This window comes from Phalacrocorax aristotelis, chromosome 2 (assembly GCF_949628215.1).
Source record: "Phalacrocorax aristotelis chromosome 2, bGulAri2.1, whole genome shotgun sequence".
Taxonomy (NCBI): domain Eukaryota; kingdom Metazoa; phylum Chordata; class Aves; order Suliformes; family Phalacrocoracidae; genus Phalacrocorax; species Phalacrocorax aristotelis.
Genome location: NC_134277.1, coordinates 106,825,647 through 107,054,453, shown reverse-complemented (window position 1 = coordinate 107,054,453; position 228,807 = coordinate 106,825,647). Strand labels below are relative to the sequence as shown.

Here is a 228,807-nt window from a genome sequence, read left to right as displayed (position 1 = left end):
ATAACTAATGCAAAAGAAACGTAGGAAACTCTGGGGAGCTATCCTATGCAAGATTTGTATTTAGCTTTATTATACTTTAATTTTCAGTCTTCTGCTGGCTGCCAGAAATACTTGCCCATCACTGACTATAGGAACCAGGACATTTTCATGGTATTTTTGGGAGATCCAGAGGAAATGTAAAGAATTATTCAACAGTATTTTCTCCCCAACTTAATCACATCATTTTCTTGCAACAATATTCAGCATATATGAGGAAAGAACAAGAAAAAAAAAGAAAATATGCTTTAAATTAATGTTAGTTGACATAGCTGGTGGTGTAATTAAGTCAAAACATATTATTAATGGTGTGGTTAGATAAATTTAGAAATATTCTTGCTGTGCAGCAGATGCTGCCTGGCAAATAGGAACCTTGTAGTTGGGGTCAGGAGTCAGGCAAAGACTTGAAATGACACATGGACAAAGTTATCAGTGAATTTTTTAGGATCTAATTCATAGGAATTAAAACAAAGATCACTTGTACATTTTGGTGATTTTTAGACCTGGTCTAGATAACTGAATGCCTGTATTTTCAAGTTTTGTTTTTCTTTAATGGAGAAAGACAGTTGCAGCCAAAGAAATAATGCTTTTGGAATTTACAATGACTCGTTTGGCAGGAAGTTCTTTATCTTGATGGAACTGTGCAGAATCCAGGATTTGAGAGTAAGCTTCCATTATTGTCACTCACTTAGTAAGGGAATGGCTCCCAATGGTATGGGGTGAATAACTTACATGTCCCGTATGCTCTGAACCTACACCAGATGTAAAGTTAAACTGGAATACACTTTCCTATTAGGTTTTATCAGTTGTTTTTTTTTTAAAAAAAAGTTTCATTGTTTCTTAGAACTAGTAAATAATCTTTTCCATTTCAGACTTTTCAGTTATGTTGGTAGCTGACGTAATACAGTTACTAAAGCAGTGGTTCCTTGCTGATAAACAATTTTACACAGCTTTTCTTGGTCATCCTGCTGACTACCTGATTGGGTAGTGTCACGTAACTGCTGACACTTGCATGTCAAAAAGTTGCAGATCTGAGGCTGGAGCAGGAGCCATCCTCTGAGTGCCAGAAGTGACCACCTTCTGGCCTTCACCTCCATGGAAGGCTCCATTTTCCAAAGCAATAAGCACAGATTCTACACGCACCTATTCAGACTATTGAAGCTTGAAGGGTCTTGACTCCTGAAGGGTCCCGGAGAAGATCCAGTTGTTAAGGGATGTGATAAGTGACCATCACCTCTGTCAGCTCTGGGCACGGGGGTTCCTCCTGCCTGGCCGCTGGAGCTCCACTCAGTGTGCCCAGACAGATGGGGATTTTCATCCCAGGCCACAGTGGATGTGGCCACTGCTCTCCCTTTTGCATGTTCAACCAGCAGCAAAGCTAAATGTGTATCCCAGAGGCATACAGATGCACAAAGGACACTGGCATGGCTGAGTACACAGACTGCCACAAGCAAGGTGCTGCCTTCAGCGTCACGTACATACAGGGCTCACATAAAACATAGTTATAGACAGGCAAGTCTCCTTCTTCCTCTTTGGCTGGTAGAGATAGAAGTTCATTAATGAAAGCATGCACCACTCTAGATTCAGAAGAACGTATACAGTCATAGATTCCTTAAGTTGATCAGCACAGCCCCTCTGTCTGTCCAATAGCACTGCCTGGATCCCAGGTCCTCTTACTTGCTCCCCAGAGCCTCCTACTCACCATCTGGTCTGGCTTGAAGTTTGCTAGTGAATTACACGTGCATACCCCCATGCACACCAGGTTTGGGGAAGTTGCAAACACTCCAGCGACCCCCAGCAGCTGGCACCAGGCACATAGGCTGTGACCCACAGTCCTGCTCCAGCTGTGGTCGCTGAGCCTCGCTCACTTTGCTCACCCCAGTCCCCCCAGTAGCTGCACCTGGGACACCTACCAGGCCCATCCCGGTGGCTGGAACAGAGACCCCCAAGCACTCCAGCTGCTGACACCACAGGCCAGGGGTGTCTGCGCCCTCTGTCTTGCTGGCCCTCTCTGCACTTACTGGTGCTTCCCATAGCTGGCACACCAGACACAAATTCTATGGGACCCATAGGGATGCTCCCAAAAGCTATGGCCCCCCTCCCGCTACTGATGCTAAGACCCTCACCTACTCCAGTAGCTGGCAACAAAGCCACTGGCACCTGTCTCACCTGTAGCTGTCACCTAGCCCTTACAGCACTCACATGCGTGAGATACAGAGTGAGATTCCACAGAAAGACAGAAAAGAAAGGATTTAATGAAAGTATAGGACAGACTGCAGCAATCGGGCGCAGGGCTTGTTCAGACAAATGGGCTTGGCTGGCCATGTTTTACAGGTGACTGGTTCCTTTTATAGCCCTTTCAGTCTATTTCCCACTTGGTTCCTCCCCAGTCCCCTGCCCCTAAACATTCCTTCAGAAGTTTTGCATGCTCCCACAGGCCACCCTTGAATATCACCAATCATCATGTTCTTGTTTCCTACTTCTTATCAGTTACAAGGTCCAGGTTGGCCCTGCTGTGCCTGCAGTTTCTTGATGGCCCATCAGTTAACAACTGGAGGCTTCTGGTCCTTAGCATTGCCTCTGTTATCCTTTGTTTGTGACCAGGTTTGTGTCTCTGTGAGCTCTTGTTTATGGTTTCCCCCTTTATTCGTTATTGAGTAAATAATGATCAATGCATTGAAAAGGTCCTTGATCAGGTGATGACTTTAATGAAGCAGGTGGTCTCCCATTCCACATGCCCTTACACTAATCTTTCTCTCATCGTCTCTGATGTTGCACAGGCTGGTGACCTCCTTTTCTCAGTCACATCATGAGCAGGCAGGCAAGAAGCTCACCTGCCCCTGCCCCAGCCTCAGCCTCAGCAAGAGGCCCCAGCCTCCCTACAGCCACAGCTCTGCAGAGCTGCAGGTCCTTTGGGAGCTCTCTCTGAGTCAAGGCCCCTGCTGTGCAGGGGCAGTTCCTCCAGCAGAGGTTGGGGACTGTGCTGTGTGGGATGTCACCACCACTGCCGAGAGCAGGGATGCTCTTCTCGGGAGAGCATCTGGCCCTTTCTGCACACCTGTCTGTGCCAGCTCCTGTGTCTGTTGGCTGCCTCTGTGGGCAGTGCCCTGTGCCTGTGAATGTCCCTCACCAGTCACACCGGAGTGGATCTGCAACTGCTGACTATGAGGTTAGGAAGTAAATGCACTAAATTGGCTGCACTGCAGATTACATAAAGATTCCAGTCATGGCCTAAGGACAAATCGGGTAGGTGGAGAGGGTTACCTGGACTAGTGCCATCAAGGGAGTAAGAATTCCCTATGGGCTAAATCATGTTCTAGCCAGCTGACACATGGTAATACAGTAACAAGCAGGTAGTGCTCAGATATGCTCAGATACAGGCTTTACAGATGAGGAGTGCCCTATTTGGACTTGTGGCAGACCATCCTTGTTTATTTATTTTTAGGACCTTGATAACGGTTGCATTAATCAAAACATAGCTGCCCTCTGATGATAAAATAAAGTTTATATGTTTACCCAACTTTTTAGACGCAAAGAACATTCCAGATTTTCAAGTTTCTTGCTTCCCCCACCGCTTGTTCCCATATAAGTAACAATATGTAGATCCTATAAAGCAAAATTCTCAGAAAATCTTAATACATTTTCCTGTTTTGGAGATTGGAAAACTGAGACACACACAAAAAAAAAGGAAGTGAGGTTTCTATGCACTGCAGCTTTAAGAGATAACCTGAGGTCCTGCAATAAAACCACGTCGAAAGATAAAACTAGCACCTGGAGTACAAAATCACTAACTCTAACAAATAGCCATTCAGCTACATGTTTGGGAAATATACTACACTGGTCAAGGAAAGAGAAATGCAAATGAACCAGAGGTGTCTTACACAAAAGGCAGAAATCTACAAAAATGATGCCAAAGGTCTTTTCTCCTGTGAGAACTGTACTGCCTTGAAAGTAGTCGCAGCATATGTTTAGAACTTACCTATATTGTATCTCAAAATTAGTGACAGATACATTCAAAGTATAAAGACTACATTTTCTAGTTTGAAATACTGCATTTTGCTATATATGACATCATTCTTACTGCACCTATTCTGTAACATGGACATTTTGCTTGTGAAGAGTCTAGCTAATAATAATGCTATTTTATACGATTTTCATCTGAAGAAATTACTTATGCCTATGCAATCAATGAGACAGCTTTAGCAGCTGAGTAGCTAGTAGAATTTTCTAATTATTCAGTTATTCACTATAGGGTGAATAATGAGATGCTAATAGTTTTCCTTTTTAATCAATTTGCTTAAAATATACTCTACCAATTTTGAATTATTTTATGTGCCCAATTAAATTCTCATAGTAATCAGTAAGCAAATCTACATAAATATCACAGATATTGACAAAAAATTTAGTAAACAAGCATTTGTATTAGAACTTGGATTTTAGATTTAGCTGATCCTACCAGCCAAAGCAGTCAGTTACTATTCACAGTTAACTGTATGTTCAGAATACATAGACTAGATATTGCATAGATATAATTTGCCAGTTACATAAAGGATAAATGGACAGAATATTTTGAAGGAAACAATTGTAAGCAAAAGCAAATAAACAAAAAATTTAAATTTATTTTATTTAAATAGTTTGCTATAAGTCATTATCCTGGTACTGTGAAAAATCTGATTTCCCCACTCACTAGGCCCTATTTCATGTGTGTGGAAAACATATTGTCAGCGAGACACTATGAAACATCTGCATGAAGAATTGGGACAAAACATAAGTATAGTTGCTCTGTAGCTTCTGTATTCTTTCTTTGGCAACTCCATGGTTAAAATATTCTAGAGTTAAAATGGAAAATTATTTTGCAATATCAGGTTAAGGTGCTGTATCAGAGTAAAAATGAGAAAAATAACTTCTTAATACTGACCACTGTAATTTTAGTACCTACAGATTTCATTAAACTCACAAGAATAATCCCATTTAGTTTATGCAAGTTATGCATCACTATGTTTTTGATGACCACTACCATTCTTGAATTTGAATAAGTTAGTTTGTAACTCTTCGTCTACACATTTCCATGTACCACCAGATACTGAAGTATTTTCTTTCTCCTCCTTCTAATGGAGGGGTTTTATAGACATACTGTAGCATGGGCTGTAATATGCTTGCATGGTGAAAAAATAAATTAAAGAGAATAAATTAATTTTTGTTTAAGAAGAACAATGTTATGTTGTTTTAAATGGACACGCATGCAGATTTTTATTTGTTTGCAATGATTCTGACATTTTTGCTTCTTCAAAGGCCCTTTGACTAAGAGAGTGAATAATTCCCAGGGCTTTTTTCTTTGGTGAAATAGTTCTATAATGTGGATAATAGCAAACATCTGCAGAGCTCTATTTGTAGAGCCCACAGGATGCAAGTGGATTGTGGGGTGCTAATGTGATAGCTGGGATAAAAAACAGACACTGTAGTAAAGAAAACCAACTTCTCTGGCTGCTAACTTTCCACGTAAGAAATGTTGTATTCTCTTGAAAGAGGGTCGCTGCAGTATGTTATGAAGAGCTTAAACCATGTTACATTCATCTTTCATGCAGGACGTCTTTCCATGGTTGCACATAGGCAGAAGAGCTGAAGAGCGCTCCACGGGGGCATCCATCAACAGCCCAAACCTGTGGGACTGTGCAACATGAAAGGAGAAATCATCAGGCTGCTGCAAGGGCTGGTGGTCCCAGGGGCCTGGGAGGGCAGCGGGGGCTCCCCACAGCTCCGTCACGGCAGGGCCTGGCAGCCCGGGCCCGTCCCACCGCCCCAGCCAGGAGCCGGGCAGGCAGTGGGCACAGGGGGCAGCCCCAACCCCGGGCATCAGGCAGCTCCCTGGGGATGGGATAAAGCTGGGATGGGACATGGGCCCGTGGGTGGGCCTGGCTCAGGAGTCCCATGGCCGGGCAAGGCAGGGCTGTGGGGAGCTGGAGACCGGCCCTGCTGTGGTGTCGCAAGGGCAGGGCCTGGCGGCTGTAGAGAACAAGTGGGATTCTTCTGTTTGAATAGAAGGATACAGCAGAACCCACAAAGATCATTCCTGGTATTTTAAACATCCAAGTGAACATTACAGTACCGTGAATTTTCTTTTAGAGCGAGACATTTTCTGTCAGTAGACATCCAGTCTGTGATGACCTTTGCTCTATTCTAGCTTTGTTTGTGATCTCCCATTGTACCAAGGTTAGAGCCTTAGAATTAAGGTTAGGGTTTTCCCATGGTTCAAAAGTAAGATTTATTTTTCTTTAGAGTAATCTGAAAGTATTAACATATCGTTCATCCTTTTTGGGTTTTGAGACACAATTACACATGCAAAAATTCAGCATTTGCCAGATACAACTTTCAATAGCAAACTAGAGAGATTTTTAGGATTCCAACCTCATGTAATTGACAGAAGTACAATTACAGAAGAATTTTCTAAACGCTGTCCCAAAATACCAAAATTCCAAAAGGACACATTTATCTTGTCAGGAAAATACCTGCACAAGGTACAGAATTAGATAGACAATACAATTTACATGAATAAAATATTACTGTTTTACATAACTGGTAGTGCACAAAAATGACACACAGCTGGACGCCAGGCTGAGGACCCGAAGAAAAAGTTTCTCAGCCTATTTTTTACAGCCTGTGTAGAAAACAACTCTGTTGCCAGATGTTATGTTGAAGACAGATCTGTGATATCCCCTCTGGAATGATGGCCAGCATCTTTGTAAGGAACAACTTAGCTTATGCCTTAGCTTTCCAGCATCCCACTGATTCTCACAGAACTCTATGTCCTCCTTTCAGGCTTTGAAGCTGCAAAAGAAAGTAATGTTTTGTTGGCTTGTGAACCAGTCTGTCAACATCTTGGGACTGTAAATTACAGCATGCTTACTACAGTTTGCTTGGGTTGGCAGAAACTAGTTGTCCACATGTCAGCATCCTGTGATTATTAGCAGCAGCAGAAACTGGAAGAGATAACATGAGGGACCAAATGAGATATCTGGTAAAAATATTTTTGAGGGTTGCTGTTATTCTGTTCTGATTCTTCTACCACAGAAGCAGAAATTATTCTGCTTTTATTGATTTGAAAACATTATGTTCTAGTAGACAGTCATACAATATTGTTTGAATCTTAAAAAAAATAACTCCCAGCATTTTTATTTACGCTCCTTCAAAGTTATTTGCTTGTTTTGGCACTCTTTTTCTCCTATATCTAAGAATTGGTTTTGTACACATATCTTTAAAGATTCTAATCTGACAGAGTCTAGGAGTTTGAATTCCATGTCATCTATGTCATTTACTTCCTCTGTGACATATATTTTATGCATTTACTTCATCTGAAAAGACACATAAAAATATTATCATAAGGGTGTTGTCGGATCTCATGTTTGTAATACCTTCCATTCAGAAGTCTCATGAGACAAAATTTATATTGTTCAGAACATTAGCTCTGAAGAATATGAACGTATAAACTACACATATAATTAAAAATCTCACTCTGGGGTGTTTTACTTTGGCTTTGAGTTAAATAAATCAATATTATATGATTCATAGATATACCCTGCATTATATCCATACCAATATGGGGAAAAAATAAAAATAAAGGATTAAGGAGTTTAAGTTCTTATACAATGAAAAGAGAATGTGTGAGAAGTTGACATATTACATGAAATAAACTTCTTGTGATTTCTGTCATTCCTTTATCCCAGATATTATATTTCCCCTGGTATCATTGTTATAAATTATAGTTTAACATTATCTTTTTGTATTTGTAATAGCATCTGTCTTTATAAGAATAGTTTTATCATTAAACCTCATAATACAATATGGATGAATTTGAAATATCCATGAACATCAAAGAAAGTGTGAGAGGCAGGGTCCCAGGGAAAGTCTGGAGTAGGATTTAAAGGACAGAATTTAATAACCTGCTATACCAGAGAATTTCTTTCTGAGAAGTCACAGTCACTGTGTCTTAGGGTCTTAATTTCAAGGATAGGAAATAGTTCACTAACATAAATTTGCAAGAATTTAGATGTTCTGAGAATCTTATGTTTCCAGACACCTGGCAGGATTTTCTTAACAGGATTTCATCAGAATGGTTTGTGTCCCTCCACACTGATTTAGGTGTACTTTTATTAGCCACTTACATTGAGAACATGAGTGCTGTTAACTGAAAATTAGTTTCTATATGGATTCTTCTGTAGTGTTGTTAGATGAATACATGGTTTCTAAAAACTTCGGTTTTGTAGAGCTATCATGCCTTAATCTGCTTTATTTTAATGGAAAACCCACACCAAATCCAAATACAAAGAACGAGGTAGGAATTTTCAGCAAAATGTTATTCACTGAAAATGCATTTCAGCAACAAAACTGTTGATGCAAAAGCATTGTCTTCAACTAACATTTCACTGGTGAAAAGAAAAGGGTGGCTCAAATTCTAAAAATGGGACTACTTTGAAAATGAATAAAATATCTTTTTCAGTCACTAATTTTGGATTTTGAGAAGTCTACATAAAGTCATTAAGTGCTCTCATTTTATCCTTTCTAAATGTTCCCTCTATATTTTTATCTCTGTAGCAAGATACAGCTGAGGGGTACGAAAGGATTGTTTGTTGGATAACACATGGGACAACGGGCTAAGATTAGCAAGCTCCTAGGTTGGATATTGATGTGCTCACCATCCCTTTGACAGCTGCTGAGTCCTCGCAGGCCAGACAAGCTGACAGTTGGCTGGGGAAGGGCCCCAGCCAAACAGGCTGACCTGCCCTGCTGCTGCTACTGCTGAGTTACTGTCTTCCAGTTCCCTGGAGCTGGCAGGGGGGAAAGGTCCTATGGTTTTACGTCAGTACTTTTCCCTTTGAGTCCTGGAGCTGTTAACTGTTGCTGCTTCAACAGTTGCACTTCCATCTGGTTTTACTTTCCTTAGCTTGCCTAATTTTAGCTCACCTCCTTTCTCACACCTAAACAAGTTTTCTCAGTGAACTGGAGCCAAGGTCAGGTGGAGGGGTCGTACAAACTAGGGCTGTGGATCTCAGATGGCTGAATCCCACAGCAGAGGGCCATGCAAAGGAAAGCGCTGGTGGAGAAGCCAAGAAGACACTGAAACAAAAAACTGAAGTCAGATAGTGGAAAAACTCTCAAAAGAGCATAGCATAAATGGTTTAAGACACTGGATTCATGGTATGAGTATGATCTGTTCAAAGTCTAGCTTTGAATTTCATGTTTGTGCATGCAGGTATGAAGTCATGGGCCAGTATCAAGGTATGCTGATGAAAGATAACTATTAAAGGTATCAAAGATACCTTTTAAATTCATATATGTAATGAAGTTGACTTCTGTAATGCATTTTTGGTTTATACTGATTTGTTTTAAAATATCCGATATTGACTGAATTGGAAAAGAGACCATTAGATGCCTTGTGCCATCACCCTGAGGCACCGCCAGCCCTGCCTGTCCCTGCCCACCCCTGGGGCTCCCCTCACCCTGCCCATGGCCCCATTGTGGCCCCTGGCCCAGCAACACCCCAGCGAGGCCTGTCTCCAGCTCCCCACAGCCCTGCCCTGCCTGGCCATGGGCCCCAGAGCTGGGCTCAAGCCCCAGTCTCAGCTGCCCCCATCCCTGTCCCCTAGGAGGTGCCCTGTGCTGGGGCTGGGGCTGCCCTGGTGCCCCCGGCTGCCTGTCCCTTGCTGGGGCAGTGTCCCAGCTGCCAGGCTCTGCCCAGATGGACCCGTGGGAGCCCCAGCTGCCCTCCTGGCCCCCGCAGTGCCCTGACAGCTTGCACAAGACTGCATTCAGAGAATATTAGCAGTAAAACGTCCTACCCACAGGACAATTCATCGAGGCATGGGATGTCCAAAAGAAGTGCTACAGTCTCATAGTGAATATATTGGTATCGATACAAAGAGCAGGTGAAATTTAACTGTGAGGGAGGTAATATAGACTGATTAGTACTACCGCACTGATGCTCAGGACATTCTTTTCTTTTTTTCATGGTTCTGCTATAGAGATGCTTCCGAGTATGATAAAGTCAAATAACTTTCCACCTAATTTCTCTATGGGAAGATGAGAATAGTGATACTTTTGCTTCTTTTGAAATCTGCTTTGTAGAGCTTTGTTTGGGTTTGGGGTTGTATTTTTTTTGAAATTTTATGAAGAACTGATATCTAGTATCATCATTCTTCAGCATCTGCTGACCGCGTTCATTTCTGGAAATGAACCAGGCAAGACTTCTGATATTCATTATATGGGGTTTGATTTTTTAAGCTTATTTTGACTATACAAAAACTTTATATGATCATACAGTAGTGCTGAGTTTGGATACTATAGTCTGACTCACAGTACGTAAGGTACATAGTGTTCCACCAAACAGTAAAACATTGTTTGCTACTAATTTTTAAGTCTTGTAAAAATCATTATTGATAAATAATTTACAAAGTTACTTAACTGTTTATCAGTATTTCCTTGGCACTGTTCATTTGAAACAGCTTATTCTTAAGCCCAAGTGCCTGTACCGTTGTCTCAGCTTCACTAGTCAGCTCCAATCAGATTAACCTACCGGTAAGGACTTTCTTAACTAAACCATAAAAAGTTTTAATACAATTGATATGGCAGCTGATTAAATCTTTTCCCATGCAGGAGCCACATGGAGTAAAGTTGAAACAGAATATGTTTCTAACTACACAGAAGCATGTATCCCTCCCAGAATGTAGCCATAACATTGAGCAAAAAACATCTGAAAACGCTAATACATGTGTGTCCAATCTTCAAAAGGTGGCAGAACTGATGTTTTTCACATTTGGAAATGATAGCACATGTGCTGAGAATTATCCCAGAACATTTTTGTTGCTGAGTCAGTTTTATTGGGAAGTTAAAAAATTTTCCATTTGCATCATTTTTTTTCTTTGTATTTTGTCATGGTGACAAACCCCATCATTTTAGTGTAACTATAGCCAAGGTTTCTTTGTCAGAATTTGAATCTGTAGTTTCATACCTTATCAGATTTATAAACAGTGACTTCTGCAGCACAGTTATTGCTGTAGAAGAAAGTATTTCCTAGCGAAACTTTGGTCACTATAAGAAGAAACAAAGATAAATAGATAGGAAAATACTTATTTTAAATATTATATAAACTATAATATAAATACAAAAATATTCTAAAAAATTGTAGCTGTTTGCATAACTCAATACAGTTCAGCTTTGCAACCTTGCAAATTATTTATATGATAGCATATGCAGATTTTAGTTAAGGAAGTATTTTCTTGATTTCAGCACAATTGCATACAGAGAACATAAATGATATTTAAACTGCTTTATTAGCTGTTTCTAGTAAAATTCTTCATTTCTCCTATTCTAGAATTTTAATATTATTAGCAGAAAAAAAAAATCTGACCTAACTGTGGTTATGTGTTCACAGGGAAAAAAAGAGATACCAGAATAACTTCTAACTTTAGTTGTAGCCTACTTCAGGAAACATACAAAAAGACTGATTATAACCTTGTGGTGTTTAATATTAGATAACCTATTCTCTTTCTAGGTTGTATTCTGTTGACTTCTACCAACCTCAATTTGTTTGTGTATTTAGTTGTGTTAGTATGGCAGTTGGCACATCATAGATATATTAGGAGAATTATAAAATACATAAATGCCTAAATACTCAGTAAGACAATATTTGCACAGGTAGTTAACATTTTGTATTAGACATTTTTACATTGTTGCAAAAAAAAAAAAAAGAGTCATATTTTTGAGCAAGCTTTTCTAAGGTACGTAACCTCTCCCAAAGATCTTGCTTCTTTCATATATTTAGGTGACCATGTATCAAACAAGGTCTTGAGGAGAACTTAAATAGGAGATCTAATTGGCAAAATGAAAAATTGTTCAGTGTCTTCAAACATTAAAAATATTATAATTAGGCAAAATAGGAGCAAGCTATCACCACTTCCTTGGTTCTGTACACTATCCGCATATCACCGTAATCATAATCTTTTCTGCTTTTTAGCCTTCGTTAGAAGTTAAAAGATTTATATTGTTGTTCTTTCTGACTTTGGTTAAATCCAGTTTTCAACTAGCAAAGAAAATATTTTTAGTTTAACCAAACATACCTCCAATGAAATATTATATGCTAGTAAACCATAGTAGTACAAATTAACTGTGTGCTCAGCTTTACATAAAAAACATTGAATGAACTTTAGGAGAGGAAATTTTGTCATGTATCTCCTTGGTTTCATCTAGAGATATTGCATGAATTGGAGAGAACTAAGGGAAAGCATCAAGTGACTTGGAGAGGAATGGAAGGAAGTAATTTTCAATTCTTGTGGAGAAATCTAGGGCCCTAGAACAAGGCACTCAGGCCAGGCATCTTTGGCAGTTCTACCTTCCCTGCCAGAAAGTATCTACAATTGGCTGAGTCTCCCCACAGCTGCCCAGGACAGCCACAGCAGGAAATGCAGTGAAAGCTAATACCAACACAGATGCTCTCACTCATCATGAAAATCAGACATCTACAGATTTACAGTCTGCTGAAAGCAGTTTTTCCAGTTTCTCTATCCTTCTGCTTGCTAATTAAATCTTGTGGAGCCATTTCTGCATATTGCTCAGAATTTCAAGCTTTGGAAGATAATAATCTTCTAGATGAGATAAGTAACGTAAACATGCTCTGAAAGTGGTATCCTATCTTTGATGTGGAAATGGTGTAACGTGGCCTCGGAGGGCACAAGACACCTGCACATTTAAGATATGTTCTAATTATATGTGATGTTGAAACTGGAAAAATTAATAATTAATAAATAAGAGGTAAAATTACAATTTAATTTAGATTTATAAAACAGAATTAATGGATTATTAGGCCAGATGTCACATCTTCGTGCACATAAAGAAGACTTTAAAGCCAAAGGCCTGTGGTTGATTTTAAATAAAATAATGCCATATGTCTCCTCTTAGGATTTAACATTTGCTAAAGCTGACAAGGAAGAAAAAGCTCATACCAAAGATAAGGTGATTTTATTATTTCATTAGTGCTTTTTTGAGTATGAATGCATATTAATATCAGGATTATGAGTCCTTTTGAATAATTTGAATTATCTCTCCCTAATATACTTGTGTATTCTCCGTTCATTTATACACACAACTTTCAGGAATGGTAATCAACTGGTAGGAGGTTTCATCTCCTATTTCAGTGAACATCAGCTTGCCATCTTCTAATTTCTCTTTTCATATAAATTAAAATACTTTGTAGCCAGACTATAAAATTAATTTTAACTAAAATATATCCATGGTCATATGCATGATTGTCAGCGGGGTGGGTTTCTGCATTGGAGAGATAGTTTCATCACAAGATACGTAACAAAACTGCACTTACTTGTGAATAAAGACAAGGCTGAAACCACACATAATTTAAACTAACAAGTTAATTTCTTCAGATTGACCTCAATGGATTTGAATCAGCCACATATACAGGAAAAATGTAATCCCACTGTGTAAAAAAATATTTGCATATAAAAAAAAAATCAATGGAAAAAAAAAAAAAATCTGTCTTTTAAATCTGTTCTTTTAGTCATGGGACTGCTGACAACTAGATCACTCAAATTCAGGGTTGCCAAAAATGTAGCAAGATATATTTAGCCAAAGGGAAGTAGCAGAACTTTTACCACTTCCCTTCATCAGCAGTAATCCTTACTGCCCACTGAATAAAAGCAAGTACTGACAATTTAACAGAAAGTGGCATCGTTTCTTTTTCTTAAGAAAAAAGTTATTATAACCAGTGTTCTGAGAGCAGAATTGTAGTTGCTTTTCTAAATGCCATATACATTAGATGAAATTAACGCTTACTTGGAATGTTGCTTGTTTTGCTTATTTGAGAAGTTGGATGACCATTTCTGCTTCACTTGATGCCATCATCCCTTCACAATACTGTCTACATTTCAGTTTGTCTACTTTAGCTGAAAAAGATAAATACTTGCACAGTTTCAATTTGTAATCAGTAAGGCATTCCTGTTGTCACTAAATCTTTTCATTGTGGTAAATTAACTTGTTAAAATACATCAGAGGATATATCAAAATATCAGGTATAATGGTAGTTTTTTGTTTTAAAAACATCTTGTGTTTTCCTTTCTTACCATCTTTCTGTCTTCAGTTGCTCTCTTGGAGGGTGGGCAGAGAGAAGAAAAAGAAACAGTTGAGCTCAAAGGCAGATAGAAGTTGTATATTGAGTTTTTCTGTCTTCAGAGACATATCATCAGCAAAATTTTGTAACATTTTTTATTCAGATCCTTTGGTCTTTGTAGATAAAAGCTCTAGATGTACAGATATGATTACAGATGTCCTTTAACATTTCCATAAGTGTTTTTGTAGTTAATTTATTTCAACATTTTTCAATACTATATTACCTATAAGATTTTCACTACACCTTAAATTTCTAACACAAGATGAATTCAGACTTGGCTAAGGCCAAGTCAAAATGATGCTGATCCTAGCCAAACTCTGACAAGTGAAAAGCAGATCACCTCTTCAGGTATTAGGCAGGCCTTAATTCTCAGTCCCTGTTGTGGTTTAACCTCAGCCAGCAATTCAACCCCATGGAGCTGCTCTCTCACTGCCCCCAGTGGGATGGGGGAGAGAATTGGGAGGGTAAAAGTGAGAAAACTCATGGATTGAGATAAAGACGGTTTAGTAATTGAAATAAAGTGACATATAGTAGTAGTAATATACAAAGCAAATGATGCACAATACAATTGCTCACCACTCACTGACTGATGCCCAGCCTGACCCCAAACAGACACCACTGCTCCCCAGCCAACTCCTCTCAATTTATATGCTGAGCATGACAACACGTGGTGTGTAATATCCATTTGGTCAGTTGGGGCCAGCTGTCCCAGCTGTGTCCCCTCCCAGCTTCTTGTGCCCCCGGCAAAGTGTGGAGTGGCAGGTACACTCTATCCACCTAGCCCCCACCCCAGAGGCCAGGGCTTTTGGCACAGGTGAAGCTGGCTTTTCGCACCTCATTTTCATGCCTTTGGGGCTTTGCCAGGCCCCCAGGCACCTACACCCCTCAGTAGGTGAGGAGTGGCAGAGGTGGGACCCCTTGACCAACAGAGAGGGTCTGCAGCAAGTGAGGTGCCTTGGTTCAGGGAAGCTTCTGGATCATGACCAGTTATGGCCACAACTCAGATCCAGCCCAGGGTATAAATGGGGTGCTGCCAGAGACCTGCTTGGAGTGGTGGGCCTGTGTTTGAGGCCCCTCCTCTTGGGCTGGGATGCTGCCTGAGGGAACTTCCAGGGATTGAGTGCCCTCACCTTCTTTTGGGTGAGTGATTTCTTCTGGATATATCCTTGAGTCAGCCCTCGCCCCCTCCCTCAGTAAGTGATTCTACCTTCAGGGTGCCCAGGAGAAGGAAAGAGTTCCCCTTCATGAGTGTGCATGTGTGGGTGCGTGTGCATACACTTCAGACATTCATTCTTGTGTATTCTGGTGTAGTGATGATACCCTGACTGACAACTGAAACCTGTTATGTGTTAAATGTTATCAGAGGGTTGACTGATTTCAGTTTATCCCTGTTTCTCATTGGGTTTTGTTGTGGTTTTGGCTGTTCCATGAAATCAAGCTATTTAAGCTTGTCCTTTGTGTGGGTTAGGGTACCTCTGTGACACATGGGAAGCTGAAAAGTCCTTTACTAGTGTAAGCACTCTTAGCAACAACTAAAACTTCAGTGTGTTATCAACATTATTCTCATACTAAATTCAAAACCAGCTACAAAGAGGAAAATTAACTTTATCCTAGCTGAAACCAGGACGATGGAATAGTAGGACTCATCAGGCACTAAAAGATTTAAGGCTTATCACTGTGGCAGACTGATGGTAGCCACCACCATCTCAAAAAATAAATGTATCAGTAAAGTATGCTTGAGTTACTAAATTACTTTATTGATGGTTTCTGTTTCTAATTCTGATATCTGAATTTGCCTCAGTATTTAATCTAATTACAAATCCATATTTTTGAAGCATGTTTTTGATTTACAACACAGTTTTTAGTGATTATTAAAGCTGAATCTTTATAGCTAAATTATGAGGGATGGAAATAGAACTCCTTTTGTGTTAGAAGAGTGATTGCTCTCAACTCTAACACTGATTTTCTTTAGGCAAGGAATGGAGTGAAGATTTAGCAGAACAAGGAATAGAAAAATCTGACCAAAGAACATTTTCCAAGTGGATGCTTGCAGTGTAAGACAAAACTAATTTTTTTCAGAATACAAACAACGATGCTGCTGTAGGGTTCAAGGGATCCTTACTTATAGGTATTTTCATACATAGATTTGGTTGGTTTGCTTTAGTTTCCCCCTGCACACACACACTTTCCATACGTTATTCCCTACTTCATTTAACTATTCCAAATATTAGAATGAGGCATTAAGTTATTAATATTTTAGATTTTTGAAAATGATACTTGCAGCTTCTCACATTATCTGTCTGAATTTCATTAATGAGAAAAGTTTCTACAGAATAGTTTTCATTCTGCTTCTTGCTTTCCTGTCCTTTTCTTCTTGTTCAGGAGAAATTCTAGCCTTCACCTTGGGTCAAGGTAAACAGTACAGATTGTATTTCTTTGGCTTATCTGTGATAGGATCTTGGATATTGGGATGGTTTATCCATTAATTTCTGCTGGACATTCCTGTGCTTAATTATGATGGAAAGCCACTAGGAATAGAAAGAAAGAATTAGATTAAAAAGAATATATTAGTGAGGGGATACTCTGAAGCAGTACAAGATTGTGCTGAGCAGTTTGCTATTTAAAAAGGTGAAGTGAAAATGTAAAAGAAAGTATTAAATGAGAGTAAATACCTTTGATGTGTACATATCAGTCTGTAGTACTCATCTAGAAATGATGAAGACGTACAAGTCCCTGACAAGCCCAGACTGGAGGTGATAAGCAGTGTCCTCTTCCATTTCAGTAAAAAAGTCATAAAACAACATGGCCAAACCTCTAGTCTCATTAATACATTTTGAATTAATGCAGTTTAAACTGGACTCAGGATTCCCATAGACATGTTCCCATGGAACATAACCATTCAAAATAAAATTCCTTGAGCTCAGTAGTAATAATGCTTTCCTGGGAAATGGATATACTCCTCAGGCTAATCCGTAGCAGCAACTGTCATATGTGTTAACTTTAGGGCTCTCAAGGGTACAGTTAGAATCACTTAGTTTACCCAGGGGCTCCTTGTGACTGAGGGATTATGTGGAAGAGATTATTATTTTTTTGATAACCCACACTTCTTGCAGAATGCTTTTATCTTAGATGCAAGGAATTTGCTACAATCTTGTCCCTCAGCTGCATCGTGCTGTCTTCGTGAGTGTTCATTTGCTCAAACCATTGCTGACAGGTAAACTTTGAAATATTAATAGAGATGGCTGTGAGACTACATGGAAAGAGCCAGATAAATTGTGCATAGTACTTTTAACAAGAGGGTATTTTTAAACTATAACAGATTCATCTCTTTAGATTAATGTCAGCTCTCTCTTAAAACCACTTCTAGCACACGGTATGGTGTAGTGCTTGCAGCTTACTTGTAGCATACAAGTACATCCACAAATACTGTTCCTGCTTTCATAACTGAAAAGTGATTTGCACCACAACTTTAATTCAAGACATTTGCATGATGCTGTGCCCAGACCAATGCGTTCTTTTTTCTTTATGCTCTTCAGTAGTACTGTTGGGTGTAGTTTGTGTATCTCTTTGTGGTACTGTCTTATGCTATATATAATAGTCATAGGGGATTAATAATGGTTTTTTTTGAAGCTGTGATTAATTTTTACAACAATAACAGGTAGGTTAACAAGCAATAGAGTAAAAGCGTGCAAGAAGATATTCCTGTGTTTCTCACTAGGCTGCGGGGAAATCACTTACTAACTAAAATTGGTTATTGAATTATCCAAAAGAAGTACATTTCTGATCATGCTTTAGTGATGCAGAATAGCCTTGACTAAAGAAAACTGCAGAAATCTAAAAGGATTCTCTTGCTGTTGTTATTTTTGTATGAAAAATGGAAAAAAAAAATTACATTGATCCTATCCAAAACCAAAAAAGAGGCTCTTGCTTGACTTTCTACATATAAATGCAGTCTCGGTTCAAATTTTTATTTAATCCTGGGTAAGGACAACTGACCTAATCAAAGTCATCACAGGAGTGTGGGGCAAGGTCTTAAATATATTCATGCTTTTTGTGGCCTCTGTAACTGCTCTTGGCCTATAAGTAGTGCTAGGACACTGACTTTCAACATCTGTATGCATCTGTTGCTCATCTTCATTTTGGACTACAGGAAAAAATCAGGAACACATCTTCCTTTGGATGTTATTTATAATCTGCTGTTTTAAAAACCTAATTATGATAGCTTCTTTTCTGAAATAGATACAGATGAAGTCCAGATATTCAGAAACCTCAATGACAACAATCTTTTTATTAATAACATAGAACATTCAATCTTGCCAAATTTTGTCACTTAAAATGTTGAAGATACAGGATGTTTCCATTACTGAGAATGGCAACCCTACAGCCAGAGAGATGCTGTTGCTTGTAAAAGTGAATAAACGATAACTTTTTAACTCAGTAACTGTATTTACGGTGATTAAAGTTTTTGTAGCAGTCACTGTTGCTGTTTGAATGTTGAGTACCTGCAGTAATGCTATCCTAGTTAAAGAAATAAATACTTTTAGATCAGAAAGGAATATAATGAGTTTTCATTTACTATGAAAAATTGGAAATAATCAGTTTTTCAGACTGATGTAGGCAGTGTTTATAATACAGATTTAGACATCTCATCTGCTTTAGGTATAGTCTGATGAAACACTAGTCACATCACATTACTGTTAAAATCCCCTGTATAGAGCAGAGGTATTCTTGTGGAAGATGCTATTATTTTTAAGTTATAGGAGTTGGAAAAATAAAAGGTTTTTTCTAAACCTGTTCTTATTAGTAGCAGTCATATTCTAAGGATGCAAAGTAGCGTCTCATCCTGCAGCCATCCCAATGTGATCTTGGAAGATATGCATACTTCTTGTAGACTTCATTGCAGTATTTGTCAACCTTTTATGAAAAAATACATTTATTTTATAATTGATATCTGAGGAAAAGAAACTGAGATATCTGAACATATGAATGATTCACCAAGAAATGTATTTTCCCTAAAAACATGAGGCTTCATAATTTTTATTATAGTGTGGACCCTTTCACATTTTTCATCGCAAGCATATGTAGACATAACTTGATTTCTTCTATAGGAATGTGTTGATCAGTACTGATTCATCCAAAGTCAGATTTTGGTGTTTGATTGAAGGTGATGAAATGGAAAAATTGTGTTAAGTCTCTGTCTTCTTTGCAGCTACATGTGCATGTCTTTCTAATCAGTGCATTAGTGAACAAATCTAGAATGCCCAGCAGATGCACACCTGCGTGCACTGAATGAAAGGTTTGGCAAGGTGACCTTTCCATGTACTTTGGTTACACTGAACAGCAAGAATAGCCATACCTCTTGACTCAATTGGGTTTAGTTTTTAATACTGAAGCATCAGACTAGAAACAGTCTTTTTTCCTCCGTAAAAAAGAAACTGCTTAATTTTTTCTTAATTTGATTCCATTTAAAATTCTTCTAAAGTATGTTGCTACTTTTTCAATATTACATTATTTCAACAGTAAACAGTAGTCATAAATTTAATTAAGTTATATTAGTGCTTTCTCCATCAGATATACTAGATTTTAAAAATTATTTTTATTGAGACTTTATTTGGAAATTATTTTGCTGATTTATTTATAATGTATGAAAAAGAGAAACATTTCTGTAGGCATTCAGTAGAAAATAATATGAATATCACAAAAGGAAAACAATTCTTGCATTTTTACTTCTGTTCCTCACCTTAAAATTGCTAGACTGTTGTCTTCTTTCAAATTCTGTAACTTATTTAACAAATAACCATCAACTGGTCAGGAGACACCTGGAATAAAAGCAGGAACAGTTGAAATAACTGAGCTGGCTTATCTTGATTTCTTTATTTTTTTTGTAAACATAAAACACAAATTTCGCAACCATATGAAAATAAGTTCCAGTACACAGGAATCTTCAACTTTAGAACCTCTTTTATAAGCTTTTCTGTTTATATTTCATGGATACTGGAAATCAGTGGTATCTCTGCCAAGATGAGACCTGTGAAATTATCTATAATATGTAGTTTTTTCCTGTTTCATTTCTAATAAGCAAAGAACTTAAATCAGCAGCACAGACCTGTACAACATAAACTGTCTGCATGTATCTGCTGTGTAACTGTTTGCATCTGTGAATCAATTTAACTTGCACAGGTGAGATCAGAATTGGCCTGTTAGTCTAATTAGCTGAGCGAAGTATTACCTCTAGATAAATACTTTCCTCTTATGCTGTATGTCTGAGACAGAAGAAATCTAAGAAGTTTTCTCAAGGTGTTGTTGTTTGATGGTGCTTGTAAGTTTCATGTTCTGTTTTAAAGTTTCTTGTGGAGGAGAGGTGTTAAATGCATAAGTGGTTTTATTCCTGTAATCCTCTTACACCTGTGTGTATTCTGTTGCTGCTTGCTTTGAAGGTTTTATGGCAAATACACTTGTTATTTAATGATTCTTTTGTTCAAAAAAATCACTACTTAAGTTTTTAGGTTAGTATTGTTAATGGGTAATGTCAAGTTAATACTATTGATTTGAAAAGCTATAGAAGCAAAGCTTTCTTAAAATTGCTTGTTTAGTACATGCTGGAACTTAAAAGAAACTGATGGGAAAATATTATCCCTCTTCTGAATTTCTAATTTTAGAAGGGGATTCTAGAAGATACTTACACTGTGTCTTCTTTCTAGTCTGTCTGTTCAAGGAAGAGGACTATACCATGTTTTTCCACACTGACTAGTCTATGCATGAGCTTTGGTGGTGTCTCAATATCGGCGGTTTTGGTTACTGACTTATCCCTTCTGTAACTAACCATATCTTCACAGGTTTGCTTTTTTGTTATGTAAATTTGGACTTTGCTCTGCTGCAGAAATGAGATTAAAAATTGTATGACTCTTTTGCCCCATTTTCTCCTGCTTCATGCCTTGAAGGTACCTTCTTCTGTCAAATTGTCTTCCATTTATTGTCATTGTCTAAGGAAGTGTGTCTGGGGTTGAGGTACTGTAAAGGATGACCTTCTATTATTATATGTTCAAATGGATTCTGATGTTTATTGCTTCACTTGTATGAAATTGTGTGGTATAATATGAAATAATAGTAAGATTAAGAACAAGTTTCATCAACAAAGAACAACTGGCATAGTTATGTGTTTTCTGAGAACACTGGAGGAAGCCCAATTTCAAAAGGTTACAATTTTAGTGCTTCATACCCCTCTGTAATTTCCAATTCAGTTAGTAGGAATGTTCTGATTTATTGCTATTTGTGCTTGAAGTGCTTTATTGTTTTTGGTTGGAACAGCAATGCAATTTAATTTCTTCTATTTGCATCAATATAATAAATAATGTTAAGTTCTATGTTTTGCAAAAGACTTGCTCTAACTTCTCCTATGAGACAAATTAAATCAGCTTAATTATTTGCTCAGTAATCCTGAAAAGGATCAGGTCTCTTCCTCTGTGACCCTAAAGGGATAGGTCTTGACACTTGAAAACCCGAAATTTTGATTTCATGTTCTGTTAATGCTTTTTTGTGGATCTTGGAAAAAGCAGGTCAGGCATGCCACCAAAGTTCAAATGCACTCAAGGTGAAGGGAGTCTGTCAGGGCACTAGTCAGGGCTGCAACAGTCCAGCTGACAGCTAATGCCATGTATCAAAACATATGTTACAGATTATTGATGCTGCCTACAGTCGTTATCATATTTTCTCAGCACAGTTTTCTTACAAAAATAATGACCACAGTCTCATTCTCTTAATGAGCGTATGAATGTTCTTAGTATGGACTTACTAAGAATTGTTTACTTACCTGGAGATTTCTAGGAAGACAGGTCAGCTCCCTACGTGATGGTCACACGTAAGCAAGCTTGCGTGTTGGCAACCTCTGTTCTATGATTATTACAGTGATAGGTCAACAGGCAAATGAGACTAAAAAGGAAGAATATATGTGCAGGTAAAAATCACTACTGGGAGATGAGATCTGTGTAGTTGTTAAAGAAACAATGGAAGATGCATGATGTAGCAGTTGTCTTATTACTTTATTTGGATTTGGGTTTTGTTGTTTTTTTTGTTTTTAATTTGATACAGACTTGGGTTTTTTGGGGGGGTTTTGATTTTTTGCTTTGGTTTGGTTTTTTGGTTGTGGGGTTTTTTTCCTTTTCAATAGAAAGGTCTAGGGTTTTTTCACCTTTTTAACTCTATGTCTTTTGTCTGACGGTGGAATAGATTTTGAGTCATAGAAGTCACATAATGTCCATGTAATTGATGGGAGTGGGAGGCTTTGCTTGTTAATTTCCTAGTATAAAATTTCATAGTATCATACAATCCCCTTATTTAAGTGAAGAGTCCAGCAGCCATAGCTACTATTCATGATGAAAAGCCACCTGCTATACTGCTGTTAAAAGGGGGCAGGATGTTAGTATGGAAGCAGAGATCTGTTCATTAAAGCTATAAGGAAATTTGGCTTTTCAGTCTGAGATTGTGACATATGAATTGTCAGTAATCTGTTCATGATGAGTGTTTTTTAATGAGAAATACTTAGCTTTTCAGAGCTATGGAAAATCATTTCAACTGTGTCTAACTATATCAGTTTTATGCCTCGAGGACCTGCCATTTAGGTGGCCTGTGATATCAGTGGGACAGTGGTGTCATGCTTTGTCACATGTCAATTACAAAAATGTTTGAGCTTATGTTAAAGAAATGTTTCGTACCTCCTGTTTTAATATTGTTACTCTAAATTGTAATGCAAAGGTATTTCATTTTTCAGAAATGAGTTTTTCAAAATGCATTTTTTTTTACCTTTCCTCACCGTGTTCTTTTCATGTCTCTGATAATCAAAAATACTACAGTTTTTCATAATATCCAACAGCCTTTGGCTAATTACTCAGCCAATTATGAAAATAAATATATTAGCTAGATGATGTACAGTCATATGGAGGGAAAAGTTAGCCTTAATGTAGGATATTTAAAACTTGGGATGTATACTAAGAGCAAGTAGCAGTATAAGAACCTGGAAAAGACTAGTACCTATTCTTAAATACTCTGATTTAGAATAATCAATTTTAAGCTTTTACATAATTGGGGGACTAGGGTTACAGTCTTCAGTTTAGAAAGGGAGGGAGAAATAAAAACTGAATAAAACAATACTGAGAGCAATATGGCAACAAATTATATTTTGGATAAATGACTTGTACTCAAAAGAGAAATGTGGGTTTAATTTTGATAAAGCCTGACCAATAAGAATCTTTTTCAAGTTTCTGTGGAGTGGCCTTAATGCTGTAAATAATCCCATTGGCCAAGTCCCAGTACTGTGCAGATGAGAAAAGGGTGCAGGAAATTCTGTTGTTTACACATGTGTCTGTAACACTGAGAAGCAAGAGAAGCCCAGCAAGCCCAGAGGGTAAGGGGTCTTAAGCTTGTGGGTTTACTGTTTGATTTTTGTATTTCTCTTCTGCGACAAGGTATGGGTTACTATCATGCTGATGGTAAGGAGGAAAACAATATGAAATACCCAGCAAAAAGTACTGAAGATCAGAAAGGAGATAGCACTTGAAATATGTAGCTAAGTTAGATCTAGCTAGATTTTTCTCTCCTGTCCTTTTCACTACTATTGGGTAGTATTTGTTCTAACAACCCATTAAACACAGCTTGTTTTTCAGGTATAGTAGGATCCTTACTTACCATAACTGGGTAAGTTTTCAAAGTATTCAAAGTGGCAGTTTGTTAAATGCTTATTTCTTACTTTTGATATAGGAATCAGTATAAATGCAGTTTCAGTACTGAAAATCTTTTTTAAATCACTAAGTGAAGTGCATCTGAAATAGGATGAACTGGTAAAGCTTTGGTAACTTTTAATCATTAACCATATTATGAACATAACTGTCACGAGAATACTGTTATGAGTTGGCAGCAGTTTATATTGTGGGTTGGTTTTTTTTTTGTTAGAAAGCAATGTTTTAACAATGTTTCTATTTTCATAAATTCCACTAATGAGTTGTATAATCCAAACTTCCTTCAGTAAATATCTGATGATAGGATAAGGAAAAAGTGTGTTCTTAGCTACATATTATTTTAATGAAATGAAATATAATTTATGGAAATTATGATTTGTTGATTTTGGACAAAGATTTTTAGTTTGTCATTATTTGAAAGGCAAATATCCCAGATGGTGTGAGACTGTATGGATGATCCATTGCCAATGAGAACCAAGGGTCAAATTTCAAAAGTAATGTTGATGAGTTGCATAAGTATATAAAACAAACAGTACTAATAAGCATCCTACTGACTATCCAGATAGCTGCATTTTATCTGTCTTAGTTCTCACTGATTCTTACAACCATTTTGTGTTCCGAAGATCTCTGTGTAATGCAAGGTACTTCCATGAGATGTGGAATTCAGCTCCCTAGAGGAGGTAGGAAACAGTTCCTTCTATGCCAGTAAATCATTATATACATGTGAAAGGTGCTGTTTCTAATGTCAATATTGTTACTTTAATTGGAAAGGCTGTGGGTGCAGTATGGTGTATTGTGAATTCCATACACTTAGCCCATCTTATAAGTAGTCACCAGTGGATCTAAAGGCAATTACGTTTCTATGATGGAAGTATCTCAAGCAAACTGGATGGAGAATGGTTAAAACTGATAGTTCTAAGGGAAGTCCCATGGAAAATGGAGACAAGTACTTTATTTGCATTTATATTAAACTATATTTTAGCAAAATGGAGAAAAGGGAAGAAAGAATAACAGCAAACTTTTGAGTAATATTGAAGTCCTCAATTTAAGTTTGTGTGTTTTGTTTACCTATCACAGACTGATTCATAACTTGGATTCCTATAAATTCTCAGTGTCAATCCTCTTCAATGATTGTCTGTTTTTTAGCTTCCTTGTTCTTACTCTTCACTTCTTTCTCAGCTTTGAATCTTCCACTCTGCTTAACTCAGTGAGTTACAATGGTAAGTGAAAACCGAACATTAATCTCACAATTCTGTAAAGGCTGCTTAATGACAGATTTTCCTGCTTTCCCAAAATGGGAGATCTTCATTGCAGTTACAGTTATGTCTGGTAAGCTTCTATATAACTATCAAAATAGGCAAGTTAGCTTCTAAACAACACTTATTGTTATTAATAGTCCATTCCATTTGTAGGGACCCTTACTGGGCTCTTCCAAATTGTTAGAAACCCCTGTTATTTTTTCCCTCTTTGTCTTTTAATAAGGTAGTAACAGGATTGTGCAACAGAGATTTACTTTTTAACTAACATCACATAAAGATGTATCAATATATAGAATCTACATTATCTTGGTATTAATCTCTTGTTAAGGCATGCTAGAAACCATATTCTGCATTCCTTTGTAAAAGCATGTCTGTAAGCAAAGGACGCTTCTGTTCTTACTCCCTTTTTAGTCCATACAATAATCTTTCATTGACTGGTTTAATGTCAGAGTGATCCTTCCTGAACAGCTTGATGCTCTACTCACGCTGATTTGAATAATCTAGGTCTGATTTACCTTGGGTTAAATAAAACAGGTTTTACGCCAAATCCATTCTTATTCCTCCCGTAATGTGATCGACATAAAATAACAAGGAGGAAGTTCTGTGAAAGCTCTTACTGTTTTGATGGGTTTTTAAAAATATATTTTCAGTTGACTTGAAGGTTTCTCCATAACTTTTGTAGGTATCCATTTTAACAAAAGGATGCCAACTTCCCTTCTGACTGAAGGGCAATATTGAAAAGAAAGTATGCAGAAGGAGCCAGGCTGAGTAAGCATTACTTATGCAATTAATTTATTCTCTTTTCATGGCACTACTCATGGCCTGCTGTAGGTACTGGGGCATTTAAGTGACAGCTAGGATATAAAGCACTGTACTTTGTGGATTATTTTATGTGAACAATCCAGTAATTGTAGAATCATTGTCACATAAAACATATGAATTATTTCTTAAGTACGTTTTCCTCAAAAAAGATGTAGTGGAGTTGGAATCATGACAGGATTCTATATTACAGCATTAAATCCCACAAAGGAGTCCTTGAACTGTTGAAAGACATAAGATGGTGTTAAAATACTACAGCGGTTAAGAACAATTGAGAATAATTACATATAAATGTCCAAGAAGTAATCTTTTTTTAAGGAAAGGAATATTCTTTAAACATTTAATTATAGAAGAAATGGCTTTAAACTATTCTGATAAAACAGAGTATATCTCTGCACAACAGAATTGTTAATTCTGATACAACTCTATCAAAGGAATTGAACAAGCCAAAGGGATAGGCTCTGACCCAGAGAAAACAAAAATATTAATGAGCATTCTTATTTTTCTGATTATATGGGTGGGAATATCACTTGTTTCCAGATTGACGCTGAGTAGTGTTTTAAAGTAAAGTTGTATTGTGTCCTAACAAGCAACGGAATGTTTTAGGTCTTGTCTGAAACAATGTATCAGATATCTGTGATTAATTTTCCTTACTCCCAGTGTTATGAAATTTGATTTTGAAAGTAGGTCATGATTTGAATAAAAAAAGATTATAAATTATTACAACTATAACAAGACAATTCTTAATCTCTCATATCATAAAGCATATGGTTTTAAGATGTCAAGAATTTAAAAAAAAAAAGTTGAAGCATTTCTCAGAATTTAAGCAAAGATTAAAAACTTAACTTTTTCAGGGATATGCCTTTACATCTTCACATATTGAAAACAAAAACAAAAAACCTAAACCCCCATTTTGTTAATAAGCAAAAAAACCTGCAAATGAAAGTAGAGCTATTCAGTTTAAATTCACTAAGTACATACAAAAAGTTGTTAGAAATGTGGTATAAATTCTAGAAAACAAGCTTGTGATTATTTTTTTTTAAATAATGAAGCTTCTCCCTACATTTAAGTGATCTCTACTGTTTCAGTGGACAGGTTCTAGCATTGTCTGACCTAATTCTTGTTCAGTAAAGTGCTTTTCACGTTGAAGAAGTCTGCCTTTTTCAACTTCCTTTTGAAACTGAAAGGAGCCCATCTGACCTAATCTATAGCTCAATCTGAAAAAAAAATGGAAAAACTGAACAAACAAAAAGAAAACAAGCTAAAAAAGAAAATCCCCACAGATCTTTGAAGTCCTCATTCCCATGTGGGTGTAACTGAGTATCTTAAAATTTGGCTGTACCCAGTAAGAACTAAGGAGGCTCTCACAAACAGATTAATTTGGCTTTCCAAAATAAATAAAGCATGAAATAGTAGAATGCTAGTGTTAGTAATTTCTGGAAGAGGAACCTAACTATTGAGAACCTGACATGATACAATGGTCTGTTCTGAATAGTGTACTGTAAGCTTATTTAAAGCTTACTTGCAAATATTTATGTTTCGGATAGCTTAAATTGATTAACAAACACCCTGGATGAAATGCTTCTAGCTTTCTTTTCTTCTTTGACTTCAACTTAAAACTGGCTTTAATGCTTGCAAATTTTAAAAAGACTTAAAACCAATGATGAATAACATCCTTAAAGGCAGATCTAACCTTGTGAATGATGTATGTCTTGGCTATTATTCCCATAAATTTCTGGAGTCTTCAGAGCAAACCCATGAAAGGTATTTTTCTGTGTTGTGTCAAAGAGCTGTCTGTCAGTATAAGCAAGATAGTGCATGTATGTACTGGCTGAGCTGTGTATCCTGTAATAAAAAACACTGACAATTCTGATTGTATGGAGTCTTTTGAGATCCTTTTGCTGACTGACAACTGGTTCTGTCGCAACTGAGCGGAGCAGGGTAAGAAGCTACCTGCTTAGCCTACTTGTCCCCTGTAAAGGGGCTATGTGCTTTATCAGTGCTGTTTGCACTGATATCAGTGTTATCACTGTTAGCACTATGTTATCACAGTGCTATCACTGATAGCACTTTATCAGCTGCTTTAGCACTGCTGTTTATTTCAATGTGGGGTAAAAAAAAGTCACATTCAACACGAACTGAAACTAATTTGCTTTCTGTGGAAACAGAGGAAGAAGGCTCATGCACTTGGTTATTCTTTGCCTCAGCTGTGGAACTGCTGAAAACAAAATCAGACACCATTTTAATATGATTGAAAGCAAATCTCATTGTCTCTGAGAACAAGATGCCTAGGTGTTTTCATAAATCACACAGTGTTCGTTTGCATCTTTAGCCATAAGCATTAAAAAAAAGATAGTGTCTCAGTATACTGAACTAATATTAACTAATGTGAACTCTATTTTTCTGTAGCAATTACCTCTTTCAAGTTTGAGAAGAGATTACTGTTGTTCTAAAAAATCTCTCTATGCTGTTCAGGAGGTGTGTATTAGACCAGACCTTTAACTAGTGTGAATTCGTTTGTATGAATTAATATTGCCCTAGTTTAAATACACTCTGAATTTGGTATGAATTGAAGTTGTTATTCAGATTATTCATAGCCTGTCTTAACAATCATACAGAGCATCATTCAGAAAATAAAGGTATTTAATGGTAGATTACCAATCTCCACACAGAATCAATAAGATTAGATTAGAACTCAGGTGAGTCAGCTACTTACTTAGTCCAGAAGTTTACACTAGGTTTTGTAAATCTGTTTGTAAATTGGTTACCCTGAAAAGATCTAAAATTTTGACAGTTCATACTTATCCTAATTTTACCTCTTCTTTTCATTGATCATATCCTCATAAAAAGTGATAGGCAACCTCAAAAGGGAGCCAGCAAAGTAAACTTGTGTCTCAAAAGCCACCGTTAGCTAGCTAAATTGTGTTAAGGTTTTCTTGGCTTCTGCTTAATACTTAGTTCGGTTTGAGATTGTCTGGGAAAGTTGTTTGTTTCATGCTTGCTCCCCGTCCTCCTCCCTGCACAATCTGATTATACAACTTTTTCAAGTGTAGCGGCTGAGAAATAAGTATCAATTCTGGAGACACAAATGTATAAAAATTATGGTTGGTATTATGAAGATTTGTAATAAAAACATTCTTGGGGAAATGAAGTTACTGTAAATGATATTTAAAGTGGTACTTCAGAGCTTGTTTTGGCCTTATGGGTAGTAAATGACAACATCTGTATGTACAAATATATTACCCATATATAACCCTAAGGATTTGAACACAGCTTCAAAGACGTGAAGAAACATCAGCTTGTCTATGTAAAAGATATTGCAGTGATATGTAATGACTTGTGTTAACCTGTACACCTAAATCACAATGAATAAGTATTAGGCATGCACCATATTTTCTCAGAAAGGAGGAGAAATATCTAAAGATGAAAAAGGGTAATCTTTCACAGGGGTTTGTTTTGCAAATCTGAGCAAATAATCTGGCTAGCCCTCAACCTCAAGAAAAAGGAAGATGTGTGAAATATAATACTTCAGAGTAGCTCTGTATTGTAATACTTCTGTGGATTTAACAACTTGTTAAAATTTTGCTTACAGTTATCTAAATAGATCTCTGGTTTTGCATATATTCAATGTCTGACTTGCTAGTTGCTGCTTGATTCCAAAGTAGCCAAGTATTAAATTATTCAAGCTTTAGATGTTTAATGCTTGAATCTGTACAAAAGTTTATCTGTGTGTCAGGATTAGATGTTCTGTTAAGTATCTATTGCTTTCTGCAAACGTATTTTAAAAACAAGACTTTTCCTTGTATATCAGTGTTTCTACTCCTCTATCACCTGGGAACAAGCAGAGACTTACAATAATAGAATTGAGAAAGTTACGCAGTTGATTTTTGTGTTGTTAATATGCCATCAAGTTTCATATCTCAAGATACTTTAAAACTGCATTTCTTTCTAGAATATATGCATTTGATTCATGGATGAGAGTGTGTAGACCCTGATATCTATTCCAGAAGCAATATAAGTGTAATCCCGTAAAATGATAAAATTCTTAGCAAATTAAGAGATTCTCAAGAGTGGATTGTAGCAGTCTTAAATATGTTAACCTTGACTATTGTATGATTTGTGGCTTTTTTTATTTCTTTGGTTTTGTTTTATTTCTTTAGTTTGGAATGGAAGCAAGAAAATTCCAAGAAAACACAGTACTGCCCTTGAAGCATAAGATAAATCAGCAATTTTTCTGAAGCAGATAGTCTGGGTTTACCTTTCAGTGATTATAATGAAAATGGATTAAAAAGGAATATAATTAAGAGAAAAATCTTTTCCATATGTCACTGAATTCTTAAGGAGACAAAATGTATTGGGTTGTTGGTTTTTTTTTTTTTCTGTAACTGTATGAGGGAATTATGGTGCTAACATGTATAATGGAATATCAACATTTTGGTACTTAGAAGTATGTAAATAACAAATCATTTTTTATAATATGCAATGTTGAAAGTACCTTTTTTATATACAATCTGCTGATATTTTTTTGAAAGTTCAAGAATCAAGTTGGTTAGAGTGAAGTTCTAGAGCATGAATATGGTTACATGAAAAACAATAAATCAAGACATTCCTATAATCTTCTTCTTAAGTTATTTACATTATAAAATGATTTGATTTTTAAAAAGAAATTAGATGGAAGAGTTGCAGAATCTGAAAATGTGGATATACTGTGTGGTTCGTGACAACAATGTGGAATTGTTGCTTCTAAGGCAGTTCAGAAATAGTCGTATTTCTTATGGCTCGTCTCTACATACATGACGTTTTGTGAACCACTTGACTAAAAGTGGTGTATTCAGAGATTCAAAATCTGTGATCTTGGTTTCTTCTTGTTTTCTGGCTGTTATGGCAATGTTGTTAAAACTGGGAGAAGCACGCATGGACAGTTCCTCAGAAATCACACTGCTGAGAATCGTGGAATGGCTGAGGTTAGAGGGGACCTCTAGCGATATCTAATCCAGCCCCTCTGATCAGAGCAGATTGCTCAGGACTTCTGTGTAGTATGCTTTTTTTGTTTGTTTATTTTATTTTGTTTTAAGGAATTGCTGTCAGACTAGATATTTTATTTTCTCTAAAATGAGGAGGGCTGCTTCCATTTGGAATTACAAATTTTATTTCAAAGGGGTGGAGTAGGTTATGGGGAAGGACGGGAAATGAGGAAAAACTGGCAATGCGACTGGTGTGGCCAGCCTGAGGGCTGCTCAGGACCACTTCATGTTTCTTTTTGTGGAGTTATAACTTTAATATATATTAAATTTTACCCTACATGTCTTTATGTAAATTATAAAAATGTTCAGGAGAAAGAAGGTCCTACTAACAATAGAAACAATTCCTCCTCTAGAGTCAGATACCATTTGTTTGTACCATGAATACTGCAATATCAAGTAGCACTATATTTAATATTGTTCTATAGTGTAAAAAGCTTATTCCTGCATTCTGGTCATTGCTTTATTTTCCTTTTGTTTCTGGATAATCCTGTCTCGTTCCTGACTAAATCAGTAAAAGCTTCATCTATTCCTGAGTCGTCCTTTCACTTACTAATCCCTCTGTGGCTTATTGCATTTCAGTCATTATCTTTAATGTGATTATCCTTTACACTTTCTCCTGGGAGTTTAGCTATACATGGACTGCTAGTGTAATAGTACATTTTCTGGAAGTACTTCAGAATCACAGAATAGTTTGGGTTGGAAGGGATCTAGTCCACCCCCCGTAATAAGCAGGGACATCTCCAACTAGATCATGTTGCTCAGAGCCCCATCTAACGTGACCTTGAATGTTTCCAGGGATGGGATATCTACCACCTCTCTAGGCAACCTCTTCCTGTGTTTTACCACCTTCACTGTAAAAAATGTCTTAATTATATCTAGTCTGAATCTGCTCTTTTTTAGTGATAGGACAAGGGGAAATGGTTTTAAACTACACTCCTTGATAAAGAGTCCTTCCCCGTCTTTAGGGCTCCTTTTAAGCACTGGAAGGCTGCAATAAGGTCTCCCCGCAGCCTTCTCCAGGCTGAACAACCCCAGCTCTCTCAGCCTGGACTCATTCTGCAGATGCTCCAGCCCCCTGATCATTTTTGTAGCTCTCCTCTGGACCCACTCAAACAGCTCCATGCCCTTCCTGTGCTGAGGGCTCCAGAGCTGGATGCAGCACTCCAGGTGGGGTCTCACCAGAGCAGAGCAGAGGGGCAGAATCACCTCCCTCAACCTGCTGGCCATGCTTCTTTTCATGCAGCCCAGGATACAGTTGGCTGCAAGTGCACATTGTTGTCTCATGTCCAGCTTTTCACCCACCAGTACCCCCAAATCCTTCTCTGTAGGGCTGCTCTCAATCCCTTCATCCCCCAGCCTGTACTGATACTGGGGGTTGTCCTGACCCAGGTGCAGGACCTTGCACTTGGCCTTGTTGAACCTCATGAGGTTCACATGGCCCCACTTCTTGAGCTTGCAACCTTGTCTGTCACAACACTTCATATAGTAGTAAAATGCAATTCTCCCTACAGGACACAATTTTCCTGCAGTTTCTTTCTGGTTTTGACCTTCTTAGGCTTGATAGAGTAGATAACAAACTTTGTTTCTGGATATATTTTTTTTCTTCAACAGAAATCCAAGCTGAAATTTGGGTGTCTTTTTTGCCATCTTTCTCTCTGTCATATTATTCCCTCCCATCATGTAGCAGCGATCAACTCAGAATTGGGATCTGACTCCAGTTTTGCACTGATTCTACTAAGAAGTGGTTACTTACACTTGGTCCTACTTCTTTTACTGCATCTGGAATTTTTTAACCTCTCTTGAGATTAAATTTATTTATTTTCAGGGCAAAGATGTTTATACCATAAGGAAATAATGAGGAAAATGGAAAATAGAATCATTAAGATTGGAAAAGACCTCTAGGATCATCAAGGCTGACTGTCAACCCAACACCATGATGCCTCCTAAACCATGCCCTGAAGTACCACGTCTTCGCATTTTTTTTTTTTAACACCTCCAGGGATGGTGACTCCACCACCTCTCTGGGCAGCCTGTTCCAATGCCTGACCACTCCTCCAGTAAACAATTTTTTCCTAATATCCAATCTGAACCTCCTCTGATGCAGCTTGAAGCCATTTCCTCTCATTCTATTGCTAGTAACTTGGGAGAAGAGCCCAACACCCACCTCTCTACAACCTCCTTTCAGGTAGTTGTAGAGAGCAATAAGGTCTCCCCTCAGTCTCCTCTTCTACAGACCAAACAACCCCACGGCCCTCAGCTGCTCCTCATAAGACTTATTCTTCAGACCGTTCACCAGCTTCATTGCCCTTCTCTGGACATGCTTCAGCACCTCAAGGTCCCTCTTGTAGTGAGGGGCCCAAAACTGCAAACAGTATTTGAGATGTGGCCGCACCAGTGCCAAGTACAGGGGCACGACCACTTCCCTACTCCTGCTGGCCACACTATCCCTGATAAAATCCAGGATGCTTTTGGCCTTGTTGGCCACCTGAATATCACTAAAATAGTGATATTCAGTTTTCCCAGGATTTTATATTTGGCCAGACCTGTAGAAAATGTATAAGACTTTACTCAGCACTTCGGTCTTTACTCCTCAGCCAGTCTAAATATTTTGGGTTTATTTTGGGTTTACTTTCTGTTGGTTTTATCTTTGTGTTTGTTTTTATTTGTTTGTTTGTTTGGGTTTTTTTTTTAATAGAAGATCTGAGTTTTAATCCTGTCCTTTAGGAACTTTGAAAATTAACAAAATTTGAAATTAAGATTTAGGTCTGACGTTGTCTTTACACTTCAGAGGTTCCATCTAATGATATGTTACAGAAGGAAGATGAAGTTGCATAATTTTTCTTATATGTCAGGACATTAATGTATTGTGGCTCAGATTTGACCTCAGACACGCTTAACAAATCATACTTTCCAAATTGATACGGTGAGAAAACATGTTTCTCTCAGGCACTGTAAAGATTTCATAACTGGACAAAAAAAAAAAAAAAAACCAAACCAAAACCCCACAAACATTTATCTTTGTGAAGTTAGAAACATAACTATATTTTGTGGTTTTCACAGCATAAGTGTTTTAGTTACCAGACATGAGAAGTAAATAAAGTGAGTTTTGGAAATAAATTAGACTTTTATTGATATTTTGATATTAAAAGGAATGTAGCTAGAGAATATAAAACAAAAAAGAACATCAGATAACTCCTGCCAGGAAGTAAATAATTTACATTGTTTGTCTCTTCTAGACGTTTTTTGGCTGAATTTTAATTTTGACACATGTAAGGAATATAATATTTGGAAACAACATAAACAACTTAAAATATACCATATGGCTTAATACTGTTATGTTTTATAGCTGTGGAAAAAATGAATAGAACGATCTTTGGCTATGCATTGAAAAGTCTTCAAATTGCCATCTTCTAATTTTCAGTTCTAAAATAAAAATTTTCTTAACTTGCTAACAGAGACCACGATCAGACCCAGACTGTGGAATTATGATAATCTGCATATGTTGCCATCGTCTGTTTGGATTTCTCAAATTTACAGTGCAATGTACTCTGTAAATGAAGCTTTATTTCATTAGCTCATTAAAAAACAAAACAAAAGAAAAAACACCAACAGAAAACCCTCGCCACCAAAACCCCCTCACCAAAATATACAAAGGCATCAAATAATGGCTGAATCATCTTTTACGGTCTAGTCCAACACATTAATTCTCTAATTTATTTCATTAATTCATGAACTCTCTAACTCATAAATTCTTGAATTCATAACTCGCCCATGAGCAAAATAATTACCAAGCTGATGGTGAGAGTGCTCATTCTTCCTCGTCTGTCGTGGTGGGGGTGTCCCCTGTATCACACTGGAAGGACAAAAGCCTCAGCGGTCCAACTGCTGTTGTATCTGCTTCAAAAACTTAAGAGGTAAGATGATGTATTTATTCTTTTCAGATTGGAAGTTTGGTCTGTAGGATTTCCATGAGTTAGTGAATTCTGAAGAAACAACTAGGCAGTTACTTTGCAAAGATGCAGATGATGGCTGTAGGTGATATCGGCCCTTATCTCTTCCTGTCCGCTGTGCCCTGTGTATCTGTTGGTCTCACTTTGACCTAATGACGCTGCTCCCAGCAAATGCCACGTTTTAGCAGGAGCTGTGTGTTCATTTTTATAAAATTTTTACTACTTTTTCCTCTAAGTATTTGTCAGCTCATTTGGTTACCCTAGATTCAGTTTCTCCTAATACTGATGATTTTTTTGCTAAGATTTCAGTATCAAATTAATTCAGTTTTTATACCAATTTCACCAGAGTTTGAATACTGTGTGGTTTAGTTCTATATCCTATTGGTCTGTGATTTTGAAACTACCAGTCATAAAGATGGTCACTATAATCAGTACAAGTTTTATTCCATGCAGTAATGTACGCATCGGTTAAGTTCAAATGTACATCGTCATTAATTTTGGAGCCGTGATCATAGTCTGTTGTCCATCATGCAGCTGCATTAGGTGGAAGGGTACTTTTATTAAGAAGTTGTCTGGATTGTTTTTTAAGGTACACAATCAGGAACAAATGGTATCTTAATCACTGGGGAAGTCAATGTAAATGGACAAAATTATTAAGAGTGTTTATGAAAAAAATTCCATTTTTTACACTCATTGTGTAAAGTTGGTGTAATTATTGTGGGCCACTAGGGTATGATTAGCCGCCTTACATGTCCGTAGTTCCCATTTCACTCTTGTCACAACCATGTACGGCTTCACATCTCATGTTACTACATATAGTTAAATTCAGGTTAATTTTAGATCTTGGGGTTAATGTAACATTATGTCAATACTTGCCATTGTGGTGTTACAGATGGTATTCCTCCTGGAAGTAGTTCTAAAGGTGTGTTATGACTGATCTGTAATACCCAAGTTGTTCCATGGGCAAAGTTAGAAGGCAGAATCTGTTAGAGATAATTTTTGGGTATATGTTCCGGTTATCAGTGTTGCCACGATGGCACAGTAAGGCCACATCTTCTGCAACAGAAGACACTCAGGTCTTGGACTCACGCCCTTTAGTGTCTACATCATCCTATACTCCTTTTTTGTTGTAAAAGGAAAGTCACTGAGATAACCCCCGAGTTGGATGTTTAACTGCAATCCCATTTTATGGACTTCAGGAGGGTTTTACTTCTGTTTTAGCAGGAATTTGGGCAGCTACTGATATGAATCCCTTATCTATGGCACTTCCCATGGGGTTTTGTCACTTGTGTAGCCAGCTTACAAATTCCACAGATAGAATCCCCACTTAGAGTGCTAACAGATTCACTTTCTGTAGCTGCTGGTTTAGCAGTGCATTCCATCAGTCTACTCTCTGATTAAATTGAGGTTGGTACAGTAGGTGGGAAACTCATTGTACAACATTTGAACCACACCAAGCTTTTACTAATTTACTCTTAAAATGTTACCCCTTATAAGATTGTATTTCTCTGGATAAGGGAAAAGTAGCAAACAACTAGGTTAAAGCAGCAACAGTTGCGAGACCAGGGGTAGCTTACGCAGGGTGCACATTCCCAATACTGCTATTCCTACTCCTGTAACGATGTCTTTCCACCCTCCAGATGTTCATTCTAAGGGATCAATATAATTTACAAGCCAAGTTTCCCAGATTAGTTTACCTTCCCTGAAGATGGTAAAATGTTAGTGGCACGTGCTGTACTGTAGTTGGACAAAAATGGCACAAATTTACAATTTGTTTTGCCAGAGCTTTTGCCACCAGGCATCCTCTCCTCACAGACTGGTGAAATAAATCATAAGTCCCAGTGTGCCCAAGCCATTCCTGTAACCCAGGTACTTGCCTCAGAGTTCTGTGATACATTTATTCTAGCCAAATAATCAGCCGCCTGACTCTGCGTTGCCACAGGGTTTTTAGGGTTTTAGTGCCTAGATACATATTCTTTGGGTATGTTCTTAGATTGAGCTATATCATAAATCATTTTCCAGTGTGTTGGTGTTTCCCTTAGACATTTCTACCATTGTCACTATTTTTTCACCCAGTTCTCTAGCCACTGTGTGGAAACCCTAAGAGTAACAGTTTACTAGTCAAAATCATTTTTACCACAGGAATGGGCACATATAACTTGATCACCTTTTCTTGAGTTGATGACTCGGTAGTTAGCAGGTCTTTGTAAACAAACAAGCTTTCAGGGAGTGACAGTCACTCTCTATATTCTTCCCATAATGAGCCCATTATCCCCGTCCATCTTCTCGAAGCTTTCTTCCTTTGTTAATTGAAGGGGCAGCTTCAGCCCTGTCAGGGAAAAGTCTGACTTTCCAGTAGCACTTACAAAAGCACACGTGCAGTTTTACTGGGTCATTTTGTCCTATTGCTTTTATAGGTTAGGCAAAAGCAAATTAACTGGGTTAATCTGAAGCAGACATTTTCTGTAAAGGCATAGGATCCCTTTAAAAAAATGTTTGGCTGAGGTCTTCGTAATTAAGAGTCACATAACTAAATATTAAGTCATGCCATTAGTAAAAATGCATGGAAATATTATGCTCAAGTTGCTGACCTAGCTACTGAACTCACTGAAAAACCTGAATTCAGTGGGCACGTGTGGAAAGTGTATAATTCTTTTCTCTCCTGGTGATTTTGTTAACTGTGATGCCAAGGTTTAATACATTTCTCTTTGCCTGTAACAATAATAACCTGTAATAATAAATCAAGGGCTGCTCTTCCTGGTGTTCATGATCTTTAGGTAAATAAGCAAAGGTTGCAATATAATGAAATATTGTTTAAACCTATATTTCTTGTAGTGTTTGCCAAATGTACGCACCTTTTTTTTTTCTCCAAGAACCATCAGATCTCCCTTTCTCTCCCTCATACTGTCCCCACCCCACTTGCGTGATGGTTGCAATGAATGTTGCTTCCTATATTTTGTGTATACTTATTTTAGATTATTCAGCTAAGAAAAACTACTCTAAAAGGGATTCTATGTTACTTCTTATGCCTGAATTGTTAAGAGTGAAAGTTTCAGAAGGTTTCCCTGGACAGAAAATCCTCACTTGCATCCAATTCCCTAACTTTATCTTATCTTTCTAGCCAATTATCTATCAATAAGTAATTATGCTCGCTGAGATCCATATGCTGTGCTAGCTAGTCTGCTGCTGCAAACTCAAGCTAGAAACTTGAAATACAGACTATTTTTTTTCCCCTCAGTTTTTGGACTTGTGAAATTTCTGATGTTTAGAGGTCTGTATCTGTAACAATACTAATACACAGCTTTCTTCTCTTAGATATCTTTAACATACACCTTAGAAATTATTCTTGTTCCTCCCTGGAACATATTGGCAATATTCTATAGATAAAAGTTTTCAACGTTCGATGTAGATGTGTGATATTTTACTGTGAATTACTTTTCTATGAGGTGGTCATATACCAGGGAAGAGAATTTTTTAAGAAGTCACTGTGACTACAGGGATGATTAAAGATTCAATATCAACTGATTCAGTAATACAACAATCTTCAGTTAAACTTTTTTTTATTATGATTATTTCATCAGTGCAGTATTTTTGAGGAAATCAAAGATCAGATTGATGTGAAGTGTTTAGAAAAAAAAAAAGACAATCTTAGTCATCCCTCTGGAACTGTGAGGTTCTGACCATTTTGGGCACTTTTATAATAACACATTATTGTTATTTTTAAAATCTTTGCTTCCTTTCAAGACTAATATTTTAGTCTATTTCTTTTAAAACATATACAAGCACAAGTCTTAGTTGTTCGCAGCTGAAATAGAATTCTATTGCCATTTTTATCAGAGTTGCTCTACAACTCTTGCAACAGAATTGCTCTGTTCAGACATGGATGTTAAACTGACTGCATAAGAATATTCATCCTTGATGCTATTAACCTTGTGTTTTAACACTTACAGAACCTATTAGTCTTCTGATTAAATGTAAATATTTGTGAAAAATACCTGCAGAAAACTTAAACGTTACGTTAAAACATCGAATTCTAAACATTCTAGGATTTTTCTACAAAATAATAATTTTTAAAAAATGGAAACACCACCGCAATGAAGCGTGGCAGTTTAAAGGGTAGTTCATTTGCTTTCATCACCCATGGTCTTAAAGGCTGACTAATCTGACAGTTAGGCTTACCATAATGGATCAGCATGATACATCATAGTTGTTTGCCAAGAAAGGAAGCTTGTAAGCAAAAACTCACTTTAGCTGAAAAGACGTTCCTGCACAAGCCTGTTCTGCATAGGAGGGCAAATCTGCTTTAGTTGTCACTGAAATACATTTTCCTCTTTCATTTTCATACAATATTCTCACAAAAGTAAAATACCATGTTTTAAATGTAAACTTGTATATAATATGTAGATATTTTATTTTGCTTTGTTTTGTTCAAACTCTTGGCTGTTGCTTCTTGGATGTAATTCTTATGTAATTCTACTAGCTGTATAAATTGAATACAGTTCTGTGATGCTGTCAGAAAGGAACAGTTGCACTTTCCTTCCATCTCATATTTCTATGCTATGTTTTTTGGAAACAGTAGGTTACATGCAGCTGCTAGTGAAGTATGAGGGCACTGATGAAGCTGAAAAATTACTATTTTCTTTAATGCCAATGGGAAAACACCATTTTACTTCAGTTAAACCAGGGCTGTATGCAGAAGGCTTGGGGTTGTTTCACTATAAAATGAAATGGATATTCAACAGGGTCAAAACAGTAGTATGATTAGTTTTTTTTTTTTCCTTGAGGTTATTATTAAATTATTAAAATCAGAGTAATTCATGAATCATGCTTCCCACATTCTATATACTCTTGTTCTCTGTTGTGTTAAGTGTAATGTTAAATTACAAGGTATTTCTTATATTAGGAGGCTGCCACTGCACCTTGCTTACTAAACAAAAAATATATATCTAAAAGTCTTCAAAGAAACATTGCACTTTTGTACACCTGTATTGTTTTCAGTCAGTGATAAAATTTCCAGGATAAATTGCATTAAAAAAAATTTCATGGATTAAAGAGATTTGAAAAGCCTTCAGTGAATCATGGGTTCTAGTTATCTTTCATTCTTTTATTTTTGAGAATTTGGCTTCATCACTTCCTCTGTGGTTCAGTGATCATATTTGATTGTTTGTGTTATGTGCAAAGGGGACAGAATGAGACAATCTGTCCAGAAGTGATCAAAGCTACTAATTATTTGTACGTATAGCAGGATGAAAATAGACCACTTGACCAAAGAAAGTTTTCATGTGTTTCTACATAGTGAAACACCAAGATATTTCAAAGCTGTATTTTCAGTGCAACAATTACAGATTTGAGTGTAGACCCTTCAGTCCTGTCCTTTTATTTGAAAAGAAAAAAATATTTGCATACCTAGCAATAACAATGTATAATTCTTTGGGCAGTGCTTTTCAATAATTTTCAAACAGTAAATTATCCTCATTTTACAAGTAGGGAAATTTAAGCATGTATTGATGATTTGCTGTTTGACTTACTTCTGTCAAAGAGGAGACAAAAGAAAAGGTCTGTTTTTCTAGTCGTTAACCTACTGTATCTAATTCATCAATGTTTAAGATTACCCATGATCAGATATCAGTTAAATGATAGTTTTTACCCATACAAATAGAACGTGCCTTCACAAGTGTCAGAGTTTTCCTTCAGTAAGTTGCCCTAGCTGCTGAAGTACAGAATTGCTCTGTGGTACAGTGTGAGCTTTTTTACCTCTTTTCCCCTGCCCCTTTCCCCATTAAGACTTTATCCCCCCAAACTGACAAGGATGTTCTTCAGTTTAGTCAACCTGTTCAGCAAGTCTGTATTTATTTGAATTCCATTTTAAGCACTAATAAGAAAAATTAGAGGGATGATTCTACGGAGCCACCATATCTTGAATGGTTTTACAGGTTTTTATCACTTTGTAATTTCATGTTTGTTTTTTTTTTTTTTCTTTTCAAATTAAGTGATTATATTAAAACAAAACAAAACATCTCTTTGCTGAAGACCTTACTTCAAGATTAAAGAGCAAATAATTCTTCAATAGTAAGAAAATTCCTTTGAGTCTTTTCCAGTTAAAAAATGTCCTCTTTTGACCTGAGATAAGTTTAACTTAGAAATTTGTGGAGAAATCAAAACCTTGGGCAGACATAAGGTGCATTATTAGGTGACATGTGTAGGACTTTGTTGAAACAAATGTCTGTGTGTCTAAGATTTACATCATCAGTGTCAACCCTACTTACCTCCAAGAAATGGTGAACAAAGAAGCTTAATGTGTTTATGCTGTATTCTAAAAGTTGAGTAATAATTGAAATAGAGATAATGAATGTAGTCCTATTTTTTTTTTTATGCTGCTCCCTGTCTTATTTATTTAGTTGGATCATTTTGGCTTTATACATTAATTCAGAAATAAGTCTTAGCTATACACTATGAATCCATTCTCTGGAGAATTCTTTTTATCATGTTCATTTTTATATAATAAACAATATGTAGAGATGTATCTTATTTGGAATGGGGTAAAAGGGAGAGAGTTAATTTCCACCACCACCCCCCAACCCCTAGGAGTAGGTCAAGCAATCAGGGAATGAGACTTGACCTTGATCCAGTTCTGGCAGCAGCTGTTCTATATCTGTTAGCGTTGTCGCGGGTGTTGATGGTGTTACACCGGACAGTGATAATGAAGGAAGTTGGTGCTCTTTACAGTCCTTTCCCTTCTCTCATATCTGTGCTTGACTACAACAGTTCTCCAGAAGCTTGTAACAAAGGGCGAATAAATGTCCCGGAAAGCACTGGAAAGTTGAAAACAGCTGGGAAACTGGAACCAAAAACTGCAAAAACTTCTATTCAGCTGAAATTAATCGTTACTGAATCATAATGCCAAAACTATCTACTCCGGTATTTTGTCTACTGCGTTGGGCTTCTACATTTCAACTACAGGTGTTAACACTAAATGCTGTAATGTGTAAACATGTTTTTTTTAACAGGTGGATGTTAGAATAAAGGAGCAATTTTTACCCTTTAAACAACAAGTCTTCTACTGGTATAGCAAGATTTCTAGTTTTGGGGTTTTTTTAAGGACACTTAAGAGGGAGAAACAAGAAGGTATAAGTGACTGGGCTCTACAGACTGTCGACCAACATTTTCTCAGCACTGGGGTGGGAAAAGCAATTTCTGACACATTGGTTTTCCTCTGGGATGAATGAATAATAGCAAATAAATAATGAAAAGGAATTCAGCAAGATTTACTAGCACGGTTATATCATCAGGAGGTAGGAGAGCGCTACCTTTTCAAGAGTAATATAAGTACATACTTCCTGGAATGTAGATAGCAAAATAAAGCCCCCTATAAAAAGACTTGCTTTTTCTCATGAAACAAAGAAAATCCAAAGGGCTTTTTGAGGGGTGGCGCTTTTTTTTTTTGTTGTTAGGTAGGCATATTATAAGGTAAGTCTTGCATAGTATGAAGTTCCACAGTTTAGGAAAGAAGGCAAGTGAATCTGTAATTGTGGTTCTAGAAAAATACTTTCCTTTTATTAGACATTTAAAATATATATTGTTTCAATTTAATCTTGTTTTGAAGGAAGAAAGTTTTGCCTGGTTTCTCTATCAAAAAATTTTGAGTGTGTTATGATTATTTAATGACACTTCCTTTACTAGCAGTTCCTAGCCAAGTAATAAGTATGTCTGTTTATGCTGTACTCAAAAACTATTACAGAAAATATATTTTAATACCTGTTTCTTGTTGAAGCAGAGTTCTAAAACATCAACAGTATTATTAAGATTATGTCATTATTATAGCAGTAAAATATGCTACTGTTTGATGTTATTCATATAATTTAATTGAGGAAAGCTGAATTATTGTCTTTCTTTGTCTTTTTTAGGAGTAAAATTAGATTATGAATCAAAACATGAATTTAGGCTCCATTCAGAAACTAATGGAAGAGACGCAGGTTTTTGGGACCCAACCAAGACAAACTTACAAATTAGCTGGAGGTTGCCAACCAGGTGGCTATGTGTGTGATTCAAATCTGCCACCTCAAAGTTTCTACCTACATTCATTTCATTATCCATATATGCACAGAAATTACAGCAGTGACTGGGAAATTTTTGAAGCAGTAAGAATTCAAGAACTGGAAGAAGTCAAAGCCAGAGCTGCCCAAATGGAGAAGACCATGCGCTGGTGGTCAGATTGTACCGCTAACTGGAGGGAGAGATGGAGCAAAGTTAGAGCAGAAAGAAATAAAGCCCAAGAGGAAGCAAGACAATTGAGAATCAAATTAGACAATGTTGTAAAAGAACTGAGTATGCTTAAAAAAACAAATCAAGATCTAGTAAGTGAGAAGGAAAACTGTTTTTTAAATGTAACTGCTTGGAATACAGAATTCAGTTGCTCAGAAACACCTTATGTTAAAAAAGGCCTAAACCAGTTAACATTTCTGGAACAAGAACCTGTGAAAGAACTGAGCAAAATCAACAAGATTCCTGGGGCTGAAGACACAAAGAAGGTAAAAAATGGGAAATTTTTTTAGTTCATTAAGAAGTTGGAGATTATGGATGTGTATCTAGAAATGGGAGTTTTCAAGGATTTTGACCAAAATATTACCTCATCCATTCAATAGTAAAACACTTTTTTCACCTAATATTTCTAATATAGAGAAATACAGAAAACAATACTCTTCAACTATGGCAAAACATTCAAGTAAGAGGCAGACTGTTATATCCAGTAAGTGTATTGTTCTGACTCTCTCTCATGTTTTAATGTAACAGATTACATCTGTTACCTGAATTCTCCATGTTTTGTGTACATTTTTTTTTTACATCCAAAAAAAGAGCGTAGGTTTTTGGTTTCTAAAATGAAATAATTTAATTTTCCCTTAATGCAACTTCTGTAATGAGGGAAGAGGTGAGACAAATTCTTCTGCAAAGTGGCAAGATTTTTATTTGGCAATGAGAGCAATTACATTGTTATACAGAACTAAACAAGTATGGGCATGGTTTCCATGTTCTCCATGTTCTGTACAAAAGAAGCAATTATATTAGTCAAAATGGAACTATTTGCTCATGTTTTATTAGTTTTAATTCTGTGCCTTGGCATGTATTATATAGTCTCATAGACAGCACCATGTAAAAACTATATTAATTTGTCTGACAGATAACAGTCATTGTAAATGTAGGAATTTTTTTCCTACATTGTAGGAAAACATTTGCTCCTACATTAAGGCACAAGATTTTTTTTTTTACTTCAGTTCAATGAAAATTATCAAGGTCTTAGGCCTGAATATACTACATTCAGAATTTTTGCTCACTCTATAATGCACCTAAATGGCATTATATTCCTGTGAATTCTGAAAAAAAACCAACACCCACCATTGTGCTAATAATGAGTATAAATCTGGCAAAAAAAATGCATGCCTTTCACGTTTTTGGGCAGACAAATGGGCAATATGAAGAAAATTACATAAAATAGATTTTATTTCTTTCTCTTTCTCCTTAGTATAAAATAATGTGCTACTTTAAAACTGAAACTTAATAAATGAATGGAAAACAGCCCTATCTTTTCAGCAGCAGCTTGTATTTTCTGGTATAGATTTCAAGCATTCTTCTAAAAACTCAAAAGACAGTAATATGAAATAGTACTGTTGGTAATCTGCTAAAATAATATTACCTTTTAAACACAATTTGTCAGAGGTATTAAAACTTAAGTACATTACTAAAGGAACCTGTTGTTTATAAGAGATGTTCAGTCTTCCTAATAAAGATGTATTTTTTTATTTTTTATTTTTTTTCCTAATTGATACCTGCTTTGCTTATGCTTTGTATGCATAGGTGATAGTGCCTTTAGTTTAGAATCATAAAGTCATAGAATGGTTTGGGTTGGAAGGGACCTTAAAGATCGTATAGTTCCAACCCCCTGCCATGGGCAGGGACACCTTCCAGTAGACCAGGATGCTCAAAGCCCCATCCAACCTGACTTTGAACGGGAATCAGGTTTCTGATTGGGATCCAAATTGGTGTGTTATGCAGGTAACTTTAGTCCTTTACAAAACTTGCATAAGTCCATCATCTCCTTCAATGTGATTTACATTAGAAGTTTAAGAGGTCTTAACATAGAGTTTCTCAATATACTATTTGTATGCATAAATTGCATTCCTGGTTTTGTTAGTTCCAGGACTATCTTCACTGCAGTTATAGCCAGCTAATGATAATTGGAATCGATTTCCTTAGTAAAGATACATTAGAAATATTTGGGATATGAAGCTTGTCATAACAGAAGATGTGAGACATCATAAAATGAGAGTGATCCAACTACAGTGACATTTTTTTCACGTTCTATCTATATACAGGGCAGCTGTATAAGATGTTACTCCTTTTTTTTTGTCCTACATGACTTAATATTTAGGAGAGCTTTGATAGGCCCCGCAGAAGTTATGGTAGACTTTTCCTTCATTTATGTTTTTCTCAGATGTTGTATTTTTGTTTTCTCAGGATGTAGAGATGATCAGAGACCGAAGCAATCACAATAAAAAAATCACTCCAAAGCCTCCCTGTTCCTTTCCCAATGGAGTTGCCAGCATCTATTTGGAGGAACCTAAAAAAAATTTGGACACTACAGCTAAGACAACAGAGAATGATTTAATACATATTTCAGTCTTGCATTTGCATTTGTCTGAGTTGCAGAAAATCTTACAGAAGGAAAGAGAGTAAGTGCAAAATGGATCATATCTGGGGAAATCTCTGTTAAAAATAAAGGCTTTTAAGACACTTTCTAAAACAGATATGGTAATATTTGCATTTATAGCTCATATGTTATGTTTCTAAGTTTTATTAATTGCTATTTACAAGTCTTTGATAAGAACTTAGAGAGAAAATTCAGCATAGTGCATTTATTGTTTTCCTTGGCTTGTCTGTCATTGAAATAAGAAGTGCTCCATGCAGAACTGTTAAGAATGTAAAATTAATCAAAAATTATACTTAGTAGCAATTTGGTATCAATGCAGTGGTGTCTTATGTATGTTATGCTCAGTTCTTGGAGTGTTTTGTGCATAACAAATTGTCATACACTCTACCAGTAGACATTGAAAAAGCCCAACTGCAAAATGACTAAGGCTGTTTTTGACTTAAAAGTACAGGAATACAGCTGCAAAATGATGATAATCTTAACCTCTTCACTTGTAGTATGGTCTATCTCAAAAGCAGGTAACAGAGAGAATAACACATTTATTGTACACTTATTGTATCGTACCAAATTTACCTCACATAAATGGTAAATGTGCGTTTTAGTGGCCTAAAAGAAGTCATATGTTGATTACACAGTATGCACTAGTATGTGAATCTCTGTGTTGGTAGGAATTCCATGATGTTTCATATATATGATCAGTATTGAGCAAGATTGAATCACACCAAAACAGCTTTCCAAGGAAGCATGCAGTATGTAATGTATGATCAATGTAGTAGGTGACTTCAGGCACTATGTGACTGTAACTTCAAAACACACTGAAGTTAATTAGAAAGTGAAAATGAAGAAAATGCCCCCTCTGTTGGAAATACATTCAACATTTTCATTTTAGAGACTCTGTAATGGTAAGCCCTGATGAAGAATTTCTTTCCTGTAAGTTTTTTTCACAATTGTCCTGTAGATAGTACAAGCCTGAGGTTAAAAACAAACAAACAAACAAAAATCCACAAACAAAAACCCACACAAAAACACAAACCAAAAAACCACCCCAAACCCAAAAACCAACAAACAAACCACGGAACCACCAAAACCAACTAACTAAAAAAAAATCTTAAATTCCTAATTAGTTTTTCGGTGTTCTGTTATATAAATTAGATGACCGTAGAAAACAGACAATGATACTTTATTTGAATCATATTGCAGCAGATGACAAGAAGTATGTTTTATCTCTTAAAAAAGGATTTAGTGTTTTGTGGAACAAAAATCCCAGAATGCCCAAATTTTCCAGTTTGTCATGGTATTTCATGTGAGTTAAGAGACTGATGTTTCACATACTCATTCTCCTCTGGTTGAAGTATATAGGGACCTAGGTACTTCATTTTTCAACAGCAATCACAGTATACATACATGCATATATGGAACTTTCCTTTTACAAAAGGGATAATTTTTCAACTCTTATTGTCTAATCACTTCTTAGACAAAATTTTAATAAACCCTGGTTTCTACCTCCTGGTTTTGGCTTGTTTGTTCACGTGCTTCTCTAGCCAATTTATAACTGTACTTCAGAGAGACAGATTTTGCCATTTATGCCTAGACATATACTGGCTGTGGTATATGGTAATAGATTTACTGGTGCATGGTAAGAACTGGAGCATGTCTGTGTTGTGCAACATATGGCAGCACCAACCTCAGGCAGGAAATGCTCACAGAGCCGTGTTTTCCACATAACAGCAGGCACTGGTGTAACAACTCCCTCTCCAGGTAACTCAGGCAAGATTTCCTGTGTGCAACGATGTTCTGTAAGCAGAATATATTCAGCTTCAAAATATGAAGCACTTATTTTTGGCAAACCACGCCATAAATAGCTAAGAATAATGTTACTAGCATAAGCATTAACATAGTCAGCAGTCTCTTGAGATGCCCTATAAGTTTTCGTTGGACGGGCTATCATTTGCCAGCTCAGAAAGGTTTGGTCTGTACTGCTTACTGGAATGGACTTATTTTGCTGAGTTTCCATCTTCGGATTCCCAGTTTTTCCTCTTAGGGTTTTATACTTGTTCACGTCAGTATTTTTGCTCGTGGATTCCGGAGCTGCTAATAATGACTATCTCAACAATCTCACCCGTTTGCATTTTTACTTTTCTTATCTCGCATGGCTCTAGCTTAAGTACTTTCTCACAGTTTCTTCTTTGCAACTTAGCAGTTTTCTCAGTAAACATGAGCCAAAGACACACAGCTGGGCTGCATCAGACACAAACTTGGATCATAGACAGCTTGAACCCCAAGGCCAAAGGTTACTTTGGCAGTCAGTATGATCTTACTCACACACCACAGGACTTCTCAGCAGTTTTCTGTTTTACATGCAATACTCCTGAGCTGCGGCTGCATTCTTTCCAGAACAAGTTTACTCATGCAGATCCAGTGTTTGGACTTGCCCCTAGTTACCTGACTAATATCTCCATAAAATGTTTTGCTTCTTCACCCTGAGAGGACCTATGCTTTTTGCATTCTGTTTAGAGCTATCTTCAGTAATGCCAGGATACCCTTAAGCCATGAATCAGGCTTTGCAAAATGTAAAAATAATGGAGCTTAAAGAAAAAGAGCTCAAAGTTTGTTTTGACTTTCAAAGAACTTTGGCGTTGGGTTTACAAAGTTAAATCACACACCAAAATCCTCTACTAGGCACTATGGCTCATATCAAATACACATTTGAGGTTCCATTGCCATGAACGGGAATTAAAGACCTTATGAGCTGTTAAGCACTTTAAGGAATTATGTGCCTAAAATAGCTATCTTTAGTCATCTTTTGTGTCAGTGTTCTCATCTAAATGTCTTCTAGTTTCTTAATCTTAATTTGTTCCATTTTGAACTTAAAAAGTGTTTCTTTGGTCTAAAACCAAAAGCCCACCAGCTACACTGGTAGCTGATAATACTGAAGAGGAATTGCTTAAGGCTGGATGGGTAGACCTGGGCAGTGGACACAGGAGGTCCTGTCTGAGCATCAAGAAACACTTTTTTTTTCTGTGAGGATAACCAAAAACTGGCACAGCTTGCCCAGAGAAGTTGCTGAGTCTGCAACCTTGGAGACAGTCAGAAGCCATCCGGTCATGTTCCTGAGCAACCAGCTCTAGGTGACCTTGCTTGAGCAGGGGGGTTAGATCAGATGACTTCCAGAGGAGCCTTCCAATCTCAACCATTCTGTGTAATTCTGTGATTTCATTAGATAATAAGGAGTTAAAATAAGTGATTACAAGATGCATTAAAAAAGCTCTGATTTTGAGCTTTGTTTAAGTAGTAATAAGCTGCTTCACGAATATCTACTATATTCTTTCTTCCACTCTTTATTTTCTTTATTTAAATAGTAAACTTCATGTAGTCAGAATCATCTCTTTCATTTAGTAGCATCAGAGGGATCTGATCTCACTTAAGAGGTACTGTAGCAACATAAAAGTAGTATCTTCTAAGTAAGCACCACAGACTGGACATTCCTTGCTTACTTTTCGGATTAGACCATTTCTAATGACTTCCAATGCATTCAGTACAGTCGATAGACAATTGTTCAAAGTATTAAACTGTCACCTTTCATGCTCTCAGTTTCTACAGTATTAAACATCCCTCTTAATAATTCTTTTAGTTCCCCAGTAAAGTCATGATACTGTTCCACTGAGATATCCCATTGTTTAAGAAGAAAAACTATTCAGTTGAAATACGTCTTACATTCTATACATATGACAAAAATCATCTTGCTCCGTGTCACTTTCTGAGTGATGGTGTTTAGAGCTATAAGGTTATGTGAGGTGTAGGTGTTTAACAAGATAAGCTGTGCTATGTGCTATATGCAGAAAAAAAGAGATCCCAGGTTCAAGAGCATTAGGCTTAGTTTTAAAAGAAGGGATAACAAGAAGATACTGCACTCAAGTGGATTGCTTCATTAATGAAGCTAACGTTGCTTCCAGGACCTGAGCCAGACCAGACAGTGGTAACACTTGGTATCTCTGCACAAGCTTGCAGTATGCTGTATAGACATGCCCCAGACATATCTCATCAATACCCTTTGCTTTAGTTCCTTAAAGTTAACACTGCCGTTGTGGAAAATGAATTTTAAAGCAAATATTCCCAGAATGTAGTTACAGTGAGCCTGGCAATAATATCTTTAGTAAAAACATTGTAAAATTCCATTAACCTCAGAATACAAAAACTACTGTGGCATACAACCATTTTTTAATTGCCAGTATTAAAATTTTCTTTCCAACTGTTTCAATATTTTTCTCTTATAAGGTATAGTAGCCCTTCATCCTTCCATTTTCTCAGAATTTATATAATTTAAAATTTTCATCTCCCAGCATAGTAGTACTTATGTGGTTTTACTGTTTTTCATATCTCAGATTTCTTCAGTGTCCTGACTTCATAGGCATTATTACTATGTTGATGTTCATAGCTAATGGAATATTCTACAATTTTAAACTGTGATCTGATTTCATATAAATATGAGGAATATAATTTGAAAGCTTTCATTTGTAATGAAGAATTTCTTTCTTTTACTTTTAATTATGTTCCAAATTCTATTTTGTTGCAAAATTGCAAAATTATGCATTACAAAATATAAAATGAAATTATGAGGGAATTTCATAAAATGAAATTATGAAGTTCCATTGTCTATGGAACTTGGCTAACAGTGTTTCCTGTGAACACAGAAGTGAGTTATTAATTGGTCTCAAAGGCAAGAACATCTGCAGTGCTTCTGCTGCTTCATATTTCTTTCATTATTTCCTGAATGACTGAAAATATTTTAATTGGTTTGAAGAGGGGTAAAAGTAAATATCGAAGTTAATTTTTTCAGTAAAACAGTACATTTCTCCAAGGAATCATCATTCATTCTTCGTGAATTGTGTGTCCTAAATATTTTTCCTGAAAGTTGTAGTGGACTTTATTCTCAAATAACATTCCAGCGGCAAATGCTTAAGGAGGGTGTAGTACCTCTGAGCTAAATAATCCATTTTCCTGAAATTCTTCTAGCATTTTCTTTCAAGATAAATTATTTTTGAAACAGGAAATATACATATTTTAATTTTTTTTTTTAACATCTAAAGTAGATCATCTTTGGTTTCAGTACCGTCTACATACGGTATATATTCCTCCATATACGTGTGTTTAAAATAATCTTCTGTCTGTACCCCCAAAAAAGTGATATAGTATCTTTTCTCTGGGGACCTTCGCTACTTCACAATGTATTATGTTGCTGTCCAAAAAGCGGATTCGTCGCCAGGTGTGCAATGAGTCAAAAATCACACAGGAGAGACATTGCTAATTTATTTCAGGGTTGCGTGCAAGCCTGGGTGCTTAGTGGTTTTCCACAAATCAAGCACACCAAAGCCGGTTACCTCATCATATTCATACAATAAGTCCGTACATATTCTATCTATCTAATACATATTCATTCTAATCTACATAGGTTGCATAATGCCATTAAGCCACTCCTCTTGGATCTGCTTCAGATTCTTCTTCGGGGCTCTTGGTGGTCTTTACATATGAAGTACCCTAACCCTTTGGTCGTGTGTTACACGAGGACAATTTAAGGTTATTTTCTCTTGCCAACTTTCCATAATTTTCTTCTAAAAGGAATGCTTGTCCTTGATTGAATGGATAATTGCTGATGGCCAAGATATCCCATCCCTAAGCTTTGGTTAAATATTAAAGGAGTCTAGATTCACACTAATTAAACATATACAATACCTCTTCTTTCCAAGGAGGGGTTGTTCTCTTACGTCAAGGTGACCTGAATGACTAACTGAAATCCATTTCCAAATTTTCTTTAGTGTATCCCAAAAATTTATTTCATTTAGAATTTTAATTCTATACTACTGGATTTCTTTTTTCTCTTTAGGTAAATCTCTTGGAATAGTTACATGGTAATAATATAGGTTTCTAATAAAAATCAGATATACAGTTGACAAAGGCAGCAAAATACAACTTAAGCTATGAAAAGGAAATTCCAAGTGATTTGTCTGTTCATAACTTCAAAAAGGTGTAATGCTGACTTTTAAAATACTTTTTCAGAATGAATGTATTCCTCGAAAAAGAAATGGAAAAGATAGAAAATGAATTATTTATTTGGAAATGGAAATATGAAGAACTGAGACAAACCAAGCTGGAAGGCCTGAAACAGGTATGTTAGCAGTACATCATTATCACATGGAGTAAGAAACCAATTTGAGACTTCTGGTTTCTTGTGTTCTAACTAAGTGCAAAATCGTATCCAGGGTTCATGAAAGTGATAAATTAACCATTTATCAACTATTTATCCCTATAGCCCAGGAGAGGGACCTGCTATGGGCATGCGGAGAATCCCAGTCGTGGCGCAGCCACCGTGTGCTGCCTTGGCGGCACCAGCGCTGGGGAGCTGCAAGGGCAGCGCCAGGGTGGCTCTGTACTCTCACAGGAAGGGACCAGACAGAGAAGGCAGGTGCTGGTGCCCTGTTCTATGTGCGGTGAGGGTGGTGGCCCTGAGGTACAGCGAGCCTTGGTCAAGGTCCAGCTGGGCTTGTGTTTGGGCAGAAGGGGCCTGTGTGGGGCAAGGGGATGTGTGGGGAAGCCCTGCCACCATAAGGATGTTGCCCCTGGGCTGCAGAGTGGGCATGGTGGGAGTGGCGGCCTGGCAAGGAACGGGGCAGCATCCTCAGAGGTGGTAGGAGCATCCCAAGGTCTAGGCTGTATCTGAAAGAGTTGACTCCTGGTTAGGGAGAGCCAAATGCCTGTTTAGATGGCACTGGGGGAGAGCTGTGTAACTGCCAGGCCCAGCACGCAGGTCCCAGGCTGTGTCTGTGGGAGCGATGGCTTCTCCAGGAGTTTGCATGTGGGAGGAGGCTGGAAACATGCTGATAGCAGCAGGAGACACATCAGCAACAGTAGTGGCACACCCTGGGGCATGGTCCCCAGCATGAGCTGGGGCTGCTGCTGCCAGCACAGTAGAGACCTCAGCTCAGAGATGCTGCGGGAGGATGGATGTCCCCAGGGCTGCAGGCAGTGTCTGATAACTTCCCTTGAGGCTGGGCAGGGGAAAGGGGTGTCCATGCCTGCAAGAGGTGTGTGCTGGTTAGGGAAATGTGTTGCCCCTTTTGAGCTACGGAAGGAAGTGAGCAGGCTGGGCAGGCTCAGGGAAGTCAAAGAGGAGATTAACAGGGTCTTCATAGAGTCCCCAGAGGGAAAAGAGTCTGAACCACACAGGAAGGGCAGCCAGAGACTGCGATCAGTTGTGAGGTAAATAGAGTCCCAGAGGGGGAAGGTTGGAAACTTAGGATGTCTGGCAACTGAAGGATGGCTTTTTTTCCATATGCAGATCTGTAGTTGCAGAATAGGTTCAAAAGTAGCAGAGTAAGAGAAGAAAGCAATGACTGTGGAGGCATCAGAGCCAGCTTTAACCTGAACCATGCATTGACATCAGGATGAAGCAGTGAGTGACAGTAGTAGGAGACTCCCTCCTGTGGGGAAAGCAGCCCCTTGCTTGCTTGTCCCCCACTTGCCTTTTTTAGGGTTATGTGGCTTGCTGCAGGCTTGGATCTAGAACATTACAAAGTCTGTCCAGTCCTCAGACTACTACTGTTCCCTGTTGCTCATCCACACAAGCACCAGCTGGGGGCATACTGGGAATGACCACACAGCTCTGGGGTTGAGGTCACGGGAGCACAAGTGTGTCTCCTTTGTCGAACAATCTGGCCAACCTAATAAGGAGAACTTTGAACTTGGAATGGTGAGGGTGGGTGATTACAGATCAGAGTAAAGTGAAGAAGTGGTGGTCAGGGGTGGAAAGCTGAGGGTGCAGGTTGATAGAAGCAAGAAAGACTCCAGGAATGATCAAACAAGGTGAAGGGACACCTGCCTCAAGTGTTGGTACAGAAATGCATGTGTTCTGGGAAACAAGCAGGAAGAATAAGGTCTGTATGTGGATACAGAACTGCAATATTGTTGGAGCGATTAAGATGCTGCTCTAAGTTCATGCAACTGGAGTACTGTGAAGGACATCAGGAAAGACTGGCAAGGAAGGGCTGAGGGGATGGAAGCTGCCCTCAGATCCATAAGCAGCTCATATCTTTTGAGCTCTCCTGAGGGATGGCTGATATCAGACTTGTGGCTCAGGATCAGATGAGAGGCCAGTGAGGGTGACATTGTGGTGAGGGTTTGTTACACGCCACCTGATGAGGAAGCAAATAAACTGTTGAAGAGCTTGTCTCTGAGTCGTAGACCCTGGTTCTCATGGGAGACTGACTCTACAGCTGGTAGAAGGGCAACATGGCTGCTGCAAAGACATTTCTGGAGGGTTTCAGAAATAATTTCTTGCTGAAGGTATTAAATGGACCAACCAGTGGCGATGCATAGCTGGATCTGCTCTTGACTAATACGAAGCAAACTAGTTGGGGATAATAATTTCCTTCCGAATAATTTCCTTGTCTGTAGTAACTTTGAAATAGTGGTATTTGAAGTAGACCTGAAGGAAGTGAGAAAGGCAAGCAGCAGAGTACAGACCCTGAATCTAAGGAAAGCGGGATGTTAACTTAGTGAGGGAGCTGCTGGGTAGGATCCCATAGGAGGCAGCTCTGACTGGTAAACAAAGGAGTTCACCAAAGCTGACAGGTGTTCATTTCAATCCATGTTCATGAATAGAAGAGTAAGAAATATTTGTGTTGCAGCTTTCAGGATTTAGCTTCAGAACAATGGGTTGAGGACCTCTTAGATCCAGCAAAACTCAAAATATGTATCTAAATAACTAAATATAGAAAATTTGTAATTTCCTATAAATTTAACACCTCAGACTTGGAATAATCCAGGAAAATTAATTAACTTTCTCTTCACATTCTGGAAGATTGCAAGCAGTCTTATTAAATTCCAAGTTCTATTTACAAGTTGGTGCATATGTAAAGTGAATTTCCTTCATAGCTCAACATCCACAGCAACAAATTAACATCTGTCATATTTGGGTTCCTTCAGATTTTAGTTCTTTATTTTCTGTTTGCTTATTAAGCAGGATTTTAACATCATACTTCAGCAAAACAGAGGAAGTCTAGGTTTAGTTAACTGTATTTCTTAAGAAATGTAGTCTTTATGTTTTATGGCACTGTCAGCAGGAATAGAAGAAGAAGAAGTAAAAACTTGCTGAGAATTGGTTGGAGTTTGATCAATTCAAATTTTTATGTATGTGCATGCATATACACATATATATGTGTTGCTGCTTTTTTTTCTTGGGTACATGCTTAATTGCTTAGATTGCTAGCAGGAGCTGGTATTTTGGGCATTCTGCTTGTCTTCTGAGATTATAAGAATTATACATCTAGGTTTTAAATTACAGGAAAACATTGGTCTTGAGTCTGACTAATATGAATGAAATGACTTATATTTGTGGGTTCTTTTGTAAGTGAAAATTATTTATTGAAAAAAACAAATCTTGTGTGTTGGTGATGTGTGTGTAAATGTCACTTACTATATATTACTGTTGAGAAGTGGATGCTGGAACACCGTACAAGGTTTTTGACAGTAAAAAATCTGAAAGGGAAATAAAGGAAAGCACAGACATGGACTAGGCTAAGCATGGAATCTGGTTCATATACACACTTGCAATATTAAATCACAAAGGAATTTCTAGATTAATGAGACATTAATCATTACCTCTGGATTATTTTAATGTCCTTGACTAAGAATTTTTGGTTTCAGTCATGCATAAATTAATCTGCTATTTCCTTTGGTTGATCACCCAACAGTCCCACTGGGAATGTGAAGAAAAAAATGCCTGGTTTGCAAGTGACAGTGACACTGCAAATAAAAACATTTTTAGGAATGGTTAGCTCTGCTAGCCTTTTGGAAGTTTGAGAGATTTTGTGTAATGTTAGAAGCTTCACAGCTGCCAAGAGTTTAGTATTAGTGCTCCCACTAACTAATTACTTTCTGTTAAAAGATGAGTATTCACTCATCTGGGAAAAAACTAAATATGGAAAGCCTCGGAGATCTTGATAATAATCTGTTTTAAAAATAATGCATTCTGCATCAATTTGGAAAGTGTAAATAAGTTTTCAACGTATTGAGTTAACTAAAAAATGTAGTAAAAGTGGTAATTTATGTTTGTAGTATCTACGAGCTTTATATGTAGCTTTGTGTAACACTAGCATTGACCTTGTCCTGTTTGGGGTCATAAATTAGACCATTTAGCAGATACAACGGGAAGTTCCATTTAGTGTTGAAATTGATAATTTCTTTTTCTATTATACAAATTCTGTTCTTCCATTAAATAGTAAAATAAGTTAAGATTAACGCTAAGAAGCTTATTGTTCAAATCTTGGTTGATGTTTGGCAGCACTCTGTTTCCTTATTTGCAAGCAGTCAAATGTCATCTGTTTTTACTGCACAGAATTTTGTGTCTTTCCCTAAAGACACTCAGAAGTGCTCATTCATTTACCTTTGTCTGGCCTTTCCTTAATTTCAAGTATTCTTTCATTATAACAGTTCAAAACCAAGTCCTAATTAGCTATTCTTCTTAAAGATTACCTCCTCACTACAGATCAGGGCTTAAATTTTACCTTACTTGGCTGAGTAGATAGTGAAAATTGTGTCTTGGTTTCTTTAGAGAGCTAGTGAATTAAGACTTTATGTCTGCTCAGTGTTTTTCCAGGGAGAAAGGAAGAATGGAAGTGGAGTGTGCCTTTCTTACATTTTGTGTTTATTGCAGGAAAATGTATTGTACCATCTGGAGCCTGTCTTACAAATGATTGTGAATTTGCAGCCTAACAATGCTAACAGTATCAGAGATCATTAAATACATTAGAAGAGACCTATTTATGAGCTATTTACAGAGTATTCAGTCCATAAGATCACATCTTTAATTAAGATTTATGTGTCTACATTTCTTAGCTGTCAAAAACATGTTTTATGTACTGTCTGGTTAATAAACTTCAGTTCTACTTCTAGAAGAGCTTGCAGGTCTTAGTGGGATACTAAATCAATTAATATTTCCTATGCCTTGCTTTTCACATATACATATACAACCTACTAACAACTGTAAAACACTTTATTATTCATAAAAAGGGGGAAGTAATTGCTCAGTATAAAATCACACTTGCATTATTATTGTGTTTGCATGAGAATCCACAGAAGGGATCAAGTCTGTAAAATCATTGAATGAATAAGGCTCTTAACATTAGATATATTTGTTCTTAAAGCAACCTTTGTAGGAAACTCTAGGAATCTTTGTTCTCTGAAAAACATGAAAATTTTAATATCAATGACATTGCTAGTTGAACGTCCTGGGAAATGGGGTATCTGACTTTGTGAGATACAGCTTAGTTTACAGATCAATTAACAAACCTTAGAGTCTGAAAGACACAAAAAGTTAATATGAGTCTGGTTAGCTAGGTCTTTGGACCCTTGGTAGAACAGAGCAAATCCTTGGTGTGTTGCCCTGATGTTTGTAAACACAGAATTATAGTTAGCAAGACTGTTAAAAGTTTTAGGGTTTAGAATGTGCATTTAGTTTTATAAAATGCACAATAAAACATTCTTGTTTACACTTTTTTTCAAGTCTTCCTCAACATTTTATATCTGTCTTTATAATTTCTGAAGGACATACTTTTCTGGTGGTTTAAAAGTTAAATAAAATAGAATATTTACAAAGCAATTTTACATTATACTGAAAACAGTGAAAAAATGCATATACTGCTATATGCCACTGGTGTGCACTGTAGACTTACAAATGCCGCTATAGACAGTGACTTCTGTGTTGTTTAAAATAATTTTCTGCTAGCTGAAGTACAGAATGTGCCTTTACTCTACATTGTCTGGTGTGTTGGTAATTAATGAGGAAAATTCATATCTCAGTTTGAGGATATGAGGCAAAAATTACACTAATTGGTACTTAAAGCCTATTGGAACATCAATTTCAAAATAAATATCCGTAGATGAAAAGGATCACAGGCTAAATCAGCATTTTATATCTTAGGCAGAGACGTTTCTGGTCTTCCTCTTTTTTGCACAATGTTGAAGGTGAGTCACCAGTGCTGTTGATTTTGCACTAGAGCCAAATAAATATCTTTAAACATGTCTTAAAACAAATGTTTTCTGTTCTGTCTCTCAGTCTATAGATGTTTTACACTGTCTATTATGGCAATCTATGTATTGTTACTGTGGTGCATCACTTTCTTAAAGAGAATGGTAACAGTTCCCTACCTCTTCTTTCTCAAATGGAGGAAACTCCACTGAGGCAAGTGAGGCTTCTGGATAAATCAAGTCTTCTACTCTCACTGTAGACAATTAAATGCTGTTTAAACTGGAATAGCTTTTTTTGGAGACTCAGGTTAACAGCTAGTTCTTGTTAAAGATTACGCATTTTTTCCACCTTTTCCAGAAATCTTTATTCTGAAATTACCTTATAGTGTGAAGACTCTGCAGAACTGCTTACCTTTAATTGATAAATTATTACTAAGTAATTGCTAGGTGAATTTCAATCACTTAGTATATACATGAATTAGAGATAGTGATACTCTGATAATCTTACAGGAAATTTAGATACATGTAGTAGGACCATCTGTTCTGTCCCATGCTCTTTGCCTGACCCCAAATACGCCTTCTGGCTGTTCCCTGAATCCTGCACAAAACATAATAATTACCAGATATAAAACAGTAGCCTTAATGGCTATACTGGCTACTGCGAATTTTTCTGTTTATTCTCACCTAAGATGCACAGAATTATTGCATACTATGCATAGCTATCATAAGAATAAAACAATGTCCCCAAAATTAAATTTGCCATGATTTTATATACTACATAATAGCCAGTAGTCCGTCTGAGTGAGCTAAAGGAATCTTTTTAAAGTTTGATATCAGAATCCTCAAGGCTGAGTTTTAAAATATCATTATGCAATTTTATGAGAACAAAGTCTGAACTATTTGAGAACTCAAATGACTTTATGGAGTGGAAACTCAGTGTAGTTAATATTCCTGTTGTAAAATCTCATTATTTTTAGACTAGATCTAGAATTTAGAGTGTTCCTCTCTGGGCTCAATCCTTCATTTGTTAGAAAGGCTGGTGTGACAGAGTGAAATGAAGTGATGATGCTACCACACATCTGACTTGTGGTTTGATAAAAGTACTTAAAAATTTACTTGAGATACACACATTTCTTTTTCCTTCCTAAATTATGATAGATTACTGGTAGTTTGAGAATAAGGAAAGAATTCTGGAGCATTGCTTAAGCAAGAATTCTTGTAGACCCTGAACCATTCTTTCCACTGTTTCCATAAATCAGGTACCAGTTAATATTTAGAAATAAGTCGAGAAATTATGTACTTAATGTGAATGTTTTTCCTGTCCAACATAATGTATAATTTGTGATGGTGTGTAATGTCAAGGTTCCATTTGATTGCCTGTTTTCCTACAAATGTAATTTGGAAAATGCTGGTAAAATCTACTGTTTCATTGACTATTCTTTTTCCTCCCACACTGGCTTCTAACAAGATATTTAAACTGTATTGAGTTGTGCTTGCCAATATTTCCTGGGTCTTCACTACATGTTTGGCAATGAAAATACAGACCAAGATGAGGATTTTTTTTTTTTTTAATTTAAGGGCATTCTGTTACAACTGAAAGATGAAAACATTTCTGTTATGAAATATGTTTAGAAGCAGCATATGTGCGCATACTGAACTATATCCGTGCATACTGATTTTCTGTGAAAGGAACACCATGCCAAAGCTGCATCATTTGCAGGGGTTTGTTTTGCCTATTTGTCTGCCACTGGCAGAAAAGTATAACCTGGTGAGGGAATGTTTTGAAGACAAAGGAGGAATATGCACACATGCACACTTACATATATGTGTGTGTATATATATGTTTATGTATCTATATGCATGAAGCAATCTTTGTCCTAGAGGTTATTATTGTATTTTTAACAAAAACTGTTTTTCATAGCTTAGAAAGAGAAGTCCAAAATGATGACACTTTTAATCATGAAGAAACAAAGTTACTTCTTAATAATATATTAGTGGTCAGTCACCATATGGTTCTGTATCCGAAATTAATTTTTTGCAGTGTGTAGTTTAAAAAATCAGCCCCAAAAAGCTTTATTAAATATGTTTAAATACCCGGAATTCTCCTTAGTATTAATTTAGTTTCTTGCTTAAGTAAATATTTCTGCTAATAGGCTTATTTGTTATTCATTCACATAAAATCAACTTGGGCTAAAATAAGCAGTTTCTTATTTTAAAAAAACACACTGAGGAATTAAATGTAACAACTGGTAGAATGTACATAATTGAATTTAATGTCTGACATGTTAAAGGCATTGAATTAAAGATACAATTATTTTCTACTTAATGCTGTAGTTCCTTTTTGTTTACCCTTATCCAGATATGGATAGCAATGTGGCACTTAAAAATCTAATGTGGGATGAGGTTTGATCAGAAAAATAGCCTTAGGTCATTCTTTTTCTCAATTTTTGAAAATAAAATGCTCTTTTTTAGGCATAGCAAATATTTGGTCTTCCTACTGAAAAAAAAAAGGCTTTATTTTCTTGGAAAATAACTCCCAATAAATTCCTATCTCTTGAATTATTTTATTTTCCATGGAAACCAACCCTGTCACCTTGCAAGCTATCTTCATATCTTCATAAGAAATGCGTAAGTGGTACTCTATTTATCCAGGATCTAACACCTTTGTAATTAGGAACAGTTTCCATTGTGGACTCGGACTATTAGGAATCACTGCCTATGTTGAGTCACAAGTCTGTGCAAGCCATGAAGGCCTGTGGAATCCATTGCCATGTAGTAATCTAGAGTTTCAGGTTTACTATATGGTGAATGGATTAAGTTATTTTTTGCATGCCTTTGAAAGGAAAACACTTGAAGAGCTGGAATAAAGCTTCTTGTTTTTAAAGGATCTTGTCACTATGAAATAAAGAAGGTGCCTAAGCATTTAGTGTTATAATTAATGTAGCTTCATGCCTGCCATCTAGGAGACAGTTATAGTCATACAACTTTCAGGATGATTAGATAACATTGCATCCTAAATTATGCGTGTGGAATAAAAAGTCAGACTTACTGTTTCCTTGTGGCTGCCGAAATGGAATTTTCTTTTTGACTCAGCTATAGCATATACAAGAAAGCTGTATTGCTTTCGGAACAAAGAAGTAGTACCTTCATGGGAGGCAGGAAAGGAAGAAAACCAGCCATGCTTTCCCCACCCCCTGCCTTTTTTTCCCCTCCTTTTTTCTATTTAATGCGTAATAGGCATTTTCCTCTGATCTTCACGCTTAAAGAGAACTGCCTGGCACTGAAATAAGTGCCTCTGCACTGAAGCATTACATTTTCAGACTACTTTCAAACAAAGGATTCAATCTTAGGAAAAACTAATAAGTGTCTTGTTTGGATACAATAAAAAACTCCTTAGTTACATCAGTGGAGTACTGCATATTTCTCTGAGCAACAACATGAGTGGTATCCAGAAGTCAATGAGAAATCTGCTGATGTCAATAAACTTTAGATCAGTTCCTAATTTAAATTGTGTAGTAGCAGGTGCTTAAAAACTGTGCCAGAAGATTCTTCAAAGGCCTTTATAACTTCAAAATACCAAGATAATGTGTTATTGTAGGTATGGTTCAGGTAAAACAGAAGAGGTGTCATGTAAACTCTACTGAAAACAGTAGAACTATTTCTACAGGCACTTGCCACTAGACCATTGAGTTACAGAAATTATCTTACATAATTGCTTATCTAGATCAAGTGACTGAAGCTGTATATTTCAGGTTCATATTCTGTGGAGGCAGTGTTCTGTACTATATTTATCTGAAGTCTAAGCAACAAAACACTTAAACAAAGTCAGCTCCTGCATTTATTGAATCCTGTTGTACTTTCAAATTGGAAGAGAAAATAATCTTAAATACTGGTTTAATCTGTCCTTTTTAACATAGGCTGTCGTTTAAGGAGGAGACTCACTGCACTGGAACATGGCAACTTTGGGAATCTGGTGTAGAGGACAAATTACCTGCATATTAACTAACATTGGTATAATAGTCTGCTATTCATCTAGCAACTTTGATGCAGTCTTATATTTCCTGAAAATTTAATGTCCAATTTTGTCCAATCATAATTGCAAATTTTTATTGAGTATGTTGGTATGGATTGTTTTGCCTACTGGAAAGTAATGATTACAAATTCTAGTGTGGTTTCACACTATTTAATATTCTGGAAGTCAAAGATGTATTTCTTTTTAGAGATCTACAGTTACAGCAAACATCCTATCCCCAGCACACTTAACTATTAATCTGAAAAGTCAACAATCTTCGTCTGTAAGATAAGCGATCTTGCATAGTTCCTGACTTAAATGTAGAGTGCTTTGACTGTTGCTGTTGGTTCTGATGTTGGTATGATTCATTAACAGTTATATAAAAAAAAAGTACCATAAACTGAGATAATTTTATGTAGTATTTTCTTTTCCTATCAATTAGCATTCTTGTTACATCTTTAGTATTACTAATTTAATAATTTCTAGTGAGTTGTGTTGAACAGTGTTCTGCTCTGCAGCACACGGTACCGACACAGTCTAGGAAATTCTTGAGACTGGTGACAACTGGAACTTGCTTTGAGTGCTTCCAATCACACTGACCACTACTGATTCACTGTTTTCTTACAGTTACAGTTTTCCTATACATTTGGCTCAATAAAGCAATATGAAGTCAGGATGGAAGGTTGGCTTAGGAAATCGGTTGGAAACAGAGAGGTGTTGACTTTCTGTATGGCAAATAAAACTTCGATAATAAAAAAGAGAGAGATATTATGCATTGCACTATTTACTTTTGTTTTCAGGTGATTATCTGCATGCCTACATTCATCTTATTGTGACAAATCCCTGTATTTTTTGAGTAAGGGTTATCATCTTCCTTCTACAGTGCTTGTTAGAGTGGCTCATGGCTTATTCTAGTCCCTGAATTAGTTATTAATAATAACTAATAACATTACTAAACACACAGCGATAGATAACTACCTGAAGAAAAAGTGAGGTAAGCTGCATTATCAGCACTACAGTTTAATTTCAATGCTGTTTATCAGTAAAAATTCAAAATTTTAAAATTATTTTTTGTAAATTATAGATAAATTATCATTGTTCTGAGAGCTAAGACTAAAAATTTAATCAGTCATTCTTTTCCATAGAATAGAAGCTTGTTTTTGCTTCCAGTATAGTCTGCATCTGTATTCCTACTCATAGGCATACAAACTGAAAAATCTGTTCTTTATCTTGATGTTGGAAAAGATTTGCATTGGTCAGTCTCAGCTCTGTAAGGGGGTAGTCTGCGTTCCTTATTGTGGGAAGAACTTTGTTGCTTTAGATTTGGGAAGGAAAAAAAACGAACCAAAGCCACACAGACTCCCAACCCCCTCCCACTGACAACAACATTAATAACAGAAGCAAACTAACTTCACATCATAAAAACTCTTAAACAGGGCAACTTCAACTTGACATTGCAACAGTACTTGGGTGAAAAGGTGTTGTGGTTTAGCGGCAGCTCAGCCCCACACAGTCGCTCGCTCACTCCTCCACCGGTAGGTGGGGGAGAGAATCAGAAGGGTAATGCTCGTGGGTTGGGATAAGAACAGTTTAATAATTAAAATTAAAAGAAACAACAATAAAAATGCAATGTAAAGGAGAACAACGAGAGGCGCAAAGCCCCAGGGGAGGGGTGAAGGGAGGGGAGAGGGGGAACGAACCGCCGAAACAAACCGCACGCGCCACAGCCGCTCACCGCCCGCCGACCCGACGCCGCGCCGCCCCCGCGCTGCCACTGCCCCCCCTCAATATATTGGCCATGGTGTCACATGGTATGGAATGAACCTGCCATTGGCCAGTCGGGGTCAGCCGCCCCCACCATGGCCCTGCCCCTCCCAGCCCCCCCCCGCCACGCGGCAGAGCGCGGGAAGCTGGAAAGGTAGCCGACCCCCACAGTGAGGAGAATTAACCCCTTCTCAGCCAAAACCAGCACATTCTCCACCCCTTATTCCATACCATTTACACCATGCCCAGGTCCCATATGATGCAATACAACCGTACCAACCACCACCCCTCCCCTTCCCATCCTTTAACATAAGACACAGACATCATTCCCTTAGTTCATGGACCTTCCCTGTAAAATGTCCATTAAAATGTCCATTGAGTTCACCCAGTCCGTGACTCTGGGCTCCATCTGTTGTATCAGTCTTTCCGGGTGGGAGAGATGGTGCGTGGCGTTGGGTTGCTGCACACCGAGTCAGTCATCGTTCCATCACTGCTGCATGGCTTGTTTCATAATTGATCTTCCATGGGTTGGGAGGCTCGTACTCTGATATCATTGATACAACACAGAGGTGACACACAGTATTATATAGCAGTTCACATTGTGCCATTCAGTTCATTGACTGTTTTCACCCAAAATCAAATCCCCTTGAGGCACACATCGGATTTCTCCATCCTCCCGCATCACCCACCAAGTGCACCCAGGTCCTCGAGCAAAAGCAATCCCACGAATGGGTTTGACTTTGCCGGAGGCAGGAAGAACCCAGACTGTTTTGCCCAGCATACTTTTTGTGTGCACTACAGGGACTCTATCCCCTTCCACAGTATGTAGGATTTCTGACTGGGCAGGGCCAGCTCGGTTGGCAGATCCCCTCGTGTTGACTAACCACGTGGCTTTGCTAAATGTGTGTCCCAGTGCTTGAATGTCCCACCCCCCATTGCTCTTAGTGTAGTTTTTAACAGTCCATTGTACCGTTCAATTTTCCCAGAGGCTGGTACGTGATAGGGGATGTGATACACCCACTCAATGCCGTGCTCTTTGGCCCAGGTGTCTATGAAGCTATTTCGGAAATGAGTCCCGTTGTCTGACTCAATTCTCTCTGGGGTGCCATGTCGCCACAGGACTTGTTTCTCAAGACCCAGGATAGTGTTCCGGGCAGTGGCGTGGGGGACAGGATATGTTTCCAGCCAGCCAGTCGTCGTTTCTACCATTGTAAGCACATGGCGCTTGCCTTGGCGGGTCTGTGGGAGTGTGATATAGTCAATTTGCCAGGCCTCCCCATATTTATATTTCAGCCATCGTCCCCCATACCACAGAGGCTTTACCCGCTTCGCTTGCTTGATTGCAGCGCATGTGTCACATTCGTGGATAACCTGTGCAATAATATCCATGGTCAAGTCCACCCCTCGATCATGAGCCCACCTGTATGTTGCATCTCTCCCTTGATGGCCTGAGGTGTCATGGGCCCATTGAGCTAGAAATAGTTCACCCTTATGTTGTCAGTCGAGATCCACCTCAGCCACTTCAATCTTGGCAGCCTGATCTACCTGCTGGTTGTTTCGATGTTCTTCAGTGGCTCGACTCTTGGGGACGTGAGCATCCACATGCCGTACCTTTACAACCAGTTTCTCTACCTGGGCAGCAATATCTTGCCACAATGTGGCAGCCCAGATGGGTTTGCCTCTGTGCTGCCCGTTGCTTTGCTTCCATTGCTGCAGCCAGCCCCACAAGGCATTTGCCACCATCCAGGAGTCAGTATAGAGATAGAGCACTGGCTACTTTTCCCGTTCAGCGATGTCTAAGGCCAGCTGGATGGCCTTTACCTCTGCAAACTGGCTCGATTCACCTTCTCCTTCAGCAGTTTCTGCTACTTGTCGTGTAGGACTCCATACAGCAGCCTTCCATCTCCGGTGCTTTCCCACAAGGCGACAGGACCCATCAGTGAACAGGGCATATTGCTTCTCGTCTTCTGGCAGTGTGTTATACAGTGGGGCTTCTTCAGCACGTGTCACCTCCTCCTCTGGTGATAATCCAAAATCTTTGCCTTCTGGCCAGTCCATAATCACTTCCAAGATTCCTGGGCGACTGGGGTTTCCTACTCGAGCCCGCTGGGTGATCAGTGCAACCCATTTACTCCACGTAGCATCAGTTGCATGGTGTGTAGAGGGGATGTTTCCTTTGAACATCCAGCCCAGCACTGGCAGTCGGGGTGCCAAGAGCAACTGTGCTTCAGTACCAACCACTTCTGAAGCAGCTCGAACCCCTTCATATGCTGCCAATATCTCTTTTTCAGTTGGAGTATAGCGGGCTTCAGACCCTCTGTATCCCCGACTCCAAAACCCTAGGGGTCGACCCCGGGTCTCCCCATGTGCTTTCTGCCAGAGGCTCCAGGTAGGGCCATTCTCCCCAGCTGCAGTGTAGAGCACATTTTTTACATCTTGTCCTGCCCGGACTGGCCCAAGAGCTACTGCATGGACTATTTCTTGTTTAATCTGTTCAAAGGCTTGTCGTTGCTCAGGGCCCCATTTGAAATCATTCTTTTTCCGGGTCACTTGATAGAGAGGGCTTACGATCAGACTGTAATTTGGAATATGCATTCTCCAAAAACCCACAACGCCCAAGAAAGCTTGTGTTTCCTTTTTGCTAGTTGGTGGAGACATGGCTGCTATTTTGTTGATCACATCCATTGGAATCTGACGACGACCATCTTGCCATTTGATTCCTAAGAACTGGATTTCTCATGCAGGTCCCTTCACCTTATTTTGTTTTATGGCAAAACCAGCTTTCAGAAGGATTTGGACTATTTTCTCTCCTTTCTCAAAAACTTCTTCCGCTGTGTTGCCCCACACAATGATGTCATCAATGTATTGAAGGTGTTCTGGAGCTTCTCCCTGTTCCAGTACAGTCTGAATCAGTCCATGGCAAATGGTAGGACTGTGTTTCCACCCCTGGGGCAGTCGATTCCAGGTGTACTGGACGCCCCTCCATGTGAAAGCAAACTGTGGCCTGCACTCTGCTGCCAGAGGGATTGAGAAGAATGCATTAGCAATATCAATTGTGGCATACCACTTGGCCGCCTTTGACTCCAGTTCGTATTGAAGTTCTAGCATGTCTGGCACAGCAGCACTCAACGGTGGAGTGACTTCATTCAGGCCACGATAGTCTACTGTTAGTCTCCACTCTCCATTAGACTTCCGGACTGGCCGTATGGGACTGTTAAAGGGTGAGTGGGTCTTACTGATGACTCCTTGGCTCCTCAGTTGGTGAATGAGTTTATGGATGGGGATCAGAGAGTCTCTGTTGGTGCGATATTGCCACCGGTGCACTGTTGTGGTGGCGATTGGCACCTGTTGTTCTTTGACCTTCAGCAACCCCACCACAGAAGGGTCCTTTGAGAGACCGGGCAAGGTAGACAGCTGTTCAGTTTCCTCCGTCTCCAAGGCAGCTACACCAAAAGCCCACTTGTAACCTTTTGGGTCCTTGAAATACCCTCTCCTGAGGTAGTCTATGCCAAGGATGCACGGAGCCTCTGGGCCAGTCACAATGGGGTGCTTCTGCCACTCATTGCCAGTTAGGCTCACTTCGGCCTCCAATACAGTTAGCTCTTGGGATCCCCCTGTCACTCCAGCAATGCTGATGGGTTCTGCCCCTATATAGTTTGATGGCATTAAGGTGCACTGTGCGCCGGTGTCCACTAAAGCTTTATACTCCTGTGGGTCGGACGTGCCAGGCCATCGGATCCACACAGTCCAGTAAGCCCGGTTATCCCTTTCCTCCACCCGGCTGGAGGCAGGGCCCCTCTAGTCCTGATCATGGCAGTCACAACTCACTTCATGCAAATGTGAATCAGGAGTCCCTCTATTACACTTAGAAATAAAATCTGCGCTTCTACTCCTCTGTCTGGGGACTTGCTCGCTGGAAACTGGAGCAGCAGCTTTCCTGGAAGAGTCTCCCTGAGTGACTGTTCTTCCTTGTAGTTCATGTACTCGTGCCTGTAGGGTCGAAGTAGGCTTGCCATCCCACCTCATCATGTCCTCTCCGTGGTCACGCAGGTAGAACCATAGGGTGGCCCGTGGTGTGTATCCCCGTCTTTGAGCCAAAGGACGCTTATTCCTAACAGCTGAGACACTGCTCTGTCGAGGTGGGGAGTAGGACAGATCTTCTTTGAGTTGCTGGACCTCTTGGGATAGTTTCTCCACAGCAAAGACAAGCGAGGAAGAGATGTTTGTGTCGTAATCCCGGAGTCTATCTATCACCTCTGCCACCGTTGGTGTCTCGTCATCTTTCCAGGACATCACTGACAATGAGTTTGCATGCGAAGATGGTGCGCTCCGTACAAACTTCCGCCACATGGGTCGTGTGCACTCGGCTTCATCTGGATCTTTGGATGACCGTTGATCGTCCAGGTCACCATAAATCACCTCAAACACAGCTAATTCCCTTAGATACTGGATGCCTTTCTCCATAGTTGTCCATTTTCCTGGGCGATATGTAACATCTTCTTTAAAGGGATACCTTTCCTTCACTCCAGACAGGAGTTGCCTCCAGAGGCTGAGGGCTTGTGGTTTTTTTCCAATTGCTTTGTCAACGCCCCCTTCCCCAGAAAGGGATCCCAATTGTTTGGCTTCTTTTCCCTCTAGTTCCAGGCTACTGGCCCCATTATCCCAGCATCCGAGCAGCCAGGTGACAATGTGCTCACCTGAACGACAGCTATAATCTTTTCGCATATCTCGCAACTCCCTTAAGGACAGGGATCGGGTGGTCTCTATTTCATTTATTACTTCTCCCTCCTCTCCCCGCGATGGCCCTGGTTCTTCATCATCCCGTTCTAAACGAGTTGATGTCCGCTTCCAATATTTCGTCTTGTGTATGGGGGCAACTGATACTGGTACGGGTTTATTTTCTGAGCTAGCTCCGGTACTTGTTGTGGGGGTTTGAGTGGCTGCAGTGCCTGTTGTCAGGGCTGGATTGTCTACAGTGCCAGTCACTTTGCATTTCAATCCAGAGACATTCTCTTCCCCCTGGGGGCACTGAATACTGTTGAGCAGGGCTCGGTATGCATGGGCCAGACCCCAGCACGTTGCAGTTATCTGTGTCTCTCTGGAGTTCCCAGCGTAACAACATACTTCCTCCAAATATTCTACTAGTTTTTTAGGATTCTGCACTTGTTCGGGGGTGAAACTCCAAAACACTGGGGGTGCCCACTGCCCTAGGTATTTGCCCATGCTATCCCACATGCCCTGCCACTCGTAACTATCAAGCCTCGGGGCAGATTTCTGGGTGATATTCTTAAGTTGCTTAGTCAAAACCAAAACAACATGCCCAAAAACTAACAATAAGTGCACCTTAACCACCCAAGGATGTTCAAGATACAAAAACGTTGTTGTAACAAAGGCACAGACATCATAGAACAAAGTTGCAAAGGTACTATTCTGTATTTCCTCCATATAAAATCTCTCAGAGGAGGAGGTATAATTGCTAATTGCCTCAACAAGGTGGTATCCGAAGTACGGTAACGGTTTCAGCAAAAACCCCAAATACCAGATAAAGCTGAAAACGAGTGTTTGTATAACAAATCTTGTAGGCAAAACATTACTAATCACAGCAGAACACAGCAGACTCAACAAACCAACACCGATTTTTAACACCAACTGCAAAAAGGACAACATGGTGCTGTGACCAGCAGCTGTTGTTATCTCCAACCCTTGAGCCCCACGTTGGGTGCCAAAAAGACTGTCGTGGTTTAGCGGCAGCTCAGCCCCACACAGTCGCTCGCTCACTCCCCCACGGGTAGATGGGGAAGAGAATCAGAAGGGTAACGCTCGTGGGTTGGTATAAGAACAGTTTAATAATTAAAATTAAAAGAAACAACAGTAGAAATGCAATGTAAAGGCAAACAACGAGAGGCGCAAAGCCCCGGGGGAGGGGGGAAGGGAGGAGAGAGGGGGAACGAACCGCCGGAACGAACCGCACGCGCCGCAGCCGCCCGCCGACCCGACGCCGTGCCGCCCCCTCCGCGCTGCCACTGCCCCCCCTCAATATACTGGTCACGGTGTCACATGGTATGGAATGAACCTGCCATTGGCCAGTCGGGGTCAGCCGCCCCCACCATGGCCCTGCCCCTCCCAGCCCCCCCCCCCCCCCGCCACGCGGCAGAGCGCGGGAAGCTGCAAAGGTAGCCGACCCCCACAGTGAGGAGAATTAACTCCTTCTCAGCCAAAACCAGCACAAAAGGGAAATAAGCAGAGTTTAATAAAAGGTTTCAAATGTCATTAAAAAAATAGAAAAGGTTCTCAACAGAGTCCTATTATACCTTCTTTTGAAATATAACCCAAAATGTCTAGTATTGAATCTTTAAGCACACTGGGGAACTAGTGAGCAGCCTTTTTTTTTTTTTTTTCTTTTTTTTTTCTCTCTCTCTCAAAGCTAAGAGCTAAGTTGTCACTAAGGCAAATTAAGGGATGAAAGCTCATGCTTTGCTTCAGATCTTTTTGGTTAAGAATGCTCCAAACCAGCTGCCCTTTGAGATTTCAAACTAAATTAGGAGAAATAATTGCTATAATCCCTATGCCTAAAAGAATCTGTGCCATTTACTTAGGTTTTTTAACACAGTTTGTTTAATCTATTACCACTGTCACCCCTGCTGTGTTCTGTCAAAATACAATCAACTGCAAGAAAAGCATGCTGCTGTTTGTAAAGCAAACAAATAAAACCTTTTTGGTATGAATGTCAAGGGCCCCAGTTTTCCCTTGCTCAGTAGTGAAACATGAAGATTAAGGTGTGATTTCTCTTTTTTTTTTTAAAAAAGACATTAATTGCAGATACATTTCCTACATCAGTTGATTGTTTAATATAGGAATTTTTACTTGTGTATTCCCTGGATTAAAAATTCAAACTCTCCATGCGTAGGAGCAAAAGTGACTATGCACTTGTTAATGCACTGGAATTCTGATTCTCCAGATGACTGATGGCTTGTCAGGTTTTGAGAGTTTTGGTTGATGTGTGTCCATTATAAATTTCAAGCAATATTCTCCAAGGGATTAGCTGAAATGTGAATGCTTTTCTTGTCTGAGATTAAAGAACACTTTAAATTCACCTAAACCACTATATAATGTTCATTTAGATTAATACTGTTTGGAACTATAATTATTATGTTCAGCTTTAGGCAAAAAAGGAAATGTAGTTTGAGAATTAAGTCATATTAATCCCATCTCAAATATCACTTGCATTTAGGAACATAGCAAATACACCAAATTGCAGACATGTACATGCCATTTTTATGTAAGGTCATGCTTGTCTAGGCATCAATATTTCGCTAAACATGACAAAGAATTGATAACTTGAAAAGCTTGCAGTAAAAAGGATTTTACAAACCGATGCCAGTACATCAAAAGGAGCTTAGTTTCAGTCTCTGTTTCTAATTATGGGAAGCACTTGAATCTGAGGGCTTTTATCATTATTCAGAAAAACAACTTCCAAGTTAAAGGCTACTTAAAGGATGCCTAATATTAAAGTTATGAGTATATAGTTACTGAATTCTGATGGAACCAAGGCTTCAGCTTTGGCTTCTGCAGTCAGGAATTACTCTGAGGGTCACTCTCTTCAGATTTGTGTAAGAAGCAATGAAAAGTGTTTGACTTATGAACAATTGCAAGGAATGGGAAACCTAGAGAAGACACTAGTATGAAGAAGAAGTAGGCTAGAATGGATACCAAGTAGAAAGTTAGTATTTCAGGATAGCCTGAGAGACCATAGCAAAACGGGAATTTCTTAAGCCATGTAGTGATTTTGCAGAGTCAAATTACTGAAGTAAGTTAGTGTAGCATTTGGGCTGCATCCAAAGGTGCAGCCACATAAGGCCAGTATAACCTTTGATGTAGTTTTTTGTAGATTTTATAGCATGAACATTACTTTTAAAATACAGCAAAGCCATAGAAGCGGGAGGGCAATATCTCTGAACAGTGCCTAAAATAAGAAACAGAGCAGGCAAGGTTGCGAGTGATACTGACCAAAGTTTTGGAGGTGAAGTTCTTTGTCCCAGTCTGAGCCAGAAGCTCAGGTCTGAGTTGAGCAAAAGAGAAAGCTTAGAGGTGCTGTTGGAGTGGGACTGGAACTGGGCAGCTGAAGGAAAGTTAGGACAGCCAAGAGATTTGTATTGCAAGGGTCTTTGTGGTGTGAGCCAGAAGTGGGAGTCTGATTCCCAGTCAGAGCTGGAAAATACGGTTATGGTTGAGTGAAAGGGAAAGCCTAGTAATGTTGCTGGTGTTGGGGGGGCAGGGTGTGAAGAAAAAAAATGGAGAATATTAAATAATATTTGAGTATGGGACAGCAATATGCCCTTGCGGCAAAGAATGGTAATGGTATCCTGGGCTGCATTAGGAGGAGTGTTGCCAGCAGGTTGAGGGAAGTGATCCTTCCCCTCTACTCAGCTCTGGTGAGGCCACATCTGGAGTGTTGGGTCCAGTTCTGGGCTCCCCAGTACAGGAGAGACGTGGACATACTGAAGAGAGTTCAGTGAAGGGCCACAAAAATGATAAAAGGATGGGAGCATCTCTCCTATGAGGAAAGGCTGAGAGAGCTGGGAGTGTTCAGCCTGGAGAAGAGAGGGCTCAGCGGGATCTTACAAATGTTTGTAAATACCTGAAGGGAAGATGTAGAGAAGATGGATTCAGGCTCTTTTCAGTGGTGCCCAGTGACAGGACCAGAGGCAATGGGCAAAAACAGAAACACAGGAGGTTCCCTCTGAATATCAGGAAACTGTGAGGGTGACAGAGCACTGGCACTGGTTGCTCAGAGAAGTTGCTGAGTCTCTCACATTGGAGATACTCAAGAGCCATCCGGACATGGTCTTGGGCAAACAGCTCGGGGTGGTGCTTCTTGAGCTATGGGGTATAAACCAGATGATGACCAGAAATCCCTTCCAAACTCAACCATTCTGTGATTCTAGGGTGCTAATTGCAGAATTAAAAGGAGGAGATGGGGAATTGCCATTGGTAAGATATCCTCTACATTTTCTTCAAGTAATTAAATGTTTCAGTACATCTACTGTTGCCCATAATGTAATATAGCTATAAGGCAAAATGATGTATCTGCATAAAATTATATATGTATACATAGTTTGGGTATATATAAAATGAGACAGTATGAGTATTTTCTTCTAAAAACAGCAGTGTAATTTTTAAAGGAACAAATGACTTGCTGGACTGTTTATTATTAGTAATTTAATTATAATTATTTTTTTTCCATAATAAATGGATCTGACTTATCACATTCATCTTATGGGGGAAGGGAGGAAAATTTCAGGATGTTTCCCAGTGCTTAATAGATAGGATATTTGTAACAGAGAGATATTATTAAACCAGCTTATAAAAAGTAAAATATTATGGCAAATTTTTCAAAATTATGAGGAACAGGACTCAGATATTCTGTAGAGATTTCTTATTTCTTTTCTAATTTAGAAACCTAGATTTTCATTTTTCTTGTGGGACCATTAATTCTACCTAAGATGCAGCAAACAGCAAGCAGCCAACCTCCTGACAAGTCACATCAGCAGATGGATGTCCCCATTCCCTGCAGCAGGGAGTCTCCTATTGTTATTATTCACTGCTTCCTTCTAGTGATCCTGAGTGGCTCAGGCTCACCCACCAGAGAGGCTTCTCATCAACAGCAAGGGCACTGAACCTGTTCTGAAAGTGCAGGTTATCTGGTGGGGCATGAAGCTTCTTCCTAGTGTGAGAAGTCACCAGCTTCCAGCCTTCATCATCATTGAAGTTTCCAGCTTCATAGGCATAGCATCTTCCTGCCCCTCCCCTACAGTTGAAGGTTTGGGCTCTTGAAGCTGCAAGGTCTTCAGGAAGATCTGGTCCACCTCTTTCTCATCCTTTTTGATGTTGTGCAGTCTGGTGGCAAAGCACAACCCCTTGACAGCTGCACACCTCCTTCAGGCTTGGAGACCATGTGCCCAGCAAGAGGCTCAAGGGACTCCCTGCAGCCTAACACTTGCAGAGCTGCATCCTGCTTCTGAATCTCTGTCTGAGTACACACATCTGATAGGGAAGGGATGATTATTCAGTGGCTCCTTATGTGGCAGCAGCAGGTACCCACAGGTTCCTCAGAGGGTTCTCATGAGTCTCCCAACAATCCCTCACAAAGTGTCCAGAAACTCAAGAAGACATTTAGAATACTTCCAACTTCAACCTCGACAATGTACTCACAGTGATTATTTCATCTAGGCTACTTAAAAATTCAGTCAATATCAATATTGATGCTAAAATTCAGGAACAGTTCTTACACAAATATTTTATTTTGAGGTACGAAAATATATGGCCTGCTATCTTTTTGACTGCAAACAGGTGTACAATATGAGAGCTCCCCAACCAGGAATGGTGAAAAATATTGAAATATTTATATTGGCAAATATGAGACAAAGCTGCCCTGAGAATGACCATTGAGATAAGGCAGCTATATTGTTTTATTTTGCAAAGTGGATAAAGATGGTCATGTTTAGTTTTTATTATTTTTATTATTTTCACTAATTAAATTTGCATATAGATGATGCTTTAGTGCTCATAATAATCAAGTGTATTTCTTTAATATACATTTGACCAAGGAATCATTTTTGTCTGTGACCGCTCCCAGCTGAAACATACCTTGCTGACAAGAAAAATGACAAATATTTCTGTGGACTGGTAACGTATGAGGTTTGCATCTTGAACTACAGATTGCTGAGTTCTGTTCTGAAAGATAATAAAGTACCTGGTTCATTTTTCATGTGCATTAGTAACTTACTTGATCAGGACATGTGGGCATGTTTGATATACTGCCTGGCTATAAAAATGAATAAAGCATTTATGTGTTTGTTCACTTTACACCATGGGTGAAAGCCTTTCAATTTCCAAGACAGCCTACAAATGGTTTAGCATTTGGCTTATATCTCAATATAACTGTTTTCTTATGTAAGAAGACTTCATTCCTCAGTGTTGTTCTTTGGAAAAAATCTTTAATATTATGGAGCTATTTGAATGTGTGTCATCATTCCTTTTCCCCTGGATGCATTCACTAAAATAAAGGACATGAGATGTGTGATTTTTTTCCATATTCTAGGTCATAGTTTACCTGACAGATTTACTGTTCTTCTCCATCAACAGTAAATTTTATCTTGGGGGGATACAGAATTTTTCATTTACTTAATGTTATTCTACATCAGGGGGAATCTGAGATAGTAGGGCTCTAAGGGGGATCATGTAATTAATTATGTAAATATGAAAATAGACATATGGGAGAAGAGACAGCTAAAATAGCACAAGACATCAGAAAAAAATATAATCATACTCTTATTTGTTTGTAAATACTCATTCAAACATTCATGCTTTCTTGGCAAGCCTACAAGAATGTCTACTTGACAGAATTGTCTTTACATCTTATGGCTCTCAGATATTTTATTTATAGTATGTGTTTGTATATCTTTATTCTAATAATCCTTTCTAGTTGTAACTGGTTTCCTAGATATTTTTTGCAGCTGCTTGTTACTCACATATGAAAATGTTAAATAAGTAAGTAGTGCTGTACACCTTGCTAGACACTGACAGTTTGGATATTACTCTAGTCTCAATCATTTCATTAATTGTAATTGCAGTGAAGGCTAGCATACAGCAAGAAGCTTTCTGTATTTGTTTAGGCATCTTCCTTATTTTTTTCACCTGAAAAATGTAAATAACTCTTTTGTTTAAAATAAGATAAAACATAAGGACACTTCATAATTTTACAGTAAAAATGAGTTCATGATGTGTTGGTGTTCTCTTTACTGATCTCAACAGTTTAGACAGGTGAAAGTAGTTACTCTGAACTTTTTAATTATTTTCAGATAATTGGTGAAAGTAGAATTTTGGACAGTCGTTATGGATAATTTTCTCTGATAATCATTGACAAAAACGCTTTTCCTTGAATGCATAGTACATTCTCTGGAACAGCAGGTCACTGATGTTAAAAAATTCTTCATGTGAATTCACTGTTTTAAGTGGGGCTCCTCCAGATACATTACGATCCATCCAGATGCTGCATTTGAGACAGGAATGTAGCTAACAACATCTGAAATATCAGAAATATCGTGTGCTGATAGGCATATTAATGCAGACTGTTAAAGCTGCATTAAGGATTATATAAGATGGACACCATTGCTAGTTTTTCAGTAAAGATGTTAAAGATATTTAGCTTAATACATAGTCAATATAAACTTGAAATTAAAAGAAACTCATAAAAGCAGTGCCATGATCAACATGTAAAGAAATATCTATAAGATCATGGGTAATTCTTCCCACCTCACTCCCAACATTTTTCTTTTCTTGAACTTATTTATGCCTCTCTGCGTATATTATTCATGATTGCTGTAAAGTTTCAGCCTTTAAGTTTCTTATGTATCTATGGACAACTTATATTCCTGCAAAAATCACTTGTGATAAATTAGTCATACACACAGAAGAATTTTATCTGTGCAGATGGGGAAGAGGAAAATAAATGCCAGTAAATCAGCAACTTTTCTTTTAATGTCGACATAGTGCAATGATATCAGCTTACAGCAGACAAACATTTGAGTAGTACCAGAAGGAAGAAATATTTGATTACTGAACATGCTGGAGCTCAGATACATGCATTGTTATGAATATGAGCATTCATTAAAAAGTTCAATTTTTTGCAAGGCTTGGTGTCTCAAGATATTGTCAGGCACTATAACATTTATCACGCTTTCAGTATAGTTTCTGATGGACTAAATGGTGCTCTTGGCAGACTTGCTCACAATAAGAAAAAAAGCAGAGTAAATTTATTTTTTCCTATATTGAATATTGAAGTACTTGTCAAATAAAAAGGTAGCCAACATTTGTCTTCCCTTTACTGTGGAAGGAGTGCTGTGGGTTCTGGTCGTCTTTGATTGATTACTTCTTTTAGATGAAAAAGGAAAAGAATTCTAGAAACAGTGGCATACACTGTAAATAATCATTGCAAAACTGCCTAGTGTCACACATAGTGAGTAATAGTTTTGCTTGCCAGCAAGCATCACACCTCTGCACAGCAGTGCTGGGCTTGGAAGTAGGCAAGCAGATGGATTTCCTTTCAGACCTAGGAGCTTTTGCAGTTGGCACCAAGCTCTTACAGACTTTTAGCAGTAGAAATCTCAAAACAAATAAATAAAAAACCCACCTCCATCCCAACAAAATAAAGGGTATATTGCAGGTAATGAAGATTCTTGGAAGTGTTTCCTATCCTCTTGGACATGGGTGTCTTGGTTACATGAAGTCTGTCTTTCTCTTACACCTTTCCCAAAGGGAGGTACGCAGTGGGATAGAACCACTGTCTTCTTGCAAGTTCTGTAGGCAGTTTTGACCTGAAACCAAAAGGGATTTCGGAGAATCAGATTCAGCCATATAACTGATCTCTTCTGCTTGTATATAATATCTCTTTGAAGATGCTTCTGCCTAGATCAGGTTTTTACTGATGTTCTGGTACCATTTCTCCCAGTTGTGTTGAAAGAGTACCTTTAACAGTTTAATATCATTCCTTTTAGACCGTTGATAAAAGAGCTTCAGACCCAGTATTATAACTACGTTACAAATTGTAATGATATTTCACAATGCAGTCTTAATGAAAAAACATGATGCTTCCACTTGACTCCTCAGGAAAAGCTTGTTTTTTAATTTATTTGGTTGAGTCTACCTAGGTGGCATATTCAAGAAAATTACACTTTTGCTATTCCTTCTAGCAGCTGCAACAAATTCAATACTTTAGAAGTTGACGACATCTCATAAATAAAAAAACCTACCACTGTGAAATGGAAGATTCTCTGTACTTGCATTTCTTGTCAATGTGCAATAACTTGGAAGATGGTTGGCAACATTGCACAACTGTTGAGTTCTTGGCTCTGGCTTTGAAAAGATAATTGGATATAGCTTTTTTTGAGAGATATTCCTGTCTGAGTTACAGAAAATGAACATTTGCTTCTGAAACAAAGAGCTTTCTTGTGCTGAGTTTTGTGAGTAACTGCGGGGACAAGATCTGTAAGAGTCGAATTCATTAATTTCTTTATGAATCTGTATAGTTATTTCAATAGTTCTTTTTTAGGAGGGAGACATGATCCCTAGTTCATAATCAACCTATGGCTCATTTAACTTTCAGTTCAATCCGTCTCTTGCTTTAAGTTTGTAGAATAAATTGTAGCATAGATGAGTGGGAATTACCTCCATGCACAATATAGTGAGGATATCAAGAATCTTGAAAATGTATATTCATTTATCCTGCATTAAAACCTGAAAAAAGCCCTGTGTGGCCAATTAAAGCACACAAAAGCATATTGATTTTAAATTTTCAGTTTTGATCGGTGTCACAAGTCTGTAGGCCATATCTGGTTTGCCTGTACATCATTAGCATGAATGCAGATAGCATTAGACAATGTTTTGGCATGGCTGAGTAAGGTTCAAACTGTAAATAAATAAATTAAACTCTTCTGTTTTCAGAAAATTCTGCTGTGGAAAAAGCCTTCCATGTAATTTGCAGTATCTTGTACGGACAACTTTTATTTTGGATGTTTGAAGAATCTTTCTCAGGAAATATTATTATTAAAAAGTGCCAGTTTTGTCAAAGAAAAAGGTTTTGCAGAGAGAATTTCTGGTATTTTTTTTTTCCTGGTACCATTGCCATTCAGATCAAATCAAAGCTACAGCTTTTTACCGTAACATTTGTCTTCTGTCCATCTCTATTTTAAATCCTTTTTTTAGAAAGCTGGATATCATAACTCTCTGAGTACGCTTTCCTAACTTTTCCCAAGTTTTATAGGAAGGTAACAAAACTTTATGCTAAAACCTGACAAAACTGCTGCTTTCTTAATCTCCCTTGCTCCTAAGGGTTGTGTGGAAAATTTTGTGGTTTCCACCTGAAATCATATTGATTGTTACATTTCCTTTTTGCCATTCTTTTTTTTTTTTTCTCTCAGTATTCCCATTAAAAATTGGTAGACAACTTAACTGTTGTCCTCCATCCTGTCTACCCCATCTTCCCTTGACTGAAGGGAAGTAGAAAAATCTTGTTTCAATAAAACTTTTTGAGCCTCAACCACTGTTACGTTGACTTAAACTGAACTACAGCATCAAGATTTTCCTGCTAATGAACTGTACCAGGAGGAGTTCCTTTTTCTGTGTCTGTTTTTCTCAGTGCCTCTGTCTTTAATATTAGTCATAAAATGGTGTAGGTTAGCTCTAAGACATAATTATCCAGTTTCAAAAGGTCAGTACACTGTACTTCATTTCCACCATTCACCTTAGCAATTATCCACTTCATGGACAGTACCTTGACCTCACTCTATGCTTCCACCATTATTCTGGTCTCCCTATTGCTGAAAAGTAAAGTTCAGTACAAATTTGTGAAGACATTTTCTGGAGAGAAAATATTCACATTTGAATGAAAAATGAAACATCCTGAGTTTTTCACATGTAACATTGAGTTGCAAGTTCTTTCTTTCACTTGTTACTTTCAATTCCTTTTAAATCAGAATCTGTATTTCCACCCAAGAGCATCTAAAATACACTTATGACCTCTGAAATCCTTTGCAGTGTAGATGTGAGAGAGGTGTCATTGCTATTCAGTCAATTTGCGTTTTTAAATTGAATTTTCAGTAGAATGATAGAATGTCCTGAGTTGGAAGGGACCCACAAGGATCATCGGGTCCAACTCCTGTCCCTGCACAGGACAACCCCAAATGTACACCATAAATAATAAATTATATAAGTGTGTAAGTAATAAATTTCAAAATGAAAAACAAATATTACTGCTCCTGTGAAGTGTTTTTTTGTGAAAAGTGAAAGGAGACAGTAGACTTTAGGGCAGCAATAGATTAATTTAAAGGCCAAATTTTTTTTCATGTAATGAAGAGGGAAAAAATTTTTCAAAAAAAAAAAGCCAAGTTCCCCTTAAAGAAACACAGGAACATGTCTGTGTTTATCACATCTACATACATGTATGTACTTTATATGCACATAAATATGCACAGAAACTTCATTTGGTTGTTTCAAAACAGCTAACGCTTTTTGAACGTTCACCTTGTGTTGCATTTTCAATAGCACCTGGCTCAGCTTCCTTACTGAGAAAAGTTCTTTTAGCTGCTTTCTTCATCTTGCTGTGTTAGGTCTCAAAACACTTATTTTCTGTGGCTGCGTAGTGGATAGGAAACCAGGTCTGCACAAGTTACTTGCACAATGGATGAGGTGATTTTCAGCCTTTTGAAACTATATAGCATGGAGCAGATCAAAGATCCCAGGGGTGCATTCAAGCTCAGTGAGGGGCAGTAGGTCCCTCAAGAGAGGCTCTATTTATAACAGTTATGAAACAATCTACAGAGTCCATCAGCATATGTAACTACTTTTTTTTCTTCCTTTTTAAAATGAGAAAGTTACTTTCTCTAAAAGCAGGGAGCTCATAATTGGAAAATAAGGTTGGTGAGTTTTTTCAATTGATAAAAACATTCTAATCTTGTTTCTAGAGGGAAACAGATCCCTGAAGCTTGTTTTGTTTTGTTTTGTTTCACTGTTTTAATGAAAGGAATATGTTCTCAAAAATCTGATTTATCACCTAGCATTGTATTTAATCTTTTCCTGAACTTAAAACACCAAGTTATAGAAAGACCCTCTTACAACATCTCAAAGAGGGCTAAGCAGACTTGGGTGAATTCTGCATTCTGAAAGACCATAATCCTGAAAGATTTTTTTCACAAAATTACAGTAAAGTGATCATGAAATACTTACTTTTGCTTCTTCTTTACTTAATGGCAGACCTGATTTTTTTCTCTGCTGTAGTCTCCCTACTCTACTTTGGAAGAATGACATGAATGATAGAGAAGCATCTTCCCAAAGTGTTTAAGTGTATAGGTTTTATATGAATGTACCATCACCTCTTCCTTAAAAATACAACTCTTAGAATCATAGAATCATGGAATCATTTAGGTTGGAAAAGACCTTTAAGATCACTGAGTCTAACCATAAACCTAACACTGCCAAGTCCACCACTAAACCATGTCCCTAAGCACATCCACATGTCTTTTAATTACCTCCAGGGATGGTGACTCATACACCTCTCTGGGCAGCTTGATAACCCTTTTGGTGAAGAAATTCTTCCTAATATCCAAAATAAACCTCCCCCGGTGCAACTTGAGGCCATTTCCTCTTGTTCTGTCACCTGTTACTTAGGACAAGAGACTGACACCTACCTCGTTACAACCTCCTTCCAGGTAGTTGTAGAGAGTGATAAGGTCTCCCCTGAACCTCCGTTTCTCCAGGCTAAACAACTCCAGCTCCCTCAGCTGCTCCTCATAAGACTTGCTCTCCAGATCTTTCACAAGCTTCATTGCCCTTCTCTGGACACGCTCCAGCACCTCAATGTCCTTCTTGTAGTGAGGGGACCAAAACTGAACACAACATTCAAGGTGCGGCCTCACCAATGCTGAGTACAGGGACATGATCAGTTCCCTGCTCCTGCTGGCCACACTATTCCTGATACAAGCCCGGATGCTGTTGGCTGCCTTGGCCACCTGGGCACACTGCTGGCTCATGTTCAGCCGGCTGTCAACCAGCAGCCCCAGGTCCTTCTCTGCCAGGCAGCTCTCCAGCCACTCCTCCCCAAGCCTGTAGCCTTGCATGGGGTTGTGGTGACCCAAGTGCAGGACCCAGCACTTGGTCATGTGAAGTCACACTTCAATCAGAAAAACAGTAGTGTGATTCTTGAATAGGATATTACTGCTGTGAATATCTGTATTTCATCTTTGAAGTAAGGCAAACAGCAAAAGAATATAACAGTGTAACTTCTAACTCACTTTTAAAAAATATATGTAAAACTGACCCAACTTTCTTTTATGGATTCAAATGCACAACTAGAAGCGTAATACTGTACATTCATAGGTTTTCTGAGGCCTTTGTAGTGAGCAGACTGTTCCTTCTGTCATGATCAATCAGTAAGCCATTAAGATGTTTTAGTTCCTAATTAAATTAAAAGAGTGAAGCTAATTCATGGAACAAATAGCTAACAAGGAAATATTTCTCACACCTAATACATGAAGTACCCACACTGCTTAAAGAGTTAAGAATTGCTCAAATTGTTTTGCAAATATGACTGAGTAACAAATGATAAGTAAAATTGGATTAATGTATGCCATTGGGTAAATGTTGTAAGCCACAAATATTTTTCTTTGTTTGTTTTTTTGTTCTGCAAATATCAACACGTATCTTTACACATGCTCATTATTCTGCATGCCAGAAGTATCCTGCTTAAAAATTTTAATGACTTCATTAGCTTATCTATTAATATAGAACACAAAATTCAGGAAAAGTAATGTAAAATAATATTCCTTAAGTCTCAATGAAAATAAATGTGTGCATCATTCTTTAGGAAGATTAAGTAGCTGTTGTGATTTAGCCAGCGACTCAGCCCCACACAGTCGCTCCCTCACAGGTGGGATGGGGAGAGAATCAGAAGGGTAACGCTCGTGGGTTGGGATAAGAACAGTTTAATAATTAAAATAAAAAGAAACAACAACAAAAATGCAATGGAAAGAAAAACAATGAGAGGCACGAAACCCAGCAGGGAATGAACCACCAAAATAAACCACATGTGCCAGTGCCCCCCCAGCCACAACTGCCCCCTTAATATACTGGTCGTGGCGTCACATGGTATGGAATGAACCTGCCATTGGCCCGTCGGGGTCAGCCGCCCCCGCTGTAGCCCCGCCCCTCCCGGCCTCCTGCCAATGTGGCAGAGCGCGGGAAGCTGGAAAGGTCCCTGACCACCACAGGCACTACAGTGAACAGAATTAACCCCTTCTCAACCAAAACCAGCATACTCAGTGAAGATGCTACCTACTAAAACTTGGTCAGTAATTTTCAGTTATTTTCATATTTTAAAAATTAATAAATTCTCCTTCATTAACTTTTTAATAACAATATTTAGGTTTTCCAATAAATGAGTTAAAATATAAATTCAGACATAATAATTTTATTTGATTCAAGTCAAAATGTGTTGAAAAGTTCATATACAAAGAGGAGACTAGTCAGTTCAGGAAGACCTGTATTCCTCATTAAAAAATAAGGGTCTCAAAGCTGTTCTCTGCAATCTATATTACATTCATATGAACCTCTCCTGTCTGTTTTAAATGCAAATGTGTAAATATTTGCAACATAGCTCCATCAAGGATGGGGTGTGGAATATTCAGATTAAAAGCAGTCCTGAGGCAGAGAGAGACTTCCCTCTGTTGAGTCTTCCTGCAGCTTTTTACAAGGGCTCTTTACAACAGCTCATATCAGCTAGCTGGCCTTGAGTGCTGCCGCTGAACTCTTGGAGCTGGAAGGGCCCTGGCAGCGGTTTTGGGGTATGGGTTGGATTAGTAATGCATTGCACAGGTATGAGAGACAAATTCTGTCTACTCAGCAGAAGGCTGATCATCTTTTTAGCTCAGAGTGACACAATTACACATGATGACTTTGTGAAGTTGGCATTCTGATTTGAAATCTGAAAGCTGGCATCTGGCACCTCACTTTGCACATTCTTTACCTAAGACGAAAAAGGGAGTGAATACTTCCTATGAGAGTGTTATATGAAGAGTGTTATTTGAAATAAGCACAAGGTATAGTTCAGGAGAACTCTAATGAACAACAAACCAGCCTTGATTGCTAACAGTCTGAAAATTAGTATTTCAGAAAATGAGTTCTGGTACTTTGCTGGACAATGATTTATAGTAAAATCAATGATACCAAAATTGTCTAGTTATGATTTTGTACAAGTTTGTATTTTTTCTGACTTTATTATGGAGTTTTTAATGCTTATGTTATATTAAATAATTGAATATCATAAATTTATCATTATTAGGGCTTGTAGACATCTTGGGTGCAATCAACTGAAATTTTACAGACACACAAAAAAGTAATTTATTTTTTACTTCAGATCTTGGTTTGGAAGTCATCTTGTGCTTAATTGCCTGACTGAAATTCAGTCTTGGGTGGCTTTGTGATTTCTTTCTACTTGAAGTCTGCCAGAAATGGATTGGTATTGATCACTATGAAAAGGTGAACTTTCAGTCTCAAAATCTGAGTTGTGTTTTTTGGCAGATGCTTTGTAGGAACATAGGGTTTTCTTGTGTTTCAAATCTTTCATGGGTATTCGTAAGACATTATGACTGCATATTTATTTAGAAAAATACAGTTTTTGTGGTTGTAGTCCAGTAGATGGTATTTGAACAACTATAAATCTGCACAATTTGAGGAAGGAGAAAAGAAGATTTGGGGCTAAATAAAGGTATATGATTCCTTCTTTTCCAGTTATTTTACAGAAATTCAGTGGATAGATTTTAAAGACCTTATTAGGTACATTTGGGCATCTAACATTGTCTTGCGTACTGGAGTTAACATCTTGTACTCCGTCACCAGTGGGTAGACCATGTCAAAAAAACTCCCAAGTACAAAAACAAGGGTACAAAATTATCCTTCCCTGATTCCCTGTTTAATCTCAGTACAGATGTTTATCATATTCTAAGTAATTTTGCTTGGTAAATAACCTCCAAATACTGTGAGGTAGTATGAATATAAAATACATAGGGCTTTCATGCTGTTGTATTTTTCTTCACCCAGATGGACCACCCCCAAAAACTTGTAGTTTTGTAGCCGTGTAAATTCTTTTCATACAAGATCAAGTCCATAATGTAAAGCCAACTGCTGAATAGTATAATTGTTTAAAAAGTTAAAATTAGTTCCCTTTTAGTCTGCCAATATGATACAGAGTATGAAAGGAATATCTTGCTTTCTTACTTGCTAGTTTGCCTAATATTAGATCAAAGGACCATTTTAATTTTAAGAATCGTTTCAGAGTTCTCTCCAAATAGTACCCTCCAACAGTGTTTCATGATGTTAAGACTGGCCAAGATTTTAGGCATTCTGTTGCATGTGTGCGTTGGGAAGGTTGTTAATTTATTGTTCTTGTTGTTTTCTTTATTAAGGGGAGAAAATAATCCATAATAAGAAGGAAAAGCCTGAGGAAGTGTCTTTTGTTGGTAGAATAAAATGCCTTTAAACATAATCTGATCAGTTTTTAACTCTTTGACAATTGACTTTTCTAAGGGAAGTAGTTGGTACTCATCTTCTGTCTGTAGAATCACAGAATATCTCAAGTTGGAAGAGACCAATAATGATCATCGAGTCCAACTCCCCACTCCTCACAGGACTACCTAAAGCTATACCATATGACTAAGAGCATTGTCCAGATGTTCCTTGGATTCTGACAGGCTTGGTGCTGCCGTGACCACTTCCCTGAGGAGCCTGTTCCAGTGACCAACCACCCTCTCAGTGAAAAGCCTTTCCCTAATGTCCAATCTGAACTTCCCCTGATACAGCTTCATGCCATTTCCTCATGTCCTGTCACTGGTCACCAGAGAGAGATCATCACCTCTCTCTTGAGGAAGTTGGAGACTGTGATGGATTAACCCCTCAGCCTTGTCTTCTCCAAGCTGAACAAACCACATGACCTCAGCCCTCCTTGTAAATCTTTCCCTTGAGAGCTTTCACTATCTTGGTCACCCTCCTCTGGACACACTCTAATAATTCAATGTCCTTCTTATGTTGAGGCAGACAAAACTACAGATAGTACTCGAGGTGGGACCATACCAGTGCAGTATAGAGTGGGACAGTCACCTCCCTCGGCTGGCCAGCTATGCTGTGCTTGATGCACCCCATGACATGGTTAGCCCTTTTGGCTGGCAGGGCACATTGTTGACTCATATGCAACTTGCCATCAACCCAAACTCCCAGATCTCTTTCTGTAGGGCTGCTCTCCAGCCTCTCATCTCCCAGTTTATACGTATAACCAGGATTACCCTGTCCCAAGTAGACAATCTGCCAGTTGCTCTTGTTAAATTTCATACATTTGGTGATTGTCATGCCACATGTGCATTGGCTTAGAAATGGAATTTGGAGATGGCAGTAACTAATTTACTAATGAAGTATTTTCTTGTAATGTCTTAGTTCTTTTGTCTCTGATTTCCTATTTATTCTAGTTTAGTGTTTAGATGCAACTTTAGTTCATAAAGTGCCCATGCCTATATAATGTAAGCCTTTGGACAATACAAACCTCATTTTCAAATGGATAAGCTTATGGTCAGGGTCTGATTTATACCTGGAAACTGTTTGAAACATCAACATTGCTGTTTGTGTTTTATTGTTCTTCATCATGAGAAGATGAAGCTTGTGGAGCCTTTTTCTTCCCCCTACTTTACTCATTCTTTTGGGGAATCCTCTAGTTTATCATATATAGAATACTAGCTAAAGAAATATCTGGAAAAAATATTATCATTATTAGTAAACAATCACTTGTTATTTTCCATTGAATATAATCTTTATCCAAACTGGAAAGACTCAAAAACCATTTCTACTTTCCTCTGAAAATCTGAATAAACCTCTTCAGCTTTATGCAGTTCCTAACTGGTTTTATTTGCTCAGTAATAAGGTGGGAACAGACAAGTTTACTATTTGGTTTAGCTAGATAATCACATTGTTACAATTCACAGGGTCTGAATTAAGTGTCTCTGATGCTGTAACACCTCATTCTCTTTGCTTCATGTTCAGTAGCTTTTGATTATTTGCCAGAAATTGATTTTAAAATAAAAGTAACCAATATCTGAAAAAGTACACCTCCCTGGCTCTTTCAAAGCCTTGTTGGCACAGACATCCTGTTTCTTCAGTGCCTTGCAGTGTTGTCCGTCTCTATGTTTATCAAATAATCAATTTGAGTTCTCAAAGAACCAAAAATTGTAAAGTTCTTAGAATTTTGACTTTTATGGATTAACATTTCTCTTATCTTTTTTATCTCATTTGAAAGAATGAGAATCTTTCATTTTCACAATTTTCAATCTATCTTAATATCTTTTAATCTTCTTATAAATATCATTTAATAACAATTTGTTAATAGTAAGTGCTTGTCAATAATAATCTCCTGATAAATATCAGTTAGTACCTGTTTAGCACTGTGAAGATCAATTCATTTTACCAGTTTTTCTTCTGAAATCTCAGGAACATTGCATACATTCTTGACAAAACCTCTGTCTAGTTGTCTCTGAAGAGTAAATAAAATCAGTTATTAGATAATTACTTTATATGACATAGTAACATGGCTTTTTGTTGATGTATTTAATTCATCCTACTTGTGGATTAGATAAATGAATGCAGAAAGCTTGGTTATTCTAAAATAAGGTTACAGCATTGGCCATAAAAGACAGTATTTCTCTTAAGACTATTAATTGTGACCTCAAGAAATGGAGTATTGTGAAAACTTAAAAATCCTTCCTCTGGTTATTAGGATAGTGGTTTCCAGTACTGAAGACATACTTTTGAACTTTCAGTTTAATTAATGTTCATTATAGTCCTTCTCCTCCTGTAAACAGGCTATAACTAAAAACATGCTGATTTTTCATGTTGGGGCATAAAAAGTAAACTTTGACACTGTCAGACCAAAATCATCCTCAATGTTATTTAAAACAAATTCTGTTAATTTTTTTTAATACTGTTGTTCCATAAATAGCAGGGAAAGAAATAAGATTTAGTTATCAGTTACTATATTAAAACATCACCTATGCTTTACTTTTGTAAAGGTACAATTAATGTACCTCTTGTTTTTTTTTTTCCTTTCAAATTTAAGTCCTTAACTTTATGCAACACAGAAGACATATCTTGGACTGATTTCTAAGATGCCCACCTTACTCTGGGGTGAGGCCATTAGCCTCACCCTATAAAGGACAGGTTTTTAAAATAATGTTATTCCTCTTCCTTTTTCTCTCTTTTGGTTGTTCTTCCCCCTACCCAACCCTTCCCAGCTGGAAAGAATGCCATTTGAGAATACATCTGAATGGGGAAAGAGAGAGACAATTAAAGCAGAAAAGCAAAGTTTGGAAGAAGAGAACAAAAGAATGAAGTTGCAGGTAAAAGAAATTCAGGGACTTCTGGAGATGAAAAATAAAACAACACTGACTAAATTGAGTTTTCATCATCAACATGCACGAAGTAAGCTGCTTGTTAAAAGTAAGGTATGTGCATTGCTTAGTTTGATTACTTGGGGAGCATTCTCAAAAAGAATTACTACTTCATAATGTCAAAATATGTCCCTAAAACAAGAGTTGTTCAAGACAGAGCAGCCCTGTCTGCATTACCAGGCCTGGACAACTAGAACTCAGTGACTTTGAATTTCTGTAGGGTACAGAAACAGAAAGAAATATTATATAATTTTTAAAAGGACTGGGGGAAATGACAAGTCTGACAAGACTAGGGAGCAAAAGTGAAGACTGTGAGGAACAGCAGTGGTTAAGTAAACCTTGGTAGCTACAGAGTCCTGGTGAAGGTCAAAGCAAAAAAAGCTGTGAGACAAGAAATTTCTTTGTTTTGCTGAATATTGAATCTCATCTTAAGGAAGTAAGAACTGAAGGAAGAACCTTATTTCTTATTTTTTATTCCTCTAAAGATTTGTTCACTTTTAAACCTTATTGTACTGCTAAAAATGATGTGATAAATTATTCAGAGACTCTTAGCTGTGGGTATTTCCTTTATTTTATGTTTTTCTATGCCAATAATTAAGTAGTAATCCAGAAGGCTCCCAGTTTCATTGAGACTCTGAAAGTTGTATGAGAAAGCAAAAAAACCCTCCAACCAATCAGTAAATGTACATAATTAATTCTATCCCAGCTAAAACCAGGACAATATTACAAGTTCAACAGTGAGAAACAGTAACATTCTTATTTGCCTAAATAACAAATAATTTAATGCCATTTATGTGCATTTACTGTTGAATAATGGCAGTCTGAGAACTAGGACCAGATTTGGGGTATAGTTACACTTGGAAAAGATTAAAAGAGAGAGGTTCTGTACTTAAGGTCTGCTTTTAAATGCAATTCTATGATTTTCCTATATTTCTGTGAAGGCTCAGAAGCAGCAAATTGCCATTCACATATGTAGCTTACTTTTATAATATACTTTCAATAACAAACACCTGGTTTGGATCTTTCTTTACTGGTATTTGTTTAACCATATCCTATCATATCACATCATATCATACCATATCGTATCAGCATTTTCATTATTTCTTTGTAATGCAAGTAATTTGAGATTGGAGATGTGGCCAGAGAGATGCTTATTTGCTAAAGCTTATTACTGTATTTCAAATATCTTTTAGTTATATGGATGTGTTGGAGTTTTTTTGTTTGTTTGTTTTTTCAAATGTTACTTTCATAGAATATTAGACATCTGTGATCTGCTCTGTCTGTTAGTATCACACCTGTAACTCACACAACTTCACATCTTTTTAGAAAACTCAAAAGGTGAAGACAGGGCCTAGTAGTCTCTGCTTCCTTATCATAAAAGTGAATGTCTCTGCAGTGTTTACCTTTTCATAGCTGATCACTTTAGGATAAGATTGTCTTCAAAGCTATTGATTACCATTTTAAAGGATAAAATTAAAAATTGTATTTTACTATCAGCTGTAACTATGTAATCCGTTATCTGGTGGATTGGTAACAGTTACCATACAAAGACTAGGGTGGGAACTGACTGAATTGCAGCTGTTTCTCTCTCCGATTCACAAGAACTGCAGATCAATTGCAATTGCAGGAATTGCAAAACACGTCAGGCTAGAATGGACCTCAGAGATCTTCAGTCCAACCTCCTGCTCAAAGCAAGGTCAGCTCTGAGGTCAGACCAGGTAGCTCAAGGCTTTGTCCAGTGGGGTCTCAAAAACCTCCCGGACTGCACAACCTCTCTGGGCAGCCTGTTTCTAATGGGTTAACCCCAACTGACAGGTAAGCTCCCACCCAGTCCTCATTCACTCCCCAACAGTGGGATGGGGGAGAGAATTGGAAGGGCAAAATTGAGAAAAATACTCATGGGTTGAAATAAAGACAGTTTAACAATTGAAGGAAAAAAATGTTATGCAAAAGCAGTCCTGCACCACCAGCAGACCGATGCCCAGCTAGTCTCCAAGCAACAGCTACTTTCAAAAACCCACCACCCCTCTATTACTGCAAGGGACTCTTCCTTCCCAGGTGCAGGACTTTGTCACTGCTGAGTTTCACAAGGTTCCTGTTGGTCCATTCCTTCAGCTTGGTGACAGAGCTCCTTGACTGGAGTACAGCATCTACAGGCAATGATATTGCTTCTGCCTGCCCCAGCCACAGGGGGAGATAGTATGAACTTGATGGGAGCATTTTCCATCCAGAGCTGTGAACTGAGGCATCTGTTGTGCCAGGAGCAGTTTCTTCAGTTTGGGGTGGGAACCATGTTCTGTGGTGCATCACCACCAAGATTGAGTAGTCCTGTAGTATTCAGCCGTGTTTCCAGTCAGGACTCTTTGCCAGGGCATGCCATAGTATCCTAATCATACTTGCTCCCTGTCTCAAGGGCTCCTGGTCTCTGGCTGCAGACAGAGCAAGTGGTACCACCATAAACATTCTGTGACAACAAAACCCCATTGTCAACATGAGTAAAATAAAAGGTCAACAATATTAGAGGGAAGGAGGAATGTTGTAAGTCCTTAATGCCTTAGTGAACTCTGTATTCACAGCAGCAAAATGTTAGTAAGATAGAAACAGCCATCTGAGAAAAATAACACTACAAAGAGTGCATCCCCAGATCAGTCATGGCATTGGAGATATGGCCAGCAGTATTTGAAGGCAGGGATTTGTAGAGTTAGTTACCATATTTTTAACCTTACTGCTGCCATTAGATGAAAAACGAGTTAAGGAAGGAGTGGCTTTTTCAAGGATTCCAGCCTAACTCAAGTTATATCTTAGGCGGGACCTGTCTGTTCCTCTGTAGCGACATCCAGGTGTCATTGTTGCGCCTTTCTAATTTCTGAAACTGCCCCTAATTTGCTCTAATACCATCAATAACTTGAAACAACTGGCTTTGACTTCTGATTTGGGAGCCTTTTTTTCTGGGATGGTAGCTTGAGTTCAAACAAAATAACATGTTACATGCAACGTTAGAAGAGTGCATAAGGATGATGATTGATGTAAAATATAGGTGATTGGATGTTTAGGTTAGCAAAGGGGACCATAGGTGAGATTGAAGCCACAGATGTCTAAAGATCTTTGTGCATCTTGATCTGAATTAATACAGCTTAGTGAGTAGACATAAGGGATATGGGTATTGTGTTATGGAATTGTCACAGAGGTACACTAAAATTAACTAAGACAAAGGACAAGTTTAAACAACTTTATTTCACAGAACAGCCAAAACCACAGCAAAAACCTGTGAGAAACAGGGATAAACTGAAATCAGTCAACCCTCTGATAACATTTAACACATAACAGGTTTCAGTTGTCAGTCAGGGTATTATCACTACACCAGAATACACAAGAATGATGGTCTGAAGTGCACGCACATGCACACGCACACACAAATGCACACACACATGCACACTCACGAAGGGGAACTCTCTCCCTCTCCTGGGTACCCAGAAGGTAGACTTGCTTACCCAGGGAGAGGGCGAGGGCTGGCTCACGGATATATCCAAAAGAAATCACTCACCCAAAAGAAGGTGAGGGCACTCAATCCCGGGAATTTCCCTCAGGTGGGGGATTGCCAATTGCATGGGTCTGGTTTAGGGGCATGGCAGTTTCACAAGTGGGATTTAGGGGAGCATTAGTCTCAGTGGCAGGTTTTAAGGGAGTGTACTTCACAGTGGACACAGATTTCATTATGGTGTTCTTAATAGATCTTATAATAATACAAACTACAACAATCGTAATTATGATCATTATCAAAGATTGAAGGAGGCTAGTTAGCCACCCCAACAAAGAAAATCCAAACACATTGAAAACTTTCCCCAGTCAATTAGTCCCTAGTGCAGTGGCAATTTCTCCTGTGTCTTCAGCTACTTTCTTAATCTTATTCAAGAGTTCTTGTAGTGGCACTGAAATGTTTGGGATGTGCATGCAACAGTTGTCTACCCATAGATTCAGCCTCCCGCATACACCTTTCTCCTTTAATAGGATTAAGTCTAACATCGCTCGGTTTTGGATGGTCATAGAATCAGAGAATGGTCATCTTGCTGTCTTCTTGTAACTGATGGTTTAAGAAGCCTATGCTGTGATCCTTTGTTGTGGACAACACATGCCTTGGCAGGTGGGGGTGGCCACCCGAGCCCAAGGCACATCCCCCAGGATGATGTGGTCATCCTTTGACTCCAGTTGAAGCTGGTTTTGGGTGTCTCTTTGTTTCTTATTTGTTCTGAGTTTGGTTAATCTGTTATGAGGTTTTGCAATGAGTTCACCCAGATTCATTGCAAACAAGCTTTCAGACATTTAGCAAAGTTTATGGTCCCTTACAGACATTATGTTGTGGGGTCCAATCCCATTTCATGTTCTTTCAAAGCAAGTCATACAGAGGGTGGGCAATCACCTGGTATGTGTTTCCTCCAGTACTTCAGTGCGCCCAGTAGATGTTGCAATTCTGTTTTGCAGTCTGGGGTCTCCAGCCCATCAATGGCCAATAGGACATCATCAGGTACTGTGATAGCTTCCACTATCCACCAAGCCCCTAAGAATTTGAGTCTTTGCCCTGGACCTTGGCATTGGGAAGGTGGAATATCTAACCCATTTTCCATCAATAAGTTCCAAATACTCTTGGCTACCTGTCCAACCTGTTCCTTACTGTCTCTGTCCACCAGGATGTCATCTATGTATTGGTATATGTGAACGCCCAATGGCACTTTAACAGTGTCAAGGAGCACAGCCAAAGCATTATGAGTGATAGTGGGAGAGTGTTTGTATCCTTGTGGAAGTCGGCTGAAGGTGTACTGGGTCCTCTCCCAGATAAAAGCAAACTGGGATTTGTCCTCGTCCTTTAAGGGAATCACGAAGAACATGTGTTTGACATCTAAGGCTGCCATCCACGGGTGGGCTGCTGCTTGTATTGCAGTCACCACCAAGGTTATATTTGGGACAGCAGCTGTTTTGGTGGGGTATTGCTATTCAATTTCCAATAATCAATAGTTGTCTGGCTGGCGAACTGGCCAGACTGGGGAGTAACAGGGAGAATGAAAGTGGCTGATTATTTGCCTTTTTTCAAGCTCAGTAATGATTTTGATGATTCCCAGTTTCACTGTGCTTGGCAAGGGATATTGGGAAACACAGTTTACCTTGGATGGTGGCAGTGTGGGAGCGGACTGCAGGGTCTGAATGTGAGCAGCTCCTACTCTGCAGCTGCTGAAGCTGCCATTGGGCAGTTGCCATAGCTTACCTGCTAGGACATCAGACCCTAACATGTTTCCCTTAGAAGGGCTCAAAGCAACCTCCACAGCTGTCATCTGCTTCTCCCCAGGCAGCCAAAACTGGGCTCAGGCTAAAGGACACTTCTTTGCTGCAACCTGTTACCCTTTCTATATTGATAGCTTTTCTCAGTGGTTTGATTCCAAGCTTGTCTGCCTGCTGCCTGTTTAGAGCACTAATTTGAGCTCCTGTGTTGATAAAAAACTCTGAACTTACCCGCTTTGAACCAACAGGAATATGTACATAAGGTTCCTTAGTGGTGGGCCATTGACAGGAATTTACCAAGCGGACTGGGCGGCCCAAACCCCAGACTGCAACTTTTAGCTTTTCAGTTCACTTGTCCTTGCAAAGATACGAAAGGGTTCAACTTCCCATCCTGGGGCAGGGGGCTGTCGCTGGTGTCTTCTTTATGTTCCCGGTCTTTCCCTCCAGTAATTCCACTAGCTTCTGTATATGCTCCATCGCCTGCCCATGTAACAGCGCTCAAGGTGGCCCCAGCGCTTTCTGCCACAAGATAGTCCTCTCCGGACCACCAGCTCGATCCGACTTACTTCAGAAGGGTTCAGACTCCCAGGGTGGGGGGGGGTGTGCATCTAGGATGAAGCCTGCAGCTGGCTTGCCAGACCCTTCTGCTCCCATCTGCACTACCACCTGGATCTGTCCACCCTGTTTCACACCTGTGGGTGACTGTACTATGCAGTGTTTCGGCCCACATCAGCACATGTGCAGGCAGATTCAGGGGGTTCTGTCAATTGTATTGTATGGCCCTCTGAATTCTCTTTCCAAGGGACTGGACATGTATTTTTAAAGCATCTGGTAACCACCTAATGAGAAGCCTGAGGTGGGCAGGATCTACCAGTGCAGCCATTGGTATGCCTTGCTGCCTCCTTTCATACACTGCCTGTATACAAGCAGCCTTTTGTACCTCTTCTGCCAATTCTGCCAATCGCCTTATCTGAATGGTAATAGTCTCCCCTCATTCTTTGAGGTCTATACTACTAGCCCAGTAAGCCACCCGAGAAGTTATAGACTGGTTGCCAGCTGGCCCATCACTTAGAAACACACCGGGTCCCCCAAACCCTCGAGCTTCATCATCACTCAGTGATATCTGATCACCTCCAGTAAGCGAAACATGCCATAGATATTCCATTTCTGTCTCACTCAGTTTGTGTGAAAACTTAACTGGCAAATCACTGAGCTCAGGGATGGTACGGGCAGTAGTTTGGGAATTCCCACCCCATGAGCCCGAATGTCTCTCTGTTTTGATAAGAGGTCTTATATCCCTTTCCTCTACCTCCTCCATTTCATCAACACCAGCTTCATCAGAATCTCCCCAGATATCCCCATCCCAATCCTTGGGATCTGTTCCCACAATCAACTTCTGAATTTGGACAACACTGGGGGGGTCTTTTTCACTTGGGTTAACATAATCTCGATCTTCCGTTGTAGTAAACGTATCCTCTCTCTCTCGCATTGTAGTTCTGCCTTTAAGCATTCGACCTCTAATTGACTCTCAGAATTATCCTTTTCCACCTGCCTAAAATATTTATACTGGTTCTGCGCTTGCATCAGGCAGGCACCCAGTATGGCACACATGGTCCCCTTGCCTCTGCCATCTCGCTTGTTTCCATGGCATTTCTCTACCATTTCCACAACAGCCTTGGGTTCACACCACTTCTCCCTCGCCCATTCCATTCCTAAGGGAGAAGGGTCACAACTGTGCTTCCATAACTATCCCTCCATTGACAAATTGCTCGCTGCACCAGGAATGAATTCCAGAGCAAAGCATGGTTGTCTGACAGCCTAGCTTTTCCAAAACCTGTATTTCTGAGATGATTTGGGAGTTTCATTGTAGTTGTTTAGAACAATATACAGTGTTAATAATTGATCTATGGATGATTTTTACTTTTAAAACTTACGAACAATGGCAACCTTTTTTCTTTAATAACAGTTTTAGTAAGATTAAAAATTGTATCAAAATACAGAATTGAAGTCCTTATGTCCTTGTCTAAATTATTTCATATTGGCAGTTATCTTGCTCTTTAATATGTATACCTCCACAGAATACAGAATTTGTGCAATCTCTTGCCACTCATGGTAGTAAATCATGCAAATTGAAGTTCTGAACGCAGAAGTTAATATTATGTTTTGCACAAAATGTGAGTGTTTAATATTATTCTTAGCTGGCAGTATGTTGGTTTAAACTATTTCCATATGCAGCTTTTGAAAGTTTAACTTCTGTTGTACAAGATGAGCAGAACTGATGAAACAATTGAGATCATTGTTACTATGCAGTTTTATTGATTGTACTATTTGGAATGGAGAATACTGTTTAAATTAATTGCTGTATTATTTGGCAAATAGCATGGCAACAAATACTAAATGGATCTAACTGGTTCATCTAGGAAGGGGTAAAATGAAGAAAAAACCCTTGTTGATGATATAGATCAATACCCAAAACATGCTGTTTATGGAGACTTTCTATTTTGTCTGTGATTATGACATTGAAACAAACTTACAAATTAATTTTGAGGAATAATAACTGTTCTTTTGTATTGTCTCTAATTATTATTGTACATATCTGATTATTAAATATTTGATTAATTGAATATATTTTCTAGTGGACTTGTACAGAATCTAAGTGCAAAATGCTAAACTGGAGTTTCTCGATGCATAGACTAATTTTTTTTTTAAGTTTAATTTCCAACTTTAATATGATAAGTTTATAATGTTCTTAGAAAAATATCCATAGATTTAAAAAATAGAATGATGGACAACATGTATTTTTAAGATGCAACCATTGTAGTTTAACATGACCTAGCAAGATGTTTTTTAAATCATCAATGTTTCAGGTTTGATTTTTCAAAAGTAGTAATCACTCAATTTTTTATGCAAATAATTTGAAAAATTTTCTGTATTGGGTTTACATAGGAAGGTTTTAATAGCAGTGGGGCTGCAGGGGTGGCCTCTGTGAAAAGAGATCAGGAGCTGCCCTGTGCCAGACACAGCTGGATCCAACTGGCTCCAAAAGGAACCTACCATGGTCAAAGTTGAGCCCATCAGTGGTGCTGCTGGCACCTCTGTGAAAACACATTTAAGATACAGTAAAAATGCTGAGCAGCAGTGTGTGATAGGGAGGAGCGAGGAAAACATGTGAGAGAAAAAGACCTGCAGACACCAAGGCCAGAGAAGAAGGAGGGGAGCAGGTGTCCCAGGTGCTGAAGAAGAGTTTCCCCTGCAGCCCATGGAGAAGACCATGGTGTGGTAGATTGTCCCCCTGCAGCCCATGGAGGACCCCACGCCACAGCAAGTGGACGTGCCTTAAAGGTAGCTGCAGCCTGTGGAGAGTCTATACAAGAGCAGGCTCCTGGCAGGAGCTGTAACCCATGGGGGGCCCAAGATGGAGCAATCTTTTTCTGAAGGACTAGCCCCATGGAAACGACCCCTTATGAAGCCGTTTTTTAAGAACTGTAGCCTGTGGGAAGGACCCATGCTGGAGCAGTTCATGGAGGACTGTATTCTATAGGAGGGACCCCACACTGGAGTGGGGGAACGGCGTAAGGAGGAAGGAGTGGCAGGGAGGCGCTGTTATGGACTGAGCCATAACCACAACTACAGTTGTGAAATAAAATTAAAGAAGTGGTTGATAAAAAAGAAATTGAATAAGATAAGGTGACAAATGCTGCAGCTGCATTAACTTACTTCAACATTTTGGTTCAAAGAAGTAATGTGGCTTTAAGGCAGATTCCCTCATCATTCCCCCTTGAATTGGTATTGCTTAAGTTCAGAGTGATTTTGTGCACACTTAATTTCTTCTGAAGGAAATTATGTGGGAAGCTCTGCATCAGATATTCACGATCCTTGCTTCAAGCCCTAAGGGAGTAGCAGGGCTGGACCAATTCCAGGATGGCCTCATCCCACACATGGATTAAGGGCCATAGGAGCAGGCAAAACCAAGGCTCTTGTGTTTGTGCCTGGGCCTCAGCAGTCTACTTACTAACTTCTGTGCTGACTTACTGGTGTGAATATGGCCAAACACAAAAAAGCTGCAGATTGCTTCCATGTGAACAGTGACCACAGTAGATGGCAATCTGTCCACCTGCTTTCTGAATGTATGTGATCTGCCAGAGGTGTTTCGAGGAGGCACTATAGTACAGAGGAGGAATTTTATAATTTGCCTGGATGATGTGGGAGAAGTTTGAATAGTAAGGGCTTATACTAATTGCCATGTGCTTCATTCCTGGTTTTGTGTCACAAATCTCTTGGATTGAGTTTTTAATATATTTTTTACTCTTCATCAGAACAAAACTCAAGAGAAGACATAATTATGGTATTATTGTTAAACACTTTGATACTTCATTTAGCACTGTTCATCCAATGGAGAATCATATTTGTTTCAATGCAAACCTCTGGGGCTGGTTATTGTGATGGTAAAGCAGTACTGACTGCACAATTTTCTCTCCTAGCAGATTTTTAAAAAGCAATATGTTTTGTCAGAATTGCCACTTGGGATACAGTTGCTTTTTTATGATTTATTTTTTTCTAATTACTGTTCTGGTGAAATGCTAATTTCAAGTCCTTAGAAAACCCACTAAAGTGTAGAGCTAAAAACAAATTAAAGGAGAGTTCTACAGATGTGTTCATTTCTGTTAGCAATTTATGCTGGTGTTTAATAATAACAAGGAAAAATCACTAGATTGCAAACTAGCATGGATTAACTCTCAGCACTCTGTACTTCCCTCACCAAATTGTTTCCAGTTTCAAAAATATTTAATTCAGGATTCCTGACAAGAAGAAGCTGAAGGTCAAAAACCAGATTTAAAAATGAATCTGTCATTTGCATGAGACTGGTGGCATAACTTCAAGAGTACTAGTATGCTTCAATTATTTTACTTAAGTTTAGTATTTTATCTCCTATTTTCTAACTTCCTGAATTGGTCTGTAAATTGTAGTGATAAATTTCTCAAAGATTGTCTCAAAATTTTGAATTACACATTTTTTAGCAATGATAAAACCAGAAAAACTACAGGGTTTGCTGATGTGTGTGTATAAACATCTAGTGTAGATTGTATTTTTCCTTAATTAGGGACAAGAATTTGATTTCACTTAAGGGTACATATTTAGTATTGGCCCATTGCTTTCAGAAAATAGGTTTAACAGCATGAATATCTTAATATGATAATTTACAAAGGGATATATTCTAACCATAAAATAATAGGTCTAGTTGGAGGAGATCTCTTCAGTCATTCAACCTCAACCTCCGTGATAAGACCAAAGTGATGAAACCGGTTGTTTTTCATGGAAATGTAAAAAGTATTACCTATGCCAGTTGGAATATTTCCTTTGTTTTATACTGAATTTGTCAGTGTTGTTTTCTATTTGAAAGTCACTGGAAGCTATCCGTAACAGACTGAATATCTTGAAGTGCATATGGGAGATAAACACCTATTTGACTATAATTCTTGCAGTTATAGATGTTTATAAAATGCAACATCTCCACTCAAGCTTGTCATTAAGCAGTAAATTACATATTTATAAAAATAGGAGAGTTTTTGCAGTTCAGAAAAATTTTTATTTCATCTCTTCTTTCTTAAGAAATTTATGAAGCCAGCATTTGAGCTTTTTCCCCCTTCTTCATTTTTCTGTACATAGCTTTCCAAAGGTTAGATTACACAAATGAAAAATTAAGGGGAAAAAAGAAGAAAAGGTTAACTCCTCAACTTTATTGAACCACCTCTCTCTTTTCCGGTTGTGGAAGCTTCATTTTAAATGCCAGTTACCTTCTTTTTTTTTTTTTTTTTTTTGCACAGTAGCATGAGAGTACTTGCACGCCGTAAGAACAAAAGTTCATCTAGCCCTGTATCTGTTTTCTGACACTGACCAAAGAGGATATTTATGGAAGACTTAGTAAGAGCAGAGCAAAAATACTTTCCCAGAGCACTGTTATGGTTTCTTGGGAATTCATGGCTTAGAAAGTCCCAGAGTGAGAGTGGTGTTTTTCAACTCTAATACTTCTTACTGAATATTTCTTCTGTGATTTTTCAATTTTTTTTTGAACAACTGTAAGTATTTAACATTCACTATGGCCTGCCATGAAAAACTATAAATTTGTAAATTTGGCTGCACATTGGGTGAAGTATTTACTTTGTTTGCTTTAAATCTACATCTACAACTTCATGATATTGGAACAGAAAATTAATTCAGTTCCCTCTTCCTTCATTCCATCCACTCCAGGATCCTATATGTCAATTCAGTTTGTTTTTTTCTGCTCCGACTGAACTGTCATACACCAGCAACTGCTTACCAATAATTGCTTATTATTATTTCTCTGACTTTCCAGTTCCAAACTTATGTAATTAAGGTGTGTGTGGGGTGGACACAACAGTAAACAGAAATATGCTATTGAACATGTTAACGTATGACTGGAATATTTTCTGCTATGCTTAATATTCCTTTCCTAACAACTCTTAATCTTCTCTTTACTTTTATACTGTGTCCTGATTTCAGCTGGGATAGAGCTAACTTTCTTCGTAGTAGCTAGTATGGGACTATGGTTTGGATTTTTGCTGGAAACAGTGGTGATAATGTGGAGATGGTTTAGTTGCTGCTAAGTAGTGCTTACACTGGTCAAGGACTTTTTCAGCTCCCCGCGCTCTGCCGGGCGCACAAGAAGCTATTGCACTTTTTTTTTTTTTTAATAGAAAGCTTGTATTTTTAAATAAGGGTACCATTTATAATTATAAGATCTCATTTTTAGTGATAATGTAAACTCAGAGCTGCACCTCTGTCAGTAGAATAACTGTTTTGATTTTCATTACTTTATATTTTTTCTCTTTTAATCACCAAGATTGAAGGCCTTTACCAGTTTTAATCCCCTAGTATCTTTGTTTCTGTATGTATTTACCTAGATTCCTAAATAATTTTGATTAATTTTTCTGTGGCAAAAGCAAAACATAGTTCCCTTTGGGTATCTACTGATAACGATCTTCCTACAGCATTGAAACTGGTCATTTATTCCTCTCTTCTTGTCCCTTCTTCCTTATTTTTTTTCTAATTTAATAACTAGGTATTCCAGCATCTGAGGGTCTTTGCTTTTTTGAAGTCAGCTAAGTTTCTGTAAGAACCATTGTGTAAGGCCTTTGTTAAATGCCTTTTGAAGGCCTGCCCAGACCTCTGGCCCAGCAGGGTCAATTTATTGGCTCATTCGAAACTGAAATAGATTTGTAAGACCTAAGTTTTCTTGCACAAGAATTGTTATGTTTCTTCTTCAGTATATCATATTTGTCCATGTGTCATCTTACTTGTAATTAAGAATGTCACTTTACCTGTTACAAATATTGGGTCTTTGTTTTTTTTTGATCCCCTCTTGAAGCATTTTAAAAATTGTTTTCATTCTAGCTGTTTTCTAGGCCTTCCGGATTCTTTAACTGGTATCTGTTCCCAGGGGTTTTAAACTACCCATTTGGTCTGTTTGTTTCATAACAACGTTCAGTTTGAGACAGGTCTTATGATGTAGACCTTATATAAAATGTGGACACAGGATTATTTCCATGCTTCTCTTGTGTGAATATAGAGGAAATTCAAGTAGGTCTCCTTTCCTTCATTTTTCATATTGACTGTGCAATGGTCATCAGGTTTCTTGCTGTTGATTCATTAGAAAAAGGGTTAACAGTAGTTTTTATAATTTCTGCAAATAGTTCTTCATATCCTATTTGGCCTGTGTTATTTTATCTTTTCAAAATCAGTGCCAGGTTTTAAAATCTTAGTTATAGAGATCTTAGTTATTGTTTTAGTTACAGTATATCATGTGATGCAATATTTTATATAGTTCCCTTTTTGAAATAAATATGGTAGACTCCACCCCAGAATATACCTATGAGAAACAGATTTAACTTTTTTCTGCCCTATTCTCAGACTTGCATGTGTTTTCAGACCATTCCCAAAAACCTGTGATAAAAATAAAATGCAGATTTTCTTTAATTCTTCGGTGATAGGAAGAGAGGAATTGGCCTCAAGTTGTGCAAAGGGAGGTTTAGATTCTCTATTAGGAAAAATTTCTTCACCAAAAGGGTTATCAAGCATTGGAACATGCTGCCCAGGGAAGTGGTTGAGTCACCATGCCTGGAGGTATTTAGAAGATGTGCAGATGTGGTGCCTGGGGACATGGTTTAGTGGTGGACTTGGCAGTGTTAGGTTTATGGTTAGACTCAATGATCTTAAAGGTCTTTCCAACTTAAACAATTCTATGATTCTAATTCTGTTTTTTTCCCCTACTATTTTATTCATTCCTGAAATATGTTCTTTACATTATTGCTGGTTGTTGCTTTTTTTTTGTCTCATGAATAAGTTGTTAGTTGGTAAAGGGAGATGTATGCATCGAAGTGTGTTGACGCTCAGTTCAAGTTTCATTCCTTTAAATTCAGCTTGTCAAATCTGACAGTTTCAGTGATTAAACTTTTAAGTAAGGCAGAAACTTTGGCCCTATGTGGAATATCTCTAAGCTTGTCTCGGTGAGGTACTTCTTACAGTTACTGAATATTTGAAATTAGTTCTTCTGATTAACTTCTGACTTGTGACTTCTTTGAAGTAGCAGACTTTCAAATTCATTTGTCATCAAATTTCTTTTTAAGAAAAATAAAATAAATTTAAAAAGCCAAGAGAGGCTAATTCAGGAATTCAGCCTTCAGTTTTGGGCATCTTTTAACCGTCTTGGAAAGAGAGAGGAAGGGATTGTTCTTCAGCAGTATCTGTCTTCAAAATGCATACTCATGGGTTTGAACTGTATTTTGTGATATTTCTTACCAACTTTGGAAATTTCAGTTCTTTAAATAGCCAGCAGTAGGTGGTTGGAATATCTTGTGCTTGTCTTGCTGTGCTATGCATACCTCATTACGTTCCAGACAGCTATCTTGGATTATTATGTTTGTTGAGGAGACCATGGGCTTAGTTGTCCCTGAAGTGCCCTGTCACCTTCTGACCCCCTTAGCCAAGTTTGTATAGAAAACATGTCTTTCTGTAGAGTCTCATAATGCTTATTATTCCTTTTTGCTTGTTTGTGGTTTGTTTTTTATTTTATGTTTATCCCAGTATACGGAAAGAGTAATCTAATTTGAAGTAGTCTGATTTTGGTTCAATAATTGCCTTTTGTGCTCTTTTGAGTTAGCGTTGGAGTCACTTAGTCCATGTAATTCTGGTTAAACTCTTAGTTACAGAGGATTGTCTTTTAATTATACTACCATTTTTATTTCCTTGCTTTTCAAAGGATATATTTCTTCACTGAATCCTTATTAAAAAAGAAACAAAAAAAGCGCAACACCCCAAGTCTTAAGAGTTGCATAGAAAATTAAGTTTTGAGCCAAAGGAGATAACAGAAATAACTTTTATATTGTTATCAGATACAGTCATTTTGTCAAGAGATTGCTTAAAAACAATCCTTAACATTAGTGTACATTGGAGCCATGTAGTCTCCAAATGGCATAAATATTGATTTATAGAGCTGAACACCTCTTGTCTGACCCCGTCACTTCCTGTATGCTTTGCTTTTCTCAGTTTAGGGATATTGACCTCTCTGTCTTTCTCTGTTTCAGAAAATTTGTGAGGAAGAAAAATAATAGTTGTTGTAAGATAACCGAAGTTATTTCTCTATCTGAAATTAAAATACTTTTTCTTTTTCTTTTTTTTTTAAGATGCTTTGCCCAGAATTTTATTTAATACTTGATGATGGTAAAAGTGATTCCTTAAAAGACAGTGTTGTACCCTATATCTGCCCTTCTTAATGCAGAAACATTAAGGAAGACATTACTTTTTTTTTTTTTGTAATTGAAGAATATTTAATATTTGTAGACTTTTTGTTTAATTATAGTTGAAAGTGGATATGTTAAAAAACAATTTAAATACATTCTTAATCTGTGTTGTCATATAACATAATTGCAAAGGAAAACAAATAGTCTTCATTGTTATTTTTCCATTTGTCTACAGCCAGAAATATCAGTCAGGAAGACATTTAGCAGGAACCCTTAGATACCCAAATAAGTACTGTTTCATCCAGTTTCTAACTGGGATATTTGGGGCAATTGCTGTATTGTATAGCGCTCAGCTTGTGTTACACACATTTTCTCACTCACTGATTCATTCCATTTTGCTTTCACTTTCCTTTTTGCATCTTTTTTCTATGCTTCTTTCAGATAGTTGACATTGGTTGGTTCCTTACTTCAAGCTGTGAATCTTACCAAGGAGATTTATTTTCACATGACCAAATGTGTAATAAAAATGAGTGGCAACCATGTTGGAAGGGGATTTCATTTCTTTAGTACCAAATAGTGTACTATATCTAATAACTATTGTATAGCCTGCCTGATCAAGGTTTTAGAAACCTTTCTAAAAGCTGTCTAGAAAATAATTCTCTGTCATTGTACTGTTGCAAGAGGTCTTTGTACCTCAGCCGGTGATTAGTCTGTGGAGACTGCTTTTTTTTTGCAGTTGTATAGATGTATTGTGGTTATAAATATTTGGATTCCATAATTCCTCTTACATTTTACTACTATAATTTTGGTATCAGTGTCAAAATCAGTATGTTGACCTTTACCCTAATATGTCAGAGGGGTGCCTGTTCCCTAAAGGAAGGGGAGCCAGGAGATGAGCACAGGACCAAGGCCAGGAGAGGCAGAGACCTTACCCAGCCCCACAGCACCTGAGGAAGCAAAGCAGAGTAAGTCTGGTGGTGGAATCCAGGGTCAGCTGAAAGTCCAGATCATCAAGCAAGTCCATAGTTAATCTGATGCAGGTGAGGCTAGAGGTCAGGCAAGGCTCATGGGAGACTCCCAAGGCAAGGAAAAGCAGTCCTTGCTTTTTGTTTCCAGTAGAGCTTTCTGGAAGAAGTTTGCTTAAGGCCTTTTCTAAGAGGGGAGAAGGGGCATGACCTCGGCTATACTATCTTTAAATCAGCCCTGAGCCCAGGCAGCCAAATCTCAGGAAGGGGAGAATGCCTTTAGAGCCCTGATGTTCTCCACCTAGAATCAAATTACTCTATCAGCATTAGAGCATGGCTAAGAGGCTACAAAGCAGTAGAACAGGGAGAGGTTCAACCCAGTCTAGTCTAATGCACCAAAATGTCAAGTTCCTTTTGTCTTCAGATTGGTTAAATACGATCTGTTTTTTAGTATTGTTTTGTGATTGTTGGTTGTTCTGATAAATTAATTGATTAACAACTTTTATGTCCCGTTGAAGGTCAACACTGGTGACTGCTGGCTTTCAAATGGAAATGACTGTAACGGGCTCCTGTATAGTAGAGTGGAAATACCTTATCCCAAGTCTAATGGCCTAGAACTGATAAAGTTTAAATTGGTTACTCTATATTCACACTCTTGTGGTTTTATGATTACTTGGTGTAAAGGTATCTGCAGTTCTGAATTGTCTTAGACATTTACATCTCATCACATGGCATACAGAATCCACATACCATGATTGAAGAAGCTGCAATTTCACGAGAAGTTATATTTATGGCTAAGTGGAAGTGAATGCTTTTGGCAGTTCTGCATCCCTGGCTCCAGTGGCATAAGATAGATCGATTTACATGAAGAATATTGTTGATGAAATCTGAAAGGTCACGGTACTCACACATATACAATAGTCTGCCTTCTGAAAAATCAATGTGGCTGCAGTGATTAGGTGAAGAAAGCTATTGATGCTTCTGTTTCAGAAACCGATGGTTTACTGAGAGTAAACTTTTTTCTCATCGGCCTTATTGGGACTTCTTAAATCTAATAAACAAGTTTTCTTGGTTTTACATACAAGAATAATCTTTATGATTTAGACAATATCAACTCCAAAAATCTGAATTTTGAGGAAAATATGTTATGAAGAGAAAGAACATAAGGTCCTAGAATTAAATAACTTGAGAAATAGGAAATCTAAGCTGTTATCTAGTCTGGAGTAGATCCTATTACAACTATTTCAGTGCTGCTTTTCTACACATAATAAATCACTGCAGATGTGATTGAGGTGTTCAGTTTCTATCCAGCCTGAACTGTGTAACAGTTAAGCAACTATGAAAACCATGGGCGTCTTATTTTTGTTCATCTTTCATGGTATAGCTTTTCACACGGAAAGCAACATCCCACTCAAGTCCTTGGGCTTATTCCAACATAAGCTGGCAATCTTTTGCCTTTCAGTTTCATGGGTAGGAAGGCTGTTGATGCGTAATTCCAACGCTGCCAAGCCCCTCAAAGAAATAGTGTAATCCTACAGATTTGAAAACAATGTTGATGTGAAACACCATAAATAATTTGCAAAAAGGAGCAGATAGTGTTCGGAATCAAGGAGTTTTATTTTCATTTTCTATGCTTACTTTATTCTACTGGACTCTCTTTTTCCTACTTTCAACTCTTCAGAAAATAAGAGTTTAGATTCTTGATGGACATTGCATTCCAACTTGAAGATTAGGTTCTTGCCTTTAAAGAGGTACTTTAAAGTTTTGAATGTAAAGGTTTGAAACTGGATTGAAGTCTAAATGAATTTGTAGTGGTGTTGGTGAACTTTTGACTTCCACTTTTAGATTTTTTTATTAAAGAAGATAAAGTGATTGTTAAGTCCAAAAGGTGGGCTGTTAATGTGAATAGCTGGACTGTCTCAAGTGTTACTGGTAAAACGGAGGCAATCGCATATTTTTTTTAGCAATACTTGGAACATAAACTTAGAGTTCAATTCATGCAGGCCTTTATTATTTTATACTGCATTAAGACGCTGCAATGCTTAATTTCACTTCAGTTCTGATGTTGGTGTATATAACAGTGGAACACTTTTAAATATGTGTCACAGCAAGATTTAATTAGTGGATTATTTTTCATCTCATTGAGATTTTGTAAATTTGCATAACTGTCCTGTCTTGGTTGTACTAGTTACTAGCTGTCCTGGCATACAATAGAACATACTGCCAAGGTACCCCAACTTTCACACTTTGTCCTAAAAGAAATGGCTTCAAAACTTGCATCATATTAACATACCTGAATCCAACAGTATGGCCTCTTGGGTGCAGTTACTAAAAAACCAGAAATTATTTGGTTATCCTATCAGCTTCTTCAAGGTGAAGAAAATCGAAAGGTCTTTGCTAGCTGAGTCTTAAGCTATCTACCTTTGTATGATAAAAGACCGTACCTCCTCTTTTTATTTGGAACATTTATGTATTTGAAAATTGGTGTGGATTCATATGGATACAAACAATTACAACAACACTATTACAGTCAGCTCTGTTAGATGAGGACTCGATCATATCAGGTCTAACCCACTAAACTTCTGTCATAGCTGCTGCCTCTGTGCATCACTAGAGTTTTGAGTGCTAACCATATTAAAAAAGTCTGTACAAACAGATTTGTTGTGCCCATAGCATGCAACTAAAAAAATACAGTGTTTTGTAGCAAAGGACACTTTGCCACAATACAGGTATTGATTATTTGACAAGTTCTGTGGATACTCTGAACTCTGATGGAATGCTCAGTACTATTTTTTTTTATGATACAAGCTGTAAGAGTAGGCTGTAAAAAGGCTGTATTTTCTTATATATTCTTCATGTCTCAACATTTATGCTGTCTCCATTTCTTCAAGTTTGTGTTAGTAATAACCCCACTTTCAAATACAAATCTTAGCATTACATGCTTTAAATGGCAAGATGTACATATGTATAATTCTCTATACACACTGTGCATTTCTGTTTATCTGTGTATTTATATAAAACTATGGGACATATATTATCACTTTCCTTTAAACCATAAATCATAAGTAGCTCCCTTTTTCCTGGAAGGGAGGGAGTACAGTTTAGCATTTTACACATTGTCCATATGGAAGGATTTTCTCATTTTCATTACCACATGATTGCAGTGAATACAGGTCTCAAAGATAAAATAAATATAAAATAAAAAATCAGAGGCAGCATTCATATATATTTTATTTAAATGTTTATAGGCTTATAATACTTGTAAATCTAATCTTGGATTGTTGCCAGTCTTTTTTCTTCATTTTTAGCTCTGAAGGAGATAGCAAGGCATTAGATTATTTGAATTATTTTTTTTTTTTCAGTAGCAACACTATGAAAGTTACACTTCAGTCTTACCGTACTACAGTGATATGACTGAAGTAACATCACTGAGATGCTGTGTTGTGAAATAAAATATTTTTAATAATCTTTATCAGGAATACTTCATTGTATTTGAATAAAATCCACTGTTTTTGTTGGTGTAAGAAAACATTGTACTGAAGGTATAATTATAAATACATATTTTTTAAAGAAAAATAAAATATTTACACTTGAAATTACAAATTGAGCTCTTGCTGTTTAATAAAACAAAAGGAATCATATTGTAAAAAATAAGTGTTCTGTCACTGTAGAAATTCACATTTTAAATAATTTTTCTTTAATTGTTTCGTACAGCTGCAATTTTTAAACTCACTTTAGCATCTCTCCTCATCCTTTATTCAATATTATATTCTGAGGTAACTCAGCTAAATGTTTTATTTAGATGGTTATGTCATTAATTTCCTTTTCATTAATAAATTTAGTTCAGAAGTAAATCCTTAATGAGTATGTATGCGGCAAAATTTGTCATAGCTGGCTTCATTCTAGTGTTTCACTCTTTATCTGAAACATTTAAAAAAATGATTAAGTAAAAATTATTTAGGTAAAAAGTAACTAGTGTAACTTCTAAAAAGTAGAAATAAATAATATATTTTAGCATGTTTGCACATGTGTTGGTCCAGTGCTCTTAAAAGATGAGACGAGACGGGAAGGGAAGGGAAGGGAAGGGAAGGGGAGGGAAGGGAAGGGAAGGGAAGGGAAGGGAAGGGAAGGGAAGGGAAGGGAAGGGAAGGGAAGGGAAGGGAAGGGAAGGGAAGGGAAGGGAAGGGAAGGGAAGGGAAGGGAAGGGAAGGGAAGGGAAGGGAAGGGAAGGGAGAAAAAGATGGGTTAAAAAATAAAAAATGGGTAGTCTTAAAGAGTACCCATACTGAAAAGTATTGAAATACATTCCAGTGATGTTACGATCTATGGAGACACAAATACTGTAGCATTGAACATTTCTCAAATTTTACCATAGGAAGGACAAAAGGATGGCAGTGAGTTAACACTCTTTGAGATCCATGTTCCATTTTATTACGCTTTTAAACTTCATCTTAATGTCTTTTTTCATGCCTGAATAGTAAGGTTTAATTTAGGAAGAACTATAGGTAATATAAATAATTTTGTGTATTGTTCTGAAGTGTAAAAGAAAAAGACTGATGAAGGATTTAAAAGAGGTCTAATTTGCCATTTCTGTAATGTGATTCTGGACAAAGGCAGTAGCTGTAACAGTTACAAATTGTTTTCTACTTCATATGTGTTTTATTCAATAAAAACAAAGTGTGTTATTTTGATAAAACAGAGAGAAAACCATACAATACAATGTGAGTAGCTAGTGTACAGCTTCTACAATATAACTCTCTTGCAGATGTTCAAAGCTGTTTATAATACCACCGTTGGTTCCTAGTAGATAATGGATGGTAACTGACTTTTTATAACGTGGCTTACTGCAACCTCAAGGTATTTGTCATAATGTTGTGGAAACTCTTATGGAAAATTGATGAGAAAGAAATTTTTCCATGTTTAGCTGTGAAGGAATTCAAGTTATGGGCTTATATGTGTCCTTTTGTAATTTCTACATTTCTGACTGCTTCTACGTCCTAAAGCAATAAACCCCAGTGTTTCTGCACTGCTTTCCTCTTACTTAAGACATAAATGTTTGTAGCCCTATATGTACATGAAATGACACCTCTGATGTATATTTATAAGTACTGTAGAGAAAAAAAAATTGGCAATATTTTGCACCAGAACTTATACAAATTCAATTGAAGTGATGGTGATGATATTCAAGAAACTGATAAGCCACTATGCTCTCACACCACTGGAGACACTCCAAAATCACTATACTATAAGAGAACTCAAGGTATTGATCTAAGGAGAGGAGGTATGTGGTTTTGAGATTTTGGGTGGTTTGTTTATTTGTTTGTTTAAACAAATAAATTGTAAAGAAATTGTAAATGCCAGAAAAATCTAACACGACTCATCTCTGTGCATAAAAATAAAGTACGAGACAATAAACTCACAAATCAAATCTGCCATATGCAAATCCAAAGGATGTTAGTTTTGATGCCATTCCAATAACTGTTAATTAATGAAATATATTTCAATATTTTTTAATACAAAAAAGTTTGCTTTACTAGTATCTCTATAACTATGTTACCCTCTGTTACTTTATAGCAGTGCATAACAATTTCATGTGGTCTTCGATTGCTTAAGAAAAAAGATATTCTAAAGAATGAGGATTTATTGTTATGATAATGAAGGAAAACATAAGTATGATCCAGGTAGGGCAAACAGCATTAACCAGTCTGTGGTCCTAGAAATAATTTAGCATTGGAACTATAATTTTGTAAGGACCGTTGTATATCTGTTACTACTTTGCAGGAGAGTGGTGAAAATCTGAACTGATGACTATAGTGGTTTGGAAATGACTGTTTTTGGAACAGGAGGCTTTAAGTTGGAAAAAAAGCAAGTTAAAGAAAATATGCTACATTTTTTATATTAAATAAATAAAGTGATATGTCCTGACACTATTGTGACTACAATTTACTAATCTGTTAGTAACAGGCTAGGTAACAAAGGATTAGAAATCACATTTTTTAAATTTCTAGGCCCATTTTTCACTATACTAGTTATTTGTTATCCAAGAACAATTTTTTTTTCCAACTACTTATTTTTCTGAAATGTTACAGGTCATGAAATTCTGCTTCTAATTTATTTATAAGGAATTTATTACTATTGACCCAAATACAGGATGACAACTAGCAAGAGATTTTCCAGGAGACCTTGCAGAGTGTGTAGTGCTTACTAGCTTCTAAATGCAGATAGGTTAATTTCATTGAAAAGTGGATGCAACCCACGCAGAAATGTTAAATTAAATGCTCCAGGATATTCCTATATTATATTTCATATGAACAAATCAGGCTCGTGTGTGTGAAGCAGAAGTTTTTCACTCTGGAATGCTGAAGGTCATATGTCAAACACAGGTTGTGAAAACTGGAGTTTATGGGGAGCAACGACTAGAAGTATTTCAAATCCTATTTATTTCTTCTGCAGAGAAAATCTTGGTTTTCTTCTTAACAGAAACAAGATTTGTCTCTGTACCTTGGATATGATTCCCTAACTCACATATAGTATTGTAGAATTTCAAAATACGTTTTATATAAATCTATGTTTACATATAAACATTCATGCTTTGTTGTTATGGACAATCATAGGAAAATTGTGAATCATCCAATTCATGGCAAGCTCCAAAACTCAGGTACATTGATGTGAGTTCACTTTCTTATAGCTCCAAGCAGTAAATCAACATAATAGTAGAATCATTCATCTAAAATGCTTAACAGATAATATTTATGAACTCTGAAATAGACACTGTGCAATCTCTTATTCTACATGGTATATATTTCTTTAAACGCAAGAATTGTTATAAATTCTGATATTCAGTATTTGAAAGAAGATGAGTGCTCTGTGTATAGGCTAGTAAACTGTGGTTTTGGAATACTGAGGGTAGGCTATTAATGTCCAGCTTCCATGCATATGTAGGTTGGAGTATGTCATATTTATCTTTGAACTGTGGACAAAATTGTAAGAACTTGCATTTTTTCTTATTCTTAAACAGTGCTGCTGGGCTAAGGAATTTCTCTTGTGCTAGATTGTTTGTTCAGTTTGGCTCTAGAGACATAGGAGCTGTGTTTCATAAAATCAGCTAAACTGATATTTAGAAATGTCACCCATGATAAGGTAGCATTTTCTAATATATCCCAAGGTAAATATAACCTTTCACTCAAAATTTTTGTTGTTGAAATTATGTGGTGGTATAGCTTGTTTCTTATTTGTAGGCTTTATTATTTAAATTATATTTTAAAAAAATATTGGATTTGCAAGTAGATTTACCTCTTTAGAGACATTTTATGCAGTAGTTACCCATGAATTGTCTTTCATTGTGCTAGATAATAACAGGTAATATGAAGTATCTGAATATATATATGCTGTAAACAGTCTCCAGAGAAAGAAAAACTGATTTATCAGTATTAGTTTCATGATGCTTTGTGTTAAGGTCATCAGCACTTGTGTGCTATGATTATACTTCATTTCCAACAAAAGACTTGTCTTTATTCCCTACTTAAAACATAAGAAACATTATTACAATTATTCTCTTTCTAAAATAAAAGTGATGTTTCAGCATGCCCACTGAAAGCTTTGGTAAGACCATAGTTATTTGTAGTGGTTTGGTTTTAGGGTAGTCCAGAGAATACAGAGAATGGAGAATACTTCATTTTTATAAATGTAGTTATTACCTAGCCACTAGGCCTTCTCAAGAAATAAAGAATACAGAGTAGTCTGCTGTCTTGCATGATCTGAAATAGCCACAGATTGTTGATGCTGAGTGTCAAAGATTATCCAGTGTCCTGCATAAATCTTTAAAAATCTTATTCACTCAAGCAACATACATTGTTTATTATTGTTCTGGTTTTGGCTGGGATAGAGTTAGTTTTCTTCCCAGTAGCTGGTACAGTGCTGTGTTTTGGATTTTGTATAAGAATAATATCGATAACACACTGATGCTTTAGTTGTTGCTAAGCAGTGTTTATGCTAGTCAAGGACTTTTTCAGCTCCCCATCCTCTGCCAGATGCACAAGAGGCTGGGAGGGGGCACAGCTGGAACTGCTGATCCCAACTGACTAAAGGGATATCCCATACCATATGATGTCATGTTCAGTGTATAAACTGGGGGGAGGTTGCTGGGGGCTAGTGATCACTGTTCGGGAACAGGCTGGATGTTGGTCAGCAGGTGGTGAGAAATTGCATTGTGCATCACTTATTTTGTACGTTATTCTCTTATTATTATCACCATCATCATAATCATCGTCATCATCTTCCTGTCATTATCTCAACCCACAAATTTTACTTTATTTTTTTCCTGATTCTCTCCCCATCCCGCTGAGATGGGCAGTGAGCGAATGGCTGTGTGGTGTTTAGCTGGCTGCTGGGTTAAACCACAACAATTATTCACTATAATTTTTTTAAAATTTCCATTTTTCTACATCTATTATGGTCTGCATTGAATTGGCATATGCACATATTTTTGGGCCAGTGGTTTTGATAACATTGTGTCAGCCCCTTTATCCAGACTTTAAACATACTTTTTTTTTTTTTCCCCTCTCAAGATCACTGATTTCAACTAACTATTTATACATACGATAGAAAGCGTATCATTATCATGGTAGGAAATGGTTAAGCAGAAGTTGAATAGCTGATCAAAGAATTCCCACAGGAGGGGAAAAATGGACCTTGTTAAATTGGGCAAACAGGATTTTTTGGTATGAGAAACATATGGGAAATGGTGGGAAAGCACTCATGCCAATTAGAAACTTTCATGAAATGGTGCTAGATTTCTATGCATAGCCTTCAGAAACCAAGAAGAATGCCATGACTTCCATCTTTAAACTTATTTTATTTTTTCTGTGTCCTTTCACCCTAGCCTGCTGCCAAACTAGGCATAATTCCCTTGATGATACCAGCAAAAGTTGACAGGAAAATTATGCTGCTTTAGTCCTCAGGTAAATTGCTCGAGAGAGCTGTTGGTAGTGCCTTACTAGTTGCATAGCATACGCATTAGAGGTACCTTCTGGGCGATCTGAGGGAAGAATAATGGTACATACTTTCTTTTTCAAGATCGGAAATAATAGCATTATCCTGAAAGAAGTCTTTAGATGTGCTGTGAAAGTTGCTTACTGTGACTTCTTTCCACCACACTGTACTAACTCAATGGCTTTTAGGAACATGTTGAAATATTACAGGATTTGGGAGTGTTGTTTGTTTTTGTTTTAGTTTTTTTTTTTTCCTGATCCTTTGAGCCACGTAGCGTTTCTGTGTAGTTACTGCAGAGATCTGTTGTTCACAAAAAAAAAACCAGACCAAACAAAACAACTACCCCACCAAGGTTATTATATTGCTGTGAGGTGGGCAGCTCCCAATTTACAAATATAGTCAAATACAGTAGATCAGTAAGACAAAAGTTTAGCTAGAGAGTATTAATAAAATAATGTGCTAAAATAATGTGCTAATGTGTATTTAGGTCAACTATATGACATTGCCTATACAGGCCAGTAAGATAATCTAGATGGGAAGGTTGCTTTCAGCTTTTCCGTATGTATTAAATATGCAGCAGCTGTGTGGAATTAGCAAATCAAACTAGACCAAGATATGCATTAGATTTATAAGATATACTACTGAAGGACTGTACTGACAGGACTGTAATTACAGAAGTACACACTGGCAAAACTAATGCTTTTGTCAATGTGATAACATCCAGCTCAAGATGTAGCATGAGGTTGCATTAAAAAACAAGCAACCAAAAACCTTATTATTGTTTTAGGCTAAGGCATTAATATGTGTTCTCCCCTGCCCCACCCCAGGAAACTGTATTCCAGTGACATTCAAAGGTCTTGTTTATAGATGTTTGGGAGTGATCTTGTTCCAAGTACAAGTCTTGAATGGATTACAAAATTTCATAACTGAAAATCTGGGATCTTGGACATGTCCATTATACAGATCAGCTTCGTAAGTCCTGTGCAGTGATGCCCTGATTTTGGGAAATGCAGAAGTTGTACTGCAGATGCTCTGCATCATTGGTCTGACCACACACAATAAATTTGGCATGAGAAAAATGTGTTGGCTTTCCTGAATGTGTTCATACCATCTGTACACGTTCATACCCAATAGGTCTGACTTCTTGGAAATGTTGATTCACTGTACTCGTGTGCTAAATAGGGCACATATACATGTTGCTGAACTCTAGAGCAGTATGACTACCTGAGAAAGGTAAATGGTGATAAAAATAAATGCTTCGCTTACCTTCAATATGTGTAGCTCTTTGTTAATGGCACCAAATCATGCTTCAAGGAACAGAGTTTGAGGAACAAACAAAATGCCAAGTCCAAGAAGTACTTACAGTGATGTTCATAGATGTTTGTTAAAGCATTTCTGCATTTTTTTTTTCTCCTTCTTTTCATGCTGTGCATTGAGCTTAAGACTGTTAAATCCCTTCATTTCCTATGCAGTCTTGCTTCCTGATAGTATGGTTAGAACCTAAGAATTACCTTGGTAATCCAATCATAGTTCGTGTAATCTATTGTTGTGTTTTAACCCAGGTAGGCAGCTCAGCCCCACAGAGTTGCTCGCTCACTCCATGCCTAATGGGATGGGGGAGATAATTGGAAGGGTAAAAGTGAGAAGACTCATGGGTTGAGATAAAGACAGTTTAATAGGTAAAGCAAAGCTGTACACACATGCAAAGCAAACCAAGGAATTCATTCACTACTTCCCATGGGCAGGCAGATGTGCAGCCACCTCCAGGAAAGCAGGGCTCCATCAAGCGTTAACAGTTACTTGGGAAGACAAACGCCATCACTCCAAACATCCTCCGCTTCCTTCTTCTTCCCCCAGCTTTATATACTGAGCATGACATCATACCATGTGGAATATTCCTTTGGCCAGTTGGGGTCAGCTGTCCCAGCTGTGTCCCCTCCCAGCCTCTTACCCAACCCCAGCCTACTTGCTGGCGGGGCGACACAAGAAATAGAAAAGGCCATGACGCCGTGCAGGCACTGCTCAGGAGTAGCTAAAATACTACTGTGTTATCAATACTGTTTGGGTCACAAGTCCAAAACACAGCATCATAAAAGCTGCTATGAAGACAATTGACTCATTTTATGGAAAAGTTTATGGAAAAACTATCATTCTGCATTTCTAATTGGATGTTCGCTTCTAATAGTACAATTTTGTCAGATTTAGATTTGCAAGCTTTAGAATAACCTCTTTTAGTTACGATCTGGATTCCTGTATTCACTTTTATTCAAAAATAAATGTTCCATCTGCCTTTTTTTTACATAACATATGGTGACAATAGCCAAGTAATAATACCTAGGAATAAAAGTACCATCCCTCCGTGTAATTAAGGATGACTGCATAGTAGTGTGGATTTCTGTTACTATTCTTCCATTACATTATATTACAGAGGCAAAAAAATATCTTTTATTGGTCCAAATCTATGATGTTTGTGGTAACATTATGGTAATGTTGTAGTAATATGAGAAGTTTTGTGGTTTGGACAGGATTGTATTAGAAAATGGCTGGTAAAATAATTCTAGCTAATTCAATCTTAACAAAGCCAAACTAAAGGAAAAAGAGACCAGTAAATTCGTATGTTCCAATTTAAATAGTAAAATGCACATGAAACTTTATTTTATATAATTTTTAAAAATATGTTTACAGAAAAATTCTGTCACATGGTTCCTGACTCACCCAAAAGCCCTTTTCCAGCATGCCAGAAAGTCTGTGCTCCTAATAAATAAAAGTATGGAACATCTCTGTTGTCAGTTCACTTAAAATAAATTTCAGGTTTAGAATCTGCATAATGAAAGTTTAAAATATTGATTGAATGAGCCTGATACTGTAGGAAAGGACACACCATAGCTAAAATTCCACTTGAATATCGGTAGAAATTACTGATTTATTTTTCTTTCTCTCTAAAGTTTGTATTTTGAAAGTCTAATAGATCAACCTTATAGTGGTAAAGATTGAATTTACAATACAAGTTAAAATGAGCAGCTTGGTTAGTCCTTAATTGGCTTCTTTTCCTATTTAGCAATTATTCTGTGATAAAAACTGTCTTTTTAAAGTAAATATTGTGTCTTATTACTTGACCGTATTTGAAGATTCATTTTTTTCAAGGTCATTCCTTCTTTGCTTGCCATAGTTCAATCTTAGCTGCAATGTCAGCATTTCATTACTGTCTCTTCTCTTGGCAGGATTAAGGACAGAAAAAGAAAACTACTGCCAACTACTGTCCCCTTGCAGTATGTTAGATTGTTCTTTAAAATCTTTTTATTCTTCACCTGTGTAACAGCAACATAAAAAGATCATATAAAATACCAGTAATTAGGGTTCAGCTCTGTTATTTCAGTTGCTACTTCATTATGTATCAGCAGCATTCAGAAGATTTCTTTATTACCAGTTGAACTCTGGAAAGGCATTAAACCCATCTCTTCCTATTCTTTGAGGGACATGCAGTTGTTACGCAATGCACATTTTCTATAGGTCTGCAAAGTTCTCCACATCTTAAAATAAGATGACTGGAATAAAGCAAAAAACATCTGATTATGTCTACCATGTCTGTCAGTTTGTCAGATTATTAGTTTAATAAATAAAATATCCATCCAATGAAAAAACAGTGTTTTCTCCTGTGCACCATGAATGAACATTTTTGTTAAAACCAAAGAGGACATTCATTTTCAAACTTCATTTGCTTTTGATCCACAGCAATAAATGTTGCATAAGAATTTTTCTAGCTTCTCTGGTTTTTCTCTTCTACTAAGAGGGCGTAGAAGCTGAGTAAAGAATGCTACTGCTGGTAGTAGTTTTTTACTTTGAATTTTGTCAGTAAGCAACAGTTTAGGTAAAGTAACAATTATTAGTATGTGTCTAGATAGCATTCAGGTGCTCCAGGATCTGAAGAATACCTGTTCTGTTAGAGGAAAGATTAAAAAAAAATCAAGAAAAAACAATATAGTGTCTTCAAAATACTGATCCTTTTGTTTGGTTTGTTTTTGTTTTACTGGCATAGTGGCATAGACTCTAGAGAAGGAATCACTAATTAAATGCATTTCTATGACATTCCTCAGTGAAAATTAACTGTCACACTGTTTAAGATTTGGACTTAACTACTGTGAGTGAAACAGAGTTTGTTGGTGTTATTTTGAGCATAATGAACTTTGAACTTGTCCCTAATCTATTTCTCTTTCTTTTGGAGTGATTGATGAATGCTGTGGAGTGGTAGTTGTATCTCAATAAGACAAAGAAAGAAAACAGAAAAAGGAGGTTTCCATAATAAGGATATCTTGAACTTAGGAGGTGCATATAGTGGTGGTACTAATTCTGGAAGCTCATCCACATGTTAGATTATGTTATAACACACCTGGAAGATGTTGCATATCTAGAGGCTTACCATCCAAAAGCTACTGATGATATTTTAATAGAAGCCAGGATAGCTCCTTAGAATAAAACCTTTTGCATATTTTCATGTACAGTATTCATCATCTTGCTTGTACTTTGAACATTTCATTTAAAAATACATATGAGATCAAAACCATTTTTTTAACAAAATATGTTCTCATCTTTACTGCAGAAATTGCAGGCCTTATCTAGATATTCCTGGGAGGGAAGAACTGTATAACAGCATAAGTCAGTTTTCAGGGGACTCGCTCTCTTTTTTTTTTGTAGCAAAAAATAACCACTCCTTTACATGTCTAATCATACTTTATATCTCCCGTATATCACAGAACACAATGGGCAGTTTATCTTGGAGAAATAAATCTAGTTGTCTGTGATGTAGGAGTAGTAGGCAGGGAGATGAACAGAGTGGTTTCACTTCCCAAACAGCTCCATTTACACAGAACTCCTGTGTTCCATTTAACCATCTGCATACTCTGCACTATGTGCTGTTTAAAGAGGAGCTGCTTAAAGCTTGAAGTTTTAAGGGCAAAAAGGAACACACTTTACATGCAGAGCCAATAAATTATTGTTAGTCTAATTAAAAACTGTATAATCCAAATATGTAGTTACTATCTCAGTTACAATGGCACTAACATTTACAGACCAAAATATCTAGGTAAAAATGAAAAGTTTCAGTAGTAAAACTGTTAAATTTGTTGAACCAAAATTACACAAGTTTTCCAGTCCTTTTCTCTGACCTTTTCTTCATCTTTCTGGTGTCAGCCTAGTATCTAAGGTTGGTAGTCATCCTCAAGAGGGATGGGCTGAGGGTGAGCTTTATAGAAAGTTATCTGTGTCCTGAGTTCTTTGCATGGAGGACTACACGATTGGAGGTGAGCATTTCTTTCTTCTCAGACTTGAGTCTGTCTTGGGATTATTTTTTTGTTTTCAAATGCCATCTCTTTATTTGATTTTTCATCATTGGTTGCTACCTGAAGTGTGACTGTTTTCATGCCTTTGCTATTAGTTTAGGTTCTAAGACAGCCTCCTCCAACCCCACTTAACATAAAGGGATAGTGTTTGTTACTCATTAACTTTATAGATTTTTTAGACCTTTGCCATAAACAATATTTGGACGCAATAGTCATTTCACTGCTAGATTTTATATCAAAGCTAGACTCAGTTCTGGTCAAGACAAGACCTGAGATGCTGCACTACCAAGTTAATAGAAATCCTGTGGCCTTCTACTAGTAATGGCAAATCACTACATGTAGCAGCATCACCACCATGCTGTCAGTATAAACTTTGAAATATATTCCATGTAGACATCCTTTACTGTGTGGATTTTTTTCATTTGGGTTTTGTTCTGCTGTTTGGTTTGGGTTTTTGGGTTTTTTTTTCCTGCCTTTTTGTTTCTTTGCTTGTTTGTTTTAATTTAAATGAGTGAGACTACTTAAGGAAAGTTTGTCGGAAGCTTAACTGCTGATCCTCTAGCAGGTAGTTATAGTGAATCTATAGTATAATTTTCATTGCATTTAGCTGAATGTTCTAAATCAAATTGTATAAGGTTCATTGTCAACAGCTTAAAAGTATTTGGGAGAAAAAGACTAATAAAAATTTAAACTTTGAAAAGATGAAAGTGAAGTATAACTCAATATAGAACGCCGGAGGCAAACCTCTGAGGATATACACACTCCCGTTCTTTAAAAGATGCAAGGCCTGATATTCTACAGCTTTATTTGAGGTCCGTTTTTCCTTTTTAATTTTTCATTTAAGAGGAGTGAGGGAAAGTGATGTCTCCAGAGGTCCGTTGTGAAACTAAACAGCTTCAGCGGAACGCTCTGCTTGTCTCATTTTTTGCTTTCCCAGCTCCTAACTGATAATAAAACAAACAAAAAAAGAATTCAGATTTGTCTCTTCCCTTGCTCTAAAATGCTCTCTTCCAGATTGTAGTAACATTTAATTTTATTTAAGTACATGTCCTAACACATGTTGCTCATAATCCATCTGCCTAAGGAACATGGGGAACTGAACAAAAAATTTTGCTACAGTGCTGTAAATATCTATGACTGAATGGCTTGGGTTTTGTGGGTTCTTTCAAAGGTAGCTGGTTTAAACCCATATGTAACTGTTTATACCACATCCCTGCAGAGTCTGATCACGTGATGACCTAAGAAAGCTGGGAAGAGGTTCAGCTGATACCTGGAAGAGCAAGTGATTGGCTGGGGAGTAGCAGGAAAGGCTCATTTGGTCACAAATAACTTCTTTCCCAAGATATTCCCAAGACACTGCTTGTAAAGGAATTTGCTAGGATTGAGGCAGCGGAAAAAAAATCAAAAGGACAAGTTTATCTTGAAAGTTCGATCTTATGAGTGCTCATCAATAGATGTGGAAAACAAACAAGCAAAAATATTTAGCAAGAAGCCTTGACTAGTAATTTTGGCTCTGTTCTTGTGCCCTTGAATGGATTTAAACCTTTGAACAATATTTACTTGTTTTTAACAGAGAAATATGAAAAGAAGGTTGTAGTCCCAGTGTATGTATATTAGTAGGTTTAAAAATTATCTTTGAATTGCCTTTTTGCACTATTAAGTATTTCTGTAGTGGAAGGTTGTAGCAATTGCAATTTCTTTCTCCAGTTTCTCTTTCTGACTCATTAAAATTCAAGCATATTTTGATTCAGTAAACTGACAGTTCTTTATGTCCTTTGAGCAGAGAGGATAATAATTCTTTTACCTCAAAAATCTAGGTGTTTGATGCATCGAACTCCTGTGGGTAGAAAAAATAAGGCAATGCTGTAACTTAGATCGTATTTGACAGATTCTGCCTGTTCAGATTTGCAGGTATGGATCACTATACCACCATAAATGTCTGTACTGCAGTCTTAAAAGCTACATTTGCTGTTGACTTTTATTTTCTGTTTCTGTGAATCCGGTGATTGTGTAAGAGTTTCTGTTGTTTCTTATTGACAACAGATGTGAAGAACTGTCAAACAAATGAATCATAATGGTTAGTTGTGTGATCTTTAACAGGAAAAGAGACTCATAATTTTACAATATTTGCATCAATAAACCTGGTAGCAGTATAATACTGTTGTGAAGGTGTATTTCGTGCCTGGTAAGCAGAATTTCTAATTTGGCATTTTACATCTGTGAAGACGTGTCCTTGTTTAGCAAAAGCCAGATGTAAAGTCAGGAGGGTTTTAGCTTGAATTCGATCCCCACGTAGACATGTTTGCTAAAATGCAAGTAATACAGGCAGCTGCTTTTTGACCCAACTTAAAGGTATGTGGATCTACTCAGAGGCTTTAGGGAAAGAAGGTTAGTAGCATCAGTTTCTTACACTCTTTTTTATAAATTTGTGAATAGAAAACCATGGCGAGTAAATAATTTTCCTGCTCCTTGATTTTGGTTGATCTTTTTGACGTATCTGTTAATGATGTTGAAAATACCTCTGGGAGGTAAAAGAAATAATTCTCAGAATTAATGATAGTTTGAAGAAAAGTTTCAGTGCCTTAAAAGCACTAAATTGTATGACAATATGAGGTTTTTATTTACTGCATCTACCAAACTGACAATCGGTAAGTGTGAAAGGTTTTGATTTATGCTGTATTTTATGCCTTTTATACCCGCCCTGGAGAATTTGCAAGCATTGTGAGAGGAATGCACATAAGTTACATCAATAAATAGAGTATTTGCAGTCCTTTTTTTTACAGTACTCTAAAAATTGGCTAGTCTGTATTTGTTCCTCACCAAGTATGAAAGTAACGATAGGTCTCAACAGGAGGCATTAGTGGGAGGTCGCAACAGTATTTACATTAAGATCTGCATGGCATCAATGTGACATAATTTTTTGTATATAATTTTGAAAGACAGGACCATATTGCAGCGGTCTCCAAACTTCTGAAGCTATGTGAAGAGGAGAATTCCTAGCTGAGTCTGTAATGGCACGTCTCCTTTGCCTCCCCCACACAATGATCTTATTGAAGGAATTGTCCCTTAAAGCTGCTGCATGTTGAATATCATTCCTTGTCCATTGTTAATGAGGTGGTAATTTAGAAAAGAAGTGCTGTATTAAACCTTAACAATGTATAAGTCCTGCTTACACATCTTTCTGTAAAAGTTAATGAATGGCCTAAAGGATCAACAGAGACTGTTTGCTCCACCTCAAGCACATCATTCTTTCAGCACAACTTCATCTTTCATAGTACCTCAAATTCTGGTGATTAAATATCTGTATCTCATAAAATTGACTGTAAAGTCAAATTTAACTCTTCCAAATTTTTATATGAAGCAGAGGGCCTAAGACATACACTTAGAAGATAAAACATTTAGTTAATTGTTGTTCAGCATTTGGTCTTAATCAGTAAGAATTGACAGCCAACATTAGTATATTAGATGAGTAGTGCTAAATAATTTGCAATGTTTCCTATGTCTACAGTAGTTCCAAGATATGATATCTGAATAAAGATTTAAAACAATATCCACACCAACAAAACTTAGCCTTGAGTTTATGTTTAGTCCTCTGTGCTTTAGGGGCGTTAATTTTGATTTACATTTGCACAATCTGGCAACTGTAGCTGAGAAATCATTTAGAGGTAAGAAATTGCAATGAAGAGATGACTATGAATGCAATAGGAATAAAAATGAAAAGATTTTTGGCTTGCTTTGGTGCTGATACACTATACTGTAAGTAACTGCAATAAACTCAGCAGCTCTCTGCAAGGTCGTGATTTTTTAAACATTAATATTCTGTAGGCAATTTTAGCCACTGCTACGGGCCCTTTTATGATGGGAAAATTTATTAATCTCTGTGACTCTTTTCTGAGTGCTGCTATAAGAAATCAAATAAAAATAGGGCAAAAGAACACAGGAACTTTTGGTGTGAGTAACTGCCATATGTATGTATATCTTTATGTCCTACCAAAGTAAATAAGGAAGAAATCAGGAAAAGAATAATTTTCATTTTAAGAACTTTAATTATACTGGGTTATCATCAGTAAAACTTCTATGTTCAGTTAAATTTCAGCATGCTGTATTTCAGTAGAGGACTCTTAGATTTAGAGCTTCTATATCTTCAATAATTTTTTTGGCTTGAGTAACCAAATTATTCCGGAATAATCTTAGAACAGGAATTAGTAGGGAGTCCACACTAAGTGAATAAGATAGGTTCTGAAGTTACTATACCTTGGTTTTCACCTAAGTTTTGCTTAGTTCTCCTGAATTTTATTTGTAAAGATCTCTCCTTATTTTCATTACTTTGATTTAAAAACATCCTTTAAATACTTAAAGTGAGTTATAAAAATAATTGAAGTATCGATAGATCTGCAAATCTGTGGGTTTTAACTTATAAGAAATATACTGAATTCCTTGCAATTCTGCCTATTGATCATGCTGAGAATACCAAAATTTTGATAAAGTGGCAAAGATAGCATTTTAATCAAGAGGAAATGAAGATGAAAAATTAAGCAAGCTTTTGGATTAGTCAGTAAATGAACTCTTAAAATTTATCCACATTCTAAACCTTTTTTTGTTTCATATAACCTCAAACATCAAAGCTGGAAATGAATCTAATCTTCTGTGAATATTAAGGATATATTGTTCATTTTGAAAATATTCTACACCTGTGTACAAGTACTAAAATCAAAGATCAGGGAGAGAATATCGACTTGTGAATAACAGTAACTAAAAAAAGTGCATCTTCCCATGGTATTTAACCTGCATGCAATTCAGAGACTCTTCAGACTTTTTCAGGTGCCATTCAGAGCAGTTGTACAACAAATTGAAATTTGAAAAATTAGAAATTTTTCAAATTACAAATTAGAAAAGTGAAAGATAATATCACTAGAGTTATGCAAGCCTGAAGAATATTGCCGTACTAACAGGTGGATCAGTCAGTTTGGTCAGAAACAAGCTTTTTGGCTATTGCTAAGTAGCAGCAGTGCTACTGCTGATTAGTTAACATGGCCATTCTGCAAGAAGATAAATGGTTCTGTGCTGCTCTATCGTTTCACCACTACCATTTGTCTATCCTAGGTATATAAACTTCTCCAAGGCATGTTTGCATCACCTGAGAAATCTGCTGAGGTTTTTAATTTATTCACTGCACATTCATTTGTCATGATAGCATTTTCTTCCTTTTTTGATTTGCTTTGCCAAGTAGTGACGGTAAGGCTACATGGATCTACAGTTTCCTCCCAATAACTATTGAACCTGCTAGTCAATAACAGTCAAGTGATTAAATCAAATGATAAATGCTTCCCGATAACTGAGTTCCTACAGGCTTTGTGAAAACCATCCTGCCTGCAAGAGGAAAAAGACCCAAATTAGTTTCCCTTCCTGCTCCTCAGTGGAAGCGAGTAAAGAAAACAGACAAAATTTGACTGGTATTTGTTATCTGTGGCAGCAGCTGACCAGCCAGTCAGCACTGCACATGAATTCTGGATTAGTCACAGTATGTACCGTTTGTTATCCAGTATGTGTCATATGGAAGATAAGAGGAGTTAAAGAGCAAATCACACATAGGGCAGTGGACTAATTTTGCTATTCACAGAAATGTGTTCGGTCTCCAAAATAGCTGTGTGCAAATAATTATTATACCATCACTTTGGACCTTGAGTAATGCAACCTGGTTTTATTTTCTCATTTTTTCATGATAAAGTTTCCAATGAATCATAAACATTTTATTTATATGGAGCAGGTTTCTCTGCATTTGAAAGGGAGGGACTGTAGGGGATGAAAAGTTTACTGTGTGGCCATTTGTGGAATTGAAGGTGGAATCTAAGTGGATTACAAAAGAATTATATCCATGGCATTTATTTTGCTGTAGACATTGTGGCTGAGGAGGGAGACATGATTCCCATGCTCCAAACATCTCTTAATGCTTGTAAGAAGAAAGAAATGTTTGATTCCAACACAATACTCGGTAGAGCTTTGTTCTCCATCTCTCTTGAGTGAAGATTATTTGAGTCAGCTGCAGAAATCAGCTCTTACAGTGCCAAAAGTTTTTTTTAACCTCAGTCAATTATGTTTTAGCTGTGGATAGAATAAAGAAATAAATGTAATGTACTAAGATTCTGTTGGCAACAGATATCAGCAGAATATCAACAGTTCCTTTATTTTGTTGGTTACCATGGAAACAATCAAGTATGCGATGTTGCTGACAAAACTGCAGACTGCAGCAGCAATCATTAACTTAGAAGGGTTGTGCTTTGTGCTTGATATATCTGAAAAGCAACAGTGGGCATTTTTTCTTGCATTTGGTGTCCCTTTTCAATGGGATAAGCAGGGGCTAAAAAAGGAAATGCTTGAAGTAGATGTGGATTGTTGGGGATTCAGGCTCTGGCTACAGAAGTATTAATGCTTGTATTTCACTTTTTCTGCTGGTGGGTATATGGTTCACGTGGTCAGGTTTACTTGGCAGAAGTTCAATGGAATGTAATGGTGTAATACTTTTTATGTGAGAAGATATGAAAATGAGATTTCATCATAGTTCTCATGATTGATGGGATTTGTAAAATGAGAGGGAGTCCAATTACTACACAGTGTTTCAGGCAAAAAGATCACTTGAGTTTCTCAGTCACTGCTGACTGCTAATCAGTTTGTTGAGTGATGATTAAAATGCTTTGCTTTGACCTAAAATGACTTAGCAGTTTGAGTCCCCGCTAAATGACTCTTTTGGAGAAGGAATCACATTCCTCTTCTGTATATAAACTCACAGTTCCCTGTTTTAAGAGAAATTGTGAGTCACATTTTTAGGGTTTTATAATTCCCTCCATTTTCACCTTATTCAAAGCAGGAATTTGTCATCTTCATAATATTTAAATCATTTTTTGTTCAGGAAGATAGGAAAAGTGGATGAAGTATGTCAGAGATGAAGAAGATGCTGATGTTTTAGAAATATTTTTTAAAGATCTTCCTTAACATTTTTACATAATCATTTTCTGTTTTACAAAGGGTTGTGGGGACAAGGATGCAAAAAAGTACATTTGTATATGCAGGTGACTTCATGTTCTATTCTAGATAGGAAAATCATCTTTCTTAGATAAATCAAAAAGATAAAACGCACTAAAATGTAATAAAAAGCTTTTGAAATTGTTTTCTGTAAGAAAGAATCCTCTCAAGAGCGCCAGCGTACTTCTATATTTTCTGTCTGTGTTGCTTAGATATTATTAGAAAATACAGGATTGTATAGTGATTGTATTATGTTACTAATCAAGAACAACAACTTCCAGAAAAAAAGAAAATTAATAGTATTCCATGTGCAGGTAGTCCAGATATCAGTGCGGCTCCTCAGATGCATACAAGTGATGCATGGGTATGATCCAGTTAAAATTCTGTAGAACAGAGGCATCATTCCTCATAGCCTCAGTGATCCGTTTGTAAGATTTATCTAACAGTCAGATAAGGTCACACCAAAGTTTAACTTGTTTGGTCTGGAAAAAAAATGCTGGTACGTCAAAATGTCAAGGTAACTGATAACATTGAAGATAATAAACCCTTCTCTCATAATAACATATGAAACCCCTGAACCCATCACTTTCCAAAGTAGATTTATGGTATAAAAGCTTTGTGCAGAAGTCAGGTATGATTCAAACACACAATTTTGGTCAAAGTCACAGCTTAAAAGCTGTAGCATTAAATCTGTTACTGGTCTAAAATCCAGGCTTCTTACAAGTGTCTGTACTGTTTGTGAAGTGATTTGAAACAAAAAAAACCCGCTCTTAATACTGCCGAACAGGTTTATTTAACCAAAAGTTAAATTTGCTTTAATTTTTATTTTGAGGGAATGTTAGCTTAAACAAATTAGGATATATGCTAATTAAAGGATTAATATATGCTAGCTCAGAGAATTGAAATGTCTTCAGAGAGCTCTAACAAAATATTTTGATAATTTTTACTAGTCTGTATTTCACTATAAAAATTGCAGTGAAAACAACTGTAGTAAATTTGTAGAATTCTTATTTCAGAGTTGATTTTCTTTTGGATTTATCATATTTAAGAGAGTGAATACTCTAATTCAGGGCATATGGATATTAGTAAGAATGTTACTTTCATGTATTAAGAAAAACATCATATTCCATATGTGGGGTTGTTTTGGTTTCCTCTTTCTGGATCTAACTAAAATCTTTAAGCGCTGCAAACATTCCACTAAAATAAAATACAGAAATTCAAATGCAGAAAGCAGTATCAAGTCTTCATCTGTGTATGAACATCTATAAGAGCAGAACATGTAATATACAAACTTTCTCGAAACATGCGAAGGCGGAAAAAGCTGAATTATCTTATCTACCCCCTACTAGCAGAGTCAAGTTGTTCTTTGGAATGGTTTGCTTAGCCCACAGGCAGAAGCAGTGCCAGTGTTTCCCTCTTCACATTTACTCTAGGTAGCAGAGATCTGTTGGGAAACCACTCTAAGCGATGCTCAGCAGGAAGTTGGAATTGCAGAGCAAGCAGACTGCTTGCTTGTGGGGAAATGACAATCTGGCTGTGCTTGGAGGAGCAACATCTCACTTTAGCAAGATTTATTGCAGCTTCAAACTGAAACAAGTTTCTTGATTAAAAAAAAAGAGAAAAAAAAAAAGAGGATGTGGTGGTCTTGATCAAAGCACTGTCCTAATGATAAATTGATCTGTGCTGTATGTTCAATTTTGGACTAGCCTGAAGAAGACAGGTAGTAGTTCCTGGTTTCACATTTCTCATCAATCAAAATGGATGATACTTTCCTTCTTTGTTAGTTTGTTATAAACAAAAATTATCGCTCATAGGGCCTCTAGGTACCATGAGTCCATAGTGCCAGAGAGAAACTTATAATACTAATATCCAGTACCTCTACATATTTGCATACTAATATTTCTTTATCATTTTGTCATCTCTGCCATGTGACTGGCCCACAGGTTTGTTTGACTTTTAAGCAATTCACCTGTGTGTTGCATAAATGGTTGTGAGTGGCTTTACCTTTCGTTTCTATGTTCATACATGGAGATGAACTTTGCAGCTTGATTTTAGCTAGACATCATACATATATATAAATATATGAAAACTGTTCTCCTTTTAAGACTTCAAATTATTAAAAAGAAGAAAGGAAAAAATATATAGACCTAGCTGGCCACAGATACTCACTTAATAAACATTATGAATGAATTTGTAATGAATATATATATTCATATGGGATAAACGAAAATTCTCTAGAGTCACTGCATGATGATGCATGTCTCCTTCTGTGTATTACTAAATATTTATAGTTTTCCAGTTTTCCATGATACCCTTTTCACAGAGAAGTGGGGTAGCTTGAATATCTTGAGAAAAAACCAGGTGACCTACCAGCAGAGAAGTATTTAATTAAAGAATCAGCCCTTTGATTATATTCTCGTTCTGCTATATGCTCAAGACTGTAAAATTGCTGAAGAGAAGAGTAAGTAATTGAATAGCAATTTAAGTGTGAATTTATTAAATCAATTAGATTTACAAAAGTAATTTGAGACACAGTGGTGCTATATTGGGCACACCAAGTATATAAAAATTTAAAATAGATGCTTGTAAATGTAGCATAGTTTCTAATGGGAATTTGTCTTAGTTATAATAGTAAAAATGATTGATTCTACATGTCCTGCAAAGCTTATTTTGTAAGTTATTCTTATCCTAATAGCACCTCAGAGGTAGGCCATTTCATTTCAGATTGCTGGGGGATCTCTAGGCATAATAAAAGATTTCATAAACTGATGAAAATTTATAACAGGGATTCAAATAATTCTGTGCTTTTCTTTTCCTCTAAAACAATCAATATCTTCTGTATTAACTAGTTTGATAAAGCTAGTCATTTCTCTACACTCTGACCTTCCATGTACATTATGTTGACATTTTCTGTATAATATACTATGCAATATTTTATATGGTTCTTTAGAAAACTAAAGGAAAATTAATTTGTGCAATTTCATGGGTCTATGTACTGTAAGTAGCCAAAGGAAAGGAGAGGAAATGGTTACAAGGACTTACATGACCAATAGCTACTTTAGCTTATCTGAAGAGATTAATTCCTACCATGGTGTTATATGCATTATATCAGAATGTGAGAGAAGTTACTGCATATCAAAATCCTCAGGGACTGAGTCTAAGATGAGGAGTGTTACTACCTATTCATTTCTTACCTTCCCTACCTTCCAAATAGTGGGAGAGGATATGTCTTTTCAAGCTTTCCTTAGTGTGATAAAATAGGACACAGACTTTATTGTGCCTTAATGGAAGCAGGACCTCATGATAGTTTTCATTGTACCTCCAGTTTGGTGACAATCTCCTTCCTCTTCTGACTCCCATAAAATGTCTGTGATCCTCCAGAATATATTGACCACATTTCCAGTCCCATGAGACTCTGTTTCGCTGCTTGATATCTGGAGACACACAAGACTGAAATACAACTTTATTCTTAGGGATTTTTCTCCTCTCCACTTTCAAATGTCCTTTGACATCTGATAATTAAAACTCCAGTCACTATTGTTATATTCCTCTTCTCCCCACTACTTTACCTTCACCAAGTTGCTTGGATATTCAAGGTCCCCTTCTTCCTCTCTGATCAATTAATATTTTAGTTTCCAGGTTCTGTATATTAAATTTTCACTACTCTCTTTGGTCATCTGCATTTGCGAAGTTTTCTGTCTGAATCGGAAAGTGTCAGGTTGATGAACATTTATTATTATAAGAATTTGTTACTGGTTACTCCACTGTGTACAAGGTCAATGTGGGGGCTACATATTATTAACATCAAAGTGGGATGGGAGAGCAAAATCAAGAATATTTTTTGCTAGAGAGTAGATACATATTCCCTTAATGTACAGTGAAGTATCAAGAGGATTGAAACAGTAAACAAATGTGTTAAAGATTAACTAGATTGATTATTTATTTAACTGAAAGTGAGAGTTGAAAAACGTTTAGTTTCAAAGCACAAAAGCAAGTAGGTGAAATAGTACTACGCACAGTTAATTTTGTCCACACAGGGTGGTCTCAGAATACTAGTATAGGCAAATCCATTTACTATCTGTTTTTAAGGCAATAAAAAAGAAGTGTTTGTAGACTACCACTATCTGTACCAACTCACGTAATTTTCCTATGGCCTCTTTGGGTATTAGGCAATCATTTATGGAAGTAAAGTAATAAAACCCCTGGTCTTAAAATATTGCAGCTCAATGAACACGGAAATATACAGAAATTCAAATTTTGTAAGTTATGAAGTTTTGGAGAAACTAATAAAAAAAAGTAAACTTGAACTGTTTTGTTCCTGTATATTTTGAATTTATAACCACAAAGTAAAATGAAATGTGGAGAATGGAAAACTGCTAATTGGTTGCTGGAACAACCAATACAAAAAGCTGATCCATTATTTCTTCTTGAACAGATATTTATGTTCAGCCATCAGTGATGTGTTGAGTGACGCTCTACTCAGGCAATATTATTAGCAGCAGGCACCATTATCACTTGGAAACATAGCAGTACCTGATTCTTTGCCACGTTGGGGAACCAATAGGCAGAGCTACGTCCCCAATATCCACGATCCCTACACTCTGCTATCACATAAATGAGTTATATTCCAAATGAGTTATATTACAAATCCCACACCATCTCCTATGCCCTACTCATCCCACACCCTTACTCTTTTAAACTAGCAGTGAGTTGCCCCATCTTGCCCTAGCATCTAACTCTCTGAATCACCTTGTGTGCTTTCACATACTACACACACACCAATCCCTACTCCTCAGTAATTACTTGCATGGAGCCATTGCCTAGCTCATTGGGTAGGCAGTTATTTACTAAAGCATAAGAGCCCTTTAACTGCCCTTACTTTTCTCACTTTGTGAGGAAAGAACACACAGCATATGGGAGTCAGCCAAAGAGCACTGATGGCTTAAGTAGACGCTGCTGCAGATTCTTGCCCTAAGGAGTCTATTTGCTTAAGCATCCAGAAGTGTATGTTCTGCTGTGAAATAGGCAAGTAGCATGCTAGTCACTTTAGAGTAATTTTCTTGACCTTTTTGAGGGAATACGCCTGTTGTCAGTGGGTGTAAAGTAAGTGATACCTAGTGGAAAACTTCCTGAAAACTGACTAGTAGAAGAGGCCATCACAAAAAAACTAAAAAAGATTTATGAACTCACAGAGTTTGAAGTGGGGTGAAGGCCCTGAGATTTTGTTTGATTTCTTTAGGGTCAATGATTTTTTTTCACTTTCTCTCTTCATCTAAAGTCTCAGTGTATGAAAATCTAGGAGTATCTAACTCAAGGAGAGAGTAAATTTGACGGAGAAGATATCCATTACTTTTTCACCTGCAGATAAAAGGGTCACAGATGCAAGAAATGTTTTTATCTGGTGCAGTCTGACAAAACATGACCATTATCTTATTAATTAATGCATTTTAGGTGTGAGCGCTTAGTTTCAGCAGAAAGAGTATGAATTCTAGGGCTTGTAAATTCTAGGATTTGAACAGTGATTCTTGTGAAGGCAGATCTTATCCTCTGTGAACAAGATATTTAATAGCAGGTCTTTAAATTAACAGTTTCCTGATGGCATGCTTGAAGCCAGGCAGGCATGATGTGGTAGTATTGATGCAACGGGTAATAACAATTCTGTCACTTATCAGGCTGGTCTAGTAGATCAGTTCCAGAAATAAGGTAAAGACATATTGCACGGTTCTCAGGGGGATGAAAAAGACGACACTTCCTTTCTACTGACCTCATCGTTCATGGCTAAAATCTTACTGAGAGCAGTGCTGAGTCACAGCAGATGTGGTAACAATCACAAGGATTCTGGTTAAAATGTGGGAAATTACATTAGTGTTCTGTGGTATAAAAATGCACCAGCAGAACCATTTCAAGAAGTGAACCATCTTATTTCTCCTGGAGGTTACCATATGTCTTGGGGATCTCTAAATAGTTATGGAGTATAGTAAAAAAAAAGGCATTACAACTACAGTTAGGTGTCACTAAAAATGTCTTAACAAATGGCTTAGTCCAGCTGTATTAGTCCTATCTAAATTGCATTGCTTTTCATATACTGAAGGTAATGTTCAGATTTGATTCCTCAAACTGGTAAATGAAAGTTCTAAGGAAACAATCGAGCTGTCCCTTTTGGAAGAAAGAGTGAAGGTTCCCTTTAAGTTTGAAATGTTAGTTGGTTGGTTCTTGACAATTTTGGTACCTTCTGAGTGGACCACATATTCTGTTTGGGGTTCTAGAAAAGTTTAACAGAGGTATGAGCAGGATATCCCACCACACTTGCGGAACTGCACACCCTGATGATGGCATGACATTCTGAAACATCCTGTGATTTTAAAATCTACACTGAAGGCAAATTTACTGGAGAGGTAAAATATTGAATTGAGTGTACAGATCAAAAATAAAACCAATAATAATAAAAATTAGTGGGCAGTTTAGGATCTGGAAGATTAAGGACTTTTGGAGAAGTCATCCTAAACCCAAGAAGGCTTTTGGCATTAAGAACTTACTCAGAGTTCATACTGTAAAGGTGTTCAAACTGTTGCAGTTATCTTAAGTTGCTGTGTGATAAGGCTCTAAAAAAAGCAAGTTTAGAAAGTCTATCTTTAAAAATAGCATTTCTTTAAGCCTGAATATCATTGAAGATTTCATGTCGAATACTTTACATTCTGAATAGAGAATCAAGCAGTACTCTCACAAGAGATTGGAGATGGTATACTACAATATCTGAACTAAAAGTTCCTGCTGTGAGAACAGAACTACATAGTCAGGAAAAAAAAGCCTCAATGTAATGCAGCAAGTGAACTATTTGAGACTTCTTAGCTTCTGTGATCAATTACAAAAATGGCTGCAGAGCCTCAGGCTAGTACAGGGTAACATCATGTTTATGATACATCGCTGGCAGGGACCAAACACATGGAAAGAATGGATGGAAATTTATTTCAGCATGGCATTTTCTGTGATTCCTATATAACACCATCACTAGTTTAATGTAAATTTGACTTTGTAAAGCAGAAATGGATAGAAAATGAGGAAAGTAATATGGTCATTATAAAGTTGAGAACCAACACTGGATATATTTGTTGATGACTTAGCACTTATGCAGAGAGCATGTGAGATATTTTTTTGTTTTGTAACATGTAATGTTAAAATGGGAAATGATATGGGAAAATACTGTAAGGAAATGGTCTTTACAAAATTTGGAAGACAATACTGAGGAAGCTACTTGAAAAATACTGTGTGCTTTTTGCCTTCTGTAAAACTACAGAATGAGGAATGAACTTGACAGGACATAAATCAAGTCAAATATAGAACAGAGTATTTGTGAGTATGGATTTAAATGGCATTTTTAAAACAGGAGCACTATGCAATAAATTAGTGAATAATAGAAATTGTCTTGTTTGTATAATTTTTGTAAAAATCAGTAAGATGTAACAGTAACTGGTTCTTGTAAATCTGTTGGAAATACTGCATTCAACTCTTCTTTCCTAGTTGTCACAGGTTAAACTACTGTTCCCCTTTCTCATTAGGAATTTCAGTCTTGCATACTTGTTCTTCTTCTGAAGCTGACAAATAACAGGCTCTTTTCCAATTTAAAAAATATACTTTGGGAATCTCCTCGATACCTTTACAAAGTATGAACAGAAATTTGGACTAAACTTAATTATTTTCAAATAAAACTTCAATAGGTCTATTTTCCCATTGTAAATGCAAGCAAGTAGTTAAAATGTGAGTTTACTTGACAGGTTTGTTTTGGTTTGGTTTGGTTTTTTTAATAATTCTTTTTTAAAAAAATATGTTTTGGTGATACATGATTGGCATGTTATCACTTTTTACTGATTAGCTCTCTTGACTACTCATGCTGACCTTTCCAGAATTTTTGCTGTAGGTTTTCTAAAATCAGATGACAATGGAAAAGGAGAGAAACATAATTTGTAATATAAACAAACCTGTTATAATAATAATTTTAAAAATTCCTACAGATAATTTTTATTACTTTTTGAATTTTTGTTGTTGGGTTTTTTTAGTGCCTGAACTCTTTTAATAACGTTTATGTATGTTGGTATTCTTGGCTGAAGTTAAAGTTTGAATATGATAAGAATGAGCCCAGAGACACCAGACACATTTCAATATTCTACATAATGCTTTGTCTGTTGTTGGGATTTTTTCCTATTATGTACTTCTTTTTGGCTTATTGTTGCTGTGTCTAACTCATTTTCAAATTAACAGCTTTGATTATGGTGTTAGTACAGTCTGTACTTGAGTCAACTTGTTTCCATGGAAGAATAACTGTTCTTGTATATGCCCCCTATTAAATCCAGGTGGAGTGTAACAAGGCTATCAGCACAATGCAGCCAAGCAAGACACAGTTTTGAAAGTAAGGTTCTACTATAATTGTTGAATGAAGCAATATTATTCACCTGCAAACAGATTCTCCCTGAAAAATGGCATAACTATAGTAGTTATAACTGCAGATGGTACTCCTTTCATCATATGGTGCTGAAACGATCAAGTTATTCAGAACAGAAATTAAAAAAAAAGAAAAACATGGAAAAACTTAAATCACCTTTCTCTGAATTGTTTGGGTTTGTTTTTTTTTAGTGGGGGAAACCCTACTTGGTCTGCTCCTACGCAACATTTTCAGTTTTACTGCAGCTGTATTAGTACTAGATGTGTGGATGTGTACTATTCTTTTGCCTTTTTCCACACTCTCAGAAAAATATTTTAATAGGGTTTTTTTCATTAGAGAAAGGTTTTTGCATGTCATATATTTCGTCCAAAGTAAAGCTTTGTTCAAATCATATCAAACCCAAAAATAACTTAAACATCTTTATAAAAGCTACATTAAGGGATAATAGCAATTTACATTTCCTATGACTTCGTCCACTCTTTATTCAGCTGTTGAATGATAGCAGTTCAAAGCTACCAAAAATTACCCAGAGTAGAGGGAGAATAAATGTGGGTGGAAATAAGACCAAATGCAAGTACTCTTCTTATGTTACAGTTTACTCTTGGAAAGAGAGTGGGATGGACAAAAAAGAACAACATGTGTAATTTCCGTTGAATCCAGCAATAGATGTTAAAAATTTAAATTTCAGTAGCATAATGTCTACATATGACAGCCAATGAAAACCAAATTAACCCCCCCACGCACGTCCCAATATATATTGTTATTCTCGCAGGTGTTTCTCTCTCCAGTCTCTATTTTAACTAAGTTCTGAATCACTCTTTGTAAACTGACTATATAGAAGATTTTTGGCAAATAGTTAAAATAAGATTGATTTCAAACATATGCACTTCATTAATTGAATGAGTACTTTGTCGGTTTGTTGGCTAAAATGAGGACTGTAAAAATATGACTCCTTTGAAGCTCAAAGAAGGCCTTTCTTTCTCCTTCTGCTTTCATGATACACCAAATGCTGCAGCAGATAAATTTGGTTGATAAACGGAGATCATGATAGTTGTCACACAAGAGAAAAAGGTGTTAGGAAATGATATTTTCTCCTGTCAGTACCGCCTGTATATGTTTTTTCAACTTTTTCATAGTTGCCCAGTAGCCTAAGCTACAGACTTACGTTATGATACATGTGATATTGCAAAGCGGCAGATGTCAAAAAAAGGATCATCAATTCTGCTTAATTATGAGATAAGTTAGATTTTGAAGGTTTGCTAGGTTTCCGAGAAAGTTTCCTATCTTCTGGCAGTCCAGGATAATAGCTGTTACTTACGTAATGGATGAATTTTACCTTTTGCTTTCTGATGCTTGATGTTAGAACTTTCAGCTTTGGAATGGCATTTCATTAGTGACAGCTGTCACTAAATTTTGTTATCCTTTCATATATTGGATACAATTATAGCTATAATATTTTATTGCCAGTTTTCAGTTTTCTGCTGTATTTGAATTTCTGTTGTTTTTCTTATTTCATAGCTATATGACAATATTTATTAATAGTTACTTAGTAGTTAATCTAAAGGGACAATTTCTAACTGTAGCACAGTGAGCCAAAGATGTACTTCCAAGTGAGTATTTATTTTTATTGCTGTAGTAGCTAAGCTCTCAGTCAGGGACCCATGGTCTATAGTGTTCAGCACTTGTAAAACCAGAGTGTATCAAATTCACTCTTATACCTGTTTAAAAAAGTGTGGGTTCCTTTACTCTATTGTTCTTTCCTCTTTTGGGGGGCTCTCCCAGTAATCACAATTATAACATGCACTTTCTGGTATCACAGAAGATTCTGATCACTGTAAAGATGACCTAGAAAGAAAAGAGAATCTCCACTGTAATAAGAATGATGAAAGCTATGTAGAGTTAGAAGAAATACAGGAAGTGTGCTGAGGTTCTTCAGTGAATCTGTGTTAGCTCAATGCGCTCATGTCCTTAGCTGCAGTACAAGTGGCTGAGAGGAATTAGCAATTTTGACTGAATCTTTAAGCTCACAGACTAGCATAAAAGTTCAAATTCTCACCAACGTCACTAAACTGTGAATTGGAGACATCAAACAGGCATGTATTTCTTTCTTCAAACTCAGTTGTGGGGGTAGAAACCAAAAGATGAGAGGGTGAGGGGTAGTAGAAACTTCTTCAAACATTACATCTAAATGCACCAGAGCTGAACTATTCATGCTGATTTTTGACAGCTTTTGGGTAATGATTGATTTAAAATTAAGTAAAATGTATGTGTGTGCAGATTTGCACTTACTCTTACAAAGAATTACATGGTTCAAAATCAAATTACTGCATTCTGGTGTTCTACTGGGTTTGCATGGCAAGGTTTTGGTAGTAAGGGGCTACAGGGGTGGCTTCTGTGAGAAGCTGCTAGAAGCTTCCCCCATGTCCAATAGAGCCCGTGGCAGCCGGCTCCAAGATGGACCTGCCGCTGGCCAAGGCCAAGCCCATCAGTGATGGTGGTAGCACCTCTGGGATAACAGATTTAAGAAGGGGGGAAAAACAGCAGCAAAACAGCAGCAGCTGGTGAGAATATGTGAGATAAACAAGTCTGCAAACAGCAAGGTCAGTGAAGAAGGAAGGGGAGGAGGTGCTTCTGTCACCAGAGCAGAGATGCCCCTGCAACCCATTGTGAAGCCCATGCTGAGGCAGGCTGTCCGCCTGCAGCCCATGGAGGGTAATGGTGGAGCAGATATCCACCTGCAGCCCGTGGAGGACCCCACGTCAGAGCAGGTGGATGCCCAAAGGAGGCTGTGACCCCATGGGAAGCCCACACTGGAGCAGGCTCCTGGCAGGACCTGTGGCCCCGTGCAGAGAGGAGCCCACGCTGGAGCAGGTTTGCTGGCAGGACTTGTGACCCCGTGGGGGACCCACGCTGGAGCAGTCTGTTCCTGAGGGACTGCACCCTGTGGGAGGGACCCATGCTGGAGCAGTTCATGGAGAACTGCAGTCTGTGGGAAGGACTCACGTTGGAGAAGCTCGTGGAGGACTGTCTCCCATGGGAGGGACCCCACACTAGAGCAGGGGAAGATTGTGAGCAGGAAGGAGTGGCAGAGGCGATGTGTGATGAGCTGACTGCATCCCCCATTCCCCGTCCCCCTGTGCCACTCAGGGGGTTGAGGCAGAGAAATCAGGAGTGAAGTTGAACATGGGAAGAAGGCAGGGGTAGAGGGAAGGTGTTTTAAGATTTTGCCTTATATTCTTATTACCATACTCTGATTTGATTGGTAATAAAATAAGCTAATTTCTCCAAGTTAAGTCTGTTTTGCTCGTGATGGTAAATAATGAATGACTTTTCCCTGTACTTATTTTGACTCATGAGCCTTTCTTTATATTTTTTCTCCCTGTCCAGCTGAGCAGTGGGAGTGATAGAGCAGTTTTGGTGGGCACGTGGCTTCCAGCCAGGGTTAACCCCCCACAGGTGTGCGCATACTTTAATACAGACCATGCTCGATTATTCCTGTCGTTGCTTCTCTTGCACTCTGTGTGGACACACATGCATGTGCACAGACACACATGCGCACACACACAGAGTCTTTGCATTCACACATTCCCAGAGGTAGTTCTTTGCAAACCTTGTTTGTGCCATAGAGAGCTGTGACAGAGATAAGTGCAAGTAGCAGTCAAATTTTGTTGCTGCTGTTTTTTTGTTGCTGTTGTTTCATTAGATATTTTTTTTTCCAAATGTTAGTTTCACTGCAGGGTTTTTTATTTTGTTAAACATAGGCACTCAGCACTTACCAATAGTCAGATTATGTTTGTGTTGGCTCCTCTGGTAGGTAAGAAGGATAAAAGTTTTAACATTAGTCACTGTTTTACAACTTCATGTAAACAGTCGGCTTTCTTCAACAAATGGATATTAGAAACGTTAGGAGATAACAGATATAAGACTATCATGATGGCTCATTATCTCACAATCTAAATTGATGTGATTGAATCCCACACCTGTGAAGCAAAAACAGGCAGCAAAAAATCAGTGTTTATGCAGTTTCTTGATTTGCCTAGTATATGCAGTGTACTCCGTATTGCACAAAGCCTTGGCAAAACTTGTGGTACTGAACTGATAAAGGTGTTGTGGTTGTAATTTCCAGATTGAAAATTAGAGGCATGTTGAGAGATCATTTCTGTTTCCCCCTTCAGCTATCACTTCCAATATTAGGTTACTGTGTGTTTGTAGTCCTGAAGCACTCTACTGTACATAAATAGTGTCACTGCATGCTAATATTCAACTCCCATTTCTCCACTTACGGGGTTGATTTACAAAGAAGGGGACAAGTACTATTACCCTCAGAAAAATATCTTTTTTCTTCAGTCACCCCTAAAGAAAACTGTGTCTTAGCTATTAAGGAAATTATTGTTTATCTGGCTCTGGGTGAAGAACCTGAATAAATGTTCATTTATGGCTGCTTTTCTGAAAAGTCACAACCTTCTGGGATTGACATTTAGGTGACTTCCTGTGATTCTTCAAGATCTAATGAAGTTCACAGCATCTATGTAAAATAAATTTCTAGTTCATCAGTAAAGACAGCTATCCTCATCTAGTCAGTATTCTTGCATCACTTGATATGGAATGCAGAACCTATAGACAGAAAACTATAAACTGTTGCAAACATATCAATGCATGTGTTTATAGCAGTTGAACTAACTGGCAGCAGGTAAAACATAGATATCTAGAGGAATTAAAACAATTTTTAAATTATGTGTCTGTTAAGATTCAGAATTCACAGACTGGAAATTTGTATACTAGCTTTCTGCAAGTCTTTTTACTTAATCATAATTTTTTACAGACGTTGCTATCTCTAAAGTGCTTTTTGGTTCTGTCAGGGAATTGGACATAAGTATTTCCAAGTATCTGGTGTGAATTTTGTTAACTTTAAAAGTCATAGATGCGGTAACCTATTTCAAATCATGGTTCTTGAATTATTCCAGGCCATTTTTACTGACAATACTGTCTATACATATTTATCTGTGTGTGGGGAGGGAAGAAATTAAGCACTGGTAATACTAAATAGCAGTAGAATTCTAATTTGTGTTTGTAGCTAACCAAATATCAGTGATAAGGGTCTAGTCTCTGAAGGAGGGTGAATATTTTTACTCCTTAGCTCAGAAAGGATGTGGGTGGGTAACAGAGCAATTAGCTGAAAAATAGAGTGTATTTAGTAAAGCCATTTACTATGTTACACCATAATAGTAGTATTTCTCAGTTACTTTTAATAGCGTATAGATATTAATTTTGTCTTTCTTTCTGTCTGAAAATTCTCTGCCTCTTCCAATGCAGCTCAGGCTTTAAATGTAACTTGAGATACAAATAATGAAACTCATTTCACTTAATTTAACATAACAGGCTATTTTAGGATACAGTTAATTTCATCCTAAAGTAGATGTCTCTGAAAATTTCTGTTATCCAACAAGTCACACACGCAACATAAACATAGTAGATGAGGTATGGCTGTACAAGGTCTAAAAATGACTAGTTCACTGCACTCAGAAGCTCAAAACAAATTTTATTCAGTTCAGTCATTACAAATGTCATTCTGACATATTGTTGACCGCTTGGGAACTACAGGAGCTGAAAATTACAGTAATAGATGGTGGAGATGGGAATTATGGACCATTTATTTTATATAACCACTAATGTGTTCTTTTCAATATTAAGAAAAATTAACAGTATGGTAGTTGATAATAATTGTTCAGCTTTGCAGCTGATGGACCAGATTTCTTCAAATTTTACTTTCAGTCAAGTTTAATTTTATTTATGTTCTAAGTTGTTCAGGGTAGTGATTACTTTTTATGCTTGCTCTTACCAGAGTGTAATGGTACTGCACTGGAGTCTAATGGTACCAAGCACGAAGATGATAAGAAACATGGCTTTTGTTCTTAAGTCACTTTCACAAATTTATAGGTTTTATTGCTTTTGTTTCTTTTACAAATTAGTTCCATGCTCTACCTTTACAAACTAAAGATACAAGATAAGCCCTGCTGTCGTTTCCCTAACCACACTCATTTTATGATTTCTGACCAAGTGCCAACTTTATCACGATGGAGGTATGATATTGTCTCAATATACATAAACAAAACCAGTGCTCAGGAGGAAGTAGCAGATTGTACACAGTGTTGGTAGGAAAGCTCAGGATGATAGTGATAGCTAGATAGTTCTGTAACCTTTTTGCTAAAAGGACTATTCCTTCTTTGTCAGGGTCTGGGACAAGGGAATAACCTTGCTGTGATACACTGTAGCAGTGACTTTTGAAAATTTGCAAATATGTCACAGTGGTTTGTTTTTTTTAAATCCCTTCTCTTTTCCAAATAATCTCTGCCATCGCTTACATTCTAAATACAGAAACATACTTGTTCGTACAAATAAAGTAGGAATCTTTTAAAATAATTCTTAAATAAGTCTTTGTCTCTGAAAGTCTTACCATAGGAACCTAGATAATATACCAAATGTGGTCAGATACAGATTTGAAAAAATGCAATATATGTTTCAGTTACGTACCATTATACAGTGTCTTTGTCCATACATATTGGGAAATTTTATAATGCTTTTTTTTTCTCAGCAGTAGTCAGATTTCTTGCCATAACTCTGGATAAGGTCTTGGGGTCCCATTTGTATTTTTTCCTGTTCTTAGTTAAAAGTAGCTTCAAAATCTGTGGCATGCTTAGACCAAGTTAAAAAAGGAGTATCAAGAAAAAAGTAGCCGAACTGATACATGCAGACAAAGAACAGCATGAAACTGAAGTTAAAATACTGAGAATTCTTAGGAAATCTTAGAGAGATAAAATAGTCAAAAGGTGAGGCAGGTCAAAATAAAAGTGACCAGTAGTATACTATTTTGTCAGAAGCAGTTGGCTGGCACATGAAAAAGTAATACTATTAATTTTGCATATTTATATATTTATCAGAAATTAATCAAGACTTATACTCTGAATTTAGACAAGGATCAGTCTAATACATTGTTGATACTGTCATTTCTATCCCTCTCCTCTATACACATATTTGCTTTCCTACCTCTGTGTGTGTTTGTACGTATACACTTTGAAATTTTTGTCTTTTTTTTTATACATCATTGAGACTATGACAGGGTAATTTATAAAACACTGCATTGTTTGATGTCAAAATGTTAATACATGTTTTAAAATGTAATTAAGTTTCAACAGTCATGTTAATATAAATTAATAGAAGTTGATTTTTGCTCAGGTCTCAGAATAATCTACTTTGAAGGGGACTGAAGAAGACATAAATCAAAATTGTTTATGAGACGTGAATTAACCTGAAGTTTGGTATCTAGAAAATTATACTGGGAGGAAGCAACGCACCTTCATTAATTAACTGTGATTATAAAGAATTTTTAGCAGTTTCTTTAAATTCATGTTTAAGGTACTCATGAATATTGAATTTTATACTTCCCTCAAAAGAGACATTATGAGAAAGAGAGATGAATCTTTTCCTTTAAAACTGTATGTGCAAGGTATGCATTCTTCCTTCACCTTTTTCTGTCCTCTTTCTGAAAATAGTCTGGCTTAAAAAATGCTTTCTCACCAGTATCAGAGTAAAGACCTTTGTTTTTTTCTGTAAGTATTCTTAGTTAACTGATGAAAGTAGCTGCCTTTCCCATTCTCTGCAAAATGGCTGGACTTATTACACTTCATTTCAAAGATCACTTTGCCTCTAGAAGCACATGGAAGTCACATATTCACTCTTTTCTGAATTCATGGAAAGGGGCAGACAGAGGTGAACCACTAGCTGCATTTTGAAACCTATAAAAATCCTTTCTGCAATCATGATACAGTGTAAAGGAGATGTCTTTTTTTTTTTTTCTTTCACCGATGGAAGCATGTAAAGATAAACATTTTCTTACCAAATAATATGACCCTTGTAAAATAACACAATGTGTAAAAACTCAAGTGAGATTAACTAAAAAAGAAGTTCTTCCCTTACCCTGAAGAGTATGTGCGTCTTTCCTTGAGCTTTTGTTAGAATGTTTTTCATTTCCTGTCATTGACTTTCTGATAGGCAAATACACCCAAACACCATACCCAAGCAAATGGATCTCAAATAAAAGATGGGAATGGTAGGATTAATAGGAAAATACAGGATGGTGGTCATTGATATTTTGGGGGGGGTTTGGTTTTTGTCTGTTTATTTGGGTTTTTTTAAGTTCAAACTCTTGCTATATAATTCCTGTTTAAAACTTCAGTTGCCCCACTTTATCTGGAAAAACTGAAATTTGTATCATAGCTTGCTTGTTCATGATCCGTAGTCTTGATCTGAATCTCACCTCTGATTTAACAGGTGACCCAACAGCTTGCTTGTAGATTAGTTGCACGCATGCAACTGCCCATAACTTTAACAGGTTACAAGTTATTAAAAAATTCGGGTAGCATATCAAGAAACACAAAGGATTGAGATACAGTCAGTAGGGTTATCTTTCCAGAGAAAACACATGGACTGCAGAAAGCATTATGAACCATATCTCTCTACTTTTTATTAATAATATCTGTCAGTATCAAAAATGTACAGTAGTACTTTATAAATAAATGTACATACAATAGGGTTCATGCTCAAAATTTTTTCCATTATAAGGGTGCATGATCAAATGTGTTTTGAGAACACTGGGCTAGTCCATCTCCAGAGGTGCCTTCCAACTTCAGCACTCTGTAACTGTGATTCTGAAATTAGCACATCTGCTAGAAGTGTCAGCAAAGGGTTTATGTAAGGAATTAGTACAAAATAATTTAACTTTCTTTGCTAAAATATACAAGTTACAGTACTGCAAGGGGATTTTATAAAACTACAGGTAATCTTGAACCTTTTTTGTTGTGTGAAAAGGCAGATTTCATGTCCTGATGTTGTTTACCTACTGAATTTCCCGATACTCAGTAAAAGTCTTACCTCTGAGTCTTTCTGGGGTAATAAGTAGAACAAAGAAAAAATGCCTCCAATAGTGGAGTAATATGTTTTCTGTTATTGCTTTAAAAAAACTATTTTATAAAGGGAGACATACCTTGTATTTTTAAAGAAAGTATCACATTTATACTTATGTTCTTTTCCCTAATGCAGCAGTTTATTAGTGATTTAACAGAAGTATGAAGATCCTCTTTTCAGTTTAAATCTGAGTGGTAGGAATAAAGGGAGAAGACAAAATGTTAGTCCAAGTTTCTCTAGATAGCATTTAACCGCAGTATGTTCAGTGTTAATATACATTGCACAAAAGAATTGTACTTAACACTACAGGCCACTTGTCTTTAACACACCACAAAAGTAGTTTGTTTTTTTCTCTGTTTGTGACCAGGAAATTACCTTGTATTCAGATTAAATGTGCAATGTGATTATTTGTATTCTCAGACTCATAGGAAGATGGAAAGTTCTCAGTCTTTCTGACTCTGCTACTTTTTATTTTACTATATGATCCATATTACTTTTCACTGGCCTTCTTAGGAGTACATTTATATAGTAATAGACTAACCTACCACTTTTTGAAGGAATATTTGACATGCAGTTAATAATCCGATTTATGCAGATTAATGCAACAATCTGAGGTGCTATCAGATTTTCTCATTATCTTCTGTACTGTATAGGACATGAATCATTGAAGTGATCAAGTCTTTTTTGAGGTGTGATACCAAACAATATTGTCATTGAACTGATAGTAAACTCTCCAATTTCAAGGATAAAGAACTTCCTATTTTCTTTAGATTTTTTATTCTCAAGTGAAATAAATTGTACAATGTGTGGCAACAATACATAATACTTAAGTTTTGTATGTGAAATTAAGTTTATGTACAGCTCTAGATATTGCTGCAAATACTAATATTACCTTGTTTTGAACAAGGTAATAGCTCATTATTATAATATCTTCCTGTACAATGGTGTATGTTTTCTTTATTTCCTATGGTTATAAATGTTTAGATTCTAATCATGTAGTTGCAGATGAACTTCTCTATGATGAGTTAGGAGAACAATATTTTTCTCAGTAGAGATGAGAAAGAGATACTCCTTTAAAGTTTTACGTAAAATATTTTTTTGCTGTATGAAAACACACTTATGCAACTAAAGTATACACGATGAACAAGGTGTAAGCAATACTAGTTATTTATAAAAAAACAGAACGTTTTATCCGTAAAACAACATAATGTGGACCTGTCTAGAAATTAAGATAATTTCACTGCAGAACACTTCTCTGTCAATAAATAAAATCAGAAACGCTTATATTTTATAACACTGCTAGGGTATTGTAGGATACTGCTTCATTAATTAATTTTTTTTGTTAGCATGCATTCTCATTTGGTATCTACTGTGTTTTGTTGTCTCTCTTCTTAACAAATAGATAATTGGGGCATTTTATTCATGTAGGTATTTTAGAACTGTATTTACATTATTCCAAATTTTTTTGTGGTAACTATTCTGTGTTTTCACTTTAAGCAAAAAGAAAAAAGTTAAGAATGAAAATGTCAAGAGTAATGTTGAGCTTATCTCATGTAGTTTCTGACAGTAATCTGCACTTAAGGATGCAGTGAGATTTGTGCTTCACAGAAGTACCTAAACTGATTTAAATCTTTCAAAGATAGGAAGTATGCGTAAGCATAATCTTTACTAAATTTAATCTCAGTGAAGAATGAGACTCTTTACACTTAACTTGAAAACTGGCAGTTGGAATGGGAGGGAACAGAGAAGAAAGAAGTATATCACAGAGAAAGTGAGTAGGACTCTATAAAGTAAGAAGTAGCAGGACAAGAGCAATAAATATATGGATGTAAAATTAGATCTGTTAAGATCTTGCTTTAGCGGGAGTAGATGAACAAGTGGATAAGGTCTTCTACATACAGCTACAAGCAGCCTCACGTTCACAGGCCCTGGTCCCCCTGGAGGACTTCAACCCCCTCAATACCCACTGAAGGGACAATACAGCAGGGCATAAGTGACCCAGGAGGTTCCTGGAAAGCATCAGTGACAACATTCTGACCCAAACAATAGAGGAGCTAATGAGGAGAGGTGGACCTCTGCTGTACCTCATGCTCACAAAACAAGGAGAAACTTGTTGGGGATGTGAAGGTCAAAGGCAGCCTTGGATGTGGCAGCCATGAGGTGGTGGAGTTCAGGATCCTGAGAGGAGGGAGGAGGGCACAAAGCAAGATCACAATGCTGGATTTCAGGAGAGCAGACTTTGGCCTCTTCAAGGATTTTCTTGGTAGAGGCGCATGGGATCAATCCCTCGAGAGAAGAGAGGCCCAAGAAAGTTGGTTAATATTCAGTGATCTCCTCTGAGCTCAAGAGCAGTCCACCCCATTGAGCAGTAAATTGGGTAAAAATGTCAGGAGGCCTGCATGGATGAACAGGGAGCTCCCGGCAAAACTCAAAGTCAAAAAGGAAGCCTATAGAGGGTGGAAGCAGGGACAGGTAACTTGGGAGGAATACTGAGACACTGCCCAAGCATGCAGAGGCACAGTTAAGAAAGCAAACACCCAAATAAAATTTAATCTGGCCAGGAATGTCAAAGGCAACAAGAAGGGCTTCTTTAACTACATAGGCAACAAAAGCAAAGCTAAGGAGAATTTAAGTCCACTGCTGAATGGGGCAGGGGCCCCAGTGACACAGGACATGGAAGAGGCTGAGGTCCTGAATGCTTTTTTCACTTCAGACTTTATTAGCAAGATCAGTTTTCAGGAATCCCACGTCTCAGAGACGAAGAGGAAAGTCTGGAGCAAGGATGACATACCCTTGCTGGAAAAGGATCAGGTCGGGGAATACATAAGCAAACTAGACATACATAAATCCATAGGCCCTGATGGGATGCACCCACTAGAGCTGAGGGAGCTGGTTGGTGTCACTGCAAGGTCACTCAATAATCTTTGAAAAATCATAATGGTTGAGAAATGTGCCTGAGTACTGGATGAAAGCAAATAACACTCCTAGCTTCAAGAAGGGCAAGAAGGTGGACCCAGGGAACTACAGGCCATTCAGCCTCATCTCGATCCCTGGAAATATGATGGAGCAAATAATCCTGGAAACCTTTTCCAGGCACAAGGAGGACAAGAATTTCATCAGAAGGTGTCAACATGGATTCATGATAGAGAAGACACTCTTGACCAGCCTGCTGATCACCATCTAAGATGATTGGCTTGGTAGATTAGGGTAGAGCAGTGGATATTGTCTACTCTGAGTTTGGGATGCCTTTTGACAATGTCTCCTGAAAGATCCTTGTAGAGAAGCTGATGAGGTATGGACTGGATGAGTAGGCAGTGAGGTGGATTGAAAACTGGCTGAATGGATGGGCTAAGAGGGTGGTGATCAGTGGCATGAGGTCTAGTTGGAGGCCAATAACTAGCAGTGTGCCCCAATGGTAAATACTGGGTCCCGTCTGTTCAACAACTTCTTTATTAATGGTGTGCATAATGGTACAGAGTGTACCCTCAGCAAATTTTTGATGACATTATACTGGGAAGAGTGGCTGATCACTAAAGGGTTGTGCTGCCATTCAGAGGAACCTCAACAGGCTGGAGAAATGGGCTGACAGGAACCTCACAGAGTTCAACAAGAGAAGTGCAAAGTCCTGCACCAGGGGAGGAGCAACCCCAGGCATCAGTACATGCTGGGGGCCAACCCACTGGAAAGTATCTTTTCGGAAAAGGATCTGGGGATCTGGTAGACACCAAGTTTAACACGAGCTATGAATGTGTCCTTACAGCAAAGAATTGTAATCGTATCCTGGGCTGCATTAGGAGGAGTGTTGCCAGTAGGCCAAGGGAATTGATCCTTCCCCTCTACTCAGCTCTGGTGAGGCCACACCTGGAGTGCTGGGTCCAGTTCTGGGCTCCCCAGTATAGGAGAGACATGAACATACTGAAGAGAGTTCAGTGAAGGGCCACAAAAATGATTAAGGGACTGGAGCATCTTCTGCCTGAGAAGGGCTGAGAGAGCTGGCACTGTTTAGCCTGGAGAAGGGAAGGGTCAGGGGGATCTCATCAATATTTGTAAATACCTGAAGATACAAAGAGGACAGATTCAGGCTCTTTTCAGTGGTGCCTAGTGACAAAACAAGAAGAAACAGGCACAAACTAAAATGCAGGAGGTTCACTCTGAACATCAGGAAACACTTTTTCATCATGAAGGTGACCAAGTACTGGCACAGGTTGCCCAGGAAGGTTGTGGAGATATTCAAATGCCTTCTAGACAAGGTCTTGGGCCACCAGCAGTTGACGGGGGGTTTGGACCAGATGACCTCCAAAGGTCCCTTCCAACCTCAACCATTCTGTGATTCTGGTAAGGTAAACTCTATGGTGACTAGAACCAGGGCCAGAACATTAAACACTTATTTGTTTTGCAGACTCCTTTGAATATTTCAGAAGGACTACGGAAAGATCATCTAGCAATACAGTTGAAGGATGGATAACAGTGTATTCCCTTTCTCACTTTCAACTATTTCTTTTCAAATGCCTCTCACAGCTCCTGTACGTACACAAGCTGCAATCATTAAACTGATTTGTGTCTTTTCTCTTAGTAGATTAGCAATTTTTCTTAATGGTTTTTCAATTTCGTGATCACATGGAACATTTCAAGAAAAAAAGCCTGTTAGCTTTTCACTCAAAAGCAGAGAAAAACTTTCAACATCATGACTTTTTCCTTTCCTAGCTGTATTTGCCTGCTTTTGATCTCAATTCTGCTCCTCACTGTGATAAAGAGCCTAATTTTTTCTCCTACACACTTTATCTTACTCTATACTGATGCCTTTGCAATGTATTGTTTAAATACTCCATTCATTTAAATTTCTATAAAACCTACACCTCTCTTAAAGGATAGCAGTCTTCAGAAACTAGTGGTGCTAATTTTATTCACTCAATTCAATGGAATTTATTAAAATATCTTTAGATTTTAAGAACTATCAGAACCAGGTCATTCTCATGCATTTGTTCACAAACACCAGAAATCTATGCTCTATGTATTCTAGAATATAGGTTGAAACAGGTATGTACAAATCCTGATATGTAAACGGTTCACCTAAGATATGTATCAAATATTCTCATATGGTAGTATATATGTTTGTTTTAAGCAATGTTAGTATAGACTACTGTCAAATAGCAGACAGTAATAGTAAGAATATCTATTTTAACCATCCATGTTAATGTCAGTCAAGTCAAAAAATGGGCAAGAAAAGGTTGGGGTTTTTTTTCTGGGAAAAGCTGTAATGTAAGAACACTTGCAGGTAATGTAAATAGAAGGAATAGAAAATACCTCAAAGCCTGTTCTTTTTCTTTTTTTCTTTTCAAGTAAATAGATCTTTACTTGATCTATCTTCAGAGAAATGAAATAGTTGATAAACACAGAATTAGGTAAATGTAACTCCTTCTTTTGATGGAGCAGACGTCAACGTATCAAGAGTGATTTGAAAATGACAGAATGGCAGGCTAACATGAGAACTAAACGTATAGCTAAAATAACACTTTGTGGTAACCGAGGTGTTTCAGTACTCATTGTAGATGAGAAGCATATGGAAAGTGTTTGTTTCAACCATGTTAGCCCAGATGAATGTTAAATCAATGAAATGTGTGTGTTTTGAGTTATGACCAGCACAGAGTGAAATTAAAAAAAAAAAGGTAGTTGAGCTGCAAGCGGTACAGTAATTAGTGATTCATTTTAAAACAGTATGGTGTACAGCAACGCAGAGACGACTGACACAGAGTGCGTTCAGGTTGATAAAGTCCATAAAGGCAAAGCCTTGGAGCCTCCAATTGCAAATGAGATAACAAAGCTCCTATTAGGCAGGATCATGACTCATGTTTTTCAGACTTTGGTATTGAGTACAGTTTGTTTGCTAGATATAATGGCTCCAAAAGATAAATAAGAAGGGAAAGGCACACTGAAGGTACAAATTATTCTGGTCTGCAGCATGCAAGGAGGAAAACTGCAGCAGGCTAACCAGTGACAAGTTTAAAAAAGCAAACTAAACCAAACAAAAAAAACAAAAACAAAAACAAAAAAAACCCAAACAAACCAGAAAGCACAAATCATTCTCTGCTGAGTGCAAAATCTTGTGGAGTGATGGAGTGAATTCATGTCCACCATCCTTTATACCTGGGACTAAAGACTTCCATTAATCAGGATGTCCAAACAGAAATAAAACAGTGTAACATGTGGGGATCACTCAGAAGTGCTGCTCAGGGAGGAAGAGCAACAGATGGTGGTGATAACACAACATGATCCCAGGCCCTGGCAAATGTATCGACTGCTTCTGTCACCACTGCAAATTTAGGCTTCAAGGAGTGCCTGTTTCTCCACAATGGGGCCAGGATCAGGACTAGTGGTGCTGGCAGCCTGACCTTTGGGAGATATGCTCTATATACACACTGTAGCGCCTGGACAGACAGCTTCGTGAGGTGAGAAGTTCCCACCATCTCAGGGAGAACGAACACGAGATTAGAAGAATCTTTGAAGGATTCTGCAGACACAAGAGCCTAAACCTCAGGAGGACAAAAAAGAAGGTACAAATGAGGCAATGTAAGAGCAAGAAGAGGACATGCACTTTCTAACAGTAGAAGCTTGTGACTTCTGCCAGAAGAAGGAAGGATCTCCTTCTCCACCCAGAACTGTTCCCCTAAGAGGTTCAAGGCCAAATAAGGGTAATGTTCTACTTCACCTGCTGCTCTCAAGCAGTGACAAATGTGGTCATCTTGGGCAACTTGGGTGGTAGCTTCCATGATCTGACTGAATTCAGGATTTGCACAAAGTCTTCCAAGTGAGCAGAAGAGTTCAGTCTTAGGAAACTTTGTTTAAGGAATTATAAGGTAAAATCTTCTGGGAAACTACCATAAAGGGAAAAATGCCCAGGGAAATTGTTTGAGTTCTAGACAAAATTTACTGAGTGCTCAGAAACAAACCATCTCCTTGAAAATTTGATGGAAGATCACCTACCCTTCTTAATGAACTAAAATATAAAGCATTTGAGATGTGTAAATTGACCAAGTCTATGAAGGAGGAGTCATAAAACTCAGACACTTAGAGATAAAATTAGGAAAGCGAAAGCCCAGCAGGATCTAAAACTAGGAAAGAATGCAAAGGATAACAAGAAGGAATTGTAACAGCTACCATTTAGAGAAAATCTGGGCCCACTGTTGAATGGGGAACACAGCTTTGTGACCAACAAAAATATAAAGAGGCTGAAGTGCTTGCTGCCTCATTTGCCTTATCCTTTCAAAATTTGTATGTGTGCTTAAAATCAAGTACAAGTGGAAGAAAAGATCTGAAAATTAACCACTAGGAAAATAATTTCACTGTCAACAGGGTGACAGGTGAAAATTTTGGTAATAATTTGCCTAATTATAAATCCTTTTTCATATCTTATGGGTGTTAAACTACGTAACTTAGAAAACATCATAATAAGGCCATGCTTGATAGTACAATCTTCTAGGATTAGAAAAGTTTTTTAAGGATTCTTTGGACTGCCTAGAGTGAAAACATGTGCTTCTTCTGAAAGAGGGCTGGAGAAAGTACCTTGGCTGTCCATATTAGTACTATTGGGCAATAAAAAAGAAGGAAGAACAAAAGAAAAACACAATAATGTGGAAGGGAAAAAACAATATTAAAAATGTTGTAGAAGTAATAGAAAGATTAATGGTTACTTTCTGATCAGCTGAACTTGCCATAAAGTATAGTTAAGTATTTGGAGGTGCAAAAATTCTTCATACTTATTTTTTAAACTATTTAGAAGAGACTGTCCTTACAATACATGCCTTCAGAAAGTTTTGTTGGTTATTTGTTATGGCAAAGATATCTAGAAGAAGCATATGGATAGTATCTGAGGGATTAGTCTAGATTATACTTGCTATATTGCAATATTTGTATTTAAGTGAAGTGAGTCTAAGTGATAATGTGGGTAATTGATCACTGGGAGCCAGTGCAGGTTTTTTACAGCTTTTAAACTAGAAAGTCTGTGAAAGGAATAAAAGGCTATCCTTCATTACTTATTCACTTTTAGTAGGATCACAGAGTGCACTAATATACCATGTAAATGTGTGATAATTGCCCAAAACTGGGTGCATAGTTTTAGTCCAGCAGATTTATAAGTTTGCTACTTGTGCTGATAAAAAGCAGACATGATAATGGCCTCACATCTCTTACAATGATCTGTAACACATAACTCATGTAGCTAAGAAAGCTGGTGAACTCTGAGAAGTTAAATGTACACTGTCATGCTAACATTTATTTGAATGGAAGCCAAGTTCTCAGACCAACAGACTTGAGAAGATAAATTGTCAGACTTTTTTCCTATTTCTTTTCTTCAGGATTCCAGGTGCTTTTAGTCTGTATAACAAGTTCAGCAGGAACTTCTTTGCACATACTTGATTATAATAAAGAGAAAAAGAATTTAAAACATGATATCTAAGCATAAGAATTTATTGAGTGGTCTTAGGCACTACTAACAGCATTAGATTTTAATAACTATTTCTGTTAGCAGAATATTTGGCCACCCACAAAGCTCTTAGGAGCAATATTGTTCCTGCAAAGTAAGAAAAAAAAGGGTGTCTCTACCTGAAAGAATATTAATAAATTGTTTGTATTTTAGATTCAGATCTTGTTATGGGTGAAAAACTGAATTGGTTCTGTTTCTGTTCTTAACTGCTTTTCCTGAAAATAAGTAGTAATGTCTTTCACTCTCAAGAAATAATAACCCTCATATTTAGCTCAATATTGTCTCAGTAAGCCTTCCAAGATCTAATAGCAAAATCCTTACAGATTCATATTTTTATCTTTCACTGACTTGAAGGTTATTGCAACTTTATACCCCTTACATTTTAAGACAAATGCTAACAAAAAAAATGGCTTAATGCATTTATTTCTTTTCAACAGTTGCCATAAGGTAGACTGTTAATATATGCTCACTGTGACATACAGTTTATCAAGTTCCTTCACAATTTCAAACACAAACATTATTAGTGTGTGTAATAATAGTGCACTGTTGTATATGTACAGCTTTAGGTTTTGTTTTTGTGGTTTAAAATAAGCTTGCTATCATGGTCTAAACAGTTGTTATATGGAAAAAGCAAGGCCATCTGCTTTAGGAAAGTCTTTCCCATAAGAAGGGCCATTTTTGTCTATTTAGAATTAAAATTTGTCTTCCATTTTTTGAACCATAACTCCTTCAAAAGAGCATGAATTTACTTGACAAAGAGAAATACAAAACGTTTAAGAAGGAAAAGAAACTTTAGAGTTACTGTTAAAGTAAGATTAATCAAATACTTTCACTAAATTATATTTTAGATAAATTTCATAAAAACTTCTAAGAGACATTTCAGGTCATGGATGGCACTGGTATGCAACAGGTGATAAAGTACAAAATTAAAGCTCAGAAACCATGAATTCTCAGTGTAGTTCTTCCACTGAGGCATTCTGATGTCAAAAGAGTCCCTTCTCCATGCTTCGAATTGACACCCTTTAAAAAAGAGATAATTGCATATGTCTTCTGTGTCAGATCTTTTCTGATATACTGATGTTTTTATGATGTATTGTTTCAACTGGCTACAGACCATGGGACAAAACCAATTCAGAAATAAAAGATGGCTTTTCTTTCAGAATTTTAATTCTCCGAAAGAAGTATTATCAGTCTAAACTGTAGCCCATTTCAGACATGATACCTGGTTCTCCTCACCCACACTTCCAGACTGGCAGGTCATGTTCGAAGCCATTTGCGTGGCAGTAGGAGTTTCTTACTGTTTAGGAGATTGGGAGGGTTTCTGTGGGAGTCAACTGTTTAGAGAAAAACCTATAGAACGTCTATTACTTCTTTAAAATAGGCATAGGTCCAGGGTCCTGCCCACTTGCAGTGACTGAGTCTTATCTCAGAGGTTTTAACCAGTGCTGAACCAAACTCTGCAAATTGATTTTAGTGAGATTATATGACTGTAACAGATGGCAGAATTTGTCCTGTGTTTCTCTGGCCTCCTTCCGCATTGGGTAATTACATTCCACATAACTACAGTTATGTACAGTTTCCATTCAGCTCAGTATTTTTCATTGCCTAAATTGCTAAGCAGCCTTCATATTTGAGGAACCTGTATTTCTCTTGTATAGTTTGTATAGATTATATTTTTCTATAGTTAAACCAGTATTTTATATTTGTAGCAATGCAGCATATACTTATGTTCATGATATTTTTAAGAATTTGTCTACACAGAACAAAACACAGTGCAGGTCTTGAGGACCTTAGAGTCTAATTAGTTTGTTACACTTCTAATATATTAAAGTATGTTTGGGACCTCTGTTTATATAATGTCAACTGCATTAGCACTGTAACAGCCACCACTTCCAGTCCTGCAACCCAGGTGAATTAATGATCATGTAGTTTGCGGAGGAACTTAAATAAATCATCTTGCCATCAAGTAATTATTTCATACAGAGTAAAAACCAAAACCACAAAACAAAGTAATAGAAAACAAAAAAAAATGCTTTTTATTAACAAAGTACTATTATGCTCCAAAATGCTTTACTGTTTACTTGCTTCACTCCTTTCATAATTGTGATGAGGGACAACAGATGAAAGATAAGAAAATTCTGCTGTAAGGTCTAGCCTAAAATGTGATGGAAAAGCAATATCCAGAATAAATCATGTAAAGAAAAGAGAGTCCAGGAAATCACTCTCTATGTACAGAAACATTTACACATTCAAGCATAGGCTAAAAATTACTGCCAAAAGTAGTTGTAATGATTGCAAATCTTACTAGAACTAAGACTAGACATTATGAGAGCCTTGATCTCATTCCTATTAATGTTATCTGAGAAACATCCTTTCCAGAGTCCTTGAAGAATTCCTATTCTGTCTACTCTAATCTCTGTCATAGGTATCAAAATATAATTTTCACTTAAAGGTGCAGATTTTTACCAGATATTAGGCTAATGATACTGCTTTGAGGTGTTTACTATTTAGCCTTCACTATTTGACTGTAAACATAACCTTAGTTTTAAATTAGATTCATCAACAATGAGATTCCTGTATCTTTCTGTGTTCTCATGAAGGCATACTGAGATCTAATAGTTTTGGATTTGAAGGCTTACAGTTCCAACAAATATTCTGAATGACTTAAAGTCCATCACATTGGAGTACTCATCACCTTTTTCAGTTTCTGTGTATTTATAAATTTTTTTCATTCTTACCCTCTTAACATCACCCAACATTACAAATTGTGAAGTGTGTACCCCACCAAAAGTCCCCAGGTTTAACTTTTACATTTACTTGATGCAATCAATGTAAATTTGTGTAGTTCTCCATAAGATCTCGTGGAGGTATTGAGAGTGATTACATTTCTTTCTTTCCTTGCAGCTGAAGATTCACTGTAGTATGGAATTAAGTTACATGTAGCATACCTATTAAGCCCATTTGCCTGAAATGCTCAGAAATTCACAACATAACTTCAGGGATTCCAGAGGTCATGATTAGGAAAGATAGTTACATATCTTCAGCTTTCTTAATTAGTCCACTTTTAAAGAGCTTTATTCTCTTGACTCCTTTACTGTGACTAAACCACCTGGCTGGGACATGTTTTATTATTTCTTAGGGACTATGCTAACACAGCTCATTTTTGTGGCTTTTGTTTGCAATAAACTTTCTCTAATGATAGTTAGATCCTCCCAGATAAAATGTTATTCCAGTGTGAATAGAACTTATAGGAAATTATGCATGCATGCTTTGCATGAAATGAGCTATTTTGTGTACAGCAAAACTCGCTACGTGCATTACATGTAGGAGGAGCTCTCTTGTACCCTCATAAACTCATAAAAAGAAGGGAATGACTGACTTCTCCCTCCACCAGCATGCTAACCATTGTCGCTAGTGTCACTTAATTATTGCCAGTGACATTCACAGAATTACAGAATGGTAGAGGTTGGAGGGGACCTCTGGAGATCATCTTGCCCAACCCCCCTGCTATTGATGAGACCCCCCCTCAGTCTTCTCTTCTCCAGGCTGAACAAACCCAAGTGTCTTGGCCTTTCCTCATAAGGAAGCTGCTTCACTTCCCTGATCATCTTCATAGCTCTCTGCTGGACTCTCTCCAGTAGTTCCCTGTCTTTCTTGAACTGGGGACCTCAGAACTGGACACAGCACTCCAGATGTGGTCTCACTAGGGCAGAGTAGAGGAGGAGAATAACCTCCCTCGTGCTGCTGGCCACACTCCTTTTAATGCAGCCCAGGACATTGTTGGCCTTCTTGACAACATGGGCACATTGCTGGCTCATGGTCAACTTGTTGTCCACCAGCACTCCCAGGTCCTTCTCAACAGAGCCACTTTCCAGTAGTTCAGCCCCCAGCCTGTACTGGTGCACGGGGTTGTTCCTCCCCAGGTGCAGGACCTTGCATTTGCTCTTGTTGAATTTCATCAGGTTCTCCTTGGCCCAGCTCTCCAGCCTGTCCGGGTCTCACTGAATGGCAGCACAGCCTTCTGGTGTATCAGCCGCTCACACTAGTTTTGTATAATCAACAAAATTTCTGAGGATACACTCTATTCATGCAGACTTTGTGAGGGACATGAATTGTGCTGCTAATTCTTAGGAGGTAATTTGAGAAATTAAGTCAAGAGCATACGATCTTTTGAACTGAAGATTTGTCCATCACATCTAGACATGAAACAGGAGGACATCAAAGTGGTAACATTCAGTTTGTTTTTTGTTCCATCCAGTTCAAGTCTGGTTAATACCATACCACGTTAAATGCTAACATCCCAAATGCTGTTGTAAATCGTTCTTAGAAAAACTTTTCATTTTGATGTCTAGGTTTCCTATGCTTATTTCATTCTCCTTTTAAATAAATTATTTTCACTTTTCTGAGAAAATTACAGAATAAAGCAAATAAACAAATGATTCATTTCTCTCTCCCATTCAGAAGTTCCCTGTTTATTGTTTTTAATTCTGGAGAACAAGAAGTATTACTTTATTATTTATTGCACCTGGGGAGGAACGACCCCATGCACCAGTACAGGTTGGGCGTTGACCTGCTGGCAAGTGGCTCTGTTGAGGTATTTTATCAATACCTTTAAATATCTGAAGGATGGGTGGAAGAGGATGGGACCAGACTCTTTTCAGTGGTGCCCAACAACAGGACAAGGGGCAATGGGCACAAGTTGGAACACAGGAATTTCCACCTGAATATGAGGAAAAACCTCTTTCCTGTGAGGGTGCCAGAGCAGTGGCACAGGCTGCCCAGGGAGGCTGTGGAGTCTCCTTTCCTTGAGACATTCAAAACCTGCCTGGACGCGTTCCTGTGCCCCCTGCTCTGGGTGTCCCTGCTCAAGCAGTGGGGTTGGACAAGATGATCTCCAGAGGTCCCTTCCAACCCCTACCATGCTGTGATTCTGTGATTATTATCAGCGACCATCATCAGTCTTCTTCAGTCTCTTGTAGAAAATTGCTTTCCTTATAGTGTTACTAGGATGTCTGTCACTCCTATTTCTGTCAAGTGCTGACAATGAACTTTATTATCAAGATTTAGTTCCTTCATGAAAAAAATGAGTTTTAGATTACCTATAGGATATGCACAACAGCAACCTGACAAGAAAAAGTTATTAATAATTGTGTGCAGAAATGATCCTTATAATTATTGCTTACTCATCTTTTTTTGTTTGTTTGTTTTGCACTCAATTTCTGGCAACCTATTCACATTTGGTCAAAATATAAAGGTGAGGGTGCTCTTTATTTGTAAATGAAGTCAGATAAAACTCCTATATCTAGTGGAAAACTTAGTGAATTCTATATGCATTCTACTTGTAGGAAGAATAATTTTAAAAATCAGCAACATGGAGATTATACTCTTTCTTCATGTTCCAAATTGGCCCAAGAGGTAGTGCTCCTTATACTGAAGTATTTGCATTAAGCATAACTGCCAGTCTCTTTTCCCATCCATTTTTGAGAGCTCTGTTAAATCCATTTCTGCAATGTTTATATCTCTCAACCTGGTAAACAAGTTCAATTTCACAAATAATTTAAATAATGTTCCCCAGGTCTCCACTAGGCATTATATCTTTTATTTTCTCAAAACTATGAGACAAAAATACAATTTTTTCTCATTCTGACTGTGCACAGTAGGCTTAAATGTCTTATTTAAGAAGGAAGACATGCATACAACACTTGTAGCAAAAGAAGCAGAACCCGGCTCAAAGAGGAATGAACGCACTCTCAGCTGATGACCTAACATTGTCTTAGTTTTCACCATATTCATACATGTGGCTTATGTTTGACAGATTTGTCTACACTGTGTAAGTTATATGGGTTTTTTTCACTGTATCTCATTATTGTAGAAAAGATACCTTTATTCAGTTCTTTAGGATTAGTTCCTAAAATACTATGCGACAACAAATCTTACAGGATTAACTAAGCTGAATGCTGTCATGAAAGCTGGTACTAGTGATAGGAGTCAGCTACTGATATAGAAAGTCAATATAACCACTTATAAAAGCTCGTTGTTATTCAAATGGTCTGACTTTTCCTGAAAAGAAGTACTTCCGATTTCATAAAGAGTGAGATTCTGGCAGCCCTTATTTAAAAAAATAATAATTAAAAAAAAAAAAAACCCAACCAAACAACAAAAAAATTCCACTACCCAAGATCAAGAATTGTATCTGGAATGTTCTGAAAATTTATCTCCTTAAGAATCATGTGTAAAATTCCTGAAGACAAGAGTTTAATCTTAATTCTTTTTTCAGAGTGATTGACTATTCTCAGTTCCTATCTTTCAAAATCAGCAAGTCATCTAATGAACAAAAGAGGAGTTATGTCACTGAAATGACTATATTCAGGTTTTGGTCAAAAAGAAATACACAAAACAGCACTGTAAAGTTAGAAATAAATGTCCTAATAAATATCTGAAAGGAAATGTTATTTACTATGTCAATGGCATTGACCTGACAACTGATGGTATAATATTTTATCCTTTTTTTCCCAAGTAGTCAAGTAACAGAACCTGAAAAATAGCTGTTTCTGCTGTGACTGATAACAGTCAGAAATACAGTACGATCATAGTAACTGAAAAAATTACTATTTTTTTAATGGAGTCATATGAGTACGAGAATAGATCTGGAAGTCCTGGAGAACAATTTTTTCAATGGCATTTCATTTCATTTTTTTAGAAGTTTTTTTTGTTTTAAATACATTTAATGCATACAAATTCTTTCTCTTTAGAACTATTAGAATGAAGGCTGAACAGAAATATAAGTTTTATTTCCATTTAAAATTGAATTTCAAGTCACTTTTCCAAAATGGGACATTGTTCATGGCTGAGTCATATTTCCTGTGATGTAAATTTCTCATGTATGCTGAGTAACACATATAGTTTGATTAATGAGAACATACTAATCTATGACTGAGTACCATTAAAAATCAATATTTTAAAAGCTATTTTTATATATATAATTTTATGTCGGTTTAGAAAACTAAATCGATTTTTTTTGATTTAGGCATATCAAACTTTTGTTTCCATTTTCAATAAGACATTTTCAAAAATTGTAATTTATGGCAATTTCTGTAATTTGACAAATTATCAAGTGCTTTTGAATTATCTTGGGCAAAATGTCATATTGTTAATCAACAAGAAATAATTCAGGATATCAGTCACTGTATTCTTTTACTGTCTTTGTCTAGAAAAGAATCAGGATATTTTACAAGTAGCTTGGCACTGATTGCAAAGAAGGTCCTGAATCAGAACTGTTTCTAAGCCATAAAGTCAATCCTCTCATTAATAACTTTTCCTCTATGTTACATTATTAAATCTTACCATTATGGGTATGCATACACATGAATACACTCAGAATTATTTTCAGAAATATAAATGCAAGCTTTTGACCCCCCAGGTTATGCCATTTAGAAACTTAATTGCCACATTATATTAACTTCTGCCTTTGAGATTGATTTTTGTTCCTGAGAGTAAGAATACATGCCTCAGTCCATCAATCATTTTCTGCAAGTACACAAAGCCATGGAGCACTGAAATCAGCTCAAACTCAGATAGAACTTTTTTGATGAAGCCTTTACAGAAATGCTGGTCATACATCAGTTTTCTATTTATCAAAAACAGTAAAAAAGAGTTTCATCCATTACCAGTTTTCATTGCAGAGGTTTCATAGGGCTCAGATTACAGTTCTGGAACGAAAGTTAAATGTGGCGTATTTCTAAACCATCTCTATACTATATTCCATTTCCAGTCTTGTGACAAATACTTTATTGGCAGCAGCACACAAACTGGAGAAAGACATTAAGATAAAGAGATGTCCTTGCCTGTGATTAGAAGGAAAGTTGTATTAATGTCTTGTTGTCCATAAAGTGTCACATAACATTTTAATGGAAAAATTTCAAGGTAGCTAAAATAACAGGATTTCTGTGCATAGCCTAGAATATTCAGCACAATGATATACATGCAATAAAATCTGAGTAGTTTAAGGCACGCAAAGCAGATTACTAGTCTTTGAACTTAAACATTTTAGAAAGTGGAACGTACATATATAGAGAACAGCTTCAAATATTCTTGGATGTTACTTTGCATTATAACTAACATCGAAGTAAAAATCTGCTTAAGATATTTGAAAACCAGTCTATTTATTTTCAGCTTGATATTTTGCTAAATTATATTAAAAATCTCCAACAGTGTCTGGATAAGCAGATAGAAGCAAAAAAAAAAAGTCTGCAAAATCACTTTCGGCATTCGAAAAGTATATAGATGGCATTAACAGCTGGGTCTCAATGGTAATGTTAAAATAAGTAGATTAAGTTAAGATGTACTATGCATTGGTTGGCTTTGCAGTTTACAACAATATTTAGAGTGAATTTTTTTTTTTTGACATTTATGTTCTGCACCTGTGTTTCAAATTTAAAATGCTGGTTTTAAGGTCAGATGTAACAATGTTAAGACAAAGTACAGGCAAATGCTGGTGTTGCTGGAAGAAAAAAAAAATCATGCTTCTGGAGAAGGAATTTCATGAGGGGCAGATAATTGGGCTCTGCATACACCGTCTGTGCCTATAGCTGCCATTCCTAATTGTTCCTGGAGAAAATATGCCTTATTCTTAAGTAACACTTTTTTTTTTTTTTGTGGATGATGTCTGTGAAGTCTGAGTGTTCGCCCTATAATACCAGATCATCCAATAAACATGACAATATGTTTTCGACAGAGCACAGCAGGCAAGGAAAGGTCAGGGAAATAGCACTATGTGATGGTACTATGAATGCATTTGTGACACAACATACTTAACAGCAGCGCTTTTCCTTTTAACAGCATGTTTATCTATGTCCTGGTTTTGGCTGTGGTAGAGTTAATTTTCTTCTTAGTAGCTGATATGGGGCTGTGCTTTGGATTTGTGATGAAAACAGTGTTGATAATCCAGAGATGGTTTAGTTGTTGCTAAGTATTGCTTACACTAGTCACGGACTTTTTCAGCTCCCCGTGCTCTGCCAGGTGCACACGAAGCTGGAAGGGGGCACAGCTGGGACAGCTGACCCCAGCTGACCAAAGGAATATTCCATACCATATGATGTCATGCTCAGCATATAAAGCTGGGGGAAGAAGGAAGGGGGGGAAGTTCAGAGTGATGGCATTTGTCTTCCCAAGTAACCGTTACGCATGATGGAGCCCTGCTTTCCTGGAGATGGCTGAACCCCTGCCTGCCCATGGGAAGCAGTGAATGAATTCCTTGGTTTGCTTTGCTTGTGCACCCACAGCTTTTGCTTTACGTATTAAACTGTCTTTATCTCAACCCATGAATTTTCTCACTTTTACTCTTCTGATCCTCTCCCCCATCCCACCGGTGGGAAGTGAGCGAGCAGCTGCATGGTTCTTGGTTGCTGACTGGGGCTAAACCACGAGAATGTGTTTTGCAGGTTTAGCAAAGTCTGATAGCTTTAGATCTCCTAAGGTTTAAGCCTGAATGAAAGCTCTTTGTTAAGGAGACAATTAGCGAAGTGATAAACCAAAAAGATTTATTTACTCTGTTGGTAAATACCCTTTTAGTTATTTGCCCCTGCTTCACTACACAGCAGAGCAGTTGGCTATGTGAGGCTTTTAAATGTCAATGCTGCCAGCCATGCTACAGAAACTGGTTACCACAAGTAAACAGGCAACCTCTTAAATGCAATATTCTTGCTGCTTTTGTGGTGTTACCTTAGGATAGTTGAAGGCCTATGGATTTAATAAACCAAGGAAGTGTTAATTGATATACTAAAATTGGCAGACATCTTTGTGGAGCTGTGGATATTTCTGACAGAATCTGCAGGTATTGGAAAAGCTCCAAACCACATAGGAGACCTCTATATCCATGTCAGCAGATGGGATTATGTTTGAAAATGCAGGGTTGCAATAAAAATTTTGGCTACTGCTGGAGTTGTTCAGTTCCATGAGCTTTTAATGACCAGCTGTTTTCTGTATCCATGGTTACCTTGAATGTAAAAACATCCTTTTCCAAACAACTTATCTGTATATTACTGATTATTTATTTTGCAGTGTTACATCTATGGAACAATATTAAAGAAAGGTGTTCAATAGCACAATACTGTTTTTACTGAAGAAAATACACATAGGTGAAATACCATAGGTAACTCTAAATTAAAGAAGCAGCTTATTTCTTTATAGTTTTTTCTTCTACTGTTTAATACTCCTGAAGAAATCAGTCACTGTATAGTCTAGTAATGGTCTTCCATTAAAAAAAAATTATCATAGGAGAGAAATGTGTCATTTCAAGAAAAGGAATAAATTTAAATATTACACATTTTAATGTGTTGGCACTTTTAATTTATGTACTGAAAAAACAAATATTGTAGACTACTTTTTCAAACTTTTGAGGAGTTTTTTCTTTCTTTCAATACTGGTTCTTTAACACCCAAGATGCTATTTTTTGTGTGATGTTATTGATTTTCAATAGAAAATCCAGAATTCAAGAATAAATATTCCTGCTGATGTTAGGTTACATAAGATAGAGTTGTGAACTCCCAATACAAAAAAATTATATTTATGGGATTCATTGTCACAGAACATTTTGTAGCTATGAAGATACATGGAGATTTTTATGGCTATAATAGCCTTAGCCTTTGTATACAGCTTCAAAAAATACTATTCCACCAGAATTAAATAAGTTTTTAACATAAAGAATTATTTTCTCATAAAGAATTATTTTCATAAAATTTGTAGGATATTAGTTATGTTGCATTATGCTCATGAATAGAATTATTACAGTTAAGCACTGCATTTAACACTTGTCTGCAACTTCCTATAAACTCAATGATTTTGCATTTTTAAATATATTCCTACACTGTTAACTAGTCCAAGATATTTTCCACAGTTTTTCTGCTGAATATTTGAAATATTCTGTGGAATATTTGAAAGCTACAGTAATCAGGATGCTTAAACAAATATGAAAGTGATCTTCGCTAAAAGAGAATACCATGTTAAATCTGCTTCTCTCTGAGTCTTAAGGGCAGCCAATTGAACTACCACCATGCATTTCAGAAGGAGAATCTTCAAGCTTCCTGAAGACCATTTGATGCAACAGATTTCTTTCTTCATTGTTGGATAATAGATTCCACCTGCTGCCTAATACCATAAAACTGATATACAGTATATAAGAAACACAGACATGATTTAGCTTAGGAGTATGAGTGATTATTCATTTTTTATGCAAATTAAAATTGTTTTAGAAGAGTAGGTTGCTTCAGAGATCTTTCCAACTTTGGCCAATCTTTTAAAATTATTTCTGAATTATATTTAAAACAAATTAAAGAATATTTTCAAAAAGGTGACTTTTAATGCCTGCTAGATTTAGTAGAATACTAGCTTGAGTTCAAGGAACCAGATTGTAAGGGACAAAGTTGATATGCAAATTTTGCCCTACTCTTGCACATTACCCTTAACTAAACTAAGTTTAAAGTCCTAAGTAAATGTCTTCACCACTGATTTCATTTGGAGTAATTTTACATTTCACTTTCAATTGACGTAACTTTTTATTGACACAAGGTGTTCACAGTTTAGCCTTTAGGCAGTTAGGATCTTGGCTGTGGTCATTACCTTCTTCTCTCATTTAGTTTATGCCAGTATTTAAAGATTGGTAGCAGTTTGTAGTGTCGCCTAGAAAAACAGACTTCAGCTTCCCAGAAAGATGCGAATCAGCATACCTGTGATAAATTTGGCTTTTGATGTCAAAAGGGTGACTTCTTTTTATTGGGATGGTATTGAAGAGTGTCTGAGCTCATAAAATCTACATAAACCTGAAAAGCCTTCCTTAGAACTGCTGCAACTTTTAGGCAAAGGCAGTTCTCACTTACTTTAAAGCTATACGACTTCGAAAGATGCAGCTAAGGCATAATGATCTCAGAAAGAAAAAGGGTTTATACATTAAAAGAGTGTTACTCAATGTAATATTTTTTCCATTTCTCGTTATGTGTAATTATTTATGTCTACTGGACAAGATATATTCCTTTTACAGTGAAAACACCATTTCCCTTCGTGACAATAATGTTACTGCTCTGGGATACCAGTTGACTGATTAGATTAGCATTTGGGACATGCTGTTCTCTTCCAGTGACTTTCTGGTAGATCTTGGATCAATCACTTCTTCTCTGGGCCTGTTCTTCCTCCTTCTGCATCCTCTCTTTGTCTCTTCATTTTAGTTTCTTGTCTTTTTAGATTATTAAATACTCCTTATTATGCTCGTCTGTAACATCTAGAACAGCTGGGATTTAAATTCAGCTGTAATTTTGGCACTTCAGGGTATAAATATTCCTGAAGGACTTAAAAATCACTGAGATTGTGATAATTACTGTTGTATGAAGTGTTTAAAATAAAATAGCTTTCCTGAGTCAAAGCTGTAAAAATTAAGCCTGCTAGGTTCTAAAATATTTAGCATGAAGTTTCTCTCAGAACATCTCTGCATTTTATTGTTGGAGGCTACACCAAATCACAATTTCTTATTTGTGAACTTGGGGAAGACAAAAAATATTGCAGCCAGACACTTTCTCAGCCTCTTTCTTTCTCTCTCTTCCTCTCCCTACCTCTTTCCCTCTGTTTTCTCTTCTTTTTGCTCTCTTGCTTTTTTTTCTTCCGAATGCAAATTTTCATTACAGGTGAGAAGGAAGATTGTTAACGCCTCTTTCTGTTTTGCATGGTAGCTTGCTGGTTTCTCGACTTCTGTACTGATCGTGTTCTGGCAGCAAGTGGAGAGTAACCCCTTATTTTCTCTTTCAGTCTCGTTTTCTTTTTCTGTTGTTGTTATTGTTGTTGTTGTGTTTAAGACAGCAAGAAGTTATCAGCTATCTTTTGATATTATGGGAATCACTTCATAACATTTTGACTTTGTTAGACGTTAGCTAATGTAAAAGGAAAATTGCTGTCTTCTCAAATACAGGTTACCACAATACTACATCCAGATATCCGTGTTTGAATACCTGTGCCAGTGCATAAAACAAATGCAAAAATCCAAGCTCCATCAGGTCAAAGGTAATTTCTGATTTCTGTGAGCTTCAGCTCAGTCACCTGGGAACAAAATGCCAGCAACCATATCCACATATTTTACTCTGTACTTGTTTAGATATGCTGAAAATGAGAATCTCTGTCTGGGATGTCTGTAGTGTACTGTACCTTTGTCCTCACAGTCACCTGGTGGTAGCAATCTGCACTACTACTGTACTCTGAGAAGGATGCTGCTTTGATATTGTTTTGGAGAAGTAACATTAAGCATGAAGAAAGGTGCTGGTTTTTTAACTTTGGTGTTTTATGTAGAGTAGAACTTTGGTATTTGAATGTAAAGTAGAAAAATCAGTTAAAAGTGCCCCACAAAAAAACCCCAAACCAAACAGTAATAGAATTGTATTTTGTGCAAATCTTGCTATATTTCTAATCCTTGGTGGTTACAGTATTACAATGTAATAGTTAAATTCTTATATATACAGTTTTCTGGGCAGTCAGAGATTACACTTTTAGCAATATGTCTTAAACTCAATTTATGTTCATATCTTAATTTCAGCATCTTGACACAATCTAATCTGGTGACATTTGGTACTAAAACAGAAAAATATTTTGAATGGCTCATTTCAGTTTGAGTTGTATTTACCTGTAACTAGTTGTAACTTAGCTGTAACAGAGAATCCCAGCCTTGCACTAAAACATAAATACTAATCATAGTTAAATTACTAATACATTTACAAAACAAAATTGAAGAATATTACTGTATTGTGATACCAAATTTACAATGAGTCTAGGAAGGATAGGTGGGCTATGTGATATCTGAGAATTCCATAGTGGCTCAGTTTCTCTGTATGGATGAATTTCCTGTGTGTTCTTTCTTTGCTATAACTCTGCTCACTAGATTAAAAAATTAAAAAATAAATGTGTTCAAAGTTTAGATTTACTTTTCGGCGACTTAATGTAGAAGCCTTTTTTGTAATACTAACCGAGCTATGGATTACATATATCAATAGTTCTTGGTGCATTATGGTCTTACTAACTTCTCCAAGTACTTTTGTTCACAGGGTAGGACAATAACATTAGCTAAGAATTTTTCTAGTAAATGAAGTCAAGTACATCATAAATATGTTATCTGTTTCCTTCGAGAATGTGCTTTGTGGTTCTGCTGTTCGTATGACATATCTCAGGAAGGTCAGGGAGTAGGTTGTGTATCTCTCCAGGCATTTTATCTCACTTTAGAAAGGATGCTGATAATAAATCATCCGGAAACAGTTTTACTCCCATTTTTTCATTAGGGCACTGTTCTGCCAACTAGCCTATTTTTTAATAGCCAACCATTTATATATTTTTACGTATGTACTAAAATAGTCCTCTTTCTTGAGCTCAGGGTCAGAGTCCATGAAATGCACCTGTGAGCACTGACTAGTGTGCTGCTTCATCTGTGACATAACTCTGAACTTCAGTATGATTTACTGTTCACATTTAATGTACTCTTATTCTCTCGGTAGATTGTTACTCCTGTACCTTTGTACATTTTGGGTTTGACTTTTGAAATCCTGCCCATACAGCTGTTTGAACTATGTAAAATTTTAAGGTGAACCATACAAAAAGGGTTGAATTTGTTGCGTTTCTCATTCATTTACACGTAACAAATGTTGTGACCAAGTTTATTATTCTTTTCTCAAATTACTATGAAGGTAGCAGTTGTGACTTGGAGCCAGACTTCAGAAATAGTATTTATATTTTCACAGACAGAAAGTTTTAGAAGACAAAATCAAGACATCATTACTTGAAGTTTCTTTTTTTATAGAAGTCACTCAGTATGTATTACAAACTTTTGAAGTTTCCAGACTATTTGGAGTGGGGCAGGATAAGAAGGGAGGTCCTTGTATGTTAGCCTGTATGTATAATACTTTTATGTAATAACTTGCTTTTAAATAATGTTATAGGAAGTCTGAAATAATTTTGATAGAAACTGCCAAAATAAAACTTTTGATATCTGAAAATTAAATTCTGCCTAATTTCTCTATGAAAATATGGAATGGCTCAGTGAAAAAAGGTTTTATTTTAAATTAATGATTTTTCCAGTTATTTCTGACTACCTCATTCTTCCCATTATGCATAGTATCTCCTTGTGTAACATTCATGTAGTATTTGAAACAAAGTAAAGAACAGAAAAACAAAATACATAATACCACATTTCATTAAGCATAATGACCTGTACTACCCCAGAATGGTACCATGTATTAGAATATTGGAAAGCTACAGAGTTTCCTGTTTCCTTTAACTTCTGTATTCATTCTGAATCTTACTCTCAGTTAAGTTTTAAGAAAGAAATTGTTAAACAAATGTAATTTGCCTTATCTTAACAGACAAAAGCTCTTAAATTTAGTAAGTTTTATAATATGTTGTCTTTAGTGATCTAGAGCTGATTTCCAATTGTAATTAAAGTTCTAGTGAAAAATGGGGACATGCTGCTGTGTGTTGGTGTTATTACGATGGAAAATCATAGACACAGTAGACCTCTCATTAGCAAGGCAGGTACAAAGAATTGGAATAGAATAAAAAGATACAAAAGATTCTGAAAATTAATCAAGCAAGTTTCTCTTTGCACATTCAGTAGGCTGTTACTAGTCTGTGGATGCTGATTATTTAATGCAAGGACAGACTAATGAATAGTTTGTCTTTCAAGGTTCTTTGTCTTTAACGCTAGTGTAAAATAGGGCAGTTTTTAACTGAATATGTTTGATATTCACAGTTTATGGCTGTGTCCAGTAGATTAGCATACTGGGTTGGTGTGGCAAGGTTTTGGTAGCAAGGGGCTACAGGGGTGGCTTCTGTGAGAAGCTTCCCCCATGTCCAATAGAGCCCATGCTGGCTGGCTCCAAGATGGACCTGCCGCTGGCCAAGGCCGAGCCCATCAGAGACGGTGGTAGCACCTTTGGGATAAGAGATTTAAAAAGGGGAAAAAAACTGCAGCAAAACAGCAGCACCTGGTGAGAAGAGTGAGAATATGTGAGACACACAAGTCTGCAGACACCAAGGTCAGTGAAGAAGGAGGGGGAGGAGGTGCTTCAGGTGACAGATCAGGGATTCCCCTGCAGCCTGTGGTGAAGCCCATGCTGAGGCAGGCTGTCCCCCTGCAGCCCATGGAGGGTAATGGTGGGGCAGATATCCACCTGCAGCCCGTGGAGGACCCCCACTGGAGCAGGTGGATGTGCCCGAATGAGGCTGAGACCCCATGGAAAGCCCACACTGGAGCAGGCTCCTGGCAGGACCTGTGGCCGCGTGCAGAGAGGAGCCCACGCTGGAGCAGGTTTGCTGGCAGGACTTGTGACCCCGTGGGGGACCCATGCTGGAGCAGTCTGTTCCTGAGGGACTGCACCCTGTGGGAGGGACCCACGCTGGAGCAGTTTGTGGAGGACTGTCTCCTGTGGGAAGGACCCCACACTGGAGCAGGGGAAGAGTGTGAGGAGTCCTCCCCCTGGGATGGAAGGAGGGACAGAAACAACATGTGACCATTCCCTGTTGTCTCTCTGTGCCACAGGAGGGGATGAGGTAGAGAAATCAGGAGCGAAGTTGAACCTGGGAAGAAGGCTGGGGTGGTAAAAGCTGTTTTATGTTTTGGGTTTATTTCTCACTACCCTACTATGATTCGACTGATAATAAGCTCATTTCAGCAAGTCAAGTCTGGTTTGCCCATGACAGTAATGGGTGAGTGATCTCTCCCTGTCCTTGTCTCAACCCACGAGCCTTTCATTATATTGTCTCTCCCCTGTCCAGCTGAAGAGGGGAGTGATAGAGTGGCTTTGGTGGGCACCTGGCATCCAGCCAGGGTGAACCCCCTGCAGCATAGATTTAGATGTGTGTACGGGTGTTCTCTTTAGTATTTGTTAAAAACCTTTGCCAGCAGACAAAGATTAATGACTAACAGAGGCTTTGAAACCCAAATAGCAGAAAGCTAAGCAAGAAATTTCTCTATCATTTTGTAATTATATTAGGGGTTGGGTTTTCTAATTGTTTAGCTGTTTTTTTTTTTAAATAAACTTTTTTTTCAGCTTTATTGTATGAATTGGCTCAGAAAACTGCATAAAGAAAAACTCCATGGTCTACTGACCAAGTTCTTTGTGCCACAAAGGAATTAATATAAAAATCAGATTTAATCAAGCATCATGAATGAATAATCATGCTGTACATGAAATCTTAATTGCTTTTTCTAAAATATAACAAAATTATTTTAAATCATTGTTGCAGTGAGGCAGCATTTACATTAGCACTACCCAGTCTGATAATAAAAACATATCATGGTCTCTAATATGGTTAATGACTGCCCTTTTTAATTCCTTTCATTATTTCATTATCTTTTATGTATCAAAACATTTACATGTTTTTTTTAGAATTGCACAGAGAAAAACATTTCAGGACCTAATGGGTTTAGAGTCTCTGTTGTATTTCCATTAACTGTACAGCAACACAATGATCAAGCTTGAATTGTTTCAGTAATTTCTTAATTTATATTCACTGTTTTTCTACACTTGGAATTATTTATTGTGTCCAATCTACAAGTGCTGTATTTTCTTTACAATTGATAAAAAAAAAGCATTTAGCAGCTTTGGAAAAGCAGCATGCTTCTAATAAGATATGAAGATTTATATAGGTGTTCTAGCTTGAAAAAAGTAAATTTACATATGGCTTTTTTTAATATTTAAGATTTAAAACTAAATTTGTGAAATTTAAAGAAAAACTGAAGGTTTGTGTATATTGCGTGAAAGAACATAAGAGTTATAAAAGGAAATAAGTAATGTGGTTCTTTTAAATGACAGAAAATGCAAGCTTAAAGCAAATAATAGTAATAATGTGAGTGTTTGATAACAAAAGTTGAAGGTTATTTTAATTAAAAATGCATACGTTGTTTTTTAATCATAATTTGCAGGAAACACATGTTTCCCGGAAGACAGTAGTGTTCAACTTAAAGGGTGTTGAATCTAGCTACCAGAGAAGAATATATTTTTTTTGTCTCTTCTCATATTATTAAGCATCTCTAACTGAATACTAGTTGGCTCCACCTTTAAATTAATAAACAGTTACTAACTAGCAGTTATCTAACTGACATAAGAAGTCACATTTGTAACGTTGAACTGAATGCCAATATTCTCACATCAGAAACAATAAAGAAAACCAGAGTCATAACTTGACTGTGCTGTCAAACAGTAATACAAATGTACTGATCCACTCAAAGATGTCGTTTGTGCCATGCCTACAGATGCACATTCTTTTCTTATAATTTTTGAAATTTGAATATTAATGGTTACAATGACATATATGACGGAACGACTCAAATAAAAAGTTAATGGTTACCAGCTAGAACCTTTTTCTGATAAATACACTTTTTAAAAGTATATGGACTGTAATTGATTGAAAATATGCTTTAAGTACTCCCACTGAAATATTTCTGATGAAAAGTAGGAGCATACGAATGGTTTTCTTTTTTCTGTTCTTAAGAAAATTTCTCACTGAATACCTGGAAAATTCTGTCTAAGAAAAGCAAAGCATAATTACCCTGTAAGTTCGTGGAGAAATGTAATGTGTATATACATAGCATCCATCCTATCCAACCCACTGAAGCCATTTGTTAATACCTTTTCCCAAGGGACTTTTTCCCTCATCCGTTAATAAAGCTAATTTTTTTAACTTTTGATTTTTAGCGTAGTCATATTCTTATTCCTAATTTTCCTGACAGAGGAAAGTTTCTTACTGTAGGTGCTTCACTCTAATTTGTATCACACTGAAGCATTTGGTTTTTTAGACATATTCCAATTTATGAATAAGAAAAAATAATTTTTATAAATAGACTTGAGGAAAAGAGAGAGCAGACTTAAAGTTCCTTACCCATTTCTGTTTGCTTATATTCAAGTCAAATAATAATTTAGTGCAAAATAGTGAGACAGTCCTTCTCATGAAAGATAGAATCAAAGGCTCTGTCCTCTTAGATGAGTAGCATTAGCCATGAAGCTCCTGTTTACTTTTGCTCTGGATTTTAGTTTATTCATTACAGAATCAAACTATTCTGACACTCAGTCTATTGATGTTACTTTACTTAGACATTTACTTTGTAACTTAGGAGTTCCATTAAGTGGAATGTGTGGGTTCAAATCCATTTAGACAGAGAAAGAATTGAATCTAGATATTTTACAGCCTGATTTCTAAGCTCCGAAATAATTCACCTGTACATAATGTATGCAACAGCTGACTTTCCAGGCCTCCCTAAAAGCAGCATATATTTTTCAAACCTTTAAGGGTAATGAATTGCACCAAAGTATCATCTCCTGCTCAAGGTAAAAGGTCTGAATCTGTCAGTGTATTATGGTCTGCTTTTTTGAATTATAAATTACAAGGAAAAAAAAGTTCTGGTTATAACAAAACTTTTCAGAATTAAAATTTGTATTTGCAGAGTTACTGTCATTTGTTCTGATGACTTCATGGATTGTGGCACTTTCCTGTTTAATAGTCTTGCCCAAGTAATGGTAATTCATGTGTATTCATTTAATAATGGTTCCTTTTAGTGACACCTTGTTTGACATAAAAGGGTAATGCTGAGTCATATAGTTTCCAGTATATATTAGGGTGCTTTTGCCTTCCAGTTTAAGTCCTTAGGATGAAGAAATGTTTAGACCTCAGTAACCATTGTTATTTCTTCATATTGTGCATTTAACATATCATATTGTTTAATGCATTAATGGTTTCTTTCCTTCCCACTTTCTAATGGCGATTTCTGCTTTAGGATTATTTCGTTTGGTTGGTTCATTGTTTTTTTATCACATCCCTCATAAAGCATTAAACACTGTGGTTTTAGTTGCCAACACGCAGCTGTAGTTCACACTGTCCTAGCTTTCCAACCTCAATTTTTGTAGATCATTAGTTTCATGTAAATCTGCTCATTATATATAAAGCCAATGTTGCTTTGTGCTTTATGGCATAACAATTCAAATATATCTAAACAGCTACAAGTTCATACTTCTCTTACTTTTGTATCTAGCATTTCCAAGTTCAATATGTTTTCTGTACAGTACAGCTTGATTATCCATGTTTTCTTCTTTTCTCTGTGCTAGGAGACGGTGTTTCCAAGAAGTGGATTTTAGCCTCATTGCTCTAACACATGAATTTGTTAGTTCACTGATAAATTGCTTTTGCTGTTTGTGTCTATTGTGAAGATAAAGTGGTTTTAAGTGCTTTGAGAGCTTTGCCTATACCAATACACTGCTTTATGACTCTTCAACTTCCAATTTTGGCAGTATAAACCTGTAGATCTAAGGTTTATTTCCAGTAATGGAAATTTTAATTGTGTTTATCTTTGCTAGAACTTCTGTATTTTGTTGTTATTACATAAAATACTATTGGTTATTGATATTTTCTTCTTCTGAAGAGCCTAATTCATCACTTCTAAACACACCAATTCTAGTGGCTTTTATAGTCAACTAATTAGACCCAAACCACTTCCAGCCACTCTGTGCAGCCTGGAGCCACATCAGAAAGCCCTTTGTAGGATTCAGGTTCAAGGCTAGGCTGGTACCTGAAAGTGCTGATGATACAAATTTATTTCTTAGTCTGTTCCCTTGGCTTTGCTCTACCTTGCTGCCTTCCTGTATGCTACTCCCCCCAGAGACCGGCATAGTTATCTGAGCATGTTTCCATGCCCATGTTTTCATAGTTAGTCAAAACCCAGAATTCTGATTCCTTCGTTCATTCCATTTATGTATTAATATTTTTTAATTAGTGTTTTTTGTCTGTATTTTTATGGCAGGAACCAAAAAAGTCTCTATTGTAGTAAAGATAATACCAGATAATGTTTGCACTCTAATGTAAAATGCATAGAATCTGCAATTGGACATTTTATTTTATTTTATTTTATTTTATTTTATTTTATTTTATTTTATTTTATTTTATTTTATTTTATTTTATTTTATTTTAGTAGTCTCAGCAGGGAGCCTAAGGTTAGTCTTTTATCAGATGATATGACATATAGAGAAATGGTAGCAGAGAAATTTTGAGAAAATGTTATTAATGCTGCCATTATATGGATAAATAAGAATATTAAATGCAGTTCTATTCCAAAAGGGATTCTTTAAATGTGACACTGTCATATACTGTATATGTTGCTCCTCTGAGAATAATCTGTTAAATCTTATTTATTGGATGACACCTTTTTATGTTAGTCCCTTTCACTTACTCATCCACTGATCAAGATGAGTGATCAGTGTTTCTTTATCAATTTTTTTTTTTCTTTTTAGTAAATATAAGAGACAATTTGGGTTTTTTGTTTATGTGGTCTTTTTGCTTTCCCCAGACTCCTTCCTTACTGGATAGAAATTGCTGCTTAGGGAAAAGAGGGCATAATGAGAATTTCAGTCTGTACTCACCAGAAGATTTCAAAGCTCTCTGATTCTCCAAGAATTCTGGGAAAATAAGTTCTATGACTGCAGTAGAAGTTGACGCACATAGCGTCTACATTACTCTGTTGTTATTCTCCAAGAGTCTATAAGACTTCTTGGTAACCATAAAAGATAAGTCTATTTAAAGAAAGCAACTTTGTAAACACAGTTCTCAAAAGACCAATCAACTGTTGCATTAAAGTAAATTTAGTCCAGAATATTCAGGAGAAGAGACTAAGAATTAAATAATGATTCTAGACTTGGGGAGGGGGGTGTGTGTGAGAAAGCCTATGTTTTTATAGTGAGCAGAAAGAGTATTGCCTTTATACATTAAATTTGATATCACACTTTTTTCTTTTCTGTTTAATTCTGTTTATATTGCCATTTTTCCTTAATACAAAGTAAAGATACTGTACAATTTATAGCATAGAATTAGAAACATAAAATAACAGATTTTCAGTTTTGTACAACAGTTGTACAGAACTGATTATTCTTAGTACGTTATGGCTGTTACCTAAACAAATCATATTGATGCCCTGTGTCTTTAGAAATTTAAATGCTCTCTCCTTCAGAAATTAATAAAGAAGATAATTGAAGTTCTGGAACTCATATAGATTTTAGATAATGAAATTTTATTTTCAGGATTTTTCAAACAAAATTAATTGCAACTGATACATATTTTGCCTCAAGTCTGATATCTTTTGATCCTCAATCTACAAACATCATCATACTTAAGCTAAAGTCTTTAGCAGTAACTAAGCTGCAAATGATTAATCATCCACATTTCTTCTTTTTTTTATTATCAATCCAGTCGTTTCTTCAAATCAGATGATTAAATATAAACTATGTGAACTTACTATGCTTAATAACACACTGGAACATAGTCGATATACCTAAATGTACCTAAGATTTTCTGTTGTAGTATCTAGCATCTTCTCTTATTTCTAATTAAAATATTTCGTAATGAAAATCAAGATGCTATGTTTTCCAAGCATTTCAAAGTGATTAACAATCATTACTTTTTCAGCAGAAGGAATTGAATTGAGAAGCAATTGAAAAAAGTTTTGTGTTTTCATCAGACTTCAGTATTCCAGGCAAGCTTCAGCAGCACTTTGGAATCACAGAATAATTAGGTTGGAAAGGACCTAAGAAAAGGAGGATATCTTGCCCAACCAGAGTTGACTTCAAGGATAGATGTGGTTGCTCAGAGCCTTACACAGTCGATGCTTAGAATGTTTCCAGCAACAGAGACTCCACAACTTCTCAAGGCAACCTCTTTTGTTGGAACTTTACATGTGTGCATTCAACAGTCCCCGTCCTAAACACAGTATATGGTAAGCTTCTGAGAGGAAGCTAACTGCTGAAGAACAACTGATTGGTAAAATATTGGCTGAGGGAACAGGCACAGTTTGCTTATGAGATACTAGCTCTCTGTGTATTTGCAACACTTCCACGGTAATTAAGCAAAGCTAAGTTTTTAAAGAGGATTCTGAAATTTGGAAGAGAGTAAAAGAAATGGCTAAATTCATATCTAGTTTAAACAAGCATAATAACATTGATTTAGTCAAAGCATTGCATGTTTATCTTGGCCCAGGATCTTCCTTAAACTTTGTCAGTTGCAATCTCAAACTAAGGCATTTTTTAATTTTCCTGTTTTCTCTGGTGAAAACACAGTCTACATAATGTGCTTATTTTTTCATTTAATGCTGTGTTTTCTTTCTTCTTTATTTCTTTCTTCTTTATTTCTTTCTTCTTTATTTCTTTCTTTATTTCTTTCTTCTTTATTTCTTTCTTCTTTATTTCTTTATTTCTTTCTTCTTTATTTCTTTATTTCTTTCTTCTTTATTTCTTTATTTCTTTCTTCTTTATTTCTTTAACTTTTATATAAATCATTTTAATAATTTTTTTCTCACTGGTATTGGTTATGACAACTGGTCTTCATTAAAAATACTGAAAGTATGACTCATACTGGGGCTTCAAAGTCCAGTGTTATAAAAGATGAAGGAAAATCTTTGGTGAAGCGAAAGAGGTGACTCCATTATTTCCACAATATGTGAGAGTAAAATATAAGTTCCCTTTTTTGTAAGAAACTCTGAAACTTAAAAACTGATACCTGGTACCATATAATAAGGTCAGGGCTAATACTGTTTCTGTTACAGTCAGGGAGGAAGATATCTGTCTCTAGCATTGAGGGAAAGGGCAAGATGGCTTTGCATCTGGACTAGCGCTGGAACAAGAGGTTAGCTAAACAATTTCATCGTGTAGACCTTTCTATGGTCAGTATAGATTCTTGGTGCATGCCAAAGTGAATTTGTCTCTCAAGGGGGAAAGAAAAATCATCCTGGAGTTTGTGTTCTAAACAAAACAATTACTTTGCAGTCCAGCTAAACAGACATAATTTTTGCAGCTGTCCAGATCATGGATGCTTACTGTATCATTTTTCCCTGTAGTCCAAGACTAAATGTTCCATCTGCAAAATGATTAAATTAATTTCATAGGTAAACACATTTACCATTCAGTTTTAATGGAGTTCCCCTTCATTAGAGGCTGTCATTCAAAATTAATATGAGGAGCTATTACTGATAATTCTAAACTGAAGAGCTGAATGACATAGTATTAATTTTTCAGAAGTATGGACATTTTTTAAATGGAATTGAACACTGAGAGCAGATTGACGCAATACTTAACTACATTTTTATGCCAATTGTTCCTGTCAGTCAAAGTGTGGCACACTAAAGGAGAAAATACAGCAGAAGAAACATTCAAAGCAACAAGTGTAGACAAAAGCGTGTCCTTCTCTTGTCCGTTTTGCTTATAACACTTCCATGAAAATGGAGGAAGGTTTTGGTTTTTGGTTGGTTGGTTGGTTTGGTTTGTTGGGTTGTTTGTTTGTTTTTAAGATAATAACTCAAATTATTAATAATTCAAATTTCAAGAGAAACAATGGGCACTGAGCCTATATAAGCTTAGTGAGCTAGAAGAAAATTTGTGTATCAATATTTGACTAATATTTTAATCTAGTTTTAGCTGACACATGAAAGGTAAAAAAGAGATAAAAAATTTCAAGTACAATTGTATTTTCAGTAAATGCTGTAAAATATCTCTGTTTGCCTGATTTATTTGCTGAATAATAGATCTCCAGAATGGAGTGATATATATTACTCCATAATGTTATTCACTTAATTTTCTACTCTTCATTCCTAGCAAATATTTATATTGCTGGCCTCTTTAACAAATTCTGTGTTTCCCTTTATATGTAATCATAACTGTTAGAATATGACTATGTTATAGTCATACTTCGTGTTGGTCTTTTTGAGGTATGCATTTTTGTGTCCTTTTTATAGCATATGGCGTCTTTGGCTGTCTGCTTGTCAAGGGGAGGAAATATTTCTTGTAGCTGCTGTCCTACCAATTCAGTTTATACTTTGTCATATCTTGATGCTATCAAAATTTACATATAATAATTAGTATTGTTTAGTTTGATTACAGCATGCATCTGCTCCTGAAATTTATGATGCTTCAGTTTTATTTTACTGTTTACTCTCATTACAATAACAATCCATTGCCAGTAATTAGATTATTGTTTACCTGAAGAACTGACACCGAGCAGTAGTCATCTGCCTTCAGCAGCATCTGTATGCACCTACCATCTGTTCTTCTCATGCGGTCATAAAGCATTATTGGTATAAATTTTTTCCTTTCACTTTGCAAACAGTTTCTAAAATTTCTTAATATTTACTACTAAGCAAATTAGCAACTTTCTTGTGTTTGGAGTTAATAAGACATAATATAATATCTTTTTTTTAAAAAAAAATCTATCTCAGGAAAGACTAGTTTTCATTACTACCTTAGCATTTTATAATAATTTCCATACGAAAAGCGTGCTGTAAAATTTAGATGGCAATAAACCGAAGCCGTCTGTAAGCTTAGAATTTATTTTAGTATCAGTAAAATTTAGTAAACTTTTTCATCACGGCAACCTGTTGCTGGGTATATAAAATTACATTTAAACTACTGATGCATTAGGTAGACCTATTTTTTTCTCCTGAGGAATTAAAGAAGTAAAATAAGGACAGTTTAACATGTGTATCTCATTCATACTGTTACAAAAATCACATGGGAGATTCTGTACTAATCTTGGGACGTGGCCGATAGCCATGTTTGACGTTTGTATTGTAGAGAGAAATGAGCCATGTTTTGCCCATTTAAAAGTACTTGATTTCATCACAGTTTTTAAATATCTTTAAAACAATAGTATACTGTGGTTTAATGGTGTTGAATCCCTTGCTATTATCACAAAATAGGCAAGGCAGGACACTGTATAACTTCTGCATTGTAGTCTGAGTTTTCTTCTGTCACTGTGACCTAATGTAATGAGGTTGGGGGTGGAAGACTTTATCAGCTTTATGGTAATCCTGTTTGGCAAATATAACCACTTCCTAAATCCATCTGAACTGGTAACATTTTGCATTTTCTGTCTTAGTATGCTTTCTATAGCAAAATGTGCTTGTGTTCTGTTTGTACCATCTTTTGTCAGCAAGTGGATATGGATGTCCTTGTTGAAAATGTAGAACACAGAAAATAATGAAGAAAAAAAAAAGAAAAAATTAAAAAAGAGAGGGTTATTATTAGAAAGATGGTATTAAAATTCTAAAGCTTCTTTCTTAAAGTAAAGCAAGGGCAAGTACTTGATGTAATTATCTTTGGCTTATATCTTAGCTTACTCCTTCTCTTCCCCTGCCCCAGGCTGTGAATATAGCAGAATCTAAGGAATACAGAGAGGAAGGAGGTTGGCTGTGTACACCAAGATGTACATTTTATTATTTGGTAATGGTTTCTAGCTTCACACAAGGATAAGATTCACATTAATTTAGTTAATCTGCAGTTCTTAATCTAAATGCAAGGTTAATGATAAACGATGGACAAACGGATATGGCTGATATGGCTACAGTGACCATTCTGCTTAGTCTTAATGCATCGTCAAAGTTTTTTTCCCCTACCTCACTTTTAAAAAATACACACATGAAGAACTGTGTAACCATAAATAATGAGAAAGGAAAACACTCAGCAATATTTTCATGGGAATTTAAATTTACATTATTAAAGTGCTGATCCTTCCTAATTCTAGAGAATTTTCATCAGAATGAGTGAAGATTGATCTAGCGCCCAGCGTAAGCTTTTTTCCAGGAAATTGGAAAGATGAAAAATGTCCACTTAATACATACATTGAACTGGTAATTTAACTAAATTCTGTTGGTTTCATAAAGCTAAGGCTACATGTTCACATCAGTCTTCAATAAGCATATATAACTAATGAGTAAAAATGTTATTTCCATTAAAGATTTTTAATGAACCATAAAGAGTAGAATGGAAGAATGACAGTTGTCCAATTTTAGAATATTTAAAGGAAGAAAAATAAGAAAATTAAAGTAATTTAATAATCTTTCATAGAGATATTTTTTAAAAATCAGGAGGAAAATCTAATATTTTGCTTATAAGCTGTAATTTTCTGTTTAATAATTACCTTTTAAGGAATGGTCACATTTTATTAAAATGACTTATTAACTCACTGTACTGCCGTGCTAATAGTGAAGGAAGCACAATAACTGAATATTGAGAGTATGAGTTTTTAATAAGAGGAAAAAGTTAAATAGTAATGTGTTCCCCATATTCCATAGCATCAATTTAAATGCAAATGTACAATACAAAATAGACCTCAATTTTTCTCCTACATGGAAGGAATGTATGCATTCCAGTAAAGCATGTTTTTATTCAGGAACCGGCCTGAGAAAAGAGACAAGCTAAAGGGGAAATGTCAGTTGTTAAAACAAAGGTTTAAATCCTGGTCTTCTGAAGTCAATGAGTTCAGCAGTGTCAGATTTCAAGCAGGGTTATCTTTCTTGAAGTGAGAATTGAAAAAAAGTAATTTCTAAAAATCTAATTTCCTGAATTTCATGCTTCACAACAATTGCAAAATCCATTTGTCCTCTTGGAACCAAACTGGAACTACAGATATTTGGAAAACAGAAACCATTTCTCTAGTGATATAGTAGGTGGATATAGTACAGGACTAACTGAGGTCTCATTGCTACCAACAGCACTTTGATATAAGATTCAGAAGTCTTGCTCTACCTAATGAACAACACATAGTACAAAGGGGGGATCACATAAAGCATAAAGTAATGGCATGGGACTTGGGCTGATGGAAATTTTTGCTGAGAAAGAACCTGCGGTAAACAGTAAAATAAAAGTAAAATGGAATTGTTCATCAGTCAGTATTTTCCCATGTCTAGTCAGGAATTGGTTGAGCTTGTGCATAGGACTATATGAATTTTTAGTCAAATCAGAGTTCACACTAAAAAGGAAGGTTAGAGTTACATGGTGCTTCAAAGCATATGTGAACTATAAATTAGAACTGTTCTATACATTGTTTCCCACAAGCCATATTCACTTTCATAATAGCCCTTAACTTCTGTAGAAAAAGATCTGACATCCAAATTTTACATCCAGCTAGATATTTCAACACTACTGTCATATTCATACCTTGATAACCTTACTTTGCTTTGGCATTTCTAATTTGTAACACAGGCAGTCATCTAAATAATTCAGATTGAATATTTGCACTTGCAAAGTGGAAAAAACTGAAAGACTATGAAAGGAAAGCCTACAATCTTCTTCCAATACCTTCCAATTATGGTTCCAAAAGGATGAATGGAAAAATAGATACCAAACTGACATTTGGACTTATTAAACAGATTCAGTGCTACATTGCGTATCAATATGAGACTTAACCCCACAGTGTTAGATGTGTCACTGCATAAGGTTGCTAACAGTTTCCTAATACGGAAACCTAGTATGGAAGCACTTGTATCAGAAGGTAAGCAAAATACAAAGAAATATTGTTTATGCCATTTTTTCAGATGGTATTGTAGGTTTCTACTATTATTATTAGGTTCCAATTTAATTTTTATGAAACAGCATCCTGGAATCACTGTCTGTCTTCGATTGTGTGCAGTTCTGTAGTTGAGAGGGACCTTTTTCCTTTTCTTTTATGTCCTGTCTTATTTCCCTTGCTCTTATGACCTTCTAATTAAGGTAGTCACTAGTGTGAAAACTATGGTTTCTCTATGTGAATTGAAGCAAGGACTGATGAAGGGAATTTCACCCTGAATTTATATGGGAGTTATAATAACTAGTTTCTTCACAATGTTGCATTTTATTATAACATTTCATAGCTAAAAGTACTGAGAAATTATTCATGTTAACATTAGGATAAAAAATGAAGCTCAAAAGCACAGAAAGCAAAGAAAGCAAGAATTTGACTTTCACACAGAGCTCTAATCCAAGACTAGTTCCTTTAGAAAACTGGAGGGACAGACAGGGTAGAAATTAGCACTGCAAACCAAAAAGTGTTATGAACTGTTCCCAGGGCTAGAGATAGATGTGGTTATAAACAGCATTTCAGATAACTAATACTGCTAATCAAATGTAATCTGTTAATAACAGCCTCAGGATCCTAGTAGACATAGTGTGCTCTTATATACTACATTCCTGCCAATCAGCCCCACATCATTAGTCGAATAAGAGTTTTATCTTTACAAAGGTATCTGGAAAGAAGTTTTTAACTGAAATTTTATTCTTAATTATTTTCAATTAGGAGCTACTCATGCTCTTAAACAATACCCGTTCCTTACAAAAGAATTATACCCTGAAATTCCTGTCACCTTGTAATAACTCAGTAATGAGAATCCCCATCAGAAGACCACGGGCTGGGTTCCTGTTTTGCTTTATTCAGATTAGCAATTAGTTATTCCAGCTACAAAACTGAAAAGCAAATATTGGAGCCCCTACTTCAGTGCATTTCTCCAGCCTCAGTTCTATGGTAAATTTCCTGTCTGTCAAATCATATTCAGTGTGAGCATTCAGGTACAGAAGATCTCTTATTTTGCCAATAGCAATTGTAATAATATTTCAGCTCATTCCTAGAGTTATTGGTCATATTTTTGAATCACACAACAATAAATATTTATTTTTAAATTATCTCTACTGCAGTGAGGTTACTTGGCAGCAAATTAATTGAATAAATAAACAGATTTTCTTATACTGATAATCCATGAAAAGCATTTGATCTGAAGTTTGGCTGTAGTTTATGAATTAACTACCAGCATGATTTTTACAGATACTGTGGTGACTGGGAAAAAACAAGAAATACATACTATGCCAGCCTGTGACCTTTCTTGTGAACGAATAAGTTGTGGTCTCCCTTTAAGTTTTGCTCTTTTCTTACAGCAGGTCATCTTCAAACCTTCATTTTAGCCATTAGGAAAGTAACAGTGAAGAGACTTATTTGAGATGTAACCAAACAGAAACAGATTACATATGGGAATACACACTCTACAGGTCAAGTGCTTTCAAATAATTTGCATGGTCAAATCTATCAGCATTTTTTTCACTCTCTTTTGTTTTGATGAATACATAGACAAGAACCAATTCTTCTCCTGAGCTTTTTGGTGTCATAATTTCTGATTGGGAAAGAAAGTTGAGTGTTTTCTGTCCAGTTTTCTGTAGTAAATCAGGTTATGAAGGAAAGCATACTTTCATAGCTTCAAGACATTCTTACTTACGGCAGTCAAGATATAATATGGCCTCTGTAGTCTATCTGACCTGTGTTGCAAATTACATCAGTTTATAAAATGTGCGGTTTTCAGAACAATCAAAGACTAGGTGTTCTTAATGACTCAAAGCTAAACCCCTACAGATCATGTTACCATAATATAAGATGATACATTTGTCAACACATCTTTATGTAACACTTGTCATATGTTCTGATATTTGATACAATTTGAAGCTAAAATATAATTCATTTGAGAAGAAACTACCTATAACATTCATTAACTTCCTCATTGTTTCATTCTATTTCAAGTCTAAAGATCTTTCTTCACAGCACTAACAGGAAGTTAATCTACAGCTCTGTTTTAGGGGGTTTTGTTCTTTTTTTATATACGAGAGATCTGGAAGTCTCATCAGAATATAGCAATGATTTTCCTAGTAGTGTTGAGAAATTGTCATTTGTAATATGTAGGCAACTGTTCGGACACATTGAGAAAAATCCATGGCAATATTTCATAAAGCTATAATTTCTGGTATGAACAGTCAAATTTTTAGCTCTCTTTGACTGTGATATTGTATTGGCTTAATAAAGACTCTCAGATAGTGGGCAGTAGGCAGCCTTGTATGGCTTGCAAAATCCGTTATGTTTCTTGAGTTTTCAGCCAGCATTGGCTTGGATCGTTGTGAGTTTCCACTATATAAGCTCCAGAGTGAGAGTGGTACTCTTTCATATGCTGGAGATCATCATCAAACCCTGAGCACTGCCAAAATATCCAAAAAAGCATACATAAAGTTCCCTTACAGAATCTTTTTTGTTTGTGTTATTTTGTTAATTAAAGTTTGATGACTAGAAATGTAGTGCTTATTCATTTCTTTAAAATTAATATGAGCTGGAAATGCTTGCAGTAAACAATGATTAAAATGTATGACTCAAAACTATGGCTGCTGGGTTGGCTTTTTCGTAATTTACAAATATCAAATAAACACAAAATTATGTGCTGTATGTAGCAGAGCACTGTATAATTACTGTCAGGAGTGACACCACTCAGCCTGCTGGGTGAGAAGGCTGGGCTTTGGGTTCTTGTTTTTTTCTTTATTCTACTATAATAGTTGTGTTTATGTATTAAACTGCCAGACTGTCTGATTAAGTTATCATTGTTGAGATTGCCTTCTTCAGAGCTAAATGTTTTTGGAATAGCTGGGATGTTGGCTTTGTTTTGTGTCAGTATTGTTAGGGTTTTTGTAACACTAAGAACAACAACAAAACCCCAGCTCTTTTCATTTCTGATGTTGTTGAAGTATAGCTGCATCACGTCAGATTTTCATATTTGTTACATTGGTTTATGTCAAAAAAACATAGGAGAATATATTGCAGGCTGTTTGACTGACTTCCACAGTTGCCATCCCCTAGTGATGTTTTATTTTCCCCAAAATATTTCTAATTGCTTGTTTGAATGTTTAATCTAATGTGAATACTACTGTGACTAATGTGAATAATAAGAGCTAAACCCTTTTAAGAAAGGCCATTGAAGAAAGTCAGATATTTTTTTTGAGGTTATATAGAAATATAATGAAAATCTCTGAAAAAGATGATCATATTTAAGCTTAAAAGATACTTTGAACGGACTTCATTGTAACACACACACACAAAATATAACATAAGGAAACAAAAAGCCTGAAAAATAGTTGCAACCACTCTGCCAAAGAAAGAAACATTGCAGTTAAATAAATTCTGGTGTTAATTACAGAATAAGTCATTTAAAGAATTTAGGTTGGATATTACTGTGTCCGTTGCAAGTAGTGATTTGCCAATGACTTCATAAAGGTTACAATAGTTGACAAGTGTAAGGTTCCCAAAACATCATGGCTTTGCCTCGTGGAAGATTAAAAAGCTCTTTTGTCACAGTATCATAGAACACCAGGTTGGAAGGGACCTCCAGGATCATCTGGTCCAAGCTTTCCTGGCAAAAGCACTGTCTAGATGAGATGGCCCAGCACCCTGTCTAGTTGAATCTGAAAAGTTTCCAATGCTGGGGAATCCACCACTTCCCTGGGGAGATAATTCCAATGGCTGATTGTTTTCATTGTGAAAAATTTTTCTGTTGTGTCCAGTTGGAGTCTCCCCAGGAGTAACTTGTACCCATTACTGCTCCTCCTTTCCATGTGACTCCTTGTAAAAAGGGAGCCTCCATCTTCACAGCCTCCCTTTAAATACTGGAACATGATGATAAAGTCTCCTCTAAGCCTTCTTTTCTCAAGGCTGTACAAACCCAGTTCTCCCAGCCTTTCCTTACTTGGCAGCCTTTCCAGTCCTTTGGTCATCTTGGTGGCCCTTCTCTGGAGCCCTTCCAGCCTGTCCACATCCTTTTTTGTATAGCGGGAACCAGAGCTGTACACAGCACTCCAGGTGTGGCCTGACAAGCACTGAGTAAAGCAGGATAATGACTTCTTTATCTCTGCTGGTGATGCCCTTGTTGATGCAACCCAACATCCTGTTGGCCTTCTTGGCTGCAGCAGCACACTGTTCGCTCATGTTGAGCTTCCTGTCCACCAGGACCCCCAGGTCCCCAGCCTGGAGTTGCTCCCCAGCCAGGTGAATCCCAGTCTATACTGCACTCCTGGATGATATTTCCTCAGGTGCATGACCTTACACTTCTCCTTGTTGAACTTCGTAAGGTTCTTGCTGGCCCACTCTTCTAGCCTATCCATGTCTTCCTATACCGTGTCTCTCCCTTCCAAAGTGTCTACTTCCCCACTCAGTTTGGTATCATCAGCAAACTTAATCAGGGTACACTTGACCGCATCATCCAGATCACTTATGAAGATATTAAACAGCATTGGGCCCAGTATCAATCTCTGGGGGACCCTACTCTTAACAGGTTGCCACTTTGAAAAGAGCTATTTGCCACCACCCTCCTGGAGTGGCCTGTAAGCCAGTTCCCCACCCACTGCACAGACCACTTGTCTAGACCATAAGATATCAGTTTCTCTAGGAGGATGCTGTGGGAAACCATACTGAAAGCCTTGGAGAAATCCAGGTTGACAATGCCTGCCACTTGTCCCACATCAACCAAACAGGTTACTTCATTGTAGAAGACAATCAGGTTTGTCAAGCACTATTTGCCCTTGGTAAATCCATGATGGCTTTTCCCAGTCACACGCTTCTTTTGACTTGTGCTAGCCCCCAGAAGAATTAGTTCTATAACTTTCCCATGGAGTTCCATAATGGCCCATGAAGTAAGTCTGATTGGCCTGTAATTTCCTAGAACCTCCTTTAAGCCTTTCTTGTAGACAGGGAGTGACATTAGCCTTCTTCCAGTCTTCTGGGACATACCCTGATCTCCACAACTTCTCAGAGATTATGGAGAGCAGCCTCACAATGATATCAACCAGCTCTCTGAACACCCTCAGGTGGATATTGACAGGGCCCATTGATTTGTAGGGGTCAAACTCCTGTAATAGTTCACAAACTAACTCTTCCTTCACTGACAGTGGGTCTGTGTTTGTATCAACCTGGAATTTTGTTCCCAAGTCCTGGGGCTTAACAGTGCTGCTAAAGACAGAGGTGAAGAAAGTGTTGAGAACCTCTGTCTTTTTAGCATTGTTGGCAACTAATTCACCTTTCCTGTTTAACAGATGAACTGCTTTTGTGTTTCCACAAGGGTGTTCTTGAAAAACTCCCAGCACTCGCTAGCTCCTTTCTCCTCCATGGAAGCTTCCCAGGGAATCCCTTCCAACCGAGCTCTGAGAGAGCTGAAGTTTGCTCTTCTAAAATCTAAAACCTTTGTCTTAGTACTAACCTCCAGCATGCTGAACTGGATCCCAGACTCCACAATATTGTGATTACTGCAGCCAAGGATATCAGGCTATCACTAACCGAGATATTACAAAGCAAGTTTTCTTGATTTATAGGTAGCAAGTCCAGCAGTGCCTCATTCCTGTTTGGCACATCTAATCTTTGTATGAGGAAGCAGTCCTCTGTGCAGTCCAGGAGCTTGATGGATGACTGCCCTGAGAAAGCCAGTGAAAAATGCTGGTGCCCAAGTTATCTTCTCCCCCATACTACCTGTTGGAGAAAACTGGGCGACTAGAAATAAGCAAATAAGGCAAATCAACTCCTGGCCATGTGGATGGTGTCGACGCAAGGGTTTTGGTTTTTATGACAACGGGACGTTCTTCAACAACCATAGGCTGCTAGGGAGGGATGGACTCCACCTCTCTGGAAGGGGCAAAGGAATCTTTGGCAGCAGGCTGGCAAACTTGGTGAGGAGGGCTTTAAACTGAGGAACGCGGGGGAGGGGGACAAACTGGAAATGCTAATGCCATCACACACAATGGGGAAATAAGACAGGACAACCCGAGCAGTGATAAAAGTGTCGTGGCGGCCTCATGCGATGGCAACCATGATACCAACACCTCAAGGGTTTGCATAGCTGTAGTGGGTCCTCATACACCCCTACAGGGAAACCTGTATGCTCAAGTACCTCTCTGAAATGCCTGTGCACCAACATACGCAGCATGGGGAATAAACAGGAGGAACTAGAGGTCTGTGTGCGGTCACAGGGCCATGATCTCATTGCAATCACAGAGACATGGTGGGATAGCTCGCATGACTGGAATGTGGTCATGGATGGCTACAGCTTTTCAGGAAAGACAGGCCAGCAAGGAGAGGTGGGGGAGCTGCTCTTTATGTGAGGGAGCAACTGGAATGTATCGAGCTCTGCCTTGGAGTGGAAGGAGAACAGGTTGAGAGCTTGTGGGTAAAAATTAAGGGACAGCCAAATATGGGTGACACTGTTGTGGGCATTTGCTATAAGCCACCTGATCAGGATGAGGAAGTTGATGAAGCCTTCTACAGACAGCTGGAAGTAGCCTCACAATCACAGGCCCTGGTACTCATGGGTGTGCTGGTTTTGGCTGAGAAGGGGTTAATTCTCCTCACTGTGGGGGTCGGCTACCTTTCCAGCTTCCCGCGCTCTGCCGCGTGGCGGGAGGGGGCTGGGAGGGGCAGGGCCATGGTGGGGGCGGCTGACCCCGACTGGCCAATGGCAGGTTCATTCCATACCATGTGACACCATGACCAATATATTGAGGGGGGGCAGTGGCAGCGCGGGGGTGGCGCGACGTCGGGTCGGTGGGCGGCGAGCGGCTGCGGCGCGTGCGGTTCGTTCCGGCGGTTCGTTCCCCCTCTCCCCTCCCTTCCCCCCTCCCCTGGGGCTTTGCGCCTCTCGTTGTTCTCCTTTACATTGCATTTCTACTGTTGTTTCTTTTAATTTTAATTATTAAACTGTTCTTATCCCAACCCACGAGCGTTACCCTTCTCGTTCTCTCCCCCATCTACCGGTGGGGAGTGAGCGAGCGACTGTGTGGGGCTGAGCTGCCGCTAAACCACGACAATGGGGGACTTCAACCTCCCTGATATTTGCTGGAAAAGCAACCCAGTGAGCCATGCACGATCCAGAAGGTTCCTGCAGAGCATCGAGGACAAATTTTTGATGCAGGTGGTGGAGGAGCCAACAAGGCGAGATGTGCTGCTCGACGTTCTCCTAACAAACAAGGAAGGGCTGGTTGAGGATGGGAGAGTTGGGAGTAGCCTTGGCTGCAGTGACCATGAGATGGTCAAATTTAGGATACTGCGAGGTAGAAGCACGACTATGAGTCGGGTTACAACCTTGGACTTCAAGAGGGCCAACTTTGGTCTCTTCAGAGATCTGCTAGGAGGTATCCCATGGGCTAGGGCTCTACAAGGTAGGGGAATCCAAGAGAGCTGTACAGTATTCAAGGAACACTTCCTCCGAGCTCAAGATCAGTGCATCCCCAGGAGGAAGAATTCAAGCAAAGGAGCCAGGAAACCCACATGGATGAGCAAAGAGCTTCTAGAGAAACTCAAATGGAAGAATGAGGTTCACAGTAAGTGGAAAAAGGGACTGGCCACTTGGGAGGAATATAGGAATGTTGTCAGCGTATGCAGAGATGTGACAAGGAAGGCCAAGGCCCACTTGGAATTAAATCTGGCAAGGGATGTCAAAGATAACAAGAAGGGCTTCTTTAAATACATCAGCAGTAGAAGGACAACTGGGGATAGAGTGGGCCCACTGCTGAACAAGGAAGGGGCCCTGGCGATGCAGGGTGTAGAGAAGGCAGAGTAACTGAATGCCTTCTTTGCCTCGGTCTTTACTGCTAAGGCTGGCCCTCAGGCATCTCAGCCCCCAGAGAAGAGAGGAGAAATTGGGACAAAGGAAGACTTACCATCGGTTGAGAAGGATTGGGTCAGAGATCACGTATGCAAACTGGATCCTCGCAAATCCATGGGCCCTGACGGGATCCACCCACGAGTCCTGAGGAAGCTCACAGATGTTCTTGCTGAGCCACTCTCCATTATCTGTGAAAGGCTGTGGAGGACAGAAGAGGTTCCCAAGGACTGGAGGAAAGCAAATATCACTCCAGTCTTCAAGAAGGGCAAGAAAGAGGACCTGGTGAACTACAGGCCAGTCAGCCTCACCTCCATCCCCAGAAAGTTGATGGAGCAGTTCATCCTGGAGGTCATCTCCAGGCATGTAGAGGACAAGAAGGTTATCAGAAGTAGTCAGCATGGATTCACCAAGGCAAGATCATGCTTGACCAACCTGATAGTCTTCTATGATGGCATGAATGTCTGGGTCGACAAAGGGAGAGCAGTGGATGTTGTTTACTTTGACTTCAGCAAGGCATTTGACACTGTCTCCCATAACATACTCATGGACAAGCTTAGGAAATGTGGGTTGCATGAGTGGACAGTGAGATGGATTAAGAACTGACTCAACAACAGAACTCAGAGGGTTGTGATCAATGGAGCAGAGTCTGGGTGGAGGCCTTTCACTAGTGGTGTTCCCCAGGGGTCTGTGCTGGGCCCCGTCCTGTTCAACATATTCTTCAGTGACCTGGGTGATGGGATAGAGTGTAACCTCAGCAAGTTTGCTGATGATACCAAGCTGGGAGGAGTGGCTGATATGCCAGATGGCTGTGCTGCCATCCAACGAGACCTGGACAGGCTGGAGAGCTGGGCTGAGGGGAACCTGATGAAATTCAACAAGAGCAAGTGCAAGGTCCTGCACCTGGGGAGGAACAACCCCGTGCACAAGTACAGGCTGGGGGCTGAACTACTGGAAAGCGTCTCTGTTGAGAAGGACCTGGGAGTGCTGGGGGGCAGCGAGGTGACCCTGATCCAGCAGCGTGCCCTTGTGGCTGAGAAGGCCAACAGTATCCTGGGCTGCATTAAAAGGATTGTGGACAGCAGGTCGAAGGAGGTTATCTTCCCACTCTACTTTGCCCTAGTGAGGCCACATTTGGAGTACTGTGTCCAGTTCTGGGCTCCCCAGAAAAAGAATGACAGTGAACTACTGGAGCAAGTCCAGTGGAGAGCTGCCAAGATGATCAGGGGACCGGAGCATCCCCCTTATGAGGAATGGCTGAAAGACACTTGGGTTTGTTCAGCCTGGAGAAGAGAAGACTGAGGGGGGATCTTTTCAGTACTTATAAATATCTGAAGGGAGGTTGTCAAGAGGATGGGGCCAGACTCTTTCCAGTGGTGCCCAATGACAGGACAAGGGGCAATGGGCACAAGTTGGAACACAGGAAGTTCTACCTGAATATGAGGAAAAACTTCTTTCCTGTGAGGGTGCCAGAGCAGTGACACAGGCTGCCCAGGGAGGTTGTGGACTCTCCTTCCCCTGAGACATTCAAAACCTGCCTGGACGCGGTCTTGTGCCCCAGCTCTAGGTGTCCCTGCTGAAGCAGGGCGGTTGGACAAGATGATCTCCAGAGGTCCCTTCCTACCCCTACTATTCCATGATCCTGTGACATGTGAGCTGCTGTATTGTTCTTCCAACAAAAGTCTGTGCAGCTGAAGTCACCCATAACAACCAGGTTCTATTGACCTAAAGCTTGTTTAAGTAGCCCAAATATTACTTTGTTGGCTTTATCATCTTGGTTTGGAGTTAGGTAGCAGATGCCTACTCTAAGATCCCCTTTGGAGACAGCCCCTCTGACCTTGGCCCAGAGGCATTTGGTAGGGCTTCCACAATTGCTGTAGTTGACTTCTGTACATTCAAAGTTCTCCTTAACATATCCTTAACATATAGCTTTTGGAAGACAAAAAATGGCCAAGGAAGAAAGGAGTAGAAAAAAAGGGGATGTTTGGTGTTTTGATCAAATTTTTGTTGAATTCGTCATCTTAATACTTAGTGGCTCTAGTCTTTCTATTTCCATAATAACAACAAGTAAACAATAGACTTATTTATCTAAATGTCTGCTTTTCTTATAAAACAGACATTTTCATACTGTGTATGAAAAGCAATTAGTGGCACAACTGTTTAAAATAATATTTAGAAGTGTTTCTATCTCAAAGTTAGAAGGCAGTCACAGTGGTGTTGTTTGAAGTGAGTATTTCTTAGTAGCTCAGCAACTGATTTAAGGGAACAGTCTATTTTCTGAAATATGAGAGCAAAGTGGGGTTGATATTTCACAATTATATAAAAACCTAGGTGATGCTGCCCATGCTAGGTTGTGAATAGCTGTCAAACCATACTCTATTAAACCGTAAATATCCTTCAAATGTTTTCTAAAACTAATATATCTCTTTGCCTTTATATAAATAATATCCAGTGGTGGATAAGAAGTGAGCTGAACATATGAGGAATTGATGTGTATATATATGACCATAAAGAGCAGATATTCACAAAAACTAACATTAGTCAGTGACACTACCATCCCTAACCTTCCTTGATGTAAACCAAGTGGTCAGGATAGAAAAGGACTCTAACTTCTGCTGTCACCTTCATATAATACTTTTTTCTCTCAGTTTACTATTAAAGGATTCCCTTTGAACAAGCTTGCCTGGTTAGAATAAAGGTAGACTCTGTTATTAAACCTCAGTTCTACATTTCATATGTTATGGAAATAAAATATATCAAAATATGCTTCAGATATTTTTGTAATCTGTATTTGGGTTTTGGCTTTGTTTTGTTTGTAATATACCTGTTAACTTACGTGTTTGAATCTTGTTAACAGAAAGGGAGGAACAAAGTTTTTCTGGAATGTTTCTTTTTCCCTCTGTGGTTTGAATGAGAGTCTTTCCTTAGGTAAGGACCATGCTAGTGCACTTTATTACTTAGATAATAAAATCCTTGACAAACTTACAAAAATCATTTGGTGTTTAACTTGGCAGCTGTCTTCTAATGTAGTTTCTAGGAACATTTTGGTGAGAATACAGTGTACAGAAATAATTTCTTTAATCGATCAGTGTGCAATCCTGTAAAAACAGGAACCTCAATAAATAAAATTCAAAAATGTTAATTAAAAAAAATAAGTATAGTAATGATGCAATATGTTTCACAACAACTGTATAAATTCAGAGGGACAGAGCTGTCTTGGCCAAACATTTAGGGGAAAATTATGTTTTGCAGTGTGTCCTGAAAACCGGCAAAACCTAGTTCTGCAAGAATACAAATACGGAGAGCTGCTAAGAGAGAAGTACTATTAGCTCATTCCTGTCTCTCAAGCTCTCCTCCCTTCTTGCACTCTTCCTTCCCATCACTCTCTCCCTCTCACTCACTCTCTCTTTCTCTTCCCCCCTCCCCCTCTGTCTCTTTGCCTCTTTTCACCTTTTAATTTTTTAATGCCATGGATCACCAGCTTCAATACTGCTTTTTTCAACTATGGCAGCAGCAGGAGAAACAGATTGTAAATCACAGAGTATCTAATGAAGCTGAGTTATCCCTGTTTATTTAAAGCTCAAGCAGACCACAGAACACCATCCTATGAAGACTGGTTGGAATGGTTGGTTATTTAAACTTTTTACACCTTGCCCGTGCTTTATAAGTGCCATATGTCCAGCCCATAAATTCCATGGCATATATATTATATGTTAGCAGAAATGAGCACGAAAATATTTTAAATTTTATTTTTTTTAATCTAAGTTCAATTTTCTTGTTATTTTGACCTGACTATGTTAATATCAATGTCTGGCAAAATGAACAAATTTCATGTTATTTAATCTCCAAAACACCATTAGGGCTTTCAAATATAAAACACTGTAAAACTTGACCAATGGAAGTTTGAGGAAAACTTTTTATTTAAGATCCATTAAATGAAGATTTAGTACCATGCTGTGAACATGAATAAAAAAGCTATGTGAGTGAAAACACTCTGAACAAATAATGGTTTTGACTTCAATGTATGAAACTAGACTGGGGAGGGGAGAGGGATGTTTTATAAATTACCTATTAAAAAGTGTAGAAAAATATTTTACATCAATGTTATGAATAAAATAGGTAGAAATTTTAAAGATTCTTTAAAAGTTAACATGGAAGAATCTGTTAGAATAAGATCTTTGGTTTTGGAGGAAATTATTTAAACTGGTTATTCACTTTTAAGAATTATCAAATAGTATGCTTCTTTTTGGTACGAATAATGTCCAAGAATACTAATACAATATCAACTGGAAGGTTTTTAAAAAATAAAACAAAACAAAACAAAACAAAACCATAAAAGTTAACTAAAATTGTTTTTCTGTACAACGTAATAGTATTTAAAATAGTAATGGAGTTGACAAGTAAAAGCTATTTCATTCCATCATCGAGAAGGGTTTTTTCTGAGAACCTAAGGAAATTCCATCTTCTAGACATATATTTTTCTCTTGGATAAATAATTCTAAGTCAAAACCTTTAGAAGCTTGTCACTTAAGATAATTAAACATAAAAGGAAAAGTATCCAAATAATAGCATGTAGTACTTATGTGTAACTTACCTATTTAGATCTTGCCCCTTGTAATTCTGCATGAGATCTGGAATTATCTCAGGGACTAATGAAGGGCAAAATACTCTGGCAGGAATATGTCAGTATAGCAAGTACTGCTTATTTTTACCACAGAGAATTAAAGTGCCATTTTTATTTCTTGCCTGCAGTATTTTCCATCACACTGTTGACTACTCCTGATTATCTGAGATTGTCTGACTGAAATGAGATATTTATTCGCTCGTTGGCTCAGAACATCCAGCAGTGTTTTACTTCTCTGAAATTGGCATTAATATTGCCCATTGGCTTTGATAATTAAATTGTACACCTGTTCAAAAATAAGCACCAGATTGTTAATGATTCTTGGCCATCATACTGTCACTAGTTTTCCAACAATATTTCTCTTCAAATTATCAGAACGTTTTTGTATTCCTCTAATTGTGACATGAACTATTCCAAGTCTTCCATGTAATATATCAGTAAAACCTTAGGTATCTGTATAGTATATCAATAACACTGTAGCTGAAATGGGAAAGCTGTTGAAAAGAGGGTCATTCTTATTAAAGATTTCTGTAATTAATCAGCTCCTAATTACTTTTAATAAGACATAAATAATTTTCGTTATTTCTGCAAAGATATAACAACTACTTATAAATAAGACACTGGAGGTTAAGTAATTCTAGTAAATTGAAATCCATCATATGATATTCTCTGAGAAAAATAACTTGTCTTCTTATATTTAAAATTGCAGGTTATTGAGTAGCTATGAGAACAGCAGAAGCAGAGAATAATGAAGAGTAAACTATCCTACACATAAAATGTATTGCTTGCTATCTTTTTTCCGTAATAGATGTGATCATCCGCTATCACTGTTAACACGTTAGAGCTTTATAAATAACCTTTGCTTGCACATTCCTTTACTAGATGTGTTATTACAAGATTTATGAGCTTTGTGTTTCATGTAGGACCTTTCCACCAGGTCAAGGCTTCATTGCACTAATTGATTGTTGAAAGAGCAAAGTACAAAAGGGACTAATACAGTATATTAAAGCACTTTCTTACCCTTATTCCTTGACTTTATTATATTATTGTAGTGTGATCTGCACATTTATAGAGACCAGGAGGGCAGAAAGAAGCATCATGGCACACTTCCTGAATATTATACAAAATAAAGTACTGTCTTCTGTTGTCAGTCACTCTTTGCAAATCTGAGTTCCTTATAAAGTTGAAGCTTGACTTCTCAAGTATTGCTCTAATTTTTTTTTAATGGCACTTCCTATATTTTGGAATTAATGTTTACTTCCTTGTAAACACAATTTCATCTTTCCTTCACAGATAATTTTTTACCTGATTACTGTGGTCTAGACAATCTCTAGAGCATGAATGTTTTGCTCTCCATAGCATGTCATCCTGCTCAGTTGGGTTTCAGGTTTCTGGGCCTCACAGACCCAGAGGCAAAGGTATGGCAGCATAAAAGCATGTCTTTGTGTTTCAAAGAGCCATCTGTGTGGTGCTCTGAAGTTGGTTACTGCATCTGGCAGTAGCACTGCTTTTCCTGGGATATGCCTTTTTCTCACCTTGCAGAGCTAGAATCTCAATAGCCGGCACTACAGTTAGGTGACATTGCTTTCAATCGGGCCATCTTCATGATATATTCTAATAGCTTCTGCTCAGACTGCACATCTGCTGTATGGCCAAAGGCAAACTGATTAAACAGTCCATGCAAAACAGCATAACCAGTAACTCTTTCTCCATGCCTCATCCCCTTTTTGTATGCCCACACTGACTCCTGCTGCCATACAGACCTCCAAAGAGCCTTGGCCTGTTCCAGGGGGAATCTTCCTACTTTCTTCCTTCATTGAAGTCCCTGATTTTTATCTTTTGTCCTGATTCAGTTTGTATTACCTGTCTCAAGGTTCTGCAAGCTTCAAATTAATGTGAATGGAGAAAAAGAGATACTGTTCGGACCATATGCTTCATTAGCCTGTAATCATATCTGTTAGCCAAGAAATTTACAGCATAACTGGCACACGACTTAGACATCTCTTTATAATGTCTCCAGAGGTCTGTGTTTTAAAGCAAGGCTTATCGGGTTGCATGCTGCACCAATCCAAGCTGCTCTCTGTTTTGGAGCTGTGCTTCACTTCACCTGAACTAAAAATCCATCATAAACTGGAGAAAATATACAAATTCTGTACAGAGACACAAATGTAGAGTTGCAGGGTGTGGAGCTGAAATTTTGTTAGCTGAATAGTAGCTACCTTGTTTCCACAGTCCATGTATTTCACTAGTCTTATGTTAAAGTCACATTGCATATATTCCCATTTTTATGGATACAACTTCCAGAAAGAAAGCAAGCAAGCCTCAGCTGTGACACGGAAGGCTTCCCATCATCTACTCTATGCACCACAAGATGTCTATATGTTGAACACTTATAGCTGTTTCCCTTGTTGCTCTCCCTACTATATTCATGTGGCCATAATGTCTGCATTTTGATTTGTTCCATGCCTGTAGTGTCTCTTGAAGCCTGTGAACTCGCACAAAATCCTCTTCCCTTTACTTAGGTTGTGCCATTTTTACCTAGAAACATTATCCCAATGCTTCCTAGCATCTGTACTGGCTATACTGTACCCTGGAATCACATGCCCTTCAACTAATCCTGTCTTTGACATGTCTGATATACGTTTGGATGCCAGACCTCTCAGCTTTCCAACACATTCATTTAATAGTGTTCCCCACAGGATTATATCTTGCCTGTTATCATCTAAAAGGTCTCAAGGGCAAGACTTATGAGGAACAGGTGAGGTCACCTGGCTTGCTCAGTTTGGAGAAGGCTGAGCAGTGACCTCATCACAGTCTACAACTTCCTTGAGTGGGGAAGCAGAGGTGGGAGTGCTGATCTCCTCTCTCTGGTGACCAATGTCAAGACATGAGAAAATGGCATGAAGCTGCATCAGGGGAAGTTCAGTCTGGACATTAGGAAAAGTTTCTTCACTGAGAGGATGGTCAATCACTGGAACAGGCTCCCCAAGGAAGTGGTCATGGCACCAAGCCTGTCAGAGCTCAAGATGCATCTGGACAATGCTTTTACTCCTGTAATTTACTTTTAGGTAGTCTTGCAAGGAACAGGAAGTTGGACTCAATGATCCTTATGTGTTCCTTCCAACTTGAGATATTCTATGATTCTACGTGACCTTCTTGTCATAATCATTGCTTCTAGGTGGTGAGAACAAACCTTGACAACAGGTCTTATTTGTTGTTTTCTTCCCATTCCGGCTGGGAGCATAGAAAAGCTTTGTCCACTTTGCCCTGGTTCCTCATCATCTCTGTCAGTCCTTCTTAACCTATGTTAAGTGGGAGTTAACCTATGTTAACTCTTAACCTATGTTAAGGGTTACATTAGCTTACCTTTTTTCCAATACCTGGTGTCCAAACTTTCTCCTTGGTCTGGAAATATGTCTCTGGCAGCATTCTGAGGGCCTCCATGGTGCCCTCACAATGTTTCTTATACATTTTTCTAATTATCCTTTCTTCTTTGCTGCGGCTTTCCCTAGAGTGACCACTGACTCCAAGTTTTGTGTTTCACTTACTGTGCAATAGCATGAAAACTTTTTGTTTATAAAACTAAATGGATTCCATTTGTTAGAACAAAACCAGTTTAACTAGACTTGTAAATACAACTACTGTTCCAGACAAACTTTCTTATACCTCCTCCAGTATTTTTCCCTCTGTAGTATGGGCTCTTTTGGTCCTTTATTTAATCTGCAGGCAGACTGGTGTCATCTGTGGCAGCAAAAGAATGTCAACATCTTTCCAAAGATCTAGCCTGAAGACAAACTTAGAGATTAATCCTTTCTTCCTCCCATCACAGGCAAGAGAAAAGAAAGTATGTGAGGGAAAATTAGTTTTCTTAATCTTGTAGTGGAAAAGCCAAGCTCATCCACTGCTTCTGACATTTTGTAATTTAGCACAGCAATTTGCTACAGGGTCTGTATTGACTACAATCCCTCTATTCCAATTATCCAAAACTTTTGTCTGCATTAATTATTGTCTAACACGTTAGGGACTAAAAAGTTTTTCTCCATGGTCAGCATTTGATCCCTTTCTGAGCCTTGGTTACCTATATAGTCAATCATACTGAATATAAAAGTGTTATTCATGCTGACACTGCTTTTCTCACCATATTTGGAAATCCTCAGCTAGAACAGATAGACGTTAAATATCATTATAGTGTTCAGAAAATAATTTTAAAAAAACCCACAACAAAACAAAACAACAACCAACCACTTATACTAACAGGCTGGCAGATAGTCAGGGAAGATGAAAGGTACATTTGTGGGGTAATTGCAGGCTGTGGTCTGGAAAGAATGGGAGAATTGCTGGAAATATCAGCTAGAAATTAGGAATACCCAGTAGAAATTATGGAAGAGTGCTTGATGCTGAGTATCGTATCTCATGAGCATTTGTGAATCCTAGCTGCAGACATTATTTTTATTTGAGGGGGGGGATTTCTTTTTTTTTTTTTTAATATGGAAATATTAAAATATTACTTCAATGTAGTGAGGCCATAGAACCGTCTTCTGAGAAACATTATAAAGTAGTTTAAACCTGTATTCTCAAACTGGGATGTGCCATTTTACTGAACTTAGGAAGCAGTTTGAGAAGCAACCACATTTTTATCCAGAGAAACAACTTAAAATATGAGTTTTGTTACTATATGAGATTTTGTGGTTTGGATTATTTTTTCAACTTATGTGATAGCTGTTGTCATTTCCAACACAGCAACCATGAATGACAGTAGCCTAGAGCTTTTGAAGTATCTGCATTAAAAGAGCAGCTAGAAGTAGCTGGAGATATATGATGGAATGGCATGTGTATTCCAATGTTAATGTGACTGTTCAGTGGAGGATAAAATGAATGAGGAGCAAAACAATAACACCGAGAACAAGCAGAACTTCTTAGAAACAAAGCAGCAGTATTAGAAATGTAAAAATTTTGTTCTATAACACTTTCATATCAGAGCAAAACCAAAGAGGAAATTGATCATATGTAATATTCTTCATTGAGCTCCTAGCATCTTTATCGGTAAATGTCAGGCTCCAGCCATAAGGAGGTATATTTCAAGCCTGTGTCACCACTGATGCTAAAGGATTCATTCTCAAATGCATTAGCAAGCTAGAAAGGAATTGGACATTTGTGTGGATAACAAGACAGAGTCATCGTATGTAAACAACATTTGGAAAGGGTGTATAAAACTGTTAAATCCAGGACTGAGGCAAATACTAAACATCTATTATGCAGGTAGGTTATTCGCAAACAGCCTTTGGTAGAATTCATATATATACACTTGTAAAATGGCTGATACTATCTGAGGGGTGGGGGGAATGCTCACTGTGAAATTATACTGACCTGATGAACATAGGCATCTTGTAGAGCTATTGCAGTGCCTGAAGAAGGCTGCACTTTCAAATGCAAAATCATTTTTGGGGCAAAATATGTGACATGATTACACCTCCTTGTTGGACAAGATACTAATACTGCAGCTCATTATGTTTATATTATGTATTGGCTTTTCTAAAAAAAAATAAACTCTGTAATGTTGTAAAATAGAACATTTTTAATTTAAAAGACTTTAGTATTTTATTTATTTTCCTCTGTGAATATAATATCCTGAAAGCCATCAGAAAGATCCCATCAGCTTTCTCAGGATTATTGAAAATAATTTAGAAACACACAGCCTGATTCTTTGGATAAATGTATCTATTCTGGGGGAGGGTCCTAGTTTATTTTTATCTTTTCTGAATCAACTGGAAAATTTAGTAATGTTTGGTCCTATTAATTTTCAGGAGAAATAAACACACACAAAATACATATAAATTTAAATCTTTTAAAAGCAAATGCATAGATTTCAGGCTACAGTGTGCTCTGTTAATGCCTTTATCTAAAAAGTCAGTATTTACACAATGTTCACACTGAAAGATAAAATGTAGCTGCAAAATATACTAAGCAATAGAAAATTGAAACATTTAAGAGATGTCTCATAAAGTCTTTAAAATACTCATATGATAAGTCTCTATTGGAGATTACTGGCATCTAATTATGCTTTTTCAAATTAAAAATAATTATTTTTGAATAAAGAAAAACATTTGCAGGTATTTCTGTCACACATGCATTTGTAGTGAAAACCTGCAATAACTAGGGAGGTGTTATTTTTAAGTTTGTTTACTCTTCAGGGGATGTGAAACGTATATTTCACTTCTTGAACTGTAGGGCTTATTCTGTGTATTTATTTTTTGTTCATTTTTAATTCACTGTTCTCTATAATAATTTAGCTGGTGAGGGTCCCCCTTCCCCCTCCCACCTTGCACACTCTGAGGACTACATCTCTGGCACAGTATCCTGCCTGTGCTGGCATGTGCTTCCTCTTCCAGTGCGTGGTGGGGCCAGGTTCAGTGACAGAACATTCCGTCCAACAAGGAAGTAAGTCTGAGAGAGAGTCAGCAGATTATAGAGTTAATGGTAGTGGTGGACCCTGTTTTTCCTGGTAGTAAAAGCCTTCCTCTTTTAATTGATTAAAATTTACTTTTAGATAAATCAACCAAAACAGAGTAAAATCCAAACTACTTGATAACTTCTATAGACATGGTGCTGGAGTTAAAACTGTAAGATAGCATTTTAATATAGGGGTTAAATTATTTCATGGTGTTTTTTTTTTTTAAATATATATATAATGGGGAAATATCTAATATGATGAGACACGCAATTTAATAAAAATATAAAATTCTATAAATTTGACAAATTTTAGAAAAATATAAAATTACATATGTCTCATTGTTATTAACAGATCTATAAAATGGGTTTAATAAATACAAACTGTTGGCATTCTATATGTATCCATTTTCTAATTCGGTACTTACTACATGCACCATGTGCTACAATCGATTTATAAACAGTTATATGCCAGATTCATCCATCATGATGATGGATGGCCTTGAAGACCAAGATCCAGCAAGGAGCTTAAGTTGTCCAGATATTATTCCCAAGTATTTTAATTGCATCTTCAACACTGAAATTAGTTTCTTAGGTGATGTTGTTGTACTGTAACCCATAAGTTACTCCCTGGGCCAAGTCCAGAGACTTGTGGTGAATGGAGCTAAACCCAGTTGGCGGCTGGTCACTAGGGGAGTTCCCCAGGGCTCAGTGTTGGCGCCAGTTCTGTTTAATATCTTTATCAATTATCTGGTTGAGGGGATTGAGTGCACCCTCAGGAAGTTTGCAGATGACACCAAGTTGTATCAGGAATAGTGTGGCCAGCAGGAGTAGGGAGGTGATCGTGTCCCTGTACTCAGCACTGGTGAGGCCGCACCTTGAATGTTGTGTTCAGTTTTGGACCCCTCAGTACAAGAAAGACATTGTGTTGCTGGAGCGTGTCCAGAGGAGGGCAATGAAGTTGGTGAAGAGTCTAGAGAACAAGTCTTACGAGGAGTGACTGAGGGAACTGGTGCTCTTTAGTCTGGAGAAGAGGAGGCTGAGGGGAGATCTTATTGCTCTCTACAACTACCTGAAAGGAGGTTGTAGCGAGGTGGGTGTTGGTCTCTTCTCCCAAGTTACTAGCAATAAAACAAGAGGAAATGGCTTCAAGATGCATCAGAGGAGGTTCAGATTGGAAATATTTTTTTTCTGAAAGAGTGGTCAAGTATTGGAACAGGCTGCGCAGAGAGGTGGTGGAGTCACCACCCCTGGAGGTATTTAAAAGATGTATAGATGTGGCACTTCAAGGCATGGTTTAGGAAGCATGGTAGTGTTGGGTTAACAGCTGGACTTGATGATCCTAGAGGTCTTTTCCAACCTTTATGATTCTATGATTCTATGAAGTTTGCCTGTTAATAACATGAAAATTAATAGAGGGAATGTACAGGCAGCACAGAGAACTGTCAATACTTTTCTGCATATTGCTCTTGCTATCTTGAGATCTATAAACAGATACCTTTCAAAAAAATTAGCAATTGTATGATAAATCACAAAATAGTACAGGGAAATGCCAGATAATTTTCCTGGAAGAAAGATTCCTGCTTTATGTATATATTCCTCTAGTACTATTGCTATAGTTTATTCTGTAGTTTAAGAAAAGAGATTAAACTGATACTTACTCTATGAGTTCTGTTAATTTAAATTGCTACAATAGCATAATTAACACCAAATAAAACTTAGGAAAAAAGGAAAACCAAACCATTCTGCACTTTTTCTCCCACACCATTTGTGCCACCCTATGCTCTTCCTCCAATACTTTTTGTCATCTTTAGTGACCTAGTTTTGATTTAGACTTCAACAGCTAGTTGGCAAATCAATACTATAGAGCTTGCATTAGCACATTTTTCAGCCTCATCTGTTTTGGACTTCAAACTCTTGACTCATTTGTCCTTTGAAGTTCCTTTTCACAAGCTATTTATCTAGTGTATTTCCCATTTACTTACAGATATTAGACTATGACTGAAAAGATAGAAAACAAACTAAACCAAACCAAAAGCTCCCTAAATTAATTAGATGGGTACCCAAATGCACTTTATAATACAATACAAATTATAAATGTGTTTAGGAAGATTATATTTTGGAATATAATACGATGCGTATTTGCTTTTAGAACTGGCACATCAGGAAAATGCTGGGCTTTTCACTTCAAAATCAGTTAACCTCTTTTGAAATGTATGAATCAACTTTGCTATTGTCTCAGTTCTTCCCATTCTAATTTCACCGGTGACCATGTAAGCGTGGGTTTTATTGCACACTAGAAAGCATGTCATAGCTTCATGTCCTCTCCTACAGGTTACAAAGGAAGGATGACAAGATTTTAGCTCGTGGAATCACTATAGACTTTAAGCTGGAGGAGGCCATGGAGGCTATTAAGAAACCTGTAGCTCTGTAAATTAATGAAAAATACAGCTGTGCAATGAGTACAGTTTTACTTCCATGTTTAGTAGATTAGAAAAATACCTCCTGGTAACAAAGAGAATTTCATAAAAACTCCTCTGTGGACATCAGTAAAACTGTACCCACAGATGCTGAAAGGCTCTGCTCCAGCAGGGTAGCATGAATGAACAGCTTATAGACAACAGGAGACACTAACCTTGATACTCAGAACATTGAATGGATCAGACTCGTAAGTCAGACTTATATTTTCAAAATCTCCTGTAGTTTCTTGTATACAGAAAAAGACATAATTTTCATATTGTTTTGCTTAAAAAACAGCTTATGCTTATAACAGTCATTGTACCTGGATATGATAATAATAGTAACAATTAAAACCTTTTGTCTGTCATATGCTTATAAGTTTGGCAAACTTTTATGGTAGACCATTGCATTGTCCTAGATGGCCTGAAGCTGTGTGTGTACTGTGTGTGTATATAGCTATATAAAGCTGCTATAAGGGTTTGGAAGCCCCCAGGAAAATGTACTAATTTGCTTATGTTAAAATAATTATCACAGAATCACAGAATCTCAGGTTGGAAGGGACCTCAGGGATCATCTAGTCCAACCTTTCTGGGAAGAGCACAGGCTAGACAAGATGGCCCAGCACCCTGTCCAGGGGACTCTTGAAGGTGTCCAACGTGGCCGAGGCAACCACTTCCCTGGGGAGATTATTCCAATGGTGACTGTCCTCACTGTGAAAAATTTCCCTCTGGTGTCCAATTGGAATCTCCCCAAGAGCAACTTGTGTCCATTCCGCCTTGTCCTCTCCATGTGACTCCATGTAAAAAGGGAGTCTCCATCTTCTTTGTAGCTACCCCTTAAGTACTGGTACATGGTGATGAGATCCCCTCTGAGCCTCCTTTTCTCAAGGCTGAACAAACCCAGCTCTCCCAGCCTATCCTCATATGGCAGCTTCCCAGTCCTCTGATCATCCTGGTGGCCCTTCTCTGGACCCCTTCCAGCCCGTCCACATCCTTTTTGTATAGAGGGGACCAGAACTGTACGCAGTACTCCAGGTGTGGCCTGACAAGTGCTGAGTAGAGCTTAGTAGAGTAGCTGAGTAGAGATCTTAAGTTTAAACTTTTTCACTCTTAGTGCTTTGGAGTAGGGACTTTAAATTAGGCAGATTAATTATTCTGCTGTCAGGTATATCCATTCTGTGATTCTGGGATTCTGTGATATTCCTTTTGCCCCATGAAAACTTGAATATTCTGCTGAAGCCTGTAGAAATCAATTTCCCACATTCATTGGGGACTTCTGTGTACCTGGCATGCATGAATCATGATTCACAAGGTAATACAATATTTGCTACCACTGCTCCTTCCAGCTGCAGAGGACATCTGGAAGCCACAGTGTTTTGGGGCAGGTTCTGTGTGTTTGTAACACTCTCCCTCTGACATCCACACCCTGAGGAAGAGCAGCATGGCTGAGACTGGCAAAGGGCAAGCATGGCGCAGAGTGGAGGAACTGGGGACAGAGGCAAAATAAAAAGGGGAAAAAAAATCAGATAGCAGGAGAAGATGGGACAGAGGGAGAGTAGGAGGAGAAGGGGTGATTAACAAGGCAGATAGGAATAGGAAACAGTCTTCAACCATGCATGGAAGACTGTATTAAAAGTAAAATTTGGGTGCACCAAAATGTTGGGTATCTCAATTCTGGAATTTTTAGCCTTTGGTATGTTTGAATTTGCAGCCATACACCTCTATAGGTTTTGTAGAACAGGCAATAGGACAACATAACCATAAGTCTTACTTGTCCATAATACATTTCCTCCACCATTTGAATTTTTCACTTTTTCCCTGTGATGAGGGAAGGATAAAATCTGCAGTTCTGTATCACTTCCCTCTACCCAAAATGGTTGTGGAGACATTCTTTCTGTCTTTTTGCCAGTAACAGTATGTCTTCCAAGAGCAAGGGAGGAGGAATTAACTTTTCAGAATGACTGATCTGATTAAACTGATCAATATATCCATCTTTACTGAAGAAAAATAACTTTTTATTATACAGGATTGAAAGAACGAAATAGGTGTTTTGTTTGTATTAAGGCACTTCTTAACCTCCAGTCTGTAATCTTACGAATCAGCTATCCAGTGTAATTCAGTTCTTTGTTGGAAGAATATGAGTTACCTCCATGGAAGAATAGTTTGAAAAGAATATATAAAATTTTAATTTCTTGAAATTAAATTTGGCATTTGGGAATAAGGTTCCAGATTTCAGACTATATGAAAAACAAATATTTCAAAGGCTTACAGGGGCAGTAGTCTTATTTGATCTAGTTTAACCTTCTTTCATTGAAAACTTGCCTTCCCTAACAGCCATCAAACATTGACGTTCAGCCAATATTTAGATATAAATTACTATGAGTTTGCTTTCTTTTCCGTGTTTTCTGTTTACTGGATAAAAGCCTGCAATGAGGATTTGATAATATTTTTCTTTAAATATTTAAACTCACAGGAGAATGAAAAAAGCTTAATTAAAAGTATATAGTTGATTATCTTACCAACAGTATTAAGCAACAAATCTATAGAATAAGTATTGAAATAATAATTTAAATAACTCTTTCTGCTAAAAATAAAATGTGTTTAAGCAGATCCTGCTATTCAGGGAATGACAAAAGATGAAGGTTTCAATAAGGTAAATCTAGATACTTGAGATTTGGAACTGGTAAAGCCCAAAAGATGTAAAATCTGATTGGTGTGCATTTTACAGTATTATATTCTGCAGGAGTAGTAAATCATGGCTAAAAATAAATAAATTGTAACTTCAGCAAAGTTGCTAAATGTTTATGCTTGCATTGAATTCAAAATGGCAAGTTTATTTGAAAGTTGGCTCTAAAAAAGGATTTTTCCCCTTAGCACAACTGTGAAGAATTGCATTTGAATTGGTTGCCACTGCAAAGGAGATATTAAGTACCTTGAAAGGATATTCAATATTTTATTTTATTTTAATTTAATTTAATTTTTTAATGGATGTATACATTCATTTATCATAGTGGAGGTGACAATTCAAGAACTGTGAATCTGTAGGTCTTGGGGATGAGAGTCACTTCATGGGGATTGACTGATTCTAAACTTGTAGTACCATAGCAACTTTCCCTCTATTATAGAGATTAAAATATCCACAGTTTTGCTGTACCAGGTTGGCAGCCAGGAATTACAAGGGCACTATTTCAATAAACATGAGAGATTACGTTATGTTGTGTAAAATGAATGTAGGAAAAGAACACTGAGTGATATATATAACAGTTCTATAAAGACAAGATCTTGCATACTTATCCTATCAGATAAAAAATCCCAGGCAAAGGAGAAACAGCACAGCATCCTGACACTATTAACTTCTGCAAAATAAAGAAATACTAATACTGTTTCTCTATAGTTTTAGGAGTCTTCCAGAAAATTTAAATTCATAATTAAATATATTCTTTATTCTTCATTCTCAAAAATAAATGTTTTCTAAATTGACATTAGCAATTAATTTATCTCATGACATAGATACTAAGACCTTGAAGAACTTGTTTTCAATAATATAGTTTATAAGGAATTATCTGCCACATGCAGATGGAAAAATGCATTTCCCCAGGCCCTCAATTTAATTAAAAAACCAACTAAGGGAAGGAAATGATAAATTTTGCATCTTTTTTACCTTTTTAAATATTTTCTTTATTTAATTAGAAAGTGTCTGAACTAAGTTGCCATTCTTTTCAAATACTTTCACCTATAATTATTTGAAAATGAGAAATACACTTGTGCAAAATGTTTTTGTTTGATACTTCTAAAATTTAAAAATGCAGGCCGATTTTGAGCAGGCTTTTCATAAGAAATTGCTGTCTTGATTGCATGCATGCAATCTCTAACAAAGGCCTCCTTACCACTGATTTTCAGTTTTCTGATATTTAATAGAACCTACGCAGAAGCAAGTGCAAGGAGATGGTGGATGGATTATTTATGAACATTTAGAGGAACATAACAGAAAGAGAGTTTCCATGTCCTCTGAGCTGCATAGAACATTCCATATTTGTATTTGACCTCTCTATTAAATTGGAACGCCAAACCATAATCTTTGATCAATGTTGTGTTGAAATTGTAGCCTACTTCTCTGCATTTAGCCCCTCCTAAATGAAGTTTTCACTGGTTTCTTCAAAGCTTCAAAGTTGTTAAATTGTTCATGTTAGTGATTTAGTGTCAGCACAGAAGTAACTTTCTACATTGCTTCCTATGGGTTTTGGATAAGTTCAATAGATGAAGATATTTTTATGTTATGCTAATTATACTTGGTTTTTTTCTTAAGCTTCTTATTGATGGTAATAACCCATTTTTACAATGGTAATGAATTAGTTCTATGATTATTATATAAAGTAGAGATAATCAGTGTAGCATTCTGAAAGCTAACCTGAAGCAGTGGATGATTTTGTTAAATATAGATACAAAAAAAGGCAGAGTATCACCATGATTGTTCTTAAAATGAGTCATTGATCTTTCCTGAAATTGTTCTGTCACTAAACACATAACATCATTTGTAGAATGATTAATAGAACTACTAGCTTGGTAATTAAACAGCCAAGTGCTTTCCTGCTGATACTAAATATTATAATCTTGAAATATAATTTTACAGAAAAGTTTTTTTTAAAGATCCACACCAGTTGCATATCAGTTATAAGACACTTCTTTTTACAAATCATTTCATGTTTCAACTTTTATGAATGTATCAGAGTAAGTGGATGGCCTTATACTGAACATTATGAATGTGTATCATGGCCCAGATTAGCTAATTGTCTTCACTAAGAGTTTTAATATATTTTCTGTAGTCAGCTGTGTGTTTTGTGGTTCTTAAAGATTCTTCAACAGATAATTTGTCATGACAGTTTCTGTGCCAGTAGCTCTTTTCTTTATTCCTGAGAGCTTTAATTAAATCTTTTAGATGTGCTTATCACTTCTCAGCACATATTTCAGCTATATTTTATTCTGGCAATCAGAAGAGTCACTTTCTTCTAGTTTTCAGATAGCTATGTGAAGCATTTTTATGAGATAGCTTCTTTCAACAATATTTCCATAAGTTAAAGCTTACATTGCATACACTTTTTTTATGTTAACATGTTTGTCATCCATCAGCTCCATACTTGAAAGCCTTCTGCTGCGGTTTGCATTTACTGTCACTTAAAAAAAAAAAAATAAAAAAAAAAAATTAGTGTATGTTACTCATTTTTCTTGAAAGAAGCATCTGAGATGCTTCCAAATAATTAATTTTGCTTGCCCACACTGGAGGCATGTTTAAAGAGATAGAAGCAAACAAAAAACATGGAAGATTTTTGAAGCATCATCATAGATCTGTAGTGATCATTACCAATCAAAATTCAATGACAACTCACACAATACAATCAGAAAATTCACCTGAGTGTGGCATCATCCCATCACAGCAGTAGCTGTAGTAAAGTTACTTTCCAGTTGAACTTCTGTATTTGCAGTCACTGGTGTAAATATGAGGAAACCAGATGACTAGTTTTTAGATTTTGAAGAAGTAGAAATTTTCAAATTTAAGCCAAACTGTTTACTTGACAGACGCAAATCAGTTTTTGATGACATGTTATTTTATTTAAGAAGCCAATTAGTAAATATAAATGAATATTCTTTATTGCATTGCAGTTTTAAATAGACAAATTTAAATTACTCAGAAGCACAAATACTTTTGTGTTTTAGAGCTAAATGAAAAATGAATTCTTCTACCAGAACACTTGTCATTTGTTGCTAAGTACATGAATTCAGAATAATTAAGAAATTAATTGATACAGTTGCAACAAAAAGACAAAACAGAAAAGTGAGAATGTGGAAAGTAGTGTGAAAGAGTTACGCTAATTAGAAAGTGATGTATGACCAACTGCTAGGATTTATAAGTACTAATGCACTTTGCAGTAGGTCCTGGAAACCTGTCATTCGAATGATTAATTATTTTCATAAGTAACTAGAAGATCTATTTCCATATTCCAGTGTCATGACCCCTTTTAAGGAGGAGGCTTGCAACTAAAGCTGGTTCCATAAGATATGAAAAATGAAATATCTTCTGATGGTATGGTGGGACAGTGTAAAGCTACAGAAGCAATATTGCAAAATTTGTTCCTAATGAGCTACATTTTGTGAAACTGGAGCATATATAGCAAGCTTACAAGATAGTGGTGATGCTTCCAGTTTTACATATTTTAACACAGTGCATCTCTTTTGGAGTACAGTATTATTCTAATGGATTTTGATTCTTAAGTGAGAAATATGGAGATGTTATTTTGACATTTTGTTAGGCCAGATTTAATCCCAAAAAAAGGAAATAAAACACATTATAATTATCTGAATTACTTAAATGAATCAAATTAATAAGAAAATTAACATTGATTGCAATGAAATATAATGGTGAAGATAGCCCAAAATCTTTCAAAGGAGAAACTGTCACTTCATCTCATCCTTGAATTCACAATACATGCAAAATACCACTGGGTTTTACTGGACAGGGACAAGTCATAATCTGGAATACAAAAGACTGAACTTTGTGCTCTCTTTTCCTACACTTTGAGACGGTACTGTTTTCATATAAAGTAGAAACCCATGCTTATAAGTGAAAGTTTCTCCCTAGTCACTAAGTCTATGTGTCTTAAATGTAGTTGGAGAAAAAAAGCTGAAGCAAAAAGTCCTCCACATCCTAGCAGAGTGCATTTCACGTTTATAATTCTTCTGATGCAACCTAAGTATGGGTCTGGAAAAAAAAAATCTTTACTTCAAATGTTGTGCTGTATGCTCATTAATGCTTAATGAATATAACAGAATAATACCACACAAAGTTCCATCAAAACTGGTATCCTGGTTTTGGTGGTGGACAAAAGTGGACTTATGTAAGACAGTAAGAGCAAAGCAGACAGGTAGACACACGTCCCAGGAATACAGTGCCAGATTCCAGGAAAGTCACGGTCAAGGACTCCTCAGGCAGAGCTGGTATCTTTTAAGACTTATATTGAGTTTTCTTCTATTAAGTTGTTTAATAGCTTTCTGGACCCCTGTAAAGTTTTCGTAACAGCCTACTACAAGTCTCAAGACTTAATTGTGTTCTGTTAAAAGTCATTCTCTTTTGCATCAAACCTGCCTTTTTCTGGTTTCATCTGATGCTCCCTACTTTCGATATTGTTAGAGATTGTGACCTGTTCCTGTTCACTCTACCATATGTATCCTGAAGTTTGTTTAGTCATCCCTCCTGTGGAAGCTATCCCATACATGTTTACGTGTTTGTTGTTCTGCAAACCTTTTCCTGATTTGCATGGTTTCCTCTCAGATACAGTAAATACAGTCTTCAGTATTCATTTTATTGGATTAATATGGTAGCATATTGTGCTATCTCTTTTTTAATAGCTCACATTTTTTTTCATTACCTTTCCAGAGCAACGTTACATTATCCTATCACTCTTCAGATTCTGCATAATTAACAACTTCTTCTCTTTCAAGGAAGTGAGCAACATGTTCTCGCTGAAAAAGCGATCGGATAACTAAAAAAGCAATTAGTTTTATAAGTGGAATAATTCAGAAGTTTTCTACTTCCAGTTCTGCCTTCAAATTATTTAGAATCTACTTGCCTCTAACTAATCAGAAGTTAGCTATTCCTATATGACCTTTTTTCATCTTTTTTTGAATAGTGACAGTCTGATGATCATTCCTCACTGAATTGATCTCTCTGTCACTTTACTGACCTGAAACTATTCTCTTTATAGGCATATTTTTAGAACTTCCATTGGTTTCTGTTCTTAATTGCATTACATTGGGAATTTTTCTATAGCACAAGGTTTTCTTATTACATTTTTTGATAACATGTTCTGGATTTTGTGCAACACCCCAGTTTGAATGGTTCTGTTCTGCTACATGAAGACTGATAGGAAATAATTATTCCAGAAACTTCCTCTGTGCGTAAATTTTCACTTTAAGATTACCAGGTATGTTCTCTTTTTTTTCTATTTTCTTTAGTTATAAAACATTCTAAAAATTCTTCTTTTGCTACATCAGGTTAACAATAGAAAAAAATTTAAATTGATTTTCCACTGGGCAGGTTGTCTCCTGTCCAAAACTCACACCAAATTTGTGTGGACATTTACATCAGATTTTAATCGGATGTATACATACAGTTACTTTCCGAACCACACAGTAAAATAGATATGAAAGACAGCAATTTTATATATATATATATGTAAATTTTGCAGTGGAAGAAAATAAAGAAACAAAGAATTTAAAGGACAAGATAGAAAGGAACTGAAAAAATACTCTGCTTTTTAACTTCTTAGCTTGTTTTTACAATTCAGGTATGTCTAGTAATTCACAAATAATTGAAATAAAGTCTTCCTCCTCAAAAATGCTTGACATCTTTCAAGATCACTGTTTTACCTAAACATTGCATAAATGTGCACACAAGTTTTTCAGATTTTGTTGTTGTTGTTGAAAGACAAATTAGAAGTGGGCAAGGAATAACTCTTTTCCATATTGCTGTGAGCAACTATGATTCATCTCCATCCTTTAGAAATCCTGAATGATGATGTGCAAAATCGTTTCTTGAGCTTATTCCAAACTCCAAATACTGCACTTTTTTCTTCTACCTTTCTAGACAGAGAAAAAGCAATGTGTTTTTTTTTTATCCATTTTGGTGTGCCTTACCACACCACAGAAAAAAAAAAAAAAAAAGATGTAGCATTCAAAGGTTCTCATAGTTCTTAGGTTCAAATCCAAGAAGTCTGTTGCTGGGAGGATGTTTTGGACATATATTCTTCCCCTAGATTTAAGATCTTTTATGCCAAACAGCATCTCAGACCTGGAAAATGGAAGTGTATTCCTCTTGGAGGGAATTTCAGTGCTTCATTCTAAAGACAACACACCAACTAAGGAACTTCTTTCCCTTCCCAGTACAGTGGCACTTGTCATAAAAATTCCCAAGTGATAGTTGTGCCAAACTGAAAGACCGTAAAATAAAAGTTGAGCTAAGATTATTCATATTATTTGTATATTTTTTCTAAATTTCTAGGTTATAAGGAGGGAAGACGTAAGAAAACTTACAAATTCTTACTAACACTAAAAAAGTTGTTCCACAGAAATTACTTATGTATGCTCTGAATTTGTGTTAGTTTTCTGAAAATAATCCAATGAATGTTGAAGTTACATCAGTGTGAAGCTGTCAATGGTGCTTCTTTCTCAGTTTTTAGGGGAAATGAATTATTTCTCACATCACGTTTCACAGTAATTAAATGCTATGTCTTCTTGTTCAGATATAAAGTAACTCAGACACATACATCTATTTGTAACAAACAGGTATCTATGTTTTAATCTATCATTACATTACCTTCAATTTCCTATCTAACTTGAAAGAGATTAGTTGCTTACTTTACCAGAATGAAATAGCCATCCATTGCTAGAATCTGAGACTGAATATTTCTAATACTCTTCTTGCATCAGTTTATGAAGTTAATGGAATTATACTGGCACAAAATTGATCAGATTAGGTACCTAAAAAACAACACATGAACCGAGTTCAGAAGCATGTGATGAAAAGAATAGCTTTTTCAGTTTCAGTTTTTGTGTTTCTTGACTTTAGCAAAGATAATGTATATGCCTCTGATGTCTACATGTTCTATGGTGGTGTCATTTATTTTCTAATCACAGAATCACAGAATCTCAGGTTGGAAGGGACCTCAGGGAACATCTAGTTCAACCTTTCTAGGAAGAGCACACTCTAGACAAGATGGCCCAGCACCCTGTCCAGGGGACTCTTGAAGGTGTCCAACGTGGCCGAGGCAACCACTTCCCTGGGGAGATTATTCCAATGGGTGACTGTCCTCACTGTGAAAAATTTCCCTCTGGTGTCCAATCGGAATCTCCCCAAGAGCAACTTGTGTCCATTCCCCCTTGTCCTCTCCATGTGACTCCGTGTAAAAAGGGAGTCTCCATCTTCTTTGTAGCTACCCCTTAAGTACTGGTACATGGTGATGAGATCCCCTCTGAGCCTCCTTTTCTCAAGGCTGAACAAACCCAGCTCTCCCAGCCTATCCTCATATGGCAGCTTCCCAGTCCTTTGATCATCTTGGTGGCCTTTCTCTGGACCCCTTCCAGCCTGTCCACATCCTTTTTGTATAGAGGGGACCAGAGCTGTACACAGCACTCCAGGTGTGGCCTGACAAGCACTGAGTAAAGCAGGATAATGACTTCTTTATCTCTGCTGGTGATGCCCTTGTTGATGCAACCCAACATCCTGTTGGCCTTCTTGGCTGCAGCAGCACACTGTTCGCTCATGTTGAGCTTCCTGTCCACCAGGACCCCCAGGTCCCCAGCCTGGAGTTGCTCCCCAGCCAGGTGAATCCCAGTCTGTACTGCACTTCTGGATGATATTTCCCCAGGTGCATGACCTTACACTTCTCCTTGTTGAACTTCATAAGGTTCTTGCTGGCCCACTCTTCCGGCCTATGCAGATCTTTCTGCAGAGCAGCTCTCCTTTCTGGAGTATCTGCTTCCCCACTCAGTTCGGTGTCATCTGCAAACTTCATCAGGCTACATTTCATCCTGTTACCCAGATCACTTATGAAGATGTTAAATAACATTGGGGCCAATATCAATCCCTGGGGGACCCCAACTGTGACAGGTTGCCACTTTGAAAAAGAGCTATTTACCACCACCCTTTGGGTACGGCCTGTCAGCCAATTCCCCACCCACTGCACAGACCACTTCTCTAGGCCATAATGCATTAATTTCTCCAGGAGGAGGCCATGGGGAACCATACCAAAAGCCTTGGAGAAGTACAGGTAGACAATGTCCACTGCCCACCTGATGTCAACCAGGCAAGTCACTTCATTGTAGAAGACCACCAGGTTTGTCATTGTAGTGGTTCAGCCTGTAGTCGGCAACTAAACACCACGCAGCTGCTTGCTCATTCCCTCAACCCCTGTGGGATGGGGGAGAGAATCGGAAGAGCAAAAGCAAAAAAAAAGACTTGTGGGTTGAGGTAAGAACAGTTTAATAATTACAATAAAATAAGAATTATAATGATTATACTAGTAATAACAATAATGATAATATAATAAAATAGAAAAGGAAAAAAGGGAAAAAAACAGAAACACAAACGATTCAACTGCTCACCACCCACCGACAGAGGCTGCCAGTCCCTGAGCCACCACCTCTGCTTCCCCCGGCCAACTCCCCCCAGTTATTATACTGGTCATGATGTCATATGATATGGAATATCACTTTGGCCAGTTTGAACCCGCTCTCTTAGCTGTGCCCCCTCCCCTCCCAGCTTCTTGTGCACCTGGCAGAGCATGGGAAGCTAGAAAAGTCCTTGACTAGTACAAGCACTACCCGGCAACAACTAAAACATCAGTGTGTTATCAACATTGTTTTCATACTAAGTCCAAAGCACAGCACTGTGCCAGCTGCAGTGAAGAAAATCAACCCTATCCCAGCTAAAACCATGACAGTTATGCTCGATCTGCCCTTAGTGAAGCCATGTTGGCTTTTCCCAATCACATGCTTCGTTTGTCTTGTGATGGCCCCCAGGACGACTCGTTCCATAACTTTCCCAGGGACTGAAGTAAGGCTGATGGGCCTACAGTTACCTGGATCCTCCCTTGAGCCCTTCTTGTAGATAGGGGTAACATTTGCCTTCCTCCAGCCCTCTGGGACATCTCCCATTCTCCATGACTTCTCGAAGGTTATGGAGAGTGGCCTTGCAATGATATCAGCCAGCTCTCTCAGCACCCTCGGGTGGATGTCGTCAGGGCCCATCGATTTGTAGGGGTCAAGCTTCTGTAATAATTCATGTACTAACTCTTCCTTCACTGATGGTGGGTCGGTGGTTGGATCAACTGGGAATTTTGTTTCCAAAGCCTGGGACCAAAAAGTGTTGGTAAAGACAGAGGTGAAGGAAGTGTTGAGAACCTCTGCCTTTCCAGCATCGTTGGTGTTTGACTCTCTTGTTTAACAGTGGGCCTATCTTTTCCTTCTCTTTCTTCTTGTGGTTGACATACCTGAAGAAACCTTTCCTGTTATTTTTGACATCTATGGCCACTTTCAATTCAAGCTGGGCTTTTGCTTTTCTAACTGCATCTCTGCATGCCCTGGCAATGCCCTTGTAGCTCTCGATGGATAATGCTTCAACTTCTCCATCTCCGGTATGGTTCTTTTTTGGATTTGAGTAAACCCAGGAGTTCACGGTTGAGCCAAGGGGGGTTCTTGCTCCACTTATTTCCCTTTCCTTTGCAGGGGATAAACTGGTTTTTTGCTTCCAAGAGAGAGTTCTTGAAGAACTCCCAGCACTCACTAGCTCCTTTATCTTCCATGGAAGTGTCCCACGGGATCCCTCCAAACTGGGCTCCGAGCAAGCTGAAGTTTGCCCTTCTAAAATCCAGAACCCTTGTCTTAGAGCTGACCTCCAGCATGCTCAGCAGGATCCCGAACTCCACAATATTGTGGTCACTGCAGCCAAGGCTATCACTAACCGAGATATTACAAAGCAGGCTTTCTCGGTTTGTGAATAGCAAGTCCAGCAGTGCCTTATTCCTGGTTGGCACATCTAACATCTGTATCAGGGAACCGTCCTCTACGCATTCCAGGAACTTGGTGGATGACATGCGAGCTGCTGTATTGTTCTTCCAGCAGATGTCGGGGTAGTCAAAGTCACCCATCAGGACCAGGTTCTGTTGGCCAGAAGCTTGCTTTAGTGCCCCAAGTATCGCTTCATCGTCTTTGTCATCGTGGTTAGGAGGTCGATAGCAGATGCCCACTGTGAGGTCCTGCTTGGAGATGACCCCTCTGACTTTAACCCAGAGGCACTCAATAGAGCAGCTGCAATCACCATAGTTGACTTCGATACATTCAAGGTTTTCCTTAATGTAGAGTGTGACTCCTCCACCTCTTCTACCCTGCCTGTCTTTACAAAAGAGCCTATAACTGTCCATTGTGATCCCCCAGTCGTTTGCATTGTCTCACCATGTTTCAGGTACTCTTATGGTGTCATAACCTTCTGAGTGGGCACGGAGCTCTAGTTCCTCCTGTTTGTTTCCTAGACTGCGTGCATTCGTATGCATACACCTGAGATGATTACTCTTCTGTTTCACATCGTGTGAGAGAGCTAAGGAACATTTGTCGCTGCACTGGTTGGCCTGACTTACTCCTCTGTTTGATGTGCTGGCATGAGCATTTCTGTAACAGATCCCACCTCCCAGGTCCTTCAGTTTAAAGCCTGCCTCGCCAAGTTAGCTCGCCTACTGCTGAAGAATTCCTTACCCCTTCTAGGCCCCTCCCTAACATGTTGTAGTCATTGAAGAACACCCCATTGTCATGTTCATTCATCATTCTAATGATGATGTAGATTCTGTATCTTTTATAAAATCCTGCAAAAGTTCCTAAAATCTATGAACATCTACCACGTACACAATTTTCTCAATGTGGTTTTGTTGTTTCTGACCCCAGTAGAATGATGCTCACTCTAAATCACCTCCTGTGATTCATAATTTTCAGGAAATAAAGAGAATGCATTGAATCAGTTGTGCCTAGTTTAACAACATAACAAAAGCTGGATTCTGTTTCTGGTCACAGAACAGCTTCATAGCATGTCAGTCTAATATTCTATTAATTTTTGATGCCATAAATAGAAAGATAAACATCATCTTTTTATTATTGCAACAATATTTTCAAAAAGTAGAGGTTTTCAGGCATCTAAAGAATAGTGTGACAGATTCGATCTTTGGAAGTAGCAAAAGATTTAGAGATATGAAGAACTAAGGAATTGCAAAGCAACAGCCAGAAAGAGAATCTCAGCAGTAATAAAATTAATCTATCCAGACAAAGAAGAGAAAATACAAGATTTCTCTATTGATACAGAAAGCGAGAATGTTCAAGATATAAGACCTTTTCTTTCACTGAAAGTTATAAAAAAAATTTGAGAGGATGTGAAATTAACCTCAATTACATATAATTTGAGCTGGTAATACTCCGTCTTAATATATACATGGTGGGTTTTTTTCTTTTCTTACTTTTGGCCACAAATACACAATAAAATCACGGTTGTATATGCTCCAGCTTCTGAATCGGTCAAATGGGTGGACAGGTTGCTTTTCAAGGAAGGAGTCTTGGACTCTCTCGCTTGAGAAGAAGTGAGCTGAGAGGGGTATGAATAAAATTTACAGAATCAAGTCAGTGGATAAACTAAGCATGGCACTGTTGTTGACCAAATATGAGAACTGAAGCCAGGAGGAGAGCATGAATAACAGAAGCAGCAAATAGGCCCGTGCAGCCTTTTGCCCAGAAAGGGACAGGAGGTGAATACGGGAAACCACAGGCTAGTCAACCTCAGCTTGATCCCTGGGAAGGTAATGGAACAGATAATCCTGGGAACCATTTCCAAGCATATTGAAGACGAGAAAATGACTGTAAACAGTCAGCATGGATTTATAAAGGGGAAATTATCCCTGATCAACCTGATAGCCTTCTACAATGAAATGTCTAGCTTTGTGGATGATGGGAGAGTAATGAATTTTGTTTATCTTGACATTAGCAGCACTTTCAACGCTGTCTCTCGTAACATACTCATAGACAATCTGATGCAGTACAGACTAAATAAATGAACAGTGAAGTGGACTGAAAATTAGCTGAACTGCCAGACTAAAAGATATGTGTTTAATGAAATGAAGTCCAGCTGGAGGGCAGTCACTAGTGGTGTACCCCAGGGGTCAATACTGGGCCTAGCACTGTTTAATTTCACTAGTCATCAAGATTATGGGACAGAGTGCACCCTCAGCAAGTTTGCAGGTGACACAAAAGAGGGAAGAGTCATTAATAGTCCAGGTAGTTGTGCTGTCATTCAGAGGGACCTCAAGAAGATGGAGAAATGGGCAGACAGTAACCTCATAAAGTTCCAATGGAAAAGACAAATCCTTGCACTAGGGCAGACTGGCTGGAAAGCAGCTTTGCAGAAAGGGAGCTGGGGGTCCTCTTGGGCAACAAGCTCACCATGAATCAGCAATGCATCTTCCAACGAAGGTAATGAAGGCCAACAACATTAGGATGAGCATGGCCAGCAGGTTGAGGGATGTGATCCCTTCCCTCTACTCAGCACTAGTGACACCACATCAGGAGTGCTGGGTTCAGTTCTGCATCCCCAGTATAAGACAGACATGAACATGCTGGAGGGAATCTACAAAGGGTCACAAAAATTACTGAGAACTTAATTGCTGTGAATCTGCCTTAAGACATTACTCAGGCAGAGTAAATTGGCTGGTTCGAAACAGGATTATCTGAACTTCTGGGCAACAGACCAATAAAAGTATCCTGAAAGCACTAAAAAAAACGTATCCTCAAACATTACTGACACAAAGGTTCTGGATGCTGGAGGAGTATCTGAAAAATAGACAAAATAGACAGTAGAATCACAGCCAGTTTATATCCTGGCAGTGTCACAATCAGAGACACTAAAATTAGACTTTTCAAATGAGTTTGTAGATAATATGTCAACTTGTCTGGAACTGTCTCAAGAATTAGGTACATTATGAATGAAATTGAGTGTGAAAAACTTCAGGCATCTTTTCTTACTGAAAACCTCAGAAAACACTTTTTTTGGTTTGTTTTTTGTTTATTTGGTTTGTGTTGGGGTTGTTGTTTTTTTTTTTTTCAGTATGAAACCAAAACTATGGATGGTATTTGGTAAATATCAATTTGTTAGTTTAACACATTGGTAAATAAATAAAACATTACCAAAAAAAAAAAAAAAGGAAAAGTGCTCTATATCTTATCTGATTTTGTTTTACCTCTTGTTTTTAACTGCTTTACTCTTTGCTTTACTCCCATTTAGGGGTCAGTGCTTGCCCCCTGCTGTTTGCATACTTAAGATAACTTTACTGGTCCTGAGAGAACTTGTACTGTTTTATCAGACATGGTAGGTCCTAAGATAATGAAACCTTCACATCACCAGATTACCATCACCATTTGTTGCTTTTCACTTCAGCTCCCACATGATTTCAGCAGTCAAAACCTTAGAAACCACAAGGCTAGAGATTAGTGCTTTGTGATATTTGAAAGCAAAGGTTCAAACTTTCAGTTAGATAATTTTCTAGCTGCATGCTATCTTTAACAGCTTGTGAGATAGTAGCTACTATCATGTCAGAATTTTAAGCTGGGAGGAATGGAAGGGAGCAGAATAAGTAATTTTAATGTGCACATTCACATTCTGTCTCTCAGCCTTACAAGTTTCAAAAGAAATTCTTTCACTGTTGCAAAGCCCATAATCACAGCACAGCAGTGATGCACGGTATTTGTTTCTGTTCCAGCTGGTTCAAGAGATATCAGACTTTAATACTGTCAAAAATGAACAGTGTAATGGGCAATGGTCCAAGGCAGAACGTGGTGTATGGCAGAACTCTCCAGTGCTTCCCAGAACTCTCATATAATTTTCATTCAATGACTATAACTAGGAAGCGTAATACTGAATGATACTGCAGTACAGTAAGTAGGTTTTTTCAGGAATTAAATGGCTTATTTTGTTGAGTGTACATGGTTTTTTCCTTATTTTGAAGAAAACTTAATTTTCAGTTTAAATATTAGTGTAGTGTAGTGTAGCGTCAAAAAATAGTACCTAATAAAGAACCTACTTGACATGGTTCTGAAGATAGTCCGCTTAGTTTCAAGACAAATTTGGATGGAGAATAGGAAGTAGATTGGGTGAGGTGGGGGAGGGGAGGTGGGGGCGGGGAGGAAATTTAATATCTGCTGCTGAGTTGAATATCTTTCATACCTGGAAGAAGTAAGAAAGTAATGAAGATTCATGTTGAGCAACTGTTAAAAGTTAAGAATTCTGAAAGGGTAAATGGAACTAAATTGAAGCTGGCAACCATGTAATTACTGGGAAAGGAAATGATCATGCTTTTTATTGGTCTGGAGATTATGTAGGTGAAAATATTACTGTAGAAAGTGACTCTTAATATATAAAAAAAGAATGAGAAAAGAGTTTGTGTCAAATGTACTTTCTTCTTCTTTTTTCTGCTATTAAAAAAAAAAAAAGCCCACAAAAAGCCTTCCTTGCAAATCACACTTCTTAAACCAGAAAAGCGTATATATTATTGATACTGTTCCTGTGTTCAGAAATCAAAGGGCATTTTGTAATGAAATATTAAAGCACATTACACAAATAAATCTTACACAATCTACTTATAAGTCATAAAACCGCTACTTAGAGTATCTACTTTTCCATGTAGACTTTAGATTGTTTTCCTTAACAATAAGTAAGCCATTTAGTTAAAAGTTCATGGGTTGTTGGGGGTTTCTTCCTCTAATTTAATCTGGCCATATAAAAAAAAACCCACCATATTGGTTGTAATATGTTGATCACTATTCAATATTCGTGACATCTCTTCTTCAACTTTTACTTTTAAATGTATTTAAATTTTGAGTTCTTGCAATTCAAATGTCAAACAATGATTTGCAGAGAATAATTGCAAAAACAATTTGTATTTAGCCTTAATTTGTGATTAGCAATAGCAAAAGAGCTGAAGTATGCATTCTGTTCATATATAAGGACATTTCCTGCTCTCTTATCGTAATATGCAAGGAATTACATACTTACTGGCACAATTACATGAGACTGATACATAGTGATGGACACATGAAAAAAAAAATAGTTTTCAAGCAAGCTGTGAAAAGTCTGCTTTCTTCTACATTCTTTCACTGTAAACGCAGATGATATGGATATTCTGGTTCATTCCAGTAGGTTCAGAGTATTCTAAAAACCAGATCTAGAAAAGCCAGGAGGTTACTGTCAGTTCCCTAAAAGCTGTAATTATTTGTTTCTTGTATCCATTTTGTTGGGGAGAGTGGATAGATTTTTTTCTATCATGTAGCTGAAAGGAAGCATTTTCTTCAGAAAAGTGATTTTATCTGGGCGTGCCGTAACTTGGCATGATCAGATTCTAAAATATTAGAACTGAAGAAAAATGTTATTATGCAAAGTCAACTGAGCAAAATTGTGTGATTATTTGAGAATTATGGAAAAACAATTTAAGAAAAGACAGACCTTTTTAAAGGTTATCTTAATTCTTATTATGTGCCAGATCAGTGAAATTGTTCTGTTATAAATGGGAATGATTCTTTTTTTGAAAACCTCACTGTTAACAATACCTGAATTTATGAATGGGTGTTTGAAAGAGTCCTTCTCTGTTAGGTACCCACTGCATAATGTTCATCCTCTGCCATTCTTACAGTGCGTAAAGTGGGTGACTTATTCAAACTATTTAATCTCCAGAAATATTAATTTCAGGTTCTGATTTGTACAACTACCATGATTCAGTTGCAAAGTGTTGGTTTTAGTTTGCAGTAGCAAAAGTTTGATCAAGATTGTAATTTTTGTTTTATTTGACCCTAGGGAAAATATTAAATGTAATTGTTTAGTAGATTTTAGCAGTAGCTATTGTAATACACTGTACCCAGCAATGTACTACAAAAATTCATTCTGAGATTAATTTTGAAGTTATAAGCGGATATATTTATATGGCAAAACACAAACCTCTTCTTGTAAGGAAAGTCAAAAACTGTAATTTTGCATGAGCTCCAAAGAAGTAAAAATAACTGAATGAGAAATACAGAAAAACATGAGTTGGGGTCTTGCGGTTCTCAAAGGAAACTCAACATTTAAAGAAAAAAGTCATACTGTTTGGGAGTCCGCATGTTATTTTTAGAGATTGGAATTGCATAGTGGATGAGTTTACACAGGGTCTAAGCAATTTCTGCCTCATAAAGATATGAAACAGAATGCAATATCCATATGTCCACTCATGGTCTATAACAGTCCCCTAATGCTAAATGGTAAATGTGCTTTAATTAAATCAGAAGCTGACATAAATCTATGTTACTATAATTTGGGCAGGAACCTGTAATTCCATTCAGAATATTAACTATTTGAGACATCAGTAAATGTGTAAAATCAAGGTATAGTTTACACCAGTGAAGACACTAACTTAAGCCTGTAATGCTTTACTTTCTTCATTCTAATTTGGTTTCATACCACAGATCCCTTCCTTCTCCATCCATGCTTGGAAATAAATTGTGCATTATTTTTCAAACAGTACTGCGTAGCATCATCACAGGTAAGACAGTAAATGGCAAATCCTAGTGGATCTGGACTGATGCTTATTATTTATTACTATTAAGTGAACTCCCACCTTTTATCCCATAAAATTAAATATTCAGGATATTAGTTATTTGGTCTAATCGGTTAGTTGATCTAAACATTTCTGATGCAACCATTTGAGAAGTTGTTGTTAGGGGGTTATTTTTCACTGTAATTTCATTGTCTATACCAAACTCATGAAACAGTATATGAATCTTTCAGAAGGACAGAAATGATAATTAATATTCCTTTGAGAAGACACTATTTATTTTCCAGAAGGAGTCCTGAAATCACATAGGAACCCTGCTAAGATTGAGCCAGTGTGAGAAAGGTTAGGTCTTCTAGGAGGCATGTGGAATCTGTAAATACCAAAGAGAGAGACAATGTGTCTTACAAATAAATTGCATCATCTTTGGAGGAATCCTGAGATTCCTTAATCTTCTTTAGATTTTTGAGAATAAATATCCATGAAGGATAAAAAACTTTCAGACATCTTGGTTTCCCCCTCTTCGTGACATATACAGGTGGGCATTTATCAGTACATAGTCACTTCACATTTCTTGCATTTTCCTTAACACTGCTACATTAGTCCATTACTATTTTGCCTCTAATCTACACTTCTGAGAGATACCCATATCTGTCCTTGGAAGGTCTTCATTGATGAAAACCAACAACAACCTTGTAATGTCTCTGTAACATCATTAAAGCAAACCATACAAGGACTTAAATAAGAAGACAATAATAATTTAAATATCATGTGTAGCTACCTTAAAATAATTCTGTCTAGCCCTTCTATTTAATTATGGTTTGGAAAAGAATGCTACTTTACCGTGTATAGAGCACTTGCACTAAAAAACTATTAATTTAAGCAGCAATGAAGAATTATAAAATGTTCTGTAGAGAAATTCACACACAAACTATATTAATTAAGCTCTAAATTAGTGATGCTAAACAACAAAAGCAAGGAAATGCACAGTGAAGCAGGAAATGTACCATATGTTATTGTATACCTGGGCACAATGGGGACACTACCTTAATGGCTTTCTTAATGTTCCTGTTGTACTAGATATTGGTGGACATATGGTATGGTGCCTTTTTATATGCCTGTGAATTTTCATTATTTTGTTAGCTGACTTTGATAGTGTTTTCTATTTGTCTGCTGTTAGGAAAAGAGCTTTAAAATGTTTTGCTCATTTTTCTGGAGTTTAAAACCCATGCCTTTTATTTCGCTTATTCATTTGTACCCCAAAATTATTTTTTTTTCTAGGGCAGTTACATATTACTTTTGTTATTAGGTTTTCCACAGTTTTAGTCCCTGTCTGGCAATAATTTGGAACACGGTTGTGTAGTCCTTCCATGTACAGAGGGGCTTTGACTCACTCTCAGTGCTGGCCGAACAGACAGCTAAAGCAACAGCAACAGCTGCAGAGCTGGCTGTGCTTCGCATGACCAGGATGGGCACCTGTGCAGTCGGCTGCTTCCCTGTCTGCCCTGAGGAACCTCAGCATGCTCCAGCTGGAAGCAGACATGGTTTCCATTTCATCTGGCTCCCTAGTGTCCTTCCGCCATGTGGATGAGTGACACAACAGAACAACTTCTTGCCCCAACCCTTCCCAGATGCCAGGTGTTCTCAAGGTCGGCTGGTGCAGGCTACCAATGGGAATGATTTCCATAATTTTAATGGCACAAACTCCATAAGTGTTCACACTTACATAGGCTGTTCATTACTGCTGTCACATGGAATACACACACTGAAGTCACAAAAGTGCAGAAATACTCGGGAATGATCACAGAATCACAGCATTGTTTAGGTTGGAAAACACCTTTAAGATCATCGAGTCCAACCATAAACCTAACACTGCCAAGTCCACCACTATATCTTGTAAACAGAGAAGAGCAATTGAGCCAAACCCTTTTGACGTACATGTAATATACTCCACTTATACCTTGGCAAAATTTCCCTTCCATAAAGCAGTGATCTCAGGGGTTCTTAGAGGAGGTGTTTGAAAACTGTTATAAAACAGAATGGAAATGGAGGGAAGTTGTTGTACATTAGCTTGTCAATAGCACTCTTAAGTTTTGTGATTCATTACACATTGGGACTAGTCTTTAAAATAATATTGTCTGTATGCTAGCAATTTCTGGCAATCGTGTATGCTTTTGTATGAACATTTGAAGCTTACCATTTTTTTATTCATGTACTGGTCTTAGTAGTTACTCATTATATGTGTAACTGGATTAATTCGATTATGAAATAGAAATCAAAATGGAACTCTCTTACTGTTTTATGGATGTTAGGTAAACTAAGATTACACCTAGAACCACCAGATTATGTGTTTCTAAAATGTCTAAGTACGAAATATTTTAAAAAACAAGTGACTTGTTTTGTCTTGAAAAGGTACTATGTCTATTCCCAGGGGGACAAGATGTAATTTAGGCCCACACCCACCAGTTATGGCCAATTTTCTTCATATGTTTTTCGTATCTTTTCATTAAATGTAATTTAAAAATCTTTCAGTTGCTAGTTTTAAGGGTTTATTTTTAGTTTATATTAAAATTTTTAGCTTAGCAAAATGAATGGAAAAGGAAAGAACTGAGTGACACTGCACTAATATATTCACACAATTATTTTTAATAACAAGGAGTTGTTAATAGAACTTATCTAGAATTCTTAATAGGGCAAAGTTATTGTTGGAAGTCATGAAACTATAGTAATTTAAAGGGAAACAACCATCTGTTTCAAAAAATATCCAGTGAAATTCAATAATGACAACCGAGTTTTGGATCAGCCTGGTTTGGTATATCCAGCAGGGTGAGAAAGTTGCCAGCTTATTGATTCTTACTAATGTAGGGCTTGGCAATCAGTCTGTATCTGGAATGATTAGTGGGCATGTTCATCAGTCGACAGAAGCATCACGGGGTCTGTTGTGCTGTAAACAATCACATTGCTATGTTAGCCCAAAGGCTTTCACACTTTGTCACCTTACTTAACCCAGAGAGATTTTGATATGTGATGCTGGGTTTTTCTAAGACCATAATGGGCTAACTTGTTTACTAAATACTAGACATATTAGATTAGATGTTTATGCATAACGGCATGACTGACACATTCACACTGCCAGGAATTGTGTTACAGCTGCAAAGAAGTAACTGGGGACCACCATATTCTACAGTTCGCTAAAAACTCTCAGGTTCCTTTACTTCCTGTTCACACATTTTTTCACAAGACTTTTAGGTTCCTGGAGTCAAGACTAAACCAATGGGTTTGTGAATTCCTTCCTCTGAAAACGTGTTCAAGATATGTAAAAAAGACAAGAAATACAGGAGTTGCACTGTGGCTTGCGATAGGTTTTCAATGAAAGTGCAAAGATGACATGGAGATAATTGGAGATGTATGCTCCTGAGCTTAAAGCACAGGAAATTTTCAATTAACCATGGATGAGATAAAAGCTAGTAGTATAGAGAAATAGTTTAGATCTGCCAGGATTTATTCACTCTATTGTGATTTAACCTGGCAAGTAGTTAAACCCTACACAGCTGTTTGCTCACTCTTCCCAGTGGGATGGGGGGTGAAACTCATGGGTTGAGATAAAGACAATTTAATAGGACAGAAAAGAAAGAGAAAATAATAATAATTATAAAAGAATATACAAAACAAGTGATGCACAACGCAGTTGCTCACCAACTGCTGACCAATGCCCAGCCAGTTCCTGAGCAGTGGACCTCCAGCCAGATTTTCCCCTAGTTTATATGCTGAGCATGATGACATATGGTATGGAATATATCTTTGGTCAGCTGGGGTCAGCTGTCCCAGCCGTGTCCCCTCCCAAATTCTTGTGCACCCCCAGCCTACTCGCTTGTGGGGCTGTATGACAAGCAAGAAAAGGCCTTGACTCTGTGTAAGCACTGCTCAGCAGTGACGAAAACATCTCTGCGTTATCAACTTTATTCTCATCCTAAATCCAAGACACGGCACTATAGCAGATACTTGAAAAGAAATTAACTCTATCCCAGATGAAACCAGGACACAGTCTTACGTGTATTCTTCTTGGATCAGTTTGTACTGTAGCTATTTTGGGCAGTACTTGAGCTCATAAATCTTGATAAACCTGTGTTGTTCTGTGAAGAGCTACTGAGTGTCTGTTCGCTGTGCTCTGAATTCTGGAGAGCACAATAGCCTGTTTCTGGTACCCAGCTTGCGTGGATGTCCTTGTTCTGCTGCACATTGTTATTGGAAGTGTGATTTATCAAATCAGGATTTATAAAAATTACTCTATTTTTAAAATTATTATATTTTAACAATAATCTTTATGATTATTATGTTTTTGTAAATAATATCTCCCTATTGCCATTAATGCAATATGAAGACATTATGCTGGACTAGTGGCTAGAATTCTGTCAAATGAGAGGTTTGAGATATCTTCGATCTTTTTCACTATTCCCCACTTTCCCTTCCTCCAATAAAAAGACTCATGAGTTATATGCAAGTACTTTAAATGTATCTTGAATAGCAATAGTACCACAGTTCAGAACTGTCAATCAATAAATAATGGCTCCTAGTGATGAAAAGCAAAGCAAGCAAGTATAGCCTGCTTCTCACTGTGAAAGACAATTCCAAGTAATTGCCCTGAAACCCTATACTTTTTTCTTCTTTATTAAGGAATCAGTTGAAAATGTATCTAATATTTGCTACAAAGTTAACCATACTGAAAGATTGTCTTATTTAAAATCTACTGTCTCCTGCTGAAGTTTATTGGAAGAAATTTGATCTGAAATTGTTTTAAACTTAAACTGGCTTTTCCAATTAGCGTTGTGGTCACACTTTTTTAAAATTTCATTTCAGAGTAAAGAGACAGAAGAAAGTGAACTCAGGATCTGGGACCAGACAAAGTTCCTTACATGTTGCTGGAGATTCTACCAAGACAGTGAGTAAAGTTGCAGATCATCAAACAGCCCTGCAGCAACAAGGCTAACAGTAATGAGGAGGGACAAAGAATTTACACTCTTCATAAAGACTTACCGGAAAATTTTATTGGAAAAGTGCATGTCAGACATACATAGGAATGCTGTATGCATTGTTACTGTGTATTTCAGATTTTTCAATAAGAACCAAGGAAAATAAGCTAGTGTCAGTGTGTACCAACCTAGAATTTTTGTTGACATTTTTTTGTCCATCCTTTACAGTTGTCTTAATTGCTCTCTTCTAAAGCAAAAAAGTGGACTTTAATTAACAAGGACCATAGTTTACCTTTGGGAAAAAGATACTTTACAATGTAAAGGCCATGGGACAGAGGTTCACTTTCAGTCCTGGGAAGACAGTGAGTCTGAAACAGAAGTCAGTGGTTTGTTTCTTGCCTTGCTCTTGTCCCATTATTTTTTTTCATATAGCAATAGGAAAATAATTCTGTTTCTCAGTTTGCCCAGTTCTGTCAGGGTGACATGTGTATTACACCTTTCTTTTATTAAAAAAAAAGAAATGCAATATTTAAAGAAGTTCTTTTATTTAAAATACACAAATATTATCACTTAAACATTTCGATTAAAAAGTACCACTTCTTTTCTTCTATTTCTTATACTGAAGACATAATAGGAATACATAGAAATAATGTATCTCAAGTTTATCTTAATGTATGTATCACATTTCTATTTAAATTTGAGTTTATTAATTGTCTCTGTAAAATTTTAAATATTAAATTGGAGGTAACATGAAAATATTACGATAAACTGCAAAAGCAGGTTTTTAGAATTTCAGAAAACTTATGAGTTATAAAAATACCAGCAACTTTCAGCCCTCAAGTCAGACACATTATAATGGGTTGTTCTTGAGTATATTCAGATTCTGTTTCACAGAGATTCTGTAAATTTGCTGTAATTGCTCAGCAATACATTTGCTTTGTACCTTATATCCCTATAAACTGAAAACGTCTGAGAGAATATTAGATGTATCTAAATCCAGCAATATTTCTCCTGCCCTAATATACTGCATTCTCCTTCTAAGTCTGCTGCAAAGATTGTGTTATCTCCTCTTGATTTCTCTTGTAATTTACCTAAGACCATACAATAAGAAACAGTTATTTCAACAATTGGTAACTTGCTGTAGAAGGCTTTGTGAAGACAGTGTGCATATAGTTAACATTTGCTTAGATTCAAGTGCAGGTTGGTCAAGTTCATGGATGGAAAACATTAAAGATTATTAATTACATAGGAATTTTGTTTTGCCCAGGAATTCCGTGAGCTGCAAATGGTTGGAGGCTGGGATCAGCCAGCAGGTTTTACCTGTTTTTATGGCCTTTCCTGAGCACCAGCTTTTGGCCACTGCTGGAGATGGGAGGGTAAAATAGAAGGATCTGTGTTTTGACTGCCTTTTTGTGTTCTTAACCTTCTTTCATGTTTACAAATGCTAACCTAATCCCAGCCCTTACCTCTTAAGATACATTAAGGGATATATGATGAAGGGATGCTGTCTTCAGTGAAATGACACACTGACTTTCTCTAAAATTCCACCTGCTTTTCCTATGCCAGCATCTTCATGACACCCCAGTGTGCAACATAGCCATATTGAAAATGTCTGTGTGCACAATAGAAATGGAAAGTGCATAATTATTGATTTTTCAAATGCTTTAACAGCCAAATGTGCTTCTATGGTTACACTGAAGCACTTAAAAATACAGTAATGCCACACAACAGCTTACTGATACAAGCTTGTATCATTTAGATAAGCTTTGGAGACAAGCTTTTTTTTTTTTTTCCTCTGACAAGCCATTAGAAATATGGGTCTTTTACAGATAAAGCCGTAGAGTTTCAACAATTGGGCAAAATCTCTTTAAGCTCCAGGGTCTCTTTTCAGCCCACAGTAAAATCTGTGGCTAAAAATCAAGTCAAATAATTTTAAGAGTTACTGGGGAAACTAGGATTCTTTCTTTCCTGCACTGTATCTCCAAACATATAAGAAAAAACAAACAATGTTTAATTGATGCTGGAGAACATTTCTGTGCTAACAGTTTGGTAGTGTAAAACAGATATTGTTGGAAATCAACAGCTAGAATCTGGTTTCTACTGCTCTGCCTAGCACTACCATACAAACCTTTAGTACGTGTTCACTGTATTATAATACCCTGCAGGTGTGATAATTCTGGCTAGTCCAAAGGTCATGGTGGTGATAATTGAATCACCAGAGGATGCTCATTTTAAAATTTATATTTCAGAATATGAGTACAGTATCTCTTTTTTTCTCATGAGGAAATTATAGTTTCTTAAAGGGTAATTAATATTCACATTTATCGCACACACTTCTTTGTAATCACTTTATTGATCATATTTTACTTTCAAGTGCCTCCTTCTTAGTAGTGCTATTTAAGTTTTTTTGCTTGACTACGATAGATCACACAAGATGCTTTCATTTGTCATAATTTCTCCCTATTCCCTGAGTAAGAGAAAACTCAGCTACTAACATTAAGTACATAAAATATTTATTTCAGCAACTATGTACACAGAGAGCTTCAGAGGCCTCTGTGAAGAAGTAAACCCATAAATCAGTCACTTGAAAGTAAGCCAAAATAAGATGATACATGACTGCCCTCACTGTAGTTGTGAATGTCAGAAAATGTTAATTTATGACCTTTTCATCATAATACTACAGTCTCTCATGATCTTGAATATACATCTATGATATTTGTTATATACCAGTATTCCTATCCACTCCTCTTCATATTATAGTTGTGGGCAGTGAACACACAATTTGTGCAGAAAAAGTGACTCACTCAAGGTCATTAAGGATAAATATGGGAAAGTCAGGAAAACTCCTAACTCTAAATCTGGCTGCAAACCTTTGAGCTGCTCTTCATATCTTGAGATGAGTGGTGCCTAAAATAGTGGGTTGCCTCTAGGAAAACTTCACAAAATCTAGTCTTTCTTGTTTTCCTTTTTAAGATGATAAATAGCATGTATGTTTTCCAAAGTGATTATAAACACAGTAATAAAAAGACCTACAAATAATTTTCATAAATTGCAAATTTCATTAAACTTTGTTTAATACCACAAATGTGTATATTATTTAATATTGGTACAAATGCCGAAAGATAGGAATGAATGATTTATGTGATCTGGTGGTCATCTAGTAGTTGATAGGGGTACTGTGGTTAACACTCTGTTATACTTCTGTGCTACTTTTCTGAGAGATGTCTCAGTTACCCTCTATAGTACTTTCGTAAGCACCAAAAAAATGTGTCCTTATTCCACTGTTCACTTGATACAGTAGAGAATAACAATGAAGAGCAGACGACGAGTCCTGGGCTTTGCCTCCAGTAGGGTGGGAGCTATCAGAGATTAAAACTCGTGACTTCCTACTGAAACCTGTACCCTTTTATTCCCCAAGTCCTCTTGTCTCTATGACTTGCATGCCGCAATCTTAACACAATTGAAGGGTTATCTCAGGGTAACCTGCGTCTGTTTTCCTCACTTTAAGGGAAAAAATATCCTCTAAATTAAATATGAAATTAAAAATATGCCAGTAAGCAACTGGCATATATTTTTTCTCAGGAACTATGAAGATTCTTGGATGCCTTTAACCGTTACAGACCTTTTATCACATGACTTCAGGAAGAAGTCAAGCAATTTTATTCGACTGAAAACAAAAAGGTATATTCATATTTTTGTACAATCTAAATCAAAATTATCTAAAAATTGAACACTAATTTCAAGAGATATTTCAATATGTTCAATAAATATAACTATGTTAGACTGTAAATATGATCCAGTTGCCTGGTTTAATCATGAATAGAATATTTTCCAGGTAATGTCATTTCAGGACTCAATTGATTGTAATTAGAAAAGGGCCATGAATGACTGCTTATGCTAAGATTGGATAATATAATTCTTAAGGTTGTTAATATTTGAAAGGAAGAAAACACAGATAAGAAAAGGGCAAACAAAGCCATGCTACTTATCATTTAAGCTTTGGGGTTTTCCTTTGTAACAGAGTCTAAAATGAAGAAGTATTAGCAGACCATCAATCAGTGAACACATCAGAAGATAAAAGAGGATTTTCTAATCTCATTAACTCAACAAAATACTATGGTACACATACAATAGACTATATTTCTGTTAATAAATGAACACTTTTCTTCCA

At 37.3% G+C, this 228,807-nt stretch overlaps 1 protein-coding gene across 3 annotated transcripts; it reads left to right on the top strand.

Moving 5' to 3' along the window:
• Positions 1-23,505: 23,505 nt before the first annotated feature.
• Positions 23,506-227,718, top strand: CCDC102B (coiled-coil domain containing 102B). Of its 3 annotated transcripts, XM_075084598.1 has the most exons (7): positions 23,555-23,606; positions 24,561-24,617; positions 42,894-43,517; positions 45,499-45,713; positions 51,746-51,854; positions 87,368-87,577; positions 224,524-224,709. In XM_075084598.1, the coding sequence occupies exons 3-7, from the start codon at positions 42,909-42,911 to the stop codon at positions 224,611-224,613; spliced, it is 1,233 nt and encodes a 410-aa protein (XP_074940699.1). In that variant the 5' UTR covers positions 23,555-23,606; positions 24,561-24,617; positions 42,894-42,908; the 3' UTR covers positions 224,614-224,709. The 3 variants fall into 3 exon arrangements, with proteins under 3 accessions (XP_074940698.1, XP_074940701.1, XP_074940699.1); XM_075084597.1 differs by lacking the exon at positions 24,561-24,617 and having other exon boundaries at positions 23,506-23,606; XM_075084600.1 differs by lacking the exons at positions 24,561-24,617; positions 87,368-87,577 and having other exon boundaries at positions 23,506-23,606; positions 224,524-227,718.
• The last annotated feature ends 1,089 nt before the right edge of the window (positions 227,719-228,807 follow it).

Bases quoted from the DNA above. Each gene is read 5' to 3' on its own strand.
- CCDC102B (XM_075084597.1), top strand. From the start codon at position 42,909: ATGAATCAAAACATGAATTTAGGCTCCATTCAGAAACTAATGGAAGAG. The intron at 43,518-45,498 runs GTAAAAAATGGG...TTGTTTTCTCAG, and splicing joins GGGCTGAAGACACAAAGAAG to GATGTAGAGATGATCAGAGA. The intron at 87,578-224,523 runs GTATGTGCATTG...ATTTCATTTCAG, and splicing joins AGCTGCTTGTTAAAAGTAAG to AGTAAAGAGACAGAAGAAAG.